At 39.3% G+C, this 266762-nt stretch overlaps 4 protein-coding genes across 13 annotated transcripts; 3 read left to right on the forward strand and 1 right to left on the reverse strand.

Annotated features, from left to right (window-relative positions):
• The first annotated feature begins 25352 nt into the window (after positions 1–25352).
• Positions 25353–29753, forward strand: TMEM177 (transmembrane protein 177). The gene is made up of 2 exons (XM_050339561.1): positions 25353–25372; positions 28624–29753. Exon 2 carries the CDS (start codon positions 28638–28640, stop codon positions 29571–29573), a length of 936 nt encoding a protein of 311 aa, XP_050195518.1. The 5' UTR covers positions 25353–25372; positions 28624–28637; the 3' UTR covers positions 29574–29753.
• Positions 29754–66820: 37067 nt separating this feature from the next.
• PTPN4 (protein tyrosine phosphatase non-receptor type 4) lies at positions 66821–177931 on the forward strand. 2 transcript variants are annotated; one of them, XM_050339554.1, is made up of 27 exons: positions 66821–66958; positions 107573–107727; positions 114082–114189; positions 116585–116627; positions 116724–116802; positions 120509–120553; positions 120812–120864; positions 122711–122831; positions 123936–124023; positions 125165–125253; positions 130373–130436; positions 136820–136992; positions 139361–139429; positions 146092–146226; positions 147496–147654; positions 152657–152816; positions 155724–155807; positions 155891–155947; positions 157318–157474; positions 158786–158952; positions 160406–160496; positions 160582–160643; positions 161683–161829; positions 164149–164277; positions 165812–165960; positions 168720–168855; positions 171334–177931. In XM_050339554.1, exons 1-27 carry the CDS (start codon positions 66946–66948, stop codon positions 171418–171420), a joined length of 2820 nt encoding a protein of 939 aa, XP_050195511.1. In that variant the 5' UTR covers positions 66821–66945; the 3' UTR covers positions 171421–177931. The 2 variants fall into 2 exon arrangements, with proteins under 2 accessions (XP_050195511.1, XP_050195512.1); XM_050339555.1 differs by lacking the exons at positions 164149–164277; positions 165812–165960; positions 168720–168855; positions 171334–177931 and adding an exon at positions 163422–163546.
• A 2419-nt stretch (positions 177932–180350) lies between these two features.
• On the forward strand, positions 180351–237395 carry EPB41L5 (erythrocyte membrane protein band 4.1 like 5). 5 transcript variants are annotated; one of them, XM_050339558.1, is made up of 26 exons: positions 180351–180490; positions 181444–181628; positions 191683–191787; positions 197007–197049; positions 198164–198242; positions 200484–200528; positions 200816–200868; positions 203418–203538; positions 203947–204034; positions 204648–204736; positions 204910–204979; positions 205686–205855; positions 206997–207103; positions 207744–207771; positions 210088–210130; positions 211245–211360; positions 221519–221685; positions 222206–222300; positions 227451–227579; positions 228154–228215; positions 228703–228813; positions 229375–229468; positions 230377–230454; positions 231310–231351; positions 231751–231881; positions 232554–237395. In XM_050339558.1, the coding sequence occupies exons 2-26, from the start codon at positions 181449–181451 to the stop codon at positions 232609–232611; spliced, it is 2304 nt and encodes a 767-aa protein (XP_050195515.1). In that variant the 5' UTR covers positions 180351–180490; positions 181444–181448; the 3' UTR covers positions 232612–237395. The 5 variants fall into 5 exon arrangements, with proteins under 5 accessions (XP_050195515.1, XP_050195514.1, XP_050195517.1 ...); XM_050339557.1 differs by lacking the exon at positions 180351–180490 and adding an exon at positions 180587–180695; XM_050339556.1 differs by lacking the exon at positions 180351–180490 and adding an exon at positions 181087–181219.
• Positions 237396–239842: 2447 nt separating this feature from the next.
• LOC126652621 (actin-fragmin kinase-like) lies at positions 239843–256285 on the reverse strand. 5 transcript variants are annotated; one of them, XM_050339564.1, is made up of 10 exons: positions 256258–256275; positions 255695–255868; positions 255444–255551; positions 247302–247555; positions 246460–246539; positions 245624–245702; positions 244069–244115; positions 243202–243322; positions 242106–242292; positions 239843–241766 (listed from the first exon to the last, which is right to left on the reverse strand). In XM_050339564.1, exons 5-10 carry the CDS (start codon positions 246520–246522, stop codon positions 241604–241606), a joined length of 660 nt encoding a protein of 219 aa, XP_050195521.1. In that variant the 5' UTR covers positions 246523–246539; positions 247302–247555; positions 255444–255551; positions 255695–255868; positions 256258–256275; the 3' UTR covers positions 239843–241603. The 5 variants fall into 5 exon arrangements, with proteins under 5 accessions (XP_050195521.1, XP_050195524.1, XP_050195519.1 ...); XM_050339567.1 differs by having other exon boundaries at positions 239843–241302; positions 255444–255868; positions 256258–256285; XM_050339562.1 differs by having other exon boundaries at positions 255444–255868.
• Between the last annotated feature and the right edge of the window lie 10477 nt (positions 256286–266762).

Here is a 266762-nt window from a genome sequence, read left to right on the forward strand (position 1 = left end):
TTCACACTGGCCAGGAGCCTGTGTCCTTTCTCAGGCTGCAGCTTTGTGTGCCAGCTTCTGTCAGCAGCAGGTGAAAGCTGAGCGGTCATTTAAGCAAGTGCAGGGATGGATGATCCCATGTCTTGTCTAGGTTATGGCCCACTTTCTGGATGAAGCTGGCCAACTCGGTCATCTGCTCCTTCTCCTCTGGGCATTGGAAGATACATCTCCTCTGGGACAGGCTCACTTTCCTCTCACCACAGAGCTGCCTGGCACTTGTAACCTCTATACCCCACTCGAGGCCACTCATCATTGCATTCACAACATGAAGCATCTCCCAGGGGCTGCTCTCAGGATGGCAGGTTTGTCTTTTTGGCTTACCCAGCTCCCTGTGTCCCTGTAGCTCTCCCACGACTGCATTTGGCAGTGCACATACTTGTCTTTTCTGCTGTCAGCATGAGGCAGATTATTTCCCCGATGCTCTTCTGTGGTTTGACAATGCAAAAAACACAGGGCAGAGGCTGACTCAGCACATTTTCTCATATGTGGTGTATTGTTACTTGGACCTGCTCTCCTCTGCTCCGACTCCTCTGCAGGGGCTAACAAGGAGTAAAATATCTGCCCCTGTGCCTCCCTCACACACTCGTAAAGCTCAGCCAGTTAAACCGAGGCATTATCCAAAACGCATGACTGATTATTTAATTTTCATTGTTGGGGCTGGGACCTTGGAAACATCCTGGGTTTCTTAAAACATTTACATTTCACATTCATTAGGATGCTTTCCCGAGGGCACTCTCAGAGGTTGGCTTCGGACACCAGAGCAAGGTGGCTCTCCTCGCACAGGCTTTTGCCGCAATAAAGTCTGCTCTAACATTCATTTTCAGCAATTTCACTGTGAACTTCCAGTATATTTGCAGCTGAGGTTAGTGCAATCCAGCAGTGCTAACTTCTCTCCCTGTTTTGGTATTACTGCCACTCCAAATTTGCATTTCTATATAATTGAGCCCAGCAGTGTGGCTTCTTTCAGAGCAGTTGGAGCTCCCAGGCGTGAGCTCTCTGTGTTTTCAAATGTCATCTATGTAAAGTTCAGTACCTCCTGAACAATCAAATGCGTTGCTGTGTTTTCCTGTAAAATGCCTCAGGGAATGAATGTAACCAAAATGTCAGTCTGAGGAAGAAGTGTCTCCCAAAGAGTGAAGAGAACATGTAGAAATACAGACTTTGTTTCTCTGGGGGCACCTGCTAGGCATCAGATGATGCACATAAAGCTATTTGCTATCTGTCAGCTCCCCAGAAATCTTTCTTTTGAAGCTAATAAAGACCTCTTTTATTACAGATTTCTTTTTTTTTTTTTTCCAGTCATACATAAATATAGTATTCCAGCTTTTTAACACAGCCCCCTAAGACAACTGTATCCATGAAGTCCCTCTGCCTGTCCATGGTATTCTGAATTTCTTGTCCATATAAATACATTAAGTAGACAAATGGAGGCTTCCAAGACAAAAAGTTTCCATAAGCTCAGTGTAGAAATCTGTGGCTGGAGAGATGATAACATTATTAATGCCTCTATTGAGGGAAAATTAAGGACCATCCTAATGCTTAGTGGCACCTAGTCCTGTGTAGCTTCAGATCAGCCACATCCCATGATTGCCTTTTGACAGGCCAAGAGGCAAAAAAGGTGATGGAGGGCAAGGAGGCAGCTGGGAAGTTGGCCTAGAAGCCATATCATGGAGTGAAGGACCCAAACAAGGGGGAAAAGGAGTGAGAAAAACATGGGAAAGAAATTACAGAGGTCTGAGGAGCAGTGTGTGCTCTTTGGGATGTCCCAGGGAACAGCAACAAGGAGATGGACTATGGCAGTGGGACTGTGCAGGGGCATGGGCCACAAATCCCCTGCTCCTCATGGAACACTTATTTCAGTGGTGGTGCACCCCTGTTTCCATTGCCTCATTAGCTTCTACCTGAGTTCAAAGCTCAAAAGTTATCAGTGTCCCAGATGCTTTTAGGCAAACTGTTCCTGTAGCCCTGTCCATGGCTCCTGGGAGGAATTCCTGAGCGCTACCAGTGCTCCTCAGGCTCCTCTCCCCTGCTGTGGGCACCTGCTTGGCATCTGAAAACAGTTGTGAAAACGATGGTGGGTTTTTTTGCATTCAGAAGGTTTATAATATATTTGTCTCCTTTTCATACTCCCACATCTCACTTCAGTGTTTCTGTAATGTCCATAGTTTGCCCCTTTGTCCAAGCCAGCTGAAAGCTATTAGAATTGTCAAGCAATTCAGAGCCAATTACTGGTACACATAAAGCTGCTTACCCACTGCCATCTTCATTAGTTTTGTTGGCATTTGCAGCTACCGAGGACAGAACAACGAAGGGTCTAAATCAGTTGTCTTCCATATTTCCAGAGTTTAAAAGATAGGAGGGCTATAAAATGCTCCTTTGTGCCACCTAAATGATTATTTTATTTTTTTATTAGCAACCACTCCAAAGGCTCACTCAGGGCCAGCAGTTGTGGTCAAGGCTTGCTTTACCGCCTGAACTCTTGCCCATTGGCCTCCTGCAAGGCAAATCTTTGCCCTCAGCTTGCTTGCTGCAGCATCTCTGAAAGGTTCCAATCTTGGGAATAACCATAATTCTTTCAAGACAATATTTCATAGGCAAGTTTTGCCCATGGTTGCCCAGCTGAAACACAGGAGCAGCAGGGCTGGTACAAATGCTGTGGTGAAAGGGACATCAAGTGCCGTGGGGTGGCTCTGTGGTAAGTGTCACTAATATTTCTGGTAGGTGCTTGTCATGGTTCCTAGGAGGTAAAGAAGAGAGGAGAAGTGTCTTGTGGGTTAGGAAACATGAGGAGCAAGGATGGGGACTTCACAGGTAGCTGAAGTGGCAGCTGGCGAGGTGCAGGGTAGGTCCTGGCTGGGTGCCTGGGAGCAGCACTGCTCTGAGTCACAGCCAGGGACTGTTTGTATAAGTTGCAGTTTGAAGTTGGCTGAGGGAAGCTATGGGCAAAGCTTTTTTGTTTAGATGCTGACTCAAGGTCTGCCTGGACCAGGGCTGAGGAAAGAGCTGACCAGGGAAGCTGGGAAGCCTTTAACCCCTCTGTCAGGTCACCACCTAGACAGGAATCACCTGTGCTCTTCAGCACTATAAAGCAGGGGCAACATGGGCTCTGTGTGCTCAAGGGAGTTGTTAATTTCCACGTGTGTTCATCTGAACTGCTCTTGCTAGAAACCAAGAGGATAGGATGTGCTGTGCTTCAAGGGCCTGTTATTACTGAAACTTGAAGAGCAGTGTTTGTCTCTTTTGCCCACCACTGCTCTCCTAGTGTAGCAGGGACAATTCAGGTTGGCACCTCTCAGGACTTCTTCATGTGAAAGTTAAGCCTGTGGTTTAAGACTTCCTCACCTACCAACCTCTCCCTCCATATACACTCAGTTTGCTGGTGGGAGCCACGACTGTTCCCCCACAGCCAGCAAAGGACAGTTGGAAGTGGGATATGTTACAGTTTCAGATTATAATTGATCTTTAAAGTGCATATTTAATGCTGCTAATTCACTTCAAAGAGAAGCAGTACCTTCAAACCACCCTCCTCCGTAACATCTGACAGCTTTCTTGCACTGTTATTTTCCCTGGAGATTCGTTCTACAGCTTTATAGATGTGCTGAGCATCTTAAACCTCCTGGATTTCCAGGGTCTCCTCGTCTTCAGCTATCAGCTGCCTGAAACACAGCCTTGACCTGCTGGCTGGTCTCCCATGCCCTGTTTTGATGGATCTGTTCAGCTTGTCCCCAATGGCTGGGATACAGTGGTTCTTCCTAATATTGGGAGCTGGCCAGTAAGGGAGCACCAGACCTGACAGCTGTGGGCGCTGTGGCCGTGATGGTGTAAAACAAAGGCTTTTCTGTTTCAGAGGTTGCCAGGCTGTCAATCTCTGGGCAGAGAAAGGATCGCTCGCTGTTTCCTTCCCCTCCTGTTCCTGAAGTGACTACAATACTCCATTTCAAACGTGCAAAACTTACCTTCCCCCACTACAATTGAGCATCTGGGAACTTAAAGACGGGCTCCCCTAGTAAATAAAAAGAAGCAGCTTGATTAGTTTTATGGTAGTAAAAGTGGGTTAATCGCTAAAACTGCTTCTTATGCTGTCATGGTTTAGATAAATGGGTTTAGCACAGCAAGCAGCCGAGGGCACGCATTAGTGGCTCCTTCTGCAGCAGAGGAGGGGAGCGTGCTCAGCGGATCACCCCTCGGAGGCACCAGCCTGCTGCCTGCGAAGCTGGTGGCAGACTTCCCGCTGACTTCAGTGGAGCTGAGATTGTGCTGTAAATAAATATATCTGCCTCCAAAGGGTACAAGAGACAGATCAAACACAAGCAAGCTTTTCTTGTATCTAGTAAGATCTTTTCCCTCTATTTCCTCCATGGATTTCTGCAGCGTTAAAATTTCATTAAAAGAAAGTGATTTAAAATTGCATTTACCTAGAGCCTTTGACCATATGCAGCCATATTGCCTCATAAAAACCATGTGTATTCTCAGCTCCTATTGGAAACAAAGCTCTTTGGACTTCAGTTGTGGCAGCTATAGCACCTGGGTACAGCAGTGTCCGCTCTGGCTCCACCTGTGCTAACCCTAGATCAAAAGCATCAGCAACTGGTAGCCAGCACCAGCTGGCTGCTTGCACCCTGGAGCCACAGGTAGTTTCAGGATAATTTTGTTAGTCTGGATGCTGGGCTTGTACTATGTCAAATGATGAGTTGTCTGCATTTGTTCACACAGCAGTTGCAGCAGGAAAAAGGCATGACAGCCCTGGGGAATGTGAAGTCAAGGAGGAAAATGGGTATCACCTCCCAGGCAGGAGGGAAAATGCACAAAGGCTTGGTATAATCATTGGAGTCTAGAGCTTGGCTAAAACTTTGGGGGGTGAACTTGGAAATATAGAACATTATGAGGGTTTTTTGATGTCCAACCTATTGTAGGCACTAGGTAAAGCTGTGGTACAGTTTGGTAAGTTGGTAAATTATTGGTAACCAAATATTTGGAAGTATGATATTCCATTAACATATTGCTACAAGCCCTTCAAAAGCAGCTTTATGGGGTAGCAAGAAAATGCAAGATAGATTTCCACTTCTTTAGTGAATAACTGTACCAACTCCTTCAGAACAAATACTTGGATGGACAAATAAATATTTGATTTCTGACATTTCATGTGCAACAGTGGCATTCACTCCTGCACAACAGTGTGCATATTCATGTGCCTTACGAACACAGCAGAAACTCATTACATTTTGGTTCTTATTGGTTTTGGTACTGGCTTGTTATTTATCCATTAATCTGGCAAATTCTCACTTAAAAACTATTATGATGCACAAAATTATTAAGTTGTGATTCTCATCTCTTGTCACTTCACCACCCAGACAGCCACAAACAGCCCCTTTCCTACAACATGCTGCTCACTTGAGAGGTTTTCCAACTAATCCCGGAGATCTCACAAAGTCTGGACAGGTGGCTGTCAGACAGCCACAGTCTTCTCCTTCTGCATGGAAAGCAACAAATGAAATCTCAGCTTTATTGACTGTAGCAAACAAGCAATTTCAGGTGTGTGTGAAAGAGAAAAGCCATTTGTGTGCATTTTCGCTTCAGCAAAAAGCTTTCACACCAGCTGCAACCCTCAGCTCTGCTCCTGAGCCCTGCACAGCTCTTCCCTTTTCGCCTCCTCTCGCAGTGCTGGTGCTGATCAGGGAGATGCTGCATATATCTGCTGTCAGAGCAGCTCTCCCAGCTGGTGGGAACTGACAGATGGTTGCTCTGAAATATTTCCAAAAGAGGGAAAAACCGAAAGCCTCCCAACCCACTGCAAGTCTCTTATTATGGCTGCATCAGTAAGGTAGGGAGCGAAGCAGAGGAAGCAAATGAAGTAAAGGGAGGGGTTAGGTTAAAATAGGTCTCAAATCAGAGTCCTCGAGGCAAATTTTCATGTAATCTAAGTTTCCATTCTGTTCCCTGATTGCTCAGCTGTTGCTCATTTATGAGACGAGCAGACCCAAGCAAAGGTGAAGCAGAAAAGCCTTGGGAATTTTTCTAGGAATCCATGCTTCTCTTTCAGCCATGACATTCAGATTTATGATTTCTTTATTTGCCATTTGGTTCAAAGGAGGTAGCATGTCCTAGCAGTTGGCACAGGAAATGGGGAGACCTTGTTTCTGTGCTTGAATTTCTCACTATTTAATTGCACAAATGCTGGTAACACTGTTAGACACCTTGGGTGTCACAGGGATTCTCAACCAGGTGGCCCTGAGACAGCATCACACTGCCAACAGCTTTCAGAAATGCGGGTGAGAGAAATATAGCTGCAAGCACCAGGGCAAAGGGGACCTGTGACAAACCTGGTGCCTCCATACCTCCCCAGGCTCACACACGAAGTGGAAGGCAGGGGCTTGAGGCGGGCTGTGGGAATTGTGATGTCCCCATGAAGTGGCATGACAAAACCTTCACTAGAGGTTGGCAATAAATACATTGTCAGGGCCAGTAACACCAATCTGCTGTCTCTGTAAGTGACATTTGTGCTCCCTGATACACGTGTATTCCTGCTAAGGCTGCGTGTACTGGTCAAAAAAGGCCTCCACACAGGTTTCCTAGCAAACACTCCATGCACCAACCCTTTCCTTCCCACCTCAGTCATTCTGTAGGTAAACCTACTGGATAAGGGGGGAATGGCAGAGGAAAGAAAGAGCATGACTCTCCACCATTCCTACTCAAACCAGCTCTTCCTCCACATATTCATCCTCGTCTTTTCCCCATCTCTCTCCCACACTGTTTATTTAAACCCCTGACATCTGCACTTTCCTGTTTTCCTGCACAGTGCCACAATACATCATGGATTCCTCTAGGAACACAACCTTTGCTGGAGCATGATTTTATAGAGAATGTAGGGTAGCCCAGGTGAGGAATGATGTGTGCAACACCCACATCCATGTCAAGCATCCTGAGGGCAGCTCTTGATGAGATCCATACTGTCTTTAATTGCCACACCAATTGCAAGCTCTTCTGAGAAACAGGTTCTGGCCCCAGTTCTTCACTGCCTCCTATTTTTGGGCAAGCAAATGGGTGCAGCTCAGTGTATTGCAGGACACTCATTCCATCCTGTGAATGTAGTTGCAGCAGTTGCCACTCCACTCGTGGCTGTGCAAACTGTACACGATGTGTGACAGGACAGACAAAGTTTGTACACTGCAGTGGAGGGTCAGGTTTGGGGCTTTGAGATCCTCCAGCATACCTGCAATACTGCCTGCTGGCAACCTGGTGCTGATCTGGGCTATCAGGACAGGTCAGGGCCACGTGAGAATGTGACACTGGCCCTCGTGGGTTGGAGCATTTAGAGCTGACCCAGCTGCAGGTAAGTGAGAGTCTGGGGAGCATCTGTCAGAGCTGCAGGACTAAGAGTACTGCTGCTCTCAATTAGCATTAGTATCGTGGTGAAGCGTCCTTACCCTGTCCACACTTGTGCTGCTTTCCCCATCTCCTCTATGCTCGTGCCTTTCTGTGTATTCAAGATTCCCCCAGCACTTTCCATGGCCTCAGGTTAACCCCTGCACTGCCAGGATCCCTAGATTGCTAATGAAGGAGGAGCTTTAAAGACTCCATGTCCCTACTGAGTGCTTTGCCTTTCAGTATCTCTCAAGTAATTTGAAGTGGATATGGAGCTATTATAGCCCAGGAAAAAGGTTGTTAGCGGGAAAGGGGAGTTGAAGGAGAAAATATCAAAACATCATGCCTTTGTAGCCCTGGGAGATACAGAGATGTCACAACTCTTTGGGAACAGTATTATGCCACTGACAAAAGCTATTTTAGCTTCTCTTTCTCATTTTTTAATGATATTAAATAGCATTCTCTCTCTCCTCAGGGTACATTCTGGATAATTCATATCTCACTGTAAACCAAAAGCATTTCCACTAATCTCAGCAAAGACTGACTCAGTGGAGAGTAGGATTTTTGACCAAGTAATTAGGGCATGAAAAATACAGTGGTCATGAGGCTTCAAAATTTTGCTCCAACATTTTTGCAATAATCTTTCTGCAAAGGTGAACACGTAGCAAGGGAACCCACTTTAATAATTAACCAAACCCAAGATTCCTCCCCTATGTAAAACCTATGCTAATACCTAAATTAAATAACCAAAGTAATTCTTAGGGTGGATACTTTGTTACACTGATACTTGTGCTGATAAAATCGTGGTCTATTTCAACACCTTGTAGTGCTCCTCATCAGCAGAGGTTTGATGGTGTCTTCTGATAACTAACAACACAAAATAGCAGACTGTTCAGTTTTTAGTCATGTTAACATTTGAAAAAAGGCTTATGCAACAACTATGTCCTTCACCCACATCCTTCTTCTCCCAGTCCTATCACCATCAGCTGTACCACCCAAATATAAACCCACTGACAGGAGAGGGAAATAGAGACCTGAAGTGTATTGAAAGCCTACATATTTCATTAAATGAGTAGAGAAGATATATGCTATTAAGGACCTCACCTTGCTGCACAGAGCGAAGGGAAGGGTGGGATGGAGATGACCCTTCCCAAAGCAAGAAGAGCCCATGCTGAAACTCTGCCTGTTCGTGAACCCTTGGGAAGAACATGTCTGTGGTTTCATCACTTGAGCTTTGACATCTCTGTGCATGGCTTTCTTCTCATCTTGTTTAATTTATTAGTTGAGAAGGCATCCTCCTAATGTGGGCTATTATCTCTGTCATTTCCACAGGTCATGGATGGGACCATGGGCAAGTGAGTCCATTCATCTCGATCTCTATTCCCCCACTTTCCTCCCCTTCAGAGCAGCAGAAACAGCCCCTTCCTCCCTTTGCTGTCCCAGAGCTAAGAGAAGCATAAACACTGTGAACATCGTGTGCAACTCTCATTTAGCACATCTTTTCACTGCAATCCCAAATATATTTCTGTGCTTACAGCAGAAATACTCCAAATACTCTTTCACTGTAAGTCCCCTCTTACAAGATAAAGTCCCTGAACATCCCTGTGCACATCCCTGCACAGACTGTTGTCCAAGCAGGTACATGCATATGTTATGGGCCTTTGGGGACCTATCATTTACAGAACAAGTACATTTTATGCGATGCTTACACATGTCAGCACTTCACACTTCTTCCCCCCCCCCCACATTAGTTAGCTTGGGTTGGTAATTCACCATTGCTTTGACATCTGGCAGTACAATCAAAGCAGAATCTCACTTACCCAGGCTGCAAGGCAAGCAAATCTGTGTTTCCTTACGGCTTTGTCACCTCATCATGTTTCATAGCAGAAAGTTCATTGCTGCCCCTGTGACAAGGCTCTTCTGCTACTGAGGGGGTGGTTTCACATCAGGATTGCTCCTGCAGCAAAGCCAGTCTCCGAGGTTTGCCCAAGTTCAAACCCCTGCCTACAGATGCTTCATCCCATTCAGGTGTGCTAACTTAGTTTTTTTCTGTGGTTATGCCCTCAAACTTTTTTTAAGTGGATTTGCTGCTGGGGAACTGTAATGTAGCGTGTCAGAGAGATTCAACTTGTCTTGCCAAACAAGTAAGAACACCTCTAATACAGTGCTATAAAATACTAAAGAACACAGGGAATCCTGGACTTTAAAAGTGATTACCCTTTCCTACCCTCCAAAAAAAAAGGAAATGTGATGTCTCATTTTGTATTTTTTGGATGGAAGAGAGGCTGATCCAGCTTCTACTAAGTTAGGGTTTCTTCCTATGCTTCCTACTCTATAATAAAGTATATTTATTTCCAGACCAGAATGTGCACACAGGAAGTTACTCTGCCAAGCACAGAATGAACGAGAGGGAGACGAGAGGATCTAATAAGGACTAAGCTCAGCTCTTTCCATTGTGCCCATTTATAACTGCATGAAGTGGAACAAGGCACAGTTGTCCACTAGCACATCCATATCTGACCCTGCCTCAGGAGCTCTCTTGGGCAGTGCTCCCAGACAGATGTTGACAGAAATACAAGAAAGTCAGCGGAGGAATGAGGACAAGTGTAAAAGCAGTTCTGTATCTCACAGGTGATCTGTTGGGATCTACCATGCCTTTTGTTTAAAATGAAATAGTTATTTCAGTAATAGCTGCTCTATCACATTGTATGAAGAAAAAAAAAAAGCCAACAAAAAAACCCAAAAAACTTGAAATTATATCAGATAAACAAAGCTAGATAAATTTTAAATTTCCTCCATTACCAGTCTCTCTTGGGATCTGGTTGATTTTATTTCCTTCCTCTTCCCCAGCCAGGCTATGTCTTATTTCAGTAAATTGGGTGTTGAGCAGTGTGGTATTCCCACTAAAGGGTAGGAGCAGGCTGTTACATTTGCTATATAGTTGTCAGTGATTTTCTTGCTTTTCATATTATCTCCTGCATGTGCTTTGGATTTCTTTCCCCCCTTTTTGTTCCCAAATGCTGCAAGTACAAACCAGGTATCTGTAAACTTACAGCCTATTCCTTCATTTACAGAGCAGGCACTGACACATCCCTGAGATTTGTCTCCAGCATCCACTGAAAAATCAATTCCAGACATATTGTATCAATTTCAACACTATGTAGGAACCGACAGAGTTTAAATCTCTTAGATTTGTACATCTTGAATCAACTCTGCTTTTCTCTTACATAGACACAAAGGCAGAACAATCTTACTAACTTTGAGGGAGTTTAATTCAAGTGTGCATCTGTCTAAAGAAATTGCTACTCCCAATTCATATGTTTTCTGAGGAAGGGGGAAGATGTGACTGCTTGCTTTGGGAGGCCAAATTTTGATACTTCTAGTGACTGTCAGCTAACTTTACCCTAGTTCCACATTATCCAAGGGAATCACAATGGAGTAAAGGCTCAAACTTGTTCCCAAGCATGTCAGTAAAAAAATTTCTATTCGTTTAAATTAGAGAATGAGTGATCCTAAAATATGAGTCAGAACTGCACAATCCAGCTTTCACTGGGTCAGGCTTGAAGGGTCTTTCTTAAGCCACAGTCTAACACCTACTCACCCAAGTTTCTCCTGTGCAAAAATACTGGTTTACCAAATGAGGCCCCAAACTCTGACTCTCTCCTTCCTTAACTGAGCTCCTGCTGCAGTACTGTAAATATTACCTAGGGAGTTAGAGATTTGTTCTTTCACCCCTATAGCACCATCTTTTTTTCTCCATCCCTTCCCTAACTCTTCTCCTCTGAAAGCCCCCACACTTTGCCCTGTGCCTTTATAGAAATGGCAAAAGCAATAAACTTTCATTTCCCTCTACAAACATTATGAAACTGCTTAATTATTAAAATGTCTGTGTTGTTTCACTGGAGGGGAAAAGTCAAACTCTCTGTGTTCTAACTGTTTGTTTTCTTCTCAGTTTCCTTGGCATGGGGTTCTTTTTATATATATATATAAGCTTAAGCAAACATTTCTCCAGACTCAGCATTCAAAAAGTTCCTGGTGAATTAAACCAGTTTAGAATCACAAATCTGAATGTTTCAATGGAGACATGATGAGGGGAGGTGATTTCATTTTATGGTAAGGTGTCTGCAGGACATCTATGAATCTCTGGAAGTGGAAGAACACAGTTCTTTTAAAGCAGAAGAGTTGCAGTCAAAAACCTTATTGAATCTATAGCTGAGCTACAGACAATGTATTGCAGAAAGCATTTTCTAATCAAGACGTAGCTGATGCTGTAATAAACTGTGGTTCATGAGATCTCTGTGGCTTGCACAGGGCAGCTGTGCAGAGAGGCTGTGCAGGCAGGGCTGCCTTCCCCACCTTGTCACAAGCTTCTCACAGCAGTGATGCAGGATATCAGCTCCTGTCTGGAGAAGCAGCCTCCTGCCAAAGAGCTCAGGCTCTTCCCTCTTGCCCCAAACCACTCCTGCCCATGCTGGGAGGTGCCTGCAGAAGCTGTAGGCAAGAGAGAGCTCTCAGTTCCCTCTCTTAATGAAAGCTGCCAGCACTGAGGTTGATGCTCCCTTTCTGGCTTTTCAAGGCCCCTCAGTCTCTGCTCCAGCAGATGGGCAGCACAAACATGGTGACTCTGGTGTATCTGGAGCCAGCATATGCAGGGGATTTGAGTGTAGTTCATGGCTCCAGTCCAAGTGTCAGCCAGCCTGGGAGAGGTTCCAGCCACAAACAAGTTCAGGACAAATGGCCAAAGTCTTTTTTCAGCCTGGAGAAAGTTGGCTTTGTGAAACATGCCCAGTGAAACCTGGACATATGGTGGCTTTAGCTGCAGAGAACTTCATGTGCATAATCCGCCTTCCCGCACTTCTGTCAGTGACAGCTGGGAGGTCACTATAATTATCCTGAATATGGATGCTGAGCAGCACTGAGCACCTGTCTGTTTGGGGAAAGAGAGAAAATCTGTTTGCAAACGGCTTGTAGCTTAATGTCTTCAAAGTGTGTCTGCCCCTTCTCGCTCATAAGGACCGTGCACTCGGAGATCAGGCAGAGGATTAATGAAGTGGATACTCATCTACTTGAGGTTTTGCTAAAGCTGAGTCAGTAAACCCGATTAGTCGGCGGGATGTCCAGGCAAGATTAATTTGGGATTGGAAATAGGCTGGTAAAGAAATGCTGGGTGTGTTTCTCCTCCTCTGTCAGGCCTCTGAGTGGGTTTCATGCATGTGGGATGTGGTGTGATCAAGTGGCTAGTCCATGAGGGAGGTTCTCAGCATTAAGTGGGATGAAATGTATGCGTTACTCTCTAAGCTGCAAGGAAAAACAGAAGGGAGGTCACTTTGTTCTCTCTTTGTGCTGTTTACTTGCTATTTTATCAGAACTTCAGTCCCTTCTCTATTAGAGAATTATTTGTCTGTACTCTAACTTGGACTCTTGATGAGACTGGGGAATTTTAAATTAGATAGACACACTTAAGGGGTCATACAATTTTCCAAATTCATGCATGAGAGCTAAGTCCAGTTCAGTTATTAGTAACACCCAAAAGATACTAAAAGAACCCCAGAAGAATCCAGATTTAAGGCCAAGAAGACAGCGGAGTTGTCCTGATCCTATGTAGTAGAGGCAGAGCACATCATCCTGTGTGCACTACTCAGGTTATAGCAATGCAAATTTTTCAGGATCAAATAGATTTGTGGATGGTGGCAATCCCAGTGGGAAGTGAACTTCCAAGTATGTCCCTCAAAACTACACTTTTGTGCCAGTCATTCCCTTGGGAGGCAGAAGGCTGAAGGACATAAGGGGGCTGACACTACAGGTCAGTAGGCACTGTGGTGTTTTATAAGCAACTCCCAGGGTGACAGTTTACAGAAGGACTTTCTGTACCCAGGACATTCTCCAAATAATTATTAGACTTTCCAGGAAAGTTCAGTTATACAGAGTACATACAAAAGCATGACGTGGTGACCTCTGTAAGAGAACACGGCACTCCCTGCCTCAGAATTTGTCCTTAAAATGTCCAGTACCTTCAGGCAAAGAGAACGGGGGCTTCCTATCTGGGTTTGACTCTGCTCCTGCTCATACTTACTAAAGGTCCTTTAAAGTGGATAATGTTACCTGCTCTCAGCTTTGCAGGCTCACTGTGCAACCAAGGGACTGTAACACAGAGCAGCAGGATGATGTAAGGTGGAGGTGCTTTTGATTCTTGACCTGTTAACAACCCATACAGCTAATTTCAATAGTTTGTGTAGTTGTGTTTGGACAGAATGTGTTGATGTTTTGCTCTCTAAAACCCAGAGGGCATTTTTAGGATCTGCTAATGCTCTATTTCAATATTTTCAATACCAATGCTTGAATGAATTCTTTGATCATAGAATCATAGAATGGTTTGGGTTAGAAGGGACATTAAAGATCATCTATTTCCAACTCCTCTGTCCTCCACTAGATCAGGATGCTCAAAGCCCCATCCAACATGGGCTTGATCACTTCCCAGGAAGGGGCATCAACAGCTTCTCTGGGCAATCTGTTCCTATGCCTCACCAGTCTCACAGTGAAGAATTTCTTCCTTATATCTAATCTAAACCTGCCTTCTTCTGGTTTCCAGTAATTACCCCAGAGTAAGAATAATGACTCCCAGAGTACTGTGCAAAATCAAAATTCCCTCCAAACCACCTGTCAAATAGAGGTATTTTCCATAAAATCTGAAGGGGTACAGAACTGGATATAACAGATTTACAGTGAACTGTTGTTCCTACTCAGGGAGGAGACTTTCTGGGTTAGCACAAAGCTTTATAAAACAGAGGACTGAAACATGGCTCTCTGCCCTGATGTCTTCCTGCAACAGTCCCTGGAGGAAAGTATCATTTATGAATCATTGAACCTGCAAGTTAAATGAGCTATATTGTGTGATCTGTGCATTCAAGGATGGGATCACTTCTTACATGATATGTGTGATGCTGCAGGCTGCTCTTAGAGAAATAAATGACTCTCTTGGACAAAAATGGTTTGGTGTTTCTGCTTTCCAGGTCTTGCTATGGTGCAGATATTAAAGAATGGAAGAGGCATGGAATACAATGTTTATTGTGCACTGCAGTGAAGTTCTTCCCAGTCACACAGGCAAGTTTAAAGCTAAATTCAAATGAAAAGCAATTCATTTCAATAAATTAAAGTTTACAAAAGATAACACCTTCCAGGCAAAGCTGCTGAGGCAAACGATTTCCTCATCATCTTTGGAAGGAGAAGGTCACTCGGGAAGAGGTGAACGAAAATTAGTTAGAAGTGTCTGTCCCACAGCCCTTCACAAGGAACTGGACCAGATTCGGCTTTGGTGGTGAAAAATAGCAAGGGACATATGTTCTGCCAGCTGCCCGTTCTCCCTCTCTGTCATCAGGGGATTCTCTGGTACAAAACTTAAGCCTTTCTCCTAAGAATAATTATCAGGTAGAAAAGCCTATGGACTGCTCCAAATTCCTCAACTACAACTAATCATGTCCCTCACTTACAGAAGTGCATAAGGTGCTGTTACTGGGGGTGACAAGATCAAACCACCCCTGGAGAACTGACAGGGCTAAACCCACTGCTGGTTTTGTCCACCCTGTTCTCCACCCGGCTCTCTCATCACGTGCACTGGTCAATGGCCATGCCACAAGCAGACAAAGGGCTCTTAATCACTAACTGGGAAATGCTGGGACACCTTTTCCTGGTTCCTGGACCATAAAGCATCAGGAAATCTGGCAAGGAAGATCTGTTTTGCTGATGCTTCTTCCTGCAGTGCCATAAGAGAACCTCCAAAAGCTGGAATGTTAGAAGGTCGTCTTGCAACTGCTCCCTGTTTCTGGAAGGTTGGTGGTGCCCAGGGCTGGCTGGCAGATGATGGAAATGGGAATGTGTGGTACAGACCCAGCAGTGGATGGTGCAGGGAAGGAGCCACTTATGCAGGGGACAGGTGAAGTGCCAACAGGTCGGTTGGAAGAATGAGGTGGCACGTGTGCAATAAGGATGAGAGAAGTGGGAGATCTTTTTAAAGCATCATAAGGCATTTCTCAGTGAACAGAAGTTCTTCACTGAGCAGAGGAAATGGAGATGAATTCATGATGAATTTTTAAACCATTCTTGTCCAGAACAATGCAACAATAATGAGGGAATCCTATTTCTTCTTGTGCTTGCCCCCACGATGATCTTACTTGGCCCATCTACTGTTTGGAGCCTTGTGTCTAACATTGCCTGGAAGGTGTTTAGGGCTCTGAACTCATCTAGTTGTTGCATAAAGTCCCCAGCTACTTTAAACTAGTATTAATTCTAGACCAGCATGAAGAAGAACTGAGGTCAGTCTGTTTTTCAAAGGAAGAATCTCTTGGACAAGTCTAAGCAGATCACCCTTCTGCTTTGAGAAGGAGAGTAAAACCCAGTTTAAAGCACTGAAGCACACATGCAGACCTAGTGACCTCCCAGGAAAGATTGTGAATTGAAGCTTGTCTATGTGTTGTTTATCCAGAAGTGATTATGTCAACACAAATGCATTTATTTTTCTATGCCACTTTTCTAAAGATCTCCTTTAATTACCTTGGTTTGATATAGCATTTGATAGCATCTAACAGCTGAACAACCCTGATCAGCAGTCTGATTACAAGGGACTAGTCAGGGTGGGAAAAGAGAAGTTTTGCCTTATTTGCTTTAGAGTATTTATTCTTTTTATGCTTGATCCAAAGCCCACTGGAGTCCAAATGAAAGTTTCCGTTTCTTTAGGCTTTAGTTCCAATACCTTTGCCAACAGCCATTTAGTCACAGCCTGACTGCTAGCATATGTAATGAAAACAAGTCTTGCAACTAGATGCTAAACAGTATTTGTGGACAGCAGGGGCTCAGCACAGGCTTTAACGCTGGAGAAAGAGGCTCTCTAAGTCACTCCTAAGGTAATTTGGCAGGGTGAAGGCTAGTGGCATGAGTGCACAAATGGTGCTGTCCATCTGGCATGATTTGCCCAGACAGATTGATTCTAAAATGACCCGAATGCAGCAAACTGTCCCCTAACAAACCCTGATTCTGATATTCCTTGCCTGGACATACAGTAACTTGTGAATGCAGCTTGTTAGAGCTGAGGCATGCAGTCTCAGAAAAACATAAACCTGCAGCCAGGTTTTGTTACAGCCATTTAAATGGATTAACTCCTACACAGACAAAGTTGGTTGCTCTATTTATTTTTCCCCATTTTCACGTGTATTAACTCACTCCCTGCAATCCCAGTGGAACAGAAATCAAACATCTCCTCATTAAAATTCAGAGCTATTAATTTTGGCATCCTCTGTGCAATAAGCAGCTTTATTTCAGATTGCACATAGCCTACATTTTGCACCATAGACAGCTTCACAGAATAAAGCAAGATATATAGCAGCCGAATAAAAGATGAAAGGACCAGTTTGAGCCTTCCAGGCATTGGAGTTTTTTGGGTGAAAGGTCAGCCAGGAGTTTGTGGTCATTTTTAACAGAGCAGGGGTTTTAGGTTCAGAGTTTTTATTAGAGTCTTTTCCCCACGTTAATAACAGTAAACAAACAATTGAGGTCTTGATTTTTGTGTAAAATTACTAACTAGCCACTGGTAACATTCTTAGAAATGGTCCTTAATGTTTATCAAATATGCAGGTTAGAAAGAAAACAAGACTCAGGTGGCCTGCATCATGAGTGGAATCACTTAATTAACCTAGGGGAGATTTAAGGAAGAGAGAGAACCTGCAGGGGAATCAAATTTATATTTCAGAAGAAAGGGTAGGAGGAAAGAGAGAGAAGAAATTATATGTTGGATTTTTATTTTATTTTTTTCCTGTCTTGCTGCTTGTGTAAATGAAGCTTTTCTCACTGCTTCTGACTTACATTACCTTGGATAGGCTTGGACCATGAACAGGTTTGTTGATTTCTTTTTTTACAATGTTTTTCTTTTCCCTGGGCTACAATTTCTGTCTGTGTGTGTGTTCCAATGTAAACTGTTAACTTCTGTTGTTCTCTTGCACAAAGCAAAAGCAAGCAACTGAATTGTTTGCAACAGTACTCAGGAACAGTCTTCCTGATGGAATGTTGATATGTGTGTGCAGCAAATCACGGTATCAGAGGGATCTGTAAGCACAGCCAGCTCTTGCTGGTTACAGTGCAGTTTTGGAAGTTCTCTAAGCTCAAATCTGTAAACTTTGTATGAAGAAATCATGTGACAGAAATAGATATATTTATTAATAACATATGTTTTCGAGCTGAGGACATCATGACTCATTCTCACCTGGTTCTTAGATGTTGTCCCTCATCTGTGAAGCTGCTTTCTGAAAACCCCTTGGCTATCTGTTGTACTTGATATGGCTCCTCCTGACTTTGTTTTTAGCACTACATTATCTCTGGCAAGTACCCAATAAGTAGTCACCATAATATATGATAAGTTTTCTTTTGTTTTTATGGATAACATGGACTGATCCTCCAAACACAGCCTCCAGCTTTTTGATTGACTCTCCAGTTTGTTGTGCTCCCATATGATTCTCCAAATGTAACCTGTGAGATCAGTCAGTGTTATCAACTCCAGGTTAGCAGGGAGGTTATGTCTGATGAAGGCAAACCATTCTTGGCATTTAACAACTTCTGTTTCAGAATGTGGATTATCAGTTTAACAGTCTTCTGAAGCATTATCCCTGTGTTTTCCCTTGTGACTTGAGATATACAAATGTAACCTTTGGTGATAATAGGCTTTTGCCAGGTCCCTGCTTTGCATATTCTTTGTCATAGTATTTTATGCTTGTTTATCTCCACGCAGCATTTTATTCTTACCGTAATCCACAGACTTTCTCAGTCCCTTGCTGGTGAGATGAGACTAATACAAACAACAGACTTTCTGAAACAAAGCTGGTTTCTGTAAACCAACATACATTCCCCTTTGTAGGATGCTAGTTAGCCTGAAGTTTGTCTCTGGATTTTCATGGTTGTTTCTCCTTGTGTAGAATTATTTGTAGGATATAAAAAAATGCAGAAGTAGGAAGTGTTATTGCTTTATACTACGATCATGCTTTATCATTTAAAGTTATGTCAAACCTGTGGTCCTTCACTTTTCAGTACTGAGACCCAGAATATGACTGTAGTTTTAGGCAGCTCTTGGAGGACAACATAAAAACTTGTTCTGGTGTGACTGTAGATGGCAACTGCATCAGCTGTGTAGGTCTCCAGTGCTTATTTTGAAAGGTACTCACAGCATCTTTCTCTAGAGCTTACCTTTACAGATTGGGATATATGCTTCAAGCCAGCTATAGGACATTGTACATAGTATAAACTTCATCAGGCATCACCAGCAACATATAACTGGAGTGGTAGTAGATGTATAAATGAACCTGGTTTTGTGGTATCCAGATTTCACTTTAGCAACTATCCTGAAAAAGCTATTGGCATGGAAAGCTAGTACTTAATTAAAGAGATGCTAGTACACCATGTAAACAAGCCTGTCTGTTCCAGATCAAACTTCCTCCTTGAAAACGAACGAGTCTCTGTGGGTGATACTGCTCTCTTTGGACTTTTTAGCTGAGAGGGGATCTCTTCAAAACTTAATTCATATGCAAGGATGCACCACACACGATTGATCCAGTCATTTAAAGCTGCAAGATGTTCAGTCTCAGATTTGTGAAGAACAGCTTCACAATGTTTCCTAAAGTACTGTAAAATCCTTAAGTGATTGATGTAATAGAAACACTGACTGTTCAGTGGCCGAACATGTTCCCTGAGAAAAGAGTGTGGGATCAGGCCCCTTTCCCTCCTACACACAGACATACCACAGTGCCAAAGCAGACATATTTCACCTGGTTTGGCAGAGCAGTTGGCTTATGGAGAATGGCTTTGGTTTATTGTAGCCACTCTCTGCTTCACACTCCATGTAAGACTTGATCAGCTCCCACACAGAAGCTGTTATTTTATTTCTGTTAAACATGTTTTCCAAGGAAAAAAATGCTGTGTGTTACAGCTATGCAGGATCCCACCTTCTCATTATGACCTTTTCTTAAAGTATTTTTAAGTATGATTTTTTTTGACTGAAAAAACCTAGATGCAATACTTGGGGGGTGGGGGAGGTAGGGGGTGGAATCTGTAGCCAGGTAGATTTTATTTTTTAATTAGAAACTCCACAGGTTGGGCCTGGGAGTTTCCAGCTCCCCAGCAAAGCACTGGGCAAACTAGCAATCAGTAGGGTAACATAAAGAAAACACTGGATTTGCAGTGGCAATAGAAAATGATCCCTGCATTAACAGAATGTATCTTTCATTACTATTATCAGCATAAGTCTTCTTTTCCTAGACAGTAAAGGTGTGGATCTAAGCACTGGTAGTAACATTGAATAAAGCAAGTCTTAAACAGATTGGATTCTTGTGAATTCAGTGCTCCAAATAGACCTCACTTTAACATTCATCTTGCATTTTCTCTTCATTTAATCCAGTTATTTCTATTGATAACCCTTCCTTAGAACTGGGGAATCTTTTCAGCTGACTTGAAGTGCGGTGCAATCTTTGGTCTGTTGCTTTTTCCTGGAGTATATACTGGTTTTTAGAGTAGCCTGTGTTCAGTTTGTACCTTCCACAACTACTAATGAAATAGGAACATTTATCCTTATCTGCAGTGATTAAGGACCTCCTTGGAAGGTCACAGCATTTCTGAAGTACCCCCACCATGGAGCAGTGACCACCTAGGCTGACTCAGTGAAGTGGTCCCAATTTCTGCTTGCTGTCTGTCTTTGCCTTTGCAGTAATGATATCAAGACATTTAAATATTCCCAAATTTAGACAGTATGATTAAGTTTGTTTAAACATTATAGCATTTACTCCAAGAATTGGCATCTTTTCTTTCCCAAGACACACTGCTTCCAACTCTGAAGGGAAATGGTGCTAATTAACTGTATTATGAAGACATGTGACATCTTAACTCACTAAAGCTAGCTTCCTTTTAGGAGAGCCAGCTAATTGCAGGACCAAAGCTCTTAAAAATTAAGGCTATATTAGTTATAGGTAATAAACAATAGTCCTGATAGAAAGCTTGGTTCATATGCACTGGGAAGAAATCTCAGGCTAGACAATGAACTTATGTTTGTAACTTTGATTTCACCAAATGGCATCTGTAATACAAGTAGACCCTAATGCAGTGTAAAATGCAATGTGGTATAGGGTCTCTCTGCACAGTGTGGATAGACCTGAAGCACTTTTAAATAGCTGTAGAATACTTGCAGAACCAGGAGTTCAGCATTAATTGATTTGACCAGAATCTGTAAGTGCTTTCCTTCTTGAATCTCTGCTGCTGGTATCCAGATTTTTCCACTAGCATCCATGGTCACCTGGTTATCACAGAATCATCAAGGTTGGAAGAGATCTTCAAGATCCTGTAGTCTAACAGTCAACCTAGCACCACTGCTGTCACCTCTAAACCACATCCCCAAAGTGGATATGTTTGCTAGTCTCATCAAAGGTTGCAAAGCACATTCAGATCAAGGATTTTTTGATGATTATACTTAAAGGAGTTCTGCTTGAGGAAAAGATTTTCTTTTTTACTTCACAGGATGCTTAGTCTTTTATCACCAACTTCTGGTACATCCAGATAGAGCTGAGGGAGCTTGTACAATCAGTCCCCGGATCTGAAAATGCAATAGCAAAATGATAAAACCCTGCATATTTTCCCTTTTCCACATCTGCCACCACAAACAGCCTGCCTAAGTTTTAGGCAGATCTAGACCAGCAGATGAATACTTCAAAAACTCTGGAAACAGAAGTCAGTCCCACGGAGTTGTGTAGCCAGCCAAATGCCTTGAAGCCTCTTTGCTGCCTTCTGAAACACAAGCTTTTCATCCCTGACCAGTTCTAAGCTGTGCTACATTAGGAAGAAAATATCTTCCCAGATCCTCTAAAGACTTTGCTTTACTTTGATCTATATACCTGCCAATACCAACAACAAAATTACTTATCTTTTCAGTCCTTCTAGAATACTGGGGTTTGAAGGTTTGATTTGAGGCCAGAAATATAATTCCCTATTCTATTCCCAGAGCTGTGTTTCTGAATGTTCATCCTTTATTATGCTTGTCTATATCACCCATCTTGAGAAGGCAGCACAAGGTATATATTTATCTTTAAAAACATATGCATACCCTAGGAATAAGATAAATTGTTGCAAATAGATCATCTTTTTCCGCAGAAGAGGTTTAACAAGGAGATGTGAAACTTTTTATTCTACTACTTCTTACACATGGCTTTTATTATCAGCATAAGACTGACATTCCAGCCAAACCATGTCATGAAAACCCAACACACAAAGGAAAACGTGGTTTCTAACCTATGCTGTCTGAGCCTATAGCAAAATCCTAGGGTACAGGCAAAATTTACAATTCTATCCCACATCAGCTGGAAGACGTGAATGTTATGTCTGGGATGAAAATGTAAGACGAGCAGTGGGAACGGAACATGCAAGGATATGTTATCCACATTGGCTGATATCTTCCCTTTTCAGCAACTGAAATCGCTGAGATGTCAACAGCTTTGAGCTTTTGCTCAATGCTGTGCACACTTCAATCCCACTGTCACTGTGCTATTAGCTGCAATTTGGAGATGTGTAACTTGTTCAGAGTGACAGGCTGGAAAGCCATTTTGCTATAAGCTTTTCTTTCCCTTCAGTGCAGTAAGATGACCATTTAAGTATGAACAGGCTTGACCTTTCACACCTGTCAAGAACATAATTGGTCACTTAATCCATCATTTTTCAATGCATTGTCTGCTGCCTTCTGCTGAGTTGGAAGTACTTCCAGAACAGGCCATTGTAAGTCACCTTAATGGAGGTATTTTCTAGGCACATGTTTTCCTTAAGAGCACTGCACTGCTCCTGCACATGCTCACCACTCGTTACTGAAGCACTAAGTCAGCAACGCTGAAAACAGGGCCAGGGAGCTGCACCAAACAGCAGGCTGACATGTCATGCCCTTTCTCCACAACAAGATCTTCCCCAGATCTGCCAACACATCTTGCTCCAGGATCTTTTTGCGCTCTAACATTTCCTCTGTTATTCATCAGATTTCTCTGTCCTCATGCCTTGTAAACCCCCCTAATGTCTACACTGTCCAGTCCCCTGTTTATTATGATTGCTTCCGTAGGTAATTGGTCGATGATCCATGTCCTGCAGACTCTAAAATCTCTCCCTTCCTGCTTTCAAGGTTATTCTCTAGTCATACACTCACACGGTGCATTTTCCTGGTCCCAGAGTCTTGCAGTGTTTCTTCCATCTGACACTTGGAACATGCAATGTTGCACAAACTTGGGCCAGAATTACAAGGCTCTTCATGGTATTCTCTATTAAAGCTCATTTCTAGAGGCTGAATTATAGCACAACTTGCTTAAAAGGGCAGATAAATCAGGTAAATCGACTCCATAGAGGAAGGAGATGTCGAGGGGAGAAATATATATATCTTAGACTAGTGGACACTCACTGACTGACTACATTTACTTTGGAAATCACATAAACAAAATAGACTGTGAAACCACAGAAATCATTAAGCAAAATCAATGATTTTGAGTTCTGTACTTAAATGTCAACCTTTTTCCTAATGTAGCAGCAAGACTTCATATGTAGAGACTAAGTTAGAGAGGCAGGTGATGGTAGGCACCTACATGTCTTATGGTAAAACATCTGAGACAACATTACCATGTTCCTGAATGAGTAATGTAGAGCATGTCCTATAGCACCACCTAGCAGGCTAATTTAAAATCCATATCCCTGGATCCCTGACTATAACCAGGTGCTTATGCAACACAAACAGGGTGCACTTCAGTCTTCTTTGCCCTTCCTTGTTGTAACAGCTGCTTCTTGAAACCTGCCAACATGGTGATTAGTTAAGTTGGGGTCTCTGCTTTTCACAGTCATATTTATTATAAATCTCTTAAGAGATACCACATTAAAAAATGCAATGCTGTGCCAGATTCTTGACTCCTTGTGTAAGAAACCATTGTTTCCTAGACCTCTCCAGCTGGTACAGAAGGCAGAAGCACCAATCAGAAAGGCTTCACAAACCTACCCAACCCTCCCTCAATATTCACCAGCAGGATAAGTAACTCTTAGTGATTCTCAGGTTTTTAAAACCTGTCATCACACTGTGTATTTTGGTTAGTGAGGAGTCTGGTCTGCCGTTGTCCATCATCACCTGCATGCACTTCTTCTTTGTACATCTGCAGGAAGTATTAATATCAATGCTAATTTACAAATTGCAAGTTTGGGGCAGATGATGAAGTTCCATGCTGAGGCTGCAGAGCCATGGCTCTGCTGATACAAAGTGGAAGGTGACGCTCTCCTCTGATGGTTTTTGTGTGTGTTTTGGTGGACTTTTTTGGTCTTTTTTGCTCTGATTGCCTCTTATCTTGGTAAAGCCTTGGCACTGCTCAGACTTTTCAATGCTCTCATCTGGCTTGATAACCTGATAGAAAATGACCCCTTTTTGTCTGTTACTATGTTTTCTGTTGATAGTGAGGCAGAAGTAGCTGCACAAGAGGGTCTGATGGATGACAGACCTGGCAAAAAGTAAGTGGCTCAGAAGGTGGAGAATGTGGGATCTTTCCTCTGACTATTCCCTTTGGGTGGCAGCAAACTATTCCTCTGCCTTGCCATACTGCATAAAATCATAACCAAAGGGTAGAACTGCCCTCTCATGAAGGAGTGTATTTTCTTAGCAATTAGCAATTTGTTTATTGGAAGTTAAAACCAAGGTTGTCATTCCAGCCTCTGTTCACAGCAGGGAGAGATGCTGGCTAGCCTAGCCAGGTCTGTTTAGCACTAGCATTTCTAAAATGTAGGAGATCATCTAGTAGAAAAAAAGAGGATAAATATCTTCATTAGGATACTTTTATGGAAGTCCTAAAGGAAAACCCCCTGAATTTTAATGAGAAAACTCCTAAGTATTCAGTTTACAATCTTAATCCTTTTCTGTGAACTCAAATCTTGGGCTAAAATGTCTAGGAACTAAACCTTTACTGGTTAGAAATGCTTCAGTCAGCAGCTGCTACAAAGAAAAGATGTGCCCAAATTAAATCATAAGTAGAAAATAACCACGGCTGACTTCTATTTCTATTCTGCTGCACTACAAAGCATAATATCCATTTGGATTGTGAAAAATTGTTCCCTCGTGGCTGCCTGGTGTGAAGGGACATCTAAAACCAACATCAAGCACCAGTGCGTATTCCTCTTATAGATGAGGTGAAACCAACCTTTTAGCATCCCCTACCCAAATAATACCCTAATTTGGCCAAAAGCTTGTCCTTGTTTTGCAAGGACTGCACAACCCAGGGGCAAGGCTGGACCTAACAGAGCCCTGCCCGCGGAGGCCAGCGCTCCCAAAGGCTGCTGCCACCTCTTTGCTCCAGCAGACCTTTCCAGGGCTCTCAGTGCCCAGGCTGTGGAACAAATCCACACGGGATTATTGAGAAACTACACCGGCCACCTGCTTTGAGCAAATAGTAACCGCTAAGCAAATAAAAATCCCTGCACGGGTTATTTTTCCCCGCCCTTAGGAATGACAGAGAAAACAAATCCTGCAAGACGGATGCCGGCTATGCCACTTGCCGCCCTGCCGGCAAGCACTGCTGCCCTGCAGTGGGGAGGGCTGTACCAACAATGCATATGTAATAATGTATTTTGCAGGAAGGACACCGGGAGTTACAGCACAGAGCACAGAACTCATTTATGACTCGGGGAGAGCGGCTGCCCTTGGCGGTGCCTCCTTGCTCCTCGCCTGCGGGCCACAGGTCGTGCCTCCCCGTGGGGAGATCTTCGTGCCCCATCGGGACTCCCGACCCGCCCGTTCGCTCCACACCACGGTTCAAACTCTACCCGTGCCACAACACCGAGGCCCCTCTGAGGGGACCCACACTCCCTCCAGCCATGGCGCCACCGCCCGCCCCTTCCCGGCCCCTCCCGGCCCCTTCCGCCCGGCGGCCCCGCCTCGGCCCCGGGACGCTCGGTAGGTGCGGCCGCGGCGTGGGGAGGGTGGGTGTTTCTCCTCAGCGGGGCCTCGGGATTCTACAGCCTATTTCAGCCGCCCCTGTCTTCTGTATTTTTATTTTTCGTGACATCCCGAGCCCCGGAGGCGGGTCTGGCCCGCGCCCCGTTTCCTGAGCGATAAATAGTGTTTTAAGCTGGGCTTTCCCCTCGCCTAACGTGTGGTTATAAAACAGTAAGCGCCATGATAACACACACGTGTTGTGGCAAAACATGCTTAGCTATCCCCGATTTAAGCTTTAGCTGTTACTGTTCTCGGAGTTCACTGAGAATTTAAGTGCCCTTAGCACCACAGAGCTAAATAATACTTCAGCATTTTGGGGGGAGGACGCCTTGTGAAAGTGGTGGTGGCTTCATGGGAACTAAACGATTAAATTTGCAGGATATGGACCGTATGAATTGCTTTGTAGTTTCCGGTTGCCTCCTCATACATAAATAGCACAAAGTTTATGAATAAAAATAAAGCTGCCATACGCAATTAAGGCTGCAATGGGATTTCTGCAGGAGCTGAGCGGCTGCAGTGACCCTCGGGGAAGGTTTGAAAGCACAAATGCTATAACATATCGAGGGCAATTTTCCTTTTATTTTCCTGAGTATTGACTGTTAGGAGAAAACAAATACTCTCTGGCATTTCCTGCTTACTCTTGCATTAGGTGTGTAGCAGGACTGTTAGGCATAATCCAGGCAAGCACACAGCCTGGGCTTCAAGGGGTCTACCCACAAAGGTTCAAAACCATGCCTGTACAAAGGATAATTTAATTAAAAAAATAATAATTAAAATACTTAGCGACTGTTATAATTTCTATAAGTGAAGCAGGAAAATAGTGTTAATGCATTGGGGTGTATCCTGCCATTATGGCTGTTTAGGAGAAGTGTATAGGTAAGCACAGGGTTTCCTGCCCTGCTTTCCTGCGGTTCAGCCGTGGGCTGCCCACCTGTCCAGATGTGCTTCCCAGCATCCCATTGCCCAGGAGGACTATCCAGTGACTCATGTGCTTGGCAAGCACCATTTGGTCATGCAAGAAAGGAGAGTAGAGTTTTCATTGTGGCCTGTCCTTTCCCACACTGGTGTGGACTTAAGCAGAGGAGGAAACTGTCTCCTTGAAGCCTTCCTAATCTTAAAAAGATGTTGACCAGCTTTAATGAGAGGGCACTCTAGCAGCAGAAACTTGGAAAGTGCTTGCCCCAGCTTCACATGCAGATCAAGTGATAGTCTCCCTACAATCATCCTCTTAGAAGTGCTGCCCTCCCCCACTGTAAGTGGCATGACCTTTTAAAACAGATCTAGACTACCAGATTTGTCAAAGAGGTCATAAAATTTCAAAGAGGTCATTTGGGTTTAGTATTGCCGTTTTCTGGTTTTTAGCTCTGTTATCAGAGAGACTTTCTCCTGAAACTGGGTTTCATCCAAGCTCTCGGCTCTTTAACGTGTTTTTCTTAAATAATATTGTCAAACAAATCACCACCTCCAGTCTTCAGCTGAATGTAAGAATACCACCAGTTATTACACTAAGAAATACATATTAAATTATTGTATGCTTACATGCATCATTGTTTTTATTAAGCACTCAGTTTGTGTTCAGTGCAGCATAAACATTAAATAAGATTATTTTTCCCCTGGTGAGTTTACAGTCTGAAAGAGCTTCATAGGAAGGAATAGTAATAACCCATCATTAAAACACTGCCTTTAAATTAATCCCTTTTTGTTTCCCTGTGGTTAATACTCATTTGCTGTTGATCATGACTGGTGTATCCTGGCATCTCATATAGTGCTGTTTGATGATGTTACAGACCCCAGTTGTCCACTCAACCCCTCTGTGAGAAGTTCTTGTTCAGTGTGAATGGAAGAAGAGAGCATATGTCTCTGTTTCAGCTGCTGCCATACAAAGCCCAGCAGCATAGCTGAAACCCACCTTTGATGGTACTCCACACTAAGACTTTGGTTGTGCTAAGCACAGTTTCCTTCTGCCACCTTGGCTTCCTGTAAGGACAGCTGGAAATACTCATGTCTTTAACAGCTGCAGCAAGATTTTAGGAAGCCTGTGTGTTAAAGCCCTGAGAGAAGAAACTTTGCAAACAGAAACAGGAGCATCCAGTTTTCACTGTTTTCTGTTGGATTTAGGCACCCAATTCACTTCTGTGTCCTTATAGTAGAATCATTTTAGGGTGGAATTCTGTAGCAAATAGAATTAAAAAAAAAAAAAAAAAAAGATTGGAGCTTTCCTGAGCAGAGCACATCATATGGCTTGAACCATAAAAAGAACTGATGGTCCCTAAGGGAAGCAGGACTCTTGAACTGAAGGAGCTGGCAGGTTTGAAAGTTTTTAAGTTTATTTGCTTATTTAAAGCGTCACAACATGTCTGCCCTGAAACAATTTCTGTTCCAGTTTCTCCTCTGGATTGCACATACTATTTGTCAGAGAGATTATTTCAGAGACAAATTTTTTTAAAGTAGCTACTGAAAGCATGCTGCTTTCTCAAAATAGCTTTTTGATGAGTAAGCTAGAACCACTGCCTGGAAGTTGAAATCTGAAAAAAACCCAAAAAAACCTAGAAAAAACACATAATGGTTAGTTTTGGTTTTATTGTTGGTTTTTTTGGTTTTTTTTTGTTTGTTTGTTTTTTGTTTTGGTTTTTTTTTTGTTTTGTTTTGGTTTGGTTTTTTTTTGGGTTTTTTTTTTTTTTTTAACACTGAGTTTGATTATCAATTAGAACAAACTCCTAAAGGAGAATTCTGTCTCCTGAAACTTTTCAAATCAAAATATGATCCTGTTTTGGAAATTGTAGTCAAACTCAAGTTACTGGATTTAGTGTTCAGGTTACTGCTTAAAATTTTTTGAACTCTACTGTAGAGGATGTTAGTGTAGATGGATCTAATTATTGGCTCTTTCTGACCTCAATATGCATAGACTGTGTTGTGGAGGGCAAGAGTAGATTTTGCTAGCAAAGATTGGACAAGTATGTTGGGTAAATACAGAGTGTGTATTGATTGCTGGGGAAGAGGAAGTGTGGTGGCTTTAGTATTGTCTTTATTGCGGTAAATTGATTTACTGGAGGAGAGGGAGAAGTTAATTCTTCATATCAATCATCCTATGTTCCAAGGCCCAAAAATTAATGCGAACCACTTTCTCTGTAAAGGTGTTTTGTGTTTTGTTAATGTAAAGGAATGGCTATTTATGCACACTTTAATTCCTGATTTTGTGTTATAAGCAGGTTAGGATTTGACTATGGCAGTGCGGTTCCTGCGGAAGACATCTGTGTGGTTAAAGAAGCACAAGACCACTGTGCTGGCCGTTTCTTGCGTGGGACTCTTTGGCGCAAACCTTTCCTATCATGTGTTTCCCAAGCAGACGTTCAAGCTGTTGCATGAGTGCTGGTCAGAGGGGCAGCCAGCCCAGCTTTCAGAGAGGCTCTGTGGTGTGTTTCAGGATGTCCTTCAAGATACTGAAGTGAAGTCCCCTGACTCCTACAGAGCCTTTGCAGCTTCTGGCTTCCACCCTGTGAGCGCTGGAATTCCCTGGCTGCCTGCAGGCTCTGTGGTGGGCATCCCGCCTAACTTTGATAGCACAGCTGAGGATAAAAGAGGAATAGTCAACCATGTTGTTGTGATCAATGGCAAGAAAGTAGACTGGGAGAGCAGCGAAGGTGTTGCCTTGAGGGAAGCTCTCACATTTTCGCTCCAAGCTCAGAAGTTTGCCATTGCCAGAGAAGTTGCGTATTTGCAGAATGGCAGCCCTTTAAAAATTGCGGTTGTGGCTCCGGTTTGCTTAGCTGGCACATTTCTCTGTGGGAGAGGGATAAAGCTTCTTCTGGGTGTCTCTCATGGCCCTGTGATACTTCGCAGCATCTGTAACATCGTAACTGCAGCTGGTGGCTTGCTCTTCTATTACCTCTCTTACGACGCTCTGACCTATCATGTGGACTGCAAGGCTGACAGAAGGGCAGCCATGGTCTCCAAAGACTACGCCAGAGGTGGGGTGGAATTTTATGATAAAATCTTGTCCCGCAACAGGATTCTTCGTGGTCTGATGGGCACAGAAGGGATGAAAGTGTATGCCCCGAGTGGTAACCTTTTCCCAGGGCACTGGTTCAGAATAAGGTATACCCCATACACTTACCGGAGAAAATTAATTGTTAATATTTTAAGAGACCTCCAGGCATAGCATGGGAGTGCTTGAATTTTAAACTTGTGAATTATGTATTTTGGAGCACTGCTGTGCTGCCTCTTTTTTTTTTTTTTCCTTCTGTATCTTCATTAGAATTTCGGGGTTTATTTTTGCATATAGTTCAGAAGGAGTTATTGCACATTCCCTGAATAAAGAATTCTCTCTTAAAATATTAAAGAGTTGCTTCAAAAGTGCTCTGTTCTGTGTGCATCTCAAATCACAAGACTGCTGAGGAGGGGAACTTCTCAGACACTGATATGGAAGTTCTGCTGTGCTGCTCTGCCTTCCTGCCAGTTCAGTCTGGAAAATGGAGAAGGGCAAGTCCAATGGAGAGTTTTGGGAGCATAATCATTTAAACTGGGTTGTTTGTATGTGTGTTTGCTCTTCCTCCTATGGAACAACACAAAGATGTTTAAAAAAACTGGGCAGCCTATATTATGCAGCTGCATAAATACCAAGACCCAGTGTTTCTGTTCTGTGTAAGTTCTTGTGCCCTGTAAATTCTTATGCTGCAGTCATCATTCTTCAGTAGGACACATTAGTTATGCTGCAGCTCATAGCAGTACAGATTATTAACAGCACCTGCATCATTTGCTTAAATCTAACTCTGCTCTCTCCAGGACATGGTGACTGCAGTGTGCACATTTTGAACGTTTCTCGAGAGTGGTGGTATGTAACATGACTGTCAGGGCTTGGTTGTTTTCTCACAAATAAGATAAGCATGTTCATGAGTGGGTTTTCTGCTTGCTTTGGTATAGTTTCTGTTTAATTAAGAAATACATGTATGTCACCTCTTATGTCAAAGACGGCATGGTACAAGACATAAGTCTGGCATTTGGTGCAGAAACTGGTGAGATCTGTGATGATTTGCCAAAGGAAGTCATTCCCCTGTTTCAGACTAGCTTAAGAAGATTTTGTCTGGCAGAACCAAGCTTTGCTCAGGATTGCTAATCTCCTGGAAAGGTCTTTAGTGCATGGGCAGTAAACTTTCCATTATAGCCTCACCTTGAAGCTTTTAAGTGATTTTCAAGATGAGAGTTCTCAAGCTTTGTGGTTCCCTCTTTTCTATGTTTGTATTACAACTGTTCGAATAGCCCTCCCTGGTGACATCAGAGCAGTTCTCCTCTTCTCACCTCTGTTGTCATTCCTACCAGAAACTTCTACTATTTTGTGTCTTCTCAGTCACAGATGTGCTGAGTGTCCTCTCTGCCCTGGCTTTGTCCTTTCTTCATCTGCTGCAATTAGAACTGTCACATCTGTGTTTGCTCAAAGCATTACTGAGTTCTGTTTTCCTTTTGAGTCATGCGGTGACATAAAGTTGATATTCTGGCTGCTGGAGCGCTGGTGTTGCTTTACATTACGTATAAGATATTTGAGTTTCTGATGAAGTAACCTGTGTTATGTTTCTGGACTATCACCTACCACTTGCACTTGTCTTTGAAGTGTCAAGTCATGAGATGCCTCTTAGGTGCTTTTCTGGCTGTAGGGCATAAGGTTTTTGTTCTTGTGACCTTTGTGAAAGAATTTGACAAAATTTCTGGTCTGTGGAATAAAAAGAGACTTTACCTTTCAGCAGGGGTCTTTAAAACCTTTGGGCTAAATTTTATTTGACTTGTCTTCCAGGTAAATCCAATATAAGAGGTCATAGAATTTTATTGGTAGAGTGACGTTGTGACTCAAGATTGGAATATAAAGCCTGTGAGTTCACTTCATGCTCCTTCAGACAGGTCTGAACTCTATGTAGTATTCTCAGAGAGAACCTGACCCACTTGGTTTATGTGGTTTAAGGAGCTGCTACTACATAAAGAGTTCAGAGAGGAAACCGAGGTCTTCTTGGAGATTTACAACAAGTAGCAGTTTAAACAAAATTAAATTAACAAAGTCTAGTTGTGTCTTACTGCTCCTTACTGTTCATTTTCATCAGGATGCCTGCAGCTACTGCTGTTATTTAACATTCTCACGTTGTAAAGCCCCAGTGATGCTAATGGGTTTTGCAGTTGTGCACTTTGCTTGAGTCTTGCGGCTGGATTCTCCAAGAAGCTCCACGTATCTATAAATGCTGTGTCCCATTTACCCTTCTTTGAACTTGCTGTGGCATATTGGTGTCGATGAGGAAGGGCTGGCTAGTATTAAGACTTTCTTTCCAAAGAGAGATTCTTGCTAAGGGCTTACACACCTCCATCTCTGTATAGGCAAGCTTCTATTCTGTCGTCATCTGTGTAATCTGGAAGCATAGTGCCATACTGTCAATGTAAGGGAAATGGGAGTTGAAATCACAAATGCTAAGTAAGATTTCCCTGAACTTTGGGAAAGTTGACCTGGAAAAGATTTTTATCATGTGTGTTTGTTGCTGGGTAATTATTGCTTGCGAGACCACCCGCTGTTTGGCAAGTAAGGAAAGCACAACTCAAATACATGGCCATGACAATACTTTTGCAAAGCCCTTATTATATTGCAAATGTTTGTCTGTAAGGGAAATCAAGTATGAGTTCCACATGCTGGTGATAGAAATGGTCTGGTTTTGAGAGTACGCTAGACGAATGCACCCCAGAATGAAAGGTGGAAATGTTTCGTGCTAAGAATGCTCTGACATGGAAAAGCAAGTTCATTCAGTGGCCAGAAGAGTCCAAGAGAATCAGTTTGTAAGTAGTGTCAGTGAACTGCCTTATAGTCTCCCCCAGCTCTGAAGCTGAAACTCTGAGGACTTTGGAGAACTTGTTGTAGTAGTAATTGGCTTGTCTTGAGCTGCTCAGATGAGGCAGACTCCATACAAATTTTTGTGTAGAAAAGCAACAGAGAACGTTAAGCAAAGGGAATTGCTAGGAAATGTGGATATAAGAAGTCTAAGCCAAGAAACCACAAAAGCAAAGGTATGAATGTAATAATGAGCTCTCATAAAAATGGGTATTGTCTATAAAAATGGACCTCACTGTCTGGTAAAGTGATTAAAAGCTGAAGTATGAATAGCAAATGATCAAAATGAGCTGCTAGTTTAAATTTGTGCAAAATCTAGCTTAAAGAAAGATTTGCTTTACTGGTTTATTTATGTTATTGTCCTGAATATTTTAGATAACTGAAAAGAAAATGATCCTTGTAACTTCTTTTTTTTTTCATATAAATCCTACGCTTGCTGCTACATAAAGTTTTAGAGGGTAATGCTGCAAGAGATGAGGGCCATATAGGTGCTTTGCTCAGAATTCCCACTGGAGTGCAAGAAATGCATTCCAGGGTCTGGCTCCCATGTTTCTTCTCTATCCTAAAAATTGTGGTTTCTTATCATGTAGACACCTTCTGCTTGTTTAACGGTCAAAACCATAAAATTGTCATGAAAGAGCAAGACTTGAGAGCTAAGACAGTTTTCTTGAAGACATGCAAGCTGTGGAAGTCATCTGATTTACAGCAACTTCTGAATCAACTACTATGGGTGTCTGGCTTCTCTTGCCCTTTACAGCAAGCAGGAGTTTCAGAGGTGGCTTCCAAGAGGAAGCCAGGTGGCACGTGAGCCAAGAATGTCACTCGTGGTATTGCCCAGGGGTTCAGTTGAAGTGTAGTGGTTGTTTATAAACCAGCCCTTTTTATTACAGCAGACCACTGCCTTCACCCCTTTTCACATTCAAGTGATCTCCAGAAGGTGACAGGTAAGATGGTGAGAGTGCTGGCTGCGGAGCTGTGGAGCCTTTTGCCCAGCAGGGTAAGCTGCTGGTGTTGGGAGAGGTGATGCTGGGAAAGGGACCTGCTGCTGTTGATTTGCCCTTGGCCATAGCAGTTGTGAAACAACCACGGTGACAAAGTGTGGCTTGGCTGGGAGTGAATTAAAATGCATGAATCAAATCATCATGGCTGAATCACAGGTGGCTTTCACAAAAGGGACAAATGCAGGGAATCCATCCTGGAGTGAGTACTGCTACACAGCCATTGTGGGCATCAAGACAACTGTAGGCATCCCCACCACGTGGAAATGCAATTCCTGGCAAGCTGCAGACACTGAGACAAATATGTGGGACATATCCTGCAACTGTTACTGCTTGTGTTCATTAAAAGCTTCGTGTAGCAGCTGTGATTACATTAATACTAAAATTATTGACTTGCAGACAACCTGCTATCCATGCATCCAGTTCCTCTTTGATTTAATTCATATCAGCTGGAAGTGTATATTATTGAAAGGCAGAATGCACCACTAAGCAGAGGAATGTGATGTAGGAAGACATAATTAAGATCTCAGAATAAGGAGAACACCTTCAGGAAGAGAGAAATTTGGTTGTTGCCAAAACCGCACTTAAGAACAGAAGAACAATGTAACTATTCTCTAGGAATTGGTATGTTATTAAATCAGAACGAGCTAAAAAATGGCTTATTGATGTTTTGCTGGGCATCTTTTTCACTGAGAATATATTGGTTTGTTAAGCTGAAGTGAGTATATTCGAGCTGCTCCAACTGCCAGATCCATAAAGTGGAGAAAATTATTGAAATTTGGCTAGAAACCAGTCTGTCTTTCCCATCTGGAAAAGTACAAGCCAAAATCTTAAGCTTCATAACCAGAAATGATCACTGAGATGTCTCTGCAGTTGGGATTTTTCACTCTTCCTCAGTCAGTCCAAGTTTGCCAAAATCTATCCTGGTCTTGAATCTTGAGAGAAAGAGCACTCTTAAAACCTCAGTTTGTGTCCAAAAATGCTCTTTAGAAGACACAGCCAGCACAGGTGTATGGGTTTTTTGCCCCCCACTCCAGTTTTTCTGTACTTAGTGCACGAAGCATTTGTGGTGCTCTGTGCTTGTGCTGTACTTACAGCACAGTGTGACCTCTGCCTAATAGTGTAACAACAAGCTCCCTGTATATGGCAGTGATAAAGTATATCTGGCCTAAATTTGGAAAAAAATAATTGTCCTTCAAATCATGCTTCCTAGAGAACTTTCTTTCCATTTTTTTCCCATAGCTGAACTTCCATCATCTGGAAAGTTGGTTCTTTTTCCCGTCTTGATTTGGTTACTCAGGATCAGTAGCTCTTTTGGTCTGCAGGAGCATTACTGTGTTAACCTACTGCAGGTGTTAACAGCTTCTGTCAGTGTAAGTGAGTAACAGGTGAAGCTCTGTCCTCCTTCCTGTGTGGCAAATCTACTTCTGTTGTAGATGTCTTGCAAAACAGCAGAGCTCTTTAGGATGACTAATAGTATTTAGAAAACATAAGACAATGTGAGGCCCATCCAAGGTTCACAGTTCCAGCAGTTCTTGCAGAGGGACCATGAAGATACGCAGTGTCTGAACAAATTTTATCCAGTAACACTTTAGTGGTTTAGTGCAGACCTGCTGACCTCTGGTAGCTTTGTTTCTATCATTTGCTGAATTCCCAGTGGGAATGTTGTTGTTTCTTCATTCTCTGTTCCTTTTCATTTCCCTTTGCTCTGCTGCTCTAATTGCCGCTTCTGCCTGCTGACTCATCTTGCAAGCTGCTTCAGCTCGCTCAAACAAGATTTGTGAACTTTAAGTGCTCACTTGCTGCTTGCACTTTCATTTGCACTACCTACTTGCTCCTACAGTACTTACTAGCCAAAGACCACAGCAGCTTGAACTTCTCCTTCGTTTTTGCTACATGTAGTCTACATGTTTTTGCAGTGAAAAATGCTTTTGACTAAATGAAAAATTAGGCATAGTGGTTAAAAACCTTCTTGTTTCACCACAAGAAAAGAATTTAATATTGCTTTTGAATTTTCCAATTAGCATTACTTTTTGAAAGAGATATTTCTTATTTGCTATCGAAGGCATGCACTCCACTTTTGATCTTAATTTGCCTCTGCCACTTTTAAGATGCTGCTCTTACCTTTAAGCCCTTAGAAACTTTGTTACCTGTTCCTGAAAATTGCATGGAATTTCATATACGTCTGGCTAGGTGATGTATTAGGAGTTGAGAAATAATAACTAATGTAGTGCTATTAGCTGCTTGTCCTGATGTTGACTTAGCTCAGGCACATCCCTGTGCTACCTTTGAGAACTGCGGCTTCTTAAGTTGCTTATATTGCAGTTCCACTCAGGAGTTTAAAGACAGGTTTTAATCACCTGCCACTGAGCAGAAGCAGAAGGGTCTGTTGGGTATTGTTGTGTGAAAAGAACACTTACTTGCTTTTGACAAAATATTTTGAATGACTCTTTCAAGGGTGAAGGGTTTGGAATGAGGAAGAAAAGTGTAGGCAAAACCAAGGAAAATGATCCCAAATTTTCTGGGTCTTGATGTTGTTACAGAGCTGTATACTGCACAAGAATTGCAATAGGCTTCTGTAACCATTTGCATCTGATTTCTGGGTTAACTATTTAACAGTGCAAAGCTTTGCACTCCTGGCAGTAGCACAGACACTCACCTGCTCTCGTGTGGTGTCTTTGTGAGCGTGTGTACCACAGCAAAACTCCATCTGCTCAGTGCATCCTCAAGTAGCCACCTTTTCCATCAATTCCCAGTTCCATATTCCAGGTACTCCAGGTAACACATGCAGGTAGCACTTCAGACAAAAGCTTCTGCTTCAGTCCCCTTACCCAGACCAATTTCTCTTCAGTGCTCCTTTGCCCTGGAGGCAACTACTGCAGTGCCACTGCAGATTTCAGGGGAGTAGCCCCTGATTTTAAGGAGCTGAGAACTGAATGTGATGCTTCCCTCTCCAACTTTGACTAAGCAACATGTGGCTATTCAGTACCATGCTGGCTCTATCAGGCATGCTGATCTGAAAAGTCAGTGCTACTACTTATTTCCAGACAAAGAAATTGGATTTTTGCAGAGCTCTGTAACAACAAATATAACTGTCAATATTGTGAATCAGCTAAGACTGAAGCCATAATTTGTGATATAAAAATTAAAGTGGAATTTTCTAGTAAATTAAAAAAACTAGTAAATTACACCACTGTAACTATTAAGAGATTTAACATATGTGGAAATAAAGATAAAACTATAACTTGTGTTACTATTGTAAAGCTATACTGTTTCTTAAATGAATTACAATGAAACACTGAATCTGTTTCTCAGGGGATATTGAAAATTAAGATCAAGCCATGTTGTAAATAATGATGCTGGTTTTGAAAAAAACTTTTTTTTGGTTTTTTTTTTTTCTCCTTCATTTTCTAACTAGACTGGAGGCATCTATATAAATATTTCAGAAAACAGAACAGAGGAAGAATTACTCTGTAGAAAGTTTTTCTTGTAAGATCTTTCCTCATATGGGATGAGTTTCACTGCCTTGGTGACTGTGTTTTAAAAGCATGTTATATAATTCTCTGTAGATACCCATAGACAGATGTATTTATGGTTTTTGGAAACTTCATGTAATTTAGGCATAAAACTTGAAGTGTGTTTTATAGTTCCTCATTAATAATAGTTGAGAATTATGTTCATCTAAGGCAGCACACATAAATTCTTAATGTTCAGACATTCATTATATTCCTGTGATGGTTAGAAGTTGCCATAGGAAAATAAAAACCAGTGATCCCAAAGGTTATTTTTTTATATATTCTTTTAAGCAATTTGGAAAATTGTGTTCATCCCCTAACAGTTATTTCCCTTCAGCTTCTGCATTCTTCCACTTAATCTAAAGATATCATTGTGAATATTGAAAAAGTGAAATCAGGAACAAAGATAAACTTTTTATTGATGAAGTTTTCATTAAGTATGTCAGCACTTTATAAAAAGAAATGCTGAATCCATAATTTTATGGAGGTTATAAATCCAGGCAGTTTTTTCTATCACAATTTAGAGATCTTATTAGTGTTTGCTTGTATCATATTTGAAGACAGCTATGGCATAGTTGCGGGTGGCTAGATGGAAGCTTCTTATGTGTATGTTGACTTTATACCCATGAAACAGGTGAAAAGGCAAAAGTTTTTTCTTACTTTCCTGTCCAGAACATAACTTATGTTGCAAATTATATTCACACTTTAGCAATTGCAAACTGAACTGTAAAAACATTTCTTTTCATTTTTTTTCTAACTTTCCAGCAGCAGAACTGGATATGCAGAGCCATGAAAATGAAAGAGTTTCAGTCTAAGAATAGAATAAGAATGAGGATAATTGGGATTTTCTACATATTAGGGGTTTTCTTTCAGTGTTAAAGAAAAAGTCTGTGCTGAAACCTCACAATAGATGGATCAGAAAATGTCCATTTTATTCTAGAGAGTCACGTGGTGACCAGATTTTTTTGTCTGCTTATGCAATGAACAGAAAGAAACAACCCAAATGTGGTGCCATGTTCTGAACAAGCAGTTCAGCTGGCACACACACTTAGAGTTTCCTTGATCCAGATAACAAAATTGCTTGCATTTTGTGAGAAGTGCTATGTGGAAATAACAAAGGTAAGTTTTCCTATAGCACCGATTTCCCACATTATGCCATGGCTGTCTCTGAAGTTTCTTTCATTCTGAGACTGGAAACAGATTTGATGCAGTTCTGCAAAATACTCTGTGTGTGTGTGTGTGTGTGTGTGTGTTTGTGTGTTGCAGGATCAGGCATGTCCAAACTTTTTCTCCTTTCATTGAACATTTTCTTTCACCTTGGACTTTCAAATCTGATGTCTGGCATGAAATAATTGTTCCTTTGCTGGCATTTTATATGTGTTGGGTGCATGTTGGCTTCAGCTGAAACTGTGAGTATGAAAGCCTCTGGAAAAAACCCAGATCTGCAGCATTCTGTTTTTGTTTCATGGTGTTGCTCTGGTTTTAATCTTACAGATTTTCTACCGAGTTTTGCTTTGAATGGTATAAATAGAGCCACTATTGATGGCCAAATCCAATAGAGGTGCTTGCCTAAAACCAGCAGGAGGCATGACTAGTGTTGTGATACAAATTAGCAGTTACAAAACGCATCACCCGAGCCAGTCACCTCTGGTTACTTGGCAGGCAAAATTCAGCAAGGGTCTGGAAGTGACCCAGTCGTGCTGCTCAGTGCAGACCGGTGATGAATCCTGCTCAGCCTTGTCATCACCACTGCTGAATCTGCTGAGGGATCCAGACTCTTTGTGGGCTCTGAGCCACCCGATCAAACCCATCACCCCTGGGAAATGGGATGTCCTTTTAACACACGGCTGGAGGAGGTGACATTGTGCCCACTGTGCTGTGTAACGTCCTCGCGTGCATGTTGAGGATATAGACCTGTGCTAAATCGTCTCTTCAGGCTTATGATTTGTAGATTTAAACTATAATCTCCTCGAGATTACATGAAGGAGGGTGTTGCAGGCACGAATGGATGAAGGGGATCCCTGTGCTTGTAAACTATGTCATGGTGAAGGAGGAAATGTTGGAATTGTGGCTCTGGCAGAGGAAGAGGCAAAGGGAGTATTCTAATAGTTTAAACAGGATGGAGACTGGGCTGCTTGTCTCATGCAATCCAAGAACATCATATACTCAGTATAGCTAATGTGGAAAGTGTTTAATGCCTTGGGAAACAAAACACTGAAACAAAGTAATCCCACAAGGTGAATGACCCAACCACAAAGCACTAATGGGGTTGTCCTTGGACAGATTATTTTCAGCAGTGTGGAACAGTGTCCCCTCTGCCTCCTTCCCAAGTCTTATTTCGCCTTTAGTTTTCTTTTAATGTTGGCTTCCTAGAAAAGAAAATAAAAAAACAAACAAAAACCAAACAAAACCCCCCAACAGAAAAACCAAAACCAACTCCATTACTACTAAAATAGATTAAGGAGAGCAAAAAGCTAAATTTTTTTCATTATGATCCAAAAAAACCTTTCTACAGACTTTGGCACAAAAATATCACCTCACGTCTTTCACAATTTTTCATCTTTACAACAGTATTTGTTAACACTTTGTAATTTCCTTTAAGTTAGTCTCTATCCAGGCTACCAAAGAGCATGCAATATAAAATTTTTAGTGCACAAATAGGTTCCATGAAAAGCAATGTGTAAAATACAGATTATGCAGTTGTAGCTGTTCTATTTGCTGTCATTTAATGTGCATCCATCACCTCGTCATAAACTCATCATGTGCTTTGTACCTCAGCTATTAAAAGTTCCCCCACTCCCTGTACTTGGTGGATGGGTTCACAGGCTGTCAGCTACGAAACAGTGATTCCCTAATTTAAAAATTAGTCTGCTCTGTTCAATGTCCCTATAAATAATTTAAGTAAAATCACAAATTCAGAAGTTTTTCCCTGCCCTCTTTCTGACAACGATAAATAACACTGTGGAGCAAAGAGCGCAGTGATCTGCCAGGCAGAGAACATCCAAGGTAAGCTTCTGTGTGTCAGATGTGAACTCTGTGTACCTCTTGGCAGGCAGTCACTCACACGAGCACTGGCAGCAAATCACTGAGCATATGTGCTTGAGTAACTCCTGCCCAGTGGGGATAACGCTTGACATTCTCTCTGAAAGATAACTTTTTTCAGGAATTCAGCAAAACACAAAGACTTTGAGGATATGACTGCTTTTCCTGGAATTAGCAGGCTGAGTTGGGTTGCAGGCTGAGATTCTTTGCTTCAGCTAACGTTACATCTGCCATGCAGAATACTGGATATTTAAGTGCCAAGGCCACACTGTAAGGAAAACTAGTGTTTAGCTGGAGGCCTTGATTAATGAGAGTCAAACCGAGGGGAGGGGAGACTGGCCCAAGGCTGGCTGTCATCTATTAATAAGACCAGAATGAAATCTCCACACTGTGGCCACTATGAATTATTTAGTGACCACAGATGGACAGCTGCCATTTGAGTCAACAGGGTTTGGCCAGAACCTGCTGCCAGAGCTCTGCCTTTGTCTAAAGTCTGGTGGAAGGCATGCACAGCAGGTCTCTTGCCAGCTGAGCCCCTTTCTTTTGCCTGGTGAGCTTTGGCCCTTTAGCAGCATCCTGGTCCCTCGGACAGAACTGAGTATTCCTTCCCTAAGAAGTGCAATCTTTATTTGTGCCAAGTTTGCCACTCAGCAAATAGCATCAGATAGCTGACTGTAGTTCCAAGGTTTCTACCATGTTCTGTCCCTACCTGAGGGGAAAAGCACCTGAAAAGTGCTCTTAATTTGTGCCAAGTGGCATCCATTCCTAGAGAGTCTTCCTTGAACTAAGTATAGCTCCTTCCAGCATCCCCTCCATCCTACACAGCTCACACCAGGAGCTGATGGAGACTGGTGGACAAGGAGCCAGCTACAACAGCTCTAAACTGTTGGAGGAATAGGACTGGGATCCTTCTGATATAGGAGGAGTGTATGATGGGGCAGACTAAGATGAAAAATGTGGTTCAAACCAAGAATAAAATTTGTATTTGGTCAATAATGGAATAAAATGATCAGCACAGTATTGCTATTGCTCTGTCGTGTCTGTTGGCCAAGCAAATGGTACTGTAGGCTTGAGGTGTATATTATTTTCAGGCAGCTCTCAAGTTGTGTTTACTCTGCATCATTTTGAAAAAAACGGGGTTTTAACCACTTGCCATAGAAATTAGCTGTAGCACAGGAGGATCTCAGTGTTTTATGGTTTTGGTGAGAAGGACGTGAGAAAGAGGAGAGTCTATTTGAGCAACCTGACATCTTGACCAATACGGTTGTGCTTAGGTTGAGCCAAAGCAAGATGGGGCTTTGAAATTGAGATGGAAAGTCACTGTTTTGACATTTTGTCCTCAGTTAAAATCACTAGAGTTTGAACTTGTAATCATCTGTTGCTTTGGTTGTGCAGTTTGTTTGATTTGGGTTGGGTTTTTGGTAGGGTTCAGAAGAAAAACTGCACATTTGTAGTGATCATCTATAACAACCAGTCAGCATCAACATTGTGGCACTCCTGGACCAGCAAGACTGGACTCTGACTTAATTTTACAGTATAAAATTCAATTTAACTGGCTTAAGAATCTTCTTCACCTCAAGTACTAATTATTCTCCTTCTACCCTCTATGTATAGAGACAGAAGAAATGTCCTGGTTGTAATTTCTATGGATGCAGTCCAGGGAATTTGGTGGGCATAGTATGCCTCAGACTTTTCAGTGTCTAACAAGAGCTGCCTGTTAGTTTTTCTCGTTGCTGTTGAATGAGTGGAGAGGTCCCAGGAGGAGGCTTGAACTGTCAGAGAAAACAAATAAGGGTGTAATCTGAAAAGTTTGAAAACTACCATTGAAATCGATTTCTGACACTGCTGAAGGTATTGTCTGCAGAAGTTAAAGCTGTTGGTAGCTTTTCTACCCTTTCAGCATCACTTTGGATGATTCTCACCTGAATGCTACTATTTTTAATCTGAAGAGGCAGAGTCTCTCCTGGTAGTCTCAGCTGAAGATGTTATTTGTCTTCCTGGGCTCAAATGTTGTGGAGTGGCCATTAAGAATCACCTGGTGTTGCCATAGGAGAGTCTGTTTTAATGATAACAAAGTGATTAGGGCATAAGACCCTGTCATTGTCATGGATAGAATAATGGAGGTTGTCATATGAAGGGGGCCAGGCTGACTGGTTTTGTCAGGTGTAATTTTCACTGAGTTACACAAGAGATGATAAATATTTTACTAGAACTCCTTTTGAACCACATCTTTAGTGAAGACCTTTTATGAGAGGATCCTCAGGAACATATTTAGAATGAAATTTCCTTCCACCTGCACTTTCCTTGTTGGCTATTTTCTCTCTCAGCCCATCTTAGCGTTCAGAGGCTGAAGTTTTAATTCTGTTAGTAATTCCTGACTTGAAGTTTTGTGAGATCTCATTTTCTTTCTGCTTTTGAGTGGAGGTGGGGTGGGAAGGGAGGCATACTGATGGTGGCAGTTACAGGATAGCTGCCCGTGCATTTGGGGATTGTCCATCAAAGGAGATTACCCATTGTGGGACCTCTCAGTCTGAAAGGGATGATGAGAAACTGGGAGGTTCCAGCAGGAGCTACCAAGGTTATCAGAGACATAGAGCACAAGACCTATGATGAGAGGTAGAGGGAGCTGGATTTACATAGTCAGGAGAAGGAAAGGCTTATGCACAAGGTGTGACTGGGGGCCAGATGGGAACTGCAGGATCTGAGGTTGAGTTCCACTTAGGACAGTCGTGTCAGGCTAAGACTAACTTGTAACAAAAGTCAGGTCAGATACAAATGCAATCCTGTAAGTTTTTGTAAACCTGTATTGTGAGTGAATAACTCCTTTCAGTTCTACAGTGTGTTTTAATACACATCTTCATGGGGATTTTCATCAGCAGACCCATTTTCTTGTTTTGTCAAATTCTATGGAGTTTTTTTACGGTCCACTACCTTTACCTGTCTACAGAATGCTTTCACTACTCTCTCATTACTCATTTGTTAATAAATTTAGCAAATCAGATGGATTTTTATTATGGCATATAGGAGTATTTTCCCCTCAACCTTATGTGACGTAGAAAAATTACCAAATATTTCTATTTTTTATTTTATGTCTCTAGAGACAGCTTCTCATTTACTGACATCCCTTGACTACTTATTCTTCAGAAGCACCTTTTTGCTAGGAGAATATCCATTTCCATCAAAATGATCATATTGGTTTTCTTATCACTGTTTGCTAATTCAAGAAATCACAGAAGAGTCGAAACCCATCACTTTCTGTAGAGAAGCCTTATTGTATAATCCCAGCCATGAGCACTAGGTTTTTGAGATCTTTAGGTGATTAAAATTAGCAGGGTTGCACTATTTGTAGTGGAATAATGTTGATGTGTGAGAATCTCCATTTTTATTGGCCCTGACTCCTATAAATGGACAGGAGTTAGCTAAGAGGTGAGACAGGCATAAATGGGGACAAGTGATTCTGATGCATTGTAAAATAGAACATATGTATTCTTTTCTGAAAGTTTTCTTCTATGGACATAAATTTAACATTTTCTGTTTCTTGTTGATTCTGTGAGAACAGCATCTTCATATTCCCAAAATCAATTAATTATTCAGTATTTGAGAACTCTGTTATAGGCAAAAGTGATATTATAGGAGTGAAGTCACAACATGTGATGCCACAACTCATGTAAACTTAGTCATGAAAAGGAAGAGTTAGTTGAAAAGAATGTAATATCCACTCATTTATTTTACACACTTATTGTGGGTCTGTAGGACATAAATGACCCATACTATTTATTTTCCAGTAAAATGCTGAAATTACAACAACATTTCCACATGTGTGTATGTTAAAAGCAAGTCATGATTTTTAATTATGGAATAGAAATTCCTCTCATCTAAATTGCAGCAGCTCCTCTCAAATCTGCAGAGTTAGATGAATTTATCCCACCATAATTCTGGACCAGTCTATTTTAAATAGAACCCCTGGTAGTCAGTTTGACTGTCCTGAAAGCTAAGCAAATCTAGAAAGAAAGGTCTACTAGCTGACAAGGAACAAATAATGAATATTTTATACATCTCTTCCTGCTCCTTGAATTTGGTCTGTTATTACATAAGGTGTCTGGCAGGTCTGTATTCAATACAGGAACCCTTCCAGTAGATGTCCTTTTGTCTTTTCAGAGCAGCACAGCAGTGGCTGTCACACCAGCATAGCAGGGGAGCATTTGCCACATCCTGGCCATGGCTCCTAGTTGGATTTTCAGGGTTTGTGCCAGCCTGGCATGGGCTGGGGAGAGTGGGAATCACCAGTATAGTCCCCTTAACCTCAGAGCATAATGGTTTTTTGTTCACCACCAGCCTAAAGATCCTGTATGTGGTCTGTTTGGTTGGTGACTGGCATTAACAAAAATAAATGTTACAGGGAAAAGCATTTTGCCCAGTGAAGTATTCATCACCAAACTGGTTACTGCCATCAGAATTTCAAGGATCTCACCTAACTTCATTCCTATATGAGGATATCTTCTATATCTGATCAGTTTATTTAATCTTTCCTGTATCACAGTGGACCACGAGCATGGTATAGTTTCATAGGCAGACAGAATGCACTTTATGTAAGTGTTATTTCGAGTCACCTTAACAAGAAATAGAATGGTTGCACTGGAAAGGGGTTGTTCACTTTAGAGCTCAGAGACAGAAGGGTTTTGCAGCAGAACAGTAAGAGAGCTCGAGACTGTCTAAAACTATAATGTTTTAATGTGCTAAATCACTGTTCCTTAAACTCACAGTCTTTTTGTATTATGGTAAGCTTGTCTTAACTTGCAGATGTAGGCTGGTAAAGAGTGTATTATATTTAGTAAACAGAAAAAAAAAAATTTAAACCTTCCCTGTAGAATTTTTTCCACTACAGTACTTAAACTTTCTGGGAAAATGCAAGATGGCATAAACTGTCAAGCACCAAGACACAGCAAATTTAGTACAGCTTTTTCCTGAGGATGAACATTCAAGGACATTCCAGCCTTTCTGCTTCAATTCTGAAAAAAGATGCAGACAAAGTAAATATTAGGTTTATGCTCATTTCTTTTCTTTGCACATCAGGTATCAAAGCTCTTGCCAGTTTTTAGTTTGGCAAGCCCAATTACCAGGTTTGCCTGCCAAGGCTGTAGAGAAACATCCTTTGTTGGCAAGATGGACTAGATGACCTAATGTTCATAGTTGCTCCTTTCTGCAGCTTCTTTACTTCTGCTAAAGACTGCAGCACTGTTGTTGCAACTTACTGAAATCCCCTTGTTGCTATTTCTTGACTACTGAAATTAAAGCTACTTGCCCATAACAGAAATAAAGTGTGTTGTATTGAAAGATATGAGCATTTAACAAAGCTCTACCACTGGGTTTGGGTGTCTGTGGGCCACCTTTTCGAAGGTACCTAAATAAGGTACCAAACATCTAGTGAAACATGTGAAGTGACTGAGAAGCTAAGTGATAGTTTGCTCTTTGAACCCATTCTCTTGGTAATGACTGTTTCTCTGCTGAGCAAAAGGACTGGGAAGGACAGATTTTCACCTATTTTGCTAGGTGAGAAAAATCTATTAATCTCTCTTCCCTCTGCAGAAGTGCTATAAATGCACCAATCCATGAAGTTAAGTGTTTTTATACCTTGTAAAGACAAATTGTCCATGTTACAGTTCTTATTTTAAAAGCAGGAACTATATAAGGCACTTCTTCAGGAAATTGGCTTTCTCCTCATTAAGCTAATCTTTTGCCCCAGAACAGAGAGTATTCCACATGTTCACAATTGCTAAAACATGCTCTCACCATCGAGTCATTAAGGAAGGAAGCTAAGTAAGAGATACCATTAGAATCATTACCTAGTGACAAGATATAAAATTATTCTGACATCTCATCTCTTAGGCTGAATTCTGTTCTCATTTTGGTGTTTCATTATCAAGATAGGAATTAAAATAATAAAGTCAGGGTTTAGGAAATTTATTTCTGATCTTAAAGCCATATGGTCCTACTGCAGCTGCTGCAGCCTTCATGAGTAAGGCAATAGCAGAAGAGTGGCAGTAAATAAAAATGTGGAGAAATGGTTATTATTCTAAAAGACACGACATAGGTGAATGCAGAATTGCCTAAACTAGAAGTGGATAACAGCCATTGACCTTGGCTGTCACTGGATCATAGGATCATATCCAATCCACTATTGCTGCAAAGCATCACCTGGGAATTACCTCTGGCCAGGACCTGTGCTACTATTATCTTTTCCTTCTCAACACACCAACGTTTTCTTTTAAAAGTAGGTACAAGTTAGATTTTTCTATGTTCCAAAATTACAGTCATAAATATCTGACTCAGTATCTGATCAGAGACCATGACAGAGAAACTTTTAAGTAGCTGGCAGGGTAAACAGAGGCCCTGTTTTATAAATTTGCTTTCTGTTTTTCTGATTTGTTTTGAGGACAGGGTTGTAGTCTGCATTATTTTTTAAGCCACGTGTGCACATGTTCGATGTGTTTATTTTCTTTAGCTTCCGCTGCAGTGATCAGCAAATGCAAGTGCAAAGCTGAGTACAGGTATGTTGTAATGGTAGTAAATGGTTTGCTAAAGCCTCATTACTGGGAGGAAGCAATAATGTCAATTTGCAGCTGGAAGCTTTTTGTTTAAGTAGCAGCTGATTGTAGCAGAAGGCATTTTGATCTGCTGAAGGAGGGTGACATCTGTGCACACCATTGTAGGGAGCACCTGCACCAGCATTGTAGTTCAGCTCAGGAGTGTGATTTTGAAATGTCTTTCCCAACTCTTCCAGGTGTGGCTCCTGTCACCTTGGCTGGTTGTCCAGTGCCACCCCTAGAGCCCACACGTTCCTGCAGACCACACACCAGGCCAACAGCACAATCAAGCCTTGCTCTGGAGGGCTGCGGCACAGCCATCACGTTATTTCACACAGTGCATTGAAAAAAAGCCAGGTCCCTCTTGTTGTCATAGCCATAATAACAGTAATAATAGTAATAATGATAGTAGTGATGGTGTCTCACAACAAGAAGGGCCACCGTAAAGTCTGGGCATGATCTTTCTAAAAGGGGAGGGAGCCCTGAAAATTATGGACACAAACCAGCCTGTGCCTCCAGGAGCTGGGAATCACTGCCCACATGTTATTTCAAAGTGTGTACATCTAGTCTATAATTTAGAAGAAGAAATACTTTCCCTGAAACTTAGGAAGTAAAGGCTATCCATAAGGTTTTGCACCACAAAATGCCAGGGCTGTCCCATTTTGACCATTGGTGATAATAGTGAATTTTGTTCACAGTGATGGTGTGTAGACACTTGGAAATTAAAGGAAAGGAGACAAAAGCAGCACCTGCATGCCTTGGGGTTAAGTCTTGGAGAATATTTGCATGGCTGGAGAATTATTTTTAGAGTTTTTGTATTTGCAGTCCTGCAAGAGTAGCATTTGATCAGAGATTGGGGACTAATTGCAAGCAAATATAAATTGGTCAATCATAAACAGAAGGACAAGAAAATAATGAAAGACTGAGTGTATTCGGGCATTAAAAGATGAAAAGGGCAGAGAAAGATCAAAACCAACATAAAGAATGACAGTCAATGGAACAAGGACATATCAGTCGATACATATCCAGTGATTTCATATTTCAAACTTTTGACTCACTCTCTTGCTTTCCTGTATTTCTTTTATCTCTATGTTATTGCCAGAAATATTATGATAGCATAGAAATCCACTTGTGTCCAAGAGCTTGCACATCTTAAGCTAAGATTTCAAGTACTTTGATGCTAACACCAACTCTGTTTATTAGCCTAGGCAGAACCAAGCTCAGTGAGAAACATTATTCATTTATAACGAATAAATAACACAAAGGGAATTGATTTGGAAATAATTATTCAAAGGAGAAAACTTCCAGTATTTCAGTGCAACATTTGCATGAAGCTTTATTTGCCAAGTGTTATTCAAACATATATTGATGTACTGAATAAGGAAAACATTTATCCGTAATAACTGTTTGATAAAAATATTGCCCAGCTTTGCAATGAATAATTCAGTCTGCATTAGTGAGATGTGCGTGACTCTGCACATTATTCATATCTTTATAAATGCTGTGGTAAATTGCTACAGGTTAATAGGTACTTACAGCTTTTCTGTGCAGAATGCTATTAGGTCCAATTTCTCAAAGGAGCTGAGCCACCCAGAAGTTTAAATATGATAATGAGTTGCAGATACTAAGTCTGTGTGTAAATCAGGCCATGGCAATGTTAGTCACAGGGAGGCTTTCTGGGACTGGCAGCCCGAAATAGGGACATGTTCTATAGGGCTCTGCTGTGTATTCATTTCACCCTAAATACTCTTTTCTTCTCAATACAAAAGACATGTTTAAAATGGATACAATTAAGTGTTTAAAAGCTGATTAGAATCTGAACAGATTGCTGATGGGAAATACCAAAAGATGGATGAGACTGATTGCTGGACACTCTGATGAAAGATGACAAACGCTTGTGAAAAGCAAGGCACAATAATCTAAAAAGCTCACTCAAAAATATCTCCCTGCCATGTTTCTACTTCTGTTTCATTATAATTGACATTTAGGCAGGCAGTGGGAGTCAAGCAATGTAAATAGCTGTGAATCTGGCATCCCGTTGTTAAGCTCTGGACAGGGAGTGAACAAACCCATGTTCCAAGCCACAGAGACGCACATGAGGTATGTGTAAGAGAAGAGAGAAAAATAGATTGTGTAACAGTAATAACATTTTCTTTAGATTTAGCTTTTTAGAAAGCTTGTCATTCTAAAGCGAACTGCAGTTGCTTGATTCCAAAAAATGTGTGGTTTCTCAGAGGATTTAAAGTTAAGCTGGTTCAATTATTCACCCTCTGACTTCAAAGAGCTCTCTAGACTGTATCAACCCATATGCCTGGTTAAAAGTTTGCATCTGTTGTAAAGCAGTTTTGATAACACAGCAGTAATATTGCCATAACCAAGAGTATTAATAACAGATCATTAAGATCATTGTATCTATTTATATCTCGCTGCTTATCTTTGTACACATCCTAACAGACCATTATTTCTGTACATTGAACTACCCAGTGACCCCAGAGTGGGGATGTACACATGACAAGATTATGCTCATGAAGCATTAGTTATTTTATCAGGAAGCCATGCCTTGAAGTTCACTGAAGAAAAGCAGGGCTTTATAGCACAGGCCACCAAGAGCACAGGAAAACCATAACAGCAGGGCCTTGGAAGCACAGGACATCACCAGAAGCCTTAACTACAAATCACAGGTAGTAAATTACTGTTTCCAAGAGAAATGCAATCTTGAGAGTGGGGTGAAACCAGTTTTAGGGCCTAACTGGGGCATGTGTTGAGTTGTGTAACAGCCTATTGCACCTGGCTGGCAGCACAGGTGGAGACTCCTTTAGATGGAACACAAGATTGCGACAAAACCAACTAGTCATACAGGAATCTGATTTCAGAATTGGGTATGTGAACTGATCATTGTGATATCCTGTATGGATGCATGTGTAAAATTATTTTATCGTTATATTTGCTCCAGTGTTGTATTGCTTGTGTTTGGTTTGAGGTTTTGGTTTAATTTGGGTGTAACATGCAGAAAGCTCTACATTTCAGTTTTCTTGGAAAAGAAACATCGACACTAACTGCTGTGTTGCTTAAAACACCTTTGTTTTATACAAAGCCTGCAGACCCTTATCATCCCAGATGATGCCATTCCATATGTCCAATTCTAGCATAATTGGCATTGTAAATCACTGGAAAAGACTTCAAGAAACTGATATGTTTAGACATAAAATATGGGCTTACAGCCTATACTGTCTTTTCAGGAACAGGATTATGATCTTGCGACTGATTTTTAAGCTAAAGAAAACTGATGCGCCTTTTCTGCCTGCTTTTATTTTGTGTTGATGTAGGCTGATAGAGCAAATAAATAAATAATGTTTACACAAAGCTGTACTAGAATCATGTAGGTTTTATAACATGGTCACACCTGAACAGCTTGATGATCTTGAGTATGTAAATTAAAGATGTTCCTGGTGCATAAAAAGATGCTGCATGCTGTAAGTGACAAAGCTGAAATACTGACTTACAAATTAGCTGTGCCATCCGGTGAGCTTGTTAAACAGCATCCCCCAGGAACAGCGGTAAATGTGAATGATCAGCCACGAATCCACTTAGTGGATATCCTGAAAGGATGAATTTTGAGCCCACATTTTTTATCTGTAGGGAGATTTCAGATTTGACCTGCTTTTTCCTTCTTTTTATTTTTGGGAGCTAGTGTTACAGTGCTGTTCTGGATGAGAGTTACCCTTAAACACACTCTGAAAGATGCCTTCTTGGGTGGTTTTTTTCCCCTGTATTATACCTGATGTTGTCTACATGAGTGGTCTGCACTTTTAGGAAGTCATTGATCTCTGCTCTATCAAATCTTAGCACATCCATTAAGGACCAAGAGTTTCAAACAGGCAGTTTTCCACTTTTCAATTTTCCTTTATATCCTTGGTATGTGGCCTCTGGCTGATGTATTCTGTCTCCTCACGTTGCCTCCCTTCCCTCAGCACACTTCATTCGGGAATGCTTTGCTTGGTAAGTACCTGGCTTCTTCTGAAGACCACTCTAGAAGAAAATTAGGTGCTATTGGCAACTCTCAGGAATGAATATCTGCAGCCTCCATGCTGAGACAGGACAGAGTGCATTCAGGCCAAGTTCCAGGGTAGCTCACACTGTGGATCTGAGCAGGCCTAAGACTTTGACTCTAGGCTGCACTGGCCAAGTCGTGGTTCTGCATGATGTTTTAGTCACTTCAGACTTAACATCTGTAGGTTGTGTGATGCAAAAGCAGGGAGACATCTGTTTTGCTGAAGGTCTAAGCAGCTGTATTTTAAATATATATTTTCCACTTACATTTTCTCTTGAGAGGGTATTCATGCAATACTTACCTGAACTGGTTTGTACGGAAAAGACCTAACTTAATGTCATTTTTCAGCTTCAGAAAATATGTTTAAACTATATTCTAGCAGGATCTAATTCTTTATTTTACTCAAACAAACCCAAGATGTTCAGGCTCTTAAAAACAAACAACAAAAAACCCCACAGCTTGGCAGTTTCAGCAAAAATTTAAAAGCATTAAATAATGCATTAGCCAAGACTTCATTACTTTTACCAGATATAGCAAGGTGTGTTATAAGTATTCTCAAAACTGACCTTGAGTTGTCAAATTAAGTTAATAGATTTGAGGCACATTGGGCCAAACTTCTTCACTTAGTTTGGCAGGGCAGACCCCTGGGCTGCTCTGAGACACGCAGCTCCTTGGCAGTACTGCTGGTGTGTTGGACCTGATATCCCAGAGCTGGGCTGCTGTATCCTGCTCCTAAGGTGGGGTGTGAAGTTAGAAATCACAAGTGAGGAGCTTCCAGGTGGGCTCTGGGCATCTCTCTGTGTGTAGCTTACTCCAGGATTAGTTCTAGGATTTTGGGCCAGAGGAGGCTACATGGACCAGTCAATCTGACCATCCATGTAGAGAATTGCACCCACTGTAGGTGGTAAATTCGCCTCATACAAATCAGATTAATGCACCCAGGCTGCCTTTAATTGAGCACTGTATTTCCCTCTTTATTTGTGCTCAGCTTTTGCAAATCACTACTATACAAAAAGCTCCACCAAAAAAAAATCATGAGGCTTGGATAAAACACCAAGAGGTATAATTACTGATGTGCTATTGCACTTGTGGTGAAAGTGTGATCCTAGCATTGATTTTTCCATTACTGCATCAAACTCCATGTATGATGCATTAACAGCGCTTCAGTGGTTGTATATGAAAATCCTTCACTTGCTACAGCTGCTTCAGTGCCTGCTCTCTTAACAGCCTCAAAACCTGTCCTGTGTCCACCACAGGGGGCTGTTTCAGTGGTGTGAGAAACAATCAGTTTTGACACCCAAGAACTGGATAGTGAGAGGGGAGATGGCAGCACATCCCTTCTGCAAGATTGCACCTGCCACAGCACCCTGAGTGGTGCAGGGAAGGGAGTCAGGGTTTCGTGAACAGGGCAGAAATGAAAAGACTGATTTATGCCCCGAGAAGGGCAGCTGCCAGTGCAGGTGTGACAGGGCACCCAGCGCTGCAGTGAGAGCCAGCGCAACCTCCTTCGCTTGGGGTTGGGCGAAGCACTTAGTCTCACTATTGCAGTAAACCACTGAGCCAAGGCAGACATGAAAAAGAGCCCTTCTGTTTTGAAAATTCCCACAGCTCCTAGTTCTGTGTAGGGATAAATTCCAAATCCCCAAGGTACAACTGCTGTGTTACCCACTTGGTCCACCAGCCAGCAAATTTGCTTTTCAAACACACCTGGTAAACGGTTGCTCCACGTGGCATTGCCATCTTGCACAAAGCCTTAAGTCCTCCTCTCTGCCCCACCCTTAGAGGTTCTTTACTTTCCCTAAAATGTGGGTGAGGTGTCTTACTAGCATCCTGAGGGCCACAAAAAAGGATAGCAAAAGGAGTCAGAAATGGCACATTGGACTCTCTGCCTTTCAAAAGGTGGAATTTTTTGGAAGGAACAAAGTGTATCAAGAGCCAGAGACCTGCTGTCAGATGCTGTGGTTGAAGGGTTGCTAAGAGGAGGTGAGGGAGTGCATCAGGATCAATGCAGCATTTTGATGAATACAGAAATAATGATCTTGTACCAGCCCGACATATGATCAGTCTGGAAAAACTGATTCAAGTTCAAGAGATTGCAGGTAAGAAGACAAGAAGATAGTAAGCAAAAGATAGAGTGGAATTGGGAGAGAACTGGGGAGGACTGGGGGCATGAGAGGGGATAATGAGGTAAATTGTTGGACATGTTGGTTTAACCCCAGCTGGCAACTTGCCCCCCCACAGCTGCTCACTCACTGTCCCCAGTGGGATGGGGGGAAGAGAACTGGAAGGGTAACAGTGAGAAAACTCCTGGGTTGAGATAAGTACAGTTCAATAGTTGAAATAAAATAATAATAACTCTTAATGAAAAGAAAATTATGAAAGAGAGAGAAATATAACCCAAGAAAGACAAGTGATGCAGGAAAACCCAGTTGCTCACCACCAACAGACCAATGCTCAGCCTGTTCCTGAGCAACAGCCCCTCAACAACCTTTCCCCCAGCTCTGTGGGCTGACATGACACCATATGGGATGGGATGTCCCTGTGGTCAGTTGGGGTCAGCTGTCCTGGCTGTGTTTTCCCTCTCAGTTCCTTGTGCACTCCAAGCCTCCTCGATGAAAAGGTCTTGACTCTGTGCAAGCACTGCTCAGCAATGAAAAAATCCACGAGTTATCAACACTGGTTGCAGCAGAAACCCAAAACACAGCCCTATAGTAGTTACTATGAAGACAGGGAGATCTACCCCAGCCCAAACCAGCGCAGCACAAAAGCAGTGTTTCTCTAATGTGCTAAATAAGAAAGTGATAACCTGTTGAGATTTTATATCCTAGGGTCAGGCATATGTGAGCAAGCATTTTCCTGTCCTTGGAACTTGAAAGTGATATCACTCATCCAGGCTTTCCTGTGATTAGTTTTACCATAAAATGACAGTGAGGCACTCAGCAACTGTGATTTGAAGGTAAGTTAAATTTATTCAGTATCAGCAGTGCATCGTTCTACATGGTTTTAGGGCAGTGTGATCCATTACATGCAAGAATCTCCTGCAAGAATATTAACTAATCTTATAGGAATATAAAATGTGCTAATGTAATTGGCCCCCAGAAATTACTTCCTTGCTTTCAGTGACTCCAATTACTATTTCTTTTTAAGCAAACTTTCTAATATTGTAACACTTCCTGGCTTTGTTGCAGTTCCTTGTATGGTTAACATAATGTTTGTATTTCTACTTACAAGTGACAAGAAAAAGCTCCAAACCAGGGACTTTGGAAACCAAATGCCTCCTCCCTGGTATTCCTTAGCAAGTAAAATTTCCCCACCAAAAATGCTCCGACCCTGTCCAAACACAGAAGCAGCAGAGGAGGAAAGGAACATGGGAATATTTTGCTTTGTTTCCTAGTGCATGCAGATAAAGGGTAATATTTATCTGTGTGTGCGACATCATTTAAACTTTTGCAGTACCCCATCAAATTTATATTACTCTTACTTTTTGTGGCAATAACATGACACAAAAATAATTCTGTAAGTCCCCCTCTGTCACCCTGTGTGCCTCTGTCGGTCTGACTCCATGGGAGTCACCTGTCTGGTCCTGCCTGGAGTTACCCGCAGCTGCTCAGAGGCACTCGGCAGGCAGGGCTGTGGGAGAGGCAGCCCAGCTCATCCTGACTGTAATGGTTCCTCACCAGGCTGTTCACTTGCCATGGATCCCATCTCACAGGACAGGGCAGGGAGAAGTCCTCAAATGTGCTGCTCCACCAGCACCCAGAGGACTGGAGTCCTCTGCCTGAAAAGCAGACATGCAAACCACCTGCTCTTTTCCACATCCACCCTTACCTGTGGTCTGTGCCCCCAGTACACTTCCAGCTTTGCTGGGAGGTATTCTCATCTTTACAGTTCCTCCTCAGCCTGACCTTTCTGTTGGAAGGCTGCCAGCAAAATTCAAAATTAATTTCAGGTCTAATGATGGTTTTAAGTGATGCAACTGCTTGTCTTCTGGGAACATGATTCGATTCCCAGATACTGTCACTGGGCTCTGAACAGACTGTGCAGAATAACAGTTTTCAATCAATACTGACCTGAGCTGGAGATGAACACATCCACAAGAGACAAGAAGCTCTTCAGAGCTCCCATTTACAATTCCCTTTGGCATGCTGATTCCCTACCACTGGCCGATCCCTTCTTTTTCAGGATCGTTATGAAGCAAACTCCATTTAATTTAGGTCATGACCTTTTGTTTTTATTTTTCAGAGAATTATGACCTTCTTTGTGGCTGGGCTTTGTGCTTGTTTTTAACTCTTCAGATGGAGTAAATAGTAAGTAAATTAATTACCAGAGCAAAAAGTATTTATTTCCAAAAAAATACTAGCTTCTCAGTGTAACTGGTGTTAACATAAAAATATTTAGGGCCTTTCCTTGTAAATCTAGCAACTACTAGTTCTGAATCTGCTCCTTTTGCTCCTACCCTTCGTTAAGTCTCCTATATCTCACTGCAAAGTATCACATGAAATTTTGCCTAAATGAAATCTCTGGTCTGAAGCACAGTACAGAGTCCATAGTTTAGAATAATGCTGCATCTTGCCACTGGCTAAACTGATCTAAGCATTTCCATGTCTACTGGAATACAGGAAAAATAAAAAGGAGAGTCCCCTCTCCCCATTCTCCTAATCCACCTTTCTCTATATTAATCTGAAGATGAGCTTGTGAATGGTCAATAAGGAAGCCAGGGCCCAATGGCAGTTTGCTGAGCACCTGGCCTAGATCCCTAGCTGATGTAAATGTATATTTTGTAGATATATATATATATATTGAAGTTCATTACACCAGCAGCAGATTGGGTTCCTGAACAGTAAATACTGACTGCTATAAAGCTCTATTCAACTTCAACAAACCATCATTTTCTGTTCTAGCTCTTTTCTCAGATTAAGTCTAGATAAGCAAATTAAAGCATGTCACAACAAGATAAGCAAACATAGCAGGGTTTTGAAGCCATGTTTTGATTTTACTGGAAAGGAAGTATGTCACCAATGCTGTACCTTAACCAGGTCACTTTGAAGTTTCCCCAAATTATATCTGCCCCTTTCCCAAAACAATAAAAGTTTACTAGTTTGACCATAACATGCAGTGCATTTCTGAATAGTGTGACAAATGGCAAGTTATACATGATAAGCAGACCTCTAGGAACATGGGATAACCAAAGACCTGGCAGAGACACAGCCCTGAAGACCTTAATTAGCTGAAACAGTCTCTGACCTTCACTTTGCTTTGTCCAAGTAGAGCCTCCAAGACAGGCTGTAATGCATGTATCCAATAAACTTGTCACATGAGAAAGGCTGTGCAGCAGTGCTTGGTTGGGCCTGCCTTGGCTGAAAGCTAAGAGGATCTCAGATTGTTTACCAGAAGGTATTGCACAATTCACAAGTTAAAATCAGGCTGGCAGGCTCTGTGGGAGCCACACTGCATAGCACTTCCCCAGCTGCCTGGGTCAGAGGCTTGCATAACATCAAGAAAAGTAATGTGTATCTGTGATATTATTTGAAGTGTAAGCTTCATTAAAAATATCATCTGGTGTAATTTTCCAGCTCAGTATGCATATGCGATTTTGGATTTCTAAGATATAAAGAGGAAAAAAAGGCCTAGCTGGTCCTATTGACATATATTGTTCAGTTAATTTTAGATTTTGTGGCACTCTCTTGGTAAACCATTTCACATGTTTAGGTAATTTCCTCATACAATTGCATGTGAGCAATAATGCCAGGAAACACAGACTGTGCCAAGTGAGAAGCTCTGATGGAGTCAGTGCAGTTACTCCAGTGTGAGATGGATTAGTCTCACCTTCACACCACACAGACACATAGAGCGATGCCGTCACTGTTTTGTTTTAAACATTCTGTTCTGTGCTGAGTCTTCAAATTTATGTTATTTGACTCAATAAATGTTTGATGGTCTCAGTGTAGCATCTAGTGGAGAAAGGGTAAATAACAGAAAAGACGCAAAGCAGAACCATACCATTAACCCTGGTGCACAGCAGGGATGAAAATGTGCCCTGTTGGGGAGAGGGAATACTGGGAATACTCACTTCCACCAGTCATTCGGCACAACACTTCAAGGGTTTCTGTGAAGTGGCTGCAGTAAACTGGGTACAATGTGGGTTTGTAATCCTGGCAGGGCAGGATGGTATCACTGGCCTGGATTTAGTTTCTTGAGTTTGTGCTAATGCTGTCTCCAATTTAACTACAGAGCCAGAGCTGCTGTTCCCCAAATTCTGTCCTGACTTGGCCTCTGCACCACCCAAACTATGTCTGTGTTACTGCAGCAGCTGGTCACGCTGGAAACACCACAGCCAGATCTGGCTCAGGGGAGACTTGGCTCAGGACTAGTCCAGGACCGTGGTGCAGCCAGACCTCGCAGGGCTCAGGGAAGTTGTGAATGCACAAGCAAAGCAGGAATTGTTCCTGCTGCCTTTCTGCATACTTAATCTGGGATTCAAGGGCTTAGCTATCGAGGCATTTCGAATCTCAGCAGGTCCTGAAAAATGGAGTCCCTGTGTAATTATTTAACACCAGCAAAAAAAGCTTAGCATAACATTTATAAAGTAATTTTTTCTTAATTATGTCATTTTTTCATTATTATATCCTGTTTATAAACAAATTAGAGTAGTATATCTGTGGTAAAAGAGAAGAAAGCTTAATTTTCAAGAACCATGAATTTAACAGAGTAAAGAACAGAAGGCTTCTTTTATAATTATTTTCTTCAAACTTTATTGTGATTTTCAAGTGCATCATATCTTTAGGATTTTTTGGGAAGATGAACAAAGAAGCACAAATCCATACACCAGCATCTGCCTCTAGGCACAGTTCATAGTGAAGAGTCTTCCACTGTTAGAGGAGGGAGACAGCTATGAAATTATTGATGGGGTTGCAGAGCCAGTTCCTCATGATATGGCATGGAAATGTGTTGCCTTGGGCAGGAATACAAAGTAGAGGGTAAGTATGTCCCTCATTAACAGCATCCCTAGAGAACACTGATTAATCCAAAATTATCTGAGATACAATTTCTTTGCAATTCATGAGGACTCTGTATGTTGCCACATACATGCAGCAAGCAATTACAGAAGGATCTGCATTAGCCTGGTGGCACTAACCAATATGTAGCACAAGATTCAAGGGTTACCCATCCTGTATTTGTCCTTGCTAAATCTTCAAAGCAGATAGAGACCAGATGTGCTTACTCCTTCACTCCTATTAGCACACCAGAAGTTGTAAAGTGGGGGATTCTCATTTCCCTACCTTGGTGCAAAGGGTAGAGCTGACAGTGCTGCCTGCGAGCAGTGGGGCTGCCCAGCTCATCTCCTGAAGTGCCTTTAAGCTCAGTCCTAATCTCAGTCCAATCTCTCATTACTTGATGTTTTCCTGTTTCTCTGAACTGGTGGGGGTCCTGTCCAGTAATCCCCAAACAAAAGTCCACCGGAATCAGGGTAACTACCCTGTTTTTTGAGTACTTAAAGGAAGGCAGCAGACATCACTGAAAAACACTCTCAGAGAGTCCAGTAAGTGGGAGAGCCTGGAGCTGGAGAGAAAGAGCTCTGGATTGTTACCATTTTACACGGAGAGGAATTACTTTATGAATCCTTTCTACTGTCCTAAAAGCAACATTATTGGTAAAGTCAAGTATTCAAACTAGAGCTTATTTCCAAGATTGTGAAATACAAAATACAGGTGCATTTTAATTTCTGTTCTGGGGTTTTTTTCTGGCTTTTTCTACTTTCTTATTTCCAACTCCCAACAATTATTATGACTAGAAACATTGTCATTTATCATTCTTATTATCAGTACCATGGCTGTTTATAACACTAGTACATGAAAGCTAAGATTCTTAGATAATAAGCAAATTTTATAAGCTGTGGGCAACATTACAGACCTGCTAGAGATCAGATAAAAGCCACATTAAATCTGCAACTAAATGGTAGCCTTGGTGGTGGTGTCACTAGTGAGATGAAGCACTGAGCCATCTTGTCCTCCGTGTGTGGTCCCTTTGTAGCTGAGTAAGAAAGGTGCAGGTAGAAGAGTGGTGTAAATGCAATACAGAGTTTGTTGGTTTCAATGCAGAGAACAGTCCATAGGGCTGACAACTCACCCTTTATTGGCTCCTCTCTTCTTCTGTGTCCCTGCTGACCCAGAAACCAATATTGTGTCTGTGAAAGCATCTTGCCAGGGCTCTATCCACTGGACAGCAAATAGTTTGAAAAGTTCCATTGGCTCCCTGGTCCTGTTGTCTTTGCTGGTTGTTTCAGACATCATCTGGTGCACTCCATCCACGCTATTTTTAGGGTACAGATATTTTTAAGTAAAAGGAACACATACAACCTTTTTGCAGTCTTGATCTGAAAATATTTTTTTCATCCTATTAGAAAATGCAGTGAGCTGAATTTTCTGTAAATGCTGATGCTTTTTATTATAATTAATCTGGCTAATTTCTACATGATCAACCCAAGCCTTCTAATGTTCTTTGCTATTTATAACAAGAACTTTGGAATCATTTCAGGAAGCCAAAAAGTGAACGTTCTATGAATCAAAAAATGCAGAATGAGTTGTACAGTTCCTGGAAGAAGTTAACTGGTCAAAAATCTCTCTTGACAATTTTAATTACTTTGCAGGGAGGCTGGAATGTGGGTGTACCAGAAAGTAGTTTGCACATATGTTTTGTTTAGCTGGGTTGCTGCTGTGCCTCGTTTTGTCTTTTTCTTAGGAAAGGCCAAATTTGGCAGTTTTCTGTACTACACACTCAAGTAGATGCTTAATGCAAGGTCAAAGCAAACCACAACAATCAATAAACACTCCTTTATTTTCCTCTTGAGAGATGCTTGTAAAGAACATTTACTTTTGAAACACTTCATGTTATACTGCGATGGAGAAAGGCATTTTCAGGACTGGAGTTGCATTTCTGGCTGTGGCTTACCAGAGTGGGAAAAGCCTTTCATTGCTGCTGTTGGCAGACAATGTCGACCTCAAAACCTCAACTGTGAAACTGTGCAGCAGTGAGAGGTGACATATGGTCTCTGCTGTCTTTCAGCTGAGTGAGTAGTTCTGTGCAAACTTTTGTAAAGAAGCCTGTCAAAGGCCAAATAACCAAGCACTACAGTACTTTTTTTTAAATCTGGAGCAAAAAAAAAAAAAAAAAAGGGAAGGGATGACAGAGAAGTAATTTTCTCCTCCCTTCTTCTATATATATTTGTATTTTTCAAAAGGTTTCCCAATGTTTTTCTTGAAACAGACTGAAATGTGAAAACTGCCCATCTGGAAGCCTGAGCTCATTCCAGTGCTTGCCTTGCAGATGAAGGAAACAAAAGGAAAACAAGCAACTTCTTTACAGAGGTTGTGTACAATGTCTACAGCTTATCTACACAAGTTGCTGTCACCTTAAGTGAATAAAGTGCCGTGGCCTTTATTCAGATGTAGAGATGTTAGCAGCAGAAATGTAAATAGCATTGAGTGTTAAACACAGCAACCTGTGCTCTTACATTGTTCTTGTTAGAATTGGTGCTGTCTGACTTATAGTTTTGAAAGAAAACTGTCTACCTTCCTGATATTTACCTACAGTTCAGCCAGATACAGGTCGGCATAAAGTTAGGGGGAAAAAAATTAAACCTGTAAGTCTGAACTACTCATTTCAAATATTAATTGGATTTTTTTTTATCACCATAGAAAGGAATCAATAGTAGAATCGAACTAATTCCTCAAAAATGGAGCCCACTGATACTCTTTTGCTTTTTGCATGTATCTTTTTTCCTCCCAAATACTCCAGAAATTTTCTGACAAGTTGCAAATCCAGGAGGTTTTAGTGGCAGCTGTTAGTGCTGGGTTGCTTAATGATGGACTTAGGAAAGGAGAAAACTATTTTAAAACATGCAGCATAGCTCAAACCAAAGTTATAGGCTTGCTGCAGAAATTATTGGGTGAGGTTCTTTGGGCTAAGTCAAAGTGAGGGTCTAAATGGTCATTTTTGGCTTTGTATCTATGCAATTGCTTTTCTTAAAATAAGATCACTCATAGATCTCATCTCAAAACGTTGATCACATCCCTTTTAAGGTTCTAAAAATGTTCATTAGATGTTTCATTCATTTAAATGTTTTATGGGGATTTCTCAGGTTCAGAACCCGTAGGAAGCAAAATGTCTGAGACTGACGTCTTTCTGCTGTGCCTGTAATGTAAGAAAGGCTGAACTGAGTCCCAGCAAAGGTCCAGGTAACCTAGCACCCTGCAGTTGCCTACAGTAGAAATATAAGGACAGAGCAGTTATAGCTTAATTTCTCCTCCTATTTGCCATCTCAGGTTCTGCCTATCTAAGGACAGAATTGGAGTCTCTGTCCATTTCTCTGCAAAGCAGCCTGTTCTTCTGTTAACCTGCAGCCCTTAGTATTTTTGGCATCTACAGGATCTCATGATGATGAACTACCCAAATCAAGCAGATGTTGTTTAAATAGTACTTCCTTTTGCTTGTTTTACACTTCCATCTGAAAAAAATTTTATTGGATTTATTGCAGTTCTCATAAGGAATTAATAATTATTCTCTGTTCACCTGTCAGATGTGATTTTTTATAGCTGTATTATATTTCCCATTTGTCATGTATTTTCTAGGTAGTTTCAGAGTACTTGATCTGTCTTACTTAGAAGGCATTCCATCTTTCTGATCAATTTGGTTGCTCTTTTTCCTGTTTTTTCATGTTATTCCAACCATTAACTTGCTATCACACGTCAAGGTGCTATAAAGCAGAATTTTTTGCTGTACTAAAGGAAAGAATGTGACTCCTGAGCACTGGGTTTTATGGTTGCTTTTTCATCCTCTTCTGCCCTTATCAGTCCCAACTGCCTCTCTGAGCACTGAGATAGCAATTTCAGAAAACTATCCATAGTGACTCCAAAATATCTTTGCTGACTGATACTAACTAATTTAGAGCCTACTACATTGCACAGATAGAGATTTTTTGTTTTCCTTTCGTGGACATCTGTGCTTGTTGCATTTTAGCTGCTATTTTATCATCTACTCCATCTTTATTGTGATTTCTTCTTTTTTTTTTTTTTTTGATATTTTGTTCCAGCAGTCTTGGTTTTGATTTTCCTGAATAATTGTGAATCCCTAGAAAACACTGTCATCTCACTGCTTGATCCTGCTTCACTTACCACTTGTGAACATGTTTTAAAGCACAGGTCCCTTTGGAATCTCACTGGTCTCCTTCTTCGTGATAATTTACTCATCCATCTTACCTTTGAAGCACTTATCAATCACAAAAGGAGTTCCCCTCCTGCACTTTGTAAAATTGTTTGGGGAAATTTGTGTATGTGATTGCTCCATCCAGGCTGCATGTTAAGTTTTCTTCACATCATGTCTACAGTCCCCTTATTGGTCAGACTGGGAAGATCCCCAGAGCATGCTCTGTCTCCCTCAGTCCCAATCATTTGGATTTTCTTCCTGTGGAAATTAGACTGAGAGTAAAAGCAAGCTGGGAAGAGAAGCAGAGCAGTCAAGAGACAGCAGAAGATGGTACGAATGTGGTCTTCCTCCAACAGGGAGCTGATTATGGCTGAGGACTCCAGTGTCCTAGTGTTTATACACAGTTTGTATAAGCCAGCTCCTCTTTATTAATATTTGCTGACTTTGCTGACATTTTTGAAGCACTATCAGGTTTGGATTTTCTGCCTCTTCCCATTACATGGTGATAGCCATACAGTAGACTGACCGTTTTGCCATTCCTACGTTTTCCCTGAAGTCTTTTCTAAAAATTGGAATGTCATATGCCACTTTCTATTCCTCCAGAACTGAGTTCACTCCAAACCATAAATTACAAAGCACAGTTAATAGTTTGGTGATTTCAGATCCAAGTTCCTTTTGAACCCTGGGGTGAGAAACACGATGTCCTGGCAGGCAGGTACCATAGTTTGCTGACTGACTCCAAAACCACAAGTGTTCAGTTTTGTGAACATGTTTCTTATGACCATGCCCCTAAAAAAGGTTTTGTTGTGGTAATCACCTCAAAATCTGCCATAAAGAACAATGGTGGGAAAAAAGTACTTAGTTTTCTCCTGTGGTTTCCTTGGATGCTTCTGTTATATCTCTGTTTGCAGCTAGTTCCTCACATTCCCTGGCAGATCTCCTGTTCTTGGTGTGTTTGGAAAAGTTTTTATGCTTCAAAATACTTTTGGACCTGTTTTATTGCAGTTTTCAATTTAACTTGCCAGAGTTTCTGCTATTCCTTTTGGATAGAAGCAGAAAATAACAGTGTTCCCCAAGTGAATGCACATGTGGCATTTACAAAAAGGCCGGGGTATTTCCAGTGGGTATCTAGAAGTTTGACCTTGAGGTACTTTGATGTTTGTTAAAGGCAAATGAGTTTGTAGAAGAGTGGATGGAGAAAAAAAGGACTTAGTGAAATGTGTTACTGGTGTTTCCACCATCTTTCATTCTCAATATATTCCTAGAGCATAATCTTTTAAATATATTTATAAGATAAATACAGCCAGCCTCCAAGGGAATGATAGCTGCAGCAAGCTTATTAGCACAAATTACTATTTCACACTTGCCTAACAACTAGTACTGTGGAGCCCTACGGCACCAGGTATTGCACAGACTTAAAGTGAGTCCCTGCCCCAAACAGCGAAATGATTCTGTCCTCATAGCTTAGGACAGGGATCCCAAAGCCAGCACAAGCTTGCCTGCCATTCATGCTGATCAGTGGCACACTTCACCTGGGATTCAACCAAATTTAAGGCTGTGCCTGTGCCCCTGAAGTTTCTGTGAGCAAGGCATGAATGGTCCAAGGGCTTTGCTGAATCAGGACGCTACTTTATAGAAAATGATTCTGTTAATAAACATACATTATGCTTGATTAAGCTTAGTGTTAAGACTAAGTGCCTTGTCTCCTCTTTTCACAGTTAAACTCCACCTGTGGTGAGAGTCATTTATCTTGAATTGCTGTAATGCAGTGTTTAAGTAGGTCTTCTTGGCCACAAAGCAGTTTGTGTGGTATTCCAGTGAGAGGCTTAAAATCCCATTCACATTTTTAATATACATTTCTCTCACATAAATTATCACAGCTTGGTTGGCAGGTCTTGCATGAGTAATAAGATTGTTGGCACAAACACATAACCACAGATCTATTAAGTAAAGGAAAAGCTTTTGTTTGTTCCTACATATACATGAGATCTGTGAGGTTTAACTTGTAAAAAACAGTTTAAGGTACTGGTGTTTTACTAGCAGGACACAACGAGCCATGAGATAACACATCCTCCCTAAAATGCATCAGCACAGTACAGATAAATCCCCATGCACCAGTTTGCAAATTAAACTCTTGCTATGCAGAATATCTTAGCAAAAGGCAGCTTTCATTGCTTATGTACACAGGCAGACTGCAGCCAAAAACTTGCTGTTATATGAAAGAGCCATGCTACTGAAAGAGAAAGGAGCTGAATGCACTTTTTACATGTGAAAGAAATGTGCTCTCTTTTGAGTAAATAATGACAGAGTCACATTTCAGTTTACTTTCTCTCATTCATAATTTTGGGAAGTCATGGCTGAGGGTATGTAACACGTAACTCAGAATTCTGCAAAGTAAGTTCTTTGCTGAACTCCTCATTGTGAGGTCTGAGCAATGTCTGTACTCAAACACCCTGCAGTGCAATTTTGCTCTATTGCTTTTTTAAGAGCAACAGCTGGAGAACTTTGTCTCAATGTCTGTTTTTAAAACATTCAGTGCTCTTGCAATGTAGGCCTGACCTGAAGTACTTTGCACATGGTGGGAATCTTCCGCTGCCTTTATTTAGGCCTTTGAATGAAGTCTTCCGTAAACAACAAAATGCAGGAATAACAATGTATTGTGAGGAAATAACTTTGGGATGCCCAGCCTTTAATACCGGTATGTGTCACCAATTTTATGTTAGATTAGCACAACATATCCTTTCATAAGAGTGCAAGGTTATATTTGCCAAAAAATGTTGTGTAGTTTACAGTCATGTTGAGTGGTCTTGATTGATTCTCTATCATACACTCTGGATAAGGTAATGTATTAATTATTGCTCTTCTCAAATTGAACATAACTGTATGTTTAACATAAACTGTGCACAAATAAAGAAAATTATATGAAATGTGAGAGGCAGACTTTGAAGCTTAAGTGCAAAGGGATTAAAACGTATCTGTGCAATTTACAATGGTATGAAAGAGAATTCTCAGGAAACCAAGACAACTCTGCAGCTAAGGATCCTTTTAACGCACAGAAGAACATCTTCCCTCCTTGAGAGGTTGGCAGCAGCTCAGAAATGCAGGATGCAGTTGTTGGAAGCCCCTACATGCACCAAATAGAGACAACTTGTCAATATAACTATGAAGATGTTTGAGAAAAGCCGGAGCAACATGGATGCAATAAGGAATGGCATTACTGGTGCTGTCCATATTATTTGGGGGCTTTATGAAATCATCAGCCTAGGAATTGTTCCATCCAGAGGAATCATTCACATTTCAAGCTTTGCCATTTTATGGACTTTCATTAAAAAACTTTAAATCCAAGAAATTTATAATTGTTTTATATTATTAATAATTAAGAGTTCTATTATTTAAAAGTGTTCCAGAGATTTTGAATTATCTGAAATTTCTGCTTGACTGCCTTCCCTAAATTCAGTCTTCTAAGCCCTGATTCAACTTCTTCCTGAAAAAAAGATGAGATTTGGAGAATCCTGTATGTCCTAATATTCAGGGAAAGGGAGAAGGTTAAAAGACCTTGGATTATTTAGCCTAGTAAAATGAAGGGGGCACGACTGCTTTCTTAAAAGTAATTGTGGGAAAACACCACTAAGAGGTAAGAAAGAACAAAACTGACACAAGAACAATTTAGGCTGGAAATGTGCATAAGGTTTGCAATCATCAAAATGAATGAGATTTTAGAAACCTTCTTAATTAGAAGAGTACATGCAAACTCCCTATTACTCTGCATTTTGCTATGGTTGGGAATTTAATTGTGAAATCCAAGAACTCAGTCCCAAACATTTGGACTTTGTAATAGCAAGGGTTTTTCCCAAGATACCATATATTCTACGTGTCTGTTTTTAGGTAAAGAGCTTGGTTGCAAGAGGTTGTACTTTAATGAATGGACATCAAAGACATTTTAAACCAAACTCTTTCACACATTTGTACAAATACATCAAAGCACGGAGTTGTGTTACACCACGTCTTTGAACGCCAACCTTCCCATGGGCCACATACGAAAATCTTCATGTAGCCAAGAGGCACAATACATTCCACACCTTGGAGAGCTCTGGAGAAGAGCTACAGGCAGAAAGGACTCTATGGGACATCTGCAGGGTGAGGCTGGGTGCACATGAGGGTTACCATATTAAGACAGGCCCATTGCCCCTCTCTGGCTCATTTCCATCCTCCGTAAGGAGGGGGAGAGAAGAACAGCCCGCGGCTCCCCCGGGCACGGCCCCTCCCGGGACAGACCGCTCCTCCCGGCCGAGCGCGGACCGGCGGGACAGCGGCGGGCACTGAGGGCCGAGCGCCTCAGCACACCACAGACTGAGTGACAGCTCGGCTGGCCAATCCGTGCTCACCGCCGCCTTGATTGATGGTACAGCCAGCCAACCAGGCCGCCAGATGGTTCCCGTTCCCGCCCTCTCCCTCTTACGGACAGGCCGCTGGACCAATAAAAGCGAAGGCACCTCGCCCGCTGCCCTTTGGGTTCTCGCGAGCTCTGCGGGCCGGCCCCGCCGCGGGGTGACTGCGCAGCCGCCATGTTGGTTGCTATGCTGCCCGCGTGAGGCGGGCAGGGGGGCGGGCGATGAGGGGAGGAGGCTGCGGGTCCTCCCCCCTCCTCCCCCGCCGCCGCTCGTTCGCTCACTCGCTCGCCGGCAGAGAAGGCGCCTCCGCAGCGCCCCGCCGCCCCTCCTCCTCCCCCCGGTCCCCTCTGCTTGCCGGCCGGGGCTGCGCGCAGGGCGACCGCCGGTTCGTGTAAGGCGGCGCCGCAGCGCCCCGTGAGGGAGAGCCTCGGCCAGCGCGGCCCCCCCGGACGGTCGCTGCGAGCAGAGGGGGGAAGGAGAGGCCGGAGGCGGGGGGGGGGGGGTGTCTGCCGCCTTCCCCCCGAGGCTCCCCCGTTCCTTTCTCCCGCAGCTCTTCTTTCCCCCCCGCTCCCGCTCCTTCGTCCCGGCCGCCGCAGTACGATGCGGCGCTCGCCGCTGCGGCGGGGCGCGAGACGGCTGCTGTCGCTGCTCCCGCGGCTGCGGCTCCGGCGAGCGCTGCGGGAGAACTGAGAGGGGCGGCGAGCGACGCCTCCGCTCCCGGGGGGCGGGGAAGTGCGGGAGCTGCGCGTGCCCGAGCGTCTGCGGCGCGCGTGCCCGTGCGCGCGCGCCCGCGGCGGGTGGGGGGGGTCGCGCGGGGCGGCAGCGGCGCGAGCGCGCAGCCCCCGCGCCTCTTCCCTCCGCGCGCGCCGCTCCATCGGGAAGCAGGACCTGGATGGTACATGAAGGTAACGGCTCCGCGCGGGGAGTGGGGGGTGCCGCGAACCGCGTCCCTTGTGCTTAGTACTCCCCTTCCTCGCCGCTCCCCCGCCCCGCAACTTCGCGCTCAGGTCGCCGCGGGCGGAGAGCGGCTCTGCCGGGAGCCCTCTCGGTGGAGGGGGGAGTGTGTGTGTGTGTGGGTGCTGTTCCCTTCGGTTTCCCCTTCCGAAAAGACCAGGAGCCCCGGCTCCCCTCTGGCGAAGGGGTGGTGGGGGTTGTGTGGTGCTCGGGGGGGTGGGGTGGGGGCTCATAAACAGCCTCGGGGGGATCGAGCTGCGGGGGCAGGTCAGGGTCTCTCGAATGCGGCGAACTCTGCCCAGCGCATGAAACGGGTTTTTATTTTAGTGTGTTTAATATAAAACTTTGCGATCCTGTGCTTTCCAGGCACATGTGCGCGTTGCCCTGGTTATGGGCAGGGAAAATAGGTTTGAGCGCTGTCGTTGCATTCCTCTGGTACATTTTTAGTGTCTCCCTCGAGCAGAAGGCTTGTATAATCGCTGTGTCTATATGCGACAGAGGCTTTCGGTGTACCTGGTGATGGGTTAACTCGTGCATGCTATTGCAGCACCGGCTGGGAGAGGAATAACGTCTTTTTCCTTTCAAAAACCTCCAAGAGCTAGTTGCTAAAACTAGATAGGTAGCTGCTAGTGTACATGAAATGTTCCCACCTCTGGTCTATCCAAAGAATATACATCGCTCAGATGTAACGTACACGTGAATGAACTTTGTGCTGCCACTTACACCCTTCCAGGACGTCAGTGTGGCCAAGCTGAACAATTTTTTTAACTGTGAGACAGAAAATATTTACGTGATTTGTGTATTACAGAAGTGCTAATGGATCTCAGCTGAAGAGTAATTGTTAGACTGCAGTGTGCACATGCTTTGCTCACCCACGGGGCATTTCTCTTGCCCTGAGCTAAACTCTGTGTTGAATGGTAAGGGGGTTTTGTGAGTGCACGTTTGCCTGCTTGTTTTGGCAAATAACTGCCCTGTAATGTTGGGAGCCAGCGGCATGTTCACATGTATGCAGGCGTTTATGAGCTCTTCACATTGGGAGTGTGCGTTGCAGGAACACAGGAATGAGTTGAGTTGGAATTGGTAAAACCATTTTTTTTTTATTAGGTATGTATATTGTAGGAAAGTTTTCCAGTTCAGTGCCTAAACATAATATATTCAATATTGTAATGTTATGGATGCCATTTTCTTGACAATGGATTTCTTGCTTCACTGACCTAAAAAGTTGTTTTTACATATTGGCATGACTCTGGCTTGCACCATGTTGATAAAATATGATTCTGGGTGATAAGCTTACAAAAACCTGCACGTGTGTCAGTATGTTTCCCAGGCAAGTTTATGCTTTATAAACTCAGAAATGTAACTGTTGGTCTTATTTTTTTGGTATAATTTTGTCGTCATTCCAGTGTCTGTGTATTTTTAGATTATGTATGGGTTTAGCTGTAGTTTTTTAAAGTCAGATTAAACAGTGAAATACAAATACATTTTCCTTGCAAGCAGAAATATATAAATATTTTACCTTTTGGTATGTTTTCCTTATGTTTGCAGTTAAGTTTGTTTGGAATCAGGTATACCTACTTAGAGTTTGGTTTGATGGTTACTTCTTTTTCATCAAAATTTTCCATGAAATGTATTGTTTGTTGTCATGCTTTACAATTCTGTTGTCCTGCTAATGTCTAATTTAAGTTGTACACAGCAGTATTGATTGAACACACTTGCTAAAAATACTTTCAGGGTTGGATACTTACACTGTAGTAGCAGGAAAGTTCAGCCTATACTGTTTTTCTGTGACTAAAATTAATTTATTATTAGCAGCTATGTTTGTAGAACATAAATAAAACCAAAATCCTGTAATCTTGGATGTAATGCTACTGGCTCTGTGGAGTGCATGAGCTCTCTATTAATGAGCAGAGTTCATGTAGTACTATTTACCATTAGCATATTTGGAATATATGGTAAGTTAATGTCCAGGGTGTATCATTTTGGCTCAGATCCTGCAGTGACCCGTGTTTGGGCAGAGGGATCCACCTACACAAAACTGGCTGCAGTAACTGGAGCTCAGATATTCATTCTGGCTCTGTAGGCACCGGGCCGATGTTTATCATGGGCATTTGCTGTGTGTGTTTGGTTGTGTTTGTGTGTCACAGAGGCTTCTGAGCGTGCAAAGAGCTCCAGGGTTGGTGCCCAGAGTAGCAGCGTAATACAGTAGTGTGTGACATAATTACTTTGGGATAAAGGGGGGTTTAAAACAATTGCTTTACATTGTGACAGTGCTGCTGAAAGGTCCTGATCATCACTCGGGGTTTGCATTTCACTTGGGTTATTATTTATAGTGTGTTATTTTATAAATATTTGGTTGAATGCACACGGGAGTTTTGTGCATTGATTTATGCTCACATATAGAAAGTGGAATGAACACTAACTGTGTTCTTGAGGACTGAGTGGAAGTTTCAAGTTTGAATATACTGGAGGGGAGGATACTCAGGGTGGTTCACCCTTAAGCTCACTTGTACTCAGGAAACAAAGCTTGCTTTTGACAGTTTAGACATTGGATGTAGTAAATAGGTTGAGTAAATGTCTTCTGAAAATTAATGGTGGATTAAATATTCGGTTTTAACTTTTCAGCTGATCAGAACTTTAATTAAAATGAATAGTAGGCATGTGCATGGTTTTTTGTTGTTGAAGTCACTGGTAGATTATTTTTTTAAATTGATGAGTAGCTCATTTCTGTGGTCTGTCTCCTTGGGTCTTCATCCTACCATTCTGCCTTGTCCCCTGTTCCTTCCCCCCCTCCTGTCTGGGTTTAAATTCAGTACAAGATCACATGAATCCCATGCCTTCACATCCTGTTTCTGTGTCACCTCACTTCCATTCTCACCAGTTATAAAAATGGTCAAACAAGAGAATCTTTCAGCAGATGGTTGACTGCTTTTTTTTGTTTTGTTTTTTTAAATACCACACTTTCACTCTGGTGCTGTCACTTTTCATAAATTGGCCAGACAAAATTCTCATGGGTTTTATTGTACTCCAACCTAAACAACTGTAAAACTGTCTTGTGTCTGTGTATAATATGGAATTGTTTGTGATGGAGAGAAGGAACTATGAAGGTGGAAAAGAAAAGGGAGGGGAGAATGGCCTGAGCAGGAGACAAAACCCGAAGAGCTCAACAGTGGCCTGGTAATACAACAGCAGGTCTTTGCTGTCTGAGCCAGCTGTTCATATATGCATGTTTGGGAACAGAGGCTGGTTTTCCTTCAGGATTTGAAATCCACTGAAGAAGCACAAAAATAATTTTCTGTAGGCTTTTGAAAACCTTTAATTTCTAAAATGTTGGTAAGCTTTCTCTGGTATACCATGAATTTTAGATGCAGGTACATATTTAAAATCTCCATCCTTATTTTGGAGAATTTCAGAATCATTAGAAAACTGTTGCTCTTTGTCACTTGCAGGATAAGGTTACAGCAGTTAATGTGTTCACAGAAGTTTTATCGATGTGTTGACGTAACAGAGTTAGATGTCCAGATATAAGTTGCAGGAATATGGTGTCAGAGCATCCTGAAGTGGGCTGGCTGTCCACACAGTGTGCTGGTGCATGTCACAGACTTTACAGCTGGTAGTCACTCAGTTTCTCTGGTAGATCAGACAAGCACAATTAGGTGAATTTCTGTTTTAAGGGTGAGAATTGAACCATCTTCTCCTCTCTCAGCTTATGCACCTTAAAAAAACGACTTGGTAGGGTGATGCAATGAGACCTCTCTTGGCAGCTTCGTCTCACCCTGCAATTACTTCTTGAACATGGTTAGGGCGGCTGTCGGATGAGAACTGCAGTTCCATTTGTGTGGTTCATGAGACACTGCCATCTCTGAAGGGGGAAATGGCCAATATCCTTTTAAAAATAAACAGTCCTTTAATTATGAGTACTTATGGTCTGTAATGAAGAATGCTCTGGGAAATACTTTCACTGATTGGGCAGTGAAGTGAACTCTTCATTGCCACTTGAGAGTCGTCAGGCCATCCCTAAGGTTGAAGAGGAAGAAATTGATAATCCACTTCCTATGGCATGTGCATTCTTACATCACCTTTCTGGCTATTTCTTGTCTTTCTTCAGGGTAACTAGATTAGAGAGTAATGACTGAATTATTCTGCATGACCAAAATCCCAAATCTTCAAATGAAAATCAAATGTAGTGCTGCTAAAGGTTAACATTTTCATACGTGGATTTTTTTTTTTTTTAAATTAGAATGGTGTAGATTAGATTGAAGGAGGATGTATTCAGTTCTCCTATTAACCTGGGTTTTAGATTTTAAGTTAAAAATAGCTAAATATCTGCAACTGAATGGTGAAAACCTAGTACAAACTGGGGATTTTTTTTTTTTTAAGATGATGTTCTACTTTGGAGGTCTTAGTTCTATGTATTTTTACTATTTTGTTTGATAGTTTTCATAAACTAATTGAAAAACTAATTTAAATGTAAGCTCTTTTCCGATGTTTGCTAAGAGTAACAATTTAAATTGATTTGGTTTTGTGCTGTTAACTGTGCTTGGGTTAAACAAATGATCCTCATTTTGTCTCTAAAAGGATACTAACTTTTAAGACAGTTGACTGTGCTTTAGCTCTTCTGGGGTCCTTTGGTCAGTTTATTGCATTTAGGTACCAACATCTCTCTGACATACAAAAAAAATCCCAGAGAAGAAACAAACAAATCCAAAACACCAACCAAACTTCCAAACAGTGTTTTCTGTTTGTTGCAAAAGACAGAAATGAGAAACAAATTATATCAATACTACTCTGAAACTTAAGAGTCTATTGATTGCAATGCAAGTTACATAAAACATGTTTTCTTAGGTGAGAAAACTATTCCCAGGTAAGTCTTATAATTTTATTTTTTTTATGGCATCAGTCAGATTTAAAACCAGAAATTGAAACTCTATCTGCAGCAGATCACTCTCCATGTAAACCAGAGCAGCAGCTGCGAAAGAGCCTGCTGTGGCTCCTTTGTCTCTGAGATGTGGTGTCATACTTGGTCCTGGAGGAAGGTTAACAAGCGAGATTCCTGTGTTTTCTCAGAGGAAGGTGGTATTTGCAAGAGTCAAGCAAGTCGATTTGATACACTGCAAAGCTGGATTTTTAAAAGAAGAGATTCAAGTGTGATGTCCCAGAGCTTGTGCTCCCTCTCATGTGCCAGCAGAGTGGCAGTGCTGAAGTAGCTTCGTTGTTGGTTCAGCCTTGAATAGAACTAGAAATGTTGTTGATTCCTCTGTCCTTCAGGTAGAGAAATTATCACCTGGTCAGTCAGCGCAGGTAGAAAAGACACGTGTCAGTGGAAGAACAGTTATTACTGTTAATGCTCTCTGTGAAACTCCAAGTTAGCACAGTTTTGTCTGGATGAATAGATAATTTCTTCATGGCTAAAATATACTTTCCCATATATTTTCTTAAACCATTTCAAATAGCTGTAAGTTGCAAAACATGTTAATTGTAATTAAGCTCTTACCATAACTGATTTGAACAAAAGAATAATCCAAAATGGGATGCATTTCTCTTGGGAAAGAATAAGATGCTTTCTGGATTTTACGGCTATGATTCAATGCTTTTGCTTAAAAAGATGACAAAATAATTTAGAAGGAAAATCACATAGTAAAACTGTGGGTTTGTTTTGTTTCTGCTAACCTTGTTAGTGAATTCAGAGATGTTTTCAGGGAAAAAACCTACAGTCTTCCCATGAAAAATTGGCTTTGGAGAGAGTTAAAATTAACATATGTCACTTTGTATTTGTCTGTCTTGATACTTGCAACAAGCTTTTCGTGTCATCTGAAAAAGTGAGACATATTTTTGTCTTTTGATGTGTGAATGGGGTTAAAGATGACCAGTGCTGATGACCAGCGATGTGTTGCATTGTAAGTTGTTTTTTCCCATACGGATTGTGTATGTGCACTGCATATCCCAGCTTTGTGTTGTGTCTCTAAAGTGCACAGAGGCTCAGTACTGTTCTTAAAATGTTTTACTGAGTTTATAGAGTGCCCCTGTTTAGAAAAGCTGTAATTTAGGAGAAGGGATGTGTATCAATTAGTTTGACTTACTAAAAATAAAATTTTATAGAACTTGGCATTTGAGTTTTAAATCTATGGCCTGTAACCTCCAAACTGTGAGCTGCTATTAAGACTTCCCTTGGAAGAGACTCTTGCCTTTTTTTGGGAGGCAGGCTGTTGTTAGGATTGATGCCGCAGTCTGTTTTTAGTACTTGAGTGCAAATGAGGCTATGGGTGAGTCTTGGGAATCCTAATCTGCAAGTAATTTCCCACTTACTATGTTTTAGGCGTGTGTGTTGACTCTGTAAGAAGATACTGCATCCTGTTAGCTCATCCAAATGCACCTGCTTCCCATGGAGCTGACTGCTTTAATCTTTGGAAAGACCTTTCCACATGTAATGTCTGTGAAAAAGGGTTTTGAAAGGTTGAAATGTGTCTGCCTCTAAAACTGAGGGGATGTATCATCTTTGTCTAAGTCTGGATGGAGAAGGGGGGAAAGAGAAAAGGACAGCTGCCCTGCAGTGATTATAAAATTTATAGGGTTTTGATAAACATAATAAAAGGAAAGGTGAATATGATTTTTGTTTAATGTCAACAAATCTCATGACCTCATGGGAAGCTTCTGCTGAAATGACTGTGGTGCACACAGCCACAGGAGGGGGAAACTGAAATACAGAAGTGGCATTGCAATGGAACAAATAGAGCAGAAGGCTGTGTTATGGGGTCTTACCTCCAAATCACTTGATTGTTGTTTTGTCTTACTTGTTTCCTCTGAGCTTAAACCAGATTACTGATTTAGATGTTTCAGTATAGGGCTAATACCCTTGCTTCTGTTTGTGCTCTGTCATCTCTTCTCAAGTTTGCTGTATGTGTAAGCAGGCGAGGAGGGACAGAACATTAATGGTGGTAAAAGTTTTTAACCTTTTTAAACTTTTTTGAACCCTTCACTAATTAAAATTTTGCTTCTCTTTTCATTTTATCATGTATTGACATATATGTCAAATTTGTAAACCTCTTAGCTTGGAAGTGGCTGGGATTTTTTAAACCTTCAGATATTCATATTTCAGACTAAAGAAATAATTGTTGTTTTGGAGAAAACTTTTTTTTTACTTTATTTTTCTGTGTGGTTTGATCTACCTACAGTTTTTGGGCATCTTCACTGACTATGTTTGCTGTTGCTTTAGAGACTTAAGGCATTGGTGATACTGTCTCTTCCCTTATCTCCTAGATAAGATAGATTTGAGTCCTTTGTTCTACAGTTCTCAGATCTACTGGGGGAAGTGACTGGGTGTGGGTGTGTGTCTAGGGAGGCATGGAATGCAGTGGATGCTCTCTGGGTTCTTTTTGTAAAGATGGGACTTTCCACAGTCCCTGTGCTTGCAGAAACTGGATTATTTTCAAACTTTGCAGTAATTAAGTAATTTTTATAGAATTGAATAACAGACTTAATAAAGATATTAATTAAATTATCTCTGCTTTCAAAAATATGCCACTTAAAAGGCTGTGAGACATACAGTAAGAAAATAAGGCATGAGTAACCACTAAGGTTATGTATCTACACAGTTACACTTAGAATTCCTCAGTAGAGGCCTAGAAAATAGATTGAAAATGAACATCTGACATAAAGTTCTCCAAGAGGAAATTCCTGCAGGAGAACTTCATTCTTGAGATTAATTAAATGAAAGATTAGAAATTCTCTAGATAGCTGTAAGCTATTTAATAAAACTGAAGTAAGCAATTAAAAGACTCGGTTGTAGTTACTAGCAGAGGCATTGCCTCCTTTTAATGATCCTGCTGCTGCCCCCCCTCCCCTTACATATGTTCTCCCTCATTTTACAGGAAAGCTATATGTGAGCTCATTAATGCTAGATGCTTTCTGCAGAAGGATTTTCATAAAAAGCATCCTTCTCTGAATAAGGATGATGCAGATAATAACTTCTTTGGCATTGAAAGCACATAGTCCTGAGAAAACAGAAACAGAAGTGCTTTGTAGAAATTATACTAATGAAATGTATGTGAGAGAATAGCTTGAAAGAGTAACCTGATTAACATCTGAAACTTCAGCTAACATTCAGCTACCCTTGAATAGAACTTATGTTGCCAATAAAGCTACTTTGTCAAATCTCTGGTTTCTATTTCTAAGTTACATTGGTGTAAGCATTTTCCAGTCCACCTCTTTACAGTAATTTTTTTCCCTTTGTCTTCCAGACAAACAGATTAATTCTGACTGCTCTGGGAAATGGTCATAGTTACTCTGGTGCCTACAAAAGGCATTTTCCACTGAAGTCTTTCATATTCATTCTGAATATATTTTGTGTTTCGGTGTACCAAATAACTGTGTGTGCTCTACCACTTGTGTACAATACACTAGAATGTGTTATATGACCAGAGTTCTGTCCCTCATGTGAGGGCAGTGTGTGATAGCAAATCAAGTAGTTGTGTTAGTGAGAAAGATGATGTATAACTGCAGATTGGCATTGGATTTTCCAAAACTGAAGTAGTTACCATAGTTCATCAGAATTGGTGTACCACAAGTAATTAGGAAAAGGAAAAAAAAGAGAGAAAAAATTAATCCTTATATGTATCAAGTAGTGCTATTCTAATAATTTTAAGTTGCTTCAAAATAAGGTACTACTTAAGTCATTAAAGATAAGAGCACTCTATGATAAGATTTTTTTGTTTTAGAAGTGTTCATTACTTTCCATGAGAAAACAGATGTGGTCTCAGATAAAATAAAGATAGTCTGAATAGACTGATACAGTAGTTCTGAAGGTAAACGTATTAATGTTACTTTTCTGCTGTAAACAGAAAGCCACATCATAAAAATCTGCTTTCCATACTTTAATGTTTACTGTTACTACTCAGAAAAATGCCCAGTGAAACTTTCTGGCAATGTATAGATAACCTTATTTTCATAGCATAATATAATTAACATATACTGTGCATGTGAGATATATCTGTACACATAAAATATGATCATATTGGGTGTATCGTGGACAAAAAGATGGAGTGATAGATTTTAAAATTCTGTAGCAATAAACCCATGTTTTACTATAGAACATGTTTGAAGAGTATTGCAAGATTTTTTGAAATAATGTTTGAGAAGCAAATACCAATGTTTATGTTTCCTCTTCAGGAGTGATGGGAAAATGTATTTTGTATATTGTTTTGGTATTGCACTTAATTTCTGTCAAACCATGTCATACATGCTTGCACTTCAAAAAAATGTTGAAATGTTCTGTTGACTTCTTGAAACTTTTTTTTGGCAACACGACACTTTCCATTTATTTTGTCGCTTGTTTAACAGTTTTTGTGTGTGTTTTCAAAAGCACTTCCATTCACCATTCAAGGAATTCAATAGAATTCTAATAGGAACTGCACATAAATAACTACAGAAATCAATGCTTCAATTCAGCAAAGAGTTTTTTTGTGACTTCAAAAGCCACAAGAGCATTTATTATTAGAAACATACAATTGACTTTTCTTGTATTATCATTTTGCATAGTGATTTGGTTTTTACCACCACAACAAGATGTTTGACAGTTTCATTTGAAAATGATGTATTTACATTCAGCATTCCAAAACAGTGTAATTTTTATCTTTTCTCTGAAGCTCTATTCAGAGATAATTTGCATGTTCAGCTCTGTGCAAAGGTTCTCAGTGAAATATTCACTAGTGGATTTCTCCTTAGAGGTCAACCAAATGTTAAGCATAGTCTCTTATTCCTGTATGGTGATGAAAATACAAAAAAAATCTTTAAAGAATGGAGTTGTTGGGTTAATTTTTGTCTGGTCAACTCATACAGTGTAAAGCATATCCTCTGCTCTGAAACGTTCAGTTTCCTGACACTAACACCCACAGAAGTAACCAACCTGCCATGGTGCAGGGTTGTCTTGGAAGTAATTCCTGCCTTTAGTGCTCACATTACAGCTCAGGCCATGTCATCTGGAACAGTCCTTTTCATCTTCCTTTTCATCTTGAAGCTTTTAGATGGGTTGTAGAAAGTGAGATGATCTCCAAGGAGGTGGTTTGAGCACTCTAGAAGCTTTAGAAAATTGCTGCTGCTTTTTTTTGAAGTAGCCCAATGATGATGTGATATGAAATACAGCACTCTGTGTTCAGTCACGCTCACGGCCTTGCCAGTGAACCACTTGAGTGCTGTGGCTTTTGGACAACCCTTGCAGGCAGTTTCTGTCAGGTGACAGAGCAGTGTTGTCACCTTGGGTGGAGAGCCCATCCAAAAGGAAAGGGAGGTTTTTTCTGGTTGTCAAGAGGGTGCTCAGATTAATGGATTTTTCTGCATTCAAGTTTTACTTTTCACTGTTGCTGAGATTTCAAAAAAACAAGTCAAGCTACCAGCAGGGCATTTTTAGGTGACAGTAACCTTCCAGCCAGTCTAGTTCTGTGTGAGGAGGATGAAGTGGTGTTAGACACTTCTTTGTGGAATTTCATCTTGTGAAATTCCTGGTGCTGTCCCGTTATCTTGAAATGGAGACCCACAGTCCTTCCTCACCTACCTTGCTGCATAAGCAGGTGCTTTTTGTCTGTGTATGTTTTGGCACTTGAGAAATATTTCAGCCAGGTGGAGAGAGAGGGGAGCATGGCCTGCCTCTAGTCCTTCCCTGTCATAACAGTTGGATTAGAAAGACTATTCAGATAAAACTTATATTGCACCTTGAGAAGAAGCATTTTAATAGGATAGGGGAAAGAGAGGCAAGATAGAGCATGATGAGGAGCAAAACTAGTAACACAGTGTCATGACTGCAGAGCCATTGGTGTTCAGTGTTGTCACTTGAAATTATATACGTTTAGGATTTGAGTGCTGTTGTGGTGTTATCTTTAAAAAAAAAAAAAGGTTAAGAAAATGAAGTCTGAATTCTGCTGGTTCCTCAAAGTTCTTCCCCATTTCCTTTTCCACTTCTGTCTAATTCAGATTGCATTTGAGTCAGCTGCTTTCATCTTGACACTTATGTCATTCAAGCATCCACAAAGTTAGCATGTTAATATCTGCATTTCAGCTGACTGATAGGTACACCAAAACCTATCTTAATTTTGTCACTGCAACATGAAGTTTCTTTTAATTTCCCAGGCTGTTCAACATTTACCGAAACAAGATAATGGAACGTTGCTGGCACAATTTGTAAACCTAATGTTTGAAGTTTATTAAACACGTTTTTCTTCCTGAAACACACTCCTGCCCTTCCCCTGTTCTTGTGGGTGCTTGGAATTTAACACGTTTATAAGCCAGAGTGGAAGAAATAATAATAAGGGACATCTTAAAATGGTTTTGTAGGAAGACTTGGATCTTCTGAATGGTAAAAAGGATTTAAAATTTGTCTGCAAGCAAGCATTCCTCTGTATTTTCAGGTTTGTGTGTCTTTTGCTTCTTTATGATGCACAGCTTATGACCATTAGGAAGACAAACTAGACACTTCATGTTTTTTTTGAAACTGTTGTGTGTATTATCTATCCTGTCTTGAACTCCTGCTCTTGTGTAGCCAACCCCAAATGTATCAGCAGAAAGGAGAAAAACATTTGTAATTTGTTTTGAATGGAGAAAGGAGAAACAGAGGAGGGAAGACCCCCAGACAGATAGGAGATGGGGAAGACTGGGAGAGAAACAGTCTTTCCAGCTCTTGCAAGTAGGTGCCAGAAAACCTGAAACATGGAGGTATTAAATATGTTATTGGTGTGGAGCAACAAAGATGTTATTGCTTGATCCAGCACACTGTGTTTCATAGCTCCACCCTGTCATCTAATCCTTTTTATAACATTGTTTTGCAGTATATATGTACCCTGTTTGTAGAACAGGTTGTTAGAAATTCACCTCAGAGACAAGAATATAGTCCTAAATTTGGGCTAAATCCTTCCCTGACCACTTTACTGTGTTTGTACTCATCAATTCTTTTCTAGAAGTGCTTTCTTCTGCCAAGGCAGTGTGTGTCCATGCCATTTCATAAAACCGAATCTAATATATGGATAAAAATTGTGTTTCAAAGTGCTTGCAAACTGTAATACATTCAGTTTTTGCAGTCCTGGGTGAAATAATCTGAATTATTTCTGGGTTATCATTATTGTGCTTCTTCAGGTGTTTCATTTTGGTATTGCTTGATCCTGGGAGCAGTCACTCAGCTGTTCTGATTTGGCCTGCATCTGGTTTTGGAAGCTTACAAACAGAATCTGCTTGAGGTTTTGTAATACTGAGCATCATGAGAGAGGACCTTCATCTGTCCCGTGGGCTGCAGCGCCTGACTAAGCACCCTCATTTGAGGAATTCCCTCTCTACAACAGCATGACATAGTTGGTTTATGTTTGTATCTTATGACCTACTAAAAATATTCTCTTTCCTTCCCACTTACCTTCGAAGATCCTCTTCAGCAGGATTGGTGTATAACCAATTGAATTTCATTGTATTCAATTTCTGTATTTTTGCAGTGGATTGTGCTGCTTGATAGAGTGTAGAAATTGTCCAAGCTTATAAAAGAAGCGTATGTTTTCAGGAAATGGTTTCCTACTTAATTTTTAAGAATAAACGTTATTCTTATGTTCTGAAGACACTATTGGCATTTGAAGAATGTGGGTTTTTCCTACATCTAAGAATGCATTATGGGAATGAAGTAGATCTTATGTAACTTTCTGTAAATGACTGGATACAGTATCCGTGAGAGGTTTTGAAAACTACTGAGATCAGTAGAGAAAGCATAAGTTGTATCAGAAGCTGACCAAGGAGAACACTGCAAACACCTACACTCTAAAAGGATTATTAGTTGCGCTCTTCAAAAATCAGTCTTGTAGTTAATCCTGTCTCAGTACATTTATTAATAATCTTGGTGCAGGAATTATGTCTCTTCTTATTAAAAGCTGTAGACAACAAAGAGTTCAGAAAATTTTTCAGTAATCAGCGGACTAGAGTGTCCTGTAAGGAAAATAAGATAAACTCATAGATTTGAGTATTAAAGGAATGGATACAATTTAATAATAGAAAATCAAGTTTTTAAGGCATAGAGAACACTTCTTTGCTTTTAGGAATCATGAATTCATAAGTAGGAAAGGAATTTGGAAATGCTGACATTAGTGTAAGTAGCAGCTCCCACTACAAGGCACAGGACAATCCACCTGATAGTTATCTGTGGTTCCCTGTAAGAGCAGAATGTGTCAAACAGATTCTGCACCTGGTCTACCTTGGCTAATGATCTTAATTGCTGACCTGGGTAGCAGAAGAGAATTGAGGGTAGTGTGTCTGAACTTCTACCCACGGCACAAATTAGGGGTGACTGTAAATATGTTGGAAGAAAAGTTTCAGTGCAGAATTTTTAAATTTTTATTGGCAAGCTTGTCAAGGAGTAGAATCAAATGCATTAGTGACTATAGAACATAGAGTATGTTTTTAAAAATGCGTTTATAAAGCTGTTTTCTAGGAAATACATCAGTCTTTTAAGACAGTTTCTCTTGCGCAGTTTTTGTCCAGACTCTATTTTTTGTGGGAGAATACAACTAGAAGGAAAGAACATTCTGTGACAGCTTTGAAAGGCCTTAGTTTTAAAAAGGAATTACATAAATTGGATTTCTACTGATGAGAAACATTTACTATTTTAGTATCAGTACTAGAAATTCAGTTTTAACGGTATTTTACGTGTAAATATCTTGATTTACTGAGCTTATGACAACAAACTGAAATAATGGCCTCTTGCTTCAGGATGTTTGTGCTGAAACCAGCAGAGGTTATAAAAAAAGTTCTAGTTCTGTTCCTATTCCTCTGGAAAAGAATGGTGGTAGTTATGCCTTATTAGGAAAGACAAAAGGCTGATCAACAGGGGCATCTAGATCTGTCAAATGACCCAGTGTGGCAATACCACTAATTGCAGCTCATTCTTAATGTTTGTGTCTTAGTTCAGATTCAGAACATTTGCAGTAAGATTATCAGTCTACTGTGCTTTATCTATATATTTAAAATTTGGGGGGGAAATAGGGGGAAAAATATTTGTTTCTGAGCGATTGATGTAATTTATTAATTGTGAGGAGTAGATAATGTGCTTTAGAGGCTTTAGTATGTCTGCTCTATGGACTGGTTTGACTGTCTTGAACAGTTTTTTCAGTGCTGACAATGTGCCAAGGTGAGTTGATCATTTGTTTTAAAACTTAAGGATATTTGGAATGCTTTGAATGGTTTCTATGTCTTGTATGTGGTGTATACGAATAGGATTTCTCATAAAGTATTATTTTAGTTTTTTGATTTAGTCTATCATTTTAGTTAAATGCTGAATTATCTTTCCTTCAGAATTTCCGTTCCTGCTTGTGTTTAGTCTCATCTGACCTTCTCAGATCAAACCTATCACAATACAATACCAATAAAAAAAAAAAGTACAGGATTTGTCTATATAGGAATTTCATGTAAAACAAAATTCTGTGAAAAAGCAAAATCATTATTTCAGATCTGTTCTTGTGGAGATTCTCATACCGTATTGAGCATCTAGTTGCTTTTGGTTGAATTGTCTTCTGAATTGAAATAAAGGCAGCCTTATAGTTGAATAAATGGGTGTTGTTTTGGAGGACATTAGAGAAGAAAAGAAAAAAAAGGAGAAAGAAGATGTTGTGTTATATTTTTATTAACCTGAATTGAAACCTGAACATCTGAAGTTATTTGTCTTGATCTTTTGGGGGAGGCATTTTTATTTTTCTTTCTTGAGGGAAAAGATTTTGTGGAGTCATTTAATGCATCTTAAACATCTTAAGTATCAAAATACAGGGAAGCATAAATTATCAATATGTATGTTACATAAAATTAGAACAGGTAAGAATTGAATACATTTCATGTGATAATTTAAAAATTTTCCATGACTTGGACTCATAAACGTTTACAACTTAGGTTATGAAAAGTAAATTTAAACTATTACTTCAATATCAATCTCTGTTTTAGAAAGAAAACATTAATTTGTAAATCAGTTAAATTGTTTTTGAACAGTTCATTTGCTCTCTGAAAGTCATCTTTCAATTTGTAACCTAAAGCTAACTAAGCTGTCTAATAGATAGGTGCAGCTAAAAATGTTCAAGGATCTTCTCCTTTCCCTGTGCCCAATTAAACATTGGTTTCTGTGTATAAATATTTTTTCTTCTGTAGCAATTACTGTTCCAAGACCTACAGCAATGCCTGGTAGTCATTTTACAGATGTTACCTCAGCCACACATAGCCCATGTCCCCTCAGATCTTCTTATTCCTTGTGTTGCCTGCTATGGACTCTCTAGCAGTGATACATCCTGTGAGCTCTGCAGACTCTCTGAAGTGAGGTTATCTAATCTGTGCAGGTTCCAAAGTGCATTTTTTAAAATAAAATTATTCTAAATGTTGTTAATACTTTGCATTTTCAGAGGAATGTATATATTCATGAACAAGCTAAGAGTTGTGTTCATATATCAGAAGCTTTCTGAATTTTGATATTAACATGTTAAATCTTACGGTTAAAAAAGGCTTTGGCTCTCGCTGTTGAAAAGGGAAACTTAAGAGCATGTGTGTAGCTGATGCTCCTCCCCAAACCTGTAGGGAGCCTGCACCAGTTCCTAAAGGCACATTGTTTCCTTCAGCTGCCTTTGCCTTTCTATTCCAGTGCCACCATCTCAGTACATCTCATACCTTCTGCTGTAGCCAGGGTGTGAGGGGGTGTGTGGTCATGGCTGCTGTGGGTTGATAGGTTTTTGATTAGCTGGTGCAGCAGAGAAGCCGCTGCATGGGGGTCAAATCCAGGAGGTTGCATTCAAGTAACTGTTAGAAACAGCTGATAATGACAGATGTTTGGAAGGGAAGGAGCAGATCCTGCTTTCTATCTTCAGCTCTGTCTTCAGCTGCTGATGCTTTTCTGCTTTACCCACAACTGGGCATCAGTACAGGCCTTTGGAGTCCATCCCTGTACAGCTACATGGCATTTCCAGGTAGGAGATGATGTATCACTAAGGAGTTACAAAATCAACTTGGCCTTGCCTACCCACCCCCTGCTGCCTGAGCTGAAAGTTTTGTGCCCATTGTGTTGGGTGCAGTGGCATGAAACTCTTGTTGTACAACCTCTGTATTTCCATACATCAGAATATCATGCTTTATCTTTTATTGGCAAAAGTGGCAATGAGTACTTCCAACATATGTTTATCTATTTGGACTTGGACATCTGCGCACTAAGAAAAATAATTCTGAATTAAAAGTCTAGACTTCAGCGGTATTTGGCAAATAGTAAAGCTGAGCACACAATAAGAAACTTATGTGAAAGTTCTTCTAGAGAAACTAATTGTAGGAAAGCATATCAGCACCAATTACAACAGTGAAGTCTTATCTTTCTGGAAAGGTCTGCCAAAGTCATTGATGAAGATAAAATCCAATCTTTCCTGAGCTGCTTTGTTTGATTGTGTGCCAAAGATGATATGCTAAAGGAATCGTAGACTTTACGCCAAGTTCTGTGGGATTTAAGCGTTGCTTGTTAACTAGAGGAAATTTTTTCTTTGAGTTGCATAAATTAACCTTTCTTCTAACAATTTATCTTTTGTTTATGTGTTACTGTTCCTTGTTCATTTGTACTGTCATCATCATTCTCCCCCCACCCCCCATGCACTAGTCACTTTTCATACCACAGGGAGAAAAATTCTGCATCAAAAGGGCTGGCACAGCACACGCTGCAGATAAGAGCGCGAGTGCTGTGCTGGATCAGATAAAAGATCCAGAACTCAGTAATCCTGACAGTGATGAATAACATGGAGAAGTGTAAGACTCAGCTCCTGTATGCAGTGAACATTCCTTGATGTAGCCACATTCAAACCGATTATAAATCCATTCCCAGGTTTGTTTGGTTTTAACATGTGGGTACTGATAGCTATACATTTTATTCTGTAGAATATGGAACTATTTTTAAGTATTCATGGCAAACCCAAAAGCGTTTCTGGTGTCTTTCATCCAGAGAAATACTGGGCTGAAAAAGGAAGGCACTAATGTGTTATCTTTTAAATAGAGTGCATTGTATAACCTTAGTGTTCATTTTCAGAGCAAAAGAAAGAACAAGCATAAATTTGAAATTGTGAGGATCATGTTGTTAATACATATGGCGTGTAACTATTATAAAAGACCTTATTCTAATGCCAGTACCTGATAAGAACAGCAAGAGATGTATGACCAGTGTGGGCTGCTGCCACTGACTCACTGTGTAATGACAGGCAAATTACTCGGTTTTCTGCATCTTGTTCTACTCCTTTATAAATGAGAAATATTGTTTCCCAGTAAAACTCTGAGATCACTGGATAAAAGGAGATTATTTTTTCTGGTACGCCTACTGAGTATATAAATTTGAAGTTAGAAAGTGCAGCAAATACCAGGTTCTGTGCAAGTCTCTTACCAGTACAGACACAGTACGATGAGTCTTGTGCTCATTATGGGTTGTATTAAACCATGTTGTGCTTTGAAGACCTCTGTAATGCACAAGCAAAAATAGGGGTTTAGGTCAGACTTGGCACTTCAGTGTGTGTTCTGTTCAGGGTTTCTTCTCACTTAAGTACAGCTTCAGTAGAACTTCTCTGATGTCTGCAGTGATAACAACCGTTCCATTTTGTTTGATATGCCAGACATTGCACCACCTTCAGATGAAATAGTACAGGGAACCCTTCAGATTAGTTTTCTGTCAGTCTCCCATCACTTCTTTGACATTATATCTTTGGTTGTATTTTATCGTTGAATTTTCATAATGTTTTGGGGAACTTGACCTTTTCAGAATTGTCGGCATTAACACTATAGTCTTAATCTTTCCCCTGGCACCTCCTGAAACAAAATACAAATTAATGATTCAGACACCATAAAACAAATCACATGCCATTTGTTTCTTCCCAACGATTCTTCATTGTCATTGTTTGCTGTATTGTATGCAAGTCCTTGTGTATTCTCTGGTGAAAGGGACCTAAATAATGATGGAGATTTTAAGGAAGGTTTATAACAGATAAGTAGGGACTTGATGTAACAGTTTCAGGTATATGTGTGTGTATGTGTGTGTGTGTGTGTATATATATATATATAAAAGATGATTTGGGTAAACATAAAAAGAATGACATTATTTCAGCAGTGGCACATGGAAGTAAACAGGTCTCATGTATGCTTTGGCTTTTTAATGTCATACTTTTATTGTGATAGTCCAGAAATAGCTATGGAAGTGGTAGAGGAGGGTACATGAAATTTCTGGTCTCTGCTGCTTCAAGGAAGAATATGCTGGTTTTACTTTTTCTTGATTGCCCCTCTGTTTTTGCATCTCTATCTCCTTCCATTCATTTTATCACCATTCTTCATCCTTTTTTAATTTGCTGACTTTCTTAATTTTTTTTTGTCACACGAGGTGCCAGCTTTAATTCCATCATTTAAAAAAAATAAATCATCCCATCAATGATTCTGGCCATCACTCCATTTTATCTTGTTGTGTTCTGCCCTGAATTCAGTAAATACACAGTCTAAAACTTCAGTTTTGAATTTATCTTACATTTTCCTTACCTTTTCACCATTTTCCACTCTTTTATTCTTCTGTTGAAATGGCTTTTAACAAAATTAATGATCTTCACTTGGCTGGAGGTTAATACCTTTATTTAACTTGTTTTGACCATGAAAGAAGCAGCTTCTCTCTTCATGGCCACCTGCTGTCCTTGTGCTGCTGTATTGCTTTTACCACTGCACAGTGAATCATATTGGGGAATTGGTCAGACTGAAAAATAATTTTGCCAAAATTGTGTTGCTTCTTCTATTTCCCCGCTCGGGTTTACCATATGGCTGTACAAATGGCTGTGTCAGCAGTAGGGAGAGGATGATGCAAGGCTGGAAGTGAGAGGACAGACTCAGGAGTGGATCAGGAATGCTGTGTTAGGTAGTGGTGCCAGGTCATGTCAAAATAAAAGAGTTCATCAGAGTGAAGTCTAGTTGTCTGTGATGTTGTCACATCCTACTTCTGGAAATCCTGATCTCTGCTGTTTTTTTTCCTTAACCTCTCTCCCTCTCCCCCTTCTTGTTTGGCATATTTTCCAAAGCTGTTTGTTTATCTCTTACTACAAGTGATCAATAACAACAATCAACAGAAGCCTCCATTTCTCGGTGCACTGGAAATGGAGCCTGTTGTCCTCAGGATGTGTTGAAAACCTCCTATTAAATCATTTGGGTGGGCATCATTGGTCAAGCATGTACCATCATTTGGAAATACCCATAAAATAGTTACAGTGAGGTTTAGATTGATAAGCTGGTGGATATGGATATGTATAAGTTTCAAAAAAAGTATTTAAATCAACACTTTTCCAAATCAGTACAGTATGAGACCTACTTAGTGTGAAATTTTAAAGACTTAAGACATTTTGGTAGAATCATTGGCAATAAAAAAGATGTAGTGCAACCTTACCTGCTTTCATAGTGTCTTTAGAGCAGTGACTGGATATCTTCACAATAAACAATTTATCGTTTATGGCCCTAAAATCACAAGGTGGTCTTTGTAAACAAATGCACTAAATAAGACCATCCTTTTCCTAAGTCTGCAGAGATGCACTTAGTTTGCAGTCAAGTTATTAACAGTAGCATAAAAGTGTTTGGTGGGTTTTTTTTTACTTTGTTGTTGGAGTTTTTTTGGTGGGGTATATTTATTTTACAGATATTAAACGGATTCTGAAATGGTGAAATACACATCTGAATTTAAGTTACCTGCAAAGATGGCAGTTTTCAAATCTGAGCATAGATTAAGGCCCTCAAAGAATATGAAGTCACTTCTAAATCCAACTTTGCGTGCTCCCATGTAAATAGACTTGATCCAAACCTGTATTTAATGATGCGTCTGCATGTGTTTAAGTCTCAGAATTTATTAGCTAATGTAAGAATATCTTTTTGTTGGTTTTAAAAGTTCATGTAAATTACGTTCCCTCTATTCCTGTATTTACTTGGGAGGAAAAAAGAAACAGAAAAAGTGGCATTGTTTAACGGTGTGATTTGCACCACCGAGACAACTTCTGCAGCTTGGCATTGATATTCGACCATGTACATCCTTTCAGAAAAGAATGATAATAATGACCCTCTGGTCAGTCATATGAGCTGTAGTTCACTGTCTTGTCCTTGCCCTCTTTCTGGCTATCTTTGTCCTGATTATTGACCTTCCAAGTTTCCATTTGTTTCTAGAACAAAAGGATCAATCTTTGGTTCTTTCAAAGATCAAACCATGAAATAAAACAAGAATCTGAGCTTAATGCTCTGAAACAAGTGTGAGCTCACTGAGACTACAGATGATGGTTTTTTTTTAGTAAACAAGTCATTTTCCAAAGTTTAATACCAGGAATTGATGCACTACCCTGATGGAAGTGAACCACCAAATTCCAATCTCTTGAAGCATAACCCCAAGTTGAAAATGGAAAGCAAACTGTTCTATGGCACGTAAGGTGTAAATAAATATGACTTTTTGTGGGTTTTTCTCTAGACCTGGTCCCAAAATATCATACAGCCTTATTATGTGTGTACTTGGGGATCTGATGCCCATGTCATCAGGCTGGGCAGCACTGCTCTGGCTGAGAGCTCTTACTGTTGCCTTCCTCCTGTTCTCAGTAGTTGTATGATTTCTTTTTAGCCTGCATCTGTTCTGTATTACTGGTACCTGCTGATAACATGGATCCTAATGCCTACTCTTTTCCATAAACCCTTGAATGCTGTTCTTTTTTCCCTGCTGAAGTTGAAAGGAAGGCATGATGCTCATTCAGGAGTTACTCTTGGATATCTGAGGTAAGATTTTTCTTGAATTGCTGCCAGCAGAGGTAGTGGTTGTGTTCTCTTTACCTAAATGTTGCTGACAAATAGTCAGCTTTCTGTTTGTGCCGTTGCCTTACCTAGATTTCATATACTTTCCATAGATGATGTGTTTTTATCTGTAAGTGTTCTGAAAACAGGCATTTAAGTAATGGCTCTCTGATCATCCTTGACTCTGATATAGTTACTCTGTTTATACTCTTAAATTCTAATCATATTGAATAGAAAACTGAAAGGATCTTCTCAGTGAAGCCAACAAAACAGGAAAACAAGCAAACTACAAAAGTGAATTTTAGATAAGTGTTCAAACAGCTACAGTTTTAACACCTTTCTCATCCCTTGTGGTTGAGACTAAAAATGTATCACTCCGTGGAACTGCAACAGGAGATGTAAGAATTAGATTTGTAAAGGTATTAAAACTTTCCATGTAATGTTGGCATGGCTGCTCCTACTTCAGCTACCACTATCTTTCCATTTTGTGTTTCAGAGGAATGTTACAGTAAGTTTACAAAATGGCTTAATAGAACATGTAGTGGCAAAAATATTAGTGGTTGATTGTAGATATTTTGAGTTATTTTGCCATGGTGACCACCACGTGACAGAGGTGTTCATGTAGCACAGCCTATATATCTGTTAAAAAACAAAGCCTACCACAAAGTGTGCATAAGCTGTAGGTTTGGGTGTATGTGCTCTTGAATTCCTTATTTTGGATTTCTTGAGAGCTAGATGAGATTTTTCTGCACTTTCATGAGCTCTGTCAGCACTTGTTCAGTCTAGTTGGCACCTCTTCATTTCTCTCTGTTTTTTTCAACAGATTTTCTTACAGAAAGGCGGATGATCTAACACTGTGAAGAAATTCTAATTTGTGTTTCTCTTTATATACTTCCAGAGGACAGATGGACACGTCTGTTATTTAATAATGCTCATGTTACATCTTTCATAAAGAATCAGAATAGCTCCTAGCAGTCTGCCTGCCTGTCAGTAGCAGACACAAGCTTCTTGCTGATTTGTGTTAAATAACAGGGATTTCTGCTCTCTGCACTCCAGCTTTAGGAGTTTGAGAATGGCACATTCTCAGATGAGCGTTGTAGGTCCCTTCATGCTCTTGACTGCTGAGAAGTCTTTGAGAGAATTTTGGGTGACCTTCTGGTAAATAAGCATGCCTTCCTTGCTGGTTCTTGGAGAGTGGGAGCTACTTTTCAAAAGGATAAGGTGGTGGTAGTAATAAACTCTTTACCATTGCCTCTCATTCTGATGTACATAACATCATGCTCATTATTTTTAAGAAGTTACCAGAGCATCCTGGCACCAGCTCTTGTACTGGAGCTGGAAAGGACAGACCTTGTTACATTCATCTCCTCTGAATAGTCGGAAGTGAAGAACACTTTGGATATTCTTCGTCTTGTCTTCTGAGACACCCCACCACTGACTAACGCTGGAGTGTCACAGTGCATAGCACTGGCTACCCACTGTCTCATGAGTAGTGGGTAATATTCCTGGAAGCTTCAGTTCAGTAACTGTGTGATCCATCTGGAACTACATCTCTATTGTTATCTGGTTTCATAGACTCCAGTTTTTGATTATGCTAACACTGACTTTGTTGCAAAGGACCTTTTCCAGCACTGGACAACGCCAAGAGTTGGCCAACCTTTACTGGAGCGTAAAGAGATCCATTAATCTGTGTGTCTCCACTCTCTTTGCAACTTCCTGGAGCCACCAAAACATTTCTAATCATGGATCACCAGGATCTCTTTCCCGTGATCTAGGGAATAAATTGTATGCCTTATCTTTCCAAAGAATGTATCAGCAATTTCATGGTAGGCCAGGATGTTATCATCAGTGTTAGTGTGCTGACAGTTCTGAACTCTGTTACTGGCAGCCCATTTCAACAACTGCATGGCTGTATGTGGATGAGCAGTCAGTATTTGCCAACCCATAGTGACAGACACTTGCTGAAGTGATGCTTGTTCTGAAGTCAGTATTTCTAATGCCAGTGGGGTGGCTGGAATTCAGAAGGATCAATTCAATTCAGTCTGGACTTTGTCAGCTGGAGTGCTCTGCATAATCATAATGGAAACGTAATGTATTCGTATCTCCTTTGTATGCTGCTAAAGAATATAGTTTCTATATCTGTTCCCAGATTTATGTTCTGTAATGGGAAAAGGATCCTTTCCATTTTATGGGTTGAAGTTTTTTGCCTTTTCGTGATATTCATCTTTGTTGCAGATCTGCCAGTTATTTCAGAAAGGACATAACTGGGAAAACTGAACTAAGTGTCTGGTGTTTTGGTTTGGCACTCTGCATCTTGATAAGCCTTGCTTTTCTGGACTGTCTTGTACATCTTCTGTAAGATGAAGCTTGTTGCTAACTCAGTTTACCAGTGCAGTTTTGAAAATACTGAATTTCCTAAAGTCCTTATTTAAAGTACTTCTTGTAGTGAAAGACCTGGTTCCCCAGAAGAACTAAACCTGACTTGTGATACTCTGAGAACATCTTGCTCTTCAGAGTGAAAGTTACTGCATCTCATCGGCAAACGTGGCCACTGCTTGTGTGGTATGAGCGTCTGCATTTTGGAAAAATAGCCTTTCTGAGCATCTGTGGGAGCATGGGAAGAGCTTTGTGCCCTCAGCTGAGCACGGTACCACCACGCAGAGGGACCCTCTCTGCAGAACAGCACTCCTGTTCCTTTGACCTCTGGCTCCTGCAGATGCTTGTGGGGCAACTGGGCTGTGCTGCAGAGCTGCCAGCAGAGAAAAGTGCATCTGGATAGACATTGGAAAATAGAAGCAGCTGGTTGGTTGGCTTCTTTGTTAATGTGCACATTCCATATCCTGCCATCTGTCCCTCTTCTTAGCCTTTTAATTCTGGGATGTTAAAAATGTAAATACTTCCGGGAAGCTGAATTTAATTACAAAAGAGTTCCTAAAGAAGAGGGTGTAAGAAAGCATTTGGGCCTGACTGCAGGGGCACATGAGTGGAGTATTTAAACTCTGCCCAGGAGGAGCAGTGCAGGTGTGCTGACTGTGAGAGCTCGGCGCCTTTGAATATCACCTTCATTTGTGTGTTAGACTGTTCCTTCTCAATGCACTTGGTACAGTATTTTCACTTTAAAGAAAAAAATTAATGTAATCTTTTATTTTCTGAGTGTCTTTTCACGCAGACTTAGAATTGTAGAATCGTTTAGGTTGGAAAAGGCCTCTTTAAATAATCAAGTCCAACCATTATATATCCAAGTCCAGGTTGATAGAGACAAAGTTTTCTTTTTTTACATATCAGAAAACTTAGTTACTGGAAAGCTTTATCATGTCACTGTCAACATGTTTGTGCATGTTGAGAATAAACTTATACTTAATCAGTTTTCCTGCTGGGTCTCTGAAAGTCTTTTTTTGAAGGAGGTTGTCCCTAAGCATTACGGGCACTGAATTAATTCTGTCAGTGAAGATGATACAAAAATCAGTCAGGGCAAAGTTCTGAAACACAGATTTAACTCAAAATTTATGCATCTGGGAGACTAGTAGGGGGAAGTAACTTGACTATGCAGGTCCTTTATGGATTTTTCTAGTGGTGTGGAAATCTTTCTCTACCTCATTTTAAAAATCTGTGAAATTTAAAAGCCTATTAATAAATTTTGGTAGTGCTATGCAGGTGATATGTTGCCATCTATCCTTTCTATTCATAACCATGTGGAAAGCATCTCAGTAGAGTGCACCAGGCACCTTCCACCTATGCAGTTACTCTGACTATGGATGTACCTGACATCTCTGTTTTAAGCTTGGAGCAGATTTGGGCATGGTTCTTGTCTTAGTTTTTCTTCTTGCCTCCAGGTGGAACCTCTTAGAGTTTCTGTGAGTTTAGAGGACGTTGTTGTGATTTTTGTTTCTGTTCCATCTGCTTTACCTGCCCCAAAGGAGTAAGGCATGGAGTGGTAAAACCAAGGATGGAGTAAGCCAGAGGGAATTTGAAATGTAATTAGAGAAACAGACAAAATGAAAAAAACCAAAACAAAAAACAACCAAACAAAAAAACAGACAAAAAAAAGAAGATTTGAGTAGTGAAGGGAATTGAATGGTTAGAAGGGGGACTTATAGAGCCTTGAGAAGCAAAGAAGGTGCATGGAATACATGAAGGAAGTGAACCATACAGAACTGATGGTTTCTGTAATGAATAATTATCTTTGTAATTTCAGCATGGGAACTGCATCAACCTGTCAGTCTGTAGCCATCAGCTTATGAATCTGACCAATTTGTACTGTACCAGTTTGTAACCTGCCTTTCCAGGGAAAACAGCAGGAGCAAGAGCCAGGCTATTTTAAGATTGCTTAATTAGTATATTATTTAAATTACCTAATGATGCCTAATGACTAATAAATGGGCCATATTTAAATGTCTGAACATATAAACTTAACAGTTTTATGTTTTATGCTAAACTTAACAGTGTGCTTTCTCCACTGTCCACTGTTATCTATTATTTCTGTAAGGAATCATAACATCTTTGCTAAGACAAAAACTCTTGCATTTGATGTTGAATATTCATAAAATTCTCCCAAGAGAGTCCACATTTGTCTTTATAAAATGAGAACGTATATTGAGAAAATAATGTTGTTTATATAACCAATTTGATAAGGCTTTTTTGGGTCCATAATCATATTCATAAAAGTAACTCAAATATTCATTATTATAACTTGTGTTTATTTTTGTGCAAGTCTGTGCTGATACCTTTGAGCCTTTAATTGTGATTTAATGAACCCTGAATGTAAGCAAGAATTATAGTGGGAAATTTTAGAACTGCATTTTCTAAATAAAACATAAATGGTTTGAGTAAGCTCTTAGAGCTTTTAGAAAACTAAACTAGATTTTTCATAAGACTTGTGTCATACGTTATTTTTGAGATTTGCTTACTGAATTGATCTTGTAGGTACGATTTCTCATTTGTGCAAGTTAGCACTAGTGGAGATTAATCATACCTGGTCTATGAACTTCCCTCTAAGGACTGCCTCTAATTTTGGGAATTCAACACCAGGTTGAATTCTAGACATTGCTTCTGCTGTCTCTACACATGGCATTATTTGGAGGGAGACACTGGACAGATACTCATTTGTGCTCTGTATTTTGAGAGGTTGTGGCTTTTTTTTTTCTCTTTCACAGTAGTTTCTGTTCCCTTTTAGAAAAGGGAAATGAATCTGTCCCAGAATGTTGACTGCTCGGCAGTTGAGCAGAAAAGAAGTGTTTAATGATGGCTTTAAAGGAAAGGTAAGGAAGTGATGATTTTACTTGCTGGCAGCTTCCCTTCCACTGCTTTTATAGAAAACAGAAAAAAAATTGATTCTGGTCTTTACCAAAAGGATAAGGAGCTGGGAAACTTAGGTTCATTCTCTAAGTCTTTTTTTTTCTTTAGGGACACATAAATTTATAATTTCTGTCAAAAGACTTGAAGGATTTTGGCTCTACAGACTTGGAGAAATTTTGGAGTTTGTCAGAGATTCATGTCTCCCCCACCAGTGCACACTGGAAGTTTGAGTCAGAAGGATCCCTTAGAACTGAAATGCTGGGTACAGATTTGCCCACTTACTACGTCCTCTCCTGAGTTTGGCATGAGCCACAGTTACACCTGAGGAGGTAATTATGTCCTGGATTTAAGGACTGCAGCATCGTTCCATGCTTAGTTTTGACTGAGGAGTTACTGCCCTGTCTTTGATAAGGGTGTAATATCACTGTCTACGTAATAGCTTGTATGAATCTCCAGATATTAAAGGTCTTCTGCTATAAAAGTATGTTGACTTGTTGTCTTGCTGAGATGCTCGTCAGGTATCTCTGGAGACGGAATGTCGTCCCTTGTTTGGAAATAACAAATATGGAGCAGGGTGAGTTTCACACTGTGACTGTTGCTTACGCTGTCTTAGCAGATCAGCTACTTTAAATGTGTGTTCCTTTCATGCTTTTGGAAACCATGGTATGTTTGTTTTTTCTTGCAGATGTACATTACCTTTTTATTTTGACTATGAAATCCCTTTCTGGCATTTGTAGCATGCCAATTTTGCTGCAAACATGCTCGCTAAGCCTTGTGTTAGGTCTCCGCTGTCAGGTTTTCATAGACTACCACATGCTTCCAATACTTGTTACAAATTTGAAACAGATAGATGTTCAACATAATCATTCATTATTACTTAAAGTGCTGTTTCAGTAGAATGAAAGGAGAACTGAGAGCACTGAAGGAATTGGTTCAAGTCTGTCATTCAGACCTCCTGCCTTGCATACCGCGGCTCAGCAGAGGTGAGGCTTGAGAGTTGAGCACTTGCCTGGAGGAGCAGACAGAAGTGACTGCAGTGAAGATGGGGCAGCCTTGCAAAACTTCTGGTTCCTAACAGCCTGGGGTCTATAACCGGTTTTGTTCTCTTACAGTAATATCTGTCAACTGCAGTACTGTGGAAGAAACAATGCAAAATGGTTTTTTTGCTAAGCATTTTGTAAAGCTGTTGTGTGTTGAAAGGTAAATTAGTTTGCATATAGGCTCTTAAGTCTGCAGCTTCAGTCCTTTAGCTCAAAGAGAAACAGACTGCTCTGTCCTTAGTTTTAATACAGTGGGCAAAGATTGTTCAAGGCTGGGATGTCACAGGCTCTACTGTATTTAGTTGAACAGTAAAACAGCTTAAGTTCATTTTTAACAGTAATTTTTTTGTGCAAGTGGTGTGAACTTCTGTGGCATAGAAAGCTAAATTAATCTCTGGATTAAGACCTCTTTTGAGAACAACTATTATGGTTGGATTATTTTATTATAAAGAAGTAGATGCCAGTTATAGGCAATTTAGCGGAAAAGTTGATTTGTGTTACACTTACTCAGAGTTTTGTGATTAGATATTTAACTGTCCCTTGCAGCATGATTTTAGAATTGGGCTGGGGGAAGGTGGTGGGGGAAATTGGTTGGATCTTTCATACCACAAGTTGGAGAAGGTTTGCTATGATGATGTGGCAACTTCTGTACTGGGCTGTGGCTACAACCAAGTTGGCATTTATAGTTCTGCCAGGGGAAAAAATCAGAAACCAAACTTGTCCCCAGCCAGAGGCAGATCTGTGTACTCTCAGCTGAAGCACAGTGAAGAGACTCAGGGTGGAGATTTGAACCATCATATGGTTTTAGTGACAGAGAACATATTTTTAGAGGGTACTTCTTACAAAGAAGAATAAGAGGCAATTTGATACTGTCAAAATATCATCAGGGGACAGTGGGCGCTTTCTGTGTTGGTTGGTGGCAGGAGGTATGTCCTGGCTTCCTACCAGGGATTTGGCCAGATGAAAGTTCTTGGGAGCAGCAGAGAAGTAAGAAATGAAACTGAAGAGCCTGTGATATGCAGGTGATTAAACAACAGTCAGGGTTTTGTTCTTGCTTGAAGGTGCTAAATACATGAGAGAAAGCATAAATAGCAGTGCGATAAATAGTAGTGTGACACAAAGCCTATAAATAGCCTTTTACAATTTTGTAGTACTTTCTCCTTTCAGTAGCCTTTTGCTCTTTAACTTCTGCACACGTAAACTCTGGATGTGTGGGTTCATTTGTCCCTCTTGGCAGTGTTTTATTCCACTGGAGTTGTGATGTTTCTTTTATTGCTTTTTTGTTTATAGCTTTTTTAGCCAGGTGAGTAACTGGCTTGTAACATGGTTATGTGCCGGGTTTTTCAGCGGATGTGAAACTTAATACTGAACTGAGCCAATGTGATAAACAAGCATTAAAGCCTCTGTGTCTTCCTGAACATGAATACTTCAGAGGAGATGGCAGAAGTTGTTTTCCTACTAAAAATCAACTCTGTAAAATAATAGTCTCAAACTATCAGTATTGAAAGTTTCTTGCTGGTTCTGAATGGCAGCTGATTTTTGAAGTTTTCAGCTCCAAGCAAAATGGTCAGTTAATTTTTCTCAGTTGATGTTTTATTAAATGCAAGGACACTAGTGGCTTTTTTGTACAAAAAAATGTGTGCCCTGTACCTGGAAATTGATTTACTATTACATTAATAAAAGGAATCTAACTTCTAATTGAAGGGCTGAGATTTAATTTATGATAGGAATAGCACCTAAATACAGAATTTTTCAGTGAGTTTCAGTTTTACTTGGGTAACATGGCGACTTCATTTTGGTGCTGAAGTACATGAAAAAATTCTATTTTGGGGTTTTGTCCCTTTTCCTTTAGTATACCTGCACCTTTGTATCTTTACTTTTTGGATGCAGGAATGTAGAGATTTCTGCTCCCTGTGCCCCTCCCCAGTATATTCATAGTTAGCCTTGGCAGTGTTATGTTGCTTTGCACACCATTAATAGCATCTGCTATTTTTGTTAGGTTTATATTGTGGAAAATTCTCAGTATTACTGAGTAATTCTATAAAGAACAAAAACTAAAAGGAAGAAAACAATCCCATTCAGAAACAAAAAAATAAAACTTGATGCTTCTCTAAGTTTCTCAGTTTAGTTTCAGAAGAAGGAAACATATCCCAAAAGGAAAACCATTTTTAGATACGCATGAAGAGAATTTATCCTCTTATTTACGTACAGATTTGATTGTAGTTTAGCAATGTACAAAACTCTGAATATGTGAAGGTGAGTAGGGGGCCTGTGGTCTGGCCTTGACATTTAATAACCTCTGACAGGGTGTTACTGTTGAAGTTCAATTTTGGAAAACTTTTTGTTTGGCTTTGAGTTTCACTTTGTAAGAAGTACATATAAAATTGATACAAAGAAGGTTTGTACAATTAAAAGATCTGGGTAATGTAGACTTCTTTGAGATACTCTGCTAATGAAGCTAAACCCACAAAACTATGGGGTTTGGTTTGGTTTTGGTTCTTTTTTTGTGGTTTTCTTTTTTAATTTTACTGCAGGTGAATGATTATCAGGTTTCATTTCAACATGAGTGATATTTGCATTGTCAGATTCACTCAAATAATTTTGAATTTCTAGTGTTGAGCTGGCTTGAAAATGGAAATTGTTTCCTATAAAGAAAATTTTAGAGAAGAAGCAGAGGCAAGTCAGAAAAATACTTACTGAAGCTGCACTGAAATTGTAAAATTGTGAGAACTCTTAGTAGTAAATAAAGAAATAAGTAAAAGGAGGCCTGAAAATTTGGGATGATATGAAATAAAATGGTTGTTTTCCTGCTGGACAGGTCCACCAGGAAAACTGATCTTGCCCCATGTGAAGAGCTGTTGCTCTAGTACCCAGACGTGCTTTGGGGTCTCTCTACTGCACACCCCAAAACCAACCAAGGAAGCACCCTTACTCTGCCCTCATACCTCACTGCCAAAATGCTGGGGAGAGGCTGAGTGTCTGGCTGCTCAGGAAAGGAGTGCAAGGCAGGGTGGCTGAAAGCCAGGGGCACGAATGGAGTGAGGTCACTTCTCTGGGCAGCACTGCCAGAAGACTTCCCTTGGTTTGTTTTCTGTTGGAGGAAGAAGTGGAGTTGACAAGTGTTTTCCAGGCAGGTAGCCAGACAGGCATTATTTTAGTGTTTCCAGCAGAAAATCGGTGGGTTTTGGAAAAAATGAAATTTTCACATGGAAAATGCTATTTTGTGGAAATAGCATTTCTGATTAAAAATTAATTTTGATGGAAAGTGTCCAGTTGGTTATATTGAGCCTTGGAATTAGCATCTGCTATGTTTAAGTCTATTGAAGATAATTTGGCTTAGTTTTAGCAACTCTGAACAAAATATACACAGACAACTTTTCCTCCCTCAGTCTAATACCTCAGTTCTAGTGCCAGCCAAAATTCAACTTGAAGTTGGCTATGAGTAGAATAAAAGCTTTTTCTGAATTTTGCAATTTGTTTTCAATTCAAAGTGCCTTTGACTTCAAAGGCTTCACAACACAGATGCCATGGCTGGAACTGCAGTTGCCAATTCCACTGGCTGCTCTGGGTTTGAGGGTCCTGCTGTGTGCAGCAGCACTGATTTGTGGAAGCTCAAGTGGCTAATAGCTAACCCACAGATTTTCTCCATTGGTATGTTTTCTGACAGTGTTGTGCCCAAGTAATTGTGGTTGAGGCTTGTTCAGTGTACAGGATGTGGGATTTGGGTTTATTTACAGTCACACCAAGTTAGAACATGTAACTTTGCAGCATTTGGTGTTTCACCTTTGTTTTATCTGCTTAGTTGTGTAGGACTGTTGAAGATCAACACTTATTACTTGCATGTAACTTCTTTCTCTCTTTGAATTAGTAAATTGTGTTAGAAAACACCCCTTCTATATGTAGATAGAAAAGTTGGAATCAAAACCTAATTCTCACTTGCTAAATTTCCTCAATTTAGTGTGTGTAGTCAGGCTATTGCTCAAGTTTAGAGCTGTTAATAATTAGTTCTATTGGATCCGCAGAGAACTGTAAACTCCCTTTTTAATAGGTAAATAAATCTTTTTTTAAGTCATGTAGCAAAGGGGAATCAAATTTAGTTACCCCTTGATACTTTTGAGAAAAACTGTGGGAGGAAGTTTGGATTTTTGGGGTTTGGCAGTGGTATGCCCTCCTGTCCCCTCTCCCCCTTTTTTCAGCAAGATATAACACACTGACTTGTTGTCACCTGGTGCTTCTGGTTGTAGTTTGTCTGAACTTGCACTGATTTCAAGCATTTTTTCTTTTGATAAGTAAATATTTAGGCTTTCTGATCTTAGAGTTGTATCAAAGCCAGAATTTCCTTTCAACTAAAGATCTATTTAAATCTATTTAACCTACTTTAAGAACGCATTTAGAAAAGTACTGCGGATTTATTTTGAGATGCTTCTATCAAGATATTTTAGTAATATTTCGTTATAGTCTCCATTTATTACATCTTATTATAGCATTGAGTCATAAAAGCAAGAATAAGATATCCAGCTCCAAGAATGGGAAGAGTTAGATGCAGTAATTATCTGTGTGAGGATCATGGATTGCCATTTTAACGCTGTTTTCAAACAGGGGCAGGTTATGGATAGAAATGAGTTTAAAATAATGGAGGTCAAACTGGCTTGGAAAACTTTTCTATTTATTCCTAGTAATCTTTACACATGATAAACACCTCCAAATATCCTGAGGTGACAGCTGTGTACTTGGCAACAAGCTGGGTTTATGTCTTATAAATGTATTTGCATATTAGTTTAATTTATAATATTTTTCAAATATAGCAGGATAGTTAAAAGTCACCATTTAGTGATATTTAAATGGTGTTCCTCTTCCTGATTTTTTTTTCCTGGCAGCTTCAGCTGTCTGCCCTTCCACATGGATTGGTTGGGTTCTTTTTAAAGTAAAGTTAGATTTAACTTTTTCCCCTGCCAGCTTTGCCATTTCCATCCTAAATTGCTTATTCAAGGCGTGTGGGCAGCTGCTAACTCAAATCAGAGCACGTGTGTGTTTGCTGCCTGTCATGCCGGGGCCTCTTCCCTCTCTGTGTCCTGGCTGGCTCACAGGCTGCTACTGCTGTAGCTGTGCTTGCTTTCAACTTCTGTTTTCATGACAGGCCTTAAATGATACCAATATCGTTACCTAAAGACGTTTCTGGCTTCAGCTGCCTGCTCGCTGCCTGCTGCTTCTTCACGTCATGGCATGCTTTTCCTAAACCATTCTGTTAAGCGGTCGCACTGTGATCCAGGGGACTCCTGAAGATCAGTTATAATCCATTGCTTAATAGAGGGATAGGTGTGAGGGTTTTTCTGGTTTGTTAAGGTGTGTATGGGTATATTGCTGCCACAGAGAAATTTTCTACACTTGTTGTCAAAGTAATCTCTGAGACCTCCTGTAAGCTTCTTCATACATCTTGTTCAAATTTGTGTGTGACTTTTTTTTTTTTCATTAAACTTTCCTAACCCCTGAGTAGCATCTGGAAGTGAAAGGTCTCTGGTTCAGAAACAACGTAACAACACAAATTGGTATGATGTTTCCAGTCTGTGGTTTCAGTGTGTCACCTGCAGGACCTGGGTTTGTATTTGTTGTGAAATAGGTACTTGCTATGAAGCCTTTGCCTAGAGGCACTTGCACTGGACGTTTTTCTTGCATCATTTGGAAGTGATGCAAAGGTCCTGTATCTTCTGGAGTACTGTTATCATCAGGTCAGTGAGTACTGAGCCAGGAGCTGGCAGGAACAGGCTGGAAGGAAATTTTCTGTTGTCTTTGCATTCGTTCACACTCTGACCTGTAAGACTGTTGCAGTGAAAAGGGAAACAGGTGCCCTACTGCAGTAGAAAAGAGGGATGAAGGAGGAGGGGGGGAAGGTCTCACTACTTTAATTCTAAATCTTTCTTAGCTGCAGACTTTTAGTGTATTGGGTGTGTTTCTTCAGCCTCTCTGAAGCTCTGAAGTTGCAATGTGGTTTGGATTGCTAAGGTGTTTGCTAAGAGTAAATTTGAAACTTAAAAATGGGTTTATGATGAACTCATTGAGCTGTTTGGAATCTATAAGTCTATTTGTCTTTTTTTGTCCTTTTTTTCTCACCAAAAAAAAATTTAATATCTTCTCAAGTTCTATCTCATCAAAAGTCCTGGATAGTGACGATGGAAGGATTACTTTCTCCATGTGAAACATGACTGAGCATAGAAAGGGAGGACATAAAGGTTTGAGGTTCAAAATAATTGACAGTGTTGATGGTGTGGTTTCTAAGGACTCTTTTTTTTTTTTTTTTTAAATTAGTATTGCTCCTAAACTGTGCCAGTAGGTATTGTGATCTCAAACTAATGAATTTCACGTTGCTGTTTTGTGTTTCCTGAAATGCTACATACAGGAGTGAAGCAAAGCAGATCCCAGTCTTCCTGCACTGTCCTACTTGTGACCCAAAGCAACAAAAGGGAGCAGCTGAATTTGAGAAGCTTTTTTTGTGAGCATGGTGCATGCAGTTCAAGCATAATGAGTATTGACATTTAATTAGAAAGAAGTGTCACTTATAATAGGCTTCTCTGTTAGCTGTGCCCTTATTCTTGGGGTCAGGGAGGAGCAAGGGAGGAAACTGTCAAATTGTCAAAATAGTTTATTTTGTAGATGAAATAGTAGCTCACTACTGTACTATCTCACTAATTTGCTGTGTTCTGGTATACAGCCTCCAGCTGTCTCTAACAAATTCACCACTATCCTGTGTAGAGAGACTGAACACTCATTAATTATTATTCTTATGTTAGAAAGTATGAGATTCTGGGAGTGACAGAGCAAGGTGTTTCATCTTTAACCTGTGTTTCTTTTAGTAATTATGTGATTATAACAGTGAAAATCTTGCTTGATATCACAAAGCAGTTATTCAAATTTGAAACCCCTTTCCAAAGAAGTTGAAAAAAACCCTATCCAAGGAGGTCTTAAAAAAGTCCTCAAGTAATTTTTTTAACTGAGAGTACTTATTAATTTAGGCATCAAGCCTGTACTGAAATCCACAGCCAACCCTATGAAATCCCATGTTTATAAAATGAGATGAATTAACAATCTTAGAAACTTATCCAAGCAGCTAGAATATTAAATTAATTCTCTACTACTGGCATGTATATAGGAGAAGCTGATGGTGGAGGAGAGAGGCTAAATTGAGCTTCTTTTCTGTCAGCTGTTGAGGTTGGGGCACAAGATTTTCAGAAACTGTCAGATATACTTTAAGAATGAACACTTTTTGTGCTAGATTTGGCTCTTCATATGGTTGATTGAGGATGTAGAAAAGGAGGATGCAAGAGTAGCTCATTCATTAAAATGCAGGTGAGATGATGGATGTTTTGAGGGGCATGTGAGTATGTTGTTCTTTATTGCTTTCAAAAGTGAAGTACTTGCAGATAGGAATTTTGTTTGCTGTTCTGTGCTCCTGGCATCCGTGAGGAATTTAATCAAGCATCTCAGAGTGTCTGCAGGTAATAGGGGTCTTGGAGGAACGTGTAGAAGCAGCTGGAAATTAGGTGAGCTTGTGCAACATTTTCACATAGGAAGTCAGGAGGCTGCTCAGGGCCAGGCTGTAACAAAGGGAGCAGGAGAGTTTGGAGCTGCCAGCCCTCTGCAGATACTGGTGCTAAAGAGAGCACAGTCTGGTTACCCCCAAGCACAGTCTGGTTACCCCCAAGCAAAGAGAAGTTGCTGAGGTTTTAGAAACTTTACCTTCCTGTTTTCCAAAGCCGGTGTCTCCTTGTATCCAGTTCTCTCTTTTGACAACTGTCTGGGAATGAAGTAGCACTGAAGGACTCATGCTTGTAGTTACATTGCACAGTCACAGTAACTGTTCCTGTTCATCAACGGTAAAAATGTGATATCCCTCTTTTCCAGTGAAGGTTTAGGAAAAGTTTAATAAGTGACCGTATAATAACTTTTCAGGAGTATATTGTTTTCCTTAAGCAGAATGAATTTATATATTAAAGATAATAAACTTAGAAATTCAACAGAAACTTTTGATAGAGCCCAGAATCAATAATGATGCTGTTGTCTGACTAGAAGTCTTGCTGAAACCTTTGCACCTGGTGACTGCAAAGTGAAATGAGCCAATGTTTACATATCAACTTTAAAGACTGATGGATACTTTCCATTGTTGGGTCAGCAGAAAGCATGAAGAAATGAATGAAGTATGAATTGTTGGATCGAGTTCAGGATTGTAGTGCATGGGTCGATTCACTTAAATGAAAATGCATTTCTACTCTGATTTTATTTTTAAGGAATGTCCTGAAGCTGTGGACTACATCAGAATTGCTGAAAGCTTTCAAAAGATATTTTTGAAAGAAAAAAAATTTGAGCTTTTGTGTTTGACTGATGTGGAATTCCTTCAAATAGTGCACAGTCAACCAATGTTTAGCATTTTCTGATTAGTTGGATTAAAACATGGTAGTTTCATTAACATTTTTGCAAAAAATGTGTATGAAGATGGGCTCTAGATATAACTCAGTGTTAGTTTGAAATACAGTTTGTTGTATTACTCTGTTTAAGCCTTAAAAATTGTCTCTGTATTCTTAATAGAATTTTTTCCTCATAATTAAATTGTCTAGAAAATTTTAGTAACAATGGAGTCTACATTTTACTGAATGTATTCAAGCTGCACCATGTTGTAAGGTCTTCTATGAGTCTGGCCTACTTTTCCACCTCTTGTAGCAAATTCATGTATTGTGTTGTCCCCAGATGAACAGGTGGGCCACAGTGGAAATATATGCCTTCTGGGTTGCTAAAATATGAGCTTAGAAACAAATGGAAATCTGACAGTGCATTAACTTCTTATCTGCTTCAGAGGAGCCATGAAAAATGAAATTTCTCCTTTCCTTCCATGCACGTATGCATAGGGCAGTGTGTTAACGTGGTTGTTTTTCTGTACGGTAATGAAAAGTTCTTTTAAAGACAGTTTGCATCAAGTCAGCAAAGTGGTTGCACTCTTGGATAAATTAAATTTCAGTTAATTACATGCTTAACCAACTGCTTATTTATTAAGCTGCTTAAAATCGGTTAGTTTATTGTAAGCCAAAGCAAATTGTCATTTTACTGTAGACATTTGCATAAAAGAATAAAGGATGCCGAAAATTCACGTGAAGCTTCTGAATGCTCTTCAGTGCCCTAACCGAGCCAGTATTGCAGGAATGTTCTGCCCTTTGATAGGGAACACTCCCTTGAATTGCTTCATCGCCTGAAACCTGAGCTCAGGCAGGAAATGTACAACTCACTCCCTCCACAGACCTGAGAGGTGAGTGGAGTTTCATTGCACAAGTTCTGTCCTTCTCCAGTTGCTGGAGCAGCACGTACTTTGGATTTTTAATTCATGCATCTAAATATTACATGCTCAGCAGAAGACACTGAAAAATTATTAGCAGAAACCTTTTTTCATATTCAAAGGTTAATCTGAGTCCAATTTATATAACATACTTGCATGTATAAAAATATTGTAGAGTAAGTGGCCATGGCACTGCCCATGACATGGGAATGCACACGTGGTGGTACCTGTGTTAGCCTGCTGTTTAAACCAGTTGTTCTCAAACTTTTATTTTGGTTGAATCTCAGCTTTTGTCTTTACTCTTACTTCTTCTGGGGATGCAGATTTTACTTTGGAGCTTAAATAAGTCCTCTATTTGTTCCATACTAACTTCAGCTATAACATATTTTTGTTGCAGAAGTATGCAAGCAGTGCAGCTGAATTTTTATCAGTTTTTGTCATTTTAAATATCGATATGTGTTGGGAAATCAGATAACTATAATTTACAACCCTATAAGCAAAGCTAGCCATCCTACTATCTTGTTAGTAAGTTTTCAAAATGTGTAGCAAGATTGGCAAGACGTGGTCAGGACAAATTATACTGTCTTTGTTCTTGGTGCATTTATGTCTGGAAGAAAGGAGTAGTAAAGATGATATGGATACAATTCAGGGTCAATTATCTTGTAAAACAAGTGTGTCAGAGTAAGACCACTAATTGCAGGGTCTGTCTGTATGTAGCAACTGCATCCTTTTTGTAAAATGGATGTGTGCTGATAGAGGTTTAAATACAGGTTGTGTGTGCAGGATTGGCCACAGAGCAGTTGCATGTAATAGCCCTGGCAGATCTTAGCATCTGATGGTGAAGGCTTTTTAGCTTATTCCCTACATGCTTTCCACTGGAAAGAGTGACTTTGAATGTGGTTTGTAGAAAAGTAGTCATTCTTTTGTCACCTTCCTCTCTATTATGTTCATGACTGTTATATTTCCGTTTTGTAGAAGTATTTCAGGAGTTCAGTCATTGTACTTAGCTGTAAAACTATATTCTGCAGTTGCAAAAGTCTTAGTTTCATGGAAGAAACCTGTCTTCTATGAGATGGTGTACTCAGCTACTATGTATTTTATGTGAGACAGGGAATATAATTTTTCACTGCCTAATCTGAAAGTACAAAACATGGTTTCATAAGTCTGAAGAAAACATTCATGAAGGACTGATGTCCAGCATGGTGGGAATATGAGCTTCACACCAGGAAGATGTTAAACTCCAGGCTGTGGAACAACATGAGAGAAATGTGTATGTCCTATTTGTTTCTTTCTTCCTTAAATAGAGCAGAAAGTGTTGCCCTTCCAGTCTGGGAGCTTGATGAACTGTTGCTCTGTCCCAGTACAGGTGGTCCTGTTTCCATAGCAAACTTACAATACAGTGCCTTCTTTCTTGAATTTGATAATTTTATTTGTGTACATTGAGAAAGATCCAAATTGCTCTCTGTGACTGGTTTTTGTTTGGTGGGAACAAAAATGATCTGTGTTACACCAGGAACCTTGATAGATCTGCAGGTTTGGTCTATCAAAGGAACAGAGTAAAGGTTGCTTGGTTTTAAAGGATTTAGAGGGTCACTGAGGGCAGATTTTCTCCTTGCTCACTCTTATGTATTTGTTGCTGTGTTTGAAACCCAGAAGTTTTCTGTCTAGTGTCAGGTAATGATGAGGAAGGAAGAAATATTGTTGGTCTTGTCTTGGTCAGCAAATAAGACAAATATAGACAAAGGAATAGAAAAAAGGTGAGACTTGCCTTTTTCTTCCCTTAAAGCATGATGGTTTCTGGCCTTAAGGAAGTCTTTCCCCCCCCCCCCTTCTGCTGCAAAATTGTGGATTGTTGAGTTAGACCCACCTGATTCCCTACCAAATGGATTTGTGAGGACAGCAGTAATTATTTGGAAGCTAAACAGTCCCACTCTGTGCACTGGTGTTTGTGTTTGTGGAAAAGGACTCTGAAGATAACCCTTACTGTTTCTTGATTGCTTTGTTACTTTTTCAAATCCTTGTAAAATAGGTCTGTCAAAGGGTAGTTTCTGTGGTATGGAGAAACTATTTTTAATCAAATGCTATGCTTTTCTGAAACCTTCTTTGATTTAGCTCAAAGGCAAATACCATCCTAAAGACCTGGCTGCCCTTATCGGTTGTGTAGGTGCGCTGATAGAGATGCCAATCTTTATGCCATTCTGACTTGTAGGGCAATTGGCCTTGAGGTTGTGTCTGTGTGACAAAATACTGTTTGTGAAATGTTACCTTGTTGGCTCAGATCACTGGTACAGGGGTTTGGTTCCTCTTCTCCGTTAAGGGTTTTCTCCTGCTTTTTATTTTTTAGAGCTGTAGAAGGCATAGCAGAAGCAGCACGAGGCGTTGTCAGACGTACTTTGATTGTAGGCTTTACTTGAGAGTTTTAATGTTTGCAACACAATTTTTCATTAACTTATCATTAAGAGAAAGCCATGAGTTTAGCAGCTGGTGGGTTTATCTGGTGCCTGTATCCTTCAGTTTGTCGTGTTGGTTTAGCAAAACAAAAATAAACTTGCTGTAGTTCTGTGTGAATACAGCATTGCAGTTCTGAAGCCAGAGTGACTGAGTAGCCAAAATAAAAAGCTATCTAGTAAGGAACACTACTTATTAATTTGAAAATGCTGTTTAAGTCAAAACTGAAACATTTTGCAAGGGTGGGTTATCATTAAGAAGATTTTTTATGTCTGAGGTGCGTGGTCATGCTTAAAGAGCAGAAGATGTGATTTAGAAAAGCAAAATCCCTCAGGGATTTTTAGGGTGGTTGCTCAGGAGGTTGACTGTACAGTGGAAGATGGTTAAACTGCCAAGTCCCAGTTTGGAATCGCTTTCCAATGAGAGCCTATGTATCTAAATTATCAACCATTTAGGAGGGGATTGATCTTTCACTTCTTACTCCTATTCATTTATGTATATTGGAGCACAGATACCTCTTATAATCAATGCAAGCTCTCTAATCACTGCTGGAATATTTGCTGTCCTCTGCTAAATTCTCCTTTGTTTTTTTTATCGTGATACACCCCATCCCCCCAAATGTGAAGCTAATATGTAAATGTTTTTGAAGTCTTCATAATTTTATGTGGAATAAGGCAAAATCAGTTGTTTTATATTTGGTTTTGAGAATACCTGTTTTCTTTTACTACTCTTAAAGGTATTTTAATTTTATGTCTCAATATATTCTCTGCTTAAGTTATGAAACTTCATTTGCTTGTGCCCTTGTCAAAGGATGTAGAAATAGTTTACTGAGTGTGTAATTAGATGAATCACAGGCCCTGATCCTGCGAGGTACTTGAGAAAGTAGCTGGTATCGTTGGACAGGGCTAATAGCTTCAGGTGGGGACATGGGGCTGGATGGTAATCATCAGAATCTTAGATTTGAGAAGTGAGAGTTAATTCTTGCATTTCATTTATTGGCTCTCAGTGCAGGGTGTGGACAGGTGATGGTCACAGTTCCTTACTTAGAGATTAAGAATTGTTTGTGCTCCCGAACTGACAAATTGACATGGGCAGAAGATTCGGTAGTTTGGCGAATCTTAAACTATTCACGTTGTAATTTATAAAAAAAGGGGGGAAGAAACAATGCTAATGTTTTTGTTATGACTCTGCATTCTTATGTCTAATGATAACTCAGTGAACGTGCAGGCCTTGCAGAATAATGTATCAAAGTCTTGTGTATTTGCTGTTTTCTTTTCTCTGTGCTTTTTCTCTATAAAGCTTTTTATGTAAGCATATTTTTTTTTGCTGTGTTGCACTGAAATTAGTTATTTACCTGCATCCAACATTGGGACCTAGTAGCCATGATGCCCAACAATTACAGTGCTTTTTGAATTGAAAATGCTGTTCTGAATATTTAAAAAAAACCAAGCAAACCCTGAAAAAACAGCAAACCTACAAAACAACCTTAAAATAGAGAGGGTGTGGACAATGGACAGAAAGTAAAGGACTGAGTATTTTGGTATGAGGTTGTGTTGTAACTTGGAAGACATTGCTTCGTTATTGGCTTGCTGTTTGTTCACCTTTATTTGAAGTGTGCCGTTCTTGCTTTTGCATTTTTTTTGATCTTTTCCAATGTTGTGTTGTTTTGCCTGCAGACCCTGTGTGGACAGTAATGACCGCACGTTTCCGATTGCCTGCTGGCAGAACCTACAATGTACGAGCGTCTGAGCTGGCACGGGACAGGCAGCATACGGAGGTGGTCTGCAACATTCTTCTCCTGGATAACACTGTACAAGCTTTCAGAGTTAATGTAAGTCAGTGGCTTACTGCAAAACAATACCCCAGGCCTGCTTTCCTTTGCTGGATTTGTACGGCTCGAGTTTGACTTCCTGTGTTAGGTACAGGGTAGAGGGGGAAGTTGTGTTTGGGCAGACATGCTTGTACACGTGCACGCTGTGTTACTGTGAACTTAGTCATTCTGGCACCCTCTAACACATCATCATTTCAAAATCCAGTATACAAAGCATAAGTTATTTCTAGTAGTTCTCTTTATGGATTAAAGTTGTCTAGTGGAAATGGAGGACAGTCTTGTCACTGAGTTGAAAGAAAAGCTTTTGTTCTGCTGCGCTCTGCCTTTTGCATTTTGAGCATGAGTAAGCTGTAATGGTAGCTCTTCCCATGGCTGTGTAGCTCACTGTGTTCAGTCATCTGTTTGGTTATATTTGGTCACAGCTGTTACCTTATTTCCCTGCTTTTTGCTTTTCTTAGTTAATATTCTTGTTCTGTGGTTTCCCTCACTTAAGCTCACCACCTTCTGTTACACTAGTGAGAAAGGCAGGAAAGCAAATAGAAAGGTGGTTGCTGAATACTGAGGACTCTTAATGGAAAAAATTAATAACTTTTACATATCAACCTGGAATTTAAACTATGTTATTCTTCCCATTTTCTAATCTGTAATCGTTAATAAGGGGTTAAAATTAAACTGTTCATGGTTTTTATGTATGTTCACACAAGCACAACCCTTGCTTTCAACTTCCTAAAGTAAAGTCTACGATTCCTCTAGCATATCATCTTTGGCACACAATCAAACAAAGCAGCTCAGGAAAGATTGGATTTTATCTTCATCAATGACTTTGGCAGACCTTTCCAGAAAGATAAGACATTTAAGTATTAAAGGAATCTTTGTATGAGAAGAACCAGAACTCAACAGGAAAGAAGCTGTAGGTTGTATTGGGGCAGTAGAACTCTGCTTTTACTTTATAAGCTATGGAACTGATGACTTACGTGGAGAAAGGTTGAATAATGTGATGGTGAAAGTTACAGGTGGCATGATTACTAAAATTTTTCAAGAGAAAACCTCAGCAAGTGTAGTGAAGGAGTAGCTCAGTATCAAACAAGGAGAAATGAAGGAGAAACTGAAGCAGTTATCAAATCTATGGGGATAAGTTTAATTCAGACTATTTGAAATAGTTCTGGTGCTCAGTAATTATATTGAATTCAGATATTCAGTGTTCAGTAAGGATACTGATACATCTGAATGTTTCAGGGAAGATTTGTGAGAGGGATTGCATTTCTCTGTTCTGTAATCAGTGGTTAGAGCCTGTGCAGCCTATAGCTGCCTATCAGAGAAGGGGAATCTGTTGTTACCTAGCAAAAACTTGCTAGGATCCACTGTCAAGTGCTTAAGGTTTAGAGGTAGACCTGGTGGTTGTTTGGTTTAGATATTTCAATCAAGATAGAAGAGTTTAGGATGTTCTCTTGAGGCATTTTTGTAGTTCAGTCAAAAAATATTTGACTTTTCAGGATTTCTGAGTAGTAAAGTATGGGAATTTTGAATGATAGAGCTGGAGGAGGGATGTTTTATCAACATCAAGAACTATTTCCCTTCTGGGATAATTTTTCCTATATCCCTTCTGGCTCTTCTCTATCTCTTCTCGTCCTTCCTAACAGTTTCCCAGTCAGTACTGCTTCCCAAAAAGCATTATGTTCAAAATGCAGTTTGATACAAGGCATTAGAAGTGCATAAGAAATTGCAAATATTCTCGTCTTTGCTTTCAGGTGCGTAAGTTCTCCATTAAAGTATCTGCCTTGTAGTTTTCTGTTTGTTTATAAGAATTAGGTAACATAAGCAATAATTGTTGTACGATAGGTATGGGAGATTGTGCTTCTTTCTGCTCTCGCTGTTCAAAAGCTGTATGTTTTTAGAGAAGGCTAGTGCCTCTCTAGAGCAGAATCACCAGGTGTAAATCCTCAAATGTCTATTCTATCTCTCCCAGGAAAAATTTATGTAATATGTTCTCACCACCTCCCTAATGTACTAAATATTTTAGTTGCATGGATCACGCTTAGTGCTTATACAGATCAGTCTGCAAGTTTGTCTATTAAAACTGAGTCTAGGGAATAAAAAGTTCCTTGGTGCTGAATATTTTGATCTCACATCTTAGCCTCAATCTGTTTTTTTTTTTCACAAATAGGGAGCAATAAAGTATTCAACTGTAGCAAATGTAACCTACATGGTATACAGGTTTTCAGGTTTTATGGCTTTGTTTTACTTTATTGTGGTTGACACTGTACTTAGCAATAAATATTTATGGAATTGTTTTCAAAATAGAAAGAACAAAGATAACATCAAGTAAATTAGCACTTTTTTTTCTCCTGATGATTGCTATAGGTATTCTGTATGCTAATGATTGTAAAGCTTAATCATCTGGAGTGTGCAGTGCTGCATTAATGAAAATGTACTCGAGTGCTGTTTCTTCTCCAACAGCAAAATAGTGATCACAGACTCTCTTGGTAATTCATGTGTCATGTTCTAAGTTCACATTTCAACCAGCCCCTTCCATTGATCTGCAGAATAGGCACCTTTGTGCTGAGCTTTACCTTGTATAGAGCATAACAAATCAAACCAAATAATCCCTGTGGATTGTAGCCAGACAAAGGTTATAGTGGTTGCAGGCAGAAGAGTCAGTTGGAGCTCGCCTGTGCATATATTTGAAGAGTAGAAATCCTTTCTATAAAATTCTCTGCTTACCAAAGGAAGAAATCCTGCTTCGATCCTGAAAAGCAGGCTTCAGTAGAGCACATGGCTGGAAGAAATGAGGCTGACAAGTTAATAACGTGATCAGGATGATTTGCATTACGGTAAAACTGCTTCTTCAAGATCAAATTACTTTAATTTGTTTTAATTACTTGTTTAAATACCTCAAATTATATATTTTCCATGCAGGCTGACTTACCTGTAGTCCCTGAAAGACAGTGTGTGGATACAGAGATCACACTGAACTTGAGGGAAAACTAAATCGAGGTAGATGGGATGGGTTGTTCTGTGAGCAAGGTTAGTGGTCATGGAGAAATGTTTCAGTTTGGAGCCTTTATTATTCCAGAACACTCTTCAAACTTAATGAATTTACACTCTAGCAGAAATAAAATCTGAAAAATAACCTAAACAAAACAAGAAAAAAAGACCCCCAAAACCCACATACCATACCCCCTGTAACTGTAGAAGTTAATATTTTCATTAATTTAATCTTGAGCATTACTTAGTTACTTGCCCTTTTTTCTTTGACCAAAAAAAAAACCAAACCAAAACCAAAAACCCCATACAAAAACATCATCCCATTCCTCTCATCAGAAGTCCAGATTTGTTTGGACTGACACTACAGCGATACCTCGTGTTGTGTGTAGTTAGTGTGACCAGTGACAAAACTGGAATGTCAGAAATTCAGAGTAAGAAGGTGGTAGTAGCTGGTAACCAGGCGTTAAAGCTGTGTGGTTGCAGGTGTTTGCCTAAATTTTCAAACATGGGTGTTTGTGAACAGGTACAATCATTTTGCAAGTAGAAATTAATGTGTATATATCTAGTGTTACTAGATGATAGTTCATAAAGTGCAGTTAACATATTGATGTCTAGAGTTTATGTCAGATTTGTCCTGAAAGGCCAAAATTTGTGAGACATTTTGCATCCGGTAATGACTGATAAGTATATATAACCTTTTAATACTTCAGTTTGGAAAAAACATTGATATTTTTGTGTCTAACTACTGCAGTTTTGTGATAGATAGTTTCCATTTTTCATGTTTAAATGATTTCATTTTTTACAAGGAAATGACAATGTTTAACTTTGTATCTCTAGCAACAAAGCAAGTTTCTTTTTATGCTCATCTGCATTTATTGGTTTTACTTTTTTGTAAAAAAAAAAACCACAAATGTTTAAACTTGCTATCATGTTTTTTTATAACGTAGAGCAGCTATTCAGTGTTGTGATAGTATTAGAAATATTTTGGACCTTTCTCAACACCCAGGATTGTGACCTTCACCTGCTCTGGCAAGCTGCAACATCATTATATAAATATCAGAGATGGGTTAAACTGAGGTCTGGTTTTACTAGATGCTTATCTTTATTTTGCACTGAGAGTAAAACATTCTGATCCAAACAAATGCTTCATGTCGAAACTAGTCTTCTCTTACCAAATTTGCTGCTCAATTGCAGCAGAAATACCTTCCTTGTGGTCATGAAATGATGTTCTGTATTTCTTAGTTCAAACTGATCGGCGAGTTCTCAGCTTTTTCATTAGGAAACATCTATTAAGATATTTAAGAAACAGTACACATTGTCAGGGTTAGATTGGAAAAAAGCTGCAGAAATGGTATCTGCAAGTTACTTACAGAGGTAATGTGTTAGCTGTGATAATTTTAAGCCTAAACTTGGGTTACAAATGTCTCCCATTTTCTAGTAGTTACCATCATAAGTTCTCAGTTTCTCATCTCTAATTTAAATCTACATGGGAAAAATGCCAAGAGGCAATTAGTGGTGCTATGTAATTTTAAAATTAGTTGTATTTGCTGTAAAAACTATACTGATGACTAGTTTATTTCAAAATATAGCAGAAACTCCTAATTTAGTAAAAATAAAAGTGACTATTTTTGGATTGTATATAAAAATGCCTTATGTATTTATGCTGTTGTGCATTTATTATGTTAACATCTGGTTTTTTCTTTGTTTGTTTTTAGTAATTTGGAAAGTAAATTTTTCCAGTAGTGAACTTTTTAATAGTGGTGCTTCTATATTTTGTTAAACATGAAGACACTTTCTCTGTAGCATTTTTTTTTTTTTTAAGAAGATCTTTTTTTCAAAGTATACATAGCAAATCTTAGATTGCTTCAACTTAGCCAAATTTATATGAGACCCGAAATATATGCCTTATGTAATTTCGGCTTGAACGTGCAGAGTTGTGATTATGATGCTCTTCCTGAGATTATTTCAAGCATAATTTGTGGATACCTTATCTATTTTAAAAAAAATTATTAGGAAATAAATTATCAGACTTCTTGGAGTATTTAGCCCCAAGTAACTGCCAGTGACAGTTTTATTCAACTTCAGTGTAATTTCATCTGAACAAAAACATTAGTTTTCACAGGATGCTCTTAGATGTTAACAAATGTCTGAATATGGATTTGTAGATTTTTCTATTATATGGATATCAGATTATTATTTTGGTCTTATAGTTGCTTCTGTTTTAACAACTGTAAAAGTAAACTGTTACATAATGTCTATGTGAAGTGAGGTCATTTGTGAACAGAACACAGGTTTTTTTGTTTTAAAACTATAAAAATATCTTACTGCCTACAGTAAACAAGGTAAGATGTATCAAATCCTCTGCAGCATCAACAATACCTGGCACCTAGGAGATTATTAGAAGCTTCTCTGCTTGGGTGCCAGAGGAGTAGAAAATCTGGGTGGAAAATGTATCAATCATCGCTTTCTTATTTCTTTTTGTTTGACAGTTGTTCTTGCAGAATTTTGCTTGTCTCTTGTATTTCAAGGAGCTATGACACTTTTAACTTCTTTGGGAAACTCCCTTCAGATTTCACCAAATGCCTTTATTGAGTCCTGTCATAATGACACACTTGGTGTTTCAATTACTGTGTTGGCAGCATTTTCAGGTTAGGCAAAAAATTGCTAGGTATTAACTACAGATTCTTTTTCTATCATTTTGAGGGTAAGATTTGTCCCTAGAGTAGAAATCAAGGTTGTTCGCTTGTCTCTGAAAAGCATTGTAACTATTACCCAGTTAATTTGAATTAGTTCATTTAGAGTGAAGTAGTGTTTTAGACAGAACGTGTTTAAATGACACTTCTTGGTTAGGTATGTGGCTGCTTCAGCTGTCTGTGCCATTAAACTTTGGAAACATTTTCAATGTGCTGGTTCATTTAGAGTCAGGAATAGATTTTCAGATAAAATAAGGAAGAATAACTTGTACAGGTCAGTACCTTTGAATTCAGTGACCCAAACAAGGCTCTTACTTGTACCAAGTTCTTTATTAAATCTTAAACTTCTTTTCTTTTCTGTTTTTCAGTACTACTTTAAAATATCAAATTTGGCTAATGAATGGCTTTCAGAAATAATGATGTAGCTAGCTGAGAAGTGAGAAATTCTTACTGTCAGAAAATGACAGAGAAGAAAAATGATTTCCTTACATATGTTTCAAAAAGAGAGATGAAGCTCATTTAAAAATAGTGCTCCTGGGATACACTTCGTGATATTTAAAATTTAGGCTGATATAGCACATCTGAAAGAATGTGTATGTTCTTTACCTGCCTGAATTCTCTGTGTGCAATTATGTATTTGTTCATTAAAAAAAAGGTATGTATTTGTTCTTTGCAGAAACATGATCAGGGTCAAGTTCTGTTGGATGTAGTCTTCAAGCATCTCGATTTGACAGAGAGAGATTACTTTGGTTTACAGTTGGCTGATGAATCTACTGATAACCCTGTAAGTTGACTTGGTTTTATAAGTACTATTTTAAAAATCATAATTATGGTCATCACTGTACTGTGTTATTTTAAGAGAACTAAATAAAAAGCATTGCAGTTTTGTACCATCTTCCCCAGTTGTGTCATTTCAGTGGGTCAGTATCACCTTATTGTAGTTATGATGAAAGTACATATGAATAATCACAGATTGGAGTAAAACATTGAGATCTGTGCTTATGAAATAATACCTTAAAAGGATATTGTTTGCTTTATTGTATCTGTTTACTAGACTGCATGATCATTGTCAGAAATAGTAAATACGTTTTAATTTTGTTTTATTGTTATTTTTTTTTCATTAGGACTTAGAAAATAATGAGTGGGTTTTAGATTGTCCTGTATGGTGTTTCTGTTTCTAGCCCAGATACCTGGTGGTCTTTTAATAGCACTTCATGTAGTCCAGTCTCTGACCAAGGCTTACAATACTTCTTGGGCTTTAATTGAAAGGGAATTCTATACAACTGGAACTTGGTAAATCACCAGAAGAAACAAAGAGGTCCAGCTGTACATTCACTGAAATAGTTACAGCAGTACTGCTGAGATTAATGCTGCTTGAAGAATGCTTCTTGAATGCTTTCTTTTATAGTTACCAGATGTTCAATACTTGGTTTAAAGTGCAGTTTAACTAAGCATTATTCCTTATATCACAGTTCTTCACCTTATTCCTACTATATGTGCAGCACAGTGATGGGGTCTAAATTTATCTCCCAGCATGTGTGTCAGAAGTCATCCACATTCACTTGTGGATAGTTCTGTTAAGACATTGGCAGGCTGGTCTCATGTAATATTTTTATTCTGAACTTTGTTTCCAGGCTGAAAAGACATAGGCATGCTGAAGAAAAGACTGAATTATTTTTCAGCTTTGTTTCAGAAGTATTTATTTGAAGATCACACAACATTTTACTCAACATTCAGAAATTTTTACTGATTCTATCTTATCTGACTTTCCAAAGCATAGACTGCTAAGCTCTGTGTTTTTTAGTTTATCTGTCTGGAAACAGATGAACACAACACTGTAATGGAAGGATCTGGTTAAGAGTTAGTCTGAAAGAATGACTTCAGAACTGTTTGATATAAGCAAATGCTTTAAAGGTTTGGTATTCTTTTGGCTTCTAAATATTTTGTCTTTTCAGCACATACCTAGTTGCCATGAAAACAATGTGTCAGAGCTAAATAGAAATGTTACCAATATTAGTCATGTAAGCTTGAAGAATTTATGGGTTAGGCTAATTTCAGTTTTTTATATCCATTTACACTTTGTTCATTTGGACAAAGAAACCTTACTGGATTGACAAATATCCTGGTTACTTTTGAAATAACGCAGCAGAATATTGCTAAAATATAGTTAATAGAGCAGGAAGTAAAGGTGATAGGGAGGAGGGGATTTTGCTTACTGAGTGTGAAATCTCTAGCATTGTGTCTAAATGTGGATTTCATAAATTGCAGAAGCTTTATCTTTTCAATAATATATAATGTATAATATATAATATATAGTATATATATTATATATAGAATATACATAATGATATATAATACATAATGTATAATATTAATCTCACATTGAAAGTCAAGTATCTCTCAACATGTTTTGAAAGATTCTTACATAAAATTCATGTGTATCCCTGACTGGGGTGTCCTTTATTAAGCCTTTACATTTAGTCTTAAAAGTTAATTGATCCTGTATAAAGGTTTGGTGGTTTCTTGTTGGTTTTTTTTTACATAGCCACATTTTTGAAACTGTATCAAACTGTCTGTCTCTTTGGTTCCACTTAAATCAACTACTACAAGGATAGAGTATGTGGGTCTAGTCATCATTATTTGTTGTTCCTAATGAATAAAATGACTTAGGACTGACAAATTGAAGAGAATCTGGGAAGCAGCAGAATCATTCACGAGCTCTGTCAGATCTGCACAATACAGAGTCAGAAGTACTGGAAGTAGTTTAAGCAAACTGACTTCTGAGTTGGGTAAATTAGCCTGCCTGTAGCTCTTCACTGCTACAGGTGGCTCGCCTTAGAGCAACTGAAGGCTGGTAAGCACAGCACAGTTCAGTCCTAACATCTCTCAGGCTCCTGTGACAATCACAGAAGCAAGTCGTCATAGAATTAGCACTGTAAGAGACAGATATCTGGACAACAGATGTTAATTTTGGAGAAAGAACTGTTACAGCAGTAGCAACTGTTGATAATAGTGTTGGTGTCTCCAGAATCCCTAACAGGTCTTTGTATGCCAGTGAGGCATTTCAGTGAAAGACCAAGTAAAAAGTAATAGAATAGCAAAAGTTTCATGATGTATAAGGATATGAATTGTACTTCTTTGTTTCTCTGAAGTTGGTGTTATGATTTGTCTCTTTCCAGAGGTGGTTGGATCCAAACAAACCTATCAGGAAACAATTAAAAAGTGAGTAATGTATGTATTTCGTCAATTCATCTATTGTTATTATGCTGTTTTTCCAGGGTGCCCTGATTAATTAGAAATAACTTTTCTTGACCATAGGAGGATCTCCTCACAGTCTGAACTTCAGAGTTAAGTTTTTTGTAGGTGACCCAAACAAGCTCCAAGAAGAATATACAAGGTAGGTCTGGTTACTTTGTCAATAAAATATTTTTCTAGACTGATCATTAATTTTTTTAAGGTATAGCATGGTAATTTTCTTATAAATCATTCTTGTCATATGGACAAGCTTCTAATTTTTTCCCTAATGGTTACAGATATGAACTATGCAGTTGTACCAAATCAATATAATAATAAGTCTCTGTGAATAAACTTAAAAATTTATGTGCAAAGTGAAGTAGCTACTTGAAGAAAATACTACCAAACAGAAACAGAAAAGGGGAAATAGAGAAGAGAGAAAAAGCTTAATCCCACTATTCATCAATGAGTGAAAATTTAATTTTATCCTCACTTGTGTTCTCCTTTGTAACTAAAAATTTCTAAACTTTTTGCATTTTTTGACCCCCTCCCCCCCGTTTTCTACTTGACACAAAAAAAATTGTCTGTGTGGTTTATTCCTTGAGACAACCATAGCTTGAATCTCATAAGCTTATTTTGATAGCAGTGTGTTGAAATCTGTTGAAGAAAATGCTCAGTGTGAATCAAAATAGGAGACTTGTGAGTTGCAATTAGTCCCTGAAGAAATGCCTCAAATTTTCAATATTTTTAATTACTTCTGGTCTTCTCCATAAATGGCATGATTTGACAGATTGGAATTTTTGGATGTCAGCCATTCTGAAAACAGGTCAGCTCCATTCAAAAAACAGTATCTAAATTATTAAGGACAGCTTTTGAAACCTAAGTACCAAAACTGTGAAAATTTGAGTCCACATTTGTTTATAATTTCTATTGATTTCTTATATTTTGGACAAAATTTTGCATATATCTATGCAGACAGAATTTACTAAAATGAGTCTCGTGAGAGCCTGGGTGAGATTTTTAATTGAAATATTTACTGGAGGAAAATTTGTCAATTTACTACATCAAAATAATAAATAAAGTGTGAAAAGTGTTTTATTTGAATTAAAGGAAATTATGTAATATTCCTAAGGAGATGAATAAATGGGTAAATGTTGATCATTATGTAAACCATAAAGAAGGGAAAACTGTTTGAGTGCTATCCTCTAAATACAAAGCTATAAATACAGCATTCTTTTAAATGAGAAATAATATATGATTCCTGTATCTAGGTCAGCTGTCTTTTTTGCAAATAGGCCTAATTGCCCCTGAGAAAACTCATTTGTATTTGGAATTATTATAAAGAGAGAGTTATTATCCGTGGGCTTTTATGAAATGAAGTTAGGATGCCATGTCACAAATAAAGGTCCTTTCATATAATCAGTATTCCCACCTCAAAAAAAAAGAAATAAAAAGAAAGTGCAAACTTCTGACAATTCCAGTTCAAGCTGAGACTGTTCAAAAGTGCTCAGTTCTTATCAATTCCCTGGAAACAGGAATGGCTGGACCCATGAGTCAGTATGAATAGATGCCAGGGAAAGGTCCAGTGCAAGCTCGTGTCTTATTAGACCTCTGTGAATTCATGTGAGCGAGGCAGGTTATGAATGCCCCAGGTCAGGAGAGGTCAGTGGGAGCTGTGTGTTGGAGAGCTTGGCTTTGGGAACTTATCTTGGTAGGGAATGAAGCTTCATTAATTCTCCTCATGGCAGGAAGACTTCCTTATTAACGTTGACTCCAGTTAGCAGTAATTCTGTCTTACCCTTTTCTGGCTATGTCTGTGTAAGGCAGATGAAAAGATGGCAGTGCCGTGCTCCCTGCGTTGTTTTAGCTGGGTGTGTTGTGCAGGGCTGTGCAGATCAACGTTGCTAAACTTCTGTTGATTTCCCATTTTGCTTAATATTATGGGAGGCTCCGGTGTTCAAACTGTGGTGTTTGGCTAACCAGCCATCAACCTCCCTGCTCGCTGAAAACGGTGGACAGAAAGTGAACTCCACTTGGTGTCCCTTAGTCGTGAGGTCCTTTAAGTACCGTGCAATATTTCTGATAAAGCGTTACACCAGAAAAAGTAAAATAAAATGGAGGCACAGCTGTGTATTTGTGAAGAGATGCTCAAGCAAAGCATGTGAAGCATATCCATGTAATATATAAATTTAACTTGTCATTTAGAGCATTTTTTTTAACTGGTAAAGAAATTTTGCTTTATCTTTCTTGGTTCCAATATGCATTTTAATGTGGAAAAGGAAAAGTTATTTTCAGATCTCTAAACTGTGGCTAATGTCTCAGTTTTAACTTCTTGAAGTTGATACCTTAGACTAAGTTTCTCACCTCTCTGGTCAGTTCAAGAACCTCTAGATGGTTTTGTAAGAATTGAGCATATGGACTCATATCCTTGCTTGTCAGTTCACAAATGTTTTCCCTCATTTTTCTTTCAAATATGGAATGTTTTACCTTTCCATTATATTTAGCTTGTGAATAATTGGTTTTCTTTGTGTATTTGTAAATGTTTGTGGAAGTCTTTGATAGTTAATCCACTTTCTGAAGACTACTCAATTATGAGAAGTCATAGTATGTGTAATAAAGTAATGTATTTTGGTTTTAATTTCTTAGTGCAAGTTAGTATTGGGAAATACTTAGTATTTAGTGGTTTTGATAAGTAATTTTGGCGAGTATTTACAACAAATGGGTATAGGTCACTCCCAGCTTTTGAATCAGAGCTACAAGAAGGAAACCAAACCAGATGATTATAATAATATCATTAATGCAGGGGATCCCAAACCAGAATAAATATATAGGGAAGTAGAAATGATGTTTAAATTTGCCATACAGTGAAACCTCTTTAAAAAAATAAACAGACAGTATAGATGAATTCTACACCTGCTTTTATGGGTTTTTTTTGCTGAAAGTTTAAGCTTGTGCTAACATCCTGCCATCTTGGTAAGTCTTGTTTGTTACCCCACTGCAGTCTCTGTTTCAGTAGAGCTTTGTAGCAGGTGTCATTTGCCACTTGATATAAACATTTATACCTCTTCGAAATTGTCTAAAACCTTTGAGTGAAATATGAAGGAACTAAATTGAATGAACAAAAGATTCATTCTGAGACGTTAAAAAAATATTTGGTTTTTGATGCAGAAACAAAGGAAGTAATTTAGAGGGAAATCTGTTTGCACTTTCAGGCTTGTTGGGGTTTTTAAGTCATGGTGTTTCTGCTGCCACTGTTCGGTGGGAAATAATTCTTGTTTTAAAATATTTGTCTGTTCCTTTTGCTGTATCCATCTCCTTCCTGACTTGAAAGAGTGGGCATGGGAAAACTAGAGGAATTTACAAAACAAGCTTTTCTCACACCATAATTAAACAAAACTTTAGAAGTTTGAGGGAAGTCAATTGAAAGGTGTTTAACATAAGAGTCCACAACTTTTATAACAAGAGTGTAACTCCAAAATACTGTGAATATTTAATGTAAATTAAAACAGAGTAGTATCAAATATTCAGTGAGAATAAATTAATTCCCTCTACCTGGAGTACAAATCATGTGGGTACCTCCATACACAGATGCAAACTTCAACTTGTGGTTGCCCTATAAAGCAGGTAGAAAGTGAAATTTGTAGCCTTTTAGTGAAATACAATGTATAACTTCGTAACATGTAAGTAATTTAATTTAGCAAGTTGTGAAGCAAAGATTCATTTCTTTCCCGTGAGAGTTTAAGAAACAACATGCAAAATGTTAAGTTTAGTTTTGTACTAACTGAAAGCAAAACTCCTTAAATTGTTGGAAATGATGGGAAAATTTTGTTTTTAATTATAGTATTTTTTTGTTTGCTTCTTTAAATAAGGTACCAGTACTTTTTGCAAATTAAACAGGACATTCTTACTGGAAGGTAAGACATTTTTGTTGTGTTAAACACTGAATGCAGATTTGGTTGAGAAAAACTTAATAATGAGGGATGGGGGATTTTGAATACAAAAATAAAAATATATTAAGAATAAGTCACTGTCTGTGCAAGTAGAAGTGTTTGTAGTACTTACCTGTCCAATTTGTCCATAGACTATAAAAGACTAGGGTTTTCAAAATAACCAAATTTCACATGAAATATCTAATTTTATTTTTTTCCCATTTTAAAAACACAACAAAACAGATTGCCCTGTCCTTATAATACCGCTGCTCTTCTGGCTTCCTATGCTGTTCAATGTAAGTATAATTAGTATTTGTGTACATGTTAGTACTGAAATAATAAAAAGTACTATTGATTAGTTTCTAAAGAATGTGGTTTGTATAGCATTATATTGTGATGTTTGTGGACATGATGCTAATTTCCTCATGATTAAAGAAATATATTTGATTGGTTTTCCTCCCCCAGCATGTTTTGCTGAATTAAATATGAAAAAAATACTTAAGGACGTACTGTTAGAAACCCCCGAATCAATACTGTTTTATTCCTCTGTGTTCTGAGGCATGGGGTTGTGGGTGTTTCCCTTGAGAATGATACTAAAAAGCGTTAAGACACTTAAACATTTGTAACATATCACTGAACATTTGTACAAGTGAACCTCCAAATAGGGTTGGAAAAGGGAATTCTGGTCATATCTGACCAAAACGTTCAATACCCCTCATGCCAGTTTTAAGCCATCCGGTGAATAGATGAGTCTTGAAGACTTGAGATTTAGTTTTCTTCCTCACTCATTTTTTCTTTGTAAACTTACACTGTTCAGTGAAAAAAAACCCCATAGCAGCCAACCAACTAGAGAGTGTTCAGGCCCTACTTCTTGAAATTTCTGATTGTCAGAAATTCCCTTTTATAAGCAATCCTGATATATCTGTCTGTACTCATGTGGCTTTGTACTGCCAGATACTTATATCCACATTTGTGTACTTTGTATTTACTTAACTTATTTTACTTATTTACTTAACTGTGAGACCCTGCTGTTCTTCAGTGTGCAGAGCTCTGTCTAATGATTTCTATGCCTGTCTGTAGTAAACTCTCAGGATTCTTTATAAATATATGTAAATAGCAGGCGTAGATCAGAGTCCTGTATTCTTGCTAGTGGATTTTAGCAAGGAATGCATTCTATTATAAAACCTGGTCCTTTTTCCTAATTTATAAATTACTTAAAATAAGAACTATTTCTGGCAGTGCAAGCTCTCCAGAATTCTTTCCTACCTTCCCTTCCTTGTCCTCCCGCTCCATGAGTGCCTTCATCCCTCTTGTCAGTGCCACTAGGCCTGCCCAGAACCCCACATCATAATATACTGTTGTGATCTTTCCAGTTTTCACATTATGTTTCTTACCTATCACTGTAGATCTGTTACACAGATTGCAGATTCTTCAAGCTGCTTTTTTTTTAACTATAGTTAGAAAGCCTCAAAACCTCTATTTTTAGCAAATGTTGCTTTTATGTTTTTTTTCTGAAAATGTGATTTTAATTTATTTCTTCTAATTTTAAGAAATTGTTAGAAATTATGTAAATGCACTTTTTAGTAGTTTCAAGTAGAGTAGTTTCAATGTAGGTGTTTGTATGTATGTGTACTTTTTTCCATACATACCAGTTGAATATGCAAAAAAATATTTTTCTAATGCTTCTGAATATATCTTGGTACAGAATGAGTTGCAGATCTTCAGGAAGAAATAGGAGTTGTAGTGTTAAAAAAAAAGTGTAATCACATGAAAACAAGCAAGGTAAACTAATAAAGGAAAAAATAGAATACTATCCTATATATCTGTATCTATATAAATATATCCTATTTAGTGCTGACCATTATGACAGCATTTATGAAGTAATTTGTGTATTACAAATTAAACACTTTACAAACTTCCTTCTTAAGTACATTTTCAAAGCTCTCACTAAACAATTTCCATGGTATTCACTGAGAATGCAACTGTTTATTCAAAAGGGAAAAGGGGAGTTCAAATGTCTTCTCTATTTTTGTTTACTGTAGATCATAAATTATGTGGGAGCGGACCCTTGTGAATTTGGGGGCCTTGCACAATGCCAAGTACATCAGTGATAAACAATAATCTCTCTTTTTAATATTTTAGCCGAGCTGGGAGACTACAACCATTCAGAAAACTTGCCAGGCTACCTCTCAGAATATTCTTTCATCCCTAGCCAGCCTCAAGACTTTGAAAAAGAAATAGCAAAATTACATCAGCAGCACATGTAAGGATTTACATCAGAAGATACTGACTGACTTTGTCAAATCCTGACTGCTGATGCTGTGCTATTATATAAAAAAATGAGTATTTTGTCTTAAGGGTTTCTGGGTTTTTGGGTTTTCTTTTTGGTGGGTTTTTTTGTTTGTTTGTTTGTTTTGGGGTTTTTTTAGGGTTTTAAAAAATATGTTTAATGTAATTTTTTTTTAGATTATCTTTATAACAAATATATAACACCACTGATAGTCTACACAGAGTATCTATGACAGAATAACAGGGAAAATTAGTGAAATTATAAACATGGTAAAGGTACTCTGAAAACAGTATTTGTGTGTATTATACAGGATGTCAGCCAGATATATTTTCTTGAAGAGTTTTATTCAGTCTTCAGGAATATTCTGAGCATAAAGGCTTTGTTTTCATGATGCTTTCAGCAGTAAAAAGAGTTACTTTAGAAGTAACAAAGTCCTTTTCTTCAATATCTGCTCTTTTCTGTGTGTGAGTCCGTGACCTTTCACTAAAGAGGAAAAGGCAGTGAAGCAATGGAAAATATTTTTTTTTCAGTATGTAACACTGTGGTACTTTTCAGTGATGGTTCCTTCATATTTTAGAACTTAAGTGCCTTTTGTTACAGTTAAAGTTAACAAAATGTAAGTGATATTTACGAAACATTTGCTTGATTGGGGCATGTTGTTTGCTTTAGAAACTACTGAATGTTATGTTACATTTCAGATAAAGGCTTAGCAAATTGTATTAGGTAGGGTATAGACATTTAAGTGAGCTGATGGTAATTTAACTTTAAATTACCAGAGGAAAATACAGGATTGTAAAAGTAACATCCAGATTCTAGGGCTCCATAGATATTTAAGTGAAACAGTGCATTAGAAATAAAATGTGTTGTGGCCTCTTGTCAAAACTGTCTGTGTGGAAGCACAAGTTCTTTTCTGTTAAAATTTTTGGGTTACAGTCTGTTTATCATGAGAAAGGAAACTCAGATTTCAGGGTGGGGGTAGAAGTAGTTAAACAATGCAGATTTTCTGTTTGTGCTCACTGGGGAGCCTGATGTGGGAGGTTGTGTTAGAACATTTCTGATTTAGCTGCTTTCTTTCAGAGGGTTGTCTCCTGCAGAAGCAGAGTTCAATTATCTCAATACAGCACGTACCTTAGAACTTTATGGAGTTGAATTGCACTATGCAAGGGTAAGTTTGGATGAACTATAATTGTAGTGTAAAAACGGATTCCTCCAAGAGTTATGGAAAAATATACTTTCCTTTTCAGTAGGCCTTCCTGGATGCTGCTTCCAAGAGGAAAAAAAAAAAAAATTGTCTTATTAGGTACCTACCTGGGATTCACCAGTTGAATATCCACTATTTCACTCTAGTGTGGATATTCCTTCACTTGAATTTGGGCTCAATTATCTATGTTATTCACGTTGAGCCTTGTTGGCTTAAATGCCAGTTCAGTTGGCTACTGATGAATAAGAATATGCTTGTTGACTGTGCCTTTGATAATTAAGGATCTGTCAGCTTTGAAAATATTTAATTTGGTTCCTATTGGAACCATGTTATAAATCATTATCGTAATATAGAATGAACTATCAATGTTAGGTGAGTGTACTGTAGTTTGTTACAGCGCCAGTTTTACCTGGTAAAGCAAGTAGCTCAAGGTCTTGACTGAAATGATCTTAACCTGTCAGTGCAGTGCTAAGATTTCTACAAAACCTCTGAATAAAATTATTTTTAGCAACTAAGGCACCTCTAGTTTTTAAATATTCTTGCCTTATTCCCTAAGGTTGGAGCAACTTGGAGAAGAATTTGAAATGTATCCCACTTCACTGCTCACTGTATCCATCCACTGCACACATATTGAGAGATCTGTAGCAGGTGTCTGATAGAGTGCAAAGATATTTCAGGAAATACATGCTATTTAAATATGCTTACAATATTGTTTATTTTAGAATCTCTCCTCTCCGTGTTCTGAGATTGCAATTTCCTTTCAGGTGGGAATTTAAGTTGCTGGTTGCTTTTAGTGTAGCAAACGTCAAACCAGTCTGTTAGTGCTGCTGTTAGTAATGAACTACCACAGTAGTGTTATGTATTTCTTCAAAGTTGGTGAAAGACAGAGGAGCTAAGTTTGGAAATTAAAATTTTGTGGAAGCTTATAAAGAACTCAGAGCAAACATTCAGGTTTGTCCTAAATAGGAGTGAATGATTTAATTTCTTACTTGTCTTATTAAAACATGTTTCCTTCCATGTTAATTTGTGTATTTGGAGAGAGATGAGTATGAATATATATGAGGCTTCAAAAGGTATTTATATTGTTTTTTCTTTTCTTTTAAAGGATCAGAGTAACAATGAAATAATGATTGGAGTGATGTCAGGTGGAATACTAATTTTTAAGAACAGAGTACGAATAAACACCTTTCAGTGGTAAGGACAACTGGTTAATGGTTTTGTTTGCTATTTCAAAATATTTTTACCACTAGCTATGTCACACACTCAAAAAAAGGACTGAAACTTAGTCTTAGCATATTGAGTTGAAATAATTTATCTGATGTTTTGCTATGGGTAACTTTATGATGGAGTTTTATCCTGAACTGCATGCTGTCCTGTGAAATCATTTTGATACTATAATGATGAAACTATAATGAATTTTAATATCTTTTTTTTTCCAGGAGTTTGTAAGCATACTTTACATTTAATTAACTAAGTAGCCCGGGCCAATGTGGTGGTGTAGCTTTACAGTCTTTACAGAGACAGCTGAGCTGAAAAATATTGATCTGGAGAATGACTGCTCTGATCTGTTTTGTCTTGTATAAATTAATTGCACTACATGTTTTAAATTTAATGTTATGAGGATAACTGAAGTGGAACATTCAGGGTATTGTCACCTCTTCATCCTTAGATAACCATTTTCATGATAGGATCAGAAAAGTGCATTTACTGCAGAAAAGGCTGACATTTATTTCTTAACTAAAATAGTCTTTAAAGCTGTTCTTTAAGGATGGAGTTATCCCCATTAAATATCTTACTCTGTTTATCATTCTGCTTCACTTTGGATCCTGTTCATATAAGAACAGAATATACATATACATATATCTATCTACAGAAATCGTGGTTTCTACTATGACTTCTGTAGTGCTCTGTAGAAGTGCTCTATAACTTCTGCAGTGCTCTACAGAAGTTATGTCACCTCCCCCAACGCCTTTCTCAGCTCCTGCAGAAGTAACCTTCCCTTGGTTTCCTTTGCCTGCTTGGAGTCCACTTTGACAGCCTTATTACCTGTGTCACTGAGTTTGCTACAGCAGCATTCTGAGTGGCTGGAATCAGTCATATAAGATTGTCACAGGAGGCATCAGTTCACCAGGCACAGGAGCTGTTTGTTCTAGAAGAATGATGAAAAGTGTTCATTTGCTACTGATTTTGCATTTTTGTTTGCTGCTGATTTGTATGCTTCATCCTTTCTGCAAACCAATGAATTTCTGAGACATTCTGTTTTTCTGTGTTAAGCTTAGTCTCTGAGTTCACTGTAGGATGTTACATATTTTGTTTGTTGAGAAACAGTGTGAATGGTCAAATGTTAGTAGATTTTTCAGTGAGAAAGAAAAAACGATGTTATAACAGAAGTGTTATCTGTTGCCAGATACAGTTGAAGGTGGTAAACATTTTACCTGTAAGCATTCAAAGAAAAGTAAGTGTGAGACAATTACAAAGCATGTAAATTTCTGGTCTTCATGGTTTTTGGGAAAATTAAAACTGATTTTGTAATAAGTCTGAAACTGCTGTACTGGCCAGTCAGACCTCTCTTTATAACAGTGGCACGTTCTAAGAAATGTGTCCATGTGGTGAGAGTTTTGACATGTTAGAGTGATTTCTGGGCTAAGACTGGTTTATGTATGGAATGCTATAATAGTCAGGAAGGTTTTATTTCAGTCTGATTTTACTGCTGTCACTTTTGGGAAAACAGCTGTAATAGGAATAGATTCTATAAAACACCCTGGTAAATTACTGAGTACGTACAATGTAGGTCGTAATTAAGCTACATGTCTCTAATGGAAGTTGGAGATTTCTGTGAGTTTTGCTTCATGTTGTTTGCCTGCCAGGGATGCTGATATAAATTCTTAGTGTGGTTTTTGCATGTGTAGTTACCTAAACAGTTCCTCTTTGTATTCAACCATATCAGCTGACATTAGGGGTATTAATTTCTTCCTGTGAAGATTATAGTACCAACATAATTGGTCTTTACAAAACAAACCCAAAAAACCCCCAAAACTACCCTGCTGTAGGGTATGAGAAAGGATTTGAAAAGCCAGTTTTCACAATAGACCTTAACAGTAGACCTTTCCTTTTTATCCATAGTCGTGCTGCTCTTCCAGTGACACTAGTAGTGATACTTTTTCTTCTTGCTTCCACTTATTCTTGCTCCTGTGCAACTGGATCTGTGTAATGTCTTCCCAGGCTTTATGTTTACAGTGACTGTTTAGATACCTGTTTTTCAGTATTCCTGAGCTGAATTTTGAGACACGTGAGAGGACAGACATGCATGTATGTGGGAAGAAATAAAGATTTAACCGTTTTGCTCAGAGGAGAGTCAAGTAAAATGTCTTTGCCCTCTCCTTCTTCATTTGATACTATATCTAAATTGCTTATTATGAACCCTGTGATCATGGGGAGAAATGAAACAGGAGGGAAAGAAGTGATGAATAGGGTAAAACAAAAGAGACTATCTTTTATCCCATGTGTCCTAACTTGATCTTCCTGTATTTTGGGTAATTCCTCCTTTCCCTGCATATTGCTACCAGGCACAGAGACCTGGGAATCTGAGGAGACCAGAGGAAAAGAGCATGGAGTGCCTCAGCCTTTCATTTGTTAGTAAACCTCCTGATCAGCAACTGGATGTGCTTTCCTTTGCCTCTCTTTTGCAGTTGATGTACCTCTGGAAAGCTTTGTTGCCTTTTGCATCCACTGCCAGTTGCAACTGCAGTTGTGCTTTGGATTTCCTAATTGTACCCCTGAATGCCTGGGCAGTACTATGTTCCTCCTTAGTCATCTAATCCTGCTTCTACATCTTGTACACTTCTTTTTTGTTTTGAGCCCAGTTAGCAGTTCTGAGTTTATCTAGGTTGGCCTCTTCTCATGCTTGCATGTTTTCTAGCACATCAGGATTATTCTGATTGAGAATTTTGTCTTTTAAGACTTACTGCCTGTCCTCTGTTCCTGTGCCCCAAAGGGCAGTTTTCCATGGGCTTTTGCCTACCAGAGCTCTGAACAAGCTGGAGTTTCTTTTCCTGAATTAGTAGGTTAGCTTGCTGCATCCCTCCACTTCCCTTAACATCTTTAGCTTTGCCATCTCACAGCTGCTGGAGCCGAGTTTGTCTTTGACCACTAAATCTGGACAATCCCTTCTTGTTTGGGATTTGGGCTACCCAGTTCTTTTCCTCAGGTCTGCACCATGGCCAGCAGTCAGAGAAAGGAAGCACAGGCAGTCGTGCCTTTCCCTTTGGCAGTGTGGATGTGCTTATTCAGTGACTAGCAGGGCATTAGCAGTGCGTATAAACTCTCTCTTATCTGCTGTATTTTTCAGTAATAGCTGAGAATCAGCTTTGCTGAGTCATTCCTTTGTGCTTGAAAGGTGACTCTTTCAAGTTATGTTAGACCTTATTGGCTCATGTTAGAGCTTTGAGTCTGTTCCAAATGGTTTCAGGCTTAAAAGTCATCTGACCTCGCTCTGCCTGAAGTATGGAATGAGAATAAAACCCGGTATGTAGAGCTTTAATGCTTATTCTCCTTGGGTTTGTAAATCACCAGAGGCAGTAGTTTCTTCAGTAGAAGAGGAAACCTCAAGGAATAAAAGATAGTAAAATGTTTTTATAAAGAGAGTAATTGTAAATAATTTTCAAGTGTTCTGTTGATATGCTAAGCAAATCCGATACATTGTAGAGTGTGTGCAGTTCAGTTTTTAGAAAAGCTAGATATTAAAATGTTCTTTTAATTGCCCCATACCCCAAAATGTAAAAAAAATTAATAATAACATAATTGTTGATGAACTGCAACCTAAATAGTCTAATAAATTTTGTTTCTGGTTTTTTTTGCACAGTCAGACTGCTATAACCTAGATTATAGGTAATCTATAATCTAAATTTAGGACCCATCCCACATTATTCTTAAGAAATTGTTTGTCACAGGAGGTGCTAAGAAAATTGATGCATTGACAGTGGAATAATTCAATTTCATTAGATAAGATGTAGCTTCCTTTATTGTGTCATATCCTTCATAAACTAACTTTGAAGACTTAGCAAGAATTTGGTAAAAAAATAATAAAAAAAACCAAAAAACCAAGAAACAGGACAGTTCTTGCTACTGGTTTTTTTTATTAAACTAATGGCAAACTAGGAAAGAAAAAAGAAGTGGGAAAAGATTTAAATAAGCAGAATGTAAAGGCTCACAGTTCCCTTTTCACAGTCTCCCTTTACATTACTGTAGATAGAAACTCTCAACAAATTAGGACTTTCAAGTTAGGTTCCTGCTCTGAATAATCCCCTGGAGAAAAATGTCTCCATTTGATTTAGTTAAGAAGATCGTTTCTATATATAGATACCCAACTGAGGTGTCTGTTGGTGTTTGCTTCTTAATCTTTCCTAATCTATAGAGGTTTTTATTCAACAAGTGATAAATATGCAAGCTGTAATTCCAGTCAGTTAGCAGTGCTGTATCAGTTGTTCCTTTCTAAAGGCACAAATGTTATTATGTTTTTTCTTTTTACAGTTAGAACCTCACTTTTTTCCTTGACCAAAATGATACTCTTGTATATTTAATAAAGAATGTGCACTATCCTAATATTACATTTCTTTGAAAAAGTATATAATTAGATTGTGATGGAAATGTGGCCTGTCTTTTTCTGTTTTGCCTAACTGGTATTACAGTGACCATCCAAAATTGCCTGGAATTACTGTCAGTGTCTTGGTTTTTTATAGATAACTTGCGAGGTGAAAAGATCTGTAGGCTGTTATTTCCCTATCATTGATATTGCAAATGCGTTTTCCTCTTCATAGTGTGATTGTTTTAACTTGATAAAAAACCAAGATTGCGAGTCCTTATCTCCATGCTTGTATCTCATCTTAGCTATTTTACTAAAACAAGTTCTGGTTGTATTTAAAGGCATGTAAGAACATAGAGAAAGAATGTCTCTAGGAGATCAGGTGAAGTTCAAAGTATTTTTTCATATTCAGGGGATAATGAAAGCAGCCTCAGAAAAGAGAACATCTGTCTGGAATGACCTGGGGATAGAAGAGCTCTTTGGGATTTGTAATGGGGAAAAATACTTAAATTAGCAACTGCCTAGGGTTTAGGATGGAAACAAGTGAATCTGATAGATAACTTAAATATACAGCTCATAAATTTCAAATTATACAAGCAATAGTCTTTACTATTTAATTTTTGGTATATGAAAATGAATATTTTCAGTATATTTTCAGTAGGTGTTTTTAAGCTTTTAACCATGGTTGAGTATACTAAGTGTTTAAATATTGTGATTTTATTTTTCATTTAGGTTGAAGATTGTAAAAATTTCTTTTAAGTGCAAACAGTTTTTTATTCAACTTAGGAAAGAATTGGTGAGTACTCTCTTAAGTTTCATCTCAAAAAATGAAAGCAATTATTAAATATCTCCTACTGCACATCTGCATTATACTCCCTGAAGCTATGTTGAATCTTGCCTTTGTCTGCAATTAAAAGTCCAGTTTCACCAACATTCTTGTTGCTTCGGGTCTTAAATAGACCATTGCAATGCTTTAAATAAGATTTTTTTTTTTGGTCATTTACTTTGCTTTGTATTTTAGATATGTTTAGTTTTATGTTCATATGCTGGAAATGTAACTTGCTTATGTAAGATAAATGTGGGAAAGGTTGAAGGTAAATCAATATTAAATTTAAATTTCATAAGAAACCAAATTAAAACTCAAGGTAATACCTAATGCTGCTTCAGTTGTATATATACTTGTAAGTTAAAGTTTGATAAACACACTGATTTTTATTATTCAGATTTAATAATACAAGTTGCCTTTATTACTTAAACAGAAGAGGTAACAATTTCTTTGCAGTTTTAAATTACATATGGTAATTTTTTATGCCTACTTCTAAATTTCTCAGGGCAGAAGCTGAATGTGGATGTTGTTTCTGTGCTTGTGGTGGGTGTTTGCTGCCCTGCGAAGCACCGCAGGACCACTGTGCCTTTAATTCAGCGAGAAATGGGTTGTTCCGTGCCTCAAGAGATTAGCTTCCATCACAGACATATCACTGGGGAAAGATGGAGGAATTAATTAAAAATATGACTGTGTGATTAACTCATCAGATTAGTTAAGAGGTTTTGTGCATTTCTTGCAGCTGAAAGGATTTCCTGTGAGGCTGGGGACGCACTGGAACGGGTTGCCCAGGGAGGTTGTGAATGCCCCAACCCTGGCAGTGTTCAAGGCCATGTTGGATAAGGCCTTGAGCAACTTGGTCTAGTGAGAGGTGTCCCTGCCCATGGCAGGTGGGTTGGGACTGCATGATCTTTAAGGTCCCTTCCAACCCTTAACATTCATTGATTTGAAGACCTAGATAGATAAAAGATGATTGTAGGCAGAAATGCATCTGGAGTACTGTAGGACTGTTCCAGTTTTAGAGACAATACAGTTAAACAAGAAAAATACAAGGAGGAAACACCTGTTATGTCAGATCAGGCTAATGTCTGATGACAAGTACTAGTGCTGAAAACAGGAATCAAACTGTGTGTCTTTAAAGTAGATCCTTTAAAAGGAGGCCCAGGACTTTGCAGTTCTCACAGATGGAACTGCTTGACCATGTGCAGACACTTTGTTGTGCATTAGTTGTCAGAAGTTTACCTCGTGTGCTTGGAGCACTGTAAGTAGCTATCAGTTCAGAAGCAGCATAACAGGAGTTAAAAGATTTTGGAGTAATTATGTGTAGAAAGTAATGAACTTTGGCTATTACATGAAATAAACAGGAGTATCTGTCAATGTAAGCAGACATCATGGAACACAAGTAGAAAAATGGTAATGATACAAAAAAAGGTGGTGGGGAAATGATGCATTATATTGACAAAGAATTTTTTTTCAGTAGGCTGCAGGAGCTACAGTTCTGAAAAGGCAAGCTGATCTTTGACAGCCCAGAGGTCAAATTTTTTGTCTTGATAGCAGTGTATGTGACTTCAGTTAGAGTTGCAGGAATGTTGTATTTGGACCTGAAATGAGAATTTGAGGGTTTATTTGGAACTCAGAAATTATGTTTGCTAAATCAGAACTTGAGGAAAAGGCTGTGGTAGCAGAGTTCAGGACCTTGAAGATTGAGATGCCTAGATATAAATTTGGGTTGGGTACTGTACTCAAGTGTTTCCTCTGTTTTCTGCAGAAAAAAACCCTGCTTATAATAGAAGGTAATACAAAGATAGCTTTGTCATCTTGGTTTTTTTGTGTTGTTTTTTTAGTACTCTGCATATTGTTACTTGCACCAGAATGTAGTATATATAATTAATGTAATTTCTCTTCTGAGGCATCTTACCCAAGCCAACAAATTAAAAAGTCTTGTACTGTTTTTCTTTAAACCTTGTGTATCAGATGAAAAGTGATGGTAAGAAGTTGATTTTCATTCATTCGAAGTCTTGAATATCTTAAGATCAAAGCTCAAATTTGGCTTCCAAAGAAGGCATACTTAAACTAATTTTTAATTACATCTAATATTAAAACTGTTATTTCCAGAATTACCTTCCCTGAGTAGGATTGGTAGGATTAAAGACTCATCTCAACTATATTCAGCATCAGTTAGATTAAAAGAATATATTTTCTGTTTCATGATAATTAGCTCACCAAAAAAAATCGTGAGACTTCCTCTGTAGTAATCAGACACAAAGGTGCAAAGGCCAGAACATCTTGCATGAATTGGAAGTACGTTTGAGGATGCATTAAGTTGCTCTCTGGTGGTACATGCTTGCTTTTGCTTTCACTCCCATTAACAATAAAGGGAGCCTAAATGACTCTCTTTAGGCAGCAGAAACTAGGTGAAGTGACTCTGTGATTGCACATTTGGTATGTAAAGTATCTCTTGCCTAGTGCTTTGAGTGCATATTTTAAATCACCGATTTACGATATGGCAGTGGAAGCACATTCATGGTATGCTGATGATGTGTTTCAAAGTTGTGTGTAAATATATAACAAATTGTACGTCTGAGTAACTGTATTTATTTGGATGCAAAGCTGACATGCTATAGAATATTAAGATAGCTGACTTGGGAAAGGAATTTTCCACTGTTTTTCCCAACTGGGCTACATATGCTTTAAAGTAGTTCTAAATAGATATATTTCAAATACTGCTAATGAGTGTTGAGAGCATTTAATTGCAACTGTCCTCAAAAGTGCAAGTGCCTTATCTTCTAATCGCCTATTAAATTTATTCCCTGACTTGGCATTGCTTAAAGGCATCAACATAAGTAAAGAATTATTTGCCTACTTTTATTAGATTATATCTGTGTTTAAATAAATCACTTAAAGGAAGTGAGATGAAGCAGTTTAATGTCAAAGTCATTTTCTACTGGCAGTATAATATAATCTTGAATGGAAGCTGGTTCTGACAGTCACGTAGCTGGAGCGAGCATCCAGTGGAGTAGATTTTCTTTCTGTTGTTTCTTTATTAGCTTATGGGGGAAAAGAATGTTACATGCAGGACTTCTTCACCCAATACTAGAAGCCCCCTGAGCCATAACTTCAGTGGCAGGTTTTTCCACCATCTCTTTATTTGTTCTGTGTGTTCCATATGCTACTTCCCTTACATGCTTTGCAGCTCTTTGAGAATAATTCAGTAGTTTGATTTTTCTAGATGTTTCCCTAAGCTTCTCTGGTTTTACTTAGTTGCATCGTTGGCTGGTGTAAAATCAGTACTCAGCATCAAGCTCTTAATGCCATCCAGCATGTTTTAGTGGTCTTGATTCTTTGACAGCCAAATAAGCTGTTCAGCATGTTCTTTTGTTCTTTTAGAGACCAGATGTCCACTGAGAAATTACTTGAGTCTGAACAAAACATATTATAGGTTTTGTCCATGACCAAGACCTGGTTTCCCTGAGTGGCCAAAATAATTGATTTTATCTTTTTTAATGATAGGTTATGTATCTGAATTTTGTGCTTTGAATTTTTTCTGACTTTTTTTTGACTGACTTTCAGAAAGAACTTGTTCTAGAATCACAAGGTGATACATGGGCTTATCTGCCCAAGTACACATAATGATCTTAAGTAACACTGATGTTCATTAGATGCCTAATTGGTTGCTGCCTAATCCTATCAAAGTTTCTGCTGTTGCATTTTTTTGTGAAGAGTAAATACTGCTGTCAGAATCTGTGTTGCATTTAAGCTTTCATGGGGCTTTTGCCCACTATTTTTGGAATATACTGAGTCTGTGCAGCATGTGCCACTTAAAAAACTCACTTTTTTGTTTCTCTGAGATGGGGTAAGGAATTCTTCTGGGATTGTTTAGCTAAAGTGAAAAAGACTCACTAGAGAATTAAGTTTTTCAACCCAATTTCTCTCCTGAGCAGCAAGATCTGGTGTGAGGTCACTGTTCCAAGTTGGGCAAAGGTGGGACTGAATGAGTGGCCCCACCCAAGGTATGTGTGTTCAAGCACTGAGCTGTTCTGTGTGAGAGGTGGTACCAATATCCATCCTGCCTTTTTTTTGGTTTGTCTTTTTAATAAAAGGAACCACAAAGATGACTTAGACTTGACTTTATCCCTGTTTGTCTTAACCTGTAGTTTTGTGTTTGAGCTCCAAGTATTGAGTCCCAGCTGCTTCACTCTTCCCCTCCATAGCAAGCAGCCTGTTTTCCTCCCTCTAACTGGACCCGTGGGCAGAATTAGTTAGATAATAATTTTGGAGCAGAATCCAGCTGTGACTCCCTGAGGTAGTCTTCTAACACTGCCCTCAGCAGACCTGAGGTGCCTGAAAACCCCTGAAATACCTGTATGACTCTGTCATACCATAGAGCATTCTGCATCTTCCTGGAGCCTGGTGCTGTAAAAACGTTCCATAGGCTGCAGTGTGACTGTCCTGTTACTTCATGTGCTTTTGGCTGAAGTACCGTGGACATTGGAAGTGTTGCCTTGGGGCCTTGTGCTGAGCCCACATAGATTCAAGCCTAGTATTTTCAGGCAATACAGAGGCAACCTTTTTCTAAATCCAACAGTAGAACCAGATCTTGCACCCTAGAATCATCAGCAAAGATGAATTTCAAGTGCCAAAGTTACATTTGGCTATTACAGAACCTGCAGGGGTGAATAGAGAAAGGATGGGTGTATTTAGAGAGCCATTATCCTATATTATTCTTTACCTTAAACAATGTTTTCTAGCAGTAATTGAGATGAAGGAGTAGGGTTTGAGAATCAGTTCTCTCTGCACTGCAATGGAAGCCTTAAAAGCTATGAATAGAACTATTGTTAAGGTACCTTTAAAGCTCTAGCACACCAAGTTCCTGTGAAAGTGCTGTTTCGCATTACAATTAAGTTGATGTAGCTGCAGCTCCTTCTCATCCTACCATACCAGCTCCTCCTTCATGCTTCGTGTCTCATCTAGCGATCAGATGGTGTCTTGAGATTCAGATCAGCTTGATTTCTGGAATACAAACTAGGGGAAACAGCAGGATATATATTTTTTTTCTACAAACCATAATTGTAATGCTTTGAATGACATTAAAATGCATTATCATCAGCTCATATAACTTGTCAAATTCTCTTTTCCAGCTGTTTTAAAGGCTGACAGAACATGAAAATTTGCTATATCATAAGAACTTATTGTTGGAATCTAAAATCTAAGCTGGTTTGTCCTTTACTGGATCCAGATGAGGGCAGTCCTTAATTTTGCACAGTTACTCTCTTGCAGAGTAGTAATTTACCTTGTTTATTTTGTACTTTTACATTGTTGATAAAGCTTTTTATAAATGCATAGGTAATGGACCTAATTTCTGTTCCCTTGTTACGGACTTGCAGTTTTCAAATACCTGTGTTAACATGTCTAGAAAATACAGGGAACAGTTGGCAATACTTGGAAATTAAGAACAGAGATACAAGTAATTTTTCTAAATTGAATTAAAATACCAGTTTTTAGTTTCTTGAATATAATATATTAAATTTCATCAGTAAATAGATTTTGCTGTTTACTTTTTAAAAGCATTTTATTTTACCCTAAATTTATCTTGTGGCTGAAAATAGTGTCATTGTTAGCCATTGGTCATGATGAGTTTCCAAATACAACACTGGGGGAAGAGTGGCAGGTCTGTGCCTTGGTATCTCAGCACATTTAAAGATGAGCAGGCCACAAAAGCTTAACTTGGAAAAGGAGTGTACTGCTTAGTGAAATCAGTTAAGGTGTACGGTAAAGAAGACTGAACATAATCAGATGTTTCTTGACTTACCAAGGCTGTAATCAAGCTCAGCAGGCAGAATAACTTAGCTTGCTTTGCCGTTTTGCTTCTTGAATTTACCAGGAACCTAATTAATCATCTGTAAGTAGGCACATCCCTTGCTCTTGAGATCAGTACCTGTTCCCAGTCTCTGAGTGCCACATGTGCACGACAGTTGCTCATCCTAACTTATAGTAATTTTGAAACAGAGAGGCATGTTGTCTTTGAACTCTCAAATCACAGGATTTTTTTAATGTAGTTTGAGTCCTACCTTTTGGGACCATTTCTTCCTATCTAGACTAGTTTCAGTATCACAAAACAGACTGTTAACCTTTGAGCAGAGTCTTTTAAAAAAACCCCAAGGGAACCAAAAAATCCTTTAAAGAAAATGTAAAGGTATTTTCAAAGGGTTTGCTGTACATGAATTTAATGTAAAATTAGAGAACCACTTCAAAAAGCATGATTTTAAAAAAATATCCCCAAGCCAAAAATATTTACCTTAGTTTCTAAAGTAACTTGCAATAGTGTTTATCTGAAACATATTTTTCTCATTTTTTAGCATGAATCTAGAGAAACATTACTGGGATTCAATATGGTGAATTACCGAGCATGTAAGAATTTGTGGAAAGCTTGTGTTGAACATCACACGTTCTTCCGTTTGGACAGACCACTCCCTCCTCAGAAGAACTTTTTTGCACATTATTTCACTTTGGGTTCCAAGTTCCGGTACTGGTAAGTGCTGATTTGAAATATGTGGGAAATAACCATAAGGAATTATATAGAATCTATATTAAAAGGGGCCATAATTCAAGTAGCTTTTGAATCCAGCAACTGTTCCCCATCCCTGTTGGCCTAAGCTTCAAATGTCAGTAATTTTCTAAGATAGCTTGAAAATATGATTTTTGTGTTATTAGTGGTTGTTATTGCAATAGTATTCTGATACTGTCTCTCAGGCTGCATTTCTTGGCCTGCTTACCTGCTGGGTTATGTTTATCTTAAAAATGTTGTCTCAGAACCTCAAAGTCTTTGACCTGATGTTTTTGATGAAAACTGTTGAGTCTCAAATACTGTTTGCACCAACAGCAACAAAACAGACCTGAATAAAGATCAAATAGAAAGCACTGAAAAGAAGCTTGTACAAGTAAAGACCACTTAAACTCAATATGTACAAATAGGAACTAGGTAAAGACAAAAGACGTACATCAAAACCAGAACCTTAGAAAATAAGCATGAAATTAATTCCATAAGTTTTAAGGATGAATTTAAAGGTATAGGCAAACAGCTTGGAAGTGCACAGAATGACTCTGGAATAACTATAATCCCCAAAATGCTGGAGTAATGCTGAAGTGGGTGGTGTTGGGTTTTGCCGATTTGTGCTTTTTATTTAAGGAATTTATCTCAGTTCAGTGACTGATTTAACTGTCTTTGCAAGTAATGCAGGATGCCAATGGTTTAAATTGGGCCTGAAATAGAGAATAACAGAGCTACTACTAATCAGCCATCTAGAATGGCAGCAGTGTCTGTGACGTACAAAGGGAGATGATGAAAAGCTAGAAAACACAATAACAGGCTATTTCTGTCACACTTGTGAATTGCATAAATGTATGAAGAGGAAAGTAATTCAGTGGCTAACTGTTTATAGCATCTGGTTTTTGACCAGCACTCACAGTAACCATTTGAGAAACAGCATTCTATGATCCTGAACAATGTTTGAGATGTGGTTCAATGTTGCTGTAGTGACAATCTTTTAATTTCTATGAAGATTTTGAATCTGAATCATTGTGGTTACTCTTAGGGAGGGAAACTCCGCACCATCTCTGAGCAACCTGGTCTGGTGTTAGACTGTCTACACAGTAAAAATTTCATTTTGTTTTGTTTTGTTTTGGTGGGTTATGATGATGCTGTTTTGTTGCCCTATCCTCGCTGCAGGTCCTGATTAAGTAGGATACCTCATATTTCTGTCAGTACCCGTTGCCTCTGGTCCTGTCTCTGGGCTCCCTTAAAAAGCATCTGGCTGTGTTTTTTACTTTCCCCTTCTGGCATTTATACACATTCATTTGATCCTCCCAAACCTTCTCTTCCTGAGGCTGAACAGTCCCAGCTCTCTCGGCCTCTCCTCATACATCAGATACTTCAGACTCTTAGTAGTCCTTGTGGCCTTGTGCTTGACATGGCACCCTGGAAGTCCACACAGCGTTCCAGGTGTGGTCTCAGTCGTGTTGGGTAAACCTGCTTTCCAGCCACTCATTCCTCCTCAGATGTGGGTCTTTGCATTTCCCTTCACTGAATTTTGTGAGATTTTAGTTGACCTGTTTCTCAGCTCTTCACACATCCGGTAGTTCTGTAATATGAGCGTGAAAATACATAATTATTCTTTGATTTCATAGTGTAAATGTCCCTGTAAGGGACTCCGTGCCTTGATCTGAAGTTATTAATGGGGAACTGGGTGCAAGAAGGACTGTTGCTGGTATCTTGTCACCAATTCTTAACTGCTGATAGACACTCCAAAAAAATTGGTTTTTTTTCTAAAAGAGAAATGATTAAATATTGTAAAGAATCTTTGATTTGACACAAGACATCTGGTCTTATGTGAAAAGTCAGCAAGTTCCAAGATCTAATCTTGGTTTTGACAAGTTGCATAGAAGAATACAATCCTGATGTGCTTATCATTTAATTTCTTTGTGATATTTTGCTGAACTAAATAGCAGCTAAGTTATTAGCAATTCAGGGAGTAGATTAGGAGTATGGAGGAGATGCTTTAAATGGAGGAGATGCTTTAAGTTTTTGATAGTGATCCTAACAGGAAATGTTATAGTGTTATCCAAATATCCAAATGTTATCCAAAGATCCAATGAGAAATTTCTTATCGCTTCAGATAAAAAGCAAAAGGAGCTTTGTTGCATTTAAAATTAATTGGAAACAAGACCTATTCTTCTGTCAAATGCTTTCTAAGGTTACACTGTATTGAAGCTAGTGCAATTGCTTAAGCATGACTGAAAACAGAATTTAGGCTTTTTCTGTTGAGATGGTTCAATTTCAAACAATAAATTGTTCTTTAATTGTGGTGGATTCAGTGGTTTCATTTTGTTTTGTTTTCCAGTGGGAGAACAGAGGTCCAATCTGTTCAGTATGGTAAAGAAAGAGCAAACAAAGACAGGGTATTTGCAAGGTAAGTAATTCATATTCTTTAATGTTTCCCCCTTTATATATCTTCAAAAATCAGAATAGCCTTCAGTCTGTGTCGTTTGTTGTTACAGGTATTAGCCCTTTTTCTGCTGTCTTTATTGCAAAGAATGGTCTCTGGCTATTAAAATACTCCATAAAATATTGAATTAATGGGTATATTTTATCTGCAATAACAATCTACATGTCTATTTCCTTTAGAATAAGGTACAGTGAGAACAGCTTTATCACTGCAGTCCCAATGAGGTATTTTTCCCTGAAAAAGTTGACTGGGAGTGAGCTGCTTTTGAGGGTATTTGGTCACGGGGTAGTTGGCTAATCAAGAATATATTATTTAATTGCATTTCAGACTCCTGAGGGGTTTAGTGGTTACAATAAAACAGTGAAGGCGTGGTTTTAGTTCTTCCTTCAGAAATTACGATACAGCATTCAAAAATCAAATGGCTGTTGCATCCATCAGGCAGTCTGCTCTGATCATTAATACAATCTTTATGGGGAGGAGGCATACTGTGTGCCTTTTTTATGCTTCTTCTTCTGCTGAGATCAGAGATGTCTTTGCAGAGTTGCCCCTTAAGGAACCTTAACAACTTTATGCTCACAGACTTCAGTAATAAGCCTGGCAACCTTTCCAAGAGCCTGCAAACAGCATTTCTCAAAGCTTTGCTGAATTGTGCCTTGATTTCCAGCCCTGTCTCCACCCCTCCAACCACCCCACCTCTTCTTTTTCCCTGTGTCTTGTAATATGATTTGGTTTGTTAGCTGGGCCACACCACAGATAGGCAACTCCGTATCAGAAGGACTGGGGCACAGAAGTGCTGTGACAGGTTGGTTCAGCAGCTAGATTTTATAAAACCAATTTTTTCTGTGTAAAATTATTTTTTACTCTATTTAATTTACTTTGGGAATCTGGTTAGATTTTTACTTGGGGCAATTTTTGTAGTACTCAGGAGACTCAACACTGTGACAGCCGAGTTTTATTTCTCTAAATTAGAGTTATAAATCAATTAAAAACTATTTTTCTTGTTGTACTCTGAACTTGGCAATTCCCCATACGTCACTGGGATGGAGGAGAGCTGATACTTGGTTTTGAGGAGTATTTTTATCACTTCAGAAACTCTTATGCAGTAGATGGCACTCTTCCCTTTGCAGCTCAACCAAACAAGTGCTGCTGGGGTTACTTGTATTTTGTCGTATATAGTTGGATAAAATTGATAAAGTCAATAAAATGGAAAGCTGTGGCTACAACTGCTCTGATTTTCATCAATCTTCTTGGCCTTTTTTAGTTAATTAAATACTTGGCTCTTTCATCCTCAGTAATTTTATTTTCCAGTGTTGCTTTTTGAATCAAGAACAGAACATTGATCCACACATTTTGAGTTTCCTAGAAATGTTGATGGCTGATAAATGTCTGAGGTATATATGGGTACATCAGCAAACTGAAATTAATGGCATATTGTAACCAATACACCATGGAAGGCTTTTAATAAATCAACTGCTTCTTCCTCTGTCCTCCTCATCACAGTCAGAAAGTAATGCATTTTCAATTTTAAAGACCTTTAGTCTTTTCAAGAGTGAAAAAGCTTGAAATAGAAAACATTTCTAGAACACTGTATGGTTCAAGAAGTTTAATCTAAGAACATTATCTTCAGTTCTTTGTCTTCTAAACATCTGCATTTCAAGTTGAAGTTAGCCCTTGTGTACTCATACAGAGGATGAATTCTGCTTTTTAAGATTTTCCAGGTAAAATGTGGGGTTTGTTCCTGGATCTTGTCTTTCTCTTTCTTGGTGTGTCTTTCTCAAACAAAGTCATGGTGGTGTTGAACAGCTTTTTAAGCTCTCAAACAGTGAGCTTGTTTTGGTTGCTCCTGGAAGTTCTACAGGTGTTGCTTGCTTTTAGTTATGAAACCAGGTACAGTCAGGGTCTTTCTTGAGAATTAAGTGGGCACATAAAACAAATTTAAATAATAATTTTATTATTATTACATCAGCAGATTTATTTAGGATTGACTAAAAGAAATGTTTTCAGGGTTTTTGTGGAGTTATCCAGGTTTGTACTTGGTTTTCTTAACAGTATCTAATTAGGAACTGCTTTATTTGAGCACATACTATCTAAGCAAACCTTTGAATCATTTCATAGTAAGAAATAACACTGAGAGGTCCACTGAGATGCTACTTGAGTGATCTGTTTTTTCTAAGTTGGGAAATGGTGATTGCTACAAGTAATGATCAGTTAGTCTGGCAGAATGTAGATACAGAGCACAAGATGTGGAAAGAAAATTTCTTAACAACCTTTTGAATAAAACAAGTAATTATAATCTACAGTCAGCAGGTTTAGCTGTTTGTCCTCAGGATTTTACTTTAAAATTAGCTGAATGATTTTTTTTCCCAAATCATAGAAACATGTACATTTAATTTTTAAAAATTGAATTATTACTGTGAAGGATCTATTCTGTAATAAATTTGATACATTATGTCGACGCTGTTTTCTTAATCTTCTTAATCTTTGTGCACCATATTCAGCATTTGGAAGACTGTTGCTGCAGTTGTTTAGGTTTTGGTGATGATTTTTTATTATTTTCATTACAGCTGTTCTCTTGGCCTCATTTGTTGCAGGATATTCACAACCCACAAAACCCCATAAGAATTCCCAGAAACTTAATAGAAGTAGATAATAAGAGTAAAAAAGGTTCAGTGAAGTAATGAATTGAGAGAATTCTTAAAGGGCACTGCAAAATACTCTTATTTCTGTTCAGTTCCGCTGGTCTGCACCGGGGCTGAGGGAAGGTACTTAGTGTGCATTGTGTGACAGGGAGTGGGTGTCAGTCACTTGTATTTGCAAACTCCCTATCATTAAGATGCAATCTCGAATTGTTTCTAAAAATTCAGTCTTGCTTCAACTATGCACTTATTCAGGTTATTTAAATAATTTCTGAGGTGCTTAAAATTGCATATGTCATTTGTGATGTTCCTTGCAGATTCATATACAGTGTCAGTCTCTTGGTCTGAAGCAGTAGTTGCCAGTTTTGCTGAGAAATGTGTTCCCTGTACTCCTTGTCAAAATACAAAGCAAGGCTGTGGCTCCAGGTTATATTTCTTTTAGGGACAAAAATGATTTTAAAGATTCCCACCTGTATTCCCAGACAGCACCCTTGCTCTTTCCCAGCTCCTCCCAAAATTTAGCCCTTCAGCTGTGGAGTACCAAACAAATTCTGTCTTCAGAAGCTTTTGTGTGCGGTAGCTGAGCTAATTATAATGTTGTGCATTTTTTTAGTTGCATTATGTAATTTCATCTCTGCTACTCAGTTGTGGGGGGGATTTTTTGTATTTGCTGTACCATTACAACACTGTTTTTGATTTGGGGGGCAGGTAAAGTTTTCTGTTTCTGCCCCTGCTCAAATTGATGGGACTGCTTCCAACTTTTTTGGGCATGTCTCTGCATATACAACAAAAATTAAATCTGGAAATGGCTTATTCTGTTACCTGTCAGTGCCCTGTGCTGGGTGCAATAGAAGCATCCAGGCTGAGCGAAGGTGGAATTTAGAATTTCAACGTTTTATCAAGCATTTCAAAGCTTTTTATATCTTACTTCCCCCCTCTCATGTCCTCAGCTGCACTCTGACATGAGAAAATTATTTATAATTGTAAGAAATTAGTGATACATTAGTGATACAGGATAAATTTTTAGCAATATTTCACAGCATATCTTAAATGTTAATTAAAAAAACCTTATTGTTAGATTTAGAAGTGTTTACAGGAGAACTAAAATCAAAAAGCCACAGCACTAAGAAGTTCAGTGCTACCATGTGGTAATTTTTTCTTTGAAATTTCTGCAAAGACAGGAAATTGAGGCAACAAACAAGAGTGGGTGGGACTCTGAGGTTAGAGCTGTTAATAAAATAATCGAAAGAAACTTTTGCTGATAAATGCTGCAGCTGTTTATCATGCTAGTAAGGTATTATTTCTGAAAGATCAGACCCTATCCACAGTAAAAGGTGAGTTTTATTGACACTGTATACTGTAAGAGGGAAGAAGGGGATGCTTTGCTTATTTCAGAGTTGTGTTCGTTTGATGTGTAGATTGAGGAAGTTTGCATAAACGGAGTTACAAACTATGACTTAAGATACAATGAGTGGGGTTTTTTGAAGCAGTCAAAAAGGTAATTTTTGGGAAAACTTGGACTTTTCCCCCATCCTATATACTTATATGTAATTTATTTAGTTTCACACAGGCAAAGATGGTGCACTTTTACTGTTGTTGCATGTTAAAAAAAAGAAAAGCTCATCACCAACTTTCCTGTGTTCCACTTGTTGCTTTTCCACTGAAGGAAAATAAAGTTCACTAGTTGCCTTTACATGTCTGTCAGAAACTCCTGTACCTGCAGTCCTGTACTTACCTAATTCAGCATTGGATGTATTACGGTCCTCTGCATTTTTCCTGTTCTTTGGTTAGTAGAATCCACCCTTTGATGGAGTTGGCTCTTGGTGCTGATCTGTCACTGGCTACAAACCTGTGAGAAGGGTCCAGCTAAGCATGGCACTGACTAATAAGAGAATAGGGAAAGGATAGAACCAGACATGCCTGTCAATTCTACTGGTTTCTTCTATTGGTTACCTGTTCAGAACTGCTTTTGGAAAGAAAAATACCTATGTGGTTAGAGTTGCTCACATTTGAAGCAAATTACAGGAATTGGAATGTTGGTTTAAGTGACAATATCAAGCTAATTACTTTTTGAATCAAATTAATACTCCTTAGGTACCATGAAGCATGCTAAGAGACCAGGTATATTTCTCCCGAGGAATTAAATAACTGATATTTTCCCTCTTTACAAATATCAATATACTATTAGACTTTTTTCCCCAGGTGGAGTAACACCAGAAACAGTATTATTTAGAGTAGCCCATCTCACTTAACTGCCTGAAATTTGTCAGGTGTTATTTAGTAAGTCTTCAGAGCAGCAAAGCAGAATGCAATACATGTTCAGAACTGCTTGATGAGGTAAAAATAAAAATAAACCCTCCACACACAGACCACCACTGCTTTGGTATCAAACAGTGTTGCTATCTTATGTATTTCTGCATGTGAGGTTAGATTATTCAATGTAATGCTTGGCTGGTTATTGTTGTAGACATTTTTGATAATATTGAGAACAATCTGCTCAAGGTGGTGGCTTGCACTGAGTTTTAAGTTCCGTCAGAAGCAAAAATATATTGGTAACCAAGTTTCTTGTTTTCAGAAGATATAATTTGTGTGCAAGTAGTTCCTCAATTTCTCAAAGTTCCTTCTTTCTGGAGTTGCACTTCCAGTAAATCAGCAAGGTGATAATGATGAAGATAAAGAACAGTTAGCGTATATCCCAAGGACAGTAAAGGCAGAAATTATTTTGTGATCTGGGTATATGGAGCTATACTGCTGATACAATAATATGTTTTCACCTCATTGTGCAAACCTGGAGAGTACAGTGATAGAATATTAGGGCAAATGGAAATGAAATTATCATGTCACAAAGGACTGAAGTATCACTGGAACAAGAGAGGGTTGGGTAATGATAGAGGAGAAATTTGAACAATAGAGCACCATCAAAGTAGTAGGAGTAAAGTAAAAACCTGGTAACACAAAATATGCAGGACATAAAAGGATTGTTTAAAAGTATTTTTTTTTTGTTAGCTGAAGAATTCTAGTTTAAAAAAACAAACAGCAAAAGTCAGGGTATGTTTAGTTCAAGGATGACTGAACCATCCAACGCGATGCTGAGAAAAAAAGCAACCGCAGTTCTTGGATGATTCATTTGATGATTTCCAGTATAAAAGGGAAATACAGTATTTCATGAGAGATTGCAAGTATGGTTTCATTTGTGCTTAAGAAATAGGTGAAAGAAACAGCAGGAGATTGTAGGCATCCTAGCATGACTGGAGAATGGGAAGCAAATGTTTCTCTAATTTCAAGAAAGGGCACCAAGTAGAAAATACAGTTCCTTTTGTATAAAAACACTGGTGATAATAACCTTTAACCTGAAGTATATTTCTGGTACAAAACCAAATGAAGTTCATTTACTCAAAAAGAAGTTTAAATAGTATTTTTTTATCTGTCTTACAAGTGATCAAATATGTTCTGGAAGAAAGCACTTAAGGAAATTCTTGATATGTAAACAAAACTTGCTAGCTCGGTGTCCGTGTTGATGATTCCCCATTTTCAGTTCTTCAAAGTCTTTGGGAGTTTTTTTGGACTGATTTTTTCACTGCTTTGTTTTTCACGAGATGGCTAAATAGTTGTGTTACTTAGAGGGGGGTTTTTGTTTGTTTTTGTTTTTCAGACATCTCAATGAGTATTCTGAGTCAGGCTGTCTTTGAGGTATTAGAAGTTTGAGGAAGTTTAGTGAGTTCATATTCCATCTTGCCTGCCTCTCTCACAGCCAGCAGTAGTTTGTGACTATTTCTTTGGTGTTCTTTTCAAAATACAAAAACTGAAGTACAATTGATGGAGAAAATACAGAACTACCTGTGTAAATATAGCATTGAATTATTACATTTCATATCTTACACATCATTTACTTTCCTGCAATTGAACATCAGTTGAATTGTGGTGAATTTTGTGTAATTTTGTTCTTACATCAAGTAACTTTTGGTTAGTCATTTTACTTTCTTCCTCTAGATCCCCCAGTAAACCCTTGGCACGGAAATTAATGAGTGGGATGGACTGGGAAGTAGTGAGTAGGAACTCACTGTCTGATGATAGATTGGAAACGCAGAGCCTGCCATCACGGTCTCCACCTGGAACCCCAAATCAGTAAGTAACACCAAATCTTCTCTTCCTAGAAGTAACTGTCTGCCTCTAATGTGAGTGACCTACTTGTGTAATAAAAGGATTGATGGAGACAAATAGCTTCAATAATTCTGTGCCAAGTAATTCTCTGGAACGTTTAGCTTCAGGTAAAAGAAATTATTTAGGGGTGAATTTTAGGTGTTTCTCAGTCAACCTAGAAAAAAATGTAAGATGTATCACACTACCCTAAACTTGAGAGCTTAAGTTTTCTCAAGCACAATTAAAACTAAATTATTAATTTGGCTAAAAAAGACCCTGATAATAAAATCTGTGTGATATTTTTAAAATAATTTGTTTTGGTTTAATATCATTTCTTAAAACATTGGAGGAAATTACTTAATTGGACATCCTTGCAGGTTTATTCCTCTCAATTTTTCTGCATTTCCCTTCCATGTTCATTGTTCACATGATAGAGCTTTCTGTTTTATGTTTATAGCTAGTGAAAAGACATTCCTGATTTCTTTTGGAAGGTGACCAATTTTCTCAGTGTGCTGAAACTGGTTTAAGAATTGGTATTACCCAATTTTGTATTGCAAAAACCAGAAGATTTGAAGATTCTTTGGCATTGCAGCATATTATTCACAAGATTATTATTGTAAATATCAGTAGCATTTAAAAATTGCTGAAAAAATTGAGTAATAATGATGCTTAAAGCATAACAAACTTAGTCATGCATCTTTAAAAGAATTTTAAGGTGCCTGTGTCACTGTGCTGGTTTTCAAATGGGAAAATTTTGGGTCACAGAAATGATAACACTCTTAGTGCAAAGGTTATGATTCATGTAGGAGAAGGTGCAGGGGATAAAATGTTCATCTTAATGAATTCAGGTTAAGTTCTGATGTGAACAGAGCCAGGATTTGTCTTCTGGGGAATCCATTTTTATTCTTGTTGACTGGACTGTCAGTCTGTTGATTGGACCATAATGCTTTCGGGCTTCTATAATTAAAAATAAATAAATTTTAAAAGTAGACATTTAGTGTTTATTAAAATAATTTTTGAACACTTTCAGAAATAAAATTATGAAATATAACATGTTGATCTGACAACATAATTGCTTCAGTGAAACCTTAATTAATTTAATAACTTAATAATTTAATAAAAATTTGTGTATGAACATGTGCTTACAATGAGAGGAAATAATTTTTTTAGCATTCTTTTCTAGTAGGTGGTGTCAGAAATGTAGATTAACAGTAATATTCTTGTCATGTTGCACTGCTCTGCTTTCCCTCTTAGTCGCAACTCTGCCTTCACTCAAGAAGGAGCCCGGATACGACCCTCATCAGTTGGACATTTAGTGGACCATGTAGTTCACACATCCCCAAGTGAAGTATTTGTAAATCACAGATCTCCATCTTCCACCCAGGCCAACAGCATCATACTGGAAACATCACCGTAAGTTCTCTTCTTCCCGGGCTACTGTCTGGGAACGTGCAGGGCTTCTGAAAATAAGTCAGAAATGTTGACCTTGAAGAATTTACTGTTAAATGTTGGGGTCGGGGAGAGCCAGGCAATATAATAAAAAGGTGGCTGTAGTTTAGGGAGTACTAGTGTAGGTCTTATTGTGAAAATTAAATGATACAGAACTGAAGACTTATATCTGACCTACTCCAGGTTCAGGATTTCAGTACCCCCACCCACTCAAGCTGTGGGTTTGCTGTAATGTGACCATCAGTGTCTGGATGTGGAAGTGAAAGTTGGGTTTTTTTGATAGATTGAAGTCTGTTGTTTTGTGATATAAGCCTGCTTTTTGTTAAGGCACAGAAGTATGAGCGACCGTTACAAACTATTTAGCCAAGATACCTTTTGGCACCCCAGCATTTGGAGGTTGCCAGTATGTTTTCATATGTTGTTATAGAGCTTATCTTTATTCTTTTAAGATGGCAGTCACAGGCTTATTTTTCCTTTTTCCAATTATGCTGAATATTCTTGATGCTGTAAGCTTATTATGCTATGGTGGGCAAAATAAAAACTGTTACTGTGTGTGAGGTTCAGAAGTAAGACAAACAAATGCTGAGTTGTTTAAAGCCTTGAAATACTCAATAACTTGTGTCTAGAGTACAGAGGAATCAGGGGAAAAAGATGCAATATACACCTTATTGTCACTGCCACTGTACCTTCTTATGTATAACTATACATGCAGTGCCAGATGTGCCCTCATAATTTGTATAAGTTCCTTTAGCAGGGAAATTGTGCAAATGGTTTCAAAACCATTTGAGAACTGTAAAATAGCACATACATAATCACATGTTTATAAGCAAATGGTGTGTCTCAAGAAAAATGAATCTGGGTAGGTATTTAAACACATTTTAAAACCTTGCTTGGACTGTACTTTCAGTTTACCATCTATGTTTAAGTTTGGGGAAGGAAATAGAATACAAAATTTTTGAAGTTTTGTAAAATAGCACATGACACTTTTCATAATAGGCTGCAGTAGTTATAATTTCACCCTCAGCTAGTTATTCAACTTTGAGGGTTATATAATAGTGATTTGACCTAATAATATAAAATCTCCTTTTTTTGGTGGGTTTTTTAACCTATTCACGTCAAGGCACTCTCAAAACTGGAACAGTTGTGAGTTTTTTCTCATATTAGAGTTTTGTTGTACAAAGGCCACACAGGGTCAGGTTCCTTCTGTTCCAAGATTTCCAACTGAAGTCAGTTTATGAAAAACACTCAGTGAATGGCAGTGATACAGTGAAATAAGCACAATTCTTGAATGTTCTCTTTTATTCATATGCCTTTACTCTTAAATTGTACAGACTTCCTGAGTGTTCTTAGGGTTTGTTTATTTGTTACCTGATTTCTTGTGTAAGTCACCATAGAAATGAGTCTTAAAAAGAGGGGAAGTGGTTTTGTACATTAGTTGTGCAACTATGGCTGTTCTGTTTCATGATTTTGCACTACTTGTGCCCAAGCAGAAAAAGGATTGCTCTTCCATCAGTAATTTTTAGGGAAGTTTTGTTTTGTTATGTTTTTTTTTCCTCGTTGGAAGCTTAAAAGTGAAATTTAATCTCCCTGTATAGATATCTAGAATAAGAGATTTTTAAGAATGAGGACATTGACTGTCAAAAATATATGAACCCCATTAGGGTCTTCTGAAGGTTTCAGGTGATGTTCCTGTTTCAAGGTTTGAGATTTATGAGGGAAAGTAGTAGGCATGAAGTTCATACAGGCTATATAATTTTAAGTTATACTTTTCTACGGTCCAAAAAGCTATTTCTTAAAAAAATTGATCTTTCTGAGTGAAAAGATTTTTGGGGAGTCCATCTTCTAATTTTTAGGAAACTTTTATTTATTGGTCAAATTTACGCATGTAAGAGAGTCCGAGGGGCTATCCTGATAGGCAAGAGGTTTAGTGATCCTTTTGAGTTTGGAGTCAACATAGCAAAAGAAGTTGCAGTTTCTGTGCAGTTCAGGAGGATATTATAGCTTAGCTAATATAAGCTTTAATTGCACACCTTTTCTTCATCTGCATGTGCTATTCAAAGCTAAGTTGAGAGATAAGTGCTTGTAGTTCCCCAAGGTAGTTATAACCTTAAATTCACAAGCACGTGATAAGTGTTCAGTTTAATAAATTTATGGGGGTGTGTCTGAAACTTTTGCTAAATATATTAAAAAGATCAGACCGGATATCTGTAACAAAAATACCCAAATCTTGTCAGTGCCAGGGCTGTGTGTTATTTTATTATTATGTAAATTGCTGAATTCAGTAACAGAGAGCTGCTTTGCCTGCAAAATAGGCTGCTTTCACTGCCATTGTCTGAGCATTCATAAGGAAATTCAAAGCTGACTGGGCAAATACAAAGCAGTGAAGTTTTTGCCCAAGGCTTGATTGTTAGTTCTCACAATTCATTATGCTAATATATTACAGTACTTGCATCGCTGCTTGCAAAATGCTCATTTAAGTAACTTTTCAAATCTTCTATAAGTTTGTATGTTCAGTAGGAATTTATTTGTGTTTGTTGACATATATGTACAGACATCAAGTCAAACATAAGATCCATCTTCTACTTTTATCGGAATCACTTCTTTTGTGCTTCTACTCGTGTTTTCTGTTCCTGTTTTTATTCGGTTTATAACTCTCAGGAGTAATTGTTTGCAGGAAAATACATAACTATGTTGCCCTTTACTTAAAAGGCTGAATAATCTGTACTGGCCAGACATGAATGAATGAATACATAGGCAGCTAAAAATCTCTGGGTGACCTTTGTAAGTCGATGTCTAAGTAGTTTATAGCTGCCTTGAGGATTTGTTTTGCAAATGTTGACAATCATGGTATTTTTCTCTCCACAAAAATGAATTTAGAAAAGCTGCTTATCCTGAAAATGTACTCTTTTTTTTCTGTTACTTGCTTTGAAAAGTGTTAAGAAATATTATTTTTCTTCCTTAGTGTGTTTTGAACGTGAAGTTTTTCAGACATTAGACTGAATAATTAGTACATTATTTTTCCTTTTAACACTTAATGAAAAAAATATTTTCTGAAAGTTGAAATTAAGAAAAAAATTAGAAAAATAGGATCTTTTCAAATGTGCTGTTTTCATGCACTGACAAAAAATGTTAACAGTTTTGTTTTCTGAGAATATTGACTAATTTTTTTAAAACTGAAACAGAAAACATGTGGTCTTTCAAAGTGAAGTGTTCTATTTTGCATTTTTCATACTTTTTGAAAGAAGTTCATGCTTTATTTTTGAAATCACTATAGCAAATTTTGCTCAGATTTTTTGTTTTTGTTTTAAACCGTGCCTGGGAACTGCTTTTCTTGAACTGTGTGGAGACAAATTACATGGTATGGAATTTGATACGTGACTTAGGCTTTCTAACTTGCAGCAACTTGAAATGTTGTGCAGTCTCATACTGAGAGTCTTGCCCTGCTAAGAGTTCACTGAAGCAAGACCAGTGAGCACAGTAGGGCTGCTCAGTGGTTACCTGTGCTTCGGAGGGAGGTTGTGGGATGAGTTACCTCTGCAGCTTCCTGAGAATGAAAGGGGCAGTGTCCTGCTTTTGCTCTGGGAGTGTCCCTTCCTCCCCACATGGTGGTTGACCCTGTGATGAACCAATTCACTTTGTTTAACCAGCAGAGAACTCAGGCTTGTCCAAAAAGTCAGTGAATTTTTGGTTGCTTGGTGTGAGCTGCCTTAGCCAAGGGAGGAGCACCAGTTCTTCAAGGAAGCGGCCATGGGTGTGTGGGTGGAAAAACAGAGACACCCATTTTTGGTGGTAGCATTTTCTTTAGATTTAGCTGTAACCTGCAACTTCATTCTCGGTGGTTCATGGCTTTGCCACCAGTATCAGTGGGCTGTTGTTTTAAGCTGTAAAATTACTTAATAGCACCTTTTAATGGGGTGGAAGGCATGTATCCTTGCTGGTATTTAGAAACTGGCATTCAAACCGAGTTAATAGGAACTATGAGGTAGCTGCCCTTTTGGGCCTTTTCAAATGTTCTTAATTCTTAAATATAAATCCATATAATGAAAGATGAATCATATATTTATGTAATACAAATTATACAGTTAAGCTTTTATTCCAAAAGGACTAATAAAGGAAATTCTCTGTATTATACAAAAACACAGTGAACATTTTTATTAATCTAGAATAGAGTGCTTGCAGATCTGAATCAGAACTTCCTGCTATTTCACTTCAGTAATGGTGTTGTAATTCAACTAAGAAATGCATGTGATTAATGCCATTTTTACAAGTGTTTCAAAGCTACACATTTCAAAGGGGAGTACGTTCAAGAGGGGTAATAGACTGGAGTTCTCTTGCAATGTATCCATATACTTTTAAATTGAAAAAATAAAAGGTAACACTGTCATCTCTAATGGGCTTTTCCAATAAATTCAGGGGCGCAGTTGAGTTATCGTCAAGTTGCTCTCCTGTTTTTTCCTATTTTTAAGATCAAAAGCCAAAAAGTAGTGTGGTAATACTGTATTATGCTCCCTGTGGCTGTTTATGATTTAAATTACAGGCATTAATTAAAAATGCAAACTATTTATTTTATTACTGAGGAAAACATATTAAGTGACATATCAGTTTGGAGAAGTTTTTTTTTAGCAATGTGTGCAAGGTATAAATACAGTGAATTTTATTCCAATATAAAGTGGGTTAACTATTAAGTGGGTAAAGCGTGCTAAAACCTTTTTTAAAAAAAGCCATGGGTAAAAGATTAACTTATTGGTTCTGTGTCCAGTTGCTTGTCAAGAAAAAAGCAGTAACATGTCCAAACATACACTTGCAATATATTCTGTCACACTGCATTTTTAAGATTCTAAAAATATACACACATATTCATCTCTCATCTTGAGTTTCTCCTAACATTTTCAGTTTATTTGGAACCCTGAAAGAACTGTCAATATTTCTTGATTGTTCCACTTCATACTTCTATTTTGGTATTTAGATCTCAAGAGACTCCTATAGATGGGCAGCCTCCTGCATTACCACCCAAACAATTTAAAAAGAACAGTTGGAACCAAATTCATCATTCACACTCACAGCAAGAACTGGATAACCATATTAATGAAACATTTGATGTTCCTGCATCACCAGAAAAATCCACAGTAAGTTTTTGAATCCATTTGAACCATTCTACTTTTAATCAGAATGTGACCTTGGTTCTGATGCATTTCAGAGAGTTGCTGTGTTTGTGCTTTACCTTGCAGCATTTTCATTAAACATACTGTCCCTTCACTAGCTCCTGCTGGTTTTTCCACTTGCTGGAGTAGTCCTTTGTCAGTTGTCAGCAAATCGCTACACCGGGATGGTTTTGCAAACATTTTGAGCATCAGATTTTAAGCAGATGCAGAAATTTCTATGTAACCTCTTCTTTGAAAACTCATTTACCATCAGTTTTAAAGACGACATTGCAGACACTGCCATTCGTATTTAATCTAGCTTTTATCAAAAAATCTAAACCTGAAAGTGCCTACCAGCTTCTGGAGTGGTTTTATCAGGAGCAGCTTCTTGATTCTGTGGTTGCATTTCTTATCAGAATTTCCAAGAAAGAGACTCTGGCAAGAGGCCTGTGACAACAAATGTCAAAACAGGAGCAAACATCCTTTTCCCACATTTAAGCACGTGCGAGATTAGTAAGCTAGTCAGGTGATTATTATGTGACGGAGGTGAGATCTCAGTGACCATTTTTGTGATTTTTGTCCTTCCAGAAGTTTTCCAGTGGTTCCTGGTTTTATACTGATATGGGACAAGAAATGTTTTGCAGGATGGGAAAGCTGTTTAATATCTAGGTGCAGTAGCAATACTGTGTACACAGTTTTGTCAGCCTCAGGTATTCAAAATTATGAGTTATTCCCCAAATTGATATTTAGAAATGCCTTTGGTTTACATGCATTTTGAACTGTAAGCCTTATAAAAAGTTAAGATTCCCATAAAACCCCTCTTTAATTTCATAGCTGGAGTTTTATTAAAAGACCCCAAAAGCAAAACTTTTAAAATTTTGAGCATCTGAGGAATGTTGTAAAAATTTTTGTTTTAATTAAATAACGAAGCAGGGTTTTTAACAGCTTTGTCTTTGGCCAGTGCTTACCTGAGTCATATTAAATACTGTTATGTTTTGAACGATAGCACTACTTTAGTCATCAAGTTTTTCTACCCTGTATTCAGTTGTCTTTACCAAATTGACAAAAATAACTTTCAGTTGTTTTTTTAACTCCTTTTCATTCTGAAAAACCAACACAGCTGTGTGAGAATGAGATTCTTTTTTCTGTGTGCATTGTCAGTGTGATTGTTTGCTGTGCTCCAATTTATGCTGCCTCGCTTAAGGCAGTGCACTGTTGTAATTGAAGATCTAATGTGGTCTGCTGATGACTTTTTATTTTGGGGATTAGAGAAGAAGGAACACAGCATGACTGAAATTTTGTGGAACTGGAAGTTTAGGATTTGGAATGTGGTTTTGTTTCAAAGTTGTTTTTCTGACCAGAATTCAGGTTCCTGCACCACTAAAGTCTTCTGCTCTTCTGACTTCATATAGCTGTGGAATTTCCTTTGTCTGTTTTACGTATGGAGAGTCTGTTTAGAAAGGTAGTAGGACAGGTGTGGGAATGATGACTTTTTACTCCATCTGTAATCCCCAAGTATCCAGTCTGAGAATGTCAGAAGTATTTGAAAACAGGTGTGGCCAAGAGTCCCCTCAGTCAAACAGGTTAATGACGATATACAGTGCTCTCTTCATATTTTTCATTATAAACTTTGGCTCAGAAGAGCCTCTTAAAGCAGGAAATTCATAATTCCTTTCTGTCTGGGGAATGCAGTGGCACAGAAGCTGCTGAACGCTGCAGGTGAGCACATTCATTCTGTCTGATCTCTCATGCCAGTGCACACAGGCTGAAATGATTGGCACGTGGTCAGGCTTCCTAAGCACCCTTACTTCTCATTCTCAACATATCTTATGCTGTTACTTTCCTCTCCTTCCCCAAATTGTTTCATCTTTTCATTACTATGAATGTGTTTGGGGGATTTGGTTTTGTTTTAACCAAGAACAAGAGCTTAAAAAACCTGGAATTGAGTTAACTTTTAATGAGCCAAGTTGTACAGACTTTTCTAACCTATTGAACCTGCAGGACTGGAACTTTCTTACATTTAAAAATGTTCTCTTTATTATGTTCTGTTGTTTTGCTTTGTTGTTTTTTTTTTTTTTTTTTTTTTTTATTTTATTTTTTCTCAATACGAGTTTTCTGCTTTGGCTATAATTGGAAACATTGAAAACTTGCATGAAACAGATTCCTTCAATACTGTACAATCCTCACTGTAGAAACTAGAAATACTAGCTAATGCTGAGTCTGTGAAGTAAATATTGATGAGAACAAACTAAAAATCACTGCAATTACATTAAATTGATGTCTTTCAGATTAAAAAGAATCTAGTATTCCTCAGCTTAGTGGTAGTTCCTTTAACAGTGTTGTGGTCTGAATAAAACCAAGAAGAAAGCAGCTAAAGTTGTCAGAGTTGAATCAGTGCAGAGCATGTGTCACAGCTCATACTCCACTACCCTGGAAATGGAATAAAGGATATGGAACCAAGATTTTGTTGCCAAATTTGCCCTTGCTTACTGCTGGCATATTGCTGTTAATAGAAACAAAGGGACACCTTCAAGTTATTTTTCATCATATTACATTTTTATTACAGCTCTTCACTGTCTTAATTAAAATAAATTTAAGGAGTTTCAGTTTAGTAAGCTGTTTTTCTTAAGGCTATTTGAAGCCAATTAGTCTTTTCTAATCTTCTTTTATACTTTGAATTTGCTTTGACCGAACACACCTTTAACTTAGTTATATCCAAGACCTTCCCCTTTTCTGCAAAACTCAAGATTTTTGTGCTATTACTTGATGTTTTCTCAAGTGTCCAGGAGCAATTATTTGATGAGGGAACTGCAGAATTATTAGATACAATATCCTCAAAGTCTTAACTGTGAACAAAATAGATGTTAATGTAATATAATTTTTGTTTACTAGCCCAATGGTGGTGTCCCCCATGACAATCTTGTTATGATCAGAATGAAACCAGATGAAAATGGAAGGTTTGGCTTCAATGTAAAGGTAAGAGCACATCATTCCCTTCATGTTTATTAAGGTTATTTTTTACATTCATGATCTGTTACTAATTTAATTTGTTTTTAAAGGGTGGATATGATCAGAAGATGCCGGTTATAGTGTCCAGGGTAGCTCCAGGAACACCTGTAAGTTTATCAAAAAGCAAACTTGGTAGCAATATCGGTGTATCTTGAAGGATGTATTCAAAATGCTAACTTATTTCATAGCTGCCTATGAGAGTCTGCTTTTGCTGTAACATTATCATAACAAAGCAAATTATGTGCAGTAAGAGTTTGATGGGACTGCATAACATACTTTTAAAGTTCTTCAATCCTCAAAAGCAATTTCTTCCTACTGAAACAAAGTTTAATTTCTGACAATTATAGGGCATTACAGATGCTCAGTATGCACTGTTTCTTGAGCTGTGTCATCCTAAAAATACATTTACTTTATTACTTTTTTTAAATATAGAGATTCAGTAATTTGACATAAATTATGTATTGAAAGAGTGTTAAAAATAACTAAAATAGCAAATCTCTTACTTTAGTGACAGATGTAACTGAGTAAAGCCAAGATGTAGATTAAAATCAGACATCATGAATGATTCATCAGGTCTGATTGTCTGTTGTTACTGATGTTTAGTGACTATCAACAGTGTCTTCAAAGTAGGCACAATATTTGGTCAGTTTATTGCCAGAAATACTGACCTGGTATTCAACTGATTGGAGTCAGCTCTGTTTATATCTTTCTGAGTAAGGGTAGAGTGAACAATTTATTTGTTGACATTTAAGAAGTACAGCTTTCTCTTCTTTTTTTTTTTTTTTTTGACTGTTTGAAACTATTGAAATGTTTGTTAAAATCATTATTCTTGTTCCTGTTAATTATTATCCCTGAAATATTTAATAACATGAATAATTTTGGCTTTAAACATTCACCCAGTAGGGAGAAGATATTTGGTGATGGCTTGTGCTCTTTCTTTTCTGCAGCAGTGTTTAGACTGTGATTACAATAACAATTTTTATGACCCAATTCCCCTTCGTGGGATTACTGGGAGTTGTGCACTGTCTTCAGTCCTTGCCTTACTCTTGCCATTAGCATTGTGATATTTTACACCTGAAGCATTTCAGCCTGTGGAATTGATGTGGACAAGGTTTTGTTTGCCATGTTATTCCCTTCTCTCCAAAGATAAGAACATCCTGCTCTTTAAGTGCCTATACAAAGTGTGATTCAAACAGAGGAGCTTTCTATTTTAGCCGAGGAGTAGAGTAACAGCTGCTGAAAGATCTGTTACAATGACAGTCATCTGCCAGCTGCAAATGGGTTTGTTCATGTGAATGGTACTGCCTATGTATTGTGTAACATGTTTGTCATTTGAATACAGAGCAGCAAAGCATGGGAACTAGGCTGTTAGGATTCAAGACCCCAAGTATAGTTACTTTAGGTTGTTACTTTAAGGTAAGAAATTGGTAATGGCTTGTGTTGCTGATGGTTTTGGTTTTTTTCCCCCACCTTGCAGGCTGATCTCTGTGTCCCTCGTCTGAATGAAGGGGACCAGGTTGTACTGATTAACGGCAGGGATATAGCAGAACACACCCATGATCAAGTTGTAATGTTCATTAAAGCGAGCTGTGAGAGACACTCAGGGGAACTTGTGCTCCTAGTTCGACCCAATGGTGAGTAGTTTGTACATCATAATAAAAAAAGAATCCACACCTTGCTCTTATTTCCTAATCTCCATTTTGTGTCCTGGGATGGAACGCTTAGCATGTAAGAAAGAACTCCTGTCCTTGAAAAGGAATTGCATCAACACAGTGTATTGATCCTATACTCTAAGGAGCTGTGTGTAACTAAGTGTTGAAAACTAATCAAAAAGTCAGACATCAAATATTTCTAACAGAGAGCTAATTTAAATTTTGTTCTCACTCTCATTGATAAAAATGCCCAGAAACCTATATGGATATTGAATGTGTTTCATGAAGTTATTGTTATTCCCTTAAGGAAAATAAAAACCACGCTCAAACAAACAAAACCCCCCATACCAAATATTCAGTGTTTGGATGACTTTGGAGGTCAATATTTGCAAAATCCTTCCATACTTTTTTAAAATAATGCAAAGCCTATGGTAACATTTCTGTTTGAGGAGGCTTAATAGAAGTGCTAAAATGCAGTCTAAATAAAAGCTTGTGCAGTATATTCACAAAATACTCTGTTGGACCATACCCAGCAGAGGGGCACTGGATTTAGTTCTGCTGCACCATCCCAGTTATAATACAGTTGAGAGGAAAAAGCAAAATGAGAAACAGTGACGTTTAATTGGAGTAGTTGAAATTACTTCAGCAGAATACCTCAGCCACCTCATAAAAAATTTTTCTTTATTCACTTATTTGCACTCCCCACTTACTTGTGTACACTCTCATTCAGTGTGTAAGTTCTCTTGCAGCTTTTTGTGCTTACTTTCTTTCTCAGATAAAATTATTAGCTTTGTTTGCAAATTTACTAAACAGTTTCCCCTTGTGTGTTGATTAACTTTGGATAAAAACATGTGAGTTGTAGAAGTGAGGATTTACCAGTTTCCTCCTTTGCAGTCGTGGGATATAATTTAAAAACAGGCTTTCGAACAGTGTGTGTCTCTGTTCTTATAATAGAAGATGCATATTGTTTCTGATGCGAGACTGAGATCAGGGATTTATATCAGACAAGGCAAGGGCATAACGTGAGTTTTGATCAAAATTTTAGCTGTGAGTGATGTGCTTTCACTTAAAATTACTACTAAACCAAGAAAATAGTTTTATCATGAATTATAATGATCAGCAAAGGCTCCTTGTCCTTGCTGATGGGGACTAAAATCAGTGTGCTAATAAATGTGGATTTTTCTACAGGAGAAACATTTGGGGGTTTTGCTGTTTTAAATAAATGACTTAGAGCTAATTTTACTTGTCAAACAGCATGTTCAGTCAGAGCATTCATACCTTTGCTTGTTCTAGCTGTCTATGATGTTGTGGAAGAGAAGCTGGAGAGTGAGCCTGACTTCCAGTACATCCCTGAGAAATCTCCACTCGATGGTGTCCATCAGGATGATAATGCTCTGAGGGAATCCATGATTCAGTTAGCAGAGGGGCTTATCACTGGAACTGTCTTGGCTCAGTTTGATGTGAGTACTGTCTTGCCTGTACCTGTGTGCAAGTTCCAAGTCTTTTGGGATAGTAATTATTTTAAACAGAGTAGATTTCAGTTAAATTTCATTAGTGTCAGCATCTTTTAGGAAAACAGTTGTCTTGCACTCTCCAAGAGAAAAATAACCAAAGAAAAAATCGATCCTGTGTTGTACGTGCAAACTTACAAATACCGAATACCAGTTTTTAGTGTTATAAATAGCTTTTATTGATTACTTACACTCTTTGTGGTTATCAGGAACATGCTAATAAAATACTTTCATTGACATAAAGACTGAAGAATGTCTACCAAAATATATGTTCTGTACTCAGACTTTGACTCCCTATATAAGTTGCTGTAGGAACTGAATGACACCTGAGCTGTTGACATTTTATGGGCACTCTCAGTGAGGGAAGGTAAAATAACCGATGGAAAATACAGCCCTTGTCTTAAGGGTTGATGTAACTATGTCTTTTATAAATAGTTGGGTTTTAATGGCTTGTTTCAGAACAGTAGTGGACTTCTGTGGGGCCCTAAAATGCTGATTGCCATAGCCTTTCTTTAGCCCCAACTTGTACCTTGGAGATAGTCCATCTTTTATGCATGAAATCAAGTGGCCTAAAGCAGGAAACCAGGTTTGTAAAACACAGCGGTGTGAATTCTGTGAATTCCTCACCAAATGGAGACCTAACATTTTATTATGCAACATATATTTATAAAATATATTTTTATTAAGAACTGTGGTAAAATTTACTTTTATATATAGAAAGAACCGTTTTTTTCAAAGTTATTTAAAATTCTCCTTAAACATACATTTTCAGTCTCCTTAGCAGGTTCCAAAGGTTTTAAAGTGTTTTTTATTGAACCTGGATCATTTCACTGATAATGTTTGTAGCAAAAGGGTTGTGACAGTGCATGACTAAAGCATGAGAGGGCAGGAACCTCTCCGAGGAGATTTTGTGTGGGAAAAGCACGAGGTAACCCAGGATTTGCTCTGCAGTTATTGAAATATAGGGGGATATCTGGGGGGAAGAAGGGGAGGAAGGCAAAAACCCAAGTTAGACAACTGCCATGTAGGCAGATGCCCATAACACAGCACAATCTACTTGCCCCAAATTACCAAGTGGAATGTCATTATCAGTCAACTCCCTTACCAATACACAATATTTTTTCTCTGGATTAATGTTCTTATGGAAATTTGAAATTTAATGTTCAGTTTGTCCTTAAGCAACTTATGGCTTCATCTTGATCATTTTCAGTGATCCCACAGCATAACTAAATTTGTAGTGCTTTCTTTTTAAAAGTATTTTTGTGTTTGTTGAAGCTACTGTTACTTAGTAGTTTAGGTTCCAATAAGTACCTGGCTTTAGAAAAAAATTCTGTTTAGGCAAACATTATAATAATGGGTCTATTGCATCTGTTATGTTCTGACCATCAGTTTTGTCTTTTAGCAACTGTATAGGAAAAAGCCTGGAATGACAATGTCTTGTGCCAGATTACCTCAAAACATTTCCAAAAATAGATACAGAGACATTTCGCCTTGTAAGTATGTCTGTTCGTGTGTGTGCTCTAAAAGTATTTTGCTGTGGCTGGTAAATAAGTAACGGATTTCTAAAAATTTTTTCAGATGATGCTACACGGGTTATTTTAAAAAGTAATGAAGATTACATCAATGCAAATTATATAAATGTGAGTAGTATTTTTCAAAAGCATTTCTGACATTAACTTTGCAGTTTTCCATTGAAAAAGTTGATTAAATAATTCCTGGTTTTCTTCATAAATCTAGTTCAGCCTAGAATGGCTGCTAAACCTGTAAGTCAAATGGTTTGAAATTTTATTGTAGATATAGTTACTTCCTAATGTTTTGTGGCAGGTGTTTTCATAAGTGCTAAAGTCTAGCCCTGCATTTGAATGTGAAAAAATGCTAACAGGAGCCCTCTCCAGAGGAATTAGTTCTTCTTTGCTGATTACATTTGTGAGAGTAGTGTTTGACATTAGGAAAGTCTAATGTGCCAGCACTTTATTTTGCCCTTTTTTTTTTTTTCCATTGTTAGTGTGGTGGTTTGGACCACAACAAAATTACAGCTACTTACTTTAAAATAAAAAACCAGATATTAAATTCTGAGATCAATGTTTTAAAAGCTAGTGTCAAAACTCCACAGAGGAAGAAATGTTTGTACCTGAATTATTTGCCAACTGCTCTGCCTTTTCTTTTTTGAACCATTAATCTTGATTATGGCAACTTGTTGTAGTATGTTGAGGACGACCATGAGAATAAAAAATAGACACCTTTCTGATGATGTCCTACATTCAGCTTTTTATTGCTTCATCTTGTTCTCACCATCCGCACTCACACACTGTCTGCAGAATCTTACATACCAAAACTATACTTAGCTCTATTATTATAATATATAACCAGCCTTCACATATGATTGGATGTTCACTTCTTATTTACATTCTTTCTTTGCTGGTCAGGCTCCACAGCCTTACTGCCTACCCCAACATACCTGTCAGTTAATATGTAAAGTGTATGTGAATGTTTGTAGTAATTTTGCATGTGACACACTTGGAGAATTTTTATCTGTGCTAGTCCATATTTACTAACCTTTAAGAAATAGAATTAATGTCATGGATACTTCTTTAATGTATTAGTTACTGAACAGTAAATAACTGATGCCTGACTTCCATTTGCTGTAGGAATTGAAATAATGACTTTGTCTTCTCTTAGATGGAAATCCCTTCTTCCACGATAATAAACCAGTACATTGCTTGTCAAGGTCCATTACCGAACACATGTCCTGATTTTTGGCAGATGACTTGGGAACAAGGCTCATCTATGGTTGTAATGTTAACGACTCAAGTTGAACGGGGAAGAGTAAGTAAAACATTTCCTTAAATACCACTGACATAATCTTTTAAAAAGCTGTTGGTGACTATCCTTTAAAAGATTAGAGGAATATACCTCTTATGGCATATAATGTGACAAGGGTTGATAAGAGGAAATGGTTTTAAACTAAAAGAGTGTAAATTTAGACCAGCTATGAAGAAGAGATTTTTACAATGAGGATTGGTAAGACATTGGCACAGGTTACCCAGATAGGTGGTAGATGCCCCATCCCTGGAAACACTGAAGGTCGGATCAGATGGGACTCTGAACAGCCTGATGTGGCTGGAAATGCCCCTGCTCATTGCAGGGGCTTGGACTGGATGGCCTCTAAAGGTCCCATCCTACCTAAACTGTTCTATAACCCTTTTTCATAAGGGTAGTGCATTCCTAGTACTTTTACAATGATGACTCTTAGATTTTAAACCTTTGGATGTTGTTAATGACGCTAATATTTAAACTTTGTTCAGTTCTGAAATGCAATGAAATCTTAATGTATTTCTTAAAATATCTTTAGGCTGCTTTGTTTGATTCTTTGTTGTAAAGTGAAAAGCAGATAGAACTTACCTTCATAGAATTTTTTTCTCCAAACTTCAAATGAAGGAACTCCAAGAAGTTTAATGTTTTCATAGATTAGTTTTTTGATAGATAGTGAAATTAATTTTTATGACACCCTATCACAGCTTTGTAGTATTAAGATCCCATGTCTGGATGGCTGTCTTATCAAGGAATTCTCTTAAAACTTGAAATCTAAGATTTTCCATAAAATGTTTTTCTGTGGCTATAAACATTTGTTTAATCATATGAGAGAATCATTGTCCTTTAATTTCCATATAAAATGTGTAAAAATAGAGTACTACTAATAAAGTAATTAGAGGTTTGAATTACTAAAAATAATTGTGTATGGTGCTGTTAAAGACTTCAGGTGTATTTTGTGGTTGGTTTGGTTTTGGTTTAGTTTTGAACTACAGTTTCTCCTTAATAGCTTTGGGTTTTATGCAACTTTATCCTTTGGAGACAGGCAAAACAGTCAAGTCTGGTAATACATGCAGTGTAATTCCAGAGTTATTGGGTAGGTTTATAGTCTGGAGCATTCACAGTAGCACTGGCTGGTTAAATGTATGGACAGAAATGATAGTCTGGAATAACAGTGTAGTGGAATTCCTCCACGCTCAGGATTTCTTTTGAAGATAGATTTATAGTAGGTTTTGGTTGTTCTGATCAACTCAGACTGTAGTTCAGCTGTCTGTATATATTCTGAGTTTTTAACAACCATGTATTTGCTGGGAGGTCAGGCCTGTAAATACAATTAAAATAATTGAAGGGGAGTTGCAGCATTTTTAAACCATTTTTCAGTGACTCAGTGTTTGGATGATGCTGCTTGCTCCCAAATAAACACGATTAGAGGGAATTTCAGTACAAGTGCCCTTTTAATTTGAGTTTTCTTTGCAGATCTGCTAAGAACAGACTTGCAATAGCAGTTCTCTGAGGTTCCCCCACCCCTTCAATAATGATATTTGTGGAGTTCTTTGGAGAGCTGCTTAATAATGAAATAAAAGGACTTATCTGTCTTATACCCATAGGCAGACTCCCTGCTCTAAAGCTGATCATGAGGCTACTGACATCACTATCACTGCATGCCGGGATGTCTCAGTGGAGCAGGAAGTCTGCAAATCTGGCTGCTCTTAAAGAATCGCCAGGTGGGTTGGAAATACAAAAGTACACTTGAGCTGAAATGACCTCTGCAATTAGGCATTTAAGCCATTTATCAGAAAACAGTAGAGTTTGAAGTTTTCATTCACATTTGATGACTTGATTGAGAGTCTTTGAAGTCCACCATCTTCACCACCCCTAATTTCTGCATTAGCTTAGCAACTTTTTTGTTGCTTATCTCCTTTTTTTTATTATTATTTGTTTTTTTCTCATATAAATGTGCTTTGAGAAGGGCAGGTCAGGATTTTGGAGGTCAGAAACATTTACAAGGCAGCATCTTTGTCACTCAAGTGTTAAGATGGAATATTTATAGATAGATTTTTTTTTTTAAATTATAATGAAAGTTAAAGGCATTTATCTTCAGTTAAACTAACTGCAAGATCTGGTACATGTGTCCTCTTGAAAAGAGAACTAGAAAATCTCTGTGATACCTTATTTTATACAGTAATTTGGTAGCAGTCTATTTGGTAAGTAAATTAATAGCGATTACAAAATGGTCAAAGTAATCTTTAACAAACACAGATATAAAAACTAGAAAGAATGAAAACAATACTCTGAATTTAAACAGAGGCATCTTTAAAAATGTGTTGACCTTAGGTTAAATGCCATCAGTACTGGCCAGAGCCATCAGGAAGCTCATCATATGGGAATTTCCAGATTACCTGCCATTCAGAAGAAGGAAATCCTGCTTATGTCTTTCGAGAAATGACATTGACTAATCTGGAGGTAAAATCATACTATATTTTTACTTATTAATCTGCAGAATCCTTGCATATTAGCTAAAACATAGTTAATTAGACTTTTCAGCTTGGTGGCATATCCATATAAATAGAACTGTTTGTTTCTAGAAGCCTTTAGAAAACGACTCATATTGTCATGTACTTACCTAGTATAAATTCTGCTCTTGGAATGATAACAAACCTTTCATAAGCAAAAATATCACGAAGACTCATTCTTCTTAATCATATTAATTGGTTTTAAATCACATGAAAGATACATCATTTGTCTTAAAAGTCTTTACTGGTATCTTTCATGCCCTGGCCAAAGAAAAAGAGTAATTAAAGAAGTTGAGAACTTTGCTATTCCCTGGATGTTTTCAGAACATGAGACACGAGAGTTATTTCATCATTGCAACTGAAAGTCTGTCTTTGTACAGGCAAACAAGTCTTAGTAATTCTGTCTTGAAAAATATGTGAAAGTAGATGGAAGATAAATCCTGCTGAGAGAAAGATGAGTGGGGATTGGTGACTATATGTAAACAAGGACCTTTCTGAACATGCATTGCATGATTTTCAGGGCATGTATAGTTTGCAGAGACTCCCCAGCTAGCATTTCAATCTCAGAAATGTTTGGAAATGAGTATCTGGAATTTAGTTCACATACCCATTTCTGACTGCTTGAGTTAACAGATGAGAGGACAGTTTTATAGAGCTGCCTTTTAGTTGATTTGCAGTTAAAATTCCTGTCCTGTGTCCTGTTGAGATAATTACTCATCTGTTATCAGCAGTGGAACCTCTGTAAATGATTCAGTGTCTAAAGGCTATTTTCAGTGCAGTAACTCCTGCTCTTTGAAATGCTGCTCTTACTCTGGTTGTCCAGCCTGTCCCCTGCACTAAGCAGAGGCCCACTGATTATATTTGTGATATTAGAGCAAGAGCATGAGGGAATGGAAAACAAAGTCATTCTGCATCTTAGGCATAGTATACAGGGTAAAAATAAGAGGTGCAGATAAAGCCAGAACAATGCTGCTGTTCACACAGGGTCTGAAGGAAAGCTTTTACGTCTGAAGGTCCTGCCTCTCCCCTCACTGCCCCAAGTTCTGTCATTTGATCTAGATAGTACCTCTTTCTGTTAAATTTGGTTTGCTCAGAATTTGAGCACCTTCTTGTACATCTAGTGTTCAATTATATTGTTGGCATCCTTGAACCACTTTGCTATTACATGGCAAGTAATTTTTAACCTTGAAGATGTAAACATTTGTGGATTGCCTTTTTTGGTTTTAAGAAAACAAAAATGTATAAAATTCAGAATGACTGATGGTTAATAAAGTGCTGCTAGTTGCCTGAAGCCACTTTTATTATGGGTAAAAATTACTATAAAAGTGCTATTGATTTTTTTTTTTAATAATTTGTTTTGGATGTGTTTGTTTGTTTTGGTTTGGTTTGGGTTTTTTTTGTGGTTTTTTTGGTTTGGTTTGGTTTGGGTTTTTTTTTAAATGGCACCTGAATTACCCTGGAATAAACTTTCTGTTTCTGCTTAGAAAGAGGAAAGCCGACAGCTAACCCAAATCCAGTATATAGCATGGCCTGATCATGGGGTTCCTGATGATTCCAGTGATTTCCTAGATTTTGTGTGTCTAGTGCGAAAGAAGAGGGCTGGCAGAGAAGAACCTGTTGTTGTTCACTGCAGGTATCGATTTTTTTTCCGACTTTATGAAATCATCAAACTGAACTTATTTGTCATCAAATACTTTGTTGTTGAAATAAATTGTATCTGCTTTGGGAATGACAGAAAAACTCAACATTGAAATTAAAATAATTATTTAACGTGGTAATCATGTTTCAATAAGCAAAATTTTGAGTATCTACATGCATTGATCTGTGCAGAGATTTTGCTGGGGTGTTTTGTTTTGTTTACAGTATAAATGTCTGTGTTAACAGTCTACATAATGGCAAAAGGTACTTGGTAACCACGAGAAATAAGTTCCTATTCTACAAAGCTCCAAAATAGCAGTATAAATGATTCATAGTGGAAAATGTGGGTTGTTTATGCAATGATCAATTAAAAGATATTTTTTCCCAAGTCTTCAGTCTTAGCCTACATGATCTTTTGATGCATATATTGAGCCATTTTTCTCAACAATTTACTTTTGTCATGAATTAAAATAACTGTTACTCAGATCTTTATGTGCACGTGAAATGTGAGGTTTGCTTTTGTGAAATAGTTTTTAATAGCATTCTACCTTCCTATAGTGGATTTCAAAATCTTAATCATTTAAAATACCTAATTAGTGAACTAGAGTAATGCATAATGCCAACTCCTTTCAAATGAACATGTGCTATCACAATTCTTGGTGAACAGTTCTATGGATAATATTAGACCTCTATATTCCTGAATACTCCCTAGACAGTGTTCTGAGCTGGAAGTGCATCATTCTTGTTTCAGAAAGAAGCTGAGAGGTGTAATTTAAAGACTACAAGTAAATTAGACATTTATTGAAGAACATGAGAGAAAAAGGTTTTCTCTTTTTAACACTTTGTGTATAAGAAATTGTATTTCATTGGGTTTGCTCTCTTCTGCTTTAGGTGATTCAGAGTGAATCTCACTGACTAGACAAACTAGTACCAGAATGACACTGTCTTAATTGATGTTGTTTCTTAGTTTCTATTATTGATACACTTTTTGTTAATACGGTTGTGAAAAAATAGCGACAATAGCAGCCAAACACAACTTCTATGTTACAAAGTGTGCCATCTGCAGAGAAACTGGAACAACAAGAGTAGGAGAGTAGGAACAGTTTCATTCATCTCAAGGAGGTCCCAGTTCAGCTCCACACTGATAATTTCAATGTATAATTGAAACTTGTTAGAAGTTTTATGTTTCACAAAAGAAAAGAGATGGAATATCACAGTTCAACATAATTGACTTAATTGGCCCGACTTGATGGCTCTTGGGAAGTATAACCAAATTCCAGGAGAGAGTCAAGCAGAAGGAGCCCAGGTGTTCCTCCATATGGTGCATGCACACTATTTTTAGCATCTATTCAATATAATTGGACAAGGCATTAGTGCAGTGAAATTTGTTTTCAGAACTAAGCCACCAGCTTTAGGTGTGAGGAATCCAAGTAGCCAGTAGAGAGTAGCTTTTGTACAGGAATAATTTAAGAAGTAAACAGTCCAAACCCACAGAGATTGTAAGGCAACAAAACCCTTAAGGAATCTGAAAGACGTTTGTAACATTGGGCTACATAAAACACTAGTTTCTAGATTGTGTCATGTGGTTATTTTTATTTTTACAGGGTCTTACTAGTTTTCTTGAACAGTTTCTAATTCTTGTTCTATGTGAGATGGTGAGGCACCCGTCCTGTCCGTGCCCTTCATGATTTTCATGTCCTGTCTCACGTTCTCCTCCATCAGTCAATGATTTATTTTTCCAAGCTGAAGAGTGCTATCCTACCTAGTATTTATCATAGGGAAACTATCACATTTTCATCATTGTTGTTGCCCTTCTTGGAATCTTTTGAAGTTCTAAAGTGACTCATTGGGTTCTTTGACATAACTGTTCCTGTTCAGATTTGATAAAGCATTCTGCGTATAAATTCTGTATGTATAAATTCTAGGAATATAAAATGCTCTTGAATCACTTTATATAACCAGCACATTTACATCTTGTCCTAAAATTCTCATGACATCATTGTAATATACAGTAGCTTTAATGCCACCTCCTGGACAAAGATTTGAACAGTACTTTGGCCAGACTTAATTTTAAATTATGCTTCAATATCAGAACAATTAACTTTGCAAGTTTGGAATGTTTATATTAACTAATTTAGAAGCAAATGCTTTCATTTATTGACGGAATTATTAGTTGTATGAGTTGAGATAATGCTGGCATTTAAAAATATATATTTGGTCCTATACTCCAATATAGAGAAACACTGGTTTAATATTTCAAAAGTGCAACATGAATTTAGAAAATTTGAATTTGATTATCAATTTTATGGCTAAATATTCGGTCTTTAGGACTTGCTGCTTGTGGAAAAGTTTATGTATATATAAAACAATTGAGATAAATCTTTAGATTTGTTTTATTTTTAGTCTAAATATGATTGTAAACTGTCTAAACAGTTTTGCCATTTTGAGATGTGTGTGTTATGGTACTTCTTGTCTTGAAGGGATTGCTACTGTGTATTCCTTTTCAATCTATACAAGTTGGATCTCTATTGTACTTTTTAATACTAAGAAATATTGTCATCTTACAGAGGTTTCTAGTAACTGTTCTTTTCCTTATTCTGAAATAGGAGGGTGTGGATCACTACAAGAACATGAACATGATTTTATCACAGTGATCAATCCCGAGAATCCATGAGAAGGAAGGTCTTTAAGTATGAACTGTACTGGACACACTTTGTTTCATTTTCCATTCTGTTTTGTTGTTGCTGTTTCCAGTGCTGGGATTGGACGGACAGGGGTTCTGATCACTATGGAGACAGCCATGTGTCTCATTGAGTGCAACCAGCCTGTTTATCCACTGGATATTGTGAGAACCATGAGAGATCAAAGAGCCATGATGATCCAAACGCCTGTGAGTATCATCCTTGCGGTTTTGTGTTGCAGAACAGTAATTTCCTATGATCTAGCCATATTAGATGGATGTTTAATATAGTTGCTCTTGATCATATGGCAGAGATCACCTTTAGCCAGTGTAGCTCTAGCCTTAGCTCAGGCAGGAAGAAATTGTTAAGGCTGTTGGAAAGGAACAATTATCTAAATTTCTATAGAAAAAACTTGAAAAAAAACCCAGCAGCTATTTCAGGGATACCTGGCAATTAATAACAAAAAAGGTCAATTTTCAGCAGTGTAAAAGTCACACAGTGGGGAAAGCAGGAGCCTAATGCCTGGCAGCAGCATAAAAGCTAAACACAGAAAGATCTAAGACACGCAAGAAAAACCTTCAGTGATGAAATTCAGTGATTTTATGTTGCCTTAGTTATAGTAGAAACAAGCCTAAACTGTGCCCTGTGCTGACTCAAAGGGAAATAATCAGAGAAATAATGTTTTTAAAAATCATTAAAATTAAATCTGATGCAAGATATATCAAAGTAATTCCAAGTGTATTTAGTCTAAAAACGAAGTACCTTGCTACCAAGATTCCTTTGGGGCTTTCTTGTTGATGTATCTTAAGATACCAAAATTTTTCCTGCATCTATAATATCTGAATTTTTTGAGATAATTCTGATGTTGCTTTCATATATTATATTTCATATCTTCAAAAGTTTAGAGCAAATCTAGAAACTTCTTATTTGTACTAGTCAGGTATTGCTCATCTCTGAGAGCAGTTTGTGTTTACATTTTTAGAAAATATCTAACAAGGGTCAAAAGGTTGAATTGTATCGCCTTTCAGAAGGAAAAAAAAGAAAAAAAAAAGATTTGGAGCTTTGGTTGTTTCAGTCTTTGACCCAGGTTTTTTGTTTGGTTTTTTTTGAATGAGTGATCAATTTCATGGTTTTACTCTCATATGTACTATTTAAACAGAAAGTGTGTTGAAGGAGAAAAGGCATTAGATCCAGTATCAAATCACAATTACCTGAAGGTAGTTTCTGTAGTAATTTCATGTCCTTACTGCTGTTCCTCTAATCAAATTTGAATAAACCTTCTGTGTTCTTCAGAGAGTACTGAGACTCAAAAAAAGTATATATATGTCTCCATTTCTAGGTCATCCATCATTCAGTGCTGCTGAATTCATGGTCCAGTATTCACTAAGAAAAAAGTTGTATTATTCGGGTAGCACAGGAAGGATGAGGAACGTGATCATACATGAAAAATAATAAAGGATGGCTCTTGCTGTTTGTGATAATTCTACTGTATGAATAGCTATGTCTGTAGCATGTGTAGGAAGAAAGTTTTCTTAGTAAAGGTAGGATTTGCCATGGTAAGGGTTTTAACTTTTTTCACAGGATGTGCTAAAATTCATCTGGTCTCCTCATTTTTCTTAGAGAAACCAAAATTTTCAAGACTCAGTGAAAAACAAGTGTTTAGTGCATGAGAGGGAGAAGGGGTAATAAAAGAATTTTTTTTTTTTTTTTTTTTAAGATTTCATAAACATGAGCTGTTCCGATGGGTTCGTGTGTCCTGCAGGATTCCCTCGGTGTCCGCACGAGGGCGCTGTGGGAGGCGAGCTCAGGCTCCTTCGGGAGCACTGCGGGAAACACACAGATTTTACAAAGTGTATATAAATGTAACTATTTAGTATACATGCGACAGTACAGTGAATAATGATTCTAGTGCTAAATATGCTAATGTTCCCATTTAAGATCTGCCATCACTAATTACTGCATAGAGAGGACTGTTCTGACAAGGCAGGTGTGCTGATGTTCTGACCCAGAAATACATATATATATATATATATACACACACATTGTGCAGGATTCAGAGTTAGTTTTGGTGCTTTGCATTTATTTTTTGTTTTCATTATATTCTCATTTGATTACTCTTTGAGTTTTTTAACTACTGCTTGTTTAAAACTAAGTGTTAGTGGCCTCTGTGTATGTCAGTGCTAGACTTGAATGCATTGAAGAGTTAGACATTATATAATGTTAAGAAACAGGAGTTCTGGCTTTCTAAAACATAAAACAGTTTTCTTTTTTATCAAATTCTGAGAGGGAGGTGCTAGTAACATGCCAGAATCAATGTAAGTATGAAAAAGCACTTTGAAACTATAGTTTCTAAATCCAAGGGCGTGGAAACATCAGGTCAGTGAAACTTCAGCAAGGAAATACAGAACAGAAAATTACTAAATAGATGATGTTGTAATAATAGTACTGGGTTTGTGGGTATGACTTTTGGCATATATTTCAAAGTGCCATTCATCCTATTCTTCTGTTGAGAAACAAAATGCTCTGATAAGAAGTTCCTGTTGTATTGTTTCCTAAACTAACTTTGAAGCACAGTTCAAGTCTGTCAAGAGAATGGGATGGGGAAATCTTAGAGGCCTTTTCTGCTTCCCAGTGACATTTTTCAGTTACATTTCTTTCCTATTTACTGAGTCTGCTTTCCTTTTCAGAGTCAGTACAGATTTGTATGTGAAGCTATTTTGAAGGTGTATGAAGAAGGATTTATTAAACCTTTACAAGCATCACTGCATAAGTAAAGAGCAAAAAACCTATGATATCAATTGAGGAATCCTGTCCTCTATAATGAACTGGCAGCATTCTTTGTGCCATAATACTGCTTACAGGAAATGATAGTGAAGTACAGCAAAGAATTGACAAAGGACTTTGAAAACTTCAGCACTGTTGCACTTTACGTTGAAACAAAATCAGTCTCTGAAACTCTTCTAACCTTCATCTGTTTGAAGACTTTATTTTCGTGATTTGCTCCGAACAAACCATGAACTGAAAGAACTAATTGTGTTCAGGGTAATCTACGATATTTCATTGTAGTGCCATATACTGCGCTTCTGGTTGAATTGCTACAAACAAGGCTTGGAATTACTTCACTCTGTTTTACACCCATGTCTCTTAAAATGAAAAACAAATGAAAAAATACACTAAGCCATGGTCTTTTTCCAGTGCTAGGTTTATTTACTATGTACAGACTCTCACTGTTTTGTTTTTTACAACATTAGCAATATTGCCAATACTAGATAGATATACACTGCCTACCGATGCAGCACACATTGTCCTACACCCTTACTGGTTGTTAGAGGAGAGCTGGCGTCTGTGTTAACCCAGCAGTAGCTGCATAATGCCCACTTACCAGCATCTTGTACAAAATAATAACAATAAAAATTTTAAAAAACCCCAACATATAAATAAACAGCATTTCTTTGACACAGCTTGTGTGTCATACACTGGTGTATTCTGGTTCATGTGACTTAAGATTACGTGATGGGAACTAGTGCATGCATTATGTCTTAACCCCTTAAGTGCCTTGAGACTTACAGCATACATCCAGTGAAAGGCACTCATGATTCCGTGGGGGTGGTATTGTCCTGTCATATTTATCTTAATGGGTTCAGATTTTAAAAACGGCCCTTGGTGCTTGGAGCGTGTTACCGCAAGGGGTCATGGAAATACCATTCCCTCTTTCCTTATACAATTAACTGTGTGCTACTCTCCATAGCCAAAGCACCTCTGCCAACTTAATGAATGAGCATTGTATGCTGCTGTGTTGTAATTATGTGAAAAATCTGACACATTCCTTCATTCCTTCCAACTAGTAACTTACTAGCATCTGACTATGAAATGCTGGTAGGTCATTAGAAGCTGATACTTTGTTTTATCCTTTTATTGAGAATAGCTGTCTTACTCAATTAGACATAACTCTTTAATAGCACTGATAATTAAGTTGAACTTACAATCAGATGTGATTTAATTCCATTCTCTGCTAACTAATGTGTTAAGTCCTCATAGTTGATTTCAAGCCATGTTCGTACAGGTCTGCCTTTTATTTTTTTCTTAATTTGGTGGGGGAGGGTGGGGAGGAGAACACTATGAAGTTATCCCAGAACTTAATTTTGATTTCATGAAGACTCCAGTCGCCTTCTGTTATGCTTGTGCAAAATTGTTCCAGTTGGTATGGGTTGCTTCTTATTTAAGTAGGTAGAAGATTTGTGAGAAATGTCTGTCTGATACAGTATCTGAGCTCATTCTAAAGACGCATAAATGTCCCTGTTTTTTAATATTTTTCCAGTATAGGAGAAACCAAGTCAGAAGCAAGGTATCCAGTGTAATATACTGTAAGAAAAAAATCAGTCACTTCTTTGACTGCCCTGTAACAACATAACTTTGTGCCCTCTATTTAAAAGTTTTAATTTATTGTATTGGTTTCCTGAAAATGTTTATCCAGTAAATTTTGTTGTAAGCTATATAGAGCATAGAATTAAAGTGGAAAGTTCTACGCTAAATAATTTTTAACTATTGAAGAATTATATTGTATAATATACTGTGTTCTATGGACATTTGAAACAGATCAGCTATGAACTGTAAAGTGAAAAGGGATTCAGGCAAAGTGAAATCCTGGCTTATGACTTAGTAATAAACATGAGCCACAATGCCAAATGGAAGATAGAGTTTTAAATATTTTTAGAAAACAAAATAATATTAGGAGGGCTGTGGCCCTGTTACTTATATTTCTAGATTTGATGCTTAAGTCAATATTATCCCTCAGTGAAAAATTTTACAAGAATCTCTGGATCTGATAAACGGAAAAAGAGTAACATGGTAGCTTTAATCACAGTTATATTTTAAGCCATTTGCAACAAAAGAAAATTCTTTTTTAGAATTCTCCTGTAACTTCCATGTGATGAGGTTATTAGCTGAGTTGCTGGCTATTTAGAAGATTATATAAAATTCAGCAGTTAATCTCTAAAAAGGAAAATAATTCATCCATTATATTGAAAGAAATTTTCTTCCTAGTTAAGTTGTAAACAAAAATAGCACTTGACCTGTTATTCTGAGGGAAATCAGAAATGGAGTTTATAGCAACATTATATAGTGTTGGTATGTCACACATTTAAATATTCTTATGTAAAGTTGCCAAAGCAGTTCAAGTTCAAAAGTCCCATTTATACCACAATTAAGTGTGGGATATGTATTGGTCATCTGTCATTACTGTTTTGATTACAGACACGGGCAGGAATAATAGGTCTCTTCAGAATCTTCCTCTGCACTGACTTGTATTGTATTAACTAGTTACACTGGGGAAAAAATTGGAACAAAGTACCTGTTCTTAATTAATTGGCCATCAGTGGACTCAGTGGCTTTTTGGCTTCTCCAAAGCCAGGATAATGGTAACCAAAAACTGATTAGGAAAGAGAATAGCACTGAAGCCTTTCTGCACCATAAATCAAGTATTTAAATGTTTCTACCTGTTGTGGTATAAATGGCCTTTAAAATATTTTTATATGGCCAAAAAAAGCAAAACTGCTTAGTATTTTACTTTGGGTTATGAAGATCTGTATCATCCTTAAGAGTTTTTTAAAGAAGTTTTTGTATGTTTCATGCTGTACAAAATATGAATGTATCTTACAGACATAATGACTTATAGACCTATATGTGATTGGTGTTATGACTGTTGGATTTTATGAATAATTATTTTCATACCATTTGATTAGGAAAATGTTGGGTGGGTGTGGGAAAGAGTATGTTTGTAACACTTCCATGATACAAATCCAGTTAAAAAGGAAAAAAAAAGTAGTTTTCATTGTAAATAAGAGCAATATTATGACAATTTTGTGCCAATGTGAAATGTTAAGACTTTTGGTTTTTTCCTTTTAGGTTCAGATTGAAAACTACCACTACCATCTCTTGTTCAAAGTGGATTTGAAGGGGTTTTTTTAGCAGAAAGATAAGGGGCTTTAGGGGGAGCTTTTGATTGTTTTGGGGGCATTTTTTATTTTTGCTAAATATGAAATAAGATGCAGGTATTGTTTAATAAACCACCTACATATTGTCAGCCGGTCCACTTTTAGAAATACTCCTTTGGACATCCCAGATAACAGAGAGCTGAAGAATTAATTCATCCTGAATTTGGAAGCATTTGGTATTTTCAATGACTTGCAAGTCTTAAACAGTAAAATACTGCTTTTATGTCTTTTATTTTTATCTATTCTCTCCCAGTTATGAAAAAGAGAGAGCCTGGGTTTTTTTCTCTCTACATTTAATGCTCACTGACATTTCTTCCACATTTCTCTGTTAAATCTTGAAAGCTTATATGCCATATAGATAAAGCAATAACACTTCTAGAATATCTGATTACAGTCTGGCATGCTATCTATTAAAGAAAGGGTGAGAAAGCAGTTGGGAGATTAAGGAGCATGAGGAGTTGGTTATGGAACTTGTGTAGCTGGCAACTTTCCATGGAGACCTTCCAAAAAGCATCGTGGTACCCATGGATGGGCCAAAGTGCAACGGACCTGCTGCAGTTGCACGGCCCAGGGAGACAGGAAGGAGGGAAGGTGTGGATTAGAGGTGTTGGAGCTCCAGGTACGCTGTGGAGCTGAATTATGTGATACTTTTATGCTTATGCAGTGTGTGTGCAGGTGTGTGGGGGATGTTTGATGGCTCAGGGAATTCGCATGAGCATGAAAAACTTGACAGATCCACCAATTTCCAAGTGAAAGTGGGTTGCCCTATACATGTGCTGTAGTTTTGACTATAGAGCCACTATGCAGGCAATCTTCAAGCCCCTCAGCCCTGAGGATAAAGGGAGGGATTTGGCTGTGGTCCAAATGAAAATTTTCCTTATTTAGACTTCCAGCAAGTACAGGAATAGTGCTGTCTAGGGTCAGTTGCAGTCTTTTTTTGTAGCTCACATCTCATGTCCCCGGTTGGCTGGGTTGGGTGTATTTGACAAGTTTAGTACCCATCTTTTGTCTCAAGACTGGAAAAGCTCTGTCCCATTGCTAATTTTAGCACTTCAATCCAGTATTAAAATCTGATAAGAACATATTTATTGATTAGCTGTGGATCTTGCATGAAATTGTGGGGATTTATAATTAGTGGTGATTGGGAAGCTGTTAGAAGGGGGAAATGGTTGGTTTGTTTCAGTGTAACTGTTCTGTCCAGTCTCTCTTATCCCACTGCAGTTAGAAATTGAAACTCACTTGTTTGTTTAGCAGTCTGCAAAGGAGGCCAGTTCTATATCACTGGGAAATTTTGTCTCTGTACTTGTTGCTCCTACAAGTGTCCATCTTTTCAGTTCATAGGGCTTCTCCAGCTACAAATTTTGATCTGGTGTATAAAGCTGTAAACTCTGGCTACTGGCTTTGGCATGTTTTGCTCATTGAGTGCTCAGTGGAAAAAAAGGAGACATAAATCTCTTTCCAAAAAAATTCTAAAGTTTTCAATTTTAAAAATTTAAACTTTTTGATTAGTAGCATCATTTAAGAAAAGGTCACTCAAATATCTCTGATTCTGGTGTGCTGTAGCATCAACTATGTTTCTGTGGACTGGCTGACAGCTTGTTGGTTGTGGTATTTCGTATTTAGCAAGCTTACACATTTTAAAGAGTAATCTTTCTCAAAGTGTTTTGATGTTTGAATAGTAGCACTTTATTTCATGCTTACTACTGACTGAACTATTGGACAAAATAAATTGGGGTTGGAGAGAGATGCTTGATGGGTTTCTGGGCAGAGATGATTTGGATTACACCCTGGTACTAATGCTTTCTGTTATTCCAGCCATTTCTTGTTTATTGTTCGTGTGTTTCTGAGGGACTTTCAGAAATAGATATTAATAAGGTAATTCTATCATCTCAGTTTTCCTGTCTTAAAAAGAATATGAAGCCTGCATTTGGGGGGGTGGGAGGGAAAGGAAAAAAAAAAAGGTGCAAATAGAAGCCTACAGGGTACTTGTAAATCTATCTCTGTGATCTCTCTCAGCGAGCTGCAAATTAGCTATGTTTACTGTAAATGTTTCTGCTAAGCATTATTTTTAACATTTAGATCAATTACCTGGAAATCAGTATTTTTTTTTTTTTTTACTTAACTTATTTGAATTTTAGTAACTAAAGATAATGCACAACAAAGTTTAAAGAAGTCACCCTTTTACACCTAGGCCAGGGGCCTGAGACATGAGTGAAAGGGTTAAACAGTTTACATTGAGCTGTTGTTTTCTTTAACTAGAATATATCCACAAAGACTAGACTATAAATGATCCAGTGCAGATTATCTTGGTACATTGGGGCACCACAGTAACAACCCATAATAATCTTACAGGAAAATTAAGGTAAGAGAGTGAAGGTTTTATCTTATCCAGTGTATCCAGATTTGTTTTCCATTTGGTTTGCTTCATTTACCAGTGATCCCATTTTAACCAGTCAGTTTGGCAGGGCTGTTTGTGTAAGGTTTGGGGTTTTTTTTCTGTAACAGGTGCTATACTATGTATAAATACAAAGGGAAGAATATTATTTAGATCATTATTAACAATCAGATGGTGGCAATATATTTGCTAGTTACTTCTGGTAATTAATTTGCATTTCCAGCTGCGGCTTTCAGTTGTCAAATTTCATCTCAGTTTCATACTGGTGAATGATGGACTGCAAGTGTGGAGTAAATCATCTCAGAGTTGTATAGCTCTTTTGTTGTTTGGACTAACTCTTGTGTATCTTTATTAATGCTGGGGGGATGCAAAGGTTCTTCCCATAAGTAGACTTTTGCCTATAAATTTGTTTAAAAGCACATGAGGGGGAGGAAAAAAAAAACAAACCAACAACTTAAATGCACCATCTTGGCTAAACAGCTAGGGTGTTGATGGAAAACGATGGAAACTTGAAATTGGTCAACACTGGACAATGTGAAAATAAATTCAGCTTTTGTCACTGCAGCTACTGTATGCTTTAAAGGGCCTTATGTATTTGTCCTCATTTTGATAAAATGAAATTTCTTGCCATTAAAATGATACACTAACTTCTACCGAAAACCAGCAGTTCCCAGGATAAATATGCTAATTAACATTTAACAAGTCTTGTTTTAGTCTTAAGTAAAATTTCATTCTATTATGTGAAAAAATGCTGTTATGCATATTTTGTGGATATATTTAATTTCAGTTGACAAATAGTTGTCTAGGTACAGACTTGAAAATATATATATAGTTTACTTGTGGATCTTAATTGTTTAATTGCAAAATAAAGATGTGCTTTAGTAATTTAAAGTTTAATTCTTTTGTGTGATTTTCTTGCTGGTCTACACATGGGTTTGCTGTGCTACCTGTATACGTGTCTGATGCCAGGTAATGTTCACATCGTATTTTACTTCTTGACATTGTATGTCATAAATACATCCCTATGGATAGAGGACTAGAAGAGGATGCTAAATTATCAGGAATTAAATTCTTTGGTTACAGTGTCAGCCCACGTTTTTCCCCATGAAATTTTATACTGAAAGTTTTTCTCTGATGGAAGAAAAAGTTTTTAATTACCTTTTATACAGTGAGTGATTTGGAGACAGTGTTCAATAGAGATTATAGTCTGATCCCAGAATTGATGGTATGAGGAATGCTGATGCAAAGAACAAAAATTCCAGATGGAAGCTTGTGATGAAATATTTGCTGCCAAAAAGTGAGGGGATGGTTCAAAGTAAAAGTGGGAAAAGATGATGAGAGGACTTAAGAGGCAAGACAAAAATCTCAGGAAGGATGGGCATCCAGGAGATCCCTGTATGTTCTAAATTTCACTGATTAATGTAGGACTTGACTGTGAGGAGAAGGTGTTTGAAGTACAAAAAGATAAACTAATGGGAAAGCATTTCAAGGAGAAAAACGGAAAAGTGGCATTCAGTAGGAAGAGGTTTGTTTAAACTTGGCATGGGAAGACTGGATAGAAGACAAGTCAGAGATACCACAGCTGAATGTGCATGTACTGGACTGAATCTGAGTAGCAGTGAGGAAGGAGTAGACTGTAATTACACAAAGAGTAGCAAGAGGCTGGTGTGAAGTAAGAAGCACAAAAATGAGCAGAAGTTTCTGTGTTGCTGAAGCTACAGGAAGGAAATAATGGGAGTTCTTGGTGGCAACATGGGAGCTTGTGAGTGACAGAGTGGAAAGAAGCTCAATTTGAGGAAATAGTTGGTTGAAGATGGTAAGAAAATTTAGGAACAACCTCCAAGAATCAGGGAACTCTCCAGAATTCTTTTTCTAATAGGAAAATGTGAAATCATGTAGATGTAATAGCATGGAGAACTCTCATTTATTTACCTGACAGATTGCCACTACAAACTAAGCAGCTTGACATCCAAACAATCAGTTAGTTGATCTACCCCGAGAATTCATCAGAAATCACAAAGATAAATTATTTTTTCCACATTAAATATAGTAAGATTTTGTATGGCTTCTTTGGGAACTTTATTGCAAGCTCCCACATGTATTTCATGACAGACTGCCAGGAGCAAGCAAAAGACTCTGATAGAAAGTACCTAAATTCCTCCTGTTTTGTGATTTATGTTCTTGAATAAATAATCAGGCACAAACCTGAATCACACCTTTCCCCTAAGCTTGCCTTGCTCCTGCTTGGGGCGGGAGGATTGCTCAGCTGTCAACACAGATATTTAACATGAAAATCAGCCTGTTGCTTTCTCAGCAAATTGTGGGCAATTACCTGGAAGGTTTTTTCCCCCCATTTCAGCAGATGACATGAAGGTAACTGGAGCTGATTGTGCCATGGCATCCTAATAATGGGGGTTTCATTATGCCAGCTCCTCTGCGTGTCAGGTAAGTGACTGATTATCTCAGCCCGGGATTCAGAGCTGAGCATAGAAAATGCTGTGTTATCATTAGCCAAAGTCTCTGCTTTCCCAGACTGTTATGTTATCCTGGGATTTTTAAGGAAATTAAAGCTCCTTTACTCAGAGCTTTGTCACTGTTACCTGGCACTATGCACGCAGAGTTTGTATTGCCTTTCCTAAAGTTTTCCATTTGGAGATCTCAAATACTGTCTTGGACACAAAGATTTATGTACTAAGAAAAACACGGTAAGGTGCAGCCCTTTGTAATTGCTGCCAAGGAGCAGGGCTTGTCCTCGGGGACTGGAGTAACACATAAGAGAAGTGTCAGAAGCACCGCGGATCACCCAGACAGGCTGTTCCGGTGTTTTTGAAGGACCTTAGAATACAAACTACATTTTGTAGTCGCGAATTTCAGTGTATAAGTAATAACAGTGTTCGTGGGTAGACGGCTCTGCTTTATTTAATACACTGCTCCCGCTGTCCTTTCAGGCAGCGTTTGAAGAGACGATTTGCTTCTAAACTTAATGGTTTAAGCGCGTGTTTGCCTGAAGGTTCCGGTCCTCGCTGGGCAGCCGAAGGCAGGTCACAGTCTCCTGGCCGAGCCGCGGAGTTAAACCTCTACGACGCGTTAGCAGAAACTACAGACACTGCGCGAAAGAGTTGGAAGCGCGTCCCGCAGGGTCAGTGCCCGGGGGCTGCCCCCCACTGCCAGCGCTGCCCCACCGCTCCCGGCCGCTCCCATCTCCCCCCCCATCAGCTCGTGGTCAGCGCCGCGCCCCCCGCCGCGGCCCCTCCGCCGGGCGAAACCACCTGGCACGGGAAGGGGGAGCCCCTTCGCTGCCTCGCTCCGCCCCGTTAAAGGGGCGATGGCCGCCCGGCGCGGCGGGAAGCACAGGGTTTCCTCTCCCGTCCGGCTGCCGCCTTCCCTGCTCGCCGCCCTCTGCCTTCATCCCCGCGCCGCGGCCCAGAGGGACAGCGCGGCCGCGGGAGCCGCCAGGTGAGTGAGCACGGAGCGGGAGGGAATGGCGGGCGCGTCGCCGCCCGTTTAAGGGCCTCCCACGTCGCTCCGCCATGTCCGGCGGCCCGGCCCCTGCCGGGGCTCCCTCGCCGCCCCCCGCCCGCCCCCGGGGCCTGGAGGAGCCGCGGCGGGGACGCTCCGGCCGCCCCGGCTGCGCCGCTCCCGCCGCGGGGCCGCCCGGCAGGTGAGACCGCCCGGCCCCGGGGCCGCCGAGCGGGCCTTATGTAAGGGCAGGGGCGGCCGAGCGGGGCGGCGGCCGCGTCCCGGCGGGGTCCGCCCGCGGGGTCGGCGCTGTCTCCGCCGGGCTCCGGGTGTTTGTTTGCCCGGCCCGGAGGGGCCGTCCCGGTGCCGGTCGCAGCCCCGGCGGGACGGGAACGGCTGTGCCCGAGGGGCGCTCTCCGGTCCTGGCAGAGCGAGGGGGAAAAACTGTGGGAAAAACTGCACGCGCCGCTCCGGGGCGGGAAGGGGTCGCTTATCGCTTGTTTTCCATGAGGGGTGGAGTGTGTCAGCCAGGAAAGTAGCCGGTGGAATGTAGCGCTCAGTTGCTTTCCAGTTCTGAGGGAACATCCTCGCCTCGCTGGAGTGCGAGGGAGAGTTTGTTTTAGGGGAAGATCGCACGTAATTGTGGGAGATCTACGCGATCGCTGTTTTTTCTCCTAAAAGTACTTTTAGTTCGTCCCAAAGGAATCAACCCAACCCCCGCCAAAGGTTTGAGCTGGGTTGTAGTTTGTTTGTTTGTTTGTTTGTTTGTTTTCAAAAGTAGCCAAAGGCTGCGGGTATTTAAACCAGAGTGGAACATCTGTTTGACTCTCTGACACTTCTTTATCAAAGTCTGGTATTTTCTAAGAACTTTTAGTGCAGGTTTGGTTTTTTTTTCTTTTTTTTTTCCTGTGAGAAGCTAACGTGTTCTTTTTCTCTCTTGGATTTCACAGCAAAGATGCTGAGTTTTTTCCGCCGCACGCTGGGCCGGCGGTCCATGCGGAAACATGCGGAGAAGGAGCGGCTGAGAGAGGCCCAAAGGGCCGCCACCCACATCCCTGCGGCTGGTGATGCGAAATCCATCATCACCTGCCGAGTAGCGCTGCTGGACGGGACGGATGTCAGCGTGGACCTGCCGGTACGAGTGACGCGGGGTTTTTTTATGAAATACAGTTGGCTTGTGTCAGTGTGATTGTGGTGTTTGCTGTTTGCGGGGTAGGTAAAGGCACAGCTATTTGCCATTGCAGACTTCATTGCCACTGTTCGACCAGGTTACTTGGTCGTTAAAAGGTACTGAAAGAATAGTTAACTTTGTCGTTCACTGAAACTAGAGTGTTTTGTTAGATGCCATCGAGCCTTTGAACGCTTTCTTGTGTGTTAATGTAGTTGTTGTACCAAGGCTTAACTTAGAGAGGGTAGCGTGTGGGATGAGTTGGATTTTCTTTTTGGTGAGCCATGTATCTTGAGGAGGAGAGCAAATCTCTTGGTGTAACTCTGTTGAAGAGGAGGGCTGAGCAGAAGTATGAGCAGTAATTTCTGCGTGGCTTTTATTTGTCATGGTTTTGTGTCAGAGATGGATGCAGGTTTTAACTCTAACTTGAGAGGGGAGGGGAAGAGGAAAAAATCTACTTCCTTCCCATCCTCTGGGCAGATTATAAAGCAGGGATTGTCTCATAGCACAGTGTTTTATTGGGAGTGAGGTGTTAGCCACTGTTTTACATTTCTAAAGCTTCCTTAATATGCACGTGCCTGTTCTGCTTGCCTAATTATATACCTGGTTTTGGCCAACAGGATGAACAGTAACAACAGAAGCCATGTGCGCTGTTTTTCCATTACCGTGTGTTGTAGTTGTTAGCGACTTGTTTTGAGCTCCCAGAGCTGAGCATTAGGAAGTTAGGAGGCTGTGGATCTGCGAGACCTGACAGTTTCCATGGGATTTTGGCTGCAATCACAGTGGTGCTGGTGTTGGAACTGCTGACTAGAAAGAACATGTGGAATAGGCAGTCTTGAAATGGCTTTTCTCTCTTTCCTATTTTAAGTGCAATTCTGGAGTGTTTAGGTAGTGTGAGGAAGTCAGGTTTTTGATTGAGCAGTATTGTTGATTTAGTGAGCAAAAATTGCTCTTGTGAAGTCCAGAACCCCCAGTAATCTAGAGTTAGAGAAACCCTTTGGCATCTTTATTTGCAAAATGACTGTACAGATAGATGTTTATAGAGGGCAGTAAAATTAATTTGTACATCCCTGAAACAACGTAATGAACATATCCAGTGCTGCTTAGTGCCTAGGATGTTTGATTTGAGGCCAGGAATGCCCACAAACACTTTATAGCAAGAGTTAACATTTAAAAAGTACTCAAGTTTAAATTGGTGTCTTTACATAATCAGAACAGTAATCTTTGTAGCTGGAGTTGGCTCTGTAGGCAAATTCCTGGCGGCTCTAACAACCTTTCTAAGGCTTTGAGGAGCGTAAATTGAACCTGAAGAGGTGTCATGACCTGCCACCTGGACTATAAAACTTAGACCAGGGTGCAATAGTAACTATTTATTTCTACAGGAAACTTTTTTCACTCTTGCTTTTTCTTTTATACATCAGTATAAAGCCTTGACTATCTAGGTGCTGTAGTTACAGTGCATCGTCAGTACCAGAAACATGTACCAGTTTCTTTGGTGATAAAAACAAAATAAAAGTAGATTAAATGTTTAATTTCAAATTCCTTAAAATGTTTATTCTTGTTTCTCCACTGTTCATATTTTGGGGTTGACTCTTAAAGAGGAAAGCCAAAAAAGGTAGGGGAGACAGGGGATGAAGTGTGGGGTACAAAATCCTGGCAAAACAACATTGCTTTCTAAAATCTAAAGCTTACATTAAAAATACACGTGCATATGTATTTTTTAATTTTACAAAAACTTCCTTTGGGAATCTGTGTCCTCTTTGAACGAAGACCTTTTCCAAGACTGGTTCTGTTACTTAGTTGGCAGTAGATTTGCTTTAAAATGAGCTCTTTATCTCAAAGAGGTGTTCTCTGGTCTGCCAGTTCAGTTGTGCTCACTCCCATTGTCTACCTAAGTGCTGTGAAACTGTTTTATTTAAAAAAAATAAATAACAAAGCTTTTCCTAAGAATGAGTCACTTAGCAAACAGGTTAGTTCACAGCCAGAGAAAGAGTTGCCTTGGCAGGAATGAATGCCATACCTTTTTAAATCCATGGCTACGCAAATACTTTACAGTGGCATAAGTTGTTGCTGCCACAGGAAGAAAAGATGTTGCTTTCGTTATTGCGTTTGTCCTTGTTTTCGCGTACCCCTTGGCAGAAGAAACAGTTTTTTGGCAGCCAGGCAGTAAGCTAAGTCAAGAAAATAGTGGCTGAAAATAATCGGTATAATTTTGTTATGTTAGTTTCCAGCTGGAGTGATTCTCCAATCTGGTTCCCCATGTGCCTCCCCAAATGTGGTGAAGAAGCATTTAGAGGTGATACCAGGCTTAAGTTTGCTTAAAATGCTCTTGAGCTGTAGCCTTACAGTGAATTTGCTACTGAGAAGACTATTCATATGATTGAATCTGAGATTGCTGAATTTCTGTTTAAATTAAGAAAAAAAAAGGAAAGGAAAAAGAAGAACCCAACTAAAAGAACACTTAAGCCAGACATGCTTCAGAGTCTTTGAGCATCAAAGACTGATGTTTTACGAATATTGACAATGAGACAGAAGGGGACACATTGTAAAGGATGCAATTGAGATTTAATTTATTAAACACAGAGCCAGGATTTGAGTAGTAACTCTGCTTTTTGTCCCCTGATCTTATCTCTGGTGTCTGTCAAGCCACTTAAATCTGTCTGCTTTTCTATTTCTTCTGTTACTTTTAATTACAAAACTGCCTGACTTGAACCCTTCATCAAGGCTGCAGTTGTACACAGTGCATAAACTGGGTTCTTTTTAAGAATCTACCCATTTCATAGCCATGTCAATGACTGAAGAATATCAGTGTCTTGTACGCTATTTACTGACACTTTGGTATGTTCAAAGTGGGAGGCATGAACTTCACACGCGTTATCAGTGTTCTTTTGGGGCAGATCGAAAGGTGTCAGGTTTTTTCCCACACCTTCCTCTCAGATGCAAAGTTGTGTTTTGACCTGGTAATTTTCCTCTTCTGTTACCACTCTTTTGAAGTTTTATGTTTGTCCAAATGCATTCAATGATTTTGACACACTTATCTGCTTAGTGAAACACTAAGAAGCTTATTATTTTGTTAATCTAGAAGAAGTTTGTATACAATAGATGTTGGTTGTAATTGCTGCTGTTGATGTTGTTCATTATACATTCTGCTTTACTGTTAACATGCCTTGTTCACCTTGGATAAAAGTTGGGTTATGCTTTTTCTTCCAATTTTTTAAGATCCATGGGTGGAATGTTTGCTGAGTGATATGAGTGGGGAGAGGAAACTTGTTTGCTGACATCCCTTATCTTACTTTTAATCCTGTTCCCATGTGAAACTAAACTCATCTTTCCCCACTGAACCTCTGGAATTCCCAAAACTCAAAAGCCATGAACAGCCCTGGTTTGCCACCTGAAGACTCCATCAACTCAGCCTTACCAATCTGGGCTCCCAAGGAAACCCCTCGACTTCTGGAATACTGGTTATTCTAGTGGTCATGGTTTGTGGGGAAAGACAGGTTAGGGGGGAAGTTCATAGCAGTGTTTTTCCTTGAAAGCTGTTTTTCATTGGGGTCACCAACAGCTTGTGAAATACTTGGGAACAAAAATGTTTGTTAAGAATTTCAAATAAAGTTCTGTTTTGAGTACTAGAGAGTTCCAGAGGATTTTTAAATCAAAATATCTAAAATCTGAGTAGTTGTTTTAGAGATAGTCAATTCTATGCTATTCATAAAACTAATTTGGAGAGGGAAAAGATAATGAAGATAGAGGGGAGAAATGGTAATATAAATAAATACATACACTTAAAATATGACCTTTTATAAAATTAGTGGATTGCTTTCTGTGGAGAAACAAGGTCAGTCTTACAATGGTGACAGATAGTAAGTACAGGGTCTTCCAGAAGCAGCACTGTACTTTGTGGAAGCCAGGGGTGTTTCGGTAAAAGAAGCTGACCCTGCTTGACCCACAATTTACATAATCTTCTCATGGATAATAGAGTGTTAATTGTATTCCAGTTTCTGCATGTGCAACCTAAGTTTTAGGTAAAAGCTTCTTAGTGGTCTAAGATGAAAGGCACAAATTATGAGAATGGATGCTCCCTGAGTAGTTTTTCATCTTGGAATATTCCTTACTTATGCATGCATGAAATTTGATATGGAGATTGCAAAATGAGATGTTTTTGTCCTTATTATAATGAAGTATCATTAAAACAAGGTCTTGTACAAACCAGTCCAAGAGCTCTCTGGAATAGTGGAAATGAGCTAAGCTGTTTAGGGTTTTGGAGTACAAAATAAGATAAAAAAGAACTGTATTTGTAGTGATTATTTTAAAAAAAGAAATCTATTTGGGTTGCGAAAATCACTAATGAGTGCCAATGGCTTTTTGTTTGGAGAGAGATGATCCGTGTTGATCTGACTACAAGATCAGAGATGTATTATGATACTTGATTTTACTCAGTAATCCACTCTGCTTTTCTAAAAAGCTTTTAGAATACTTATGGCCCTGTGCTGAATATTTGAAGCTGTAAATATGAAATACATAATGCTGTTTGTGGCACAGATGCTGATTAACAAGAAAATCTAATACTGCTAAAAATGTTGGAAAATCAGTCATCAAATTAAATGAGTACTCTGAGTGTTCAAGGCTGGCTTTTAGACTTTCAAAATAAAGCTCAGCAGACAAAAGTAGTAAGGACACAAACATTTGAACATGTCCCTGTGTGTTTGTGTTAAGGCTATAGAGCTTTGGATTAAAACTTTTTTCCCATGTGGTCTTTTGTCTGAAACTATTGTTATGCTTTTGAGGGTTTGCTTAAACTACCGAAAGGCCTTTAGGGGACTGAACCTGGACAAATCAGTCTTGCGCCGAGTGTTCTGAGGCAGAGGTGCCATTTGTGTGGTGTGAGGGGCTCCAGCTGTAGTGTGGGGTGATCCCTTGCTTCCTGGGCTGCCAGATTGAAATGCACGGTGAGACTGAGTGTAAGACATAGACAGGACACGCTGTCGTTCCAGCACGTGTGAGCAGCTGCAGAGCCACAGGCTGCCTGCTCCGGGTCCTGCAGGGTGTCCAGGCGTTTGGGGTTAGTGGCAGGTGAGCATTTCAGCCTTGCTGCGATGCTCTATGCCCTGGCACGGTTGGAAAGGGAGCAGCTGGAAGTGAGCTGTGTTTGCTGCCAGAGTGAATCGTTCAGCCTGCAGTGTGCTGCCAGGGTGTAGCTGCCTGAAGGTTCAGCATTCTTAACTCACAGTATAACAGTGAATTTTGTCTGAAGCCCTCCTTTGCTGCTGAAATGCCCCTGCAAAAGAGCTAAAGGACTTGAGGCTCTGGGGTGCTCTTAATCAGAGTGCTCCTGAGAAAGCTGCAGGTGGAACACCAGATAAGACTGAAATGTTTGAAAATATACTGTGGGGAGGCATTTAAACCTTAATGCTGGACAAGCAGTTTGGATATATTCCATATCAGAGAGAATTCAAAAATGGGGTAAATCAGCTAGAAGACATAAACTTTCAAGGAGATGAAACAGAGACTTCCACAAAACAAATTGACAAGTATGAATGTTTTGAGTCTTTGTCTTTTTATGTAATAGGTTCAATAAGCCTGAGCACAGTACATTAAAATCCTTCTACGTAGCACTCTAATAAATGTACAGTATAATGGGTATTGAAATCAATTCTTTATAAAGATTTTTGGGAAATGCCTTTTTCTTTCTCCAGAGAATAACAGAATAAAGTGTTTAATCTCAAATGGTTATCTTCCCGTATTTGTGAGACATTGAGTAAACAGAAGAATTGATAAGCTGTGTCTCTGGAGGTAGAAATTCTCTGCAGCCATCAGGCTGCAAGGCTTTATATTCACCACAGTATATGGCACATATTGTCAATGACAGGGGACAAACCAAAGAGAGAAGCAGAACTGGTGTTTTGCTGCTAGTGGCATCTTTAGATGAATGAGAAAATTGACTGGCGAGTTTGGAAAAAGTTATTTGAAAGACTAGTGCTTGGAGTTTGAGGAGAGGAGCAGCTCCATTTGTAGGTCAGTGCTTATTAAAGCCCTAAGAAGATCAGGGTGATACAAATAATGTGTACTTCTAACACTGCCTTTGTAAAGATAAGGGGTTTTAACCCTCCAGTTCTCCAGCAAACCTTAATGGTGTTAACCATAGACACCGTTTGCATGATGTTGAGATGAAATCTTTTCCTTTAAAGCTCACTGTTGGAGCTTTCTCATGGCTTGGTTTTTTTCGAAACATGTCGTTTGGGAGAAGGGGATTTACTTCATTAAAAAGGTGGACAGGCTCATCTGCTGCTTCCACACTGCTCTGGTCTGCAAACATGCGTAGGTGACATCCTGGCAACCGGGTAGCTGTAAATTCTGAATGGGAATCCGTCTCTGCTCTGGGTGTGTGTAAACAGTGTATTTCTAAGGAAACCAGTATGCATATGAATGGTAACCCTCCTGATAAGTTGACAAAAACTAGGAAGGGAAGTTTTTGCTTCTGGATACAATGGCTACTAATATGATCATATGAAGAAGTCTTCTGAATGAAAAGAGTGCTCTGAAGAGACACAAAGGATACTAAGTCCCCATGAAGATAATGCCTACTGATCTCTTTTTTTCAAAGTTCATCTTATGTAGGGACCTCCATTTCTTCACAAAGAAATAAGTAGGAGAAAATCCTTTTCTGATAAGCATTTTAGTTAGCAAATTAATTAGGTGGGCGTTTTGGTTGGTTTGTTGTTGTTGTGTTTGTTTCAAGTTTTGGAAAAAAAGACTTCCCTGTGATTAAAAACCTAATAAAAACCTTCAGAAGTGAGCCGTTCAGCTGGTGCCCACCCAGCACAAGCTGTCATCCCCAGCTGCTGTAAGCCCGTGTTCCTTCACCAGTGCCGGTCTGTACTGGCTGCTCTGGTGCTGAAAATGGCTTTTACATCAGTCAGGCAGGTTGTGAGAGGAGGGGATAAATGCTGCTATTCAAGTTTTAGGCAGTGATTGAGGTGCCCGAGTCGAGGTGGATGTCTCCAAATCACTTTATTCCGGGAATGAAGGGACAAACCAGCACGGCGAGGTGAACACCCCACCTCTCTGCTGAGTTACCGGGGTTAAGCCCAGCCTTTGTAACACCTACTCAGCCAGCAATTGCAGTTATTAAGAACAGCAGGAGGTGTCATTAGGACATAGTTGGGAGCATCCCTTTCATTCGGGGAAGAGAGGGAGGGGGCTGGGGGCCATGTGATTCATACCAAAGTGATCAGAAGATGCTTTTATCTTATCCCACAGTGTGGCAAAACTATTAGATGCCCTGCCTTATATATATGATATATTTTATTGAAGTTTTCCTGTTGTTGATTCTCCTTCTCCTGTGAGATGTTTGCTGTTGCTTCCTACAGAGAACAGCAAAACGTGTAAATCAAGTAGTCGGGTTTTACTGAATTGTAAACCCATGAGGAGTTTAATTTGTGCCCAGAAGGGAGGACCAGCCACTGACTGGACTGTTTGTGAGTGGAGTCGTTAGTAGTTCATCGGTAACCATTAAGCAGTTTGAAAATATTTGTCCTTTGAGAGTAACCTGAGCTCTGCTGCAAGGAAAAGAAAGGGGGGGGGGGAAAAGCGCATGGGTTTAGGGGCAGTGTAACAATGTCACTTAAATTGAATGTTGCTGTTAGATAGAGCAATTTTTCATAAGAAAATGTAATAAAAGTGTATCTTTTTGTAGTGTAGCTTTTTAAAAACACTTGATGTCGCAATTTCATTGAATACAAAGAAACTAATTTTGATTCCTAAAAATTGGTTACAAAGCAATAATATTTTTGCCTGCCGTTTATTTAAATATAAGGAGGAAGGACTGCAGTAAGTAAAGCATGTGTGACGCCTTTGTTGACTTGAACCAAATACAGCTGGTGATGATTTAATTCACATGCAGAGTAGTACATAATGAATTCCATGTTGATAGCCCGGGAGATTTAAGTCAGAAAACAACGAGTAGCCCTGCAAATCTTTCCACAGCCGCTGCACTGGTTCTTCAGGGACTTTCTCCCGCATTATTCTCGGTCCATTTAATCTTCGAGTCCTCTGCTGAGAGGACCGAAATGGTGAACACGCTGTGAAACTAACTTGATGCTACAGAAATTCGGTTTTAGTTGTTGGTAGTCTGAGATAGTATGTGGAGTATTCCAGGCTTGAGTCAAAGTGCTCCTGTCACCAACAGGGAATTTGGCTGAGATAACTGGTTAATTACAGTTTTAAAAGATGACCTACTGAGGAATTGGGAAGGATCTAAAACATTCTGCTCAATAAGAGCAGATTTTCTACTAGTTTTAGACAAGCTGCAGAGAGCTTAATGTGAAATAGTGTTTTTCTAGTGTTACTGTGACAAGTGCTGAATTTAGTTAATTTGTATTAGTATATATTATTGTTTAAGCAGAATATACCCTGTGCTGAGGACAAATATCGACAGTTCAATGTCTTGGTCTTTAAAGACAGGCAACAAACTCAAATAGTGGAAGAAAACTGTGGCTTTACATATATAGATATATAGCCTTAAGGGTTCTGTTGGGAGATTCTTGTGGGTATTTCATAAATCCGCTACTGCCTGAAAAGTACTTTTTTCCTTAGGTCAACACAAAAAACTTTCCCTGAACGAATTTGATGAGGTCAACATCTCATTATTTCCATTACACAACGTTTCTGGGTTCTGTGTGTATGTGAGGTGTCCTGCTTCCCTTCCATTCCCACTGTTCTCCCCAATACTTGGAAATAACTGTGTGAGAACTTGCTTAGGCAGGCTCAGTTTTCAGACTTGTTTTTATATTTTGCTTTGAACTGTGGTATATTATGTAACGCATCAAGTAAACCAATGATTAGGATTGCAAAGTTAAATATAAAATGTTTAAAGATCACGGTAGAGGAAGGTGGCAAAAATTACATATGCAGCTTTACTTACTTGGATATTACTTGCTGATTAAACCTGATTATTTCTGAGGATATGAATATGGCCGACACAGAATTTTGAGAGGTGGACTAAATCTGCTAATTAATAGCCGGCTAAAAATATGCTTAAAAAGTAAGCCCATTTCTCAAGTTATGAATGTATAAATATTAAGATAAAAAGATTGCAAGATGATAGTATTATTGAAATAAAGGAATCCTTAAACTTCTTGCAGAGTAAGCATAAATCCTTTCTGCATTTCTTTGCATTTAAAAATATTTCTTTTCAACACCATGACTTGTACTGCAGCTTACTAATTTATTAATGTATTTTACTACATTTAGGCATCCTAGGTATAACTGTTAAACTATTCTTTCTGTTTATTGCTATAAAGGAGTTCACAGCCTGAAAAATATATGTCGTGTAGAAACTGCACAGTGCTACTTATATGCCTTCTCTTTAAAAAGAACTTTTAAATTTTTTAGATCATCACTGTAAAAATGATGTTTCCTTGGGGCCAGGGCTAAATTTTTTCATAAATTATGTATGAGCATATGAGGTGGCTTTTTGCGCCTAGAAGTGAGTTCTATGAACTTACTTCTATAAATGTGTTATCTAAGTACTATTTGTTCAAGTTCCTTGCCCCAGACTATTTCCTGGTAGCTGTTGAAAGCACTTGCAAATGGAATGCCATATCCTAATTCAATAGGCTTTGCTGCCTGCTTCAAAAGTGGTGAATTGCCTAGATATTAAACAGTAGTAAGTTCATAAGCAATTTGCTGTACTTGGCTCTGAAAATTTTCCAGTGCATTAGTTATTGCAGTTGTACTATCAGTGTTTCCAGTCCTGTTGAATTTCAGTGAGTGAGGAGATCCTAAGAGGGAAAATGATAAAATGACATTTTACCACTCAGTTGTACTTCCTGTGGGGTGTACATTTACCTTTAAGGAAAACAGGCATCAAAAAATATGGGGGGTTGGAAGGTCCATGTTATATTTCCAGATGCTAAATTTTGTGATTCTCCTACTACTGGAATCAGGGTAGGAAGTATACCTAGAAGAAGGTAGATACTACAATAAATCTGCCTGATGAGTACTAAACCTTTTGTATTTTCAGAAAAAAGCCAAAGGCCAGCTGCTGTTTGAGCAGATCATGTATCATCTGGACCTTATAGAAAGCGACTACTTTGGATTAAGGTTCATGGATTCTGCACAAGTGGCGGTGAGTAGCAATGCTCTTTTTTTAAGCAACAGTCTAAAAGTTAAATCTTAATATTGATAGAAATCCTATAAGAAAGCTGCCTTTTGTGAGTTAAGTCTTGTGCAGAAGTTCTGTGGTGTGTTAGTTTCAGTGTCCCTGAGTTTAATTCCACCTTCAGCACTAACATATTACAACGCTGTTGTCTCTTCCTTTCTTATCTTTCACGTGTTCCTGTCACACCTCCTGTTGTCACTGGGCAGGCTGGTGCAGCAGGACCCCAGAGCCTGGTGTGTCATCTAGAAACTCTTGGTGCTGCTGATGCAGAGAGGAAGGGGCAGAACTGGAGTGTGTGCTTGACCTTTTGTTCTACAGAGTGGAGAAAGTTTTCCTTTGCCAGTGCCATCAGTGTTCTCTTCAGCAAAAGTCATCTTGTTAATGTCTGCTTGCAGGAGGGGTATACCTTTGATTTGCTCAAATTAGCTGTGACTCAGACCTGCAGCTAGAAATTTTGGGAGGCTATTAGGTATGTTTGTATGTACCAGACAGTTTGAGTAGAGGGTACTTCCAAGCCCGCATTTGTTTGTGTTATATTGTGTGTTGGTAAAAATGTGAAGGGTTTTGACAACAGAAGCACAGAGCATTGTTTGTTTGTCAGAAACAACCACAGTTCTTTCACTTGGGATCTCTGCAATTTTATATAGATTCTTCTTAGAGCCAAGTACGTAATCCTGTACACATGGGATAGCTGCAAGTTAAGTGAGTCATTAGACAAGGACTGTTCTTTTCTCTGTCCTTCATCCTTGTAACTTAAGCCTGTATTCACTTAGCCCAACATCCCCAGGTAGAAAGAGATGTGTGTTTTCATACTGCATATGTCAATCTTATTTCTTAGATTTATGACATATTTTTTTCTGTTTTTTAAAGACACTTCACAATTATTTCATGATTAGGATGGCAAACGAGAAGCACAGAGAGCTTCTGCTGAACCAAATATCTGAATTGTTCAAGGTCAGCATAGAAAATGGAGGTAGTGACTTATATTCCTTGACTTATGTGAAGGTCCATGTCCAGAACAATTTGAAGGTGATCTCATATGTGTTACAACTTTGTATAATGGCAGAAAACTCCACAAACTTGAATCTTTGAAAGAAACTTTGGACACAGTACACTGCCTCGAAACACATTTATAACCTGGTGGCCTCTTTTCAAAGAAGCAATCAGATTTCATATTTAGCTTGTAGTTGTAGAGAACATTCTTTTTAGAGAAAATCACTGGTGATCAAGGTCTGAAGCAAACTTCATGGCTAGTGGCATTAGCTGTTGCTGGGCTGCAGTTCACAGTAGTGAAAAGTGGTCTTAAACCTCTTGCAGAGCAGAGACATTTAACACTGAGGAGGAAAAGACCACTACAGTAGTGGAGGGATGGCATTCAGAACCATGCATACCAATAGAAATGAGAAAACAGCATTTATAACATTATAAAAATCATGTTAGTTTTGTTAAGCCTGTGCAGTCCAGGATGTTGAGTATTGATAGTTAATGACTCCACTGCATTTATCTTTTTGTACCTGTATGTTTTAGATACCTAACTCAGTTACTGCCATGTGGCTTCTGATGTATTTCCATGTCTCTAGGATCTCACAGAGTTTTAACTGGTGAAACTGTCTGTATGATAAACTTTTTTCTCTTACTGATGTTAGCAAATAAGGCCATTGCATCTTGAAATGGGGAAATAAGAGTTAATCTTTTCTGCCTCAGCAGTGGCTGATGGCTTGCTTTTGTCCAGCAAATTGTTACTTCCAGTCCTGACAGCACCTGATTGAGTATTTGATACTGCACAGTCTACCAGGTACAGGGGATTTCGAGCTTGGTTTGCTTCCTTTTTTTAACTATCTGTGACTGAAAAGCAGCAGAGTAGAGATAACAATCTGTTTAAACTGGACCTTAAATGATGTACTGTGTATAACGAAGCAGAAAAGACTGGATTTTGCCAGAAGAGCTGAGTGCAACAGCCAGAGATAATTAATTGGTTTTAGAAATGAAGAACTGTTGCGATAGCAGCCGTTCCTGCAAAGAGGAGCTGGCGAGTTCTAGCAGAAACCCAATCTGCAGCTGGAAACAAAGGCAGAGACTAATCAAATGACTTGTCAAAGATTATTCAGGAGACCTGTTAAATAAACAGTGTAAGAATCCAGTCCCTTGCTATGGACAGAATTGTCCACTAGCTCTGAAGGAGTTAGTCTTTATGCTACCCAATTTAAATCCAAGTATATTACTGAACTAGTTAGTTACAGTTACTGAGAAATTTCCTACTTGTTTTGACTACAAATGAGTTCTCAATAGATCCATACACTAAAGGATTGCCTTTTTTTTTTCTTCTTTTCTGCTACTGAAGTAGTCACTAGTTTGAGTTTATGATGCACTGGGGCTTGGTGAGAACACAGTATAAACTCTTCCTGACTTTTGGGATTTTAGTAATCAAGTAATTGCTTTTTTAAAGAAGTTCTTGAAACAGTTAGTTGAATTGAATGAAAGAATTGTCATTTTCTTGAGATTTCTGTATTCTTTGTAGTCTGATGGTTAGGAATAGATTCACCTTTCTAAGTAATGGCAGGAGGTGACAAAAAGAGCTGTTTGCAAGGTTATCTACCATATATTAGGCTTGGTCTGGGAGCTGAGGGAACAGGTTAATTTGAGTTACAGCGAACATTGTAGCATGTCCAGTGATGCAAAAGATGAAGATTCCTCATTACTCGTTGGGCTATTGGACTTTTCCTCCAGCAGTGCTTGAGAGGTGTTTCTAGTAAGAGGCGCTGAACATTCTAGCTAATTTCTAATGCTAACCTACAGGCTGCAAGCATGAAGTACTTGCTTTTCCTAATGGAATTCTACAACACATTGGTTTGTTACTCTGGCGGTTTTATTTGATGTAGTGCTTAATGCTGGAAATTATTTGCATAGCATTGCACTAAGTATGAACCCATTAATTCCATAAAGTGTGGGACCAGTGTTAGCCTCAGTGTCTTACTAAACAAACGTAATTTACACAAAGTTTTGAAAACCCTTGCTGGGTTGGGATTTTGATTTTTTTTTTTTTTTTAATGTGTGTGGGTTTTTTAGTTTCTGCAGCAGCAAACTATTTTAGTAAGGACTTCCAGTACCCTGTACAGTCTGTTGTTTGTATTGCCTTCTGTTTAGCAAACTTTATCTCTGGATTTCAGCAGTAGACTGTGCTGAGCAAACTCTCATCAAAAGTAAACTTTTTTGCCAGGTCCACTTGAATTCCATTTTAATCACTTGGAATAAATCTCAAATTTCTTGACGTCTGTGTCTGTTCATTTGTGTGTTGGTTTGTTTTTTTTTTGTTGTTTTACCCCCACCCCCCCTTTAAAGTCAGTTCTGTTTCCCTTCTTCCATGCACACTCTCACCATTCAGACAGAGCTCCTGTGAGCAGCAGTGGTAGGAGCTGAGCAGAATGAAGTGCTAGAAGTGCTATCGGTGCCTGTCCTGGGCCTCTTGGTTGCCTTCCCATGGAATGTGGAGGAGATGAGAAAAAACAGGAGGGAGATGAAACAGGCGGGCACAGCCCGTCCTGGAGCCTAGAAAGGGCTCTCTTTGTCATTCCTGCATCTAAATCACCTGCAAGCCTCCGAGTGGGTAGTTTGTATATTTTTTTGGTGGAGGAAGGAGTAAGTAGGCTGTCTCTTACAGCGAGTTTATGGAATAGGAAAAATATTATGATTTTCTGGAAGAGAAAAAAATGCTTGACTCCATTTCCCTGGTTGTGTAAGCAAAATAGACGTCAATATTTACTTTATTCTTCCTTTAGCTTCCTGCTTTATTTTAAAAATGTATTAGATACATTTCAGATAGCTTTCTGTAGCCACTTTGTTTTAATAGGTAATGAGAACATTTTCAGCTGTGTGCACAGCAGCAGCAGATGGTTCAGTTGTTCTGATCTGCAGCTAATAGAGCAATCTCTGCACATCCCGGCTGTATGACAGGCTGACTTCACACACTCTCTGCAGAAGGCAGGGCTGTTCTGAAGACAGGAATGTGTTTGCACTTGGCATTGCAACCTGAAAATACCGGTTCTTTTTCATACTCCTGTTGCTTCTCTGTCCTCCATGGGGCCCTCTGTGAACTTCATGGCACATAGTTTAAAAAGAGGAGTGTTGCTGAGTATATAATTTATCTGTATTAGTTGCAAGGTGACATTTGGGATTGATCAGATGAGGTGGTGTTCCCTGGCATGGTGACCCATGCAGGACATGGTGTGTTAGGTAGTTTGCTCTGGCTGTAGAGTCAATGCAATTAGGTTGAATTAGGGTGCCATATTTCCTGTTTAACTGAATCACGTCCTTTGGAGGAGGGAGCTGTTGGCTATATCGAGGAAGGAGATCTCTCCCACTAGCCATGTGTTAGATTCTGAGCTTTAACTTCTGGGATGAACTCTCCAGCACTGCGATTATGTGCAATTATTTTGGGAAGCACAGTGTATATGTGTAGGTGTTTCTCTCAATCTGCCATCTATAGCTTCTTTTTCTTTTGCTGTTGTACACCTTAGAGGTGAGGCCATTATTTTGGCTTCATGTCTAGTATACAGCTTATAATTAGCTAGGTGAGGCAGTAACTTCTGTCCTTTTGTGATAGTTGTTAAAATGTCACCTGTGAATAGATTTTTGAGAGTTAGGTAGAGCTGAGCCTAATGTTGGGACATAGATGGCTTTGCTTTTACTGCACTTTAGTCATCTTAAGAAAATGCCTGGAAGCCAACAATATTTATTTTGTCTCTCCCCTTCCTGCCTCAAGTAAACATCACACACAACTGAGTGCCAGAGTCTCCAGCTATGATTTATGCCTCTCTTGCACATTGTCACTGGCTGACCTACTAATGTGTGAATTAAGTGTTTGTTTGGACAAGATGAAAATTCTAGTGAAGTGGTTTGTTAGAATGTTTTCTTTTAAGTACAAACTACATTCTTCAGGACTGGCTTTAAATAAGGTACTACAGGATGTTGTTCAAAACTGACAATTTGCATTTCAAAATTTAAACAAAAGGATCTTCATTGAGCACAGAGAGAGCTGTGAATTGTGAAAGATTTGGATTAGATTGTTTTAACAAACTACTTGTTATTCCAAGATGGTCTTCACTAACAAATAGGGGTTTTTTTTCCTTTTTTATTCTTTCTGGGAGAATTCTTTATTGATAATTCAATGAAATTAATTTATTTTTCAGCATTGGCTGGACAACACAAAAAGCATTAAAAAGCAAGTTAAAAGTAAGTGTCCTTTCCATTTTCTCTTGGGGTCTTGACATACAGGAAGCACCAGAGTTGGAATGGTAGGGACAGTGTCCTGTGAGGGGTGACAAGACCCAGTGACAAAAGCCCCACATGGTGCTACTGATTGTTTAATAACCTCTTCCCTCTGTAGCTCATATTACTTTATTCTAGTGTTCTTAATTAAACATGTTATAGGCTCATTAATTATAGTTAAAGTGGAATCAAGACAGCTGAAGATGTTTTAGTGTTAGAGATTGTTATCCCGACTGTAGGAAAATGTGTCTTGGAGCCTCCATCCCTTGGGGCAGCCCTGAATGCCCGAATCTCTGTTCAGTCCACCAAGTCCTTACCTGCTGCACAAGCCTTTAGTGTAGCTTCGTTGTTGCAGTGGTGTGGCTTGGGTAAGATGTGGCATCGGCTGATTGTTGTTTAGCAGCTTCCTTGCTCTGCACTGTGGGAAGTCTTCAGGGATTTGTGGTGCTGTGTTAATATAACAGAGGTTTTGGAAGCACCGAGAGAGAGAGAAATTCCTCCTGTCAAATGCAAGAATCAGCAGAGCGCTGCACATTTTTAAAGAACTGTTAATCCATCCTTTTGCTGAATTAACTCTTTGCTTTCCAGAAAAGATGATTCTTCAGTAGAAGGGTCTCTTAAGTCCCCATACAATGTGTCTAAACTTTTGTGGAATAGAAGGGTCTGAGATGTCAGCAGTATTTCCCAGAGCTCTGGGAAGGTGTTGCAGAGACCAACAGCGTGCCTGAGGGTTTAGTCAACTGCAGAGCCAAGATGCACAGCTTTCTTGGTGATGGATAGTCCTTAAATATAGGGATTAACCTAGATTCATGTGCTCTTGGCAGGCTGAGTCAAGTTAATGTGGTATGACTGTTGGGTTGACTTGTAACATATAAAACTATTTTCTGTCCATATTTGTGTCCTTTCACCCTGATGTTCTTCATGGATTTCCCTGTCACAAAGGAATTCCTGCCTTAAGACATTGTGGTAGGACATAGCCAACCAATTTCAGTCACGTTTTGTGATATGATTCTGTGTAATGAAGAAATGTCTCATCCATTAACTGTTACTGCTGTCTTGAATGAATTCTGCTTCGCAGTTGGCCCACCATATTGTCTGCATTTTCGTGTAAAGTTTTACTCATCAGAGCCCAATAATCTGCGGGAAGAGCTAACAAGGTAAGAGGGATTTTATGTGAGAGACAGGTACCCAAATAAGGCCAGGGAAATGCTTTGTGGTATTTATTTAAACAGTTGTATGATGTTTCAGAGAGTTCCTTAGAGCTGCTTGCTAACTTGGCTTTTTGTAAATGCAGCTCTGTTATCCTAATGTACCTGTCTTGAAATGAATGAGCTGTGACATAAAGAGCACTAAATATTTATATATAGCATAATGCACTGTTTTTCATTAGACAATTCTGGCAACTGATCTGAGTAGCTTTTACACAATGGACAGAGGTTTTTACTGAAGAGAACAGACATTATTGCTCTGTCTTTATTCTTCTTAGGCTGTATTTAGTTTCAACTGCATGCAGTCATCCTGTCTCTAGGCAGAAAAGCATTGAATTGCAAGTTAGAGCTTCACTTTGGCAAAAATGAAGTTCAATGAACATTTCCTTGCTTTTGTGGTCTTTGTAGAGTTTATGGAAAGGGAAAATAGTATTTTACTGCCATGTTGAGAAGTTGAGTTGACAGTATTGTATATGTAGGATTGTAGTATCAGGTGAGCAGCAGTTTCTCTTGATTAAAGAGAATCTTTAGCCAAATCCCTGGGAGTTCTACCAGGAAGATTATAGTAGCATTACCCCTTACAGCCATATGTGCCCTGTACAACTTCATATTTACATGTGGTAACATAATGTGATAACTGCTGCTTTTTAATGCTTCCCTGCAGATCTGGGAAGAATGTTTTACCTCCCCATTCATGTTAGTAAATAAATATTTAGCTCTCTTTAAAAACAGTAACTGTAGACAAAATTTGGACCTACTTTTGTCTCTACCACTATGAAACATTTTCATTCACCTTGACTGAGTGCTGCCAGTCAGACCTTGCTATACAGGTTTTAGCAGGGCAGACCTGAAACCTGAGGGCTTTTGAACCCTGTCTGCCTGCTTAGCTAATCCCCCTACAACAGGAGAGCAGCAAGGCTTCCTTCTGTCTTGAGACAGTTTGACACCGTAAAGAAGCAGAAGCAGTGGGAAGCAGAGCTGTGCTGTGGGTTATTGATGTCACTGGGGGCTTTCTGAGGGTTCCACCCTTGTGCAGCAGGACAGGCAGCTGAAGCCGCTTTTTAGCTTCCAAGGTGCAGCTTGCTCATGTTCTCTGGCAGCTTCCCATCAGATGCCGTCAGTCAGAGGTCATGTAACACAGCATGGGAAGTGCTTGAATTGTTTGCAGGTGTTATGTGGCTGATAAGCACAGACTGGTCACACCCACTGTATGTACACTGTGCTCATTCTTTTGATATCTAGGGTCAGTACCAAACAAATATATTCCCCACATGGGGACTAGTGTTCGAAAGGCTTTGGATAATAAATGGTTTGGCAAAGTATTTGGATTTCTGTGGGACCTGTAGGAAAAACACTTGCATCTGGTTTGTGTTTGTGTGTGTAAGTATGAGGAGACACAGGCACACGCTGAAGCAGAAGCATTGTCTTTGGTGTTGTATAAGGCTTCTGGGCATCTGTGCTAGAATTCAAAGTGGATACCTCACAGATGCCAGTGCTTTATACTTGATGAGAGTTCCTCTCTTGTCGGAGGAAGGCTGTGTACCACAATGGAGCAAGGAAGCTGCTCTTCGTGGGTATTGGACTGGAAAAATTGGTGTCGCACACCAAAGGGATTTGTATTCGATATTTGCCCAAATTTTAAGTGAGAAGAGTGCAGAATAAGCAAGGCAATGGAGGAAAGCTGGCTCTAAACAGTAAACAAGTTGGAAAGGCCACAGCCTACCCTTAATTTTACTCTCTTTGCAGTCATCTTTTTGGGTTAGATTTTAACTAAGCAATCCCTATTACAAGCATTTATTTTTGTGAGACTTCAAAATAACCATTCTTTTATGAGGTTGATATGTCTGTGAATAATGAAGGAAATGTAGAAGATGCAAATTGGGTTTTGCCCATGTAGGAACAAAAGAGAAAAAAATGATATTTACTTGGATATCCTGTTTCTTTTTGATGCAACACTGTAGGTCAGCTTTTGACAACTTCTAACTTTGGATTTTCTTCATTTGAAATCCATGCAAAACACGCAAACCCAACTGATGAGCTTTGAAAGGTCATAGTGCAGTTTCTTTAGTCTTGAAAACCCATGCAAAGAGTAGAAAACATTTTTATTTGTCAAACTCTAACTTAGTCCTGTTGGCTGAGTGACATATTAGAACTATTAGTCAATGACTTATTTTTTATTTAATCCTACAGGTATTTATTTGTTCTGCAGCTGAAACTGGATATTCTTAGTGGAAAGTAAGCAGCCATTTAAACAATACAGTGTGTCTAGCATGGAATTTATTAAACTTTTATTTGATCATTAGAAAGTTTTTATTAATAATGTTATTTTTTTGTCTAAAATACTACTTTTCTGTGCATGAATATCAGCAATGCTTAAATAATGTAATGCTTATCTCCTGTTAATTTGTTGAAAATCTGCTAATCCTTTTTGTTTTTTTACCAGAAACATTACTGCCAGTTATATAAGTTGTCTGCTAACTAGTGTCAGTTCAGGCTCTAACAGTGCATTTTTCTTACGGCAGATTGGAATGTCCTTTTGACACAGCCATCCAGTTGGCAGCTTATAACATGCAAGGTGAGTAGGTACGAGAGGGGAAGGATGAAGTTTCATGAGCAGCTCTAATTAACTCTTTTAGTCTGTCCTCGTTGTCTACAGAAAAGAGATTCTGCCCAGACAGCAGTGATCCAGTGTGAAGCACAGCTCTTTTTGACGGTAGCTGTGCTGAGAGCATATACAGAAAATTACTCAATTTCTCTGACACAGAACAAGGAGGTTCAGAACATAAGCAGCTTTGCCCTAAACTTGTTTTCTCAGGTGCTTTTGTGCAAACCTGTCCACTTTGACACGAGATATGGGTTCTGCAGTCTTCCTGAATTGGTTTGATGTAGTAACACAGCTCACTTTTATTTCATCGTATGATTTCTGCCGAGTGTTTTTTGTTGTCCAAATGAGGTACAAAATTGATTTTGTTCTGCACTCAGTTGAAAAGTCCTGTATATAAAATATCAGATTTTGACTTCAGCTTATTTGTAGGAACATCTTAGTGCCCCATGTTTCATGCTCATACTTGAGCATTCACGGTTGAACTGCACTTGTTGATATTTCAGATCCTTGTTCTATCTTTTTTCTCAGCTATACTGCACTGTGCTCAAGCCAGCTGAGATTTTATTAATGAGTTGTCTTCAACTTTTGATTCCAGCTGAGAATCCAGCATCCATGGCTTTGCTGAGAGCTGTGTCTGACCCTAAGTTGCTTTTATAGGTTGTACATCACTGATCTTCCTGGCCAGTGTCTTCTGTTGTTTAGATGCAGGTGTGATCTTAACAAATATGAAGTTTGCTGTGTTTTCAAGCAGAGGAGCTCACAAAATAAAAGAGGCTTGAAGTTTTACAAGTGTCTGCTAGAGTAGGCTTTTGGGTCCTTTTTGGAGGATATCGATATATGGCCTTATTCATCCCAGTTTGAGTCTGCCAAAAATCCTGGAACCTCTGCTGTAAAGCTGATGTACAGTCCTGTCTGACGAAGAGGCAATTTGGAGATGTGCCATGTGTTTGTGCTGCACAAATTCTCTACACCACATTCATCTTATAAATCAATGCTCTGTTGTACTTAATCTGCAGGAGTTAGGTAGAACTAAGTCACTGAAATTCTTTCTCTTACAAATATTTTTCAAAACACACTTTTTTTTTTCAGGCAGGAACTCCTAATGGCCCTAATCATGTTTAGGTATAGAGAGCTGGGACTAAACTGTGAAGCTATTTGCCTTTTTAACCTGCTCTTTGGTGTGGAAGAAAAACAGTTACAATGCATTCCAGAGTTAAAAATATTAGCATTGTTAGAGCCTTAAGATACAGGTTCAGTAAGGAAGATTTTGGAAAAACAAAGTGATCTAATTAGGCCATATGTCCATTTCTTTTTGTGCTCCTCTTCTCTTTCCTCTCTCCACAATGAGGTCCATAGCAGGGCTTTAATCTTACTGTCTGACAGCTGTGTACTTTTATTTAAATCAGCTGGAACCTAAGCTGGCTTTGACAGCATTCCTTTCAACAGAGGCAGGCATTTTAGTGGGAGTAAATTATTATAGAACTACAGGCTTCCTCAGTCAGCATTAAAAAAAACAAAAAAAAGGAGGGGGTGAAAAGACTATTATTATGCTGGCAGTGTTCAGAAATCCAAGAAACAGGTTTTTAGATCATTTGTCACTTCTGTACCTATGGAATACTGTGTGCACTTATTTGACTTCTCCAGATCTTCACAAAGATGTCTGGTTTTTTTCCTACATAAACATTTCTTCTATCAGAGAGAGCAGCTATTGGCCTGTATCAGACTCACAAGGTTCAAGTTACAGAATTATTCCTAATTTTTTGGATATGAGCTGAACATTAAGAAGCAACTTGAAATCAGTGGGAAGAGCACTTAGTGACTCTGGAAATTGGGACTTTTTTTAAGGAAGTCCAACTGTGAGTTTCAGCATTTAGGCACATATCTATCTTTAAAAGCTGGACTTGTTAGCATCTGTGGAAAATGGAGGTTGTGCTTTTGATGTGGCACACCCATTGACTAGTATGTTCCAATATGCTCTGTAAATAGCATCTCTCACTGCCCCTCTGAGCATGCAGCAGTGGACTGGATGAGCCATTTGACTGACCCTGTAGGGCATTTATTATGTTCTGAGATGAAAAGGAGAGCAACAAATAACAGCTGCATGATTGTGCCCTGACACAGAGTAATTTTAGCAGGACAGGGGGATATTGAATCATAAAACCAGAAGCTGATTTTTAGAATGGACAAATAGTTTTATGAAAAGTGTCAGAACTGGTTTTGCATTTTATAAATCTCAAGAGATTTGTTGTTTTAATAATTTAAGGCAAAATTCCATTGCAACTTTAGTCAGCTGTCATCTCAGTAGATACTTCAGTGATTAAAACGCTGAAAACTTTCTACAAGAAAGAAAAAAGGTAAACTTCAAGGATGTTGATAAATTTTCTTTATAGGAAGCTTGTTAAGGAATATGTGAATAGCAGCACTTTGTAAAAATTAATACAAAGCAAAAGTTCTGCTGTATGCAAAAATATCCACCGTGTCTGTTGGGAACAGTGTTTAACACTGCTGTTCTTTTGTAGCTGAACTTGGAGACTATGATCCTGCTGAACATGTCCCTGAACTGGTGTCTGAGTTCAGGTTTGTTCCCACTCAGACTGAAGAGATGGAACTAGCTGTTTTTGACAAGTGGAAGGAATGCAGGTACTAGATCTTCCAGTGAATGCTACCCAGCTGTTGGCACTGATTTTTCTGTGAAAAGAATGTATTAAAAGATGCTGCTGACGATTCTTCTGTGGTTTTGTTCAGAAATATAATTTTAATATGGTTCTGGCATATTTTGTAAGAGGATATAATGTGAAAAATGAAGCTTTTCAAAAGGTCTGAGTAAAACGATGAGGTATAAAACCTTGCAATGCAGTAACTTCTGCAGCTGCGGTTCCAGATTAAAACTTACAGAAGTGACCTTGGTGTTCATGACAGGGCACAAGTGTCAGCAGTGTTTAGGTTTTTCACAAACTTTCACTAAGTTCTTTTCCTCTTTCCTCATATACCAGTTTTTCCTTTCTGGCTTTTTCAGGCACCTACCTAACAGCAAAAATTTTATTTCAGGGGGCAAACACCAGCACAGGCTGAAACTAACTACTTAAACAAAGCTAAGTGGCTGGAAATGTATGGTGTAGACATGCACATAGTCAAGGTATGTTTAACCACAGCGTGGTGACCTTTGGAAATGATAATGTTGGCTTTGTGCTGCATTTCAACACGGGTTTTACTTTGGGGGAGGGAAGGGAATAAAAAGGAATATTGTACTCATGCAATCTCTGTAACAAGTGATCTGGCTTTGTGTCAACATTACAGTCACACCTTGGTATATATTTCTAGAGGGTATCTTTAGTCCAGGCATATCTGCTCTGTGTTAAATATGTGATTGGTGTGGTGATATGTACTACAGTTTGTATTTAACGAAGAGTTTTGTGAAAAATCCTAGTAATTAAAATTGGCTGGGGTCCAGTCTGCTGCCAGTTGAAGAACTACAAGTAAAAATAGATCTCCTGTGGAGTAGGAAGTGCAATGAACTGCATAAGGAGGTCCTTATTACACAGACAAATCAAGAATCTTTAATTTTCCACTTTAGTCAGCTCTATTGAAGAGTTGTAAATAAGATCATCAAAACGTGAGAGTTTGCTGTATAAGCAGATATGTGTGTGTAATTGTAACGCTGGGCAAATAAACTACATGATCCAGTGGAGTAAATTGGATAAAGGGGTCAAACACCAAAATGAGCATAATCTGTATTTTCTGGCAATTAGGCAAGAGACGGCAATGATTACAGCCTGGGACTGACACCTACGGGAGTTCTTGTCTTTGAAGGAGACACGAAGATTGGTTTGTTTTTCTGGTAAGCTCTCTGATGTACGTTCAAATGTATTTTAGATTTTTACTCTTTTGTTTCTTTTGCGATAACAAAAGAAAAATTTGTTTGGGATATGAGAGCACTGTGAATATTAAGTACCTTCTCAGGGAGTTCCTAAGAGAGTTAGACATAACCTGCACTTTCTGTTCATCTTGCAGGCCAAAGATAACAAGGCTTGACTTCAAGAAAAACAAACTCACTCTGGTTGTTGTTGAAGATGATGAACAGGTAGATAAATATCTGTTTAATTACATCTCAGCCTTGGTTGTACAGCACTAGTTTACCATACTCCTGATCTCTATATTTCATTTCTGAGAATTAACGTGGATGCCTGCAAGACTTTTTATTGTGACTTGGCGGGGGGGGAGGTGGGAAATGAAGGGACTTAAGTGAAAAATAAATGGATTTGAGTACTTTTTTCCTCACCTGTTTTTAAGAGCGGAATACCCTGTGAAACTAGACCAGATACTTTGGAAAGAGTGTACATTGCACAAAAAAGTTTAGAAAAAGGCCATGTTCTACATTTAGTGGAATTAATTCCTTAAGCAGGTTCCAGAATTGTTCCCATGGGAAAGAAATGCATGGAGCAGAGACAATAAAAAAATGAGCATCGATAATTTGAGCAGATCCAATTTGGAAGTGAAACCATGTTAGCCTGATTGAGAAGTAGCTTCCTATTGTAATAGTGTCTTTAATTTGTAATTATTCAGAGGTTTGACTTGTTAAATATGTGGACTCTGTAGCCCTTTCCAACTTCAGACAATGGAGCAGTTGTCATTAAAGCTTCTGAAAAAGTTGATATTTCTACCTAAAATATTTTTGAACATATATTTCAATATTCATAGAACCCAAATTTTATTTGGCTTGCATGGAGTAGTAGCTTTGACTTATTTAGTCCCTTTGTAAGTCGTCAGTGTGCTTTATGTGCTTTAAGGGAAAGGAGCAGGAGCACACTTTTGTCTTCAGACTGGATCATCCCAAAGCCTGCAAACACTTGTGGAAATGTGCAGTGGAACATCATGCCTTCTTCCGGCTCCGAGGTCCTGTCCAGAAGAGCTCAAGTCGATCAGGCTTCATCCGGTTGGGATCTCGGTTCCGATACAGGTCAGTGTCATCTGTCATTAGCACATCTCTTTTGTCAGTTCCTGCTGCTCTTTGATTATTCATGAAACCAGGGGAGAACTTGGTTTTCTTTCATCTGGGACAGAGAAACTTGCAAGCTGAGTGAGTTGGATTATTGGTTTTATTAAATCATATGGATTTCCCCCCCAACCCATATTTTCTGATTTATCTTGGTGATTCTGGTCTGTGCAGTTGGAACCCAAAGGTTTCTCAAGGTTTATATTTCTTATATAGCACATGTAGTACATTGTGTTTTATAGATCACTTTATCTGGAAAGGCCACAGTTTTTAGATGTACCATAGAGGATGGATGATTAACTTGCACAATTGGGGTCATGGCAAGTTTTTTGACTCCTGAGTTCCCAGCTGTTTGAGGGGTGGTAATGCTTCAAAAGCCTCAGATAATGCCTGTTCTGTGTAAGGCGCTACTAGTGCAGGTAACAGTCTGTGGAATGGCTTGTGATTCCAGAGTAGCCTGCAGGATGATGTTGGTTCCCCACCAGGGTTGGTGAGAACATGTGGAAGGGTATGGGGCATTGACCCCAGGCAGTGTGCATATATTTTTCTTTGATTTCCAGCATCTATAGCAATACCATGTAGTCTCCTTCAGAAAAGATCAGTGGTACCAAGGAGTCAGCAGAACATGAGGGTGCCACTGCCATGGGGGTAGAGTCTGGCCAAACTTGAAGAAAAATACTTATCTGGGAACAAGAGCATCTAGATGCTGGTTTTTACTCCTATTATCTTTCTTTATGACCTTCAACAACATTAGTTAAGCTGTATTCTCTCATAGCATTTTTCAGCCTCTCCCAAACCTCATGCACTCTGACCACAAGTATATGTAAAGGGCAAGTGTGTTTTATCAACAGCTTAAGGTTTAAGGAGTGATCGCTTCAACCATTTTTCTTGGGAAAATGGGGTGAATATTAGAATGTTTGTAAAAGTCTTTCCCTCTTTTATAGGTGACCCTTTGAGGTGTGAATTTTAGGATGTTTTAATAGAACTGAGATCAGACATTAGGCTACGAATTGAAAATAGTGTGATGTTTTTGATGAGCAGTGTCTCTATTCCATCATTAAAAATAAGTAATTTATTGCTTTATTATTTTACATGGCATTTTTAGTGGGAAAACAGAATATCAAACCACCAAGACCAACAAAGCCAGGAGATCAGCATCCTTTGAAAGACGGCCCAGCAAGAGATATTCAAGACGAACACTGCAAATGAAAGGTAAAAGAACTTCCATTCTGAGAAGTATAATCCAATGTGAGAATCAAGTAATCAGCTCCTTTAAAAGTTCTGTGTAGGAATCCTTCTGCAGCTACTTTGCCCTTCTCTTGAATTTTCAAAATTAGCTTTTCTTTGCCTTATTTAGGAGACCACATGTATTTATTAGAAAGAGCTTGTTTCCAAAGCATGTTGTTCCAGCTTGCTTTGCAGTTAAAACACCCATGAAGATTGCACAGTAGGTCTCAGTATGAAGATGGAAAATGTGGGTCCAGGAAGCAGTGATATATTAATGATAATATTTGAAATTTATGAATAGACTTAAAAATTTTTGTCATTGAGGTTTTTTTCATTGTTGCTGGGGGTTGCACTCTATTGTCACAACCTGACAGCATGTGATACTTTGGCTGTTTTTCCCACTCTTGCACAAGTCAAGTGTGACTACCGTGTCTGCTTTCACACACTTGCTTAAATCTGACTCCTTGGTTTGCTTTTCACATTTATGTGGGTTGCATGCAACTTTTGCTCTTTGGGTTGCCTACTTTGAGGCAGTGCTAGGTTATTTTTATTAATTATAAACTTAATATTTAATTCAAAACCTAATGATAAATTAAATTTTAATTAACGCTTTATATTTTTGCAGCACACACTGCTAAACTGGAAGAAACAAGGTGAGGTGCATTCCAGTATTTGAGTTTCTCTCTGATGTTTGCCACCTGTTCTTGAGCACATGTCTGCAGAAGGAGGGTGTACAGTGATAGCCTCTTAACTGTGGTTTTGCCGTGGGTATTGTGTTTGTTTGCTTTACGTAAAAATTACCGTTCAAAGCAAAGCTCTTGTGTTGTCACATAGACAATTTTGCCAGACTTGCTTACTAGCAGAAGAAGTTTGTTTGTGACCAGCTATGATTCTTGCTGGATATGAGCTGTAGTTCTGTGTGCTGCCACGTAGAGAGATCAGGTAACAGTGTGTGAGGATGTCTTCCTTCTGAAATCTACCTACTCTGGCTGTGTGACTGAAGTACATCATCAAGTGAAAGTCACAGAGAAAAGATAGTAAAATAAATATTTGAAATAGGGTAGTGATTTTATATTCTGTACAATACTTGCATTTATTTTTATATACTTAAGTATTAATTTTTATTTGTGATCAACATTGAAAGCGGGAGGCTTTTTGTTTTTTTATTTCTGTACCAAATGTCTTCCTGGATGTGTAAGTTCATCCTTGCTGTTGCAATGTAAATTACTCATATGTATCTGAATCACACAGTTTTCATACCCTTCCTGAAGGTATGAAGCGTAAAAGGAACTAAGAACACTGATAGTGAAGGAACTAAGTCACTCAGTTCTGGTTTCTGCCGTTTGCCCTAATAACTTGTGAACATCACAGTGATTAATTGCAGCCATATTATTTTTTAAAAAGTAGATGCTTGTAGAGGTTAAGCACCATGAGGAGCTGGTCAAGGAATGTCAAAATAACATTGGAAAACATCATGTTTAATACAGCTGAATGTTTTCTATTGTAGCAGGAGGGTTGATTCTTGGATGAGAGAGGGGGGAAATGTTTGAGAAGTGTGGGGACAAGGCTGCAGTTACTCTCTGTGACCTCCTGTATTGGTTTCTATTTTTATAAAATGAGAAAGTATTCTTCCAAGCTGGGTGTCGTTAAAGTGCTTAAAGATCCTCTGCTGCAAAATGCAACCATCTGATGATTAATGACTGCTCTCGTCATGCTATGTCGAGTCCTTCTCCAAGTTTCGGGCTGCTTAGGTCATTCTGAGAGTGGGAAGAGAAACTTCATGAGCAGTTTCTTCTGATAAGACTGCAGTCTCCTGATCTGCACCTAGGTGTGGCACTGTTGTTAGTCTCCACAGCAAGCTATGGCATTTCTGAAACTCTACACTTCAGTGTTGCTAATTGAAATGCATCATGAAAGATGTATGTTGTTCCATTCTTCTGTGTTAACTCAACACAGGGGAAGGTACTGCCCAGAAGGCATTCCTTAGTATTTCTGTTAAATGTGGACTATTCTCTGGTAGCTTCCACATTCCTTGAATTGAGAAGGGACAAAGTGGGGAACAGACAAGGAACAGCTTGTTCAGTGCTGATGTTATGATATTTTAAATAAAATAGTTCTAAAGAGTCACTGAAGTAGATACAGAAATCTGTTTGAATTGTCAGCTTGCCAGATTGGATAGTTATTGTCCAGACCATAAATCAGCAGATTAATGAATCGTAGGAGATTGGAACCTTTTTTTAGATTAGAAGTCTGGGGAAGAAGTTTGCTTTGCATGATTTATAATGCATAGTTATTGTATAAGGTATAATGCTTTTAAGTCTCTTGAAAATGCGAAATGTCTCTTGCAGATTCAGAAATCATCAAGAATAGAGATATTTAATTTATCAAATACAATAAATATTTAATAATATAAAATTACTATTAATGCTGTGTTGAGCTGCTGTGCACATAAATTTGAATTGCTGCTTTTAAGTCCATTAGAGTCCATTCTGTATGCAGAAGAAACTCGTTAATTTTTGTGATAAATTTTGTGATGTGAAGCTTCAAAGTTCTAGTTATGGGACAAACATAGTATCTACAGCATGTTGGTGAACTCTAAACAATGTCATATTTGCTGGGACTTAAACTAAAACTATATAATTTTTGCTTTAAACGTGCCCCACTTTACTGCTGAATTAGGAAGGCTTTTTAAGCCAAACTAGTTAAGGAAAGGAAGAGGAAAAACCAGATGAGTTACAGATAAACTACAGCTTGAACAAATAAAAAAATAATGTACTACCCTCAGTTACCTAGAATGAGACAGCTGACCTAAAGCATATGTTATTCAGTTTTCTTTGTGAGAACAGTTAAATACTTTGAAAATGTCTTTGTTAGTGTTCATGTTTCTTTCTGAAAATCTTTACAGTTCTATCAGTCTGCAAAAGCAGTTCGTTGATCTGACTCAGTTTTAAATTGTTTTTGTCTTTCAGTACTGCAAACAATGCTGTTATCAGCCAAACTAATGGATCACAAGTAAGGACTCGCTCTTTCATTAGTTTTAAAGGTAGTTTTATTGTGTTTCAACGGATGTGAGAATTTTGTTATTTGCTCTTAAAATACAGCTATTGACCAATTGAAAGTTAAAACAGTTAACTACTAAATTGCATGCCAAGAAATGACTGCTAATTGACAAGCAAGATAATTGGTTAATTTAGCTGAGTAAGGAAGATACTCCATGCCCCAGTACTCTAGAAATGGCACTATTTATAAATACAGATTTTCATAAGTACACAAAGTACTTTTGTGTGAGAGTTGTTGTTATCCAAAACACGTTAATTTTATATGGTAATTAAAATTTATAAAAAAAGGTGGAAGTGTAGTTCTTTAGCACCTGTATTGTTCCTGGTGATAGTGTTTTTTCTCTGAAAGAGGGGAATGCATCTATAAATTAAAGAATATGTTGTTAGCAAAAATTCTTTGTTTTCTGAAATTGAGAAGGAAATCAGAGATACCTGTCTACTCAGTACTTGTACACAGAATATCCCGTTTCACTGAAAAGGGATGATGTTAGTGTAAAGTAACTCTGTGTATCAGAAAAAACAGGACTGGGAGTTTGTAAAGACAGTATCTTGCTTTCTGGAGCATTTCAAATAAAGAGTGCACCAGAAAGGGTCCCATATTGGTGGAAACAAGATTTTGGGTTGTTTTAATATTAAAATACTCAATCTTCACTGATAGATTGCTGCTCTGCCCAGCCTTTTGCCTTCTGTGCAAAAGGAGTATTTTTTTTTCAGGAGCTGGTATGCTTGAAATGGCAGAACAAAGATCTGCAACTCAAAGGTGCCAGTCATTATTGCACAGTTTCCTACAGAAAGAGAGCATTAGTGCATGAATTTAAAAAGGACACAGCAGGCCAGAGCTCTTTATTGGAATTTTTGAGCAGCCTTGGATTCACTATGATCCCAGTACTGCGTGCAGTACTGGAAAAGACTGGGTGTAGGTGTCCAGTGCCATGGAAGTAAGAGAAGACAATGTCCTTGCTTTAGTTTTGTGCATAAGAGGAAGTGGTGATATGTTTTGTCCTCTTTAATGTGTCATTGCGTCATTAGTATGTATATAATAACTTGTTTGTGTTCTGTCTCCAAAGAGCTGGAATGCAAAACCAAACCTACCTGTCCTAACAGCGGTTCCTTCTGCCCCAGTCTTAGTGGAAATAGAAAATCTCCCCAGGAGCCCAGGAGCCAACCAGCAAGACAAGAAGTGGTATGTTCTGCTTAGCTGGGAAGTGGATTTTGTTTGCTTATGCATGATTCAAGTAGCTGTTCCTTCATCTGTACTTAAGTAAGCTGCTCTCCTTGTATCTTTATCAAGTTAGTGATCATGCAGCTGAGTTTTTCCAATGAATTATGTGTGGCTTAGTCATTGCCAACTAAAAGAAAATTTCTTCAGGGGCTGAAGTAGCATTTTCAAGTCTTGAAGAAAGCTGTGTCCTTCTCATTTGCCACAATACCCTTTGTGACACTTTGCTTGGTATCTTGGGCCCAGGGGCTTACCTTGATCCTTAGGATAACACAGAATCTTGTAAGCTGGTATCCTTGTGAATCATCTTTTGAACCTTTTGAAATAGGTGACTTTTCTCATGATCTTGGGAAGAATGGGAGCTTGAGGAAAATGACACAAGCTGAAGATAAGAGCTTTGATTTAATGTAATCAGCGTATTTGTTTTATGGATTGGATGCATCTCAAAACGAGGATGATTTGTTTGAAGATAGATAAATGTACATATCATTTTAACTTTTCGTAAACCAATTCTATGTTACAAAACTATTTTCAAACTGAAACTGACATATATCAACCCAGTTCTTGTGCACATGTCATCTTAACTTCAGCTTCTTGTGCCTTCAGAGGCAATATGGCTTATCCTAGAAGGATAATTCTGGCTTTTGCCAGACTCATCAGGAGCAGTAACAGTGGAATGGAGTGACACAAAAGCTCTTATCCTAAGCAGTTTCAGCCCTCAAAAGAAAAAGTCTTTCTGCCGTTGTCAGGCGTATGAACCTGCTTTGCTTCAGTATCTCTTAAAAGTAGATGATATCTGTTTAGTCTAACAGTGCAATGACAAATATATTTTAATTTCATAAACCGTACTCATTTAAAGACTTTTAGTACTATTGCTTTTGGATGATAAGGGGCATGGTAATTCTGCTCTGAGTTGCATTTTATTGAAATTTCAATCAGAACATATGATCAATGCTGTTTTTCTTTCTTTTGCCCTTGATTTATCTAGTATCTGAACTCTGTGCTTGTCTATGGTGGGATCCTGTTGATCGCTCGATTCCTTCCGTGGTGGTGGGTGAAAGGTGGTGGTCTCTTTATTCTTCAGCATTCTCAGTATGGTTTTATTTTTGTTCTTTTGGCCTAATTGCAAGATGAGTGCTAGAAACCTTTATTTCCTTTGGTGGAAATGTTTGACTCTTGCTCCAAGCAGCTCTCCACGGTTATATGGCTGGTGCTACTGTTCCTGCTCGTATTTGCAAGGCTACTGTTGCTTATTGAAACCTCACTGCTTTTGTTCTGAAGCAGAGAGGGCTCTATAGCCAATCTGTTTCAGTTTTGGGTTTGGTACACCTGTTTTAGGATTAAGAGCTTGAACCTGTCTGTCATAACATTGTCAAGGCATCTAAGCATACGTGCCAGCTGCTGCAGGATGTAGCCTTTGTATAGAAGAGTGGGAATGAATGTGAAGTGCACCTGCATGTAACCCAAAACAGTGTGTTGTGAAGAAGACAAGCTTCTTGGCAATCGATGCATTTTAATTGAGAGTGCAGTGCTTGTACTGCGAACGTGTTATGTTTCTTTGAGCCGTATCATTATTATTGAAAGTAGTTGTCTTCTGGTTTTAGTGTGTTCACTGGAAACAGTACTGCCTATAATAAAGGGCAAATCCAACTGTAGGAAGAATACAACAGTTTGGAGCTGAGTCAGCAATTGAGCTACACTCTGGTGTCCTAGATGGGAAGTGGGATTAGGTTAATGTAATTGCCAGAACATACCTATTTATTACCAGGGGCTGTGACTTGGCTATTGCACCTGCAAGGTTTTCTGGGCGCTGCTAACAAGGTCTCCTTCCAACTACTACTGTCTTTAATTGGCCTGTTTCTGCATGAGTTATCGTTACTTTCTGTCAGAAAAATAGTCTTCTTTTAGAGAGAGCTTGCCAATAATTGTTGAGAACACCAAAATCTTTTGGACTGTGGACTTGGTAGATAGTTGGATTGAAGGAGCTTAGAAGTAAGGTCCTGACCTCATGGATTTCTCTGCTCTGCTTGGCAGATGCCTGTACTGGCTACCTGGCAGCTTAGATCCCTCCTAATGTCAATGTTTCCTTTAATTTAAAATGTTAATGCTGCAGCTGCCAACAACAATTGTGCCAGATTGCAGAAAGTACTTGGCCAGTGAGAAAGGATTTTAGTGTGGGATTTTTAGTTTTATTTTTGTTTTTGGTTTTTTTTTTTACTTTGCTCCATTCCTGTATAATTGTCAGTACATGAAAGCTGTACTGGTCTGCAGGATCTGAAAGTGTTCTGGAATATTGGCTGCAAGTCTGGGAAGCCTAAAACATGAACTGTATCATTCTAAGTTTAGTCTTTTTTCAAGAAGCTCTTTCTGTGCCAAGACAGGACAGGAGACAAAAGTTTGATATTTTCATCTTTCTTGTGGAGTAAGTTGGGGATTTTTTTTTTTTTCTTTTTTTTTTTTGAGCTGCTGGTGGATGTAGCTTTCCCTTAATTGCATACAGTGAAAGAGATGGGAAAATAATGTAAAAACTGTTGAGGATTGGAGCCCTCAGTATGTACAGGTCACTCCCTTGGCATATTTCACAAAAAACCAAAATTTTGAATCTACCCATGGGTGACCTTTAAATAAAACCTGTCTCTTTTCTAAAGGAGGACTATCCTGAACATTAATCATTTACCACTGTTGAGAATCCTGCATGCTTTCCTGCTTCCCTGCCTTAACACTGTGATCTTCCAGCTCACGCTCTGGCTGCTTGGCTGTTCTGGAACATGAGAAGGTGGAATTTGAGCTGAAGGCTGTCCAACCCCTCTATGTGAACAGCAACAATCATTCCACTTTGTTTGGATTTGGCTCATTAAGTAGAGTCTTTTACATCAAACTGAAGAAACACCTTTGTTTTAGGAATGTCCTTGCTTCAATAGTTTATGAAGTGCTTTATTCAAAGCACTTTTTTGATACCTGGCTGTACCTTCACATCAGTGTCTCCTAAAACATACCAGTGAAGGATCCTAATGCTGCACAGACAACAGATAACATCTGTTATCTGTTACTCTGATCATTGCCCACTTTTAAAGTATTTTAAAATTCAGCTGTTTCAGTAAATTGCCTATCCTTGCTACTTTGGAGATGCTTGTGCCTAAAGCCTTCCAGTTTTCTAGCTAAGGGCTCCTGCATAAAAATATTTTTCAAAACACTGTTTAAAGTGGTGAGTGTTCTCCCTTACTCTTTTTTTCTAACTTTTGGAGGACTTTATTCTAACTGTGCATGGCATTTCTGTGGGTTTGATTTTGGTAATTCAGAATTTTAAAATTTACAAACCATTATGCCTTCACATGCAAAATTAGAAAGCAAGATCTCAGTTTGTATTGTGACCTTTTGTAAAATGGTCCTTTTCCAACTAAATTTTTTTACGTTAATCCAAGTCATAGCGGCAGTCAACTTCTTCTTCAGTAGTATTAGTCCCTTAGTCACCTAAATTGTGAATTATTTGTGTTTGCTCTACTTTTTTTTTCGTGCGTAGTAACACTCATTTTTCTGAGTTTCTATTTTCTTCTCCTTTTTTTTCTTTGAAACTTGCATTATAATCTGCGCTTTCCAGTGACATTGAAAACTGGTATTGCTTATAGGTGTTGGTTTCGGGTGTACATTTAGACCTGCCACTTAAACTTGTTTTCTGCAAACAAAACATGCTGTATACTTGGGAGGCTTGTTCCTCCATCGTGTTACTTCCTCCTTCTGTAAAACGCACACAGCTCTTACTCAGTTTTGTGAAGCGCTTTGAAATATGAAGAGCTCTTCATTTGGTAAGTGTAGGCAATGTACACATGAGAGAGCTTAACTGGTCGTTTCAGACTTGTGCAAAAATGTGCGTGATACTGTGCAGAAAAGGGGTTTATTTGGCAGTGTCCTCATGTGCACGTACATTGCATGTCTCCTCCTTCAGCGGTTCCCTCCCGGCAATGCCCTTCTTTCCTCGCCTTTTCGCACCGATCGTCTCATCTTTACCTTTCCTTTACTCTTCCACCCTCTTCCTCCTCCGTGCCCATTTACTAATTGTGCCCCCTCCCGCTCCCCAACACTCCAGGCCCTTTGACGCTGCCGACCGTTGTCTCCGTGGTGGAAGCGCGTGGGACGCGTGGGCCCCGCCGAGGAGCGGCGTGGACGGACGGTGCCCCGCGTTCGTCCACGAGCGCAATGCGAAGAACGCGGGGATGCACAGCAGTGCTGGTGCCTATGCTGTCCAAACCACCATGACCAGCCTCTGAGATGGGGGCCTTGCTGGAGCTTGGGACTGCTTCCCAGCAGAGCCTGGGAAATTGCCTCTTGAGCTGTCTCTGAGATAAGAACAACGGACCCAGGGCTGACTGTAGAGGGAGGGCAAAGCTTTATGACAAAAGCTCTGCATATTGTACTGTTGGTATTTAGGCTTCAAAGAAAAAAGAGCGTGTAGACCAGAAGCCACACGTCACTCTTACATTAGAAACAATATATATCTATCTATATTTATATCTAGATAGATCCTTTAAATTATGTTATGGTTTTCCTTAAGCTTGAAAGATTTACTTTTTTTTTTTAGCTGGGTTGATCTTTGAAAGCCATGCAGGAAGTCACATTTGTTAAAAAACTATACATGAATCTAGTGGGTTATAATGTGGTTTCAAAAATCTAAGAGAAGCAGGATGTTACTGCCCCTCCTTTTGAACCATGGTCATGTGAAAATATCTAAGGTACGTGCTTGATCTGAAAACTAACCTTTTTATTTTTTTTTTTCCCAATAAGACCTCTTCCTGAAACAGATTGTTTGAAAATGAAATAGAATTATTTTCATTTTTTAAGAATAAAATTATCAAAATTCCCAAGAAGGCAAAGAGTAATCCTTTATCTTTCAAAAAAATTTTCTTTTTGCTGCTGTTCTTCAGTTGAAAAGAAAGAGAAATATTTCCTGACAGACACCAGTTCAACCATATGATTCACGGGGTTAATTTTTAAGTCAGAGGTTAAGACTCCAGCTTCATGGCTCATTGGTGTCCTTGGGGGCCTTTAACAACATGAAAAACAGACCTTTACCCTTGAACACACTGTGTTTTCATGTGTTTTCTGAAGTTAGCTACTTTTAAAATGCAATATTCTTCACCTGTTATAAAGAAAAAAGGATGAAAAGCTGTAGTAGAGGGCTTTTGAAATTCATTTATATTTGATTTTTAGGAAAAAGAAGGTGTTTGAATGATTTTCAAATTGTTTCACTATGTTTCAAATTGTCACAGAGCCCAGAAATATTGTTTCCAGATATTCAGCCCAGAAGAACCAAGAAATAAAGTGTCAACCAGGAAATAGCTTAATATTACCTGAGATACTTTGGCCTCCTCACCCCTGCATCTGACAGGGGGAAGGAGATTGATAATGAAAAGTCTATTTTACAACTCTGCTTAAAAAAAAAAAAGAGATGTGCAAGCTGTATATTAAAGATCTGTGAGGTCTACCAAGGTGATAGGAGTAATCTGTTGTGCTGTTTTTAGTTTTAGATTTTGCATGGTGGATGTTGTAAACTTCTGGAGTGAAGCAAACTCGTGTGTTCCTTTATTATTTATAACGTTGCATAAGAATATGAAAATGAAAACAGGTGTTTTAACTTAACAATATCATAAAATGTCTGTGTAGTTGAAGGAGAAGAAACCACTAATTTGAATGGAATAATTTGGGATGCTTTTGTGTTTAAAATGCAAGAACACTGTTGCAATAACAAGTCACTGTTTTATTGCAGTTTTAAGTTCAGATGTGCTTTTGTAGAGTCAGGCCACTGCAAGTAGTGGCAGACTTCTCAGATATCAGAGAAGTTTTGTGAGGCTGCCAAAGAATTAAAGAGTAGTGGAGGCTGGAAGGTGCCTCCAGAGATAATTAGTCCACGGCCATGCCAAGAGCAGGTTTGAGTGGAGCAGGTTGCTTAGGACCATGCCAGCCAGGTTTTCAGTATCTACAATGATGGAGACTTCACACCTTCCATGAGAGACGTGTTTCACCAACCTCATAGGAAGAAAAGTTGGGGTTTTTTTCTTTTGTTTAAACGGAGTTTCCTGTATTTCAGTTTGTGCCCATCGCCTCTTGTCCTTTCTTTGGCCTCCCTTGAGAAGAGTTTTACTGTTGTCTTTACTCCCTCCATCAGCTTTTTATAAACATTGGTGAGATCCTCCTGAGTTTTCACTTCCCCAGGCTGAGAATCCCAGCTTTCTCAACCTCTCCTCCTATCTCAGGTGCTCCATCCCCTTTGTTATCTTTGTGACCCTTTGCTGCTCTCCCCCCAGTATGTCTGTGTCTCTCTTGCCCTGGGAAGCCCAGAGCTGGGCACAGCACTGTGGGGTGTCTGCCCAGTGCTGAGCAGAGGGCTGGTGACCCTCCTGATGGTCATGGACTGCCCTGGGATTAATCGTAAGTTCGGTAATTAAAGCTGTGACAAAGGTTTTTGTAGTAGATTTTTTGCATGACAGATTCAGCCCTGGTTGCCTAAAGTCCATCTACCTTTAGGATTAAGTTGTTTCAGTGGGGTATACCTTGCATGCTTTTGTACCCGTGGCTGTGAATCTTGGATACAACCTGAGGGTAGATTTTCCTCTGTGCTAGGCTTATTTTGGTGTGCCTTCATTGACTTTAGGAGAATTACTCTCTTAGTATCCATTAGGGTGAGTGACAGCTCTCAGTAGCAGATGCTGATCCCAACAGCACCAAGCTGCATTTTTACAGGCACAGGTCACATGCTCCAGGAATTGCAATGAGGAAGCACGTGGATGTCTTTCTAAACAGTGTGGTGGTGATATTCTTTTTGCTTTGTTTGGTATCCCTGAAGGTCCTGCAGTCAGCACCTTTTCCCAAGGGTCGTTTCTATCCTTTGCTGTAGTTGTTCACTTGCACTTTTGTCAGTATTTGGAATTATCTTCAAACAAATGGAAGACAGCAGAAGTCTTGGAATGTGGTACTTGCTTGATTAGAAACTGAATGTGTGTGAGCTGTCTCTGTTTGTCAGATCTTACATCCCAGGATTTTTCCTTTTGCTTTCTATACTTTATTGGGAAAAGAAAGCTCTTTTTTTTTCCTGAATATTTTGTGTTTTCATTTAGGAAAAACCTCTGAAAAGGTTTAAATTCACTACTCTTCTTCAGGTACAACATTGGATGCACCAAAATTAAGAAAATTAACAAAGAATTTCATAATGTTGTACTACCTTGCAGAGTTTGTGTCAGAGACTTTTCTGTGTCACTACTAGTTTGAAAAAATAAATGAGCTTGCATGGTACTCCATGCTGTTTGAAATTAGATGGTTTTCAAGAGAATTAAGTCTTTTGTAGCAGACTCAGTTAGTGTATTTGGAAGATTGTATTTCATAAACCAGCATGAAGTATGGTTTTGCTTTTCAACTAGGAAATTAAAACCACACCAGTTGTAACTGGCAGCTTTCTCAGTCACATTATACATTGAATGCTGTGTGGTACATACTAATATCAATATATTTGTTAGGAAAAAAGAAGAGAGAATGGAGTAGCTACTCCCTTAACTGTGTGAAATCCCTGAGCATATAATGACTTCTGTGTGATTTATTACTGGGTTGACAAACCTTTCCATGTACTACAACCCTTCATTATTCCTATATGCATAATTATTTATGTGGCATGAACTCCTGGTATCTTTTATCAGCATTTCCCCTCAGAGTATTTCTTAAAATATGCTGGTGGAAGTTGATTCTGAAGACACAAAGCCTGTCACTTACTGCTGTGCAAAGTTCAAAATATCCCCTGGTATGTGTGTAAATACAGGAATGTGGAAAGTTAATGCCCTTTTCATGGTTGAGAAGGGCAAGCTGACTGTTGTAAAGTCCTACTTTTCCTAGGCAGCCTTTGGCTATTTCCTTTATGATTGGTGGGACAGTTCATCAGTGTGTTTGTAAGAGATGTCAGAAATTCTGTGCAGTGATGCAAGTAGTATCTTGTGCTTTTTATTTCCCTAGTTTGGTCATTTATGAAGCCAGCATGGTAGTCCTCCTGCAGGTGCTCTGAAAAGGGTGAGAGTCTGGGTGGCCTCCAATGATTTGATGGTGTTTGGAGAACTCCACTTTTGTGCCTGCAAATTCCAGTGGCTGAGGGTCTCCCTAGTATGACTTTCCTCTTGTTGACTGCGTATCTCAGGGTAGCTGAGTAGGTGTTTCAGTGGGTCTGAAGGCAAGATGGGGTCAATTCCTACTTGAATCTTGGCCTAGGAGGCTTCCCTGAGTCCACCTAAAAGTCATTTAGTTTCCCTGAGGCCCTGTCATGATGCAGGGGTGAAGCTGCAGGGTCTCATCCAAGTTGTCCTTGTACCCCAGCCAGTTCTCCGTCCCATGGCACAAATGGCAATAAGTTTTTGTACAAACTTTGGTCACTTCAGTGTAAGCAGGTTTTGGAACATGAGTGTGCCATTTTAATGTGTTGTCACATTTTAAGACTGCCCTGATCTATAATGGGCAAGTTTTTGAATCAACTCTCTTGTCTGTCTAGTAAATATTGCAGTTGTCATGAGGAGGAAAAGGCTGGTATAATTATCCTAGCAGTTTTCTAGTAAAGATAAATCTCATTTTTCACTCATTTCCTCTCCTCTGTGCTACAATGCTAAGAAAAGAATTAGAAGATTTAAGCACAAAGAAGTGTTACTGATGCTCTACATCATGTCTCTGATGTAGAGTTCATGGGAACTTATTCCAAGTTTCTTCAACACATGGTGTCAGCACCTCTCTGTGCTGCAGGCAAAATCTGAGCTTTTATAATGGTTGTCATATTAAACAACTGGGAGGATATTTACAGAAAACTGTCAGAAAATAGGAAGAAAATTGTGCATTATTGGCACTAAAATGATGATATTCTGTAATCTGTTTCAGAGCTATATATTTAACATTGGAAAGATTCTTTTGGGTGCTTGAGCTGGAGGGGGAGAGTTTTTTCCTGGAGCCTCTAGTGGCAACAGGGCACTGCTTCCAGATTCCAGGGTCTGGAGAGAGGCATGGGGCATTAAACTGGTAGTGGTAGGGGAGAAACTGGTCTAAACTATGCAGTAGGAAGCATCTCTTGTCTGTGCTAAAGGGTAAGTTCTATTGTGGGTGCTAGCTTGATGTCATCGTTCTCATATTTGGGGTAGGACTTTCAAAAGTGATAGATTTCTCTTCTTAAACTAATATTGCAGCAGGTAATTGTTGACTGAAATGGGCAATAATCAAGCTGCAGTTGTGTGCACAGGCCGCGTCTGATTAAGCTTCATGTTCTGCAGCAGTTGTTCCTCTGTTTGTTAGTTGGCTGTTAGGAGAGCTTTAGCTGCTCCCAAACTTGGAAGGGATGTATGAGATTCCTGAATGCTGGCACAACATCATAATATAATTTTTCTTTTCATAATTGTTTCTCTTTGTTCATTGGAAGTACAGCTTGTAGGGCAAAATAAAAAGGAGACATTTCCGTCAGACGGCAAAGGAGGTGAAACAAGTGATCCTGGCAGGGTACAGCGTACACGCTGTGGTTCACTTAAAATATTGTGACTGCTAAAGTTTCATTCACGTCTCTGCCGAAGTTAAAAAACTGAAACTGTTAATAGGTATGCCTGACCATAACAGTATCAATGCAGACCTGTGCAGTGCACCCTTCTGCCCTCTGTTCTGCTTGCAAGTGTTGGGTGAAGTGCTGCACAAACAACTTCTTGTGATACCAACTTCCCTCCCCCTCACTTTTCTTTTTCTCATGTAAAAATCCTAAAGGCTACCTTGAGTCTGTTAGAAAAACTACAAATGTTTGTTCCAAAACAGCGCATTTAATGGTTTAAAAACTTCCCTTCTTCTCTCTTCACTTTTTCCACTGGTGTGTGATGATGCAGTGGGCAACATAAACCTGTTTTTTTATGAAGCAACTTACACAGACATAAAATGTTCCCTTTGTTATGTTTTTTAAGCTCACTGAGAGCCAATGTCTGTTTAGTTACCTGAAACACTTTTTACAGAATGTGTCTGGTTAGCAGAAGACAGCTTGAAAAAAAGAGATTACATGTGTCAAAGCTTTTTCTTGTTACAGGAAGAGTGGTAACATGATTCTGCGTATCTCTGCCCATCTTTCTGCCTTTGCAGCATCCCTCTTGTTGATTTGCTAGACAGCACAGAGCTGCCAGAATCCTGTGTTGATGATGCCATAGGCCGTCCAGTTGTTGGCTTGGCAACAGGAGATTCAGAAGAGGCTGTTAGTTGCCCTCATCCTGGCACGAAGGAAACTGCTGCTGAGAAAGCAGACTCTGATCGTAAGCAAATTTACAGATTTTTTCGTATTATGGTGGGTGGGGTCAAAGGTGAATAGTTAGGTTGCTATGAGATTGTTTCCTTACAGAAGTGCAGAACTGTTCTAGGAAGATCCCTTAGGTTATATGCATAAGGACAGTTTTACCCACCACTGGGACAACAAAGCTTATTTACACGGACAGAGGTACATAGGAAAAGTCAGATCTTTGTTGGATCTGACTTTAGCCACAAATACAGTGAAGTGCAGCCATAAAAGCAATTAAGTCTGTGTGCTTGCTCATTCCCTGTAAGGATGGTGGGGTAGATGAACTCGCAGGAGTGCAGAGCACTGTGATTAGGTACACACACTCTGTAGGACTGAAACTTGCACTGAAGCCTGAGCAAATAGGTAGATTCTCCCATCCCTGTGCTTTTTTGCACAACTTCAAACCCACCTAATTAGTATTCAGGAAGAATGCACATTACAAGGCAAATAACTCCACGGTAACATTAGGAAGATGATATTTTTTCTGTCTTTTTCAGCATTTGAGGACACATTCCTAAAACTGAAACAGCTGGAGACAGAGCGCAGCAGCCCCGCGCCAACTGAGCGTCCCAACGTAAACATAAACATCCAGGTACTTGGGCTTCATTCCCCCAGCACAGTCACTGAGTTTTGTTCAGATCATTCTGAAAAGTCTTCCACTTGCCTTGGTCTGTTTACAGAATTTTTAAGAATATGAGTAAGTAATATTGGGTGATAGTAAAGGAAATGCAACTGCTTTATTTTGTATAAACCTATGTGTGACAGGGCAGTGAGATAAATATAGGGGGCAGAGGTGCATGTATGCAGACTGCAGCCTGGTGAACTTTTCTGAAATCAGTGGGAGTAAAAGGCATAAATGTTCTTAACTTGTCTATCTGTAGGTCACTACCTGTATGGTGTTGTGTAGTCCACCCTCTTTTTGAAAGGGGTGAGCTGCTTTCCTGGCATTTTTCAGTTGCCTTAGGTAACCCTCCCAGAAGGTTTTTTTGAGGTGTTGTTTTGAGTCAAGCTTGCTGATGATCCATCCCTCCTGTTAGGTAACCAGTCTGTACCTGCTCTCTGAAGTAGGTGTTAGTGCTCTCTGTGTTTACATAGAGAAGAGTGATGTGGTTTGATTAAGTGCTCTCAAATCCTTCTGAGCAAGTCAGGCTGCACTTTCACAGGCAGCTGAGCCAAAGTACAAGCTTCAGTGCCCTGAGCAAGGTGAAGGCACTCTTCTTGCTCCCTCCCCCACTTCCCCTCTCCTCTGTCCCTTCCAGGAATCACTGCATGTTTCAGTGAACAATGTAGCCTACAAAATGGTAAACAATATTTTTTAGCTGTCTTTGTTTTTAACTTTTTTTTAAGGTGTTGGATTTCTTTAGGTTTTGGTTTTTTTTTAAGTCTGTAAATAGTGAGTCAAATAGGTTCATAGAAGGGGTCAAGGGAATACCAGAGCCACAGTGAAAATAAGTAGTGTTGCTAGAAGGGGTGGAGAGGACAGGATCCTCCTTTACAACAGCACTGAACTCTGATAGATTTACTGGTTATCAGACAAATGCACCCAGACAGGATATTTTTCTGGGTTTTTTTAATGAACTTAAAAAAAATATGGAAATTAGATTTCCCTTACTCTGCTTTCCCCAGAATGTGATAAAGCTTTAGATGCTTTATCACATTCTGGGCAAGCAGAGAGAGTAAAACACCTGGTACTGTTATCTCTTTTTGGGCTACCCTCCCTTCCAGGGAAGCCTGAGGATTTATCTAACTTCCAGTGAAGTAGCAATGATTTTTCTTGCTCCCTCAAGAGTAAAAGGAACCAGGTGCCAAGAGAGATGTTTAGCAGTATGTGTTTGAGCTAAACCCATTCCTAAGCACTTTTTCTCCACCTTGGTGTGAGAGAAGGCTGCTGTGGGTGGTGCTGCAGGCTCTTTGGCTCATGTCCCCTTTAAGGACTGCTGTCAGGGATGCCTTGTGCACCTCTCTGCTTGGTGAGTGCATTACAAAGATTACCAGGTCTGTAAGAAGATTAGTCAGTAGCCTCTAGGTCCTGTTATGCTGAAACACCACTTCTGCATAAACTAAAACAAATTAACACAGCTTATTTAAGAATATTTTGGCCTGCTGAGCTCTACTTTAGTTCAGACAGAGAGGGGAAAAATGTAAAATTGGTTAATTGGAGAGAACAGTAGCAAAAATGTCTCAATGGTTTTTGAATTGTAGCTGATATATAATAAGCAAGCTAAGATGCCTGTAATGAGCTAATCTTACAAACAGCTGCCAATTCAGTATAGTCACAGCTATCCAGCTGCTGTCATATGAGGTGCTGAGTAACTTTAGAGGTTACAGATACTGGGGTGGTAGTAACCTGATTAGAGAGCAAGAACATTTGCATAGCAGGGAATTACATGAGGTATGGATCAGCAGTATGCCAGTGTGGTTCCTTCACTGGGCAAAAGAGACTTGAGATTTCAAGAAGGAAGTGCAAATTGTATTAAGAAAACATAAGAGTAGATCATCAGTGTTTTTTCTAGGGTAGAAGAGATTGAATAAAAATTTTCAGGCTATGATGTAGCTAACCAAGAGGTCATTTGAGAGTGGTTGTTTAAAAAAGATACACACAGATTAGATACTCTCCGCATACTTTAAATTCTCTGTGTTTCAAATTGCAAAGACATGTAGGTTACAGTAGCACCAAACGAGCACACCCTTCAGAGAGGAAGGTTAATAGTTTGGAAATGAGTCCTGAAAAAAGTCACCTAAGAATAAGAATTAAAAACACTTTGTTTCCTGCCTTTGAAGGTTGTTTTAGAAAAAAATATAAATTTCCACTTATGGTGTTTGTTACAAAATGTATTGATTTGCTCTTCTCCTGTACTTACTTTTGTTGTTAATCTATTAGTAAAAGAGGTGTTTGTGGTATCCTCTTCAGACTGAACCGCATGGAACTGCAATATAGCCACTAAAGCCTTGCAATAAGCTTAAGTCCTGTAGCTTGCTGTTACTTCAGAGGAATGCAGTGTTCTCTGAAAGTGTGTGATTACAAATTTTAGTATGTCTCACCTCCTCGAAGTTTAGGAGTGTATAAGATACTGACTTATGTAAAAACAGTAACAGAACATAAGAGGTTTGGTAAAATGCATTGGGGGAAAGCTTCATCTTTCTGCTTATGAAGGCAGAGCTGCATCCTGAACTTCATGACACTCATATGCCAATGAAATACTCATTTAAACCTTGTTAATGAAAAATCTTTAACTGTCTTCCATCAGGGGTCAGAGATAGCCTGACAGTCATCTTTATGTAATTCTATACTTGCAGTCAATCAATTTTGGTTGATTCCTTTGAGAGGGCAATATTTATCTAGCTATCCCTGTTCTAGGGAAAAAGAGAAATCTTTCCAGAATGAGAACTGGGAAGGGGGAATGAATAGCTTCATTCTTCACTGCTACTCACTGCCAAAATCTGTTGGGATGGAAGAATGCGACTTTGTCCTTTCCCAGCTTTCACCAGTGCAGTGACCAGATCTGACAAAAGAGAGCAAATAGTTTTAAATACACCAGTGCACTGCTTTCTTCAGCTTCTGAAGTGAAATGAACAATAAAAAGTTCACCCTGTTTGCCTGTTCGAAGTCTGCTCCAGAGTCAGAAATGCAAGTACATGAGCGTTCGCTTTTTCTGAATTTGTTGTGATCTGTAAATACATGGAAGTTACTCCAAAATTACCTGTATTAGACTCCATCTTCCTGCACAAAGTTATTTTCAGTGGCACTAGGAACACTGCTCAAAAGCAGAAAGTATTGGAATCACATGCCTTGCTGCTGCCTTTAATCTTTGCTTCCCTTTTTACATCGCTGCCTAGCTCCGTATTTTGATTGGAGAATGTAGTTTGTCTAGTCCATGGAAACAACAAGCATTTGTAACAAGCTAGAATAATGACAAACCCCAACAGCTTTCCTGTTTTGTGTGAACAACTGAAGTCTCTTGTAATTTAGACATCTTGAGGCTTCATCAGCTGCTGCTTTTCCCTGTAGCTACATGGTTTTTCAAGCACAAAATAGAAAGGCTTGAGAAAAATGGATCATTAATATTGATGCAAATATTTCTGTAGTGGTATGGAACTTATACTCAATTACATTAAAATATTTTATAATAGTACTAAACTTTTCAAAAGTAAGAAATCTAATCATTAATAGACTGGAGTAGCCTCATGACATTGGTTGTTCAGGTGGAGGAAGCTGAGAGGAAGTTCAACGACAAAAAGGGTACTTCAGGCACCAGTGTACTGATGTGCTCAGTTGAAATTATGAGCTTTACTGTGTTAGTGGAATAATGCATTTGAAATTCTGTGCAGGAACTGTTACTTACAGTTCCTGCACAGAATTCCAGATACTTACAGCGTCTGGTTCAGTGAGGTCCCATGTAGGGATTTAAGCATTATCACAGTTGGTTACTGTGACTGTACAAATAATAATTTGGTTGTAGTTATTCCAGACTTTTGGCAATTCCAGCAGGTTCTCTAAAATAAAAACACTTAAATGTTTAATAATTGTTAATCTTCACGAATTATGTGAATGCATCTCTTAGTATCTGCCAGCAGTAGTCATCAGCACCAATTGGTTATTGGTCCTCATACCCTTTTATGTTGACACTGACCCTTGAATATTTTGCAAAGTTCATTGCTGACTGGGGTCAAATTTAAAATGAATTCTCCTTTAGATAGTCTCCTAAGATCCTATTTGGATATTCTGAAACGTGATTTAAAGGAAGACAAGAAAAGGAAATGCTATTCCCCTCTCTAAAGACCAAATAGCTACAAGTTCTCACCAGTGTTTCCATTGAATGATAAAAGCTGAAAGTGGATGGAGAGCTGTGGGGGGACTGGTATTCATCTCAAATTTTTAACTTCTCTCGCCTGCGCTCTCTCTGTGCAATGGGCTTGGTTCCTTCTGGACGTGCTGCAGTTGGTGCAAGTAGGAGTGTAGCAGGATTGTCCCTGCTCCAGGGAGCACTGCAGAAATGCAGCACTTGCCTCTAGGGAAGAGCCTGCCTAGACAGTGGCATATGGTGAGGAAAGCAGGACTCTGTCTCCCCCTGCTGAGTCATACCCTGAGAAGGAAGGTCACAAGGTTTAGTTTTCACTCAGTTAATTAACTTCTGCCACTAATCAAATAGCAATTAGTAGATTGAATGCTTAATTAACATTTTATAATTAAGAAATACAATTCAGATAATGAAATATACCGTAGTGAAAGGTATATCATTTTTATTTGTCTTCATTATGTATCTGGCTGCCAGTTTGCTCTGATATAATCAGTGGTGGGAGAGGTAGCTAATAGCACATTATTAAACTGTTGTTCTAATTTATAAGTGGATTTTAAAGTAAAAATCTCTCCAATTTGTGTTCCAGGGTAAATTATCAACTTTTACTAAGGCTATAGTGATATGATATATAATGGCTGCTATATTGATCTCCTATCAGTAAACTAGGCTGCAGTTTTAAGATCTAATTCATTTCTTACACACTATATTTTTAGCACAGCATTTTTTATCTCCATGTTTAAGCACTGTGCCTTTTTTCCTTTGTGTTGCTGTGACTTTACAACTGAGTTCCAAAATAAATGAAAACATTTGCCTCCTTTTCAGTATAAATCTGCTGACTTTCCTCTCACTCAGAGCCCTGTTGTTATTTAGAAATGTTGATAAACTTCAGCACAGACATTTTCATGTGGGAACTGCTTCTAATAAAGATCTTTTTTCTGTCTAGGATGAAGTGGTGAAGTTGACAGATAAATGTCTTAACAATGCAATTGAAAGCCCAATAATAGCAGCAAAGTGGCTTCCAGCAGATCTCAAAAGCAATATCCTGAAGGCCCAGGCAGAAGCAGGTCACAAGGTAAATACTCAGCTGAGTAGCACTGTGATGCTCTCAAATATTTTATTTCCCTTTAGTTACCTGATGTTGGAGAAGGTGCCTTGCAGATGAGGGTGTTCCAAGAGTCTTGTCCAAGGCAGAGTCAGAAAGCTTTTCAGCCTTTCTTTACAGTGATAGTGGTCCTGTACTGGAACTGGTGCCCAAGGAGGAATCTCCATTCTTGATAATACTCAACAAGTAACTGGATAAGACCAGCAAGCCCTGGTCTGAGTGGTTACTGAACCAGATAACCTCCAAGGGTTGCCTTCTAACCAAGCAATTATTCCATGATTCTGGGACTAAGACTGTGCTTCTTGCATGTTGTAGTAAATTCTTTACCAAATAATGGTATTTTATTTGGCTATCTTGGTGAATTATTTTTGTGTCTACTCTGAAGTTTTCATGCAGAACTGATGTTTTAAGTCCCTGAGCTGTAGGTGAACAGGACATTTTTGTGCTGGGACAGAGACACTCAGCTCTATTGTGAATCTCAGAATAGACACAAGATGGAAACAGGTATCAGAAATACATGTCTATGTTCATTTCTTCCTCTTAGGTTATAAAAGATGACAGCATGACAGGTGTCAAGAATTCTAATATTCAAGATGCTGCTGCCAGGTACTGAACAGATTTGGAAGAAACGTGATGTAGCTACCCAAGTACAACACTGAGAACCTGCAGTTTAGTGGGGTCTCTCCGTGGCTCAGTGATAGTTGCATTTTACCTTTGAACAGTGTAGGCTTATTATATACAAGCTAATAGCTTCAGCGTGGGGAGAGGGGTTGGGTCTGCTTTCCGTAGCTGTTTTATAGTGGAGAAGAAGATTGTGTACAAACCCTTGACACTGATAGCTGCTTTCCTGAGAATTACTAAGTAGTAAATGGACTGCGTCCAGTGGAATTGCAGGCGTAACTTCAAAGGGTTACAACATCTAATTTCTGGGCCATTTGTGAAGATGCACATGTGAGACCTCTCATGGTCATACTGAACGAAATGTACATGTAGCAATCCCCAAACTATACTGTAGAAAGTGATTCGTTAAGAGCTTACCAAGGAAGGTTATACCTGGTTTTTGTTTGGTTTGGTTTTTGTTGTTTTGTGCCAGGAACATTCTCCTGTCAGGCAAATCACAGCATAGCCCCCCAGCAACCAGTCCAGGATTTCAAGACCCGAGAGAGCTGCTGAAAGCAATCCCTGCTTCAAACACCTTTGTTCCGTAAGTGATTCTGGAAAAACATGTTTTTGGGGTAAGAGGACCATGTGGAGATTATCATAAACAGGTCTGAAAAGATGAGGAACAGTTGCTGAGCATTTAGGCTACATCTAACTAAGCAGGTTTACCGATGCATCCTTAATTACTGTTGCAGCAGTTAATCAGTGTAGGCCAGGCCTTGGGGTGAGCATCCTAGCAAGCAGTAAGAGAATCTCTTTCATCTTCTGAAAGGACTGTGATACCTGACATCCTGCTGCCCCTGGCTCTAAAGAGGAAGATAAGAGGATGACAGGAAAGGCTTCAGGCGAATTAGAGACAAGGGCTGAAGAAACTCCTCTGAGATAGAAGGCATCGATACTGTTGGGTCTATACACAGCTGTAGCTGAAACTATGAGAGAGAGCAGTAATCTGTGGAGGTAGTTGGAAGGCATTTACGTTTACATACAGATATCAGTCTTTTGTCTGCCTCAGTGGAGTTGGTGTTAAGTTTTTGGGCTATCTGGGAAGCACCACTATTTTGTACTACCCAGGCAGGGTGCTAATGAGAATGTTTTGTCCTTTCAGTAATGCACTGAATGAGGACAATGCTGCCTCTAACCACGAGGACCTGCTAAATCCAGCTAATCTGGCTCCGGCTGAGGAGGCTGCTGTTTCAAAGGTATCACCACCTGCCAGCCTGGAAAGTTTCTGTGTCACATTCTGAGCTACTGATGCCTCCAGGCAAGCCCAGCAGACCTTGCCGCATGCCTCTCATAACTCAGTGAATACCAGGCACAGATGAATGCCAGAGTGCTTTCTGGAGCAGGCGGGGACACTGCATGTCCTTTCAGGTTCTTGGCCTGAGACTGTATTTTTTCTAAACTGATTGTTTTTCTCACACTAGTGGGAAGCCTCTTACATCCCAATGATTTGATGCTACAGGAAAGAGACTGTAGGGATGAAATTCTGACATAGGCAGTTCCTATCAAAATAGCCACAGAGGGAAAAGTTTAAATTGAAATGTTTAATTGTTATATTCTGGTTCCCTTAACAATAAGCTAATTTTTAACTGGACTCCATGAAATGCACAAAGTAATTCAGGGGTCAGCTTTCCTTTGTCCCTCTCCAAAAGAGAAGTGGAGTCCAACAGTGCCCTCTGCTATTACTTCAGCAGAGTGACGGTTGTTCTGGATGACTAAAGCACTATGACCTGTAGCTGGTGTGCTTCTAAAGCTGTAGTTGATCCCACTGAAGAATTACCAATTTCATCTTCTGAGTTCAAATGCTCAGCTCACAGACCTTTCTGACCTTGTGGAATGGCACAGTACCCCACCTTTGAATAGGAGGATGGGACAGTTCCCTGCTTACTCACAGTGGCAATGACGTTTTTTTCTATTACATTGGTGAGAATAACTGAAATTAAAAGGCTATTAAAAAAGCTTACATGGAAAGATTTGAGAAAACAGACCTGATAAACAGTGGTGTTCATTAAAGACACTGGTCTATAACTTGGGAAGCCACTAGAGTATTCAGCAGACCTATGTGGTTACTATTGGGAATTCAATTCAAAACTGATTTATTCCATAGAGCACTCCAGATGACCAGGACGTTTCCTTAACATCACTGGCAGAGAATCTAATTGACTTTACAGAAGCCACACCTCGGGTAAATGTATTTCAAAACCAAACTTCTTCCTTCTCACATACAGTGGATTTTACTCATAAACTCTCCTCCGGCTTTAGTGTCTGTCTGCCAGGCTTGGATCTGCTGCAGTGGAATGAAGTGATGGACCTGGATCACTGCATATATGCCCACTGCCACTTGCAGGGTGGCTGATATAGGGGTTTAGACCTTACAGCTTTGTAAGGGAAATGAAGGGACCTGAAGAGTGAACTTGAATCTGTGCCACAGGAACCTCTAATCTTCTTTTAGTACACCTGCAAGCGTCAGCTTACTTCTCAGGCTTTTGGGTATACATAACACTTCAGAAATTAAATGTAAATGTGTATATACACACAGGCACACACAAATATATATATATGTTTGTGTGTGTATATACACATTTACAAATATACATGTGAAATGAATACTCAAAATTTAGACTTTTACTACAAATCAACCTTTTAATATAGATTAAGAAAAACTCTTACAATCTCTGCTGGCAAAATAAAGTTATATTGCATGCACCAGAAGAAAAAAGGGGGAAGTAGAACCTTTAAACTGTGCACAGAAGTGTACTCTGGGTTGATATTGTCCACAAAGCACTATAAAATAATGGGTTCCATGGCCCTTGGGAAGGGAGGGCTGAGCTGACACTGCTCCCAGTGTGTCTTGTGAGTGAGTGGGATTGGCTGAGTGAGTGCCACACGTGCAGCTCATCACTAGTGTGGTGCAAGGACTATGTAGGGGCAAATATCCAAGATTTGGGGGAGAAGTGTTGTTTAGGGAGGCAGTGTTATTTTGAGAATGTTCTCTGCTACTTCCAACCTTTTGATAGAGCTTTTGTTTGCTTTTTTGTAGGTGTCTTCCCAGCCCATCATAACACCGAGGTGGTTAGTGCCAGTGAGTTACTTGACCGTTCCTTAGCAACTAAATAAAAAGAGAAAGCTTTTGTCTTCATTAAGAAACAGGAGTTCAAGTAAAATAGTAAAATACAATAATCTGTAGTAATTTGAAAGCCTATAAAATAATGTACCAGGCCAAAAATAAAGCAAACTAATTCAGCTGCAGTAAATCAGACAACATATGTGCCCTGCTAATAGTTAAACTTCATTTTTTCTGTACTGCACTGCTGGTAAATACCATAAAATTTCTTTCAGAATTTGCATTTAGTGAAGCCCAAACTGGAAGTTGATGAATCTTATTTTTTCCAGTTATAAATAAATCATATTGAAAAATTAGCTTGTCTTTTGTCCTGGCAGGTGCTTATTTCAGTTTCTTGTTTCATTCTCCCTCATTCAGACAGGACTGATGTCCAATGGGCCTTTGGGAAATGATTTTGCCTTATCCATGAAGGCAGCGAAAGGCAGCACAGAGACTCTATTGTCAGCTGGATTTACACCATCCCAGCAGAATTCTGAAGTCCTTGCAAGGTAAGGTCTCCTCAGCACTCATTTCAGAAATCTGTATGGGTTGGGAAGGAAACCTGTGCCCCTGGTCATTAAGACACAGTGCCTTGTTTTGCTGTGCTTAGAAACTGTAGTTTGTGTCTCACCTTATAGTATTTGGAATATTACAGATAAGTAGAACAGTTGATATGTCAATATTATCATTTCAGTTTCTTTCCTTATCTGCTAACATGTTCTAATACTGGACTAAAATTATAGTACAGATACATTTTCTGAGAAATCTCTTTACAGTGTTTCAGTACCTGTCAGGGGATTGGTGGGGGTAGAGAGGGATGTCTCCCAGTTTTTTCCAAGCTGTAAGGGTGTCAGAAAACCAAACTGATAGAAGTCTTCTCCCTTGCTATTACATTCTGCCACACTGGTGAGGGAGAATGATGGCAGTGATGATCAGGCCTTTCAGCAAACGCTCTAGAAGAGTGGCAGCGATGCTACTGCTGCACTGTTTGAATTTGATTGAGTTTGCTCTTCTACAATTGTCCAATTAGAAAGGTTTGTCCATTGGTCTCATTAAATTAGGAAAGGAACAGCCATTAATGCTCTTTGGAGCAATACTCACCTTTTTCTTTTTTAATCCATCATAGCAGACCTTTTTGGAGGAATGTATTTACAGAGCCTCATTTTTTTTTCCCCTTTTAGCCCAGTTACTGAAGATGCTACAGTAAGAACAAAATGTTTACTCACCACTGAACTCTAGAAGAAGGATTTTCTGAACTTCTCACCTTGTAAAAACTCAAATCTTCTAACATATCTCCAAGGGATCCTTCCAAAAGACTTGCATGGGATCAAACTCATGTTGAATTGGAGACAAACAGCTATCTGGTTTGCTAGGATCCGGGAAGAGACTCCTACATTTATTGCAATCTAACTGGAATTTCAGTCTAAACCGGGATGTAAAACCACATACACGTTTGATCTTCTCCCTTGGGAGGAGCGAAATGCCACACTGGAGCTAGATCTGAACTGAGGAACAGAAAATAGTTGTGTTCTGCTCATGCTGGGTTTATTGTTGTTTACCCTGTGCTGGCTCTCAGTACGGTTCCTGGAAGGCTCTCACTGCCATGTGGGGTGTGGTGTGAGCTTGGTGACCGCTGCAGAGTGATTAATGTCTCAGAGATTAGGAGAACTCATAGGGCCACCTCGTGGCCGTGCTGTGTACAGGGGCTCACAGTGGTGGCTGTTTCATATGGCCAAGGACATTTTCTTCTGTGTAATTATTCCCTCTGTTTGTCCTTTGTTTTACCCACACATACTCTCCTTTTTGGCCTTAAACACCTTAATAATCCTTGCACCCCTTGTTACAGTACCTGGAAAGCATGAAAATCTAGTCCATCAGTGACAGCTATGTTGACTGGATTTGAGCTGCTGCTCATTCCAATCAGGAAAAGGAAAATTGACCTGCCAAACAGCTTATGGCATTAGCAGATAACAGCAGAGGTCCCATGTTTGACACTTGATTATTTTAATTCCTACGTGACTCAAATACATCAGTTTTAGGCTAGAGGTGTGTATGATTTAAATGCTGAAGCAGACAAGGTATAAGTACAGCTTACTTCAGGAACTGCTTATTGTTTAGTTTTGTTGTCTTGTAGGACTAGAAAGGAAAACAATTTCTTTGTTTCTCTTCATACTATTTCTGGGCGTTTTTTCCAGATGCTGTGCTTCAAGAATACTTGCCAGGTATTTTTGCAGCACGAGGGTACAACTAGATCAGTTTTTAATGCCACCTTGAATCCTTTTTCAAGTGTCATATAATAGTTTTATGTGGAACAAAGAATGGAAAGAATAGGGTGAAAACAGGAAAAAAAGATGAAAAATTCCTGTAAGCAGTTCAGGTCTCGCTAGAAGGAAGGTAAGAGCACAGACTTCACAGAGCTGGTGAAGGCCTTTTGGTGCTCAGGTGAAGTCCAGGGTACAGTTGAAAGAGATCATTTGAGCCCTGGGCAGCAATATCCTCACATGGACATGTGAAGGTGAGCACATGGACCCTGGGGATACAGCCTGTGAAAAAGGTCAATGCAGAGTCAGAGGGAGGAGAAATAAAGATGGTGATGAATTCCACATCTAACAGGGACAGATGAAACAACTGGGATCTATTTTTCTTTCTTAGGAAGAGGTTTGTACATATGACTGGGGTTGGAGGATGTTTTCTGCATAGTGCTGCTGTTTATAAATATTGATATGCAGGTGGTTCTTAACAAACTTAAATGTGAAAGTTGATTCTGGAACTTGTATGCACAACTTCATTTCTGCCATTGGCTGTGTGCATGTCTCAGCATAAACAAAGATTTGGACCAAACCACTATGGGTTGTGCAAGTAAGCTGGTGCCCAGTGAGGCTGCTTCATTCGGACCAAGGCATTCTTGCTGCTGTTGCTCTTGTGCTCTTTTTTGCAAGATACTGAGAGTGTTAAGGGAGAAGCCAGCTGGATTTTGCGTGGCCCAATGCCACTCCTCAAAACCCCCGAGGCCTTAATAGAGAAATGTAGGAACCAGAGAAAGCTCTTAGGACTGGCATACCAGAGTGACTCTCTGCAGACAATGATTTGTAGCCATTGCCTCAAGAATCAGGAGTCAAAACGTGTGGCAGGTGCTGCAGGTTCCCCTCCAGTCAGTACCTGAAGCACTGCATGGGCAGGTCCCCATGCTGCCAGAGGAGCCCCTGTTCTGGACCAGGCACAGGGTCCTGCTCACCAGCCCTTCAGTTCTGTCATTGCTGCTTCCAGTTTATATTGGCTTTTTCTACACTTTTAAGTCTGAGCCTTACTGCTTATTAAAATGTAGAAGATTCACGATTCAAATATCAAATGTCGTAGTCTGGATTAATAATGCAGTTGCCAGCAAAGTTCCTGCAGGAAAAGGGAAGCTATGGCTGCAACAGTCTGCTTCCTGCACAAAGCCAGGACTGTGTGGGGAAACTTGGCACTAGCTATTGATCTGTTTGCTCAGCAGCTGAGCTGGCATTCACCAGCTACATGTGTTGGGTTTGTAAATAGACAGAATGAAGTAGCATTTTCTTAGGCATGTTTGATATTTGACTCTTCCCATTGGGTTCAGGAGCTCTGCGAACTGTCAGCTTGAATCCCTCCCAAAAGTGGAATAACAGAAGTTTACAGTTTTACAGCACTGCATGTTGAATACCAGCCTTGGATTCCTCCCGGGCAATCACATACAGCAAATAACAAGTAAATAACGTGTGGTGAGTGTGTCCCCCTAAAATCTAAATGGTACCAAGTAGCCAACTGTTTTTCAGCATGGTTGTGATAGTGGTGATTGGAGGGGAATGTTGTAATTACACACATTCACTCATACACAAATTTCAAAGGGTGAGGCTTTCCTCAATTTTCAGAGGACACTCATGTTTGAAAATTTTTATTTAGAAATTCAAAAATTTCAACTGTTAATTTGGGAACTTGCAATTCCTAATAGATTTGGAGCTACAAACCCAATTCTGATACCTGATTATACTCAGAGCAAACATTCACTCCATTTAAATCAATGTAGCTTACTTAGCTAACCCAAATCATTGCTTGTATAGGAAGCCTGGCAAGACCAAGGTCACAGATTTGTGATCTGAACATGCTGCAATTTGGCATCACTGTTTTGCTTTGAAACTAGAGGTATTGTGTTGTGTCATGACTGGCTAGCAGGTAACACGGCATTGCTCAGCACCTGCATCTTATCAGACACAAATAGGGATAATTGTTCCTACAGTTAGTGTTATAAAGTACTAATTAATGCTTTTATGCTACTGAGAAAAAAGGATTTTCTGACCATTGCTATGTTATTGATTGATTGGCTATAGAGTCCAAGCATTCTCTTAAAGTTTATTATTTGGTATTTATTTAAAGAGATTTATAAATAAAACTTTTGTGTGAATCTGGTATCAGGATGTTGGCAGGTCTGCCAACCACTTAATAGTTGACAGGAATGAATTAATGCATGTTAAGGGATTGGATCTAAAAGTAATTTTACTCCAGTCACACTCCTGAAGTGTTTGGAGTAAAAGGTTTTATAGAAATCTTAACATTTATAGTAACAACGCCCCAGCCCATATCTCAAACTGATTAACCTTGGGGAGATGCATTTCAGTCTCATCCATTTAATCCATCAGCCTGTGTGTGTTTCCAGGCTTTTGAGTATTAATATATGGGAGTTCAGGCCTTCTTACACTGGAAGTAAGGGAATCTCTTCATTAATTCAGTGGTAATGGCATTTAATATCAGGTATATTATATGACATAAAATATCTACTTACCTGCTAATCAGTCATGGCTAATGAATTAGCTGGAATGTGTTTGACTTTGAACTTAAATTCCGCTCATACTTTGTCAAAGACAGACAGCTGTGTAACAACTCCATTTCGGACAATTTTTTGGACACAACTTTGGCAAGAAAATTTGCAGCCCTCTTAGAGGAGCTCAGGTGAACAGTCCAGCTATGTTTGGGTCTCTCTCTCCAAACTGTTTCCAGTCCTTGCCTGCTCTGTCTTTGTCTGCACCCTGCTCATTCTCATTTCATGAAGCAGAGAAGTACTGGTAGGAGGAGTGTGTCTTTCCCAAGTGGCACTGGATGTTATTTTTCATATTATGAACATGTTCTGGTACACCCCAAATCTACTGGTGAAGTTTTAGCACCTCTGTTTCATGGCCAGCTAGCATTTAAAGCACTATCTAGGCACATAGAGTGCTTCTTAGTTTAGAAAGTTGTAGTACATATATATATATATAGCTGTTAGACATGGTAACATCACTGCTTTCAAATGCAGCTGGACAATCATAACTTTTAAACCAAAAAATGGAAACAACCCATGCTAATGGCCTTTCAGTGATGCAGGCGTGATCCATGTGTTTGGTCTGAGTGTTGCCCCACAGATGTGAGTTCAGGGCCCTGCCTGCGCTGCCCTCACAGAGGCAGAGCCAGCGGGATCCCACTGGGTGCTGCAGTGGCTCGTTGCAGTGCTCAGGGGGTTGATCCAGGTGGTCAGCACAGCCTGGTGAGAGCCCGTGAGGGGTGGGCACTGCCCCTGCAGCACTGCTGGACCCCCTTTCCCAGCAGGGAGCTGCAAGATTCTCCTACAAAACTCACCTTTTGACTGCTTGGCTTGGAGCACTCTGTTTCATAAACACACCTCCCCCCCCCCCATAACTGGACAAACTTATTTTTAAAGTATGTAAGAATGAATATTTTTTTAGCTAGATATTTTTTGTTAAAGCCACACTAACTACTGTATTTTTACCTTTTATATGTAAAGCTTGGCAATAGCTCTCAATGTATAATTTATTTGTTGGGTTTTTTATAAAACGAAGTGCACCCTCTTGCTTCTGTTTCACAACACTGGTGATGTATGAACTGTCTTAGCCACTGCACTGAGAACTGTATTGAAACTGTACATGGGAACAAGTAGATTTGTAGTCCACTCAACCCAGTCTTGAAATGTTTATACTGTAGTTTTGTCTTAAATATACCACATCAGTGCAAAAGTCTTGCAGAGTCATCTTTAAGCACCGCTGCGTTACACTGGTACGGCAGTAAAAGGTGGGTCATGACGGGGCTTGTCATCCGTTAAAGCATAATTTAAGGTGGCACCTAAACTTGCAGGTAGATGCTAAAGAATGAAATGCCTTTTTTCCAACAGAGCTGGGATTGGCCAGGAGGATTGTCAGGTGTCCAGTGGTTTTGAAAACCAAAGTACCGAGGCGTGCGCCCAGAGAGGAAGCTTGAGCTGCTGAGTGTGGTTCCACAGCATGCAGGCCAGTTAACTGAGCAAACCCACTTTTATCTCCAACAAGGGACTGGTTTGTGTTTGAACTACAGTAATACTAATGATTGTTTAAAGGAAAGGTTTTATTTCCAAACCCTAGCTTTGGTGAAATGCTTAAGAAGGCAGCAAAGGACAACTAAACCATTTGAATCATTTTCATTTCTCAACAATTCATAAAAGTATCAAAAGGAAGAGAAAAAAATTCCATCCAAATGACTAAGGTCATGGAAAGTAATTTCCCTTGCGGCACAATTTGTTGTGTAGGTCAAACTGCAGTCCTACTGATATGTCACTGAATGGTTCTTTAAATTCACTTATAACTCAAACCAATGAAACAGGTTTTTTCTATTATTAATTGAAAAAAACCTCCGAGAATAGCTACATTTTAGAAGAAAATCTTTCTGCCATTCATGCATTTTAATGTTCAGAAACCAAATGAGTTTGTTGAGGTGTTTAAAGCTGATCGATTTGTTTAAAGCTGATCGATTTGTTCTCTTAGATATGTAATTTATGATACAATAGCACATCTTGTGCCTCAAATGAGATTACCAAGAACACTGCATCCTGTTGCTTTTATTCCATGGATTGAATTACTGTGGGCATGTTAGATATGTGCAAGCTTCTCTGTTTTTCAGAGACATTCTAAAACAATCAAGCTTCAGTGGCAGCCCCTTCAGTCCATGCCCAGCCAAAAATGGTGTGCTTTGTTTTGTTTCTAAATATTTGTCACTAGCTGGAGTGATTCCATTCATTATTTCATGCAGGCCACCACCGAGCTTTCAGATGGCAGCAGGTTTTAGTCACTTGCTTGGGCCTGGGATGAATTCTCATTAACTGCTACAGTTATGGAGAAATATCGTCAGCACATGCACAAAGGTTCTTCTCTGTGGTGTGCACACAGGAGTGACGCCACTTGAGGTGCTCCGAAAGCCCTGTTGGTGTAGCTGACGGCATTGGCTGAGTTTTGAAAGGGGAGATGACCCAGGAAATGTCATACAGTGGTATTAGGAAGGATTGTGTGCCTAGGTCCTGACACTGGTTTTTGGGAGAGAACCTGAAATATGGGCCATGCCTGCTGAGAAGGAACTGAGGTGCCAGGCACTCTTGTGGGCAGCTGTGGGATGCACTCACTTTAAATCCCAAACCCCATCCCTTCCAGCTTGAGGTCACCCTTGTTTTTTAAAGACCTGGGAACGGGCCAGCAAGGGGAAAAAGAGCCTCCAGTGGCTTCAGCAAAGCTGCTGTAGCAGAGCACTCCACTTTCAGGATCTCTCTTCCCTTCCACAGCACTGCTGGGGCCAACTGCCGCTCGTCCTCCCACAAGCAAGCCCTGAGCCCACATCTATCCAGGCACAGCCCCTCCCCAAGCCCCTGCACTCCTGGTGTCCTGTGCAGAGGCAGGAACAGAAGGGCCCTTATGGCATCAGGTCAGCCTGAGAGGTTTGGGATCTCAGATGAAGAAGTGGTGCCCAAGGTGCTGGTGCAGCCACCTGACTTGGCACATGGGCAGAGGCCAGGGGAGGAGATGGGGAGATGGGCACACTCTGCAAGCTGCTTTTTCCTCCCCGTGCCAAGCCATTGCCTTTGGGCTGGCTCATGTCCCGCCTGCGTTGGCTCTGAGTAAATGTTAAACCCTTTGTGGGGCTGCCAAAGGGAAGAGAGTTTGAGGGGGGAGGAAGAGAGGAATGACAGAGGCTGGATGGCATTTTCCTGGGGCTCTTGCACATCCCCAGGATACCTCTACCTGCCAGGAGGCCTTCGCGTGACTTGGAAAAGTCACTGGTTTATTGTTGCCCTTTCCAGTTACATTTCCTTCCCTTGTCAATCCTTGATAAAAGCCTGTATGTTATGGCAGCTCTCAGGATAATGCCAAAACAGACATGTCAGCCAGCAAAAGGAAAACAAGCTGCTGATTTAAGATTGCAGTGCTCAGTACATGCTCAGCTCATTTGCTGTATTGAAGTCCTTTCTGAACAAACCTCCTCAAACTGGGAAATTCTTGTTCTTGGAGCAGAAATTCAAAGCCTGGGCTGGCTGAAGTGCTAGGAGATGACTGGGGCTTGTGGGATCGTGTTCCTTGTTCAGAAAGGTAAGTTCTTTGTTCAGTTTGAAAACACAAATACGTATTTCAGATTCATGAAAGTGGAGAAAAAGAGCACACACTGATAGGAAACAAAGCAGGCTTTATCTAAGTGGAAAAGTACAATCCTTTCTGTTTCCAAACAAGGGTCACGGATGGTCCAAATAACTCTTGTAGCTTTTTGCGAATTCATCTATAATTTGCCCATTGAATTCATGTGACAGCTACTTGTGAGGAGATGATAAAAAGTAAACATTCTCTCTTGAAATCCTTTATTCCTATGAAACTTTTGAAAAGCAATCTTTTTCAAATGTTCAGAAGTATTAACCTATAGTTTCTAGTCGTTTCAGACAGCAGCATTTCTTACAGATGGCTGAAGTTCTGTCAGAGGGCCAGTATCGTAGTAACTTCTATGGAAATAAATGCTTGGAACACTGGGCTACATGATTTTTCTTTTCAGCAAAGGAAAGTCATACATGAACTCAAGATTTACTGGGAGGGGAAATGTGTAATGACTGCTATCTGAGGTGACAAAACAGAGATGGGAGTTGGAAAAGCAGAAATCCCTTTGTGGCTAAAACAGGAATTACCAGTCAGAACAGCCCATGTTTTGTACCCCTTCTGTCAAACCCTTCTCTTTCTGTCGCCCCTACCCCACCATGGGAAGTCAAACCCTTTTGATCCTGTGCTCAGTCATTAAAGCCAACACTCACTTGGCAATTCCTTTGTTCTTCTAGATATAATGCACTTCCTCTGGTCTAAGGCTGCAGGTGATTTTTGGGGAGCACTCATGGTTTATATACAATCCTTGAATATCTTCTAGATTTCACTTGCTAATTTGTTTACTTGGTTTCTGTGTTGTTGTAAGGCTATCACCTCATGTTGCAAATATATTGTACAAAGAACACTCAAGAAAACAAAACCTTAAAAATTTAAGAGAATGTTACCATTAAGATTAATCTAATCCTTCAAATGTGACCGGATTTCCCTCTAGTGCCAGTGCAACATGAGCAAGCTTTGGCCCTGAAATGGCAGCTGTGGAGCCAGTAGGGGTTACTTGTATTTCGGATTTTTGAGGCAGCATCAGCCACTGCAATTTGAAAGGATATGAACTGACCAGAACAAAAGTAACAAAAAGAGCAGCATTCCAACAAGCTCTTCTCAGAAATCACAACTTACATGCAAGTTGTGACTTAAATATACGTTGGGTTTCGTTAACATTGTAAAAAATCTGTTCACAGCAAGTATGAGAAGGTTTAATTATTTTTTTCCCAAGCATGCTGATAGGAAGCTGAAGACAGTTGCAAGCAGTTGGTTTTCCACCTACTGCTGCGGTGGTGGAAATTTATTCTTTCACTTTGTAATCAAAGCGATCACAAGCTATCGAACTCCATTTGCCTGAAGGAGATCTCGGCGAAGCTGGACAAAGGTTTGCCCCCAGTGAGCAGCAGGGTGCTGGTGTGGCTGCCGAGTTCATCCCCTGCAGTCGCAGAGTCACCTCCCTCCTCTTCGCCCACAACCTGAGGGGCAGCCAAAGCTTCTCTCTCTGAAGAGGAAAACAGAGGAAGAGACTTGTCCTTTAACAAAAGGCTTGTGTCTCTGGGTCTAATTCTGCCTCTGAGGTGCTCTGAAATGCACGGGAGCCCACTGGCTCCAGAGGCAAGCTGAAGGTTTTCATTTCAATGGCGTTGCTCTCCTTGCTGCCCAACACCCCATCCATGGGCTGCTGGTGGAAGTAGTTGCCAAAGCGAATGTGCCTCGGGATGGACACCGCCTGGCCCTGGTCCTTCTGATCATTCTTCTAGTGGCTGGGGGATGTATTAGTGAAATCTGAGGTAGTTTGGAAATCAGCACCAATTCCTAAGATGCAGTGATACACTACTAAGCTTCTTCCATGTCTGCGTATGGAAATGATACTTCCAGAGGTCATCGTTGGGATTGGAATTTGAAATCAGCATCGAGTCTTTGCAGACTATTGAAGCATGACCTACCACTGGAGGAGGTCCTTGGCTAAACGTAAGAGAAACCAGCAGTTAACAGAAGACCAACAAGAAACTTAACTCTGATTTTAGCCTCTGTTTTCCTTTTGGCTCAGAAGAATGGCTGCTGAACAGCTGCATTGGGACATCAGAATTACCCTGCTGACAGCTGCATCAACGCATTGCCAGCAGCTCTTCTGAGCAAAGCCAACTGGAGCCCCAGGGATGGCAGCAGCACCATATCTTGATCTGAACAATTCCTACATCCGCCAAAAGGGCACTGCCTCCCCCTCCACCTGATGCAGTATCAAATGATAAGATTAATTCTTTCTTTCTCTGCTCATTTAGTGTAACACATAGAATAGTTTACCTTGTTCTGATGTTGGACCAGCTGCTGCTTACAAAGTCCCACTTCCACAAGTCCTTCCGCTCACTCAGCTCCATCAGTCCTCTGAAGAGGTACATTCCAGTAGGATAAACCACTGCGGAATGGCCGTGCCGAGGTCCTGGACCGGTGTTCTGAGATGGGCTGGAAACACACAACCACTTTCCTGTATCTGAAAGAAAAATACTAGTTATAAATGGTTCAGATTTACCTGAGTATTTGAGAAGGGATTTATTTCAAGAAGAAAGTAACTATTCAGTTGAAGAGTAAAGGTTTCTGCTCTAAGCTTATTTCAGTATGAGTTAAAAGCTTAAATTCTGACACTGAAAAAGTGCATTTAAAAAAATCAGTTTTGAAATAAACTTTTAATGAAAATGTCAGATGCTATATGACAGATGCCGTGGAAATTTTATTTACAGAGCTGTTTTTCCTATGGCTTTGTCAATTCATTAACTCTGACATAGAAAGATACTTTCCTGGCTGTAAGAGGGGAAAAATCAGTCAACAAAAACTTCATTAATGTCTGTGCTTATTCTTCCTGTGAGGGAAAGAAGGATGAGATAAACCCATCATTTGTTTCAAAATAATGACAGAATGGCCACCAAATAACAGAAGTTGTCCATTTAAGAAGTCTCTGGGAATCATCTGGTTTGCAACACTAGATTGGTGATGAATGTGCTAATGAAACCATCTCCTGAAAGGTTTGGCTCCCCACGGTCAGTCTGAGATTTGAGTCTCAAAAGATGGCATTAATAGGCTGAAGTCAGGGCCTCTGCTGCGCCTGAACGTTTTTAGTAATCCTTGAAGAATTTAGTGAATAGTGAACAAAACATTATCCCTGATTTTCAGCTCTAAAACTGGCAAATACTGTAAAACTGCTTCCAGTGCAATAGTCTAATTTCAGCCAGGTATTAATTGAATTGACAGAATTCAGCATTAAATGCAGCTGAACAGCAGCCAAAACTAACTTACAGCATTTCTACTGATAAGAATTTTCTTAACAGGGCAAGCCAGGCTCTCCTGCAGCAGTTGGGTTTTTTTTTACACTGGATCGAAACCTTATCCTGTTTTTTTAACTTACTAAAATGGAAAGTCCAAAATTCCTGTGAAATGCCTTTGATGCCAAAGTATCCCCCGAAGATGTACATGCTGGAATGGTACACTACTGCACTGTGACCTCTTCTGTTAGCTGGTGCCAAGCTCTAAAACAGTTTAAGACAAAAGCCTGTAAAGTCATCAGTAGCAATGTCTGTCTTGGGAATACACCTTTTCTTTTCCCCAAAAATGACCCTGCAGTCCCAGACTTTCTCTTAACACTGAACTCAGGTAACCAGAGTAGTAACTGTGTCACATCTTAATAATTTTTTGTGTGTAATTTCAAGGCGTAGAAACATTTTGAGGATGAAGTTTCAGTAGCAAAAAATGAGTGATTCTTTACATTTAGTGATGTAAAACCAAGCTCAAAAGAGCAAGACATAAATGCTTCCACCCAGGCTTCAATTAGAAGTGGCAGTAACTTGGTGAGTCCACGTGTTCAGACTGAAGAAATGAAAAATGCTGCAGCACTTCACATTCCAAAATGTATTAGTGTGAGTGCCAATCTGTTTTCACAACCCTACTTTTAAAAGCACAGGCTTCACGTATGGTTGCAATATTCCATTTAAAATTAGTATTCTTGATAAGGATTTCAGAAAAACAGAAGCAGCAGCAGAGGAGAGGACTTAACTTCTTATATAGGACTTAAAATTTAAGAGCAGTATTTTTAAACACTTGTTTTGAAGAAGGAAAAAGCCTTAGTTATTGAAAGTGCAAAGAAATAAAGTATAGCCACATGTCTCTGAAGAGATGAGATTGGAACTGTTTGGGGGAACATATTTCAAAGCAATCTGTTTAATCAACAAAGCAACAGGCATTTGATTCACACATTCCCCACTTCCTGGCTCCTTACCTCCTTCTCTGCTGGTACGTTACGGCACTCTGTCCATCTTGTGGAATCTAGGGGATTGATTTAATAAAGCGCAGTTTAGTTCTTGGACCACAAGAGGACACTCCTCCAACAGTAATTTTTCAAATTACAGATCTAATTTTCAAGTAAGTCTCATCCTGGCATTTTCTACTGACAAGGCTGAAGAAATCTGCTCCCTGCTAAGACAGCAGCACCAAGAGACTCGCAGGAGTCACAGTCGGAGTAATTTTCCTGTATCCTTATCTGATATTGAATCACAGAAGTACCATACTGTATTCCTGTTTCCTAAGGCTAAATTTCACAATGCAGAAATAACCTGTGATATTGAGCGTTTTCTGAACTAGCAGGACTCCCAGATTTCCTGATGAATATGTGACTTCTTCTACTTATGACAACAGCATTATTCTTTCTTGTTCTTTTTCATAGACCCCTTAAGGGTAGCCCCCAAATAACAGTCAGAAATCACAGATCTGTGATCACCATGAAAGAGAGGAAATATCAGGTACCAGCACCAGAGGTAGAATGAGAAAGCAGTGCAAGCTTGCATTACTTAAAGCTGTATTTGCCAAAGGATTTTAAATAATAACTATGAAAAAGCTAAACACGCACCCATTTTGAATACCTCATTCCCAATTAGCACTGATAAATACTGTAAGAAGATGCTTTCTCCTTTAAAATATATTCTATCTCAGGCTCTCTCTTCTTGCAGCAGGTATCTCAGACAAATGGTGGAAAACACAAATGAAGGGTTGAAAAAACCCCATCGACTTAAGGTTACGGAGTGAAGTAGCAAAAGAAGCCCAGAAACTTAAATCTTGGTCTGGTCACAAGATTTCCTAGCTCAAAAAGAGCTCAGTATCTCTCTCTTTGCTCCTCCATCTGATGTCAAAATAAGCAGCCATTACTATATGCAGGATTTCCAAAGGGAGAACACAATCATGTATGACATTGATGTTAAATTCAAATGCTGCCCTGCTTTTGTTAGAATACACACTTAAAACATCAAAAATGTTTGTTCTTAGGAGAAGAAAACCTGCGTTATAAAATGTTGATGGTAATTTCCCACCGTCTTATTTAATTATACTTAATTTTTCCTGTTCCAGCTTATGTGTTTTTTTCAGTAAAATTACAAAATGAGATGTACTTTACTAATCTGCTTTCTTCCATAATAAAACAAAGACCTTGGTTTTTAAAATTCATGTAACATTTAAAAAATTAAATACTACATGAATTATTGGGGTTTATGATCAAATTGTAAACTTCAGAAGGAGAGGGGAGGAATGGAAATTCTGAGACGTTAAAGTACATAAAACTTTCCCATTCAATTCTCTAATTGAAGTAAGATCTGACCTTTTGATAGCTTAAACAGCATAATTTTATGGGGAAAATATGCACACAGTTTCACACACATTACATCTTGTAAAGCTTGGGGAAAGGCTATGCTACAAGCAGCAGAAAACAGTTTGGTTCTTACTGTTTATTAGTATCTATGGACTTGGAATGTCCCACGGAAAAAAGTGGTTATTGTGTATCATACCAACGTCATATGTCCAGAGAGGAGTTTTTGCTTGTATGAAAGCAGAATCCACCATCCCACCAAAAATATACAGGTTGCCCTGCAAAATGAAAAATACTTGTCACTGAAAACAATTTAAAAAACAGTTTCTAAATTAAAAGGCTGCTATTGCCAAAATATAATTAACAGTAACGTGTATCATGATCTGTTAACAATTAAAGAGGCAATCCCATAAAGCCACCAAGTTTTAATTATGTCTTTATTCTCTCCTGTAGGAAACCCTGATGAACATTCTGCTGTTTTAACAGGGACAGCATTCCAGAACCACTTACTTCCTTGTCAGTTTGGGACAGCTTCAGGGATGTGGATCTGGAGCTCTCTGAGGCACTGCTCAGGTAATATTAGATTATGCATTTTTATAGAAATATTTCATTGCATTGCAGCTCCTGATAACCTAAATTGTGTTTTCCCCTTACAGGCCAGGCTGTAATTCTTATTTGCCTTCACTCCCCCATCCTTCTTCTATGCAAGCTCTTAAGTGAATGTTTTTATGCCATAGCTGATCATGCAAATGAATTCAGAGCAACTGTTACAACTGTACAGTTAAGTCAAAGAATGTGCTGCCAAGGTCTTTATCTTGTATTACTGTTACATACTGAGCACTGACTGAGGAAATTACTGTCACTTTATTCAGAAAGATTCCAAAACATTGGTACAGCTACATCCAGAACTGCACCAACACAAAAATATTTTCTGGGTATGGTATTTCAGTACATAATAATCTATGGTATTTTATTGCATTGCATAGTAGGAAATAAAATGTGAGGATATGGATAAGATAAATCTTGGTCTTCTACCTTATAAGCCACCACTGAATGTTCTTCCAATTCTTCTGGACCATCTCCTGAGCAATCCAGCATTTCCCATTCATTTTTCACTATAAACCAAAGCTGAAGGTAAGTGGTGCACTCAACATAAACATTAGACAAAAGGTGAAAAGATGGGCTTTGAATGTGGCTGTGCTGCCAGTTCAGTGAGGAAAATGAAGTGGTTTGTCATCTTTCCTCTCTGTTAGTTCAGAAGTTCCCCAAAATTAAATATATGCATTTTTTATTTAGCAAATTTGAATGTAATAGAAATTGATCTTCTTACTGCATGTATTTTAATTGTTACTTACATCAAAACTCAACAAGTCCACGATAATGAACTCCAGGAAAATTCTGGTTTATTTCAGTAACAATAACTGTACAAGAAGACCACATATAAAGTAAAAAAAAAAAAAAAAAAAAAAAGAATCATACTTGATAGGGCATTGTTAATATAAACCTAGAAGATATTGTATTCATATGTTCCCCTTTGTGCACTTTTACAGGCATAAACTATTTGTGCATGAGAGAGTCAGGAGAGCTCTTTGATATCCCTTGCTAGAACCAGGATATTTTAAATGACTCAATATTTCTGGTCTAGAAAACAAACAAACAAACAAACAAAAAGAACTGAACTAAAATCTAAACTTTCTGGGACACTTGCAACAAGAGCAAACACACATCATCTACCCAATGAACAAAATGCAGTTTATCCATCATTTTCATGGAGATACTTTAAGGGGATAATCCGATAACTATGGAATATCCCCAATCTCATGATGACTGGATGTAGAATCTCTAATCCTGACATACAGGTGAAGGGACCAACTCACCGATGTTGTATCACCAAAAATCCCTCAGGCTGGTCATGTTTCACCCTCCATGGAGATAAACAAACCCTCTGCAAAGGACACAGGCGTGTTTATATCCATCGCAGGGACTGGGCTTCTCCTGGGGGGCAGATTTCCAGCCACAGTGTTCAGTTTTTCCTTTCATGCTGACAACTAGGATCTTATCCAAGGATCAACTGGCAAAGGGCAGCCATGTCAGAGGAGGGTCCCAAAACATCAGGGATAGGGCTTAAACCCTGTTTGGTCAGCAAAAAGACAAAAGGTAGTTTAAGGTTAAAAAAAAAAAAAAAAAAAAAAACACAAACAAAAAGAAAAAGAAGAAAGATAAGGAAAAAAAAAAGTCTCTACCTTGTGATAAAATATTACCGTGTTTTCTTTTCTGTCCCATCAAAAGCAACATGACAGCTTTGTCCATCTGTGATAATACACTAACTTATGTAAAGCATCTGAAATTCTGACTCTCAGAGTCTTATATCAGCAAGGCTGGAACAGGAATATTTCTGGAGCTGAAAGTTTTCCAAAGAGTATCGGTGAGCTGGAGTGATAAACTCCAACACTCTACATTCATAATATGGTAGAAACCAAGGCTTGGTCTTTTTTCACTACTAAAATATTTAAAACAAACATGTCCTTAAAAAAAAGAAATTGAAAGAGTGAATATTAGAAATGAAAGTAACACATTAGCAGTTGTCCAGAATTTGTGTAGACTTTCATCTCTAAGCCTGCTGAAATGAGGATGGATCTGGAAAAAATGACAGTAGCCCTTCCCATGCCACAAGATGTCACTGTGTTCTGTGAAGACACAAATACCAGGAAAACATTTCTCTATTAATCATAAATTCACAGCTCACCATAATGATCATGCAGCAAATCCATTCTTTTGATTGAAGACTGTTTCCAGGGTAAATGTGAAAAACCTATGACCACTTGGAGCAATTATTTCTAAAGAAATTAATTTAAAAAACCCAAACAGGAAACACAGCAGAAATACCAAATTTACTCTGGATGTACAGCAATAAAACCATTTGCATCCACAGAGAACTTTCGTGTCAGCTGCTGCCCACGGCCCTACAGAGCAAAGCAGTGACAAAGGCTGGAAATTTTCCCAGCGAATCCAGCAATGACCACGGGAGGTAAAAACGAAGCCCTCTTCTTCTGATCTGCATGCAAGTGTTTTTACTAGACACTTCGCCACAGTGTGACTTCAGACATATGAACTGTGCCTTGAAGTTCATTCCGTACAGCTATATTTAGCCACACATATGCCAGGGAAGGCCAACATAAGCCCTGCTCGCCCTGTGTGCGTCTGATTTCAGGGAAGGGGGTGGAGGATACAAAGTATCTACATCTCCATCGAAAGTTACCGTGTTATAAAAAGGAGTGAGTGATGTTCTCTTGGAGTCAAAGATGAATGAGCAGTTAAATACAAAAGAAAAAAAAGCTATACAATATTTCTGTAGAAGTGTTTATATGTTCGCAAATGTGCTGAGTAACAGCTACGTCACCCTTTATTTATTTTTCTATGTAATTCTATGATAAGCCTTCCTTTCTATTTTTCTCTTGGAATCCTGCATGTCTTCTGTTTCACTGCTGCACCAAAAGCAACATTTTTGTTTTACAGAGTTTTCAGTCCTCTGCCTCTATGCCAACATCCCTTGTTTGGAGAGGATTATATATCAAGCAGCACAGCAGCATACCCTCTTCTTCAAATGTTTTCTTCTGTGTTCAAGTATTCCCTTGTTTCTGAAAGCCTGGATTTGTCCCAGGCAAATTCACAAGCTATCCTTCCCTCCATCCATAACAACGAGACTCTCTGTTGTCCCTTCACACCATCTCCTTCCTCGAGGCTGCAGCAGATGAGCACTGGCAGATCAACCCCAATGTTACTGCCCCCCGTTTGCTGCCCCACCAGGTGTAGAGGCAGGGTGTGTATCCAAAACTCAGCCACTCCAGTTCACAGCTGCACTGCGCAGTGGCCATACCCACTTGGGAAGTACCTGACAGCAAAGTGCCAACATAAACTCTGGGAGGAAAGAAGGAAGGCCTTTACACTATAGTCTACCTGCTTAAATGGTAATTTATCTAATGGTAATTTGTAAGTCCAGAGCAAGTTGTACGTAATTTGAGGAAAAACAAAGATTGCAGTAAAACAAATCAATACAGAAGATAGTAATATTTCATATTAATATGAAATTAATGTTTCTAAGTTCATTTATCATCCAATTTATCTCCTAAATTTACCATTTGTAAGACTGGAATGTATTCAGTGACAAAAAGATGCTAGAAATCTCTTGCAGCATTTTTTGGGAAGATTGACTACTCAATTTTTGTTAATTTTTTTTTTTTTATGCAAGCCAGTATTGTAAGCAGTAAGTATTGTACAGTAAAAACGGAAGTCTCTTCTTTGTATTTTCTCTGAAGGGATACAAAGATGGGCAGCATTTACCAACGTGTGCATTTCTCATTTCCAGGGGAATTAGCAGCTATGAAGTGGTGACACATTACAGGTATGTAAGTCCATAATGCTTTCTGGCATGAAATTGAAAAGGGAAAAGCAGCTGAAGTCATGAAACACAGATTCTCTCCCTAACTCTGCCAAGCTTCTGTGTAACCACAGCCAATTCATTTACTTCCACAGCTAAATGGGGACAGTCACTTCCTTAGTACAACACTTCAAATTTGCTGATGCAGTTCTGTGTGACAGTGCTAAGGTATCACTATTATTGATATAATTTACTGTGAAACAGTTGATAGGTTATTAATACTTTACAAAGGTAAAATAGGCTTGTTCCCTCGAGGGTTTTTTTCCTCAGCTATAAAGCATTATTCCTTTTCCTACATACTTCTGCTTGCTATTGTTCCTATAAACCTTACCTTCTATTATACAAACATTCAAAGAAGAAGACAGCCCTGATTTCCTATAGTAGATTAGCAACAAAATCCTGTGTGGTTGTTTATCTATCCCAGCTGAACTCCGTGCAAGGCAGGAGAGCTGGATGGAATAACAAAAGGCCGATCTGGGATGAACCGAATGTGTATCTCCTCCCAGTCACACCTTTGAGCATCGATTGACCCTTGGGAATTGTGGCCATTTACCCTCAGCTAAAGCGTTCTTGGAAGCAGACCTGCACTCACTAACACTCAGTTAACAGACTGCTTCATTTCAGGGTCAGGGAAAAAAAAAACCACAAAGTCAATCATGAATCTTGCCTTTCATCACTGTTATTTTAAATTGCAAACTTGACTCCTGGATTGCCTTTCTATAGAACCAGGCTCACCAGAGTTCATCTACTGTCAACCTTAACAGTCCCATTTCCTTCGGAAAAGGGCTACTCTTCTGAGAACAATGTCACCAGGGATGTCCTCTGTGTCGTGCAACACTGACCTCAGCTTCAACTTGCTACAAAATCAATTATCCAATAGGAAGCTCTAACTTCAGCAGAATTAAAAAAAAAAAAAAAAAGGACAACTCAGAACATTTTTATCCAACAATTTTTTTCCCCCAAAAACAGCTGTAGCACACACAAAAATGTCTGCTGCTCTTCAAACTCTTCTGCTATTTCATTCTAAAAATAGCTCCTGTGCAATCAATCCCAATTGTTAAGGGGCTGGAGGAGCTGTGAGTGGAGGGCCTGGAGAGCTGCAATTAGCACGGTAACTATAGCACTGACTGCGTATCAATTAATGGCGCCCCACTACTGTTTCATAATACAAATAATTCAGGAAATGCAGCAAGACAGGAATTACATCAGGAAATGTAGTTTATATGATCATTATATAATTATTTATATTTCTGTAAGATGTGGTTTCTCAGATAAATGATTTATTTATTTAAAGTATTGCTTAAATAGATCTTCATTAAAGCTTTTTTCTGCCTCAACCCCCTGATTCATTTCCATCTGTTTTCAATATACTCAGAAAAGTCTCGTTTTTAAAACGATTGAGCCTTTTTGAAATATAATGAGATAAGAAACCACTCATATTGGGGTGGGGAAAAAATAGGAAATCTTTTTCTATTTTGGGGATTTTTTGTTAATGACCCAGTTTTCTGAACTCAAGCCTAGAACCTCTCTGTGCATTTTCTTACTGGGCAACTTGATGTTTTACTGCTCTTCGAAAATAATAACAGATCTGCGTGTTTGTACTTAGCACATAAACCTTTGCTGTGGTGCTTTTATTGTAATGCTTGTTCCATTAGGACTGCCTGCATGAATGAGAAAACTTCGACTGAGGACTTGCAAGGCAGTTACAAAGTTTTAACAACACACCCAACTCGTTTAGAATGGTTTAAGAGATCCAGACTTTCTTTCAGTGTATCATGTTTACTTGCAATGCTTTTACTATACGTGTGATAAATTTTAGTATCCTCGGGTTTGCTATTTTATTATTTCCTAAACTCAAGATGCTCTGAACTGTTTCTAGGCTAGGGTTTTTTTGGTTTGGGTTCAGTTTGATTTGGTTTTTTTTTTTCAAAATACGGGAACTAATTTTCAGAGAAACTCAGCTTCAGAGTTTCAGCCCCAGAAGTCTGAATGGCTGTATTAAGACCATAAGGTATCTGTAATATTTCTGTATTAGGATTCTGAAGTGAAATAAGGGCCTGGCTTTGCTATGTGTTGTAAAAAAAATGCAGTTACTACATGTTCTGAGCACTGAAGACAAAAGGAGGGAGATGGAAAGCAGTATTGCTTGTTACAGGGAGAAGGACAGAAAGAAGGTTTGTAAAATGACGAATCAAAGCAGGGGACACGGCTCCATCACAGTTTCAGGGTTCAGAAAAATTACAGCTACTTTCAAGTAAAACAGTAACAACCTTACTGTATAAAGCTTAGAGTGGAGATATTAAAAATTTACTGTGAGGCTTTTATGTTGAATAGCTTTGAGTTGAATTTTAACAATTTTAAGGTAGTATTTGCTTATGTTGAATAAGGTAGTATTTGCTTATGTTGAATATGAAAAACTGTGAGGCTTTTATGTTGAATAGCTTTGAGTTGAATTTTAACAATTTTAAGGTAGTATTTGCAAACATTATCACTGCTATATTTAGTGCTTCAAAATGCTTTTTGAAGTGAGCAGGTATTTTAAAGGGTGTGACTCTGCTGAAACAGCCACATATAATTACAGTTTCTATGTACTGTAAACCTCTGTATGTAACTGCTACTTCTGGAGTCCTACCGAGGGCACGGGCACCTTCACTGCAAAACAGAGCAGAGTATCTCAGATCTCTCCCTGAGGAAAGCTCACTGCCTGTTTCTGGAGCTCTGCAGGCAAGGTACTGCATTTCTTTAACTCTGATCACATTAATATTAAAACTAATTTTAAAAGTTCATAATAAATTTATATGTTTGCATATAATTCCAAAATTAAATTTTGCAAATTGACATTGCTAATATATTGTCTTTTGGTTTTTTTTTCTAGAAGCTTTCAACCAGAAAAGAAAGTTCTTTGCAGTCAGCAGTGCTGTGTAGCAGTATTTCATCTCTACGACAAGGTGAGTTTTTTAGTTGTAATAAATTAACTTATTAAATAGAGAAGTATAAATATATCCAGTTTTATATTCTATATGATAGCTATATTTCTACTTTTTAATGAAACAAATACAAAAATACAAACTTGGAAAAATACAGTAAACATTGCAACTATTTCCCAAATATGATGGAGAAGGTAGTATCTGGAAAAAAGAAATTCAGTATTTAAAATATTGCTGGGATTGTTACATTCTTATATACAGCTCTAGTATATGAATCAAAAAATTTTTTTTGCCTCTGTATTGAAATATATTTTATGGTACAGACAAAATTAAATACATCTATACCACCTTAGTTTCCTTAATAAATTAAAATTTCAGTTGTTGTTGGGATTTTTTGTTTGTTTTGCTTTAATTTTTTAGAATGAGGCTTTTTTATAAATAAAAATTAGAGTATATAGTTTTGATTAGTAGATTTCCTGAGGTAATCTGTCAATTATGATTTCCAGCACTGCAATTAATCGTTTGACTGCAATTCAATTTTGAATGAAGTTTCTGAGAAAGAGCTTCCCTAAATACACATCCATAGGTGGCACAAGTATAGCATGTTTTGGATATACAAATCCAGGGCACCAACCACGCCTGATCAAAAGTTCATGCTGATAATCAAAGACTGTATGTGTGTGTGTGTGGGGGGGGGTGTTTGGTCCTTATTAGACTATTTACTTCAGGAATCTAATCTGCTTTTCAGATCTTATTTAGGATCCTGTTTAGGATCCTCCATCCATAGGCAGAACTCAGTCTCTGTTGTGGTCTTACCACACAGCTGGGATGGACACCCTGACTGTAAAGTGTTCCTGCAGGAAGTTGGCTCCTCAGGAGTTACTCAGGAGTCTGAATATGAAGGAGACAAACAGGTGATTTTTCATGCTCTAGATATGACAGAGGGAGGAAATACAGTTCCTGGTTCTTGCACTTTAGGATAAAAGAAATGAGAAACTTCTGCCATGATCATAGCACAGTCTCAAGATGTATTTGGCCTTTTACCCTTTCCTTGGAAGTAATTTGTCCTGTCACCACTGGAACGGGTCATTTCAATACAGGGGTCATCACCCCTTCCCCTGGAAATAGCAGTTTTCAATGTTCCTAGAAGGCATCATTTGGGGCTTTCACAAAAACTAACCAGCTGGGTTCTTTCAAGATCCAGTAGGCAGATGCCCTGGAGATTGAATGTAATAAATCTGTCCTTAGGTGTGACTGAATGCATCTTCTTGACAGCTTGTGACCTGCTGCTGAAGCAACTTCAAAATACTTTATTTCCTAAGGGAGACTCTACTCATAGTAATGCACAAAATTTTCTAGGTTAGGAAGAAAGACTCTGGTTGACAAAAGGAATCAGTGGCTGCCCAGCCTGCCTTCTCTCCTCAGGCACAAATTAGGATACTAGAGTATATACTTGACAGCTGAGAGTATATCAGTGGAAAGCTATTATCTCCCATTAAAAGCAAAAGGTCTGCACTGAATTTTACTTATTTGTTCTTTATATTCCCTGACTGAGGAAAAGAAGCATCTAATAAAACATTCGCCCGCACTTAAAACTTAATGCCACACTTCATGCAAGATCAACATTGTGTTTTTCTTGTCCCTGAGACATTTTGCCCTTAGACAAACATGGAGCAATGAGATAGAGAAGGCATACAAGGTTATGAGAATCGCAGAAGCTGTAGCTTGAAGAAATATGAAGGAAGAAAGAGAGGGCATTTGGCAATAAGAATAATAAAGTGTTCCAACTGGCAAATATTAGAACATCCAGATATCATGTTAGAATCAGTATGAATTTAGATTAAACTGTATGGGAGAAGTCATAGTGTGAGAAAGACTCAGATGGCACAACTGGAATGACTGCCAGTCATGACTGGAGGAAAAGCTGAGTACAAAAAGATCTTTTATAGGGAAGATGAATTTACACAGTCAGGTGAAAGACGGTTGTATAAAAACAGATGATACAATTGCATAGCTGGAATAGATTGCGTAGAGAGGCATAGCTGGATTTTAGTTTGGCAAGGAAAACAAAGGTGTCAGTGGACAAACAGTAATAATAGCCATGATGGTTCACAATAACCATGATGCCAACAGTTACTGGGCTGCACCAGCAAATGGAAAAAACCCAAACCCACATAATTTCAATATATAAAGGAGACAGAAAGCATATGAGTAACTTTACACATACACGTTGTCGCTCCAAATTCAAATGGAATTACTCATGTGAATAAAACCAGTGATATGCATGAGCCTGAACAATGTAGCCTAGATACCAGAGCAAAAGAAGGACCAACTCTTTTGTCAGAAGCCTGAAAAAATGTTTTGCAAGCTGTTTTCATATTCAGACTCCAAATGACAGGGTCCATTTTGGACTGGAGTCTGGCTTTCTGAAAAATTCTCACTCCCAGATGACATGGTCCAGTATTCATCCCAAGCCAGATGCACTTTGGCTTGGGTTTTGGATGGTTGCATTTCTTTGTTTGTCTTTTGCTCGGTAAGAAGGCATTTTGTGCTTTATGCTCTTTGATTGTGGAAAAGGGAATGAGCAAAAGCAGGGTGGTGAATCTCCTAAACTGGGAGCAAGGAAAAGAGCTCTGGCTGTCCCTACCACGGACCTCCTGCGCAGCACCGGGGAAGTCGCAGGTCCCTCTCCCCAGCGGTGTCGTGGCTGCTGAGCGCTGACGCCGCTTCCTTCCTTTCATGCGCTTTGTTTCCTTTCGTACCTTAGGATGGAAGCGACTTTGAGCACAGCTGCACACAGCTGTGCCCCTGCCCCGCTGCACGGCGGTGCCGCTGTGTGCGCTGGCGGGCTGTCTCGGTGCTCCCTGGGATGCTGGGCGTGCATGGATGCTCTCAGAGCCCTCACCGCCTTTCCCTGCTCCTCCGGGCGGAGCTCCGGCCGCCCGGGCGCTGCTGCTGCTCCTCGGCGGGCACCGGGCGGGCTCTGAATGCTGCGGGGGCCAGCGGGGCCACCGCCCGCGGGCAGGGCCTCGCCGCCCTCGCCTCTGATGCTCTGATCCCCACCACGGCTGGGCTCGTCCTGACAGGGACGGGGGGAAGGGGAAGAAAAAGAGGAAAAACAGAATCCCATGAGCCGGCGAGCGGCCAGGAGCGCACCCAGCCCGCGGCCGCCCCTCGGCTCTGCCCGCACAGGGCACCCCCCGCCTCAGGCGCTCAGCCCACCCCGGGGGCGAGGGGGGATCCCCGGCCGCGGCCCCCTCACTCCACCCCGCGGGTCCGGGAGCCCCGGCAGTGACTCCCGTCCCCTCCCCGGGGCACAGCCGGGCGCCTCCTCCCTCCCCGGGCTCACCCTCCCCGGGCTCGCCCTCCCCGGGCTCACCCTCCCCGGGCTCGCCCTCCCCGGGCTCTCCCTCCCCGGGCTCACCCTCCCGGGCTCACCCTCCCCGGGCTCACCCTCCCCGGGCTCACCGTCCCCGGGCTCACCCTCCCCGGGCTCACCGTCCCCTCCCGCGGCCGGCGGGGGCGCTGGGGCCGCTCGGGGCGGTGTCGGGGCCGCTCGGCCGGCGATGCCGCCGCGGGTGCCGCGGGCGGGGACGCGCTCGGGGCAGGGGCACGATAGGGGAAGGGTGCCCGTCGGTGGGTCCCCGGCCCAGGAGGCTGTGCCCGGGAGGCGTGGGGTCCTGAGGGCTCTGTGCCTTGCCGGGAGGAACGTGCCTTAGTCTTTCACTGCCCTGTTAGTCATGAAGAATGTATAAAATCTCGTTTCTGGCCTGAATACAGCCGGAAACAAACATGTATATATATATATAAATATATGTATATGTATATATAAAATTAGTTCTTTTGTTGGCGGTGGGAAGGGGGAGCACAGGGAGCAGTGTTTGTGCGCTCCGTTCCAAGCCCTTTTAAGTCAGCGTTTAGCCCAAAGATCCCTCTGCGTGCTTTTCTCTGAGCCGCAGCCCCAGCGCTTGCTTGGACTTGTGTCCTTGGCTCTCTGCTCAGCTGCTTCAGCTGCCACCGGCTCTCTTTTTTCCCCGTTTCTCCTTTACAGGTATATAAAGCTTCATAAAACAGGAATGAAACTCCCCCACCCACGTGTACCTCTATTTTCCATGTTGACGTTTTTCCCTGCTTTGGGGCAAAGGCTACTTTTTCCTTAGTATTGCTCTTTAAAAAAAAAAAAAACCAGAACAAGTGTAATTGCTTTTTCAAGTAACCATAAGTGGAGGCCAAGAGATGGACCCAGTCCATAGCAATGCAAAGCATGTGGCCTGCACTATGTGAATAATACAAATACATTTGGTTTTAATATATTATGTATAATATATCTGAGTGTGGTAGCAATATGTACTTCTGAATTTTTCATGCTTGGACTCAGGCGTTATTGAGAGGCCAGTCCAGAGCTACAGTGCAGCACTTTCTCCAGACCCTCTTAATTGAATCCTCCTAGGAATTCAAGAAAAAACCAAACAAACAACAAAACCAAAACCCCCAAACAAACCCACACATATTTCATAAAAAGAACTCTGAGATCATTAGCTAACATTTGGAAGTCCCTCAAATTAACATGCGTGAAGGACTGCGGCCAAACTCCCACTGGCTCCCATAAAAGCAGTAATCAGTCCTTCAAGCAAGATTCTCCACGAAATAACACCCAGAAGCCCCTGCAGAAAGGATTGCCAATCTCACCATCTGACTAGATTAAAAACAGCAGTAACAATGTGATAATTGACAGGAGAAACTTCCCTGACAAGGAATGAATCAGTGTTTATTTTTAGCCTTTCCCCCAAACGCTTTATTTAAACGAAAGATTAACTAATTATTTCCGTCGTTGTATTGTCCACACTAGAAACAGGAGGTGGCAGATCTTTAGTATATTCAGAGAGCATTTTGTTTTGACTCTTCCTTTGAAAGGGTGAGATTATGCCAGTTGTCCTTTCATTTCTAGTCAAATATGAAAATTGTCAGGGCTTCACTAAATTTAAACACCCCTCTATCAATATTTTTTATTTCTGAAATAGAAAGCCTCAAAAAAGGTGTCAGAAAATGTAAATTGTGATTGTCTCTGTATCCCACCTTTGCTCCAAAGCTTCTCTTGGACAACAAATCAGTATTAATCCTGTCACTTCAACTGCCCACTGCAGCCTTTTGCAATGATAGAGCACTCCCATTCCAAGAAGATAAGGCTGCTCTACCTGTGCACAGGAGCCAGCAATAAAATTTTATGCAGAAGAAGGGAGCTTACCCAAGAAAAGACTGGCAAAAGATTTGTCCTGTTTTATGGGACCTGGGTTTCTGATAATAAGATTTTGGGTTCTGCTTTGTTTTGAAGCTTTCTTTTGAAACAATTTTTCTGAATTGTTTTTTCTTATATTTTTTTCAATTTCTTATTTTAAATTTTGAATGAATTGCTGATTGCAGCATTGGTTTCATTAGCAGAAAATTAATCAAACTATGAAAATGTCTGAGGACGCTTTTTTGTTTTGTTTTTGGCTTACCTGCTCTGGAATTAAGACACATAAAAGTCTCATTGTTTTGTATTAATTTTAGTCCTTAAGAATGAGTCTCATTTTCAGCATTTGAGTATTTATCCTTCAATGCAAGATGTTTGTGCATAATTTCTTTTCCATGCTTCTTAATAATTCGGGTACTTCTGGGTACAACTACTTAGGCTAGACCAATTCTAGGTGAAATAGTTGATTTGTACCATTTTAGTGTATACTTGGTCATTCTTGAACAGAGTGAAATGTGAAGTAGAATGTGATCATAGAAATAATGGGAAATTATCATTATCTTTATACATAACCCACTGGTCTCTTACAGAAGTTAGAGGGAGAAACTCCAGTGCTGTACAGCTCATAGGAGAAACCTGGACCTTCAGCATCTCATCTCACATGCTGGTGCAGGAGATGCATCACAATGGAATTGTACCTAGAAATTAAAGTATCGGTTTTCCTGTCTCTGCAGCTCCTGAAGAAACATGGCAGAAATGGATGTCCACTGGGATGAGCTCAGCCTTGCAAGTATTGACTGCAATGGTGCCTCCACAACCCCAGATAACTTAATTTCTATTTAGAGGTAAGATGCATGTAGAACACCAACGGGAATGTTGTATGAAATGATTTAATCTGAGGGCAGTCAGGCCAAACAGACCCATGAACCATTCATAGTCATTCATACACATCTGCATTGTGAGAGTTAAGTTAACTACAAAGGAAAACATTACAGATGGGGAGGAGGGTAAGACAGAGGATAAGGTAGATCAGTACAATCAGCATGGGGTTTTACAAGGGGTTTTAACCAGAATTTATTTTATTGGCTATGGAACAAGTAAAAAAAAAAAAAAAAAAGGGTTTAGGGCAGAATTTGAGCTTTTAAATCTAAAACAGAGATGGTGAAAAAACCCCAGTGAGTTGTGTCTAACCTTACATCGTGCCTAGATTCCCAAACCACCTTTCCTATTTTCACATAAGCTATAATCTATTGTGTAGAGCCTCTCTATGTGCCTAGACCTGCACCAGTTCAACAGGACTAAGCAGCTTGGCACTCTTTCATATCTTAACTCAATCAGGAACTAAAAACTTAGTGTCACTCCATTCAGGTCCCCAGAGTGGCTCAGTTCAAGAGGTAGTTCTCAAACCCCTCTAATGGATGCCAGTCACACTCAGTCTTCACAACTGCAACTGTACCCATTCCCTCTAAAAGACAGTTTTATGATCTACTAGAGCAGGTAAAGCATTTATGCAGGAAGTAGAAGGTCTGAGTTCAGGGCCTGTTCTTTGCAGATCAGAGATATCAGTAGTCACATTGATGTCTCAGTGCATAAGTATTCGCATGAAACCAGCCTCAAAGCTTGATCACTCGCACTCTCAGCTCCTTCCCCTGCACAGGGCACACCAGAGCAGGTGGTGAAGCTCTGTGCAAGGCTGCTTAAATTGGCATTGGTGTGTGCCTCTCAGATCTGACCAACGCTGTGCCGTCAGAGGGGGCTGAGGAGCAGCAGAGTGCTTTAGCTGAGCTGCAGCCCTACCATAGGTGTGTATTGAGGGTAGCTGTGGCAGGGGCCGCCCCCTTCAGCGTGTTCCTGCTCTTAAGGAGGCAACACTCTACATTCACTGCCTAAATTGTTTCAATATGGAAAACTGATTAAAAAAAAAAAAGGAGATAAGTTATGAATTTTAAATAGAAATGTTCCTCTCAGCCCAACCATGGCTATTGGGAGTTTGGATCTGCAGCTGCCAGATTGGGAGGTATAACCAGTACGGGCTGCTGGTCAACTCTCCGGGAATGCCTTCGGAAAATACAGGTTTGGGAATTGCCGCTGGATGGCAATCTTGTGCCACAGAGGATGTAACCACATGTGATTTTATTTGGCTGCAAACACTGACATTTTTTAAAGACCAAGAACCAAGTCCGCTTCTTCCGAATACCATCATAAATTTAGAGTGACTTCATGTAAGGCATTCAGTTTAATTTAGAGTTGCACCAGCATAACTGGGACAAGAATATGAACCAGATGTTGAGAAGTGTTATTTTGACTGTTAATTCTATTGATAAAGTTCTGAACAATTTATGAAACTTAAATACAATGAGCAAGCACAGAGGCTGTAACCATGAAAGACCAAGAGCACTGAGATTCAATTCTTCTGTATTGTTACAGTCCACACTAAATTCTAAAAGTTGACCTTTAATGTCTTGTTACATACCCTGAAGGCTGCTGTATTATACACACTATTCTTTAAAGATACAAGGAAGTTCTACTATGGCTGGCTGTAAAACAAGAAGTCACCTTAATTTCAGAAGTCAACATTTGAGGTCTTTGTTTTAAGGTTTCCAGTCTATATATTTCAAATGTTTTGTTTCAGTAATTTCTAATCACAAATATTATGCATTTATTTTGAAATATTTGAAAAATGTCTTAATTCTTTTCACATAGAATAATCCTTCTGTGAAAGTCAACATTTTTTTTCAGAAAGTATTTAGGTTTTTGGAGAAGGAATCAGTCTTGGACTAAATCTGCATTTTAAAAAAAGTGGTGGTTGTCTCAGCTCTCTAGTGGAATAGAATACTATTCACAACAACTCTTTAGTAAAGACAACCTGTTTGGCTTAATGTTCTGTACAGGTGTTGTGAATCAATGTGGTGTATGGGAGAGTATCAGGAAGTTTCTGCAACTGCATTTGAACATCAGGGAAATATCTTCAATAAATTCGTGCTTCTGTTCCTTTTCTGTTGGCACAGATGGCGACACCTATCTATCACAAAGAGCTTCAGTTCTTCCAACCCCAAAACTGTACAGGATTCTAAATGTTAGGAATATCTGATATGTTCAAGAACTCCAGCAAAGTTGTCTTGTCCATCTTCACTTTCACCAAAACTATCAAGGGAACTAGTAATCAATTTAAGCTGAAGCATTTTCTATTTTGGGGCTGGTAGCATATCTCTGGTTTCAGCCAGGGAAGGAAGTGCTCAGAATGTTTTATCACAGCCAGTTCTTGTGATTTACTTGGCATAAATGGAAGAAGGAAATTGTGTAAATATGGGCTAAAGCTTATTCTTGGGTAATGCACAGTTCCATGGACTTGGGATCTTTAATGCACATTTTTGGTTATCACTTGTATGCTGTCACTTCAGTTCTCTATTTGTGTATGAGAATAATATCCCACTAATTCTGTGATGCTTGACAGAAGTGTTTTTGTACATATGCTAAATGCACTCAGAGGGAAACCTGGCAGGCTCGGGGTGAGAATGGTTCAGCCCAGTTTTCCTTCCCTCCCTGGTCTTGACTTATTCTGAGGGTCATCATGGCCCTACCATAACTTGATCACCCAGGAAAGATGCTCTAAATTAAGCATTGACTGTAATGGCTGAATAACACAGTAACCTGAATCTATTCAGAGAATAGGATGGAAACTATTGTCTTCCCACGTTTCTGCCCTTCCAAGTTTACACTTTATTCTGGGACTTAAAGGAGTCACAGTTGACAGGATGGTCTGCAATTATGCTGTAAAGAACCTGAGTCTCCCCCACTCCATTTGTGTTGCCATTCACTGAATAACTGGTAGTTAACCTAATTTTTAAAATCTATTTTATGGCAATATTCTTATTTGTGGGCTATGTTCTTATTGGGGGTTTCTATGTACCAGCTGTTGCAGATATTGGTGGTTGAGAGAGATGCTCTGGAGGAGAGCCTACAAGTTCTAGGTAGCACAGGTGGAGAAGTGGGATCCAGGGAAATTGAGGGATTTGCCCAAGGAAACATTCTAAGTTTGTGGCAGTGTTAATATACCTGATGTGATTATCTAAGGCATGTAGGCACAAATGCATGTTCTGGTACATGTATCAGCCACAGGAATGCTAAACTGGAGAAGTTAATTTGGAAAAATTAAAGGGGGGGGCGAAAGAAAAAAAAAGTCATGCTTGACACTACTTGACGACTTGCAAGAAATTTCCATTTTCCCATTCTTAGAATACTTTGGAAATACATAAAGTCTTGGGATCTGTATTTTAAAATGTTGCTTCAAACTGGAATGGTATCTGGTAAACTTAGCCAAGAAACATCTGTTTTTCCGTTCCTGGAAGCCGGAGCTGAGGCAGCCGTTTTCCTGTCAGCTCTGCTGTGGAGCAAAATTGGTTCAATAGGTCATTCTGTTCTCTCCATTTCGTAGTTCTCAGGTTCCTATTAAAAAGATGGCAAACAACACAAATAAGCAGGAAGGGAAAGGAGATTCTTTGTAATGTGTGTATTAACCTGTGAAAAAAAAACCCATTTAGCTTCAGACTGAGTGAGATAACTGGTGAGAGCAGAGCTATTAAACATTAGAAAGAACACCAGGGATTATATGGAACTGTAAGATTTATTAGCCCCCAAATGCCCCCAAGATTTTTTAGCCCCCAAATGGTTTATCTTTCATCAGTGGAAATAACAATCTGATACAAATACCACTGAAGACAATGGAAATGTCACATTGATGGCCACCGGGCTCTGGATTTGACCCTCTGTGGTAGATGGCCTGGTAGAGACTGATCACCAGTACACAATATATTAATTGCAAGATTTTTGTAAGCTATGACCTGAGTAGCTCCAGATTGGATTCAGTAACTGAAGGGCCAGCAGTGGTTGTATATATCATCTTTTCAACCACCTCTCACTCGGTTGGAGTCAATCTGAGGACAGCTGGGAGGGAGAACCAGAGGAAGAATTCAAAGGTCTCATGTAGAGAAGACCATAAGCATATTGTGTAGGTTTCAGTTTCTGCATTCCCAGCTCTCCATGCTTTGATAAAGCTATGGACAAACAAATACATTCTTGAGAACTGCATAATTTTTTTCCCTTCATCTTTTAAGGACAGGATCAAAACTCATAAAGGCATTTAGCTGCTTATTCTCCCCCTGAAATCATCAGGCATTAAAAGCATAAATAACATTGAGAGCATGCCCCATGATCTGATACTTAATTAGTAATGAAAATCTCTATTATTCAGTCAAGTGGCATTGAAAATAGGAAACCAGTACACTGAGGTGGCAGAACCCTCTGCATGTATCCTCACTGAAAAATGGCAGCACCCCTGTTTCAAAAACGACTGGAAAAGAGACATGCTGTGACCTTCTGTCATGAACATTTTGGTGACATAAAAAACCCCCAATGGGCATTTGAGTACTGTTTCTTAGGCAGATATAATTTGCCATCACTCACATGACTTAAAAAGCAAAACTGATCCGGAGGAAGGATTTCTTGATTTCTTTTCCTTAGATGTGATCTTTCCACTCCATGAATTTAAAATACCAAGGAAGCAAGTCCTAATCTGAGGAAGAGCTTCCAAAAGAGAATTGGAGATGCAGCACTTTCTGTGGCAGGGTCTTGCTGATGGTATAAATTAACTAATAGGGGTCAGGAAACTTGCTAAAGGCAGATAGGATGCAGGAAGGGAAGAGGGCATCATACAGTTCATGGACAGTTGCAAGCAGTTTCCTGACACTATTTGCTTGGTAAAACATTTTGTTTCCTCCAAAGAAGTGTTTGACTTTGCTTTCATCATCACCAGTGTAAGTCAAATGCCATTATTTGTGTCATCTCTGGCTTACATTGCCCAATATTCTCAGTCTGATACTGAAGTGACCATTCCCTGGATAGTCTGTAATTATCTAAATCCACGTGGTGATGTGGTCCATCCATGCCCCAAATATATTACAGCCAAATCCATGCTTTCATAAAATAAGATCCATTCTGTCTGCCAAGAGAAACGGTACTATTTTACTTCATGAATGGCAAAATAAGTCAGTAATAACATATGTATATGGAAAATTCAGCTGTCAATGGAAAGTTGGGAAAGGAATCATAGAATCATAGAATCATAGAATAGATTGGGTTGGAAAAGACCTCCAAGATCATCAAGTCCAACCCCTGATGATGCAGTTTACTCTGTGATCCCTGGGTTTGTAGCCTATTTTCCTCAATACCGTCTTCATCTGCTTTCTTCAGTCTCATCTGATTTTTGTATTTGCCATATATGCACTTTATTGTGCCATGGGAGGTTCAGGTTGGATATTTTAAAAATGTCTTCACTGAAAGAGTGGTTAAATTGGAGCAGGCTGCCCAGGAAAGCGGTGGAGTCACCATCCCTGGAAGTGTTCAAAAAACAAGTAGACACAGCACTAAACAGTACAGTTCAGTGGGCACGGTGGTTCTGGTTTGAAGGCTGGACTTGATGATCTTTGTCTTTTCTAACCTTGATGACTCTGTGATTTGTTTAAACACAGTTACATTGGTTATGGGTTTGGCACACCAGTATCTGGAATTGCTGTGATTCACAGGATTACACAAAAGACCAGCACTGATTGCAGAAAACCCCTGCATGCTGGGAACACAGATGTGCTTCGTCACTGCATGAGTTGCACCTTAATCCTGCTGTTTCCTCCTGGATTGTCTCCTACCTGGAGCTTTATGTAGGAACGAGGGACATCTAGTGGCTTAATAGAACACAGCTAAGGGAAATGTTCTGCCCAAGGTACTTTGTGCAAAGCAGAGTTCAGTGAAGGTTAAACTAAATTAAAGACTTTCTCAATAGTTGAAATGTAATTTAGATATATGTAATTGCTTTAGATAAGAGTCAAATACCCTGTGATGAATTCTACTTTTGTTTTTCTGTCTTCTTGTGAAAGGTGAGCTGACTTTGAAACTTACACAGGTTAATATGTATTTGGTACCTCATTTCAGGGGCACAGAACATCCTCTTTCATTAGGAGAAGCTGAAGTACAGGACAGGTGGATAAAAACCAGAAGCAAATCACACCACACAGCCCTGCACATTTTTCTCCCCCAAAGGAACATGCTTATTTTATGCATGGCAATTACAGATATGATTAATTAGACTAGCTGATACCTGGTAGATTACAATGACAAGGAATAATTCTGAAAAGCAGTTAAATGGAGCCTTTTCTTTCTCTGCAATGTGTTTCCTATTTTAATACTTAAATAATGAGTTTCTTTAACAAGTAACCCACTCTGAGTCATGTTTTCCTCTCTCCCCTTTGTTCTTATCCTAACCAATAACTACTTGTCATCCCAATAGCTTTTATTACAAAAGATGAGGTGCACATAAGAGAAGCAAAAATATCTGCACTGAATTATATGCTGGCTTTGTACTGTGAGCCCATATTTGTATTAGGTTTGCTATTCTGTCTTCTAGTAAGTACTGAAAGCCTGGATGGACAGTCTGTTATGCTGCTCAGACCAGGGACAGTGCTTGGCCTCTCGACCTGCAATAACTATAGTTGAGAGACCAACATCAGGCAGTCAAGAGCTGTTATCTCTGAATGTCTCCCATTCCTATCCTAACTCCAAAAAACAACAAATTCAAGAGCTGGTGTATTTTGGCTGGGGCGTATGACTAAAGAGGGCAGCTTACCTATAAAGAGGGAGGCTTCTCTGAAAATGAGAGAAAATCATTGCCAAATATTAAGACAGATAATCTGGAGAGAGCAACAGGAGGCTTTCTGTCTCACCTGAAATGCTGATAAAACCTGGAAGCCACAGGAGTGAGATTAGGCTGGGAAAAGACGAATCACTTGTGATTTCGCAAAGATGTGTAACTCGGGAGGGTTTTTTTAAGAATAAGAAGTGATGATAAAGAAAATGTTTTGCTAGCTGAGTGGGTTTTGTCTTGCCTTTCCTTTCTGAACAGGCTAAACTAGAAGCTTGTAAGCCTTGGTGAAGCTAAGGAAATCTTGAATAAGCCAGAAAAGGACTCTCCCAACCTGACACCCCACTTCCAGCTTCATGTGGAGACCCTCTGAAGACCCTGTGCCAGGGTTCAGAAAGGGATTCTTGGCCTCTCTGTGTGTACCATGAAAATGAGATAGGAAGAGTTATTTAAACACTACTCAGATTGCATTAGAAACTTGGAACAGAGAGACTGGGCCCAGTGGTTTGGGATGATGTTGTGGGGGGAAATTACAGAGATTGATGAAATAAGGTACACTGGAAGCAGGAACTTCATTCATGTCCTGTGATCAATGAGTGACACAGTGAGTATTTCTTAGCCCCTGGATCATTAAGATTAATTAAAATACTTCTTTATAGAGAGGTATGAGCAGCCTTTATTTATGTGATAGAGTTTAAAGGTTTTAAACTCCTGAAGTTTTAGGTGCACTAGCAGGCACAAAGTTATGTTGTTGTGATCCTGTTTATCTCCATATTTGTTTCAAGAACTGTTCGTTACAGAGAGAAGTTGCCTTGATGAGAGCTTCCAAAGGATGTTTCTGTTTGGACCTCTTGTGAAGGCTACATTCAGGATGTGAGTATAGATATACCAAAAGCCTGTTGCTGGCAACATTCAGACTGGATTTATCAGTATGAGGTAAAAATGAGCTGAAGTTTGTTTAGCTGGCAAATAATCAAGTCTCTCTATTTCAGAAACTTCTGGAAAGGAATGGCAAAGCCAAAGTACAGCTGGCCATATGAACTATCCTGA

This window comes from Myiozetetes cayanensis, unplaced genomic scaffold, assembly GCF_022539395.1.
Source record: "Myiozetetes cayanensis isolate MyiCay16 unplaced genomic scaffold, myiCay2020 scf9, whole genome shotgun sequence".
Taxonomy (NCBI): Eukaryota; Metazoa; Chordata; class Aves; order Passeriformes; family Tyrannidae; genus Myiozetetes; species Myiozetetes cayanensis.

Bases quoted from the DNA above. Each gene is read 5' to 3' on its own strand.
- LOC126652621 (XM_050339564.1), bottom strand. From the start codon at position 246,522: ATGCTGGATTGCTCAGGAGATGGTCCAGAAGAATTGGAAGAACATTCA. The intron at 243,323-244,068 runs GTAAGGAGCCAG...AAACTGTTTTAG, and splicing joins ACGTACCAGCAGAGAAGGAG to AGCTTGGCACCAGCTAACAG. The intron at 241,767-242,105 runs GTAAACTATTCT...TCTTACGTTTAG, and splicing joins TGGTCCAACATCAGAACAAG to CCAAGGACCTCCTCCAGTGG.
- EPB41L5 (XM_050339558.1), top strand. From the start codon at position 181,449: ATGCTGAGTTTTTTCCGCCGCACGCTGGGCCGGCGGTCCATGCGGAAA. The intron at 198,243-200,483 runs GTAAGAGGGATT...TTAATCCTACAG, and splicing joins CTGCGGGAAGAGCTAACAAG to GTATTTATTTGTTCTGCAGC. The intron at 200,529-200,815 runs GTAAGCAGCCAT...TTCTTACGGCAG, and splicing joins CTGGATATTCTTAGTGGAAA to ATTGGAATGTCCTTTTGACA.
- TMEM177 (XM_050339561.1), top strand. From the start codon at position 28,638: ATGGCAGTGCGGTTCCTGCGGAAGACATCTGTGTGGTTAAAGAAGCAC.
- PTPN4 (XM_050339554.1), top strand. The intron at 107,728-114,081 runs GTAAGTCAGTGG...TGTTCTTTGCAG, and splicing joins TACAAGCTTTCAGAGTTAAT to AAACATGATCAGGGTCAAGT. The intron at 120,865-122,710 runs GTAAGTATAATT...TTAATATTTTAG, and splicing joins GGCTTCCTATGCTGTTCAAT to CCGAGCTGGGAGACTACAAC.